The sequence below is a fragment of the Erythrolamprus reginae genome, chromosome 2 (assembly GCF_031021105.1).
Source record: "Erythrolamprus reginae isolate rEryReg1 chromosome 2, rEryReg1.hap1, whole genome shotgun sequence".
NCBI lineage: Eukaryota > Metazoa > Chordata > Lepidosauria > Squamata > Dipsadidae > Erythrolamprus > Erythrolamprus reginae.
Window position 1 is genome coordinate 321,113,777 of NC_091951.1, and position 271,239 is coordinate 321,385,015.

Consider the following 271,239-nt stretch of genomic DNA (forward strand, 5'->3'; position numbering starts at 1 on the left):
CAACTCAGCCGCTAACCGCGACTACAACAGAGGTAACTGTCAAACTTACGTAAATTGCGCAAATACAACGCAAGGCACCAAAATCATTATTTCTCTACTTTTAAATAACAAGCCTTGTGATTTAGAACTGGACACCGGGTCTAGGCACTCTATTATGCCTTGGGACAAATTCAAAATGTATATGCCAAATGTATGTAAATCTAAGTTAACTCAAACTGCTTTGATTATAAGGGATTTCCAGGGACATGTCATCCCTGTATTGGGTAAAGTTGATATTCCTGTACAATTCAAATCTGTTAAATGTTCCCTACCTTTGGTAATTGTGGATGGGGCTAGGCATTCCCTCCTTGGGTTAACCTGGATGGCCCCCTTAGGAATTGAGATCTCTGGCATCTGTTTGGTCCAGTCCCCCTCTGATACCCCAGATTTTGTACATGAGTTTCCTGAAGTATTCAGCCCCACTTTGGGAACTTATAAGGGGGACCCTATCTCTTTCTCCATAGACCCAAAGGTTCCGCCCATTCGCCTGAAGCCACGAAGGGTTCCTTTACCTTTACTACCTAAACTAGACCTCCAGCTAGATAAACTTATTGCTCAAGGAATCCTAGTCCCTGTAGAGCAAGGGCCATGGGAGACTCCAATTGTCACACCATTAAAACCGGATGGGTCACTAAGAGTCTGTGCGGACTATAAGTCTACTATTAATAAAGCCCTTCAGCATCACCCCTATCCCATACCAGTAGTTCAGCACCTCCTACACTCCCTAGGAGAGGGAAAAGTCTTTGCAAAGATCGATCTTGCTCAGGCATACCTGCAGCTTCCGGTCGATGAGCCTACCTCTTTGGCTCAGACAATTGTCATGCACAGAGGTGCTTTTAGATGCACCAGATTGCAATTCGGGGTAAGCATAGCCCCTGGGATATTTCAGAGCCTAATGGAGCGAGTGTTAACGGGTCTTGAAGGAACCATACCCTACTTCGATGATATTCTAATTTCGGCTAAATCCATTCCCCAATTAAACCAGAGAATCAGGGCTGTGCTACAACGACTCCAATCCAAGGGGCTCAGAGTTAAAGCAGACAAGTGTGTATGGGGCACCACTAGCATTGAATTTCTAGGGTATAGAATAGACAGTCAGGGCATCCACCCCACAACTGACAAATTAAAAGCAATTACCGAAGCACCTGAACCAACAAATAAGACTGAACTACAAGCTTTTTTAGGTCTTCTGAATTTTTATTCTATTTTTTTGAGACAGAAGGCAACGGTCGCAGAACCCCTCCACCGACTTCTTCAGAAGGGAATTCCCTGGACCTGGGGCAAACCTGAACGCGAAGCATTTTCTCTAATAAAGACCTTATTGACTTCTAATAGTGTGGTGGTGCAGTACAGTTCAGTCTTGCCCATAAGGCTTACATGCGATGCTTCGGCTTATGGGGTGGGCGGAGTATTGGCCCACGTAATGCCAGACAACACTGAGGCACCTATAGCTTTTTTCTCTAGAACGTTGACCCCTTCTGAAAGAAACTATAGCCAGTTGGATAAGGAGGCCCTGGCTTTAATAGCTTGCATTAAGAAATTTCATAATTACTTATTTGGAAGGAGGTTTGAATTAGTAACAGACCACAAACCCCTTTTGGGATTATTGTCTTCAGATAAACCTACCCCTCCGTTCATGTCCCCTAGACTAATTAGATGGGCTCTATTCCTCTCCAGTTATCAGTATACCTTAATACATAAGGGAGGGAAGTCCATAAGCCACGCTGATGGACTAAGTAGGTGCCCTTTGGCACAAAGAGGGGAAGACCCAGTTCCTTCTGATGATGTACTACTATTAGAAATAGAAGAAACCCCCTAACTTCAGCAAGGGAAGTGGCTGAGCATACTAAGTCAGATTCCATTCTTCAAACAGTAATAAATTGTATACACAGGGGCTGGCATGGGGGACCAGAGGAGGGGGGACTGGCAGACTTTAAGACGAAGCGACTTGAATTGTCCTACATGAAAGGATGTGTACTCTGGGGGGATCGAGTGGTCATTCCAACTACACTTAGGAAAAAGGTACTGACTATGTTACATGTGGGACACCCAGGCATTGTCAGAATGAAGGGTTTGGCGAGGGGATACTTGTGGTGGCCGGGCCTAGATCTCGATATTGAGCATTGGGTAGGCCGGTGTGACCCCTGTCAAGAGTCACGGCCAAATCCCCCTCGAACGGCCCCAGTGGAATGGGGAGAGCCCACTGGACCTTGGTCCAGGATACATATAGACTTTGCTGGCCCCATAGGGTCCCAGTATTTCCTGGTTGTCGTAGATGCTTTTTCTAAGTGGGTAGAGATAGTGGCTATGCAAAATATAACAACATGTGCCACTATTAAGGCTCTGTATCATTTATTTGCAACCCATGGGTGTCCTGATGTCCTTGTTTCAGATAATGGGCCACAACTGACCGCTCGACAGTTTGAGGTGTTCTTGAGTAATCTAGGGGTCAGGCATGCGCTAATCTCCCCTTACTCCCCCTGGGCTAATGGGTTGGCTGAACGTTATGTACGGGTGGCGAAAGAGGCGCAGCGCAGAGCAGGCCCTGGAGAAATACAAAATAAATTAGACCAATTCCTGTTAATGCAACATATTACTCCAAATGCTGCCACCCATAGAAGCCCTGCAGAAGTCTTAATGGGGCGGAAACTAAGGTCTCCTTTAGACAGGTTACACCCTCGCTATTTAAATACCATGGGTCAAGGTGAGATGTCTGTATTACCTGAAAGAAGTATGTATCTAGGCCAAAATGTATTTGCCCGGAATTTTGATGGGGGAGTTCAATGGGCCAAAGGGAAAGTCCTACAACAAAAGGGACCTAAAACATATTTAATACAATTAGAAGATGGCCGTATTTGGAAACGGCACATTGATTACTTAAGAGGGCGGATTAACTCTGAAAATACGCAAACCGCCATTGTAACCTCTTCCCCCAAAGCAGACTCTTATGCACTACCAGAATTATTGGATGTAGAATTGGGCTTACCGAGGCTGGAACGCTCCCGCGACACCAACGAGCCACCATCATCCTCCTCCGACGTCGATTCAGCTTCCATCCGGACATCACTGCAGGCCGGAGCCCCCACTCGGGCCCAGCCTGGCTCCGGATCCGACAGAGAGCCAACCTCCACCAACGAAGTCCCAGACTCAACTGATCTGCGCAGGTCTGAGCGAGCCTCGCGCAGACCCACTCGATTGGAGGACTTCATCACATGGCTCAACTGATGGACAGTTGGCACTTGACTAAGGAGGGAGGGGTGTTGAGTATGTTAATATGCCATGTAAATAGTTGCCTGAGGTGAATGCTGTTACCAGGCAGATTGGAAATGCTAGGAGGCGTCTGATTGGCTCAGACGCAGGACAGCTCTTTTGGCGCGAGCCTTAAGAGTATAAATAGAGCCGAGTTTCTCATTGCCGGCTGGTGAGTTCCCAGCTGATTGTCACTTGCGGAAAGAGCTGAATAAAGGGAACCACTGTTTAGCATTTCGTCTGGCGTCTCAATACTTTTCACTAGTTTTTTCCCAATCATTCCTATCATCCTTTTCCTCCCACTTAGGACTGTATGACTGTTGCTTGTATCCTAAGATTTTTATTAATAATGATTATTTCCACATTGCTTATTTGACCCCTATGACAATCATTAAGTGTTGTGCCTCATGATTCTTGACAAATGTATCTTTTTCTTTTATGTACACTGAGAGCATATGCACCAAAGATAAATTCCTTGTGTGTCCAATCACTCTTGGCCAATAAAGAATTCTATTCTATTTGTGGAAAGAATGTCATAGGTCAATGGTGGCAAAACCTTTCGGCACTGAGTGCCCAAACCAGAACACACCTGTATGTGTGTGCACCAGAACACTAGAAACATGAAGACCAGTTGGCCAGTGCACATGTGCAAGCTGGCTACCTGGTCTTCAAATTTCTGGCACATGTATGCGTACCAGCCAGCTGGCTTTCATGCATGCCAGAGCACCGGAAACCTGAAAACTAGCTGGCCAGTGGATGCATGCTTGCTTTTTGGCTGTTTGGGGGGCCATTTTCAGGCTGTTTGGGGGGCCATTTTCAGGCTTTAGGACCATTTTAAGGCTGTTTTTAGGACCATTTTAAGGCCAGTTGCTCTCAGCACCTGCAGAGAGCAACTGGCAACAGTGTGCGTGCCCATAGGTTCACCACAACAGTGATAGGTAGATAAAAATGCCAAAACCAGTCTAATGTTCTGTCTGACTATAATCGTCATCATCCTCATACCTTAAGCATAAACCTTATCAGGAAAGTCTTAATGAACTCAATCTGTATAGTCTGGAGGACAGAAGGAAAAGGGGGGACATGATCGAAACATTTAAATATGTTAAAGGGTTAAATAAGGTCCAGGAGGGAAGTGTTTTCAATAGGAAAGTGAACACAATAACAAGGGGACACAATCTGAAGTTAGTTGGGGGAAAGATCAAAAGCAACATGAGGAAATATTATTTTACTGAAAGAGTAGTAGATCCTTGGAACAAACTTCCAGCAGACGTGGTTGGTAAATCCACAGGAACTGAATTTAAACATGCCTGGGATAAACATATATCCATCCTAAGATAAAATACAAAAAATAGTATAAGGGCAGACTAGATGGATCATGAGGTCTTTTTTTGCCGTCAGTCTTCTATGTTTCTATGTTTCTAAACATACAGAGCCACATTTTTCAAATTTGTACAGATTTCAAATTGCAGAACTCTGACAGGACTTCTGGGAAATGAAATCCATCTTCAAGTGGCCAAGTTTGAAAAACACGGATGTAGAGGAATAATCAGCACCTTTATATTCTACCTTGCCTGCATCATCATTGCCTGGTGCACCAGTTGCGGCCCTATTTGGACCGGGAGGCACTGCTTACAGTCACTCATGCCCTCATCACCTCGAGGCTCGACTACTGTAATGCTCTCTACATGGGGCTACCTTTGAAAAGTGTTCGGAAACTTCAGATCGTGCAGAATGCAGCTGCGAGAGCTATCATGGGCTTTCCTAAATATGCCCATGTTACACCAACACTCCGCAGTTTGCATTGGTTGCCGATCAGTTTCCATTCACAAGTGTTGGTTCTGACCTACAAAGCCCTTCATGGCATCGGACCAGAATATCTCCGGGACCGCCTTCTGCCGCACGAATCCCAGCGACCAGTTAGGTCTCACAAATCCCAGCGACCAGTTAGGTCTCACAGAGTTGGCCTTCTCCGGGTCCCGTCAACTAAACAATGGTGTTTGGCGGGATCCAGGGAAAGGGCCTTCTCTGTGGTGGCCCCGACCCTTTAGAACCAACTCCCCCCAGATATCAGAGTTGCCCCCACCCTCCTTGCCTTTCGTAAGCTTCTTAAAGCCCACCTCTGTCATCAGGCATGGGGGAATTGAGACTTTCCCTTCCCCCTAGGCTTATAAAATTTATGCATGGTATGTATTGGTTTCTTAAATTGGGGTTTGTAAATTAACTTAAATATTAGATTTGTTTACATTGTCTTAGTATTGTTGTTAGTCGCCCCGAGTCTACGGAGAGGGGCGGCATACAAATCTGATAAATAAATAATAAATAAAATCATCTGTCTGCAGATTTTTTTTTTTACTGTGTCAGTAGGCATATGGGCAGTAAAGGGCTACCAAAATTTTTACTATCACACTTTGGGCGTGGCTTATGCAAGACGCTCTGCATTTTCTTTCAATATATTTCAGTGCAAAATGGGTGCTCTGGGGTGGAGCTTCATTTTTGCTACCCCACTGCATTCCCCCACCCCCCGTCCAGGCAGCAGCCCACCCCTGCATATGGGTAAATGTAACAGTATAATTAGAATCAGGCAAAATATCTTAAATTATATACAACTTGTACAAATCAACCTAAAATAAACATGCTTTCTGTCTACTGCTTCCTTCAATGTTTTTTTTTATGTCAGATAGAAAAAAATGAAAAATGAAAATTGGCTGAATATCTCATGGCTCGAGTGGGATGTTTCTGCATGTATTTAGTGGCAACGTGCTTTGTATAAATATCCTGTTTTTCCACTGGACAATATTATTGCCAACAGTCTGCTGCCTCAAAATACTGTCCAAGGCACAAACGAGCCAGGCCTTCATAGCTACTACTTAACTATTAGTACATTGCTACTGATGTACGATTGCATTCATAACTACTATACCACAATTGTGGTCTTTCAGAAATGTGACAATTAAAAATACCCTTCACAGAATGAAGCCAAGAAGCATTACAAGGGTGGCTTCCTTAGAAAGATAAGAGTACTGTATAAGACGCACCAGAGTATAAGACACATCTTAGTTTGGGGGCGGGAAATAGGGGAAAATATCTGCTTATCTTCGTCTGGCTAGTGTCCTTAGTCTGGTCAGCTTCAGCACATTATTTTATCCCCTGGTTAGGGTTTTAAAAAAACCTTATTCAGAGAGAGTAACAATGAAAGAACTTGCAAGCAGGTAACATTGTTAACACCTGGTTAGAAAGGAGCAGGTAGCGCAATGAAAAAAAGTGTGCACAGACTTAGGACTTGGAAAACATTCTTCACAGAGAGAAACAATGAAAGAGCCTGCCCGATAACAGCTGGGAAGATCATTATCAGCTAGTTAGGGCTGAAAAAAAAGCTTTGAAAAAAAGCTACATTCAGAGTATAAGATGCACCCAAATTTTTAGCCTCTTTAAGGGAGGAGAAAGGTGTGTCTTATACAGTGATACCTTGTCTTACAAACTTAATTGGTTCCGGGACGATGTTCTTAAGGTGAAATGTTTGTAAGATGAAACAATGTTTCCCATAGGAATCAATGGAAAAGCGATTAATGCGTGCAAGCCCAAAATTCACCCCTTTTGCCAGACAAAGAGCCCTTCTTTGCACTGCTGGGATTCTACTGAGGCTCCCCTCCATGGGAAACCCCACCTCCGGACTCCTGTGGTTTTGTGATGCTGCAGAGGAATCCCAGCATCGCAAAAATGAGCACTTCACTGGCAGTGGGAGTCCGGAGGTGGGGTTTCCCAGTGAGGGAAGCCTCAGTGAAATCGCAGCATTGCAAAAACACAGAGGTCCGGAGGTGGGGTTTCGAGAACTTCGGTGTTTTTGCAATGCTGCAATTTCACTGATGCTCCCTTTGCTGGGAAACCCCACCTCCGGACTTCCGTTGCCAGCGAAGTGCTCGTTTTTGTGCTGTTGGGATTCCCCTGCAGCACCACAAAAACACAGAAGTCCGGAGTTGGGGTTTCCCATGGAGGGGAGCCTCAGGAAAATCCCAGCAGCGCAAAAACAGGTGCTTCGCTGGCAATGGAAATCTGGAGGCGGGGCATCCCAGCAGTGGTGGTGGGTTTGTAAGGTGAAAATAGTTTGTAAGCAGAGGGGGAAAAAATCTTAAACCCCGGGTTTGTATTTTGAAAGGTTTGCATGACGAGGCATTTGTAAGGCGAGGTATCACTGTACTTCCAAAAATACAGTGTCTACTATAGCCAGAAACTAGAACAGGTAGAAGTTTATTGATTTGAGTCAATGGGATTTATCATGCTTAATTTTATGCGGGTTTGTGGAAATCCATTTCTGATTATGTGATAGGAAGAACAACACTTTTTGTATGAAACAAAGCATAAAGCATGGAGTGGAAAAGGTAGCAGAGCTAATCCTGTCATGATTGCCTGCGGGTATTATATTTGGAAGTTAGTAGAAAATTTCAAATTGAGTTTGAAACTTTCCCATCCAGGAATTAAATGTACACAGCCTAAAGGGAGTATTGCTTGAAATTTCAAATCATACCAGACATAATGAAGGACTATATTTGATCCATGGGAAAAGGTCAGAAATGCTGTAAATGTTTATTTCAACCAGGCTCAAGAGAAAGCTTTCAATCCTTGTTTTACAGCTCCATGTATATATCCTATTTCAGGCCGTGCACTGCGAACATTTTTAATTCAGTTCTCTTTCAGAAAGAGCAGCTATGATGTACACATAATTGGAAGAAAACATACTCTGCAACCTGCCCTCTGAAAGCTCTAGATAAGAGTCTGCTTTGAAGGTAAAAGGATCTTTCAGGTCAGGTGTTGCAAAACTTGTTCTGTCTGGGTCACTCCAGAAGCCAATACCAACCCAAAAAGAGAAGCCAGACACACTGATAAAAGGCAAAGGCAGTTTTATAAAATTCAAGAAAAACACAGGTAACAGAAAATGTCCTTACAAACAGGAAAATGCTGTATCTTCAGATATATCCACGAAGGCAAAAGTCCATGCAGCAATACAGGATTCTTGCTGCCAAGACGAGGCTGTAGATAGCAGACCTACACCTCCCACGGGTCTTCCAAAGCTGCTGGGCCACAAGCCAGGAACAGAGATGCCAGGAAACAAGACAGGATAACGCAACTCCAAACTGATAACACTCCACATGGCTTCAAGGGCTTGCCTGCCTTTTAAACCCTGCTAAGGAGGACCACACCCAAACCCAGCTGTTCCTAATTCAGTGCTGATAATACTTCTTTAATTGCTCCTTTCTTTGATCTGACCGTCTCTGTCGCATGTCAATGACAGCTTGAGCTTCATCACCTAAGGACTCCAAACTACTGGCTGGGGAGAGGCCCCCCCCCGGGGCTCTCATGCTGTTCCCCTTCATCCCATTCCTGATTTTCCTCTCCCCCGTCCGACTGTTCAGACCCCTCCTCTTCGCTGTCATCCTCCTCTGGTCATGGAGCTAGCAGAGACACAGCCAGTCCCTGAGCAGCCTCAGGCTGAACCACAACAAAAACTATTCTTGGTTTAGATGTCTTGTAAAAGGAATATTGCATCCATTCAAGAATGAATAATATAATCTGGTGCACGTTCGCTTAGAGGTAAGCCTCCCACAAATGTCAATGAAGCATATTTCCATGTAAGTGTGCATTTGTTTGGTCATCAGTCATTATTAACTGTTCTGTCGGGCTCTCTCGTAGAATCCTCCCAAAAATTCACAGGTACAAATTTCAGACACACACACGTTTGAAAATTCAAAACAATGTTCTTTATAATGAAAATTCACTTAAACTAAGCCCTCTTTTGGTATAGCAAAGAGCGCTGGTCTCCAAACAAACTGGTAATTTGTACAAGTCCCTTATCAGTTCTGTGATACTTAGCTTGCAGCTGTGAGGCAATTCACAGTCCTTTTTCTTTTACAAAGTGAAACACACTTTGCTCTGGTTTAGTTTCAAAGCGAGGGAAAATCAGCACACAAAAGGTCAAAGTCAGTAAAGCAGTCACGAAACACAACGATCAGATAATCCTCCACAATGGCCAAACCCACAGGCTGCTATTTATAGCAGCCTCACTATTTACCACAGCCCCACCCAACCACAGGTGGCCTCATTTTCTTTGATAATCATCTCTCAGTTGTTGTTGCCTATGCATCGCTCTCCGCATGCGTGGCTGTATCATTAACTCTTGTTCTGAATCCAAGGAGGAGCTAGATAATTGATCTCCTTCTGAGCTGTCTGCCACACTCTCCTCCTCCCTGTCACTCATGTCTTCTTGGTCAGAGGAGCCTTCATCAGCAGATTCCACTGGGGGCAAAACAGGCCTGCAGCATGTGGATGTCTCCCCCACATCCACAGTCCTTGGGGCAGGAGCTGGGCCAGAGCTGACCACAACATTAACTAGCATGTACAATATTTCTCACTTATTGCATTTATATCTTACTTTTCTTTGAGAAATCTAAAAGCACTTAGACAAGTGTTTTCTGTAATTTTATATCCACAACGATAAGTTGGATATTGCAAAGGTGCAACTTGACTTTCTTGGCAGAAGAATCCCCCCCCCCCACTTCCCATGGGGATGCTAATCCAGCCACCCATTGCAGGAAGCGGTTTGCTCTTTCCAATGGAGAGGAAGTTTGAGGAGAGGGAGAGCCACACCAGCTGAATAAGGAGAACCCAGATCTGCCCCCTCCCCAAATCCAGAGGGCAGCTCCAGTAGGCTGCAAAAGGGATACAGGTGGAAAGCAGAAGAGGAGAAGAAGAGAGCGAAAGAGCGAGCAAGAAGGTGGGCTGGGGAGCTGCGGGTGAAATTAGCTCAGGCATTGGAATGCCACGCCAGGCATTGTTCTCCAGATCAACCTCACAGTGGCAGAACTCTGGAAATGCAGAGTGGCTTCGTTCTGCCAGCTGCTTCCAGTCTTCGATCTGGGAGGTGATTTAAGACTTAAGATTGAATTGGATTTGTATGCCGCCCCTCTCCAAGGACTTGGGCGGCTCACAGCAAATACAGAAAACAGAAAACAGTAATAAACAATCCAATTAAATAATACATTAAAACAATCCTTAAAATTCTGATTTAAAAACTGGGGGCGTTTGCCCATGTTCGCCTGGTGCACCAGTTGCGGCCCTATTTGGACCGGGAGTCACTGCTCACAGTCACTCACACCCTCATCACCTCGAGGCTCGACTACTGTAACGCTCTCTACATGGGGCGACCTTTGAAAAGTGTTCGGAAACTTCAGATCGTGCAGAATGCAGCTGCGAGAGCAGTCATGGGCTTCCCTAGGTATGCCCATGTTTCACCAACACTCCGCAGTCTGCATTGGCTGCCGATCAATTTTCGGTCACAATTCAAAGTGTTGGTTATGACCTTTAAAGCCCTTCATGGCACTGGACCAGAATATCTCCGAGACCACCTCCTGCTGCACGAATCCCGGCGACCGATTAGGTCCCACAGAGTGGACCTTCTCCGGGTCCCGTCAACTAAACAATGTCGGTTGGCGGGCCCCAGGGGAAGAGCCTTCTCTGTGGCGGCACCGGCCCTCTGGAACCAACTCCCCCCAGAGATTAGAACTGCCCCTACTCTTCCTGCCTTCCGTAAACTCCTTAAAACCCACCTTTGCCGTCAGGCATGGGGGAATTGAAACACCTCCCCCGGGCTTGTTCAATGTTATGCATGGTATGCTTGTGTGTGTGTCTGTTAGTATATGGGGTTCTTTTAAATCTTTAAATATTTTAAAGCTATCTGAATTATTTATGATTTGTCATATCTTGTTGTGAGCCGCCCCGAGTCTTCGGAGAGAGGCGGCATACAAATCTAAATAATAAAATAATAATAAATAATAAAAAGGACTATCATTTACAATTCGTTCCTTTCACAATCATACTAATAAACATTCATTGGTCAGGGTGGAAGATCTAAAAACCCCAGGCCTGGCAACAAAGATGAGTTTTTAAACTCTTTCGGAAGGCAAAGAGGGTGGGGGCAGTTTGAATCTCCAGGGGGAGCTGATTCCAGGGGCCCGGGGCCCCCACAAGGAAGGCTCTTCCCTTAGGTACCGCCAGCCAGCATTGTTTGGTTGACGAGACCCTAAGGAGACCAACTCTGTGGGACTTCACCCGGACACTGGGATTCGTGTGGCAGAAGGTTTGCCCCACGAATTTGCCATTTTCCCCACACACCAATGGAGAATAAGTTTGGGGAGAGCGGGGGCTACACTGGGTCAGAGGGAGAACCTGGATCTGCCCCCTCCCCAAATCCAGAGGGCAGCTCTAGTAGCAAGGAGGCTGCAAAATGGGTGTGGGTAGAAAGCAGAAGAGGAGAATAAGCAAGCATGCTTGGGGAACATGGAGGCGCATCGTATTGTAGGTGCCAGCACACTTGCGCACTATTGTATGTGCACACACACACTTTTGGCATGCAACCAGAAAAAGATTTCCCATCACTGCTCTGGGAAAAGTTCACATTTTTTATTGCATAAAGATAAAAACATCTAACATTGCAATGAGCTGCTTTTTTCCATTTTCCAACTGTTCATACAGAAGTAATGGAAAGATGAAAATTATATTTCTATGGTAATCCTGATGAAGGGATTCAGCTTCAGCCTATCCTATTCCAGAATCCCTTGAAATAAATCTGGGAAATGAATTTTAATAAATTCAGGATCAAGAGATATGCCATAGTTCAGCTCAAAACTAAATGCAACGATTTCAATGGAACTAGATACACAGAATGGAGTACTAATTATGTTCCTGCAAAAAAATATGTATTTCTGAATGGTCACTGCAATACAGTATCATTCCTTGCCTTCAGACACTCGCTTTTAAAATGGTTGTGCTGCTCCTTTAGTTCGGTGCTTTAAGGGTCTATGAACTTTGGTATTTATAATCTAAAAATGGAGGCAGACTTTCTATACTTGAGCATAGCTCTACTCTCTTGACATCTAACATCAAACAGTGCCATTTTTCAAAAGGAAAATTCAGGTCCAACATTTGCCTCTGTGTTTATTTTATCTTAATCCAACTGTTTGCAGAACAAAGAGTAAATCTTCCTTGGGGTGTGTTGCTATTTGACTTTATATTTCTCTCAGTGCTTCCAATAAATCGCAAGCCGCTTTGGAGATGTCCGAGGGCATCCCTTTTCCTCAAATACAGTGACACATTATTAATAATAAATAGTGCCAGTCTCTGAGTATCTCTGTCTTTCATTCTCCATAGCTGATCAAATGGGTAGTTAATAGCACATGCTCTTTGGAGGCTTTCATTAGCATGGTGTCATCTTGTTTTTAGCATCTTCAAAGATATATTTTCAGGAGAGATTACATTATTGGGCACTTTCCACTAACCAAAAAAGCTGAGACATGATTGAGAAAAGCCAGAGAGAAGAAAGAGGCGATACTTAAATTGGATGATGGGCAGGATAGAAACAGAAACATAGAAGATTGACATCAAAAAAGGACTTCATGGTCCATATAATAATAATAATAATAATAATAATAATAATAATAATAATAATAATAATAATAATTATTATTATTATTATTATTATTATTATTATTATTATTATTATTATTATTATTATTATTATTATTATTTTATTGGATTTGTATGCCGCCCCTGTCCGTAGACTCGGGGCGGCTAACAACAATGATAAAAACAGCATGTGACAATCCAATAATAAAACAGCTAAAAACCCTTATTTATAAAAACCAAACATACACACAAACATACCATGCATAACTTGTAATGGCCTAGGGGGAAGGAATATCTCAACTCCCCCATGCCTGGCGGTATAAATGAGTCTTGAGTAGTCTGCCTAGTCTGCCCTTATACTATTTCCTGTATTTTATCTTAGGATGGATATATGTTTATCCCAGGCATGTTTAAATTCAGTTACTGTGGATTTACCAACCACGTCTGCTGGAACTTTGTTCCAAGGATCTACTACTTTTTCAGTAAAGTAATATTTTCTCATGTTGCTTTTGATCTTTCCCCCAACTAACCTCAGATTGTCCCCCCTTTATCTTGTGTTCACTTTCCTATTTAAAACACTTCCCTTATTAACTTTATTTAACCCTCTAACATATTTAAATGTTTCTCCTCTGTCCTTCAGACTATGCAGATAAACCAGGGTATAAATCAGGGATGGGTTCCTCCCCATTTGCCTGAACTGGTAGCAACTCACTGGTGACATCACGATGGCATCACGGATCCGGTTTGTTTGGTACCAGTCCTTGGGCGCCACCATCTTTTTTGGGAGGGGATTTCCCCCCCCCAAATGTTTTACTGTTTGGAAGTGTTTTCCTCGGCTGCTGCTGCTTGAAAAAGAGCCCTCCTAACTGTCCCCAGGGCCACCATCAGGAATTTTGGGGCCCCATACAGCCTAAGTGTCTGCCCCCCCCCCCCCGCCATTTTAAAACTATTTTAAGTCGCCAAGCCACTCCATCCCCCGGGGATCATTTCCTGCTTCACGCCAAGCGAGGCGGTCCCATAGGCCAGTGTTTCCCAACCGTGGCAACTTGAAGATATCTGGACTTTAACTCCCAGAATTCCCCAGCCAGTGAATGCTGGCTGGGGAATTCTGGGAGTTGAAGTCCAGATATCTTCAAGTTGTCAAGGTTGGGAAGCACTGCCAAAGGCTATTTCAGGAACTGGGTTAAGCCGATTGTGTGGACTCGTCCAGGAGAAAGAAAGAAGCGGGAGTGACAAGGGAAAGAAAGATCCTGGCATCGGTCAGGTGGAGCGAGGCTTATTTACAGCTCCTTGGCACTTCTCCCTTCTTGTTGACAAAACCATGTGCTTTCTAGCGAGGGGAGAGGGGAGGGGGATCCCACACCCAGCAGCCACCGGAGAGGAGCTGGAAAGGACCAGGGGAGAGAAAAAGCAGGGTACCAGCAGTGAGGCGGGTGTATTGAGGGGGCACTCCCATCTGGAAGGAAGGGAAGAAAGGCGAGGGCGAGCTATGAAGGAAGGAAGGAAGGAAGAAAGGAAGGAAGGAAGGAAGGAAGGAAGGAAGGAAGGAAGGAAGGAAGGAATGGTAAAAGGGGCGATCAAGAGAGGAATGGGTGAATGAATGGACGGAGGGTGGGAAGGAAGGAAGGAAAGAGGGAAGGGACAGGAACAGAGGAAGGGTGCAAAGGAAGCAAGGAAAGGTGTGAAAGGGGAGAGTAAGAGAGGAAGGAATGAAAGAAGGGAGTGAGGGAGGAAAGAAGGGAGGAAGGAGAAGGAAAGCAAGAAATGGAGGGAGGGAAGGAAGGAAGGAAAGAAAGAGAGGGGGAAGGGACAGGAACAGAGGAAGGAAGCAAGGAAACTTATGAAAGGGGAGAGTAAGAGAGGAAGGACTGAAGGAAGGGAGGGAGGGAAGAAGGTAGGAAGGAGAAAGAAAAGAAGAAATAGAGGAAGGGAAGGTAAAAGAGACAAAGAAAAAGAGCAAGAAAGAGAAAGAAAGAAAGAAAGAGAATGAAAGAGAAATAAAAAGAGAGAGGGGGAATGAAAGAAATGGAAGGAGGGAAGGAAGGAGAGAAAGAAAGAGGAAGAAAGAACAAGAGAAAGAAAAAAGAATGAAAGAGAAAGAGAGAAAGAAAGAAAAAGAAACAAAAGAAAGAAAGCAAGAGGAAAGAAAGAGAATGAAAGAGAAATAAAAAGAGAGGGGGAATGAAAGAAATGGAAAGAGGGAAGGAAGGAGAGAAAGCAAGAGAAAGAAAGAAAGCAAGATAAAGAAAAAAGAATGAAAGAGCAAGAGAGAAATAGAGAAAGAAAGAAAAAGAAACGAAAGAAGTTGTGATTTTGACTATGCCGGCTCATTCTCTCCCCCGCTCCCCACAAACCACCTACCCCTCTACCGCAAGAGGGAAGCGCCCGAGGCGCCGGGTTCTTCCCTTTCTCCCTCGCCCGCATCCTTGCCGCGCTGACTCACCAGGAGAAGGCTGGAGACCCACGCAGCTCCTCGGGGGGGGGGCCTTGCGGAAGGCGGCGGCGGAAGACCCCATGGTCGGTGCTGGATGCGAGGAAGGATGCTTTCTGCGTGGGCGGAGGCCGGGAGCTGAAAAGGGCGCGCCTTGCCCACCCTCGCTGGAAGAGCTGCCCATCTAGCAATCCCGCTGCCCCATTGCCCGGCAGGGGATGATGGGCAAGGGACGCCTCGGGGAAGGAGGGCAGGGCGGGAAGGGAAGGAGGGGGCTGGTGGGGGTTTAGGAAAGGGGAGCCCGCCGGGCACGAGGGAACGCTGGCCACGCGAGGCTCCGAGGCCAGCCTTGCAGCTCCTCGGCGGGAGGAGCCGAAAGCCACCGGGAGAGGACTGGGCTCAGCAGGACAAGCCCCTCCCCCATTATTCAATTTCCTCGGGCCCGGTACGCCCCTCCCAGTAATACCCGTCTATCGGCGGCCCTGACTGTCCCCATTATTCCTTCGCCTGAAGAAGAGCTGATCAGCTTCTCAACTGTGTTTCAGGCTGATTATAGCTACTGGGCATGTACGGAAACAGAATTGCATGAGGAGAACTGCATGAAATGTCATGATGTGAACCGGTGGCATAGGTAAGTGGAATCCATCCCTGGTATAAACTATAGTTCTAACAAAGAAAATAGAAGGGACAGACCATGTCTTTGTAATATTAGTTTGGGAGAAGCAAAATGTCTTGGTAATGGATTAGCTAATTATTGTGTTGATTGTCTGTGGTCCATAAACAATCATTATGAAACTTCAGCAGCAAGGTTTGCATATTACATTAGGTGAAATCAAAGCAAACAGCATCCCTTCCAAATAAATAAATAGAGAGAGAGAGAGAAAGGAAGAAAGAAAGAAAGAAAGAAAGAAAGAAAGAAAGAAAGAAAGAAAGAAAGAAAGAAAGAAAGAAAGAAAGAAAAAATTCTAGCAGTTGAAGTCCACAATTCTTAAAGTGGCCGAGGTTGAGAAACACTGTTGTAGATGACTAAAAATTCTGACAAATCTGAAGAGCATCAATTTAGGAAAATCTATTTCCAGGTGAATTCCTCTTCATTCTCAGGCACAAGCAAACAGAACAACTGGGTGAATAGAACAAAGTAGCTTTCTTTATTGTTGACCACCTATTTACAGGAATCTCACCAGACTGCCTGCCTTTCCTTGGGAAATGACAGATATGGACCTAACAGTTTGATCTAAGAGATCTCTTCCCCAAATGTACTCTAAGCTAGAGTCTTTTTAGTTCCCCTAGTGGTGCCTCCTTCTCTTCAGTTGGTGGTTCCACCGCACTCTCCTACCTAGAAAGCCAAATAAACCATCAATTAAAGATTGACTGTTCATATCTCAGTGACACATCCACTACTTAGAGTCACTTGAGTAGGTAACTTACAAATGCCATTGCTACAGTTGATGAAGATAAGCAAACAACAAGTTCCAGGAATTCCTAGTTTGAAAGGGTCAGGTGGCAGGTGATGAGAGGAATCCCAATGCCCTAGATCATTACTGTCAGCTGTGAGTTAGATAAACAATCTTAGGCATCCAAAAGCCACAGTGATGACATATGTATCAGGATCTCACTGTTTAAATGTCACAAACTATGTAATTTGTATCATTTGCATGATGGTACGGTATCACAACACCAAGACATTACTTGTCACCTTGGGTAATACCCATGTAGACTCTACTGGGCTAGACACTGTATGTCAATAATTTAACACTTTCTATGTGCCAATTATCTTAGTACAAGAGGAGATGCCCATGAATTGGATTTCCTATATTATAAGATCCATATACAAACAACAATACAGCAAGCTAAAGCAGAGAAATCTCTCCTGGTTTTGAATTGATCCCATTCCAACTTATATTCTAGTGTTGGCCTTTGTGAAGGTGGCACAGGATGGGCTATGCTAAATAGATGCCTTGCAGTACAGTAGCTCACAATAAACAACTAGTGCAGTCATGCGAGAAAAGACAGATTCTGGGCAGCTGCATCTGGAAAAGGAAGGTAAATGTGTTATTTAGGCTATAATTCTCTAGTGACTTTTTATGTAACATTTGGATGCTATGGAAAAGCGGGGAAACGATGACTTGAGGATTTGCCAAGGAGCTGTTGCAAGATTTGTTGGTTTGTGTGTGTGTGTGTGTGTGTGTGTGTGTGTGTGTGTGTGTGTGTGAATGCCTGCACACCCTGTGTCAGCCTTCCAAGGATCTTTTCCACAGAAGCACAATGGAAGTGACAGGCATTTTGAAATTCTAAAAGAAATATTTTGACAGAAGTTAAACACAGAAAAGCTCAATAGCTTCATCCAAAGTCACAAGACTGCCAAAGTCTAGTTTAGATCAGCAGAACTTCAGTCTACAAAAATGCATGCAACTCATTTGGCCAAGGGCTGCTTAAATTTAAACAAATTTCAGCTTCCTAGTTCCGTGTTTTCACAATGTACAGATTTGTTTTTTCCTGTACGTTATTCCCTGTGATAACTCAGGACAGATTCTGGCTTTTACCTTGACTTCTGCATTGGAAGGGAGACAAACCAACCTCCAGCTCACCCCCCAAACTAGATAAGCTGACTTAAATGGTATAAGGAAAAACAACAGCCTACAGCAGTGATGGCGAACCTTCTTTGGTTCACGTGCCAAAAGGTGTGCCTACACCCAATCCTTCCACCACACACATGGGCACCACCCCAGGCTGCCCCTGTCATATATACAACCCCCCCCCCATCCCTGCACATGCGCACAGGCCTCATTAAAGCCTGGGGTGGTGAAAAAAACAGCCAAACAAGCAAACCAGATGTTTATAAAAACGGACTTCCGGTTTGCCCTTTGTGCTGTTTTTTGTTCTTGAAGAAGCTTCCCTGAAGGCTCTGAGGGCTTGAAGAAGCTTCCCTGAAGGCTCTGGAGTACAAAAAATACACAACAGGCAACCAGAGGTCCGTTTTCTGAACTTCTGATTTGTCCTTTGGGCTGTTTTTTTGCCCACCAGGGCTTCAGGAAACTTTCCTGAAGGCTTCAGAATGCAAAACTGAAACTTCGTTTTTCCGAAATTCCAGTTGGGCAGTTTTTTGTACTCTGGAGGCCAAAACAGACTTTCCCAAGGCCAAAAATCAACTGGCTAGTGGGTGCATGTGCACTAGAGCTGACATAGGGCAACACTTCACATGCCCTCTGATATGGCTCTATGTGCCACCTGAGGGATACGGTTTGCTATTATAGGCCTACAGAATCCCACCCCCCTTTTTTTACAATAGTGGTTCTAGATCCTAAATGTGTTTCCAAAATTTTTAGGTCAAAGACAGGGGTGGGCATCAAGCAGGAAGGGGTAGAATGCAGTCTTCGGAGAGGGGCGGCATACAAATCCAAATAATAAATAAATAAAATCTAATTTTCCATGAATAAAATGTGGTATTTTGTTAGTAACTAATATCAATCATCAAAAAAGTTGCAAAAGGTTTTTTTTTCTAATGTTGTCATCCAGGTACATACTTTTCTTTTAATTAAATTCCCTCCTTAATGTTCCTTCAAAAAGTGCAACACCAATTATATTTCTAACTTATTAACCATTATGCCAAAGTGCTTCCTTCTTTCTTTATACATTTTTCTATAAACCAAGAAAACCTTGTATTGCCAATCAGGTGTTAACAAAAGAAAATTAAAAACAAAACATAAACATATATGAATATCAGACTTCTTCCCCCACTCTAAATAGTACATTCCCATTTTGTTTTTTACTTTAAAATAAGATATGAGCAGTGTGCATAGGGAATTGTTCATAGTTGTTTTTTTATAGACCGGCCCTCCAACAGTCCGAGGGACAGTGAACTGGCCCCCTGTGTAAAAAGTTTGGGGACCCCTGCATTATGCAAATGAGGGTCATGCTGCAATATTCCACAAAAGATGCATATTCAACCTAGAAAGATTAGAGATCTAAATTCTAGGAGAACAAGCCCATCTTTTCTTCCCATTGTTCTTTTCCAATGTGAGAGTCCACGTTATTCACGCTAAATTAAAGTCAAAATCAGAGGAACTTAAATAGTTCCCAAAGCAAGAACTCCAATAGTTCTTTTGAAAGCATTACTACAAAGAGATTTGGAATGCAAAATTCTGGTTAACCAATAGAGTGCAACCAAGAGACACAGAATGCAGGCCAAATCTGGCTGGTCTTGAGTAAGGTTCAGCCAAGAGAGGGAGATGAAATAGGATTTATAAAATCTTTTGAACAAATCCCACTGCAAAAATTATAGTGTGGGAGAGGGAAAAAACAAAGAGGCTTTATGACAAAGTAAAGGTTAAGCAGCATGACTGGAAAGATAAGAGGGAAGTAAAATCAAGTAAAGTGTTCTGGGAGAAAGTTGCAATTATAAAGAAAGAACCAGGGGGGAATAGGTGAAGTTGCTAAAGGCAGGTAGAGAGTTGAAAGTGAATTAAAGTTGATTGAGTTAAAAGAGTGGAGACAAAGATAGTGAGAGAAATGCTGATATGATATTATTAACATTTTCCACCCACCGCATCCTAAAGGCAGATAGCTACTATTTCTTAAAGTGACATAATATTAAGTCTGAAGCAATGCTATTAGGATCCTTGAATGAAATCCATGGGAAGAAACAAGTTAACACTTGTGATAGCAACCACTATAGGGTGGATGCAGGAGACCTTTTACATGTGGTGTCCAATTTGCATCTCTTGGGGTTGGAATTATGAATAGTAGCGCTCAAGGATAGAAACTCAAAGAATGCAGGAAGATGGAACAGTACAAAGCCCTAGGCACAAATGCCTAGAGATGACACTGCAGATATTCGCTCACAAATTGAACAGGCCGGACTGCAGTCTGAAAGATTTCAATAACTGGAAAAGCTGCTGTAGTTTGCAAGATTGAGAGGTTCAGAAACTGTGTGATATCCAACTGAGTAATACAATACTCGTGGGTACCTAGGTAGTCAAGGAGAAGGTCTGTACTTCTTAACAGGCTTCTTGCTCCGCCTTACTTTAGTTTTAAAAAATGTTCATTAAAATCAATTAAATGAGAAGCCAACAAACTGCATTGCAATGCACCAAACACCTGCCTCTGGTATCACTTTTATATCACAAATGACTTTGTAATCATTAATTAGAAAGCTAACAATAATGGGTGTATGCTCCTCAATCTTACAAAAATAGATTTACCTGCTCAAAAGCAGGCACCATTTAATTGGGGTGAAATGGTGCCTGCTTGGAAGATTTGTAGGTGCTGGAGGCCAGCAAGCCATTTCATCAGGTTGTCTCAGAATAAACAGTTGTTCTGTGGTTAATCAAGGCTCCATTGAGTAGTTTCGTGATATTTGGCTTCATCTGACATGCAAGACAGCTATTAAAGTTCCTTGATCTTCCAGTAGGTTTGAAGTTGGTTCTCTTCAGCTATTATTTTCGGTGCAGTTTCATCCCCAGTTCAAATTAGTTCTCAACACTTTCCTGTAGGTCTTCTGGATTTGTCTGAAGAACTTATGGGATGGGGCTCATATGTAACTTTTTCTGAAGCAGCCAAGGATGGGGATGCCATGTGTCTAGACAATTGGGAAGTGTTCCCCTTTACCAGAATATCTGTGAGATCGCCTTCTGCCGCACAAATCCCAGCGGCCGGTTAGGTCCCACAGAGTTGGCCTTCTCCGGGTCCCGTCGACTAAACAATGTCGTCTGGCGGAGCCCAGGGGAAGAGCCTTCTCTGTGGTGGCCCCAACCCTCTGGAACCAGCTTCCCCCAGAGATTAGGATTGCCCCCACCCTCCTTGCCTTTTGTAAACTCCTTAAAACCCACCTCTGCCCTCAGGCATGGGGGAACTGAGATATCTCCCCTTGCCTGTGCAGTTTTATGTATGGCATGTTGTATGTATGATTTTTAAACAATGGGGTTTTTTAGACTTTTAATGTTAGATTTATTATTATAGACTTTTAATATTAGATTTGTCATTGTATACTGTTTTTATCACTGTTGAAAGCCGCCCCGAGTCTGCGGAGAGGGGCGGCATACAAATCTTATTATTATTATTATTATTATTATTATTATTATTATTATTATTATTATTAATAATAATAATAATAATAAGGCACCATACCCAATTTTCCTCTTGCTCTGATATTATCACAGTTCATCTGCTGGCATCAAGAAACTAGTTGGTCAGATTGGGATCATGGTGCTGTCTGCCTGCTGACCCCCAGACATTTTTTAATTATGCAGAAGGACTAGCCAAGCAAAGTTTTAACAGCTTAAATGGAGGTGAAGTCTGAGGAACACTAAGTATGGGGTAACCATATTATTGCAACAGTTAGTGAGAGTGCTAGCATAACAGAGTTGAAAGGGATCTGGGAAGTCTTCTAGCATTGATCCTGTTCTGGGGCTCACCATTCCGAAAGATCGACACTCCAGCTGAGGCGTGGGTAAAGATGGTGGCAGCAGGGGACAGTGTCCTGACAACTCTAGGCACTCCTCTGATGTCATACCACCGTGATCAGAGCCTATCAGGGCCAAACAGATGATGTCGGCATTCCAGTCTTTGATGCTGGCTTTCTAATGCCGATGTATGCAAGCCTTTACCAGCTTTGACAGCAGCTCGCATAGGCAGCTGCAGGTTAGGTTCCTCCCAATTTGGATTGATTTTTTTTTAATTTTTTCTTCTTCTGAGTATGTGTAGAAGCCAAGTTTCTGGCATTGCGCATGCAGTCACCATCTTGTTTTCAGCTTTCTTTTAGAATTTTTTTAAATTCAATTTTATTTTTCCTTCTGAGCATGTGCAATAGCTGAGTTTCCGGCACTGTGCATTGCGGTCACCATCTTGAAGAAGCAAACTGGCAGCAAGATAGGTTAGAACCCATTCCTGCTTGGGTCCTCTCAACTTTTCAGTCCCAGAAATGATTCATGGCTGCAAAATAGGAGAAAGCTGAAAAATGCCCTTCTCCTTTTTTGCAGCCAGGCACCATTTTCTGTCCTTCCTGTTTTTATTTGGTATTCCCTCCTACCCTGAAAGCAAAAGGAAGCAATAGCAATAGCATTTAGACTTATGTACAACTTTATAGTGCTTTCACAGCCCTCTCTAAGCAGTTTACAGAATCAGGATAATGCCCCCAACAATCTGGGTCCTCATTTTACCCACCTTGGAAGGATGGGAGGCTGAATAAATCCTGAGCCGGTGGTGAGATTTGAACTGCTAACTACAGCTAGCAGTTGGCTGAAATAGCCTGCAGTTCTTCACTCTAACCACTGTGCCACCCGGCGAGTGCTGGACGGGAAAGAAAGATAGCTCAGATTATAACTATTATTTTTTATTCCTATATTCTGTTTGTTAACATAGAAATTTTACATTTTATATCTGTAAATACCTAACAGCCCCACTAATTTGTTTTTACTTGATCTAAATTTCCCCAACCCAATGCCTTCCAAACATACAGTCAACACAAATCACAGAGTTCCCAAGTAATATATAAATAGTCCCATGATCTTGATGTACTGGATAATAAGGGAGTTTCCAATATTCAGATTTTCCAGTGTTGGGCATCCTCAGATGAGGTCAGGAAACAGCTGCTGAAGTTTTGACTACCTAAGTATTTAAAAGCTGGTGGGCAAAAGTGGTGGTGATCTATTCTGGAGCCTTGTGAAGTATCTAGCGTACATACTATATATTTATTTATTTTATTTATTTATTTTGTCCAATACACAATGAAGATTTTAGTGGGTATATATCTATATACACATAGTAAAATACATGATGAAGGTTATAGAGGAGATACTCATAGTATAATATATCTAAGAAAGAATAGAAAAGAAGATATAGTAATAGAACATATCGATGAAAGAATAGAAGAAGAGATATAGGAATAGAAGAAAGATATAGGAGATATAGGAGAGCAATAGGACAGGGGACGGAAGGCACTCTAGTGCACTTGTACTCGCCCCTTACTGACCTCTTAGGAATCTGGATAGGTCAACCATAGATAATCTAAGGGGAAAGTGTTGGGGGTTTGGGGATGACACTATGGAGTCCGGTAATGAGTTCCACGCTTCGACAACTCGGTTACTGAAGTCATATTTTTTACAGTCAAGTTTGGAGCGGTTAATATTAAGTTTAAATCTGTTGTGTGCTCTTGTGTTGTTGTGGTTGAAGCTGAAGTAGTCTCCGACAGACAGGACGTTGCATCATATGAACTTGTGGGCAATATAGAGGCAATATAGAGGGAAAGCAGTGATTGGTCAGGATTTAAGTCCCACAGAAGCAAACATGAATCAAAGGATTCACTCAAGAATCAAGAAAGCAAGCAAGGAAGAATTGAGTTACCCAGCAGCAAAGAATTCATGTTCCTAATTAATTAGAGACTGTTCTGCTCCTGGATCTCTTATACAATTCAGTTTTCAGCTAGATTAGTCAACATTTTGCACATGCATAAATAGTAGCTTTTCCCCACATGGATGAATGTGGACTAGCTGCCATATTGGCATGTTTCCCAAAAAAAAGAAAAATCACAATTTATAGAAATACATTGCTGCCACTGTGTGTTATATTCCTTGTATACAATTGAATTCACATGATACATCTTGCATGGCCAAGGGACCACCTGCATGTTATTAAAAGATCAGATAGGAGTCGGGTTCTTGAACTGTAATTTTCAGTCTGAAACATCTTTTTTTTAAAAAAACACCTCAGAAAACTGTGGGCCTGCTATTTTTTTCTGTGATTATGAAAAATATTTTCTTTTAGAAAAAAAAGGAAAGTTGTTTGAGAAACATAGAAACATAGAAGACTGATGGCAGAAAAAGACCTCATGATCCATCTAGTCTGCCCTTATACTATTTTCTGTATTTTATCTTACAATGGATATAAGTTTATCCCAGGCATGTTTAAATTCAGTTACTGTGGATTTACCAACCACGTCTGCTGGAAGTTTGTTCCAAGGATCTACTACTCTTTCAGTAAAATAATATTTTCTCATGTTGCTTTTGATCCTTCCCCCAATTAACTTCAGATTGTGTCCCCTTGTTCTTGTGTTCACTTTTCTATTAAAAACACTTCCCTCCTGAACCTTATTTAACCCTTTGACATATTTAAATGTTTCGATCATGTCCCCCCTTTTCCTTCTGTCCTCCAGACTATACAGATTGAGTTCATTAAGTCTTTCCTGATATGTTTTATGCTTAAAACATTCCACTATTCTTGTAGCCCGTCTTTGGACCTGTTCAATTTTGTCAATATCTTTTTGTAGGTGACATTTAACATTTGAATTGTTGACTCCACATAGTCTTTCACTGGGTACTTTATAAAACACAGGTGTTAAACTCAGTGTCACTTTGCCATCACGTGATGTATCTCAACTTTATTCCCTTTGTTGAGCTGGGGTGCGCATGGCCTGCATGTGACACATCCAGCCCACGAGCCGCCAGTTTGACATCCCTATTGCAGAAGATCAAAATGGCAGCTTCCAATGCTGATCTAAGCACTGCTGTTGGCCATTACCAAGGAAGACTAATGGGGGGGGGGGACTAATGGGTAGGAGTCATTGTTGACCTTTAGAGGAAATACTTTGCCAAAAATCTCTTGAAACATGATGTGTCTTGACGAATGGGCTTTGAGCAATGCTCTTTCATTATTTAGTCAAATTGATCAATAAACTCTGCAGCAAGAACTTGATACGTTTTGGTGGACAGAGACTGGTTCTTGAGACCCAGCTGACTAAATGTCCTTGGAGTAAAAAGCTTAGGTTCTCCAGCAGGTTACAGAATCCATGTAAAACAAGTAACAACAATCCAGGCACAACAGAGGACTTCAGTTTTAGGATTGGTTGGTAGATTGACTTCTATCATCCCATCAGTGTGCTACAATTTCATATATCCAGGGCAGAAAAGAATGCCTTACACATCAGCATCTTGGACATTGATATATTTATTTATATTATTTCTCTTTCACCATCATACTGATGTTCTCAAGGTGGATAACAAAATCAAAAAAAATTATAAAGCAATTACAACAAACCAGGCAGAAATAGCTAGATCAGTAAATTGACCACAGTGTTCACCTTGATTATTGTATGCAGCACTGTTTATATCATTTAAATTCTAATTGAGTTTTAACAATTTATAATATTGAACTGTTATAATATTGGTTAGATTACAAGAAGGCATTTGATACATTACCCAACAGCTGGATTATTGTCTGTCTGAAAAATTTTGAAATCAGCAAAAATATTTATTTATTTATCTATCTATTTATTTGTTTGTTTGTTTTTATCTATCTATCTATCTATCTATCTATCTATCTATTTATTTATTTATTTATTTATTTATTTTGTTTGACTTCTATGCTGCCCAATCCCAAAGGACACAGGATTTGTATATTTTTGAAAGCAAATATGCAAAAATGGAAAACAATTCTAATAACAAATGGAGACAACATTGGCAAAGTCAACATCAGACAAGAAATCTTCCAAGGGAACTCACTTTCCCCACTACTGTTCAACATCACATTAATTCCACTGACAATAATCCTACAAAACATCAAACTGGGATACCAAATCTCAAGCCATCATTGCAATACAAACCATCTACTATGCATGGATGACTTAAAACTGTATGTGAAATGATGGGAAAACATCTTGAATGGAAAAGTCAAAGAGTCAATGTGAAAGGAATACACCAGGAGGTTCCACAAGATATTAAAATCAAAAGTGAATGCTGGAAACATAATTAAGTTGGGAAAAATTACAAAATATCACGTCCTGGCCATCAAAATTATATAACTATGGATGACACATGTAGCAATGATACCCATTGTCATCAGGGCACTTGGTACCTCTTGTCCAAGAATTTTACAAAATACATCAAGAAATTGCAGCTTCCTGCAGTAATACCAATAGAACTGCAAAAAACTGCACTAATTGGGACATCATACATCTTAAGAAGGTACTTAGTTGATACCTAGGACGCTGTCAGCAACCTGAATCAACCAGTAGAATCATTAAATAATATTTGTGATGCATTTTTGAATGGTCAGTTGACTAAGTTTCATGTTTAATGAATAAAGTAAATAACAACAACAACAACAATAACAACAACAACAATAACAATAACAGCAGAAGCAGCCTTTATTGTCATTGTACATCATGTATACAACAAAATTGGTTTATCCTCTACTGGTGCAATCCCTTGAATTTTAAAAATAATATATTAAAGAAAGCTATGGAAGAGCAAAATATTTTTTAAAAGGCCAAGGCCAAGGTCAAGGGGTAGCTTTAGACAGAATCACTTCTACATTCTGAATTGGGAATGCCCACCACTCTACTGGCAATTCATTTTTTATATAGATGCAAAATAATGTTTGTTTGGCTAAAGCCTAACACTAAGTGAAATCATTATAACACATTAGCAGGGAGGCTCTGTGCATTAATCACATCCTGTATAAATTGGCTGTAATGTTCTGCTCCCTTGGTAAATATAGCTGGGCAGCAGGCAAAAACTATTCAGAAGGAAGCATTGCTGTGTAGTAGATAAGTCAAAGAAAATATAAATTCACCTGCTCATAGTTTTGAACCACATCTATGGTGACAAACTTTTCCATATGGCATCTTTTGGACAAGTTCAGTTGCAACACCTTTACCGCCAGCCAGCATATAAACTTTCTTCTCTTTACTTGACTCTTTTTCCTGCCAACAAGGGGAGACTTTTCTCTGTGCTATGCTTAAATGCAAAAGCCAGAAGCAGCCACAGAGGAATACAGTGGTACCTCTACCTAAGAATGCCTCTACTTAAGAACTTGTCTAGCTAAGAACCATGTGTTCAAGATTTTTTTGCCTCTTCTTAAGAACCATTTTCTACTTAAGAGCCCAAGCCTGGAAAAATTTCCCAGGAAATTTGAGAGCAGCATGAAGGCCTGGCCAGTTTCCTGCCATTTTTTTTAAGCCTTAAAGTTTTGGATTTTTTTATTTCCTTCACCTCACCTTCTTCATTTGGCAGTGACTGTCCTCCTCCTCTTATTCCTCCTCTTCCTCCCACCCAAATTCCAAGCTTTTATTTCTTTCCTAATGGGTTTGCACGCATTATTTGTTTTACATTGATTCCTATGGGGAAAATTGCTTCTACTTACAAACTTTTCTATTTAAGAACCTGGTCATGGAACGAATTAAGTTCTTAGGTAGAGGTACCACTGTATAGGGAAATGTTCCACCTTGAGACACTGGCTGAGGCGCATCTCCCTATTTTTCTCTTGCTGCCTCCATGCATATGTGCTTGCTGCTTTTGCGCTAAACTTAGCACAGAGAAAAATGGCTTTTTCCTCCCTTTATTTGCCTCTTTTTCCAGCCAACAAGGGGAGATTTTTCTCCATGCTATGCTTAAGTGCAAAAGCTGGAAGCAGGCATGGAGACAGAGAGAGAAATATGGGGAATTGCTCTGCTTTGAGACACCAGCTAGGATGTGTGTTCCCATTTTCTGCTCACTTCCTCCATGCGTTCATGTATGCTGCTTTTGTGCAAAAGTTACCATGGACAAAAGTGGCTTTTTCTCCCCACCCCTTTTTAATCGAAGATAAATAGGAGAGGAGATACATAAAGCAAAAGAACTATGCGAATATTGGTACAAATGTATATAAATTTAGAGTATACAGTTATAAATCAAAATACACGCTTACGTATATTAAAGGAAATAAATCTAAAGAAAGAGAAAGAGAAGGAAGGAAGGAAAAAGGGAAAGGAAAGAGAAGAGAATAGGAAAAATAAAAAATAAAATAAAGAAGAAGAAAGAAAGAAGAGATAAACTCCTATCTATAAATTTATCAGATGTCGTAAATAGTGTCAAGCTATCTGTTGACCCGATTACTCTACAGTTTTTAAGATCTTTACAATCATTTTAGATGAAAGTTTTAAGTTTCTAAACTTGAGTTAGAGTTTAAGTTTTGTCGTTTTGAATTTGTTCATCCTTTTATCAATGATTCATAATGTTATTTTATAAGTTCGTGGTATAGTTGTTTGGGTGAAGGGTAAGAGGATCATGATGGAGTTATAAGTTGTCTTTTCTCCAACCAAATGTACCATTTATTCAATGCTTTGTAGAACCCTGATTCCTCTTTATCCTGTAGTTCAAGGGGACTTTTTCATCAGCTCAGCACATTTGTGGGTTTTGTTAATGAAATTTAGGGTAGATGGGGTGTGATCCAATTTCTTTCTTTTTTTAAAATTGATTTTAAAATATAAAAAAACACACACAACATACAAGTGCTCAGTGATTTGTGCCCGCCACCAGACAACATTCATACCCCTCCACCAGAATGGGGGCATATTTTATATATACCATTTTAACTCAAGAGCAATATATCTATTTACATATTATAAAGTGATTCCAATTTATTCCTTGTAGCTTGGTCTTCAATTCTACTAACCATATATCCTCTTACCTTGTCCCATCGTCCCATCAGTTCCCGCAAATCAGTTTCATTGGCCAAGTTCATCGTCTTATCCATAATTTCAAATTGAATATGATCCACCATGAACCAGTACCAATTTTGTATTGTCCATTTTGTCGCATCCTTCCAACCCAAGACTATTACCTCTTGAGCACTTTCTATCATTGCTTCTTTTATTTCTCTAAATTTTCCCATCTGGTTCCTTTTTACTAATACTGCCATTTCCTTTGTAATTGTCCATCGTATATTTAACATACATACATTTAATATCCTCTTGCACTTTTTTCCAAAAGTTCTGCACTACTGGGCATTCCCAAAACATATGCATAAACACTCCCTTATCTTGACACCCATGCCAACAAGTATTTTTAACATTCTGCTGGAAGTATGCGAGTTGAACGGGTGTGTGATACCACTTATGCAATATTTTCCTTCTCATTTCCCTAACCCTTGTATTCTTAATTTTCCTTATATTCTCCATTATATTTTCATCTCTTGCACATCTACTTGTAATTCACTCTGCCACCATTTAGTCAGTCCTTGGGTTACATACCCATCTGCCTGGGGGTGTGATACAATTTCCAAGTTTGGGTGAATGTTATTCTTGTAGTAGTTAAAATGTTTACCAGTAGGTATCAGCTTTTTCTTCTCTTTGCTTGCCTCTTTTTCTGGTCCTTATTGGGAGACTTTTCCCCATGATATGTTTAAGTTCAAAAGCAGAAAGCACACACACCTGGAGACAGTAAGAGGTGCAGGCTTTCTGGATGGTACAGGGGTGAGTTCTAATTTACCTTGCCACCACCTACTCCTATGCTACGTGGTTGTGTATATTTCTCAGGGGCACTCATGCATGCACAGAAGCAAAAACAAGCCAAATATCTCCCCCACACAAAAAAAAATTAAAAAATCATATTATTTTTTTTTAAAAGACAGGGGCGTCCATGAACAGGCACCAACAGACCCAGTTTGGAGACATCATTGTGACTTCACCATTGGGTCGCTAATGGTTCCGTCTGAACTGGGAAAAACCCACCTCTGATACCTATGCCAAATCTTCTTTCACCTTCAGCAAAATACAATTCTAATGTTTAAGAAAAGGCAAGGATGCACAATAATGCCTGATGGACTTAATCATTGTGAAGCAAAACACTAGGTAATAATAAATAGCATTACTGCAATATGAATTTGAATTTCATGTAGCAATCAGAGAGCTATTATAATTAAAGAAAAGAGCAACAGTATTATTTGTGAATCAAACTTCAAAAATGAAGCAGAACAGATTGAAAACAGATGAATGCAGAACTGGCTGGCTCTGCTGCAGCCTCCTATCCACTTTTGCTAGGACAATCAATTTGTTTCTCCCTGTCAAATGAGGACAAGTATCAGAACTAGTGCAATAGGGCAAGACCAAATGTCTTCTGCCAGTATTTTCCAGCATAACTGGCTGTAGTGAGGTCTACAGCAGCCTTCTCTATCAATCTAGATCTATTGAATTCACAAGTATTCACAAGATTCCCAAGTTGTGGCATTGAATAAGTTGGAATAAACTCATCTGAAACCTGTATTCTTCTCTAGATCTTTAACGTATTTTCTGAATGTACAACTCACTAATTATGCTAGGACCGTGATGGCAAATCTATAGCACGTGGAGCCATATCTACTGGCACATGAGATGTTGCCCTAATTCAGCTTCAGCGTGCATATGCGCACCAGCCAGCTGATTTTTGGCTTGCATGGGAGGGTGTTTGGCTCTGGGAGGGTGTTTTCAGCTTCTGGGGGTCTCCCGGAGAGAGAGGCCATTTTCACCCTCCCCAGGCTCCAGGGAAGCCTCTGGAGAGCAAAAAATGGGCCTAGCAGGGCCACCAGAAGTTGAAAAATGGGGGGATGGGGGACATTCACACATGCATATGGGAAAAGGGCAAATGTGGGGGGCATTAAATTTATGGGCGTGGGCATGCACATGTGTGCGATAGCATGTACACACTTGCTTTTGGCACCCGAGGAAAAAAAGGTTTGCCATCCCTGCATTAGGACTTAGTGAGTTTGGTATGCTTATTTAATTAGATGTATTTGTATTTATTAATTTATTCTTAATTAATGAATTAGATTTGTTTGTATTCACTGTTTTATATTACATGCTGTGAGCCACCCCGAGTCTTGGGAGAGGGGCGGCATACAAATCTAATTAATAATAATAATAATAATAATAATAATAATAATAATAATGCTGTAGTATCATTCACATTTATCAATTCTTCACTGCAAATTCTTCATTAGCTCTTGATGATGGAAAATCAACTGTATAACTGAGTATAACTGAGCAAGCTTTGTACCATGATTCTAACCTCACCTACATCAGATGACAATTTCACCCTTTTTCTGGTCAGATGAACAATAAAATCCTAAACTAAAACACAAACAAGAACTGTCTGCCAGCCCCCATATAAATGGCTCATGTTACGTACTGAGATACGGTCTAAGTTTACATGTTGCTTGCTGATTGGCCCAGCTGCAAGCGGAAGTTTTGAATGGCTGCCAGAAGCCAGCAGCCTCCAAAGCAAACCTTTAAAAGCGGTTTGCCTTGAACCAGCTGGTGTAATGCATTCGCTACAGCTGAGATACGATAAAGCCCATACTTCTTGCTGTGCCCCTTTTGTTTTGTGAATCTAACACTGGTGATGAAGGAAATAAGGAACAAAGGCATCTCGTGGCACCCAGCAGCCATCTTAGCACAAAATTCAAAGAAGGAAATCGTACAGCCAATAAAGAAGGATGGCCACATAGACATCTCCAACTCTAATGGTCTACAACCCAAAGAACGAATCATGGAAAACATATACATCCAGATTCAGAATGTTCCTGGAGGCAAATAATTTCCACGACCTACCAGAAAATAGGAAGAGGGCTCTCTTCCCCACATACTGCGGACCAGAAATCTACAATATGGCTCCAGTGGACATCGAATCAATCTCCTGGTCCACACTACAAAATAAATTAGCAGAGTACTGTCATCCCTCAGCCCCACTGATGGTGAGTAGAAATGAATTCTACAATAGGCAACAAAGAGAGGGGGAAACAATAAATGATTTTGTGGCAAGCCTGAGACAAATCGCAACTAAGTGTGAATTTGCTAATCCAGAAGATACGATGAAAGACCGCGTTATCCTGGGCATGAGAGACTTAACGCTCCAAAAGAAATTATTAGTAAAAAGGGGAGATGCCATTTCCCTTGAAGTGGCATTGCATCACTTGATATCTGTGGTTCAGAGCAAACCAGGTGACTCCCACAATCATCTATCCACAGGGGTGGGCAGCAGGCAGGACGGAGTGGAACGCAGTTCCACTGGTGGAAATGAAGCTGCATGCGCAGCTCAACTGACCAATGGCAGTAACTTCCTGGATTACTGGTCTCAGCTCGGCTCTCCTTTTTTTCCCTGCTGCGGCTGCTGTGCGCTCCTCATTTTTTTCCTCTTTCCTCCTTCCTGCCCTCAGACAAGCTTCCCTCTCTCCTGCCCGGCTGCTCTCCAGCCTCATGCGGCCACCTCCCAAGGCCAGGAGAGCTGCACCACGCCAAAGCAGTCTGGACTGCGGTCTTCTCCCCCTCGCGAAGCCCTCACTCTGATGATGATTGTTCAAGCCACTCCCACCTGGTCACATGGCTGGCAAGCCACTCCTACTCAGTCACATGACCATCAAGCCACACCCACAAATAAGCCGCACCCACAGTGTGGCAGTAAACATTTTGGCTGCCCATTACTGTCTATCCATCATCATCTTCATCATACAGAGTGTGATGTAAAAGTAGACTCCAGCTTGTCCATGTGTGATGTGTGGCTAATTAGAAAATATCTTACAGTTCTGAAGTTCATATTCACCCCACGCAGGCTTAGTAGAAGGTAACACTGTGAAAGTGCTGACGGAGGCTAAGAATGGTTTGCAATGAATAATTTATTCCAAAAACTGAGTCCTTTTTAATGAATTAGCCAATTGATTTCCAACTATATTGCCATTTCTCAATATCTTTACCTGGGGGCATCATTATACCGATGAGTGCTTAGAGACAAGATTCACCCAAGATAGAATGCCTGCTTGAAAGATTGCATTCTCCCCACAGAGCTCAGCACCTCAAGCAACAGCCTATGGGAATGGAGCTGGGCAACCAAGGAAATGATTTTCCTAAGGCCAGAGAAGTGAAAAATGACATGCTGATTATATTCGGAACAGTATTTCCTGACATATTGATTTATTTGTCATGTCTTGACCTCTCTGAGTACTGAATAATCTTCCCATCAGTGATCGCCAAATATCCGTGTTTCATACTTCGATTCCAATGGGGCATTGGCCAGTTACCTTCACGGTGGTTTACCTCTGAATAATATTGCATAACATTGACCTGCATAATAATTAAAATAGCTCTTGTCCTCATATTTAATATTTTACATGAAAAATATGGCTTGCATGAACAAATACCTGACTGGTAATTCTTTTCTGCCAGCATCATGTGATTAGATACCGCAATGAATCGTCTTCTGTAGAGGAGGCAGGATGAGGTTGATCCAAAAATGCCAGGTTGTAACACTGAACGTACGACAGAAGCAATTTCCACTTCCTCTAATTCTATGGTTCTGTACTTCAACTCTAGTTGAACTTACATGTCTTCCAATCCTAACTAGACCATCGAAAGCCAAAGAAAAGAAAAACAGAGGGACATCAGGTTTCAAGAAAGAGAACATTGAGTACAACACTTTATTTGGGGTTTCAAAGTTTCTTTTAATTTGTCCTGCACCCTGATCCACAATATGTAATACCACTGGATGCAGGTAGCAGCTAAATAATAAAAAATAAAACACTGTGTGGCAGTACAATTTTTTGGCAGCCCATCACTGGTCAGGGGTTGCCACTAGTGCCACTACTGATCTGCTGCATGTGCAGCTTTGGGTCTCTGGCATGTGCGTGCGTGTGCCCCAGTGAGATTTTGCTTCTCACAGGAAGCAAAATGTCATGATGGGACACGCGTAAGAGTTTTCAGCACATGCACAAAAGCAAAGAACAGGCAAAATCTCACACTCGCATGAATCCCCTCGCAATATTTTTGCTTCCTGAGCATGTGCAGAAGCAAAATTTCACTGAGGCGTGCCAGAAACCCAAAGCAGCACATGCAGCTCCAGTGTTACTACGGGTGCAGCATCCTCATCTATACCAGTAGGAATCTATTGCTTATACAGTGGTACTTTTACTTAAGAACTTAATTCATTCTGTGATTAGGTTCTTAAGTAGAAAAGTTTGTAAGTAGAAGCAATTTTTCCATAGGAATAGATTTAAAAGCAAATAATGTGTGCAAACCCATTAGGAGAGAAATTAAAGCTTGCAATTTGGGTGGGAGGAGGAGGGAGAGAAGCAGGACAGTTGCTGCCCAGAGCGAAGGGAGCGTTTCTTTTCTCTGGGCGCTGGCAGAGGTTTATTCCCTGTCCAAGGACCCAAAGAAAGGAAAATGCTTTGTTCGCTCTGGACTGCCAAAGCCTCCTTAAGCGCCACCGAAAGGCTCCTCTGGCAGCCCAGAAAAGCTCGAGATGGCCGGCATTAGAGGGGGAATGGCAGGCAACTGGCCGGGCCTTCCTGCTCCTATCAAATTTCCTGGGAAATTTTTCCTGGCTCGGGTTCTTAAGTAGAAAATGGTTCTTAAGAAGAAGCAAAATAATCTTGAACACCCGGTTCTTATCTAGAAAAGTTCATAAGTAGAGGTACCACTGTACTCAAATTTGTCTGCATCAGAGGTGGGTTTGTACTGGATCACCCAAACCAGTAGCAACCCACTGGTGAAGTCACAATGACATCATGTATCCAGTTCAATCAATGCTGATCCATGGGCACCACCATCTTTGGGGGGGGGATTTTTTGCTGATCAGCTCCTCAGCTGTGTTCCAAGCCAATTCCAGCTACTGAGCATGTTCAGAAGCAAAATAGCACAAGTGGATGTGCATGCACATGTGGGTGGAGCAAGTGCATGCACACAAAACATCATGATGCAAACCAGTGGGGAAGATAAGTAGAACCTGTTGTACATACTCCTGGTCACTTGGAGGATGATGAAGAACTTGAGGACTCTGATACAGATAGTGTTTATGAATTAGTGGTGGGCCTGGGGTTGCAGGTAGTAGAACAGGTGGGAGGCCAGCCACAGGATGTTGCTATGAGTCCAGAATCTAGTGAGGAAGAATCAGACGTTCACTGGGTCGATCCTAAATTCAGAAGAGCCCAAAAACATAAGGAACAAGTGTTTGGAAGAAGATATTAAAGGGAGGAATGGGTGGAGCGATGTATTTGATACGTCAGGGGGTCAATGGGGAAGAAGGGTGGAGTTTCAATGCTGTAGAACAAAAATGGAAGGTGTTCCCGTTCAGTTCCCAAGCAAGCAAACTCATTCTGTGTTATTTTCTAGTCATTGCTGCTGTTTTTGAATCATGCTGTGAGTACATAAATCTTGGTGAACGGAGGAGGCTGGGAGGAATGCAAAAGGAATGTAATTAGGAGAGATAACGGGAGAACAAGAAATGTGCTAGAATGAAGTGTATTTTGAATACGGAAGGAAGAGAATAAAGATGGAGTTTCTTTGTTTATGAAATACTGCATTTAGTAAAAGTTATTTGTAATAGCTAAAATTCTACCAGAAACCAGAAAAGAACCCACCCCTGGTCTGCATAGTATAAATAATATCAACTTTGGAGTGTTTCATTTTCACATCTGAAATTCAGTCTCAAAAGCCAGAGTGAACTGGCTTTATTTATTTATTTGCCCTTAACGAATTATGATTGGTTGTTCAGTATAAAGCTAGCTCTTGGCTAACACTATGAAACAAAACCGTGTTTTAAAAAAGACAAAAAAAGTAAAAGAGACCAGTAATCCAAAACCAAAATAAAAGTTACAAATAAAAGCATACTACCACCATTTAACAAAATCAAAAGAAAGTTTAGATCCAATGAAATGTAAAAATAATTATGTATAGTACCTAAATGTACATATATTTCACAAGTGGGATGCCCCAACCCCAAAGCTTGTTCTTCCAGTTATTATCGTCTCATTTCATATAAAATGCCTTGAAAGTGATCTGAGTATAGTGGTACCTCTACTTAAGAAATTTTCTAGATAAGAACCAGGTGTTCAAGATTTTTTTTGCCTCTACTTAAGAACCATTTTCTACTTAAGAACCTGAGCTGGGAAAAATTTCCCAGGAAATTTGAGAGTTGCATGAAGGCCCTGCCAGTTTCCTGCCATTCCTCCTTTAATCCCAGCCATCTAGGCTGCCAGAGGAGCCATTTGGTGATGCTTAAGGAGGCTTTGGCAGTCCAGAGTGAACAAAGCATTTTCCTTTCTCTGGGTGCTTGTACAGGGAATAAACCTCTGCCAGCACCCAGAGAAAAGAAACTCTCCTTTCGCTCTGGGCAGCCGAGGAGGCACCACAGCGAAGGAAAGGCACCGGCTACAAAGCGAGCCATGGGAAGGAAGAGGCAGCAGGTAGCAGCAGCAGCAGCCAGTGTATAGGAGGCAGTGTATGGGAGGCAGCCTCGCACCGGGTGTATTGGAGGCGCATGCTCCTCCTTGCTGCCTCAGAGTCCCTCCTTTTTTTTTAAGCCTTAAAGTTTTGGATTTTTTTGATTCCCCTCACCTCACGTTCTTCCTTCGGCAGCGAGTCTCCTCCTCCTCTTCTTCTTCCTCCTCCTCCCACCCAAATTCTGAGCTTTTATTTCTTTTCTTTCACGCATTATTTGCTTCTACATTGATTACTATAGGAAAAATTGCTTCTACTTAAGAATGTTTCTACTTAAGAACCTGGTCACTGAACGAATTAAGTTCTTAAGTAGAGGTACCACTGTACAGGATAGTTATATATTCAACAAGACATGGATTTCCTCTGTTTGAAGACATTTTTAAGACTGCTTTGAAGCCAAAGTAGGGAAAATAGCTAGCATTAAATTATCCATCATCAAGTTGTACCTTGATGACATAAGGAGCAGTGCACAGCCCACCTGGTCCTACACTTCCTTATTACCGTGTACTGCAGTTTTACTTAAATTATTAGTAGTTTCTTCTAATTATGCATCTCCACACATTCATTAGGTATGCAAATTGAATGCAAAATGCTGTCACTTTTGCCCTTCATTTTTTGTCATGTGTAAAATGGCCCTTCTTCCTAGAGTGCAGATGGGCTCATGTGGATGCAATTATGCCTTCTGGGATTTAAACTCATTTAAGCACTAACACTTGTTATACATAAAACAGAGCCAGGGACATAGTTAACCAATTTTGCCTGTTCCCATAACTATTTCATATTTCTATCTCTTCATTTTAAAAAGTGTATATCCGTTGATTTATATATTCATACGTTTTTATTAACAGCACTTAATCTTTGATATTCACTTGCCTGTCTGGGTTCAAATGAATTGGTTCATTCTTCTATTTGCCTGAAAATGCATCCACTTTTTCCCAAGCTTTTTGTTAATATGCTGAATTTTAAGTTCGTCTCTCTTCCTTCCCCATTTTCCTTTATCCTACCCTAAGATAGCTGTTTATTTTCACTGTAAGCTACAGTGGGGAGAATATTATATGTAGGAAAGTGCAACATATTAGATACTAGCTGATACCAGTGCTTCACTACAAAACTGTGATAGGTCTTGATAAATTGGCACTTAAAGCTTGAAAAACAATGAGTAATAAAACAAAGGACTGTATTGTTTTGCTAGAGATGGTAAGCTAAGTTTCTGTTACAGATGAAGACATTATTTGCATAGCATAGACTTTAAATTTGTCCCTCAGATGAATTGTTCAGGACCTCCCTGTAAACAACATTCCTGGTGTTGCTCTGTGGCTGGAGGATGACCAGGCTGTTAGGTGAACTGACTCTGGAGCATGCCATGTTGAACTGGCCATGGGAAAAACAGGCAGCTTCCCTTACTTGTGTTTTCCTAATTGCATCTGTAAATCTTGTTTTGCGGGGTTTTTTGCCTCTTTTTCCTTTAACTGGTGTTACAGTAGAAGGAACAGATTTGTCTGAACTGATGAGGAAACTATGGGGGGATTGGAAACCTGTCTCTGCCTACCAGCATCAATTCGTATTCATCTGGATTCAGCATGGATTAGCTCAACTGTTCTGTAGTAAAGCTGTTTACTGCTGTGAAATCAAAAGTGAAACTGAAACTCCTCTGCTTGTGTTTTGCATTTGGATCAGATTTCTTTTCAGGTGGGAAGGGGGGAAAGAACTCATTAGCATCAGAGCTTCTTAATAATAATAATAATATAAGAAATACCCATGCTCCAATGGTCAGTTTGAAAAATCCTTTCTTAGTGAGCAGCTAGAAGACTAATGGTACATTTGTGAGTACAATTTTCAATAATGTCACTGAACCTATTTGTAAAACTAGTTGTTTGTTGCTTTGATATATTCTGTCTCACACTGTTTTCACATGTAATTAGTCCCTTTATCCGAAATGATTTTTTAGGGAAATACTGTAACTGGAAAAGAGGTTTCAGCAATTATTGAAGATTTGGTGGTTATTACAGCTCCTGCTTTATATCTTTTAATATGATCCATTAGTTTCTTTTATTTTTTCATTTCTTTTATAAAAAGTAAATGCTAAAGGTTTTACCATTACTACAACAGGCAGTGGTTTTTAAGGTATGTTAAAAAAAATTGTACAGTATATGTTTGAATCTTTATATTCTGCTAGGCCTAGACCAGTGCTTCTCAATTATTTTCTGTTACGCCCCACCCCCAAAAGAAGTAAACGTTTCACACCCTCTCCAACTTTCCGTCACGACTGTAAATAGTATCACAGCCTGGCCTGCCCAACCTGCCAACCCCAAATTGTGCCCCACCATGAGAAGTGCATCCATTGTGTTCCTCAGCATTGTTTCCAGGGCAGCCAGTTCTGAAAGAAAATGTCTTGCAAGTTTGAGAAGCTTGATTGAACTCGCAAGATGTTTTCCTTTAGAATGGGCTGCCCTGGACACAACGCCGAGGAATGTGATGGAGATACCAGTACAAGTGTCAGGTAGGACATGTGTCCTACTCCCTGTAAAAAACCCATGTTACACAGGGTCAACCCGGGGGGGGGGGCACCGCACTATTTGAGAAGGCCCATTAAATTTGCATGGGGGTCTATGCTTCTTTATTAATCATAGTTAAGGTGGATAGAGAAAAAAATATTTTCTCTATCACACAATACTAGGACGAGGGGACCCTCCCTAAAGCTCATAGGTAAGAAAGTGAGGACAAATAAAGGGAAATATTTCTTCACCTAGAGGGTCGTTGGTTTATGGAATTCACTTCCAGAAGAGGTCGTGACAGTTGTCAGCCTGGATAGCTTCAAGGCAGGATTAGAAAGATTCATAGATGCCAAGTGTATCAGTGGTTATTGAAACGGATGTCCATGTGCTGCCTCTATGTTGGTTGAGGCAGGCAGGATTCCCTTGGGTACCATTTGTTGGGGGGTCAAGGGAAAGGGAAGGTTTTGCCTTCTCTTTCTGTTCGAGATCCCCATGTATAATTGGTGGGCCACTGTGTGACACAGAATGCTGGACTCAATGAGCCTTGGCCTGATTCAGCATGACTCTTCTTATGTTCTTATGTTCTAATCATATTTATTTACAGAATTTCTATACCACTAGTTCCCACAAGGGCTTCCAGCAGTTTTCAAAAAGCTGATAATACCAACTATAACAAATTTCTCACAGCCCCAAATCAAATGTTTGAAAGCAACTCACTTAATATCTCTATTCCATTTTAAAACTCTGTAGAAGAGCTCAGTCCTAACTGTGTTCCACAAAACTATTTGGGAGGGCACTTTGCTAATCTCTGGAGGTAAGCAGTTCCATGGTAAAATTACCTGTCTGGAGACACTTAGGCTTATTCATTCCTAGATAACCTGCACAACAGAGATCACAACTTATTTTCCTTAACTTGTGATTGTTGTCTGCAGGGGGCTTCCCTGGTAACTACTGGTTTTTAAGACCATAACTAAAAGAACTTATTTTCCCATAAAATTTTCTAAAGGCAAAGCCAAACAGGATTCTTATCATAGTGCGAGAACTTTCCTTATCTGGTTATGTCTGGACATTCTCACTTCTATCTTTAGGCCTGTCAGAATTGGAGGTAGCCTCAGGTTACTAAAGTTGAGTTGTATTACAATTCATGTGATGCTTTCCAATTTATTATAGCTTAAGTGGCTCCATGAAATAATTCAATTTATTAGATTTGTATGCCGCCCCTCTCCGTAGACTCGGGGCGGCTCACAACAATAATAACACAATATATAACAAATCTAATAATTAAAAATAATAAAAAGTCATTAAAAACCCCTTATTAAAAGCAAACATACCATACATAAACTGTATAGGCCCAGGGGAGATGTCACAGTTTCCCCATGCCTGGCGGCAGAGGTGGGTTTTAAGAAGTTTACGAAAGACAAGGAGGGTGAGGGCCATTCTAATCTCCGGGGGGAGCTGGTTCCAGAGGGTTGGGGCCGCCACAGAGAAGGCCCCAACGACATTGTTTAGTCGACAGGACCCGGAGAAGGGCAACTCTGTGGGACCTAATCGGTCACTGGGATTCATGCGGCAGAAGGCGGTCTCGGAGATATCCTGGCCCGATGCCATGAAGGACTTTATAGGTCATAACCAACACTTTGAATTGTGACCAAAAACTGATCGGCAGCCAATGCAGAAATCAACTTGAGGTACATAGATGTCACAGGAAACCATGTTTTCTGTGTCAATTTTTATGCCACTAGCTCCCATGCTTTTGTGCTTCTATTCTCTTGTCCTTAATCACTCTGCCTATTGCGCATTCTTGTTTTTTCAGTTTAAACAATATTTTGGATAAAGTGATTGACTGGTCAAATCTATGATGAAAAGCTCCTTGATAGGGCCTTATATGATGCAAGGCAGAATTGAGAGGCGCATTTATTGTTATCATTACTATTATTAATTAGATCTCCAAATAACATAGATCACCAAATCCCAAAATCTTGGAACTGTACATATAGTGTAAAGTATGTGAGAAACAATATATGAAAAAAATAAATGAATAAGAAGTCTAAGAAATGCAATATGCAATATATAAGAAGCATATAAATACTTGACAAATAGGAATAGAACAGGAATCTATTGTAAAAATGTTGTTAGTTACTCCTAGTCTTTTTTTGGCTCAGAAATGTCTTTGGCCTTCTTTCAAAGATTAATGAATAATCTTTTGAAAAGTGTAGGATGGTCATCTGTAGTAGCTTCAATATGGGCAGCCATTTAAACATTTAACATCTGTCTTTAACACACTATGTTGGCATAGTTAACAGTTAAACATAAAGAAAGTTCTTTGGAGATTCCAAAAGTTATTTATGCAGGACCATACAATAATTGAAGCATGGGAAGTGACCATAAAGGTCAACTAGTACACACCTGCTCAGTGCAAGATTATTAGAGCATCTCTGAGAGATGAACATCTAATTTCTATATGAAAATATTCAATAAAAGGGAATTCATTGGTTCATGACTTCCTGATGTGTAAACCTGAACCAACATTCTTGTAATTTTAACCTACTGGCTCTGGTCTTGCCTTCTAGCATAATGTAGAAACACTCAATTTCTTCTTGTATCCAGCAACTTTCATTTGCATTTGAAAGACTCTTAAAATATTCTCCTTTAAATAATCATTTCTGTATATATTTCTGAAATATACCTAGTTTATTTTACCATTTCTTATAGGGTTTGCTTTCTAGATTACTCACTATTCAGCCTTCTCTGAATATTCTCCTTGTTACAGAGTGGGCCTTCTCCGGGTCCTGTCAACTAAACAATGTCGGTTGGCGGGCCCCAGGGGAAGAGCCTTCTCTGTGGCGGCCCCGACTCTCTGGAACCAGCTCCCCCCAGAGATTAGAACTGCCCCTACCCTCCTTGCCTTTCGTAAACTCCTCAAAACCCACCTTTGTCGTCAGGCATGGGGGAACTGAGATATCTCCCCTGGGCCTATACAATTTATGTATGGTATGTTTGTATGTATGTCTTGTATGGGTTTTTTAAAAAAATATTTTTAAATTGTAAATTATTAGATTTGTCATGAACTGTTTTTGTTGTGTTGTGAGCCGCCCCGAGTCTACGGAGAGGGGCGGCATACAAATCTAATAAATAGATAGATAGATAGATAGATAGATAGATAGATAGATAGATAGATAGATAGATAGATAGATAGATAGATACTATCTTTTTGAAACTGTGTTGCCCTGAACAGGATACAACATTCCAAGTGGCTTTTATCCAGGTCAGATAGGAACAATTATTTCCTGTGATTTAGACATTGCAACCGCCTTCTACCGCACAAATCCCAGCGGCCGATAAGGTCCCACAGAGTTGGCCTTCTCCAAGTCCCATCGACCAAACAATGTCGTTTGGCGGGCCCCAGGGGAAGAGCCTTCTCTGTGGCGGCCCCGGCCTTCTGGAATCAACTCCCCCCAGAGATTAGAACAGCCCCCACCTTCCTTGTCTTTCGCAAATTACTCAAGACCCACCTATATCGCCAGGCGTGGGGGAACTGAGACATCCTCCCCCTGGCTTTTATATTTTATGTTTGGTATGTATGTGTTGTATGGTTTTAATTGCTGGGGTTTTATGTTTGTTTTATTTTTAATATTAGATTTGTTTCACTGTTATATTGTTTCTATTATTGTTGTGAGCCGCCCCGAGTTTTTGGAGAGGGGCGGCATACAAATCTAATAAATAATAATAATAATAATAATAATAATAATAATAATAATAATGTACCAAATGTAGCATTTGCCTTTTTAGGACCTGCATCATACTTCTGCAGCCGATATATGACTTATGGTCAATAAAGGACATCCAGATCATTTCACATATGCTGTTGTTAAATCAGTTCTCCCCACCACATCCTATATTTTTGCCTTTTATGTTTCATACTTAGATGCAGAGTTTTATATTTATCTCTGTTTAATTTTATCCTAGGTAGTAATGTTGACCATTGAAATGTTATATTATTGATGGCTAAATTGTTCACTATATATACCTGGGGGGACGAGTATAATAGTGCACCACCCTGGCTCTGTTACAATTATTGTGTTTTATTTGGAATCCATTGCAACTTTTCTTACAAATCCTAAAGAGATCATACTCTCTCCTCCCTACAATCTTTTTAAAGGGGGGGGGGGGCTGTTCCCCTCTTTTAAAGGCCTATTGCCCAGATTCATTAGTTTCTTTTTCATCAGTTAAATTCACTGGAAGACTAAATCTAAATTAGTTTGCTGTTATCCAAACTAATATGTTCCTTCTCACACCCAAATTAAATTTTGGTATGTTTTTGAGATATTGAAGGTAATGCAAGGTAACTTACAATTTAGCAATTAAAAATAAAAAGGACTCCTTGTTGGAAGGAAGATCATTAACATTTTCTTCTTCATTCAGTATTATAGCCTTGTTCAAATTACATACACAACAGCTCTCACTCCATGACAACAAGATAACAACAAACTAATTTTAGTGGCAAGATCAGCAGTTAGTAGCTACTGGCATAATACACTTCAATAGCTTTAGCAGAAGAATAGTACACATTTAATGTGCAAGATAAACAATTAGCATCTAACCCTGGAGATTTCAATGACTACTTGCTGACTGAAGAAGTTTTAACGTTCCCTTTCACTGTTTCCCTCCCCCCCCCCCACACCCCTTCTTTCATTTAATGTGATAGTTGGTTTGCATAAGGACAACTCTTTATTTTTTTTAATAACTCCATAACTCTTTATAAGAAAGAGAGAGGCAGGTGGGGGACTAAAGCTTTGTTTGTTTGTTTGTTTGTTTGTTTGTTTTTTATTATTTATTTACTTACTTACTTACTTACTTACTTACTTACTTACTTACTTACTTACTTATTTATTGGATTTGCATGCCGCCCCTCTCCGCAGACTCCTTCATTTTTCAATGTGGAATAAACTATAGCCAAATTTAGCTATTCTCAATTGAACATTATTTATTTGTTTGTTTGTTTGTTTGTTTGTTTGTTTGTTTTGTCCAATATACAATACATATTGAAGAGGAGAGACATGAAGTATTATATACAAAGAAAAGATATAAAAGTAGAGGAGAAGATATATGAAAGGAAGAAAAGATATATGAGATATGAGATAAGGAGAGACAATTAATGATTAAGGCTTCTATGTTTCTAAGATTGTAAAATATTTAAAAACAAAACCGTACATAGAACTCTTTATTTAAGAAAGAGAGAGACGGGTGGGGGACAAGAGCATTAAGAAGGCAACCTTCATTTTTCTCCAGTGTGGAATAAACTATAGCCAAATTTAGCTATTCTCAATTGAACATAATGATTAAGGCTTCTACGTTTCTAAGATTGTAAAATATTTAAAAACAAAACCGTACATAGAAATCCAGTTGGGAAAGAAAGAAATAGTAATTGGGGGAACTCCTAAGGCTTCTGCATCTAAAACTTGAATGGATTTATTATAGGTAGGTAAACTGAGGTCCCGGGATGTTTAATATGGCCTCACAAGTCCCTTGTTTGCTTTTCAGCTTTTGTACAACCTCTCCTCCACAACTCGTATTCATGAACTTGGCAAATAGATAGGCCCCTGACATTTTGAACTAGGAAACATGAAAAATGTAATATAAACCTTAAAATATGCCTAACAAAGTTTTGAAAACAATTTTTCCCCACCGAACAACGAGAAAAGTTATTATTTCCACCCACATACTTTGTGTCATTATTTCAATATTGTGTCAATATTCAGTATGATTTGAATGGCCTATGGCCCCGACCATCAAATAATGAAACGAAATGGAAAAATGAAATGCAGCAATTGTGAGCCTTTCTGCACTTGCATCTAATCCAGCTATTTCTTTTTTTTCTGGCTCATTCTCATCATGTTGTCTTCATCTTCTTCCCAGCCCATACCTGAGGCAGCCTTAAGTCTTAGCTGTTCCAGTTTTGAAGTTGCCTTTTTCCCCTTAAGCAGCCAACAAGCTAAGGCAGCTTTACTGTTTGTATAATCTGACATGCTTCATTAACTATTATTTTGGTGGCACAGTCAAAGGACTGCTAGGGAATGAGATCCATCCAGGTTCCCCCAAGGAGACTGGCCACCTTTAGGTAGGTGGTGGGTCATTCCCGGCCTATTCAACTCCCTAGACCAGGGGTAGGCAAAGTTGGCTCTTCTATGACTTGTGTACTTCAAATCCCAGAATTCCTAAGCTAATCCTGCTAGTTCAGGAATTCTGGGAGTTGAAGTCCACATGTCTTAGAAGAGCCAACTTTGCATATCCCTGCCCTAGACCAATGATGGCTCACCTTTTTGATGCTGAGTGGCCACAGGACACATACACAAAAACACAAAATGCAATGTGAGTGCCCTCTGTGGATGCACCCCGCCCCCACGCATGCCCCCTGCACATGTGTGCCCATGTTCTGCATATGTGCCTTACCCCCACACATTTTTGGCTTCTGACGGTGCAGGAGGCTTTCCAGGCCCAAAACAGGGCACAGGGGCTGTGTGAGGCCCCCTGCACTCCATTTTGACTTCCAGTTTGGTGCAGGAAGCCTTCCAGGCCCAAGTGCACACGCATGCGCAACCCCCCAAATTGCAATGTGAGAAACCCTGCATATGTGCACCACCTCTGTGCATGCACGCACATATCCCCTCCATGGACCCCATCCCCCTGTGCATGCGTATCATAGACTTAAAGAACAGATGGCTGGCGGGAGTTGTACATGTATGCATGGTGGAACTAGGCTGGGGCGTATACCTGCAGAGAGGTGTGGGAGTTGGAGGAAGGTGCAAGAATAGCTGCAAGACTGGGAGAAAGAGTCTCTCTCTCTCTCTCTCTCTCTCTCTCCCTCTCTCTCTCTCTCTCCCTCTCTCTCTCTCCCCATCTCTCTCTCCCTCCCTCCCTCTCTCTCTCCTTCCCTGCCTTCCTCCTCCCACTCTCTCCAATATTGAAACTTAACAACTACTATACATCAATTATTGTTTGATCTGCTTTTGAACATTTTTTATTTGGTTTTTTTTAATTTATCTATTTGTCAAGTACGTATTGGTAATATACATAGGTATAACATACTTTATATACATAAGATGGTTACTGTTGAGAGGGAACATTAGGACAGGGATGGCATGCACACTGGTGCATTTATTCACGTTCTGGAGAGTGTTTTACCCAATGGAAAAAGGGACATTCATACAACATAACTAAGTTCAGTAGGGCTATATTCCACCCATTAAAGTGAGTGTTCTTTCTTCCAATAGAATGAGATATGGTTGACAAAAAATTATTCTATTTATTTATTTATGTTGTCCAATACATAATACACATTGAAGAGAATAGATATGTAGTAATATAAATAAAGAAACAAATAGAAGAAAAGATATAAAAGTATAGGAGAACATATATGAAAGGAAGAAAAGATAAATGAGATAAGGAGAGACAATTGGACGGGACGGAAGGCACACTGGTGCACTTATGCACGCACCTTACTGACCTCTAAGGAACCTGGAGAGGTCAATCGTGGATAGTCTAAGGGGAAAATGTTGGGGGTTAGGGGTTGACACTACTGAGTCAGGTAATGACTTCCATGCTTCGACAACTCGGTTGCTGAAGTCATATTTTTTACAGTCAAGTTTGGAGTGGTTAATATTAAGTTTGAATCTGTTGCGTGCTCTTGTGTTGTTGCGATTGAGGCTGAAGTAGTCATTGACAGATAGAACGTTGCAGCATATGATCTTGTGGGCAATACAGTGGAACCCCGACATAAGAGCTGCTCTACTTAAGAGCAACTCGAGATAAGAGCTGGGAGGGGAGAGATATTTTTGTTCTACTTACAAGCCCAAATTCGAGATACAAGCGCCAAGGAGCTGTCTCCTGAAGCCAAACGCTAACTTCCGCGTTCGGCTTCAGGAGACAGCTGCGAAGCGGCGCGCGTGTTTTAAAAGGTTGCAGCCAGCCTGGGGGGCTCGGGGGGGTGCTTGCAGCTTTCTTTCTTGCTCTTTTTCTTTCTCTCTTTTACCTTCCCTTCCTCTATTTCTTCTTTTCTTTCTCCTTCCCACCTTCTTCCCTCCCTCCCTCCCTTCACTCATTCCTCTCTTACTCTCCCCTTTCATAAGTTTCCTTGCTTCCTTCCTCTGTTCCTGTCCCTTCCCCCTTTCTTTCTTTCTTTCTTTCTTTCTTTCTTTCTTTCTTTCTTGCTCTTTTTCTTTCTCTCTTTTACCTTCCCTTCCTCTATTTCTTCTTTTCTTTCTCCTTCCCACCTTCTTCCCTCCCTCCCTCCCTTCACTCATTCCTCTCTTACTCTCCCCTTTCATAAGTTTCCTTGCTTCCTTCCTCTGTTCCTGTCCCTTCCCTCTTTCCTTCCTTCCTTCCCACCCTCCGTCCATTCATTCACCCATTCCTCTCTTGATCGCTTAAAGCCGGTCCCTGGTGCAAAAAGGGTTGGGGACCTCTGTCCTACAGGATTGGGTGGCAGAGAAGTTGAACATATGTAAATTTAAAAGTTTAAGAAAGTTTACAAGTTAAGTGAAAGAAACTTCATTATTCATTTATATGTACATGTACATTTCTTCATTAAAAACATGTCTTTCTGCATAATTTAGACTAACTTTGTGAGTTTTTTGAGGGCTGGAACCAATTAAAATTATTTACATTAATTCCTATGGGGAAAAGTCGTTCGAGATAAGAGCTGCTCGACTTAAGAGCCCAGGTCCGGAACGAATTAAACTCGTATCTCGAGGTACCACTGTACTTAGATCGTGTTTTAGGCGTTGTAGTTCTAAGCTTTCTAGACCTAGGATTGATAGTCTGCTTTCGCAGGGTATTCTGTTTCGAGTGGAGGAGTGAAGGGCTCTTCTGGTGAAGTATCTTTGGACATTTTCAAGGGTGTTTATGTCCAAGATGTGGTATGAGTTCCAGATAGATGAATTGTATTCAAGGATAGGTCTGACAAAAGTTTTGTAGGCTCTGGTCAGTAGTGTGAGATGGCTGGTGCAGAAGCTGCCTAGGATCAGGTTAACAACTCCAGAAGCCGATATTGTTGAAGTATTTATTTATTTTATTTATTTATTTATTGGATTTGTATGCCGCCCCTCTCCGAAGACTAAAGTGGGCTTTGGCACTTAGATCATTTGATATTAGTATTCCAAGGTCTTTTACTGAGTGGGGGTTGGCTGTGAGATTTTGTTTATTCAGTTTATATATGAGGTTCGGATTCTTTTTTCCGATGTGGAGGGTAGAACATTTGCTGGTTGATATTTGAAGTTGCCAGGTGTTAGACCAATCTGAGACAAAGTCAAGGTCTTTTTGGAGAGTGGATGTGTTGTCCATGGTGTTGAAAAGTTTTACATTGTCGGCAAAAAGAACACAGTTGCTTGTGATTTGATTGCAGAGGTCGTTGATGTAGAGAATGAATAGAGTAGGTCCTAGTACGCTGCCTTGGGGAACGCCACTTTTAACCGGTATAGGGGTGGAAATGGCACTTCCAATTTTGACAACTTGTTGCCTGTTTGACAGGAATGCAGTAATCCAGCTGTGGAGGAATCCTGAGATGCCATAGGATTTAAGTTTTAGGAGTAGTTTGTCATGGACCACTGAATCGAAGGCTTTGCAAAAGTCAATATAAATTGCATCAATGGATTTTCCTTGATCTAGCTGGGTAGTCCATATGTTTTTGCAGTGAAGTAGTTGAAGGTTTCAGGATAATTTCTTTCTGAATCCAAATTGTTTGTTAGAGAGTAGGTTATTAGATTCTAAGTAAAGGGTGATTGATTGATTTATAATGGATTCCATGGCTTTACATGAGACGCAGCATAGCGAAATTGGTCTGTAGTTGTCAACGAGAGAAGGGTCTCCTTTTTGAAGATGGGGATGACTACTGCTTTTGACCATGGCTTGGGGAGCGTGCTCGTCCTGAAGAAATTTTGAAAGATGATACTTAGTGGTTCAGCTATAGCAGAAGAAAGTTTTTTTAGGAAGTATGCGCAAAGACCATCTGGTCCGACTGATAGAGAAGGTTTGAGGTCTCGGATTGCTTTTTCAAAACAGTCTATAGTGAAGTCTACTTGGGTTAGGTCATTGAGAGAGTTTGAGGTGCGATTTGTGAAGATGGGGGATGAGCCATTACTGTTAATGAAGACAGAGCCAAAGAAAGAGTTGAAGAGGTTAGCTTTGGATGGATCATCATGGTATTCTTTGTTGTTGAGTCCAACAAGAGGTGGAATAGGTCTAGAGTCTTTGAGTTTGTTGTTGACAAAGTTGTAGAAGGCTCGGTTAGATTTGGTGCGGAGGAGACTTTCCTCTTGTCTGCTGTGGTAGTTGAGACATTCTGCTTTTATTTGTTGGCAAATGCTTTTGTAGCGTCTTTGAAGCTGGTTACTTGGCCTTTTGTATTTTTACGCCAGAGAGATCTCTTTTTTTGGTTTGTAGTTTCCTTATCGAGACAGGTAAGTAATTTTTTGTTTTACTTCTGGTTGAAGTTAGTGGTACATGTAGTCTGATAAGTCTTTTAACTTGTAGTAAGAATGTGTGGTAGAAATCATCAATAGTGTTGCAGTTAGAAAATGCAGAAACATTAATGTCATATAGTAGTACCCTTGATAGTATTCAAATTACTGCACATCTCTTCGTTGTTTACTGTTTAGCCTTCCATCTTCCCTAAGCTCTTGATATTATTGCATACTAAAATTGTTAGATCTATATTTGAGACTATGTGGATAGGAGTGCCAGACATTTATGAGACTTCCTGGTGTCCTTTCATCCTAGAGTTTCCAGATATCTGAAGATATAAAGGAAGCTAATGGAGAGAAAAGGAGGAGACACGGTTTAATGTTCTTGGCATCCATTTTGGCATGACAAAAACTACAGCAAAAACCAGCAAAACCATGTACTTGGGTCAACATGTACATGAAATTACATGTAATTTCCAGCATCAGAAAAACTGGTTTTTCAATTGCAATATTTTCCCAACAGAGCTTTATTTTCAAGAACATGTGCCAATGATAACACAAAACTGACAACAATGTGCTTTTCAAATTTTACCATAGAAACATATGATAAAAAATGTGATTTACAGACCACAGCGATACTAGATTTGAAGGTGCTGGGTTGAAGCCATTGGTAGAATCAGGAAATAAACAACATAAATCTAATCTGTTGACGGGTGTGGAAAAGAAAGAAGCAGACAGTTTACAAGATCACATTTACTACTGTAGTAAAAACAGCCCAAACTAATAATAAAAAATCATGGAAAAGCCAGATAATATATTATTTTAAGCCTATGCCTGCCAATTTGAGGACATGAGAAAAAGAAGGATATGACCTCCTTTTGCCAGACATTTGTTAACTCTATCTTATTCTCATCACCACTCTGCATATCCTCAATTTCTGCTACAGAAAACCTTCAGAGATTTGTCTAGTTCATGGTTTTCAACCTTTCTAATGCCGCTACTCCTTAATATATTTCCTTATGTTGTGGTGACTCCCCTCCATAAGTCTAGCACCAATTCTCCCTACAGAGCTTTAAGCTGATTGGCAGGAAGGGCAGAGGAACAGCCCCACTGTAAACGTCTGATAGGTCGGATTGTGAAAATATGTTCCATGGCATCATAGAAGGCTTAGTTCCTAACCAACCCCTGTGAAATGGTTGTTTGACCCCCAAAGGGGTCCCGAGTCCCAGGTTGAGAACCACTGGTTTAGTAGAACAAGAGAAAAGGAAGTTGGAGGCTATCAGAAGATATTCTTAGTCTTTAAGGGATCATGTTAGAATTTTTGCTGGTTTGAAATAATATTTCCTTTCAGAATTATAGGTAATCTTTTATTCCCATTTTTAAAAAGAAGTGATAAGAAGAGATTGTCATAAAATGCTTCATATTTGCTGGACCTATCTATGTTTTGCCCAGAAAAGCAGAAAATACAAACCAGAAATCAGCATTCTGCATTCCACTGTGTTTAACTCCCATATACATCAGAGGTGGGTTCCTGCCAGATTGAACTAGCTCTATAGAACCGGCAGCAGGAATACCCACTCCCCACTCGCTGAACAAGCAGCGATGGCTGGCTGGACACGCCCCCGAACTGGTTCTCTTGGTGGTGCCATAGACACCACCATCTTGTTTTTCTCTTCAGCGCATGCACAGAAGCTGAGTTTTTAACCCTAATCATTCAACATGTTAGAAAGCGATCCAGCAAGGAGGTAAATCAGAAAAAAAAAAACCCGATATATATTATTGATATTGATAATGGTGCAGTCCACTAACAAATCTTCAGAAAGTATAAAGAAGCAGTGTCATCATTCAGCTACCGCTCTTTTGCTACTACTGGGCCAAAGTAGCCCCCACCCTTCTTGAGTCAGCACAAAACAGGGGCAGCATTGCCAACCTCTCTATTGGCACCACTTCCAATTTTGTTCTGTCCTGATTTGTTTGTGTGTTAATAGATTGTTACTGCAGTTTTGCAGCTACACTACTCCTTTTCAGTCTCTTGAAAGAATGTCAAGCATTCAGAGAAGGGCGGCATACAAGTCTAAATAATAGTAATAGTAATAGTAATAGTAATAGTAATAGTAATATAGCAGCTAGAGAAATTAGTGAAATACGAAGATCTAAAAATCGAGCTGCAACGACTCTGGCATAAGCCAGTGAAAGTGGTCCCAGTGGTACTTGGCACGCTGGGCGCAGTACCAAAGGATCTCAGCGGACATTTGAAAACCATCGGAATTGACAGGATCTCCATCTGTCAATTGCAAAAGGCCACTTTACTGGGATCGGCAAACATAATTTGCCACTACATCACGCAGTCCTAGGTGCTTGGGAAGCGCCCAACTGGTGATGAAATACGAAATCCAGCATAGTGATCTCGTTTGCTGTGTTGTATTGACATAATAATAATAATAATAATAATAATAATAATAATAATAATAATAATAATAATGTGTTTCTGGAAATTGACTTTTCTGCAACAAAACTCTGATAAAATGTTCAAAACAATAATCACAATCAACAGTAGAAGTCCTGCCTATTTTTTTTTTAAGTGCATTGCATATGCAACATAAGTATAAAAGAGGTTGAGTCATTCCAACACTGTATCTTTCCAGGGCACCTGCTACCCTACTTAGTGTATTATTATTGTTGCTTGTTGTTTGTTGCTTGTTGCTTGTTGTTGCTGTTGCTGTTGTTATTATTATTATTATTATTATTATTATTATTATTATTATTATTTTCTCTGGAGAAGGGGGCACCCTTTTAAACAAACACAGTGGGCTATAGTCATGCAGCATGTTTATTTTTTTTAATACTGTTGGCTAATACAGGATCCAGAAACATTCTCAGAAATTAGGATGATAAGCCAAGTTGGTGCTGCGGCCCTCATTGCACGTTACTCATTTCTTATTTGAAAAGAAATTAAAGTATATAAAAGAAATTAATGTCAAGCATAGGCAGTAATGCGTAGGATAATGAGAGGTATCTGCAGACATCACACTGCTTAACCCTAATATTTTAAAATGGCCTGCAAAATGGCAGCGCTGGGGACAAATGAAAATTAGCCGACATCTGGTACAGTGGTTTTCCACTGTTGAGTTTCCATATAACAGATGAGGCAGGCACACAACTGTAGCATCTCCTTTGCAGATACCTTCTTCTACTGTATCATTCAATGGTGAGACGTGACAATGGTAACACTGAGGAGAGGGACAGAAGGTTCTACAGTACTTACCCATCCATCAAATTGTTAATTGCACATGGTTTCCATATGTGCTTAAAAAGAAGGTAGTATCCATCAAAACATGGTTGCCCCAAGGCCCAAGCAACTGCTTGTTTGCCCCCACTGATATCATCACATAACCAAGAGTCCTTCCATGTGCAAAGAACACAGTCCGAAATTGGTACACCCTTTGCATGTCCATGTAATGCTGTATAGCTTGGGGCAGTTTATACAGGTGGAACCAATTAATCTTAGAAGTTAAGGAGCTGCACAACGGCTTCATAGGAAATTCAGCTAGGACAAATTGACTTCATGAAGGGGAGAGTCTATAGGGAAGATACCATACCTTATAAAAGATGATATGGTAGTCATATCACCACACAATCATTTCTCTGTTTCTTTTATACATATATTGAATTTCCAGTGCATGTAACACAAGGACAGGATTTCAGTCACAGAGTTGTGACTGCCCTATTGACTTTTTTGACCCTTCCTGCAGACACCTGTGTTGGGGACATTTATCTTGTCTCATCTACTGTCTTCTGTAGTGACTTATTTCCTCTTCATTGCCATTGCCCTATTACTCTGATGTTGCCTCTCCATAATTGCCATTTTGTTTGTTTGTTTGTTTGTTTGTTGTATATCCTGTTGTGGTTGGCTCTGGCCCAGCTCCTGCCCCAGGGAATGTGGAGGTGGATGCAGGGGAAACTTCAACATGTCATAGGCCTGTGTTATTGCCGACAGAGTCAGTTCAGAGTTTAGTTTCCTCCGACGAAGAAGAAGGTGGGAGTGACTTGGAAGAAGGGGGCTTGGCACACAGCCCAGGCAGTCATTCTCCATTATCTTCCATTGATTCGGATGAAGACGTCTTGGACACACGCAAGCGCAGAATTATGCGTAGAAGAGACCAAGTAAGGACATATTACAGAAGATAAGAGAGGCCACCTGTGTTTGGGTGGGGCTCCAGTAGTTAGGGCTGCTGATATAAATAACAGCATGTGGGTTTGGCCGTTGTGGAAGAGTGTCTGATCGCAGTTCTTCAGGAATCCTGTATTGTTGTTTTCTGGACTTTGTTGATTTTTCACACCTTTGAAACCAAAGCAGAGCAATATGTGTCTCACTTTGTTGGAAGAAGAAGGGGTGTGAAGTTTCTTCACAGCTGCTAGCTAAGTACTTAATGACTGCTTAAAAGAAATTGTACAGACTACCTGGTTGTTTTGGGACGAGTGCTCTTTGCAATACAAAAAGAGGGCTTAGTTTATTTTGAATTTTGTGATAAAGAACATTGTTTTGAATTTTCAAACGTGTGTGTGTGTGAAATTTGTACCCTTGAATTTTCGGGAGGCTTCTACCAGAGAGCCCGGCAGAACAATATCCCAGCTTTATAAATAACTCTCAACAATAAACACACACAATACTCCTTCCTCTTCCTATGTTCCCCACAACAACAACCCTGTAAGGTGAATTGGGGTGAGAGAGGGAATGACTGGCCTAAGGTCACTCAGCTAGTTTCCATGGCTAAAGTGAGACTAGAACTCAACAATCTCTTGATTTCTAGCCTGGTGCCATAATCCCTGGCTCTCTTTGAAAAGCACCTGAATAAATAGATAGAAGAAGACAGAAGAATTCTTTATTGGCCAAGTGTGATTGGACACACAAGGAATTTGTCTTGGTGCATATGCTCTCAGTGTACATAAACGAAAATATACATTTGTCAAGAATCATGAGGTACATCACTGATTGTCATAGGGGTCAAATAAGCAACGAGGAAACAATCAATATTAATAAAAATCTTAAGAATACAAGCAACAAGTTAAAATCATATCATCATAAGTGAGAGGAAATGAGTGATAGGAATGATGAGAAAAAACTGCTAGTAATAGTAATGCAGACTTAGTAAATACTTTGACAGTGTTGAATACTGTGTTTGGAATACATTTGGAATACAGTACTGTGTTTGGAATACATTTGGAATACTGTGTTTGGAATACATTTGGAATACTGTGTTCAGTTCTTGAGACATCACCTACAAAAAGATCTTGAAAAAATTGAACGGGTCCAAAGACGGACTACAAGAATGGTGGAAGGTCTTAAGCATAAAACGTATCAGGAAAGACTTAATGAATTCAATCTGTATAGTCTGGAGGACAGAAGGAAAAGGGGGGACATGATCGAAACATTTAAATATGTTAAAGGGTTAAATAAGGTTCAGGAGGGAAGTGTTTTTAATAGGAAAGTGAACACAAGAACAAGGGGACACAATCTGAAGTTAGTTGGGGGAAAGATCAAAAGCAACATGAGAAAATATTATTTTACAGACATGGTTGGTAAATCCACAGTAACTGAATTTAAACATGCCTGGGATAAACATATATCCATTGTAAGATAAAATACAGGAAATAGTATAAGGGCAGACTAGATGGACCATGTGGTCTTTTTCTGCGGTCAGCCTTCTATGTTTCTATGTTTCTATGTTGAGGGAATTATTTGTTTAGCAGAGTGATGGCATTTGGGGGAAAAACTGTTTTTGTGTCTAGTTGTCTTGGTGTGCAGTGCTCTGTAGCAACGTTTTGAAAGTAGGAGTTGAAACAGTTTATGTCCAGGATGCGAGGGGTCAGTAAATATTTTTAAATAGTAATTAATAGTAAAAATAGTAATTATAGCAATGTTTCCTTTTTGTATTCTTTTTTATTTCTTTGTTTACGTGAAAAGAGAAAAAAGCAAGGTCATGCCCATTCCATCACTCCCAAATTGCCCAGCTAGTGAGAAGGCTAGTTTGATCATGGGGGAAGAATTGTGAATACCTTCAAAGAGCATCGCAATTGTGCAAAACCTGTTATTGAGAGATAAAAGTAGCAGCCTGGATTTTTTTTAAGCAATGAATTCTTACTATTAATGGAATATAAAACAATTTCCTTGAATTACAAGTGCAAAACAAACTATGTAAAAAAAATCCTTGCAAAAGAAGAAAAAAAGCAGCAAGTTGCTGTCTACATTTCAGAAAATGATTTTCTTATTGTTGTTACTTTGATTCATTTTTAGAATGCATAGCTGCAACATAAATATTTCATCCCATTCTGCCTACACTTCAGATACACCATGTAGAGAATGCCAACATAAAGGTAAAAAAACCTTCAAGTATTACAAATAGATTAAAATCCAGAAGAGGTTTGTTTGACAGCCAAGCAATTCATCTCTAACAAAGCTTGTTTTTGTATGCAGCTTTGATTGCCATACAGGAAAGTAAGATATGAAATCCCACACATACAAATATCCCCACATAAAATAAGAGAAAGAAAACGTCTATGTTAATCAGGAGATTTTTTCCCACCTTGTATGCCTTTTGTGCATATTTCGATAATACCACCATTGTTGTCATCTCTGCCAGAATGAATCTGTAAAAGATGTGTGATTTCATATCGTTCATTCCATTTATTCGATTTAGAAGCTGCACAACATTAAAAGCAAGAAGACAATAAAACCAAAAGGAATAAAGATCATGTAAAGGCAGAAGAAAGAAGATAGTGAAATGGATAAAATTCAATAGCAGTTTGATGCCACTATATCCCGGTGTTGGGGAAACAGCTAAGCTTTCAAGGTCTTTTGAACATCATTGGGGTGGGTTGCTGTTGTTTGTCCATTGTTTTCAAAGAGGACCTTGACATCCGGGGATGTCAGGATTTGTGCATGAATTGGATTAAAGTGAGGGAGAGGTGAGCATATACAGCCTCTCTCTTTCTTCCCAGATTCCATCTTGCTCCAATAGCAGGGCAAGAGTCCAGACAGTTGGAGACAGGGCATCTTTCATATCTTGCCATGCTCTTAGCCTTCTGCTGCATGAATTCCAGTGTCCGGTTAGGTCCCATAGAGTCGGCCTTCTCCAGGTCCCATCAACTAAACAATGTCACTTGGCGGATCCTAGGGCAGGGGTAGGCAAAGTTGGCTCTTCTATGACACGTGAACTTCAACTCCCAGAATTCCTGAATCAATCATGCTAGCTCAGAAATTCTGGGAGTTGAAGTCCACATGTCATAGAAGAGCCAACTTTGCCTACCCCTGTCCTAGGGGAAGAGCCTTCTCTGTGGGGGGGCCTGCCCTCTGGAATCACCTCCCCCCAGAGATTTATACTGCCCCCACCCTCCTTGTCTTTCGTAAGAATTTGAAAACATATTTATGCCACCAGGCTTGGGGTCACTAGACCCCAGCTTCCGGCCAGTGAAATTGTAGGATATTTGTAGTGTGTATTTAAATGTTTGATTTTTAAATGTTTAGTTTTTTAAAATATTTTAAACTATTTATGTTAATTGGATTTAGATGCGTTTTATATACAGTATTTTTTATTGAGATGTTGTGAGCCACCCCACCAAGTCCATGGAGAGGGGTGGCATATAAGTCAAATTAATAAATAAATACCACATTGCTTGCAGAGACTATGTTGTTCTAATCTAGTAGATTTCATCCCTTCAGTCTGCATGATCTGAAGTTTCCGAACACTTTTCAAAGGTAGCCCCATATAGAGAGAGTTGCAGTAATCAAACCTCAAGGTGATGAGGGCATGAGCGACTGTGAGCAATGACTCCCTGTCCAAATAGGCCTGCAACTGGTGCACCAGGCGAACCTGGGCAAATGCCCTCCTCACCATAGCCGAAAGATGATGTTGCAATGTCAGCTGTGGATCGAGGAGGACGCCCAAGTTGCGAACCCTCTCTGAGGGGTTCAGTAGTTTCCCCCCCCCCAGGGTGATGGACAGACAGATGGAATTGTCCTTGGGAGGCAAGACTCACAGCCACTCCGTCTTGTCCCCTAGCTCATCTCCAATGTGCATGTGTGTGATGGCCAGCTGATTTTCAGGTTGCACAGAGGCCCTACTAGGGCGTTCTTGGCTTCCAGAGAGCCTCCACGGGGGTGGGGAGGGTGTTTTTACCCTCCCCCGGCTCCAGGGAAGCCTTTGGAACCTGGAGAGGGTGAAACACGAGCCTCCTGGACCCACTAGAAGTTGGGAAACAGGCCATTTCTGGACTCCAGAGGGCCGCCCAGGGAGGGGAAGCAGGAGAAGCTGTTTTTGCCTTCCCCAGGCATTGAATTATGGGTGTGGGCACTCACGCATGAGCAATAACGTGCACCCATGCTCTTTCGGCACCTGAGGATAAAAAGGTTTGCCATCACTGTTCTAAGCCCTCATTTTTTAAAAAGAAAATGAACGATTAAGTGAATAGATTTAAAGTGAATAGATTTAATGCAAAATAAAGATGCATAGTCAGAAAAATGAGAGCTATAAAAGGAGTTGAGAGTCAGTTAGAAACAACTTTCAACCTTGGGCCTGATTTCTTAAATCTGCTCTTCTGATTCCGTGATTGATCTTTGGAATGATACATTATCTCTGGATTTTGGAATGAACTTCATGGAACTTTGGCTTTTAAAATAAGTTTGTGTGTTTTTTCCTTAGCTCTCACATTCCAGCATTATGATGAGATTTATAGAAAGTATTATTTTTTTCTGGCCTCCTGTATTCATAATTTGCACAGGACATGACTTGTGGACAATCCTTAAAGATACAAAATGGGACAAAATGCGCAGGGCATGACTTGTGGCCAATCCTTAAAGGTACCTTGACTGATGACACTGAAGGACACCTAGAAGTCCCAAAAGACCAAGAGGTAGGCACCAGGTTCCAAAGAATGTCATCTAAAATGACCAATGCCATTTCTGTCTGTACTCAGTTCAAAAGCTGGACTGCAAGTATTTAGAAAATCTGTTTCAACTTGGTAGCAGGTTACCTACTCCTATCTTTCCTACTCACCTGGCTTTTCAGAAGATGTGAAAACCCAGCTCTGCCAACTTGCAGGGGGCTTATGAAGTATCATGCAATCCTGTGGATGGTTTGTTCCTCCCATATTTTAATTTTTAACTTATTCTATTCATGCTTTGATGTGGTTCCTAATGTATTGATGTATTGTTTTATATAGTTCTAAGTCTTTAGCTATAAACTATCCAGTGCCATTTGATGGGCAGGTAGATAGATAATTGTTAGATCGGAAAGAGAGGGGGAATAATCTTATTTACAACCTCAATCAGCCAATATTTGTCTTGAATGGCTTGTTTAAGAGGTGGTTTGACACAAGTTCTCATTTAATAAAGCATTGATCATTTCCCAAATTAGGCACAATATATGCCCCTCACACCTATCTCAATGAGCTAGGTGGGGTATAGATCAATCTTACAGGTTGCCGATGTCATGCCAAAGGCAATCTTTTAACCTTGCAAAACATTGTGCCATTCATTTTTCAAATCCTGCCCAAGTGAAGTCAACCTCAGAGCAAATGTGAATGACTTTATTTGCAAAGCCTTCGCTATCATTTAGAAGAATGATGCAAATAGACATGATAAAAGAACGATCAATATTTTTTCTTTGCTGCTGAAATAGAAGAAGAAGAGTATGGGCATTTTGGTTTGTTTTAATTAGGAGACATCATGCTGGATCCAGTCCTAAATGGACAAATGCTTAACGTTTCAATTTATCTCAAATGATAATCCACAGATCCTGTTAGGATAAATTGTAGCCCTTCCACTGGTCATCTTGCTCTTATCAGTCCTTTATTGATTAATCTTCTCTTCCCCTCAACTCTACCAAGGTTAGTTGCAGTAGAGGTGGAAATGGAATTTCTAATCCATCTAATCCATCGTGCTAGTCTAGCACCTCAGGGTTTAAATCAGCCATTGTGTTTTCCAGGGTTGATTGGATCATCTTGCAATCCATGGATCTTTCAAAATTCATAATTTGATGCTATTTCTTTCTTTGTCTGCCCCTTTCTAAAAGTAGAGACACCCAGCTTCCCAAACTGTATTTTGTTTTCACAAGGATACTTTTTAACACAGAAAAAAAATTGTTATTTATTAATATCTCCGAGACCGCCTTCTGCTGCACGAATCCCAGCGACTGATTAGGTCCCACAGAGTGGGCCTTCTCCGGCTCCCGTCAACTAAACAGTGTCGGTTGGCGGGCCCCAGGGGAAGAGCCTTCTCTGTGGCGGCCCTGACTCTCTGGAACCAGCTCCCCCCAGAGATTAGAACTGCCCCCACCCTCCTTGCCTTTCGTAAACTCCTCAAAACCCACCTTTGTTGTCAGGCATGGGGGAACTGAGATATTTCCCCCGGGCCTATATAATTTATGTTTGTATGTATGTCTGCTTAATAATGGGGTTTTTTAAATATTTTAAATTGTAAATTATTAGATTTGTCATGAACTGTTTTATTGTGTTGTGAGCCGCCCCGAGTCTACGGAGAGGGGCGGCATACAAATCTAATAAATAAAATAAAATAAATAAATAAATGTACATCTTTATGAACCTGGCTAAGTTTGTCATTCCTCCCTTCCTAAAATTAATCTGATAATTTATTTGAGAATGCAGTGACAAATTACAGAATTCCAATTGCACTAAAGTCTGGAGTGCATAGAAAACTTTGCTGTAGCTGTAACCTCTGTTGATGCTTTTATTCATGTTTCACCCGCAAAACGCCAGAGGTACAAGAACATAAGGCTCTTGCCCAATGGTGAAATTCAATTTTTTTACTACCGGTTCTGTGGGCGTGGCTTGGTGGGCGTGGCGTGGCTTGGTGGGTGTGGTAGGGGAAGGATGCTGCAAAATCTCCATTCCTACCCCTACTCCAGGGGAAGGATACTGCAAAATCCCCATCCCCTCCCCATTCCTGGAAGAAAAATAGTGCAAAATCTCCATTACCACCCCACTCCAGGGGAATCATACTGCAAAATCCCCATTCCCATCCCACTCTGAGGCCAACCAGAGGTGGTATTTGCCAGTTCTCTGGACTACTCAAAACTTCCAACTAGTTCACCAAACAATTCAAAATTTCCATTACCAGTTCTCCATAACCTGTCAGAATCTGCTGGGTTTCCCTCCCCCCCTCCTGCTCTTGCCCCTCTTTCAACCTTTCCTGTCAGCTCTTCAGACAGGAAACCAAAACCATGGATGTTTAAGTTATAGTAACAGAATCTTGCACGTCTCAATGCACTCTCTGCTAAAATCTTTATTTTTCAGACAATTAGGAATGCTCCCTTGTAAAAAAAAACGTTCTACCTGTCAATGACTACTTCAGCTTAAATCGCAACAACACAAGAGCACGCAACAGATTCAAACTTAATATTAACCGCTCCAAACTTGACTAAAAAATATGACTTCAGCAACCGAGTTGTAGAAGCAGGGAACTCATTACCTGACTCAGTAGTGTCAACCCCTAACCCCCAACATTTTTCCCTTAGACTATCCACGATTTACCTCTCCAGGTTCCTAAGAGGTCAGTAAGGTGCGTGCATAAGTGCACCTGTGTGCCTTCCATCCCCTGTCCAATTGTCTCTCCTTATCTCATTTATCTTTTCTTCCTTTCAAATTTGTTCACCTATACTTTTATATATTTTCTTCTATTCATTTCTTTAGTTATATTACTACATATCTATTCTCTTCAATGTGTATTATGTATTGGACTAAATAAATAAATAAAAATAAATAAATGTCTCTTGGCTGTCTTGACTGAGGTTCTTCCTTCTGGCTCCCAATGTTATTCTCACAGTCCATTATACCCTCTCAGACCCCAGCTATAAACAGAGAGTAAACTTATAGCACTCATTTCGCTTTGTGTCAAATTACGTTTTTAGAGCACATACTCTGTACCCAATAAAGCATATGATAGGATATAGTAATCTAATCTAAGATGGTACTATAAATGTATTATTTAAGAAATATAAATTATCCTGAAAGCTTTTAATTTGAGCTCTAGTGATAAAGGAATGCAATAATTATTCTTTGTTGCTCTGCGGATTTTGTTTTGTTCATAACAGTTTAAAGTTAGCTACTCATTTATTTTTTTATTTTTTTAAAAAACCTTCATCCTGGCATCAGACGGTAGTTCAGAAGTCATAGTGTCATAGTGGCATACAAGTCTAATAAATTTTTTATTATTATTATTATTATTATTATTATTATTATTATTATTATTTATTGCCCCCATTTCTGCTCCCTTTCCCTTATAAATGGCTTGGATTAAAATGATAAGCAAGTTAAAAATAAATCAGCAGCTAACTTTAAACTATTATAAACAAAGGAAAATCTGCAAAGCTGAAGTATACAGCAAAGCTGGCTGAGGAATTCTGGGAGTTGAAGTCCACAAGTCTTAAAATGGCCAAGGTTGCAGATCCCTGTTTTATAGCATATGAAGGATATAACCTCAAACAGCTGAGTGAGTCCAAACAGCAGGGAAGGTTTCCAAAACTTGACATATGAGAAACCAAATAAAAGGGTAAATTGTTAAAACATTTTTTAATCACTTATTTGGCCTTTAGAATGCTTACTACAAGTGCTGGGATAATAAGAAGAGCATTGTTGTTTCTATTTATATTCATTGGTTAGGAGAAGATTACAAGAGGATAAACAGGCACACATGGAAAGGAATGCATGGTTATTTGGCTAGCTGGTTGTTTGGCTAGCTTGTTCACAGCTGGAAATCTCAAACCTAGGAGGCAAAAGAAAGCTTTCAATGTAAAACTGATTAGAGTCTTATCAATTTTAGGCAGCAGCTGCCAGAAGGTTGAGCACTCTAATCAACTAGTTAAAGTCACAGATTTGAGTTTGTTCAATTGCAGTTAGCATATTTGGTGGAAACCCTGCTCTGGTCTGCAAAGAAAAGTAGCTGAAGGAAGCTATTGCTTGTTTAGGCAAGCTCTCCACTCAGAGAGAGAGAGAGAGAGAGAGAGAAAGAAAGAAAAAAGAAAGAAAGAAAGAAAGAAAGAAAGAAAGAAAGAAAGAAAGAAAGAAAGAAAGAAAGAAAGAGGAGTTGCCACAAAGAAGAGGGAGTCAAACTATTGACTCTGAGGGTAGAACAAAAATCAATGGGTGGAAACTAAACAAGGAGATAAGCAACTTAGAACTAAGGAGAAATTTCCTGATAGTTAGAACAATCCATCAGTGGAACAGCTCACTTCCAGAAGTTGTGAATGCTCCAACACTGGAAGTTTTCAAGATTTTGGATAACCATTTGTCTGAAGTGGTGTAAGGTTCTTGCCTAAGCAGAGGGTTGAACTAGAAGACCTCCAAGGTCCCTTCCAACTCTGTTGTTGTTGTTATTGTTATTATTATTCTTCAAAAATGATGGATGAACATTGTTGTTATTGACAAGAAAGAGTGATTGCAAAAGTCATAAATGGTGGGATTGGTTCAAAGTTACTTTTTTATCACTGCCATAATTGCAAACATTCACTGTCCAAGGTAGTCTCTAAATAAGCATTATCTGCATAAAGAACAATGGCATTTGAAAACTTTTCTTATTTTCCATAATGCACAAGCTGGGGCAGAAAACAATGGCTGGCATTCCATGCAATTCCATACAATTGTGTTCATTTTTTAAAAAGAAAAATAGTTTCAGTTCATTGAAAATGCATATATGTTTGTATGTATGAGTGCGTCTGTGTTATATTTTGGCTAGAAACAACAGCAAAAATACTGCAAACTCTGATTACTAATGCAAGTCAGAAAATTTCTACTGATTTGTGTACTGATTATAACTGCCAAGCAGTCACTCTGAAACCTATTCAAGTTTGCAATCCTTGATGTGTCACCTCATTCAACTTCTCTTTTGCAATGGCTGCTCACAATGGATAACGGATGTTGAGCAATCAGTGAGGTGTCATAGCCAATTGTAGTGTTTTCACACAGAGAGTTAGCTGTAGGACAGCAAAGTAAATGCACCAACTCAATTTAAAAAATCCAAGTCCTCCCTCCCTGTTGGCATAATCCAACTCCCAGGTTCAGATAGCTAAGTAGATAATAATAATAATAATAATAATAATAATAATAATAATAATAATAATAGCAGCAGCAACAACAACAACAACAACAACAATAATAATAATAATAATGACCTGGATTGACTACAAGAAAGCCTTTGACTCATTGCCACACAGCTGGATCATAAAATGCCTGGAAGTCATTGGAGTCAATGAAAATATCAGTAAATTCATAGAAAAGGCGATGAAATATTGGAAGACTGAGCTTTTTGTTGGGAATGAAAGCTATGGACTGATCAACATCAGAAGGGGCATCTTCCAGGGGAACTCTTTGTCCCCATTGCTATTCATCATCGCTATAATCCCGCTGTCACTCATCCTACAGAAAACAAACCTAGGCTATCAAACTGCTAGGAATTCACCAAAACTTTCACACCTGCTGTGTATGGATGACCTGAAGTTGTACGGAAAATCAGAAACTGAGATACTAACCAATACTGTGTGAATCTTCAGCAATGACATCAGCATGGAGTTTGGCCTGGATAAATGTGCCACAGTGGCACTGAAAAAGGGGGAAATCACTGAAAGTGAGGGCATTGAAATGCCAAATGGTCAAACCATCAAGTGCCACCAGCCAGAAGCCTACAGATACTTGGGCATCTTGCAACTGGATAATATCAAGCATGGCCATGTGAAAACTGTGATCAGCAAAGAGTACATCCAGAGGACCAGAAAAATTTTGAAGAGCAAACTGAATGGTGGCAACACTATCAAGGCTATAAATACGTGGTCCATACCTGTCATTAGATACACAGCTGGCATAGTGAACTGGACTCAAGCAGAGCTGGACAACCTGGTCAGGAAAACCAGAAAATTAATGACGATCCATCATGCACTACACCCCCGCAATGACGTTGACAGGCTGTATTTACCAAGGAAAATAGGCGGCAGAGGACTTTTGCAAGTGAAGCAGACAGTAGAAGAAGAGAAGCATGCATTAGCTGACTATGTGAAGGGGAGCAAAGAGTCAGCGTTGATGGAGGTCAACAATAGGAAGCTTCTCAAGGTGAAGCAAACTAAGGACCAGTACAGAAAAAATGTAACTCAATGTCGTATGGACAGTTGGCGGAACAAAGCATTGCATGGACAGTTCTTGGAGAAGATTGAAGGCAAAGTGGATAAAGAAAAGACTTGGTCATGGCTTACAAGTGGAACACTCAAAAAGGAGACAGAAGGACTAATACTGGCGGCACAAGAACAGGCCATTAGAACAAATGCTGTCAAAGCCAGAATTGAAAAATCAACAGAAGATCCAAAGTGCAGACTCTGTAAAGAAACAGATGAAACAATCGATCACATACTCAGCTACTGCAAAAAGATTGCACAGACTGACTACAAGCATAGACATGATGCTATGGCACAGATGATCCACTGGAACTTGTGCCGGAACTATCATTTACCAGTGGAAAGAACTGGTGGGATCATAAGCCCGAAAAAGTGGTCGAAAATGAGCAAGCAAAACTACTGTGGGACTTCCGACTTCCGACTGACCGAATTTTGAAGCATAACACACCAGACATTGTGATCGTGTAGAAAAAGAAAGTATGGATGCATATACACACAAACCCCACACTGCCCCTTGCATGTGAACAACCTCCCACAGGATCCCCACACACATGCACACAGGCAGGGTTGGGCGCCAGCCGGTACCGGGCTGGAACCCCATTCCAGCAGTGAAAATGAAGCTGCGCGCGCGGCTCCAGCTGACTGGCGGGACCACCATCTTTTAAAAAAAAAATTACATTTTTTTAAATCATCTGCTCATGCGCTGGGAGTTTAGTTTAGTGGACCTCCTTGATTGTGGCCTGCAGCAATGGAGGAAGTCCAGGCTGGCCTAATTAGTGGATCCCCTACTTCTGGTGAGCTACCAGGCTCCTTTTACCATATGTGGTGGACTTTTTTCAGAAGCACGTAAATATTGGATCCGAATCCAACATTGGATCCAGAAGATTTTGAGAAAAACTATTGAACTAAAACCAGAGATATACCTTCTAGGTATTTTACCAGATAACTTTGATAAAGAAGAGACATACTTAATTATACACATAATTATGGCTGCAAGGATTATGTATGCACAAAACTGGAAATTGAACAGGGTATCAACTCAAAGGGAAGTTTTGAGGAAAATTATGGACTGTGCAGAAATGAATAGATGGACTGTGAAAATTTGACTTTGTCCATGTGCCGCCTCTATGTTGGTTGAGGCAGGCAGGATTCTCTAGAGTACCATTTGTTGGGGGTCAAGGGAAAGGGAGGGTCTTGCCTTCTCTTTCTGCTCAAGATCCCCAAGAATAATTGATGGGCCACTGTGTGACACCGAATGCTGGACTCGATGGGCTTTGGCCTGATTCAGCATGGCTCTTCTTATGTTCTTACGTAAGATAAACAAGACTGATTATTATAAAATTTGGGAGATGTTTTACGATTGGATGCAATATTGAAAGATAAATAAATATTAATATTTAGTTATTTTGGGGAAGGATGAGATTTGAAAATTGAATTAAAATATTGTTAGCTAGATGGCAAGATAAGAATTGGTGGTAGCATTATATACGACACAAACTTACTTATTAATAAGAATTTAAACATATAGAATTTTCTAATACAGCTCATATGATATATGATAAGTATTTTTTTCTATTTTAGACATATATAGAACCTATAGTAATTACAGGATAAATTGATATTGGATTAATTAACTCAATGTAGAAATGAAAGTTTGTATTGAGATGGGCATAATAGAGAGTTTGATATTGTTTATACTGATTTAATGTAATTTTTTAGTGCAAGGTGGGAAAAAGAATGTTGTTTTCTGATGTTTTCTTTACTTGATAATATTATACAAGTTCTATAGAATGTTTCTTTTTAATGGAAGAAAATAAGCCTCCATTGAATGATCAATAGAAAAAAAAGCTTTTTATATATGTTTTATTTAAAGCAAGATTTTAGTGTTTGTACTTATGTATCATTTTTTTAGTCTATGTTGGAGAAAAATAAAATTTTTATTGGAAAAAAACTAATGGGTAAAACCACATATTAAAAAATAGCTTTATATATATAAAATATAAAAGTCACATTATCCTTAACTTTCAGGTTTCTAGTCATCTCCCTAAATCCAGGAAAACATAAACTTGATTAAACATTTTGCTGTTTCCTTCCAGTTGAAATGCACTTTATCAGTGGTTCAAATTTATTTTTATTTTATTTATTTGTTTTGTCAAGTACGTATTGGTAGTATACAAAGATATAACAATGTTTATATGCATGATACATAAGAGAGAAACATTAGGACAGGGGATTGAAGGCACGGTTGTGCCCTTATTGCACACCCCTTACTGACCTCTTAGGAATCGGGTGAGGTCAACAGTGGATAGTCTAAGGGTAAAGTTCTGGGGACTAGGTGATGATAGCACAGAGTCAGGTAGTGAGTTCTAGGCATCAACTACTCGGTTACTAAAATCGTATTGCCTGCAGTCGAGACATATGCTGTTGTACAAAAACTTTAGTACAAATATCAGACACTTAAATGGGACAGTGAGTATTTTAACTTGCTTCATTTATGTTCTATGCATATAAAGTTGAAGAAAGAAGAAAAGAATTTGGAGTACAGCAGAAATAAAGACAATTAGAATCTCTTATAGAAATGTGTAGAAGTCTGTAAGAAGTCAAATACTGCAACAAAAGGAAAGAAAGAATGTTCTCATACATTTTAGAAATTATATATACATGCATATATGCACTGTTAAGTTTAGCTGAACTCTTTTGTACTGGAAGTCTCTTCTATTATTCCTTGAAGCAGTTTATGGGATTTCTATATCTACAGAAGCTACGCATTTGGAGATCTCCAGGAGGACTGTTAATCTTTCATTCAGACCCTATCATTCAGCTTTAGATGCATAGGTTTCATTTCCCTGATTTTTGTCCCATTTGTGTATCTGGTTTTCCCCATTCTGTTTCATTCATGCATATTCCTGTCCCAAATTTCACTGCTTGCAACAGTTTTACTTCTCCTTTGCTCCACTTGATCGATGATTCAGCCTGGTGGAGTCCCGTAGATGTGCAGACCACAGGCCTGCTGTCATATGTCTAACATCCTTAGACACATAATTCTTCTAACCCCTTTGCTGACATCTGCTGTTTTAAGATGACTCTCTCTGGTTAGTTTGCCGTTGTAGATAGTTTTGTTTGGTTTTTTGCTATCCTTGCAAAAATGTCTTTTTGATCTTGCATAGTTTGGGATTTTGTCATAATATTGCTAAATTTTAGATAGGATTCATTCTTTTGTTCCAGGGGAACCTGCCTGAAGAAGATGTTTTTGACATACATTGTCTTCTTTGTGTCTTCGGTCTGTAATTATCTGGGGAAAGAGGAGTGTACATCCTAAGACAGTGATGGCAAACCTATGGCCGGGGTGGCGCAGCAGGTAGAGTGCTGTATTGCAGGCCACTGAAGCTGAATGTAGATCTGTAGGTGAGCAGTTCAAATCTCATCACCGACTCAAGGTTGACTCAGCCTTCCATCCTTCTGAGGTGGGTAAAATGAGGACCCGGATTGTGGGGGCAATAGCCTAGCTCTGTTAAAAAGTGCTATTGCTAACATTATGTAAGCTTCCCTGAGTCTAAGGAGAAGGGCGGCATAAAAATTGAATAAATAAATAAATAAAATAAAAGGCACGGGTGCCACAGGTGGCACGCAGAGCCATATCTGCTGGCATACAGGCCACTGCCCTAGCTCAGCTTCAACATGCACGTGTGTGCCAGCCATCTGATTTTTGGCTTGCACAGAGGCTCTGAGAGGGCGTTTTTGGCTTCTAGAGAGCTTCTGACGAGATGGCGGAGGGCATTTTTACCCTCCCCTGGCTCCAGGGAAGCCTTTGGAGCCTGAGGGGCCTCCAGAGGGCCTCTAGGTAGCAGGAGACACTGTTTTCATCCTACCCAGGCATTGAATTATGGGTATGGACACACGCGCATGTGTGATATAGCATGCCCACGCTCTTTTGGCACCCGAGGAAAAAAAGGTTCGCCATCACTGTCCTAAGAGTGTAGCATAAGAACATAGCATGTATTTGTATTTTCATAATTGTACGTATTAACTGAAATGTTGGTGCTCGTACATACCAAGGGTGGGTTGCTCCCAGTTCAGACCAGTTATTAGAACTGGTAGCACCAGTGGTGGGAGGTTCTGCCTACCCACCCGGGATGCTTCTAATGAACAGAAGCATCATGTGTAAGGTGAACAGGTGGCAAAATTATTTACAACCGACCACTAGCATGAACTCATATGAAGCAATCCATAGGTAGGGTTGCGTAATAGAAAATGGGAAGGTCCTGCCTGTAGGCAATGTCAGTCATCACCAGGAGGCCTGGGGCTGGACTTTTTCTATCGCTGCTCCCCTTTTCTAGAATAACAATGTTCCCCCAATATCAGATAGACCTAGTAGTTCCAGGAGGCCTTTTTTGGGAGGGAGGGCTAAAGGGATTCATGTTATCCTCTCCCAATGAGAATGGTTGTTCTTGGCACATACTATTCTATTTATTACATTGTTATTTTATTATTTTGTTCTGTTTCTACTATTCTGTTTAGTTTTAATTTTGCAGATACTCAGGGGTGGGCTGCTAGCTGGAATGCTAAATTGGGCTCGCCACCATGTCTCGTGAGTGCTAGAGGGGCCAGCGCGATTTTGCTTCTGCACCTGTGTAGGTAGCAAAATTGTGCACGGAGCCGCAGGTGCGCCTGTGTTTCAGCATGCACGGAAGCAAAAAAAAAACCCTCACCGAAACATGAGTGCACCTGTGGCTCCATATGCGATTTTGCTATCTCCACAGCTGCATGAGCAAAATCACGCTGACCCTGCTAGCCCTCACGAGCCGTGGCGGTGAGCCCAATTTAGCATTCCAGCTAGCAGCCTACTCCTGCAGGTACTGTGGAGCTCTCAGAGTTAAGCACTGGCCAATAAAACCTAGTAAACAAGTAAATTTATGAGCCAGGGTGGCGCAGCAGGTAGAGTGCTGTACTGCAGGCCACTGAAGCTGACTTGTAGATCTGAAGGTTAGCGGTTCAAATCTCATCACCGGCTCAAGGTTGACTTAGCCTTCCATCCTTCCGAGGTGGGTAAAACAAGGACCCAGATTGTGGGGGCAATAGCCTGGCTCTGTTAAAAAAAGTGCTATTGCTAACATGTTGTAAGCCGCCCTGAGTCTAAGGAGAAGGGAGTCTAAGGAGAAGGGCGGCATAAAAATTGAGTGAGTGAATGAATGAAAGAATAAATTAACATGTTGTAGAACTTCACCCTTCATATATGAAACAAAATGCCTTTTTCGTGGACTTCTCTGTAGAGTGCTGTGATTTTGTGCAATTTGAATACTTTATTTTACCGTAGAATCCAAGAAAGGGAGACAAAGTTTGGGAGACTTATAATGTTGCCCATGCCAAAAGCTAGATTCCACAGACCTTCCTTTACCTGAATAGCAAAACTACATGTTTCAGTGCCTCATTTGACAAATCTGGATAATGGAGAGTAAATAACTGTCTGAATTAGTAAAATAATCCATGCCAACACTTTAAAAGTCTAGCTATGTTTCACAGTGTTGAGCTGTTATTCTTAGTCCTCCCCCCCCCCTCATTCCCAAAACTTTGAGAACTAAACTATAAAAATTGCATGCCAAAGTTTAATAACTGCAGGAGCCGAGTAATCTTCTTTTCTCCAGCCCATACTGTCCAACTGCTGGCAGACTGAATTTCTTTTTAAAAACAATCCATTTATAACTTATTGCTCTTCTAATCTACAATGGCTGCCTCAAACCTGGTAGCCTCCAGAATGAAGGCATCAAATTGGAGAAAAGGTGATCTAGGTGGACAGTTCATAAATCCCAAATACATGAGTCGAACAGTTAACCCCCTTCAATATTTTTCCTTTCGGGTGTTCCTTCGTGTTATGAATTCCCAATAGCAGATTAAATTGTGCAATTGGGAAAATGAAAAAGAAAAAAGTGCTTGCAGGATGAATTTGGGCAGCGTTGGGCAGTGATACAAGAGACGTTTGAAACTCTCACCTCTTTTATGAGTTTATGAGAATCCCTTCCCATTTCATGTTAAAACCAGGTTTTACTTTTGGAGTTTTCATTTAAATTCCTTCATATCATTAATACCACCTTCTGTAATTTAGATTGCTAAATATTAGATTTGTTACTATGCATTGTTTTTTACCATTGTTGTGAGCCTCCCCGAGTCTACAGAGAGGGGCAGCATATAAATCCAATAAATCTAATCTAATCTAATCTAAACCACTGGTTCCCAATGTGGGGCCCAAGCCCCACAGGGGGGCAATTTTATTTTTAATGGGGGCAATTGGAACCTTGTTTAAACCAAGTTAATGGCCTTCTAGGCTTCCTCTTAATGAGTAGGAGTTCACTTTTTGAATAGTAAAAATTATATGTCACTGAGAAGGGAATCAGGATTTTAGAGATGCTTAGGTGGGGCATGGCCAAATGAAAAAGGTTGTGAGCCACTGATCTGAACCCAAAGATCCTCCATTTCATCAAGAAGAAGTATGTGTTGTAGAAAATGATGACAGATGTTGTGGTTGCATTGGGGATTTTATTTATTCATTCATTCATTTATTCGATTTTTATGCCGCCCTTCTCCTTAGACTCAGAGCGGCTTACAACATGTTAGCAATGGCACTTTTAAACAGAGCCAGCATATTGCTTCCACAATCCGGGTCCTCATTTTACCCACTTCAGAAGGATGGGATGTTGAGTCAACCTTGAGCCAGTGATGCGATTTGAACCGCTAACCTACAGATCTACAGTCAGTTTCAGTGGCCTGCAGTACAGCACTCTACCTGCGGTAGTAACAATTTTGGTAGCCCTTCACTGCTACTGTCCCTGTCCTACTGTCCTCTTTTATCGTTACTTTCTACTTATATTATGTTTATACAAACTATTATCCTACATGTTTGACAAATAAATAAAATAAATAAATAAAAATGCATGGGAGTTTGTTCAAAGCACTTCACTTCTTTGTACAGCTGCTTTAGAAGCCACTTAGGCCTGGTGCTGTGTAAATGGATGGACATCTGGATTGCTAAATGGGAAAGAAAATCTAAGGGCAGAGCCCTACCAGCTACTGCAAAACTACTACATAACTCTAAATTGGAAGCCACTTGGTAGCAGATTTTCCAACTAACAATTTTTATTATAAGCTTTTGTGAGCTGCAACTTCATGAAAGCTTGTGCATTTTAATAATAATGGTTGCTTTGGACTATGTCTGATTTGTTTCTTCTCTTACAATGGCTGCATAACGCTATGCAGTTCTATAGAGCCAACAAAGATTATTGGCCCTTTCTTGTTCCAAAACTGCCAGATGAAGATAACAGTGAGATTATTTTATCATCAGGAATTTGAATTTTTCTCAAAGTCTAAGTGAAGATGTGTATTTTTAACAATGGCTGCTTTATTGATTTACTTAAGGATGGCATTTTTGCAGAGTATACCTACAGAGCAGAGGTGGGCTGCTGCCTGGACGGGTGTAGCAAAAATGGAGCTCCACCCCAGAGCACCTAATTTGCACTGAAAGATGTTGAAAGAAAATACAGGGCGTCCTACATAAGCCACGCCCACAGTGTGGTAGTAAAAAAATTGGTAGCCCTTCACTGCTACAGAGGTAATTGAAATGGTTGGATTTAGCATTTGCATACTCATAAAGGAGAATATTTGTAGCTCATGGTTGAAATGAGGGGTTCTTGGTGCTGTCTGAGCTTATTTATTTATTTATTATTTATTATTTAGATTTGTATGCCGCCCCTCTCCGCAGACTCGGGGCGGCTCACAACAAAGTGAAAACAATTTACAACAAATCTAAATTACTGTTTAAAAATATTTTAAAACCCCATTTTCTAAACACACATACATACAAACATACCATTCATAAATTGTATATGCCCGGGGGAGATGTCTCAGTTCCCCCATGCCTGACGACAAAGGTGGGTCTTAAGGAGCTTACGAAAGGCAAGGAGAGTAGGGGCAGTTCTAATCTCTGGGGGGAGTTGGTTCCAGAGGGCCGGGGCCGCCACAGAGAAGGCTCTGTGGCGGCCCCTCTGAGCTTGGTGGTTTTCTTGCAAATGTTTCATTACTTGGAGCTAGGTAACATCATCAGTGTATTTGTGTAAACACACTGTAAGTGTGGAAAACAATATTTCTAGAAATTACAGATGCCCACTCTATTTCCATTGGATATTTGTCTTTTCTTTTAGATACTCCCAGAATTCACTGGCATAACATAGGAAAATGGATCTAGAAAAGGACAAGTAATATACATTATAGTATATCTGTATCATCTCAGGCTCTTTTCTATTTCTGATAGTTTCCTTGGTTTAATGGGATCCAATACATCAATATCAATAACCGCTCCAAACTTGACTGTAAAAAATATGACTCCAGCAACCGAGTTGTCGAAGCGTGGAACTCATCACCTGACTCAGTAGTGTCAAACCCTAACCCCCAACATTTTTCCCTTAGACTATCCATGATTGACCTCCCCAGGTTCCTTAGAGGTCAGTAAGGGGCATGCATAAGTGCACCAGTGTGCCTTCCGTCCCCTGTCCAATTGTCTTTCCTTTCTCTCACTTATCACATATATTTTCTTTCTTTCATATATCCTCTCCTGTAAGTTCACTTTACCCTTATATATATTACTACATGTCTATTTTTCTTCCTATGTATTTGTGTATTGGACAAATGAATAAATAAATAAATAAAATAAATAAATATCTTTTCTTCCTTTCAAATTTGTTCTCCTATACTTTTATATCTTTTCTTCTATTTGTTTCTTTAGTTATATTACTGCATATCTATTCTCTACAATGTGTATTATGTATTGGACAAAATAAATAAATAAATAAATATTGATTCTCAGTTGTTATTTTATATTGATTTTCAGATACAGAGTTTTCACAGATGTTGGGATGAGGGCCAGGTGGAGGGTGTGTGCAGCACACTGCCTACCTTAAACAGGACCCTCATGCCTACATGAAATCACCCTGTTCACATGGCCAGGATGATCTAAGACAGTATCTCTGGCTGGTACATGATCTCATCTAGGTGGTCTCAACAGGATGCTCTCAAGGATTGCTGTGGGGGAATTCACCATTGAAAACGCTGTTGCTTACTCCTACCTTTTGCTGTTTGGAAAACTGTATAAAAAGCAATAAACACAGTCAGATATCTCTCCATCCTGACATGATTTGTCTCTAATTCCATCACACAGATATTTTTATACTTTTTGTATCATACTTGTAAAACGGAGTGAAATCCACATCAGTGTGTATGTTTGTTTGGCCCACTAAAATAGTAGGAATAGTAGGAACATAATTAAATTGTTTTGCAATATTGTTCTAGGGTTCCTCACCTACAACTGAGAATCAGACAAAAATGTGCAACTGGAAGTAGAGTACATATAGAAACATAGAAACATAGAAGACTGACGGCAGAAAAAGACCTCATGGTCCATCTAGTCTGCCCTTATACTATTTTCTGTATTTTATCTTAGGATGGATATATGTTTATCCCAGGCATGTTTAAATTCAGTTACTGTGGATTTATCTACCACGTCTGCTGGAAGTTTGTTCCAAGGATCTACTACTCTTTCAGTAAAATAATATTTTCTCATGTTGCTTTTGATCTTTCCCCCAACTAACTTCAGATTGTGTCCCCTTGTTCTTGTGTTCACTTTCCTATTAAAAACACTTCCCTCCTGGACCTTATTTAACCCTTTGACATATTTAAATGTTTCGATCATGTCCCCCCTTTTCCTTCTGTCCTCCAGAAGGAAAAGGGGGGACATGATTGAAACATTTAAATATGTTAAAGGGTATATATAAGCAAAGCAGTACGTTTTTGTCTAGATTTGGAGAAAACATCCCATTTCAAGTTCTATTGTTTATTTTGTTTTTTTATTTAGTCAAACATGTATAACAAAACAGATATAAGTATAAATATGATTATGAGTAGAGGAAATGAATACAAATAAATGGAGGGACAATGGGACAAGGATGGTAGGCACATTGGTGCGCTTATTCAGGCTTCTTACAGACCTCTTAGGAATGGGGTGAGATCAACAGTAGACAGTCTAAGATTAAACTTATGAGGGTTTGGGGATAAAACCACAGAGTCAGGTAGTGCATTCCAGGCATTGACCACTGAGAATAAGAAGGAAATTGAAGAGTTCCAGGTGGGTGAGGTTATAAAAATTGTCTGCAAATGACTTGTTCCAAGAAGAGAGGGGCCGTCAAAAAAATCTGAAACTTGCCCAGCAGAAAACACTTCAAAGCAGATGACAAAACAGCTACATTTTGGACTAGCAACCCCTAAAACAAGATAAAGTCAATAGTGAAATTGTAGCACAGAATTCATGGTAAGCAATGAAGTCAGATATATTATGAACCAGTGTCCCTTGTTACTAAAGTGTAAAAAGTACCTTTTATAAAGTATGAGAGACAAGCGTCATTATGAAACACAAAGAAGATTGCAAAACTACAATTTGTCCCCTAATCTGTTTTTTTCCACATCCATTTATCCAATTTTTCTGCTACCATTATATTTATTTCACATATTTTAGGAGCCTCGGTGGTGCAGTGGTTAGAGTGCAGTACTGCAAGTTGCTTCTGCTGATCACTGGTTGCCAGAAGTTTGGTTGATCGAATCTCAGTAGGCTCAAGGTTGACTCAGCCTTCCATCCGTCAAAGATCGGAAAAATGAGCACCCAGATTGTTGGGGGAAATATGCTTACTTTCTGTAAACCGCTTAGAGAGGGCTGTAAAGCACTGTGAAGCGGTATATAAGTCTAAATACTATTGCTATTATAAGAACTGAATCTTCTTAAAAGCCTACGTAATCCTACCTGTAAATATAATAAAATCATATCAGCATAAAGCAAGCTGTTACAGTAATTAACCAGAATATCTCAGGGACCGCCTTCTGCCACACGAATCACAGTGACCGGTCAGGTCCCACAGAGTTGGCCTTCTCCGGGTCCCATCGACTAAACAATGTCGTTTGGCGGGACCCAGGGGAAGAGCCTTCTCTGTGGCGGCCCCGACCCTCTGGAACCAGCTTCCCCCGGAGATTAGAACTGCCCCCACCCTCCTTGCCTTTCGTAAACTCCTCAAAACCCACCTCTGCCGTCAGGCATGGGGGAATTGAGTCTAAATGCTATTGCTATTTGTATGTCTGCAAATAGGTGCATCTTTGAAATCAGTCTTGATTCCTGGAGATTTCCTGGACAAGTCCTTGTAGTTTTCTTGGCAAGGTTTTTCAGATGTGGTTTGTCATTACCTCCTTCCTAAGGCTGAGACACAGAAAGTGGCCCAAGGTCACCCAACTGGCTTCCCGCTTAAGGTGGGAAAGCTCTTAACCTGACATCTTTACAAAACTTGGCTGCCAACATATTATTTTAGATTTGTCCAAATCACAGTGGGTGACATTTTTATTGGGAACGTTCAAATTAACCCAGAAGACTGTATCATATTTCACGTTAGTCAGATGTATTCATTTTATTTATGCTTTCAAAGTTGGAGGGAGCTAATATCTCCTTTATCCTTTGCAATCAGGTATTATCTTACAAGGACACCAAACCAACTTTGTGTGGAGACCAATAAGTGTCTCCATTTCAACACTTATAAATAGCATGGTTTTGAGTGTCCAAATTTATTTATTTTTTCTTCACTATGTTGCATAATATTGTGGACTAATGAATAATTCCTGAGAATCAAAAGCCTACCCACCCTTTTAAAAAAGAACAAAACTGAACTATTTTCTGCTGAAGCACTGACAAAACAAAACATTTAGCAATGTAAACTCCTCCAAAGATTTACAAGAATATTGGTTCTTAGTTGGCAGAAAATAAGTGATTTTTATTCTTTTTAATAAAAAATGTTTCCATATACTGTACAGAAGTACGCAGGTAAGCAGAAGTACATTGCTGCATCTTTCTTGTCATTTATGAGCATATTTATCTCATCAACTAAACTGGGAAAATCTGGGCGAGATTTTGTGGTGAGATTTGAAATTTCACAAAATTAACTTGGAATATTAGATGCCTCTCCGTGAAAAAGAACTCATTTTTCTTGTCTTGATCATGAACATATAGTATGTGGGGAAAGACCCATGTCATTTAACTGTAATTTTTTTAAATGATACAGCAATTAATGAATATCTGAGATTTTAATTCTTAATGTTTCACATGACAAAACCGTGTTCTAAGACTTAACTGCATCAAAATGCAGAGCACACAATAGATTCAAACTTAACATCAACCGCTCCAAACTTGACTGTAAAAAATAGAACTTTTACAATCGAGTTGTCGAAGCATGGAACTCATTGCCAGACTCAGTGGTGTCAGCTCCCAGCCCCCAACATTTCTCCCTAAGACTCTCCACGATTGACCTCTCCAGATTCCTAAGAGGCCAGTAAGGGACGTACATAAGTGCCTATCGTCCCCTGTCCAATCTTCTTTCCTTATCTCATATATCATACATTTTCTCTCCTTTCCTCCTACTTCTCTTCTTTCTTACTTTCTATCATTATATATATTACTTAATGTCTATTCTCTTTCTTATGTATTGTATATTGGACAAAGAATAAATAAATAAATAAATAAAAATGTTCGAAAATTTTGAAGTTCCGCTAATATGCTTACTCTTGAATTAAGATGCTGCACATTGGATTAGATTGTTAATATTTTTCTTTTCTTGTGTCTTTAAAGCAGTGTTGACTCATGGGACTGTATAGACAAATCAACCAATGGAACAGCTGCCTTCAGAAATTGTGGGAGCTTCATCATTGGAAGTTTGCAAGAAGAGACTGGACTGCCATCTGTCAGAAATAGTGTAGGGTTCCCCTGCTTGGGCAGGGGGTTGGACTACATGATCTATAATCCGTTCCAACTCTATTAATCTGTATCTGTATCTAAGTCACATAGTTGGCTTTTTGCCTAAAACAGAACTACTGTAGAACTCACATTCTACTAGCTTGTAGCCTGCTGCGTTTAAGTACTAGATCACTCTGCTAAGATTTTTCTATTGCATTTGTTTTCATATTTACTTCTATATGTCTGCCCAAGTTATTTATTTACTTATTTATTTATTTATTTATTTATTTATTTATTGGATTTCGATGCCGCCCTTTTCAACCGACTCAGGGCAGCTCACAACAGAAATAAATACAAAATACAGTGTAAGAAATCTAATATTAAAAAACTCTAAAAATTCTAATAACCCAATTTTCCTAAAAATAGTTATCCACATTCATCCAATTGGATTAGCCAATTGGCTGGAGTTAGTTCTTAACACTCACGGCCCCCATACCTGCCAGCAAAGATGGGTCTTCAGGGCCTTTTGAAAATTATATAATAACAAATGAATATGTATTTGAATAAAGATATGTACATGTAAAGTATTGTCTGCAATTTTAATTATGGATCTTGTGTTTGTCCAATACAGATTTTATTGATAAATGAATGGATTATTCCCCAAACAATTTCTTAATGTGAAGTTTCTCTTTTTGTAATGCATGTGCAGACTGCAAAAACCACGATTCAAGTAAAACCTGGTTTCTATCCTATAAGCCCTATGCTAGCAGCTTACGTGTTTGTGTGTGCATATCCTATATGTACTGAATTGACGGGCTATAACTATATACAGTGGTACCTCTACTTCCGAACGTCTCTACTGATGAACCTTTCAAGATACGAACCTGGTGTTTAAGATTTTTTTGCCTCTACTTCCGAGCCATTTTCACCTTATGAACCCGAGCCGCCACCGCTGGGATGCCCCACCTCCGGACTTCCATTAAAAGACGAAGTGCCCCTTCTTGTGTTGCTGAGATTCCTCTGAGGCTCAGGAATTCTTGTGCTGATGGGAATCCCAGCAGCACAAGAAGGGGCGCTTTGGGTGGCAACAGAAGTTTGGAGGCAGGGATTTCCAATGAGGGAAGGCTTAGGGAAATCCCAGCAGCGCAAAAAGGGGCGCTTCGGGTGGCAACGGAACTCTGGAGGCAGGGATTCCCAGTGAGGGAAGGCTTAGGGAAATCCCAGCAGCACAAGAAGGGGCGCTTTGGGTGGCAACAGTGTCGCGCTGGAAATTGCCAGCCCCCAACGACATTGAGAAACATCCAGTAGTTAGAGAGTTAATTCTGTCTAGTAAGATAGCTCCTCCTGTGTGATGTAACCTGTTTGCTCACATCCTGTCTCTTCTTGAAGAAGGGCGGTCCTTAATTAGGAGACATCTTTCCTCCGTACATCCTTAGCCAGAGGATGTGCTTTTTATGTCTCTTCAGACTTTTATTGTTTTTATACTTTTCTAATAAAAACTAATTGTTCATTCGAACATGCTTTGTCTGTACTTCAATATCCATCACCTCTGGAAACTCCCGGCTCACTCCTCACGGGCTGAGCGCCTTGTCTAAGGTAAGGGGGTCACTCCATCCCGACATGGTAGCGAGAGCACGGCTCTTATTGAAGTAATAGACCCCGCTTACACCCCGTAAGCTTCCTAGGAATTTTTCCCGAATGCCAGCGAAAAAGAAACGTAATCCTCTCACGCAATCCTACGTGGATTCCCTCACGAGTGACCAGTTGGCCCAACTCAAGGAGACAATTCGTGTAACCGATTGTAAAAGGAATCCTACAATGTCTTTGCATGGTGAGAAGGAAGTTCTTCCAGCTGACGCCTGCATTCAACAAACCGTAAGTGAATCTTACTTCATTGATGATGTAGAAACCAGGGAACAGGATTGTAAAACTACCCAGGGTGAGCCCTCCGGCAGTCTTTCCATTAATCCTAGTGAAGATGAGGAGGAGGAAACTTTAACTCTCTTCCCCTCACAATCATCTGGCACGCATGTTAAAGCACAAGCCAAGACAAGGCACCTAGATGATTTCAGCTCTCTCGCTTCTGCTAACATAAAAGGAACTTCCCTAAACTTGCAGACAATAGAGCAGCTCATTGAGAAGGATGAGAAGGAGATTCATGCTTTGGAATCAGTCTGTCTCCACTTTGATAACCTTCCTACAATGAAAAATATAGAGCAGCAAGAAATCTATTTCAGTTATTTAAAAAAGGCTGATAATGCCAGGACTGAATTACGATCTCTGAAGAAACTTCAGCTTAAACTTATTACAGAAAAGATGGAGGTTATGTCCCTGAGAGGTAGTTCACGTGCTCATTCTCCAAAGGGAGAGATAGAAGGAATCCATTCCTCCCACTCACCCCAAGATACGCATGTGCACATCGTAAATCCTCCCATGGTCACACACCTTTTTCCGCCAAGCTCTAACATAGAACACATTCCTTTCCAAGAAGGGAGGGCTACCCAGCCCGAAGATAAAAAAAATGGTCCCTTTGCAATTTAAAACTGCAAGCCGAGGAGGGGGGCTTTCCCCCACTGCTACAAGTTACGCAGCAGCGGCCAATAGTGGATGGAATGCGCCACAGGCACAGTTAATTCCTGAAACAAATGCATTTGAAGTGAAGCCTAATGAATTTAGAGTTTCCCTCACAGCTAAGATGCAAAGGCAATCGGTCCCTCATGTTCCAGATTCATCTGTTTCATCGCAGAGACCTCCAGTCTTCATCCCACAGATACAAGCGCAACTTCCCCAGATGGGACAGCCACAAGGTTTGCCAGGAGGAGTTGGGGCTCAACCCCAGCAACTCCAAGCGGTCCAGCTGACTGCATCAACAAGGCATGCCATCACCTCTCCTACTCTGAAAGGTGAGTTTGTGCTGTTACCAAATCAACTGGATTTTAAAGTATGGCTTTGCAGGATAGGACTGATCTTTATACTCATGTCTATAGACTCTGATGTTTTGTTCAACCCATGTACTCCTGAATGGAAGAAGGTTGTTGACAGATTCAGCAGATATCCACTGCCTTTTAAATCTACTCAGAGACTCTGTAACATGCTAACTGAAGAAGCAGAGTTGCTGAACACTGGCCTTAGACCTATGTCAGCAGCATTTAAATCTAACTTGGCCAAGGGCAGTCAGCAGAAAACAAGTACTCCAAAGTACTCACGCCAGAAACCTTTTAAGAAGGATGACACTCGCAAATCTCCTGATGTGCAAAGTGTGAAGTCTGGCGAGACTGATCATCCACCTTATCCAACCCAGCCTAAAGGCGCACACAAGAAAGGATCCAGAGGAAAGAGTTCTGGAGCTGCAAAGTCAACTCCCAAAGACTCCAAAGATGAGAAACCTACTTATGTTGGTACCATCCACCTCAGCATTGTTCCTGACAAGAGTCCACTCTATGACATTCGTGAGTTATGGACCCTAGACAGCGGAGCAGCGGCACACATCGCGTACCGGAAGGAATCCTTCAGTGAGCTACACCCGACAGATGTCAAGGAAGTGTTTGGAGTTGGTGATCTACGTTCCAAGGTGGAAGGAAAAGGAAAAGTCTTCGTCAAAGAACTGGACTCCCTTATCTCAAATGTTTTCTACGTTCCAACTGCCAAGAACAACATCCTTAGTGGATATTGCCTGAGAGAAGAATTGAAGGTTGTAATAAACTATGAACTTGTTGACACCAACATTATCAAGGATGGCAAACTTCTTGCTACTGCCATCCCCGTCAAAGGTGTCTTTTATTTGCAACCCAAACCTGCCAGCAAAGGTAGTGTAAGTATAAGCGTTCCAAAGGGCGTATGCACAGGTCCAGAGAGAAACCCTGGTGCCACCGCTAGTTCAAAGGTTCCTAAAACCAATGAAACCCCTGAGGGACCTAATGCTGTTAAAAATGTTAAACATATGTTAACAAACAAATCTTTTCATTCCAGGTGCATTCACAGATGGCATCGTCGCTTGGGGCATGCTTCTTACCCCGTCTTAGCAAAGATGTCTGAATATGTTGATGGTTTCACAATTGATGGGGCTTGCAAGGTTTACCTAGATTGTAAAATTTGTAATTCCGCAAAATCCCGGCACTCCCCAGTCCCAAAAATTGCTGTCCGGCTGTGTACACGCATCTTTGAATTGGTCCATACCGACGTTGTCGGTCCATTTCGGCCTACTGTTGGTAAACGTAAGTATTTCTTAACTGTAGTTGACAGTTACTCACGATTTGGCTATGTTTTTCTTTTAAAACAAAAATCAGAGGCGTTTGAGGCTTTTAAAGGCTTTGCTGCAGAGATACTCACCCAACACGACGTCTGGATCAAGCGGATTCAAAGTGATCGTGGAGGCGAATTTATGTCGCAACAGTTCCAAGGATGGATGGCCAGGAATGGAATCCGCCAGCAGACCTCATCACCCGGGACGCCGCAGCAGAATGGTGTGTGCGAACGCAGGAACGGGATTCTGCAGACAATGTTTCGTTGTCTCATTGAGGATGCAAACGTGGACTTTTCATACTGGGGCGAAGCATTAAGGTATGCTAATTACATTGTTAACAGAACATGGAGTAGCGTCATTCAAGACACTCCTTATTACTTGCTCCATGGCAAGAAACCTGACATTCAAAATATTTACATTTTTGGTTGTTATGCCACTGTTAATATTCCAGTTGAATAGAGAAGAAAAGGAGGTCCTGTGTCAGAAAGAATGAGATTCATCGGCTTTGATGAAGTCTCCAAGTACCACAAATTTGCTGACTCTCATCACAGAGTTTATATTTCTAATTCAGCCAAATTTGAGGAAGACACAAATTGGTCCAGTATACATAGTAATGATACTTCAGTTTATTTTCCTAAGGAAAGTGTGCAGAGTCCTGATGCCCAGGGAGCTGTGCCAGATATTCCTGATGTTCCAGATGATGAACAGCCTTCGACAGTTGCCGAGGAAACCCCTGGTGATGAACTTGAAGGCGGAGATGATGATGAAGGATGGACCAGCGTTCCCAGACGTTCCAAGAGAACTACCAAAGGAACTCCTCCAAAGAGATTTGCACAGCAAGTATCTGACTCTCCTTATCTTTTCATGTGTAACAATCTTACACTTCCACCTGATCATTTTCACCAGATCAAACTTTTGCCTGACTCTGAACAAGAAAAATGGCATGAGGCTATGGAACACGAACTGGACTGTTTAAAGAAACTTAATGTGTTCCAGAAGGTGGAGCCTCCTAACAAGAAGAAAGTCATTGGCACACGCTGGGTGTATAAAGTCAAACAAAAACCTAATGAGGAAAAGCTGTATAAAGCTAGACTCGTAGCTCAAGGATTTTCTCAAGTTTATCCCGAAGACTACACAGATACATACTCACCCACAGTCAGAAATGAAAGTGTCAAGATTGCCCTAATCACTGCTGTTGCTTTGGGTTTAGAGGTTTTTCAGTTCGATGTAGAGACTGCCTATTTGAACGCTGATCTGAATGAAGAGATCTACGTCAAGGGTGCTCCTGGATTCCAGAACCGAGAAGGAGAGGTTTGGTCTCTGAGCAAGTCTTTATACGGCCTCAAGCAGAGCGCCCTCTGCTGGTACAAATTATTATCCCAAAAGCTAAATTCAATGGGCTTTATTAAGTCCGAATCTGATGGATGCGTGTTCACAAAAGGGCATGGTAAGACTTATGAAATTGTTCTTGTTTATGTTGATGATATTGTTTATGTGGGTCTCAATGAAAGCACTAGTCAAACTTTTGCTAAGGGCCTTGAGAAACATTTCACCTTGAAAAGCCTAGGGCATATCAATGATTATCTAGGTGTTCAGTTTGAGAAAACTGAGAAGGGGTTCTCTCTTTCGCAAGAAAGTAAGGTTGACCAGCTTTTGCAAAATTGTAACATGTCTGATGCGCATACTTGTCGTTCTCCTATGCAAACTGACTTTTACAGGTTAACCCGAGAAGAGTATCCTGATTTTGAGAACAAAACATTGTACCGGTCAGTGATTGGATCGCTATTGTACATCAGCAGCTGGACGAGACCTGACATTTCACTGAGTGTGAATCTACTGTCCAGATACGTTGGAAAGGCTACCACGTTTCATTGGTCTTGCATAAAGAAGCTGCTCAAATACATGAAGCTCACGAAAGGAAAGAAGCTGTACCTTGAGCCAGATCATGTTGGGTACCCTGAAGTGATTTGTTATGCTGATGCTGACTGGGCAAGTGACACAGAAACACGAAAAAGTACTTCTGGTTATATCATGTTTTTAAATGGTTGTCCTTTCTTTTGGAAAGTTAGGCAGCAGAAGTTTATTTCTTGCTCTTCAACTGAATCTGAATATGCATGTGTTTCTGATTGCTGTAATGCATTAATGTCTCTTTTTCCTCTCATTGATAGTATTTGGAAAGGTCCTATGACACCAATTGTTATTATGGAGGATAATATTTCAGTTGCATTCATTGCTGAAGCTGAATTTGTTGGAGCTCGTTCACGGCACATTCACATCCGGTATCAAAATATCCGAGAGAAGGTGAAAGATGGTTTCGTGAAATTTCAGTATGTGGCTACTACTGAGCAGATCGCTGACTTGCTGAATAAGCCATTGCCAGCTGATCAACATGAATACCTCACCAACAAATTGTGCCTTAAGTGAATTGATGTCTTGATGTCCTGATGTCCCTCTTGTCTCTGATGACTGACAAAGAAGGGGTGTCGCGCTGGAAATTGCCAGCCCCCAACAACATTGAGAAACATCCAGTAGTTAGAGAGTTAATTCTGTCTAGTAAGATAGCTCCTCCTGTGTGATGTAACCTGTTTGCTCACATCCTGTCTCTTCTTGAAGAAGAAGGGCGGTCCTTAATTAGGAGACATCTTTCCTCCGTACATCCTTAGCCAGAGGATGTGCTTTTTATGTCTCTTCAGACTTTTGTTTTTATACTTTTCTAATAAAAACTAATTGTTCATTCGAACATGCTTTGTCTGTACTTCAATATCCATCACCTCTGGAAGCTCCCGGCTCACTCCTCACGGGCTGAGCGCCTTGTCTAAGGTAAGGGGGTCACTCCATCCCGACAAACAGAAGTCTGGAGGCAGGGATTCCCAATGAGGGAAGGCTTAGGGAAATCCCAGCAGCAAAATAAGGGGCGCTTCGGGTGGCAACGGAAGTCTGGAGGCAGGGATTCCCAGTGAGGGAAGGCTCAGGGGAATTCCAGCAGTACAACGAGCACTTCAGGTGGCAACGGAAGTCCGGAGGCGGGGATTCTCAGCGGCACAAGGCAAAATGGTGACTTTTGGGATGGGTTTGCACACATTATTTGCTTTTACATTCATTCCTATGGGGAAAATTGCTTCTACTTATGAGATTTTCTACTTACGAACCTGGTCATGGAACAAATTAAATTCGTAAGTAGAGGTACCACTGTACTTGTTTGCCACAAATGATGCAAAGTTAAACTTGGGTTCTTTGGCAATTTCTTTTCTCAGTTAACTCTGTTTTGCATTTTGGTTTAATGATGGCTTAGCATTTCCACTCAATGCAAGTACTCAAGGTGGAGTCAAAATTGTTTTCCTAATAACTGAAATATTTCATTGGTGATAAGGCTGTGCTTACATGTTACACTTATCAACAGTTTATGGAATCATGATTTACACAAGTCATTTTTTACTGGCTTTCCAAGACATAATCAAAATAAACCACAATAATTTCACACAACATATTAGGTCAAAATGCACATTACTAATTTGTGATTCTAGCTTCTAACAAGGTTAGGAAAAATAAAGGATCTATTCAAGCAACAGACACATAAAGGAGTCTAAAATCAACTTTCAAAAAACTAATTTTAATCAAAACAAAAGAATTGTTGATCATTAACAAGTTTATAAAACAGTGATTTAGTTACATAAATAAATTGATATCAGTGTATCAAATCTTAATTACTTTCAACTTCATGAGGATGTTTACATGGGTGAGGAAGTACAACCTTTTTTCCTAGTATAATAAATAAAATGGAGAGCATGGAACATTTTTTCCCTCTAAATAAAAAAAAATCTACAAACATACCTCTAGCATGTTCTCTAATGAAAAGAACAAGAGACACGGGACAACTTTTGCACCAAAACGTTAAAAAAATGCATTAAATGCACAAAGGTACAGAACCATCAGCTAAAGTAAAAGACACTATACTGTAACCAAAATTGGTAATAAGAATATAATGAACAGTTTGGTAGTTAGATCTCCAGTTTGGTTATTTTAAAGCATTAAGACAAGGCAAGATAGAAGGCTGCTTTTCTTCTGAAGTAATTCTAGAGGAAATAAAAATACTTCGTTGGTTGGTTTTTTTAAAAGAAACTAACTGAAAAGTAGAACAGTCATACCAACTTTCTGTCCTGCACAAAGTCAAATACCTATGCAGAATAAGATTAGCTTATTAATAGCTCCTGCAAAGGCGTAATGTATTATGTCAATCATTTGGAAAACACTGCAGGTAGCTACAGACAAGGATGTACTACACGGCTACCACCAATGACGGAAGGGCAATGCACACAAATCACATGGGCTAACCAGGCCCTTGCAACAACTTGGCTAGATGCTAAAGCCATTTTCCCTATACTGTACTGTTGCTTCTGTAATATACTTTTATGAGAAGTGGTTAAATAAATCGCTTCAACAAAATAGCCAGGCGTTTCATGGACTGGAATCCAATATAATTTGCATGCATACTGCTATGTTTACCGGTAGTAACAATGTGGTCCATTATTATCCGTAGCCATCTCATGATATGAAAAAAGGGATACTTAAGTTTTCTAGGCTAGGAGGCACAAACCCCAAATCTGGCATACTGTATTCTTAATGCTAAGGCTTGCTGCTCTGGCTGTGTTGTCCCCTCTTTACTAGAGTGCCTGTTACAAGTGCACGAGTGTGTATACATATACATATGCATACACGCATCTGTATAAATATATATATATATACGTATAATTTTCCCCTAATTTCCATCCAAGAATGCAATCCAAAAGGTGGCTCTGCATAGATGCCCAGCGCATTCAGTTCGTCACCTGAGCCAACCCCTGAAGCTAGGCGCACTTGAGTCTTTTTAATATGTTTCCTTGTTTTTGTTTAAAACCAAGCTACTGCAGCTTCAAGTATTTCGCATTATAGATTTTTTTTAAATAAATTAGTTAACGTTATATTTTTTTTTCAATATTCCGACATATACTATAATATATATATATACAGTACAATAAATGCTCTCATTCTTTAATTTTATTTTATTTGTTTTCAGATAAATCCCTGAGAATGTATGTTGACAGTCGCTAAGTTTCCACATGCGCAAGCGTTGTGTGTGCCATGCTTCTGGATGAACAAGCACTGTAAAGCCGCGTGGGTCAGCCTTTCAAACTATCCGTTATTTGGGTGGTTGGTTCATTTAAATAAGCTGAAATGTCAGGATGAATTACAAAAGAGTAAAGCTGGAGCCATTCGAGGTACTTATCACAGGATGGAGGTGTTTTTGTTTGGTTTTTTTTTTTTTAAAGCCATTGCAATATATATATTTTTTTCTTTTCTCTCTCTCTCTTCTTTCTCTCTCTTTCTCTCTTTTGTTTTGAGGCTGTGAATTAGACAGAAAGAATGGGAGAGCTCCGTGGACTTTTGCCAACATAGACTCAGTGTAAACCAAACTTCTCTTTTAAGCCTCTCAATTCTTTCATACAAAACAGAAAAGGAAAGGGGGGGGGAACACACATACTTTCACAATGTGACATTTTAGTTTTGCAAACTTAGTATAGAACTATACACATATAATACCGGTGTGGCTCTGTTTTTTTAAGTTAAAAAGGATACAAAGGCAGGCTCAAGTAAAAATGTATTGCCCTCCCACCCCCTTCCCCATCCATTCACGCTTTTTCTCTTTTTGTCAACCAAACCGTTCACGAACCAACATCATTAGTTTCTTTTTGCCTTTGTAGATTTGCTTTAGGTTGTCAATGAACTGGGTAAACTGAATGTGTCCATCATGAGCCATCAAAAAAGTCTCACGGGCCTTACTCAGGAATTCTATAAACTCGCTGTAATGCCGCGGACTGATGTGCGTGAGCCGAGAGTGTGTTGTGTTAATATACGCTCCAATTGTGGCGTCCAGGAGTTGCCTTAACGGGGCTTTGTCCAAGGACATGAGCTTACCAGAGTTCCTCCTTCCATGAAGTCCCACCATTCCAGGAGTGGTCAAAGTACATCTACGCAAGATGTCTGACAGTACGGTTGCACATTTGACACTTTTGACCACCAGAGGTATTATAGCCGCCAATTCGTTCTTTCCAAGGGAGTGGCTGAGTGCACAAGCCCATAAAACATCATTAATGGCAGGGTGTGTATCCTGATTGTAACTCAGGTTGAGATGTGTCATGGCCAACGTGGCCAGTTTATAGGCCCGCACAGGGTAACCACGGTGTTCCATGTACCGTGCTATAGTGAAAAGCTGTGTGTAGCTCATGCCGGTTGCAGCGGCATCAAGAACAATTTGGTAAGCAGTCTCAAAAGCTATGTGATCCTTTTCACATAAGGTCAGTGCGGAGAGGGCGCAGTTCTGAGGATCCTTCATGGCACACTGTAGAGCAAGCGTCCTAGCACTGCTGGCCAGTTTCTCCTGCTGATGGCAGTCTAGATGCAGGCGGACTATAGTGCTGTTGGACATTACTGTGGTAGCAACAATACTAGTAGCTTCAGTTGGAGTGAAAAGTGTAAACCAGCTTTGCATGATGCTATCCAGCGCATACACACCTGTAAGACACAGAAAACATATTTGTCACAAAGACTGACTCAAAAGACGGAAGAAAAAGCCACATACTTGGGAGAACTACTTATAGAAGCTCCCAACAGTAGCTGCGCTGTGTTGAAAGCACAGTGTGCTCTGCACCAATGATTGAATTCAGCATCAGAGAATCCTATATTTTTTCTCTAAAATAGAAGTATCCTCTTTTCCCCCCTCAAAGCTCTTTTTGGAATATGCTGGTAAACCCAAATAGCTTCATTAAACTTCCCTAAACCTGCTCAGAATTGAACAGCAGGCTGATATAAGGTATTTCAATCAAATCCATGGCTGTCAGAAGCAAAGCAGAGCAACTTGAATGGAAAAAAGTATGAACGATTTGGTACCTTTTGGAACTACAGAGACAATGATGCAAATGATATACCAGCAAAATAAACATTCTTTTTTCACCTCTATAAAAGGCCCCTTTGAAAAAAGCAAGGAGGGACCAAGTGGCCAACAGAGCTACCTGCTAATAACTACTTGTCCAGCAACTGCTTCTGGCATCTGTGGCAGCAGATACGGCAATACCTAATAATTTAGGTATTTATGTAGTCTATGGCTCTCTCCAATGTGCTATGGCATCTGGTAAACTTGCCATCTCTCCCGTCTCCTACTCATCTCCCAAGAACTCAGCTGCCCTCTGTTGCTTTAATGGATAGGACGCAAGTGAAATAATTCTGTGAAGATTCCCATTGCACAAAACTACTCTATCTATTTGTCTGAAGGGTTTATCCTGCAATTTATCTGGAGAGTGGTACCTGCAATTCTAATCTAATTCTGCCTAAAACATCAAAAGAACATATACTTTAAAAATCAGAACTCAAAAGAGCCTTGCTCCAAACCCTTTCACTTATTTTTTTTTGTGTAATAATTTTCATCATTATTCATTTCTTTTTATAATTTTCTTGCAATTTTCATTTCATACTGTTGAAAAACAAAATTACAGCATTTCGCTTCCCCCCTCCATAGTAATAAGTGACTATTAAAAATCACATTCAAAATAAATGCTTTGCTTCATTCTGCAAATGTCTCCTTGACACAGCTATGAATTGGAAACAAATTTTCGGCTTCAGAAGAGACTGTTTCAAGAGTGAAATATTTCTGAAATGATTTGAACAACCTGTTTTGCACATCCCTACATGCTGATCAATGGAATGTATAAATCATTCTCAAAGTTGAAGTGGGTAACTTCTGACAGCTTTCCCCCTCCCCAAGCTATCTCCCTGGACCCCTTTCGCCCACCCCATACCCTCTATTCCATTATTATGTCTAATTTCTCACAGGCAAGCCTCGATTCTATTAATACAAAAGCAGGATTTTAGGTATTCTTGCATAATTTATGCAAGTTAAAAAACTTGATTGCTTGAAAGTGAGCTGAATTTTCAGGGTGACATACACATAATTGATTTATGAATGAATTTTGATGGGCCATGTGAAAGTGAATTATGCAGACCATTTCAGTTGGGATTCAAACCAGGGAACGGTACTGAGAATCCTAGATCTCTTCATGACTTTTGATACCATCCACCATACCATTCTTCTATGCTGGCTAGAGGGTGATGGGTATGAGGGGGCAGAGATTTGCAGTACTTCTCTTCCTCTAAGGGCACTTCCAGTGATATTGATGGGAGGGGAGCTGTCATATCCCAGTCACTGCTTCATAGTGTTCCTCCTCCTCCTCCTCCTCCTCCTCCTCCTCCTCCTCCCTTTTCAATATCTAAATGAAGCCTCTGAGTGAGATCATCTGTTGGTATGGAATGATAGCTTGGCGGGACCCAGGGGAAGAGCCTTCTCTGTGGCGGCCCCGGCCCTCTGGAACCAACTCCCCCCAGAGATTAGAATTGCCCCCACCATCCTTGCCTTTCGTAAGCTACTTAAAACCCACCTTTGCCGCCAGGCATGGGGGAATTGAGATACTCTTTCCCCCTAGGCCTTTACAATTTTATGCATGGTATGTCTGTATGTATGTTTGGTTTTTATATTAATGGGTTTTTAATCATTTTTAGTATTGGGTTATTATTGTACGCTATCTTATTATTGCTGTTAGCCGCCCCGAGTCTCCGGAGAGGGGTGGCATACAAATCCAATAAATAAATAAAATAAATAAATAAATAAATAAATATCACTCTCATGGCATAGGCTGGCTTATTTACAGGATAGAAAATATGATACAGGTTCCTTTGCTGAACTTTGCCATCTTATGGGATGTAGGAAGTTGCCTTTTCATAGCTGCCTTTATGCTCCAAGCAAACCCACAAACATACCCACACCTCATCCCTTTCAGTATATGACAGAGCCCAAATCTGTTTGCTTTTAGAAAAGCAGTTAAGGCCTGCTTTCTCCCAAATGTATGGATCTGCTTGAGTGGAGTTCCCCTTTGATTGTTTAATTATTGTGTTCACTTTCCATTTTATATAATGGGGCTGGATTTTTTAATGTTAGGTGGCTATTTTGATGGTTTATTATTTGTTTTTTGTTGTATGCTGTCTCATGTCTTCGAGTCTTCGGAGAGGGGCGGCATACAAATCTAAGTAATAAATAAAATAAAATAAAATAAAATAAATAAATGTCACTTTATTTGAGTTGGCAGCCCTTACAAATCCATAAATTAAAATAATGAAATAAGGGAACTTGTGACCCTCTAGATCAGCGATTTTCAACCTTTTTTGAGCCGCGGCACATTTTTTACATTTATGAAACCCTGGGGCACATTGAACGGGGGGGGGGGGGGGGGCTAAAAAAAGTTTGGACAAAAAATTCTCTCTCTCTCTTCCTCCCTTTCGCTATATTTCTCTCTCCCTCTTTCTCTCCCTTCCTCTTTCTTTCTCTCTCTCCATCCCTCTTTCTTTCTCTTCCTTCCTTCCTCTCTTTTTTGCTCTCTTTCTCTCTCCCTCCCTCCCTCCCTCTATGTCTTTCTCTCTCTCTCTTGCTTTCTTTCTCTCCTGCTCTTCTTGCTTTCTTTCTCTTGTTCTCTTTCTCTCTCTTGCTTTCTCTCTCTCTCTCTCTCTCTTGTTCTCTTTCTCTCTTGCTCGTTCTTTCTCTCTCTTGCTTTCTTTCTCTTTCTTTCTCTCTCTCTTTCTTTCTTTCTCTCTCTGAGCTTCGCGGCACACCTGACCATGTCTCACGGCACACTAGTGTGCCACGGCACACTGGTTGAAAAACACTGCTCTAGATCAGGGGTAGGCAAAGTTGGCTCTTGTATGACTTGTAGACTTCAACTCCCGGAATTCCTGAGCCAATCGTGCTAGCTCAGGAATTCTGGGAAATTGAAGTCCACATGTCATAGAAGAGCCAACTTTGCCTACCCCTGCTCTAGATCATGGGAGTCAAACTTATTTCGTGACGTTTTCCCCGTTTGCAAAGCTGAGGTGGGCTTGGCCTGTGTGTGATGGATCCAGCCCACAAACTGCCATTTTGACACCCCTGCTGGAGATGCTGCTAAATGACAACTCCCACCGACATCGTCAGTGGACTTTTATCATCTTCACTGAATTCAGTGAATATATTTTATTCACTGAATTTTAATTGTTTAATTATATTTAATTATATATTTAAAAATATATTTAATTATATATTAAATATATAATTAATTATATTTAATTATATATTTAAAAATATATTTAATTATATTTTAATTGTCGTTAAAATATAAAGCCACAATATCTGAAGAAATATATCTGTGGAGATTTCTCATTCATTCAGGTCACAGTTTTCTCAAATATGCTTTTTTCAAAAGACAATTGGATTGATTTTTCCTGAAGAGGAGGAAGAAGAGGAGGAAGAAGCTTCATCAGTTGTAACTGGATGGTGGGGGATCTATAGTAGCACCTATCTTTCCATCCCCCACCATCCAGTCACAACTGATGAAGCTTCGTGAATAAGAAGCAAAATGTCTTCTTCTTCCTCAAGGAAAAACAGTCCAGCTGCTTTTTCAAAAAACAACTTTGAGACATCTGAAGAAATGTCTCCATCTATATGTTCTTAAACTTTCCTTAAGTTCGTCTATGGAGGTCTTACTCTGGCTGTTCCCCCCGCCCCCAAAGTTGAAGTGCAAAAAATGGCTCCACAATAGTAATTTTTTTCAGTGACAGTGATAAGAGCTGAAAACAGAATTTCTATCTAACCTCGTGTATAACAAAGAAAATCAAAACTGAATTATTCTGATTTTCTTTCCTACCCCTTTCTCTTTCTCAGGACTTATTTTCTGGAATTCTCCCCCATTAATGACTATCTTAATCCTTCCCCATTTTTGAGACCAAGTCTACATTCCTTCACACCACTTATTGTGGAACACTTTCCCTGATAAGCATGCCTGCTGCAGATTTTATAGAGTTCTCAATGGCGGGCAAGATACATTTTCTTCTGCCAGGCATTTTAATCAATTTATAGGCTAATGTTTAGGCAGTAGTCATCTACTGCTCCTAAGTGCTTCACCACTGATATACTGGGTAGCTTCTATCAGCCTATTATTTATTTGACTCCATTACGTTGCCTTGTAAAATGTTTTTCTTCCAAATTTTTATCAGGCAATTTCCATGTGCTGTCCTGAGAAAACATTGATTATGAAGGGTGGCTAATAATTTTTAAAATAATTTAATTAATCCAGCAATCTTAACAGTGACTAGCTTTCCCCCTCTGTTCAAACCTGAAGATGTTTCAAAATGTTTGCATTTTCTGAGCAGATATGGCAGCTCTTTCCCAATTGCCCTTAATAGAAAAAGAGCAATTTACAGTCTGAGTCTCCTTGATTCGTCAAAGATTGTTGCTTGTTGCTACTTTAGCCTATACCCCATTTAAAGTTGAAGGTCTCATGTAGATCTGAATGGCTACAGATTTAAAAAAAAACCTCAAGACTATAATAAACTCTCAATCTAGCACTGCACATTTGTACAAACAAGTCGTAGCATCCGACTTATTCCCCCAGGAACTGGCATCCTTTTACACCATTCCATCCCCCAAATAAAACAGAAGATGTCTACATAGCACTGAATATAACCTCAACAGGAAAACAGAAATTTGACTGAAATACCTTCGCCTATAGTCACAGCCAGATTCCCTGTTTGAAATGAGCTTTAGTGCCCTTTTGTTGTTCTTGCGAGGCCGAACAATGACTGATGGGGTCTATAAACTGAAGCTTATAGGCAGCTTGAGTACCTCATTATTGCTTGAAATAATTTGCACACATCTGTGCGCTCAGCTAACCACACCCAAAGGTCTTCATTTTACTCATCTGGGTCCTGTTGTACTATGTGCTTGCATATACATGTACACCTTTCTCCTGCTCCATTCAATGCTTTCCTTCATTTACATAAACAAACACACCCTCATTTATTTATAAGCTTGTATTGCATCAGTGTTTCCTTATGGAGGTCACACACACACACGCACACACACACAAATGTACCACAGAACAAAAAAATAAATTTGCTTTAGTACAAAGATTAGGAAAGGCAAATCTTAGAAAGAAAAAACAGAAATCCTAACAAACTATCATTTTTCAACCACAGATTAATCAATAAGAGCAATTCATTTTAGGAAAAAATTACAGATACAATTTAAAAAATCATTTACAGTCCAAATGAAATCTGGTCTGATACGGGTTTCTTAGAAATTACTTGCAGCTGATGGGTCTAAAATATTATGCCCATTAACAAATGTTAAATATATCAAGAAAAACAACTGTAAGTTTTAGATGCATTATACTACGTTCAGGGGTTTGAACTAGTTAGAAAGTTCAGCAGAATGTGTGTAAAATCCACATTCTTTCTCAAATTAAATTTATTTTGGGAATTTGCCTATTCTTGGGAACACTTCTTTTTCATTAGCACATCAGAGACCTATCATAAATTTTAAAATATAAATATTTCAATAATGATACCCTAGTCCTCATAGCAAATCCAAACATTATGTTTTAAGTGTTGTGTTTAAACAAATTATATATAACAAATAAGTTCTCCTTATATCTATAAACGCACTGTGAATAAAATTTTATACAATAGTATCTTGGTACTCATCCTTATTTTGTTCTGGGTGGTACAATGAGTACCAAAAACAATTAGTACCAAACACATTTTCCCCATAACGAATAAGGTAGTGAGTCATAGGTTCTACCTTGTGCATTGAGTAGCAAACAAGTGGTGAGTACCAAGACAATATTTTCGTGTCAAAATGTGTTAAGTATCAAACTTGATGAGTTTCATAGCAGTTGAGTACCACTGTACAGTCTTATGAACTGCATTCCTAGCCATTTGTGCTATCTTAAATAGAAAAACCACTGGATAAATTTCCTTCATATAATTTAAAAAAACCCTAGGTTTCCATTTCTGTATAAAATGCTACCATTTTGAACCCCCAATTTACATGACATTACTGGACCAAGGTCAAAACATCAAACCAGCATTTTTTAAAAAATGTATTGCTGCTAAAAAAAATTCTGGAAATCTATATGACATAAATGCAATCAGGAGGAAAACACCATGCAAATTCTTATGTACCAGAAGTGATACTACTGTTTACCATACAAATTAGATCAGGATTCAGCAGAGATCAGTGGCAACACATACCTACTTCTGTTGCACATGTCACCAACCACCTCACCATTTCCCGCCGCCTCCAATTTAACGTTGACAATGTCATGCGCATGACCTGTTAAAAAAGAGAAATATTTCCCTTGAGACATTTTTCTTGCTTTAGAATATGTTTAGAATAAAACACATTGTGGTAACTATGTAAAAATATTTATCCGGATCAGCTGCAGACAATTCTATCTGTAATCAATGTATCTTATGTCATGCATCAGCACTGCAAAAGAAATGAGGGGAAGGAAATAATCTCCTAATTTTTGTACTTCATGGTGCTGTATTATTTCACTTGAGTTGTGTAATATTACTTCTTACTTATTTTCTAGTTATTTCTTGATATGGAATCAAAGCAAATCTTACAATTCAGTTTCTGGAATGAATGAGATGGGGATACACCACAAAGTTTAACATTGATTTCTCTTTGATATTTATTTATTTATTATTTATTTACTAAATTTGTATGCTGCCCCTCTCCGTAGACTCGGGGCGGCTCACAGCAGTAATAGAAAAACAATACACAATACAAATCTAATAATTAAAATTAAAAACCCATAATTTAAAAAACATGATCTTTATTTTGTGGTATGATCATAGCATTGACCTTTAGCTTTAGATCAAGGGTCCCCAAACTTTGCAACTTCTGGTCTTCAATTCCCAGAATTCTGGGAGTTTGTAAATCTCCAATTTAGATCAGGCAGATTGGGAAAAACTCAGACAACGTAGCACACACTCTACAGTAGTCAATTTTATATTTTGCCAGATCACACATTCAATTCTAATTTGCTTGTTCTTCTTAGATGCCATTTTGATGGCTGCTAAGGTGGATAGCTTCTGAGTATTTTCCACATTCTGGTATTATTTGTAAACATTTGTAAATGTTCTTTTATTTGTGAACTGAAATTACAAACATACAGATAACTTCATTAATGTCCATTGATATTCATCTATAGAACGCGAGAGCCATCGTGGGGCTTCCTAAATTCGCCCATGTATCTACAACACTCCGTGGCCTGCATTGGCTGCCGATCAGTTTCCGGTCACAATTCAAAGTGTTGGTCATGACCTTTAAAGCCCTACATGGCATTGGACCAGAGTACCTCCGGAACCGCCTGCTACCGCACGAATCCCAGTGGCTGATAAGGTCCCACAGAGTTGGCCTTCTCCGGGTCCCGTCGACTAAACAATGTCGTCTGGTGGGCCCCAGGGGAAGAGCCTTCTTTGTGGTGGCCCCGGCCCTCTGGAATCAACTCCCCCCGGAGATTAGAACTGCTCCCACCCTCCTTGTCTTCCGTAAACTACTTAAGACCCACCTATACACCTTTCCCCCAGGCTTATTATAATTTATGTTTGGTATGTATGTGCTGTTTGGTTTTTAATTATGATAGGGTTTTTAGGGTTTTTTTAATATTAGATTTGTGCCAGTATAATATTGTTTTTATCGTTGTTGTGAGCCGCCCCGAGTCTTCGGAGAGGGGCGGCATACAAATCTAATAAATTATTATTAATTATTATATGCTCTGTACTAAGAACAGATAATTTTCAACATACAACCACAACTGAGCCCAAAATGTCCATTGCTAAACAAGACAGTCGTTAAGTGAGGTTTGGCCCATTTTAGCACCCTTCTTGCCATAGTTGTTAAGTGAATTTGTGAAGTTTAATAGCATCATAAGTGAATCTGGCTTTTCCATTGATTTTAATTTTGAGAAGTTCACAAAAGACAATCATGTGACCCAGAGACACTGCAATCGTCATAAATACATGCCAGTTACCAAGTACAGTAATACCTCATGATACGAACTTAATTGGTGCAAGGAGGAGGTTCGTAAGACGAAAGGTTCTTAAGACGAAACATTGTTTCCCATAGGAAACAATGTAAAGTCAATTAATCCATGCAACCAACCCCCCCCCCCCCGCAAAAAAAACGGCGTTCAGCGACTGCTGGGAAGCCGTGCGGCTGTTTTAAAAGGTGACAGCCGGCCTGGGGGGCTTCCCAGCAACCTCCCGAACCCCGAACCCGGAAGTTCGGCAAAAGTTTGGGGTTAGGGAGGTTGCTGGGAAGCCCCCCAGGCCGGCTGTCACCTTTTAAAACAGCCGCGCGGCATCCCAGCAGCTTCCAGAAGCCGAACGCCAAACCCGAACTTCCACGTTCGGCATTTGGCGACTGCTGGGAAGCCGCGCGGCTGTTTTAAAAGGTCACAGCCGGCCTGGGGGGCTTCCCAGCAACCTCCCGAACCCCGAACCTGGAAGTTCGGCAAAAGTTCGGGGTTCGGGAGGGTGCTGGGAAGCCCCCCAGCCCAGCTGCGACCTTTTAAAACAGCCGTGCAGCTTCCCAGCTGTCTCCCGAAGCCGAACGCCAAACCCGAACTTCTGCGTTCGGTGTTCGGAGACAGCTGGGAAGCCGCGCGGCTGTTTTAAAAGGTGGCAGCCAGGCTGGGGGGCTTCCCAGCACCCCCCCAAACCCCAAACCCGGAAGTTCGGCAAAAGTTCGGGGTTCGGGGGGGTGCTGGGAAGCCCCCCAGCCCGGCTGTGACCTTTTAAAACAGCCGCGCGGCTTCCCAGCTGTCTCCCGAAGCCGAACGCCAAACCCGAACTTCCGCGTTCGGCGTTCGGAGACAGCTGGGAAGCCGTGCGGCTGTTTTAAAAGGTGACAGCTGGGCTGGGGGGCTTCCCAGCACCCCCCCGAACCCTGAACTTTTGCCTAACTTCCGGGTTCGGGGGGGTGCTGGGAAGCCCCCCAGCCCGGCTGCCACCTTTTAAAACAGCCGCGCGGCTTCCCAGCAGTCGCCGAACGCCGAACGTGGAAGTTCGGGTTTGGCGTTCGGCTTCTGGAAGCTGCTGGGAAGCCGAGCGGCTGTTTTAAAAGGTGACAGCCGGGCTGGGGGGCTTCCCATCAACCTCCCGAACCGAACCCGGGGTTCAGAAAAATTTTGCCTCTTCTTACGAACGTTTTTCGAGTTACGAACCGGCGTTCGGGAGGCTTCTGGGAAGCCCCGCCGCCTGGCTGTCACCTTTTAAAACAGCCGCGCGGCTTCCCAGCAGTCTCCGAACGCCGGTTCGTAATTCGAAAAAAGTTCGTAAGAAGAGGCAAAATTTTTCTGAACCCCGGGTTCGTATCACAAGTTGTTCGTAAGACGAGGGGTTCGTATCTTGAGGTACCACTGTATCTGAATTTTCATCCCATGACCAGAGATGCTGTGTGAAAAACTGTCCTACATCACTTTTTTCAATATGTTGTAATTTTGAATGGTTATTAAATAAATGTCTGTAAGTCAAGAACTACCCATATATATTGTCCTTTGAATGTCCAAAACGTGGCATCCAATAAATCTCATTCATCAGCAAGACTCCATCCATGACTATTTCCCTTCTGTTCTTCAAACTCTGAAGAGGACAGTGGTGGGGAAAGTGTGGCATACCTCCAACAGTGTTTCTCAACTTCCCCAACAGAATTACCAGGTAGCGTCCGGGAACACTGATCCAATGAGAGATGGTGACCAACTAATCTCATTCATTTCTAGCTTTAAACTCTATTTTACTCTACTGCACCAAAACAGCAACTTATTGATTCAACACAGGTTAAGACAATTCCGGTTTCAAAGTAGGTAAGGGTGTGTGTGCATGCGTGAGTGAGTGCACGTCAAAGATTAATCCAAGCAGGTATGATTCTTGCTGCAATATCAGCTAATTATGACTGGCCACAAAAGATAAGCAGCTGTGGACTTTGGACTAGACAGTATCAGAAAATGAAAAAAAACAACAAACCACCCACATATTGGAAGAAAACAATAGCAAGCCAGAGCTGATACGCATAAGTATTTTTTCCTCTAATTAAAACGTTAAAATTCCATTATGGAAAAATACCTGAAGACCCAGCTCCAGAGAGACTTTCAGAAGGGTAATATCCGGCAAACTGTCCATAAGTGTTGCTATTTTAAAAGCATCTTGGGCAAGCTTGAAAATGTGTGATGAGGAGTGAATATTTTTCTGAATAGATTCTAACACTGTTTCAAGCCTTCGAACATCACCTGCAAGAACAGCAAACACTTTATGACACGGAAACAAGTGAAGCTGGCAGATACTGTAATGTATATTTTATGTACTTATTTCAGAGATTCTGCATATAGTGTATCTGGTAAATAAGATAGCTCATTATGTGCAGCTAGGGGATCCAGTCCAGAAAAGGGAAATGAAATCAGTAATGAGTAAAGCATGCGCATGAATTAAAAAAAAAGGCAACTAATATGTTTTTTAAAAGATCTTTACAAATACATATAAAACCTTAAATAATCTAGATTTGTATTTTAAGTTTCTAAACATATACCTATACAGTAATACCTCATCTTACGAACTTAATTGGTTCCCGGAGGAGGTTCGTAAGGTGAAAAGTTTGTAAGACGAAACGTTTCCCATAGGAAACAATGTAAAATCAATTAATGCGTGCAAGCAAAAAAAAAACCCCCTGCAAAAACGGTGCTCCGCTGGCCGCCGCCGCCCAGCTGTCACCTTTTGAAACAGCCAGGCGCTTCTAAGCGTTCTCCCGAATGCCAAACCCAGAAGTTTGGCAAAAGTTCGGGTTCAGGTGGCCGCCGAGAAGCCCCACCGCCCGGCTGTCGCCTTTTGAAACAGCCGAGGGCTTCTCGGCATCCTCCTGAACCCGAACTTTTGCCGAACTTCCGGGTTCGGCGTTCAGGCAGCGGGTTCATAAGGCGGAAAAAGTTTCTAAGAAAAGGCAAAAAAATTCCGAACCCTGGGTTCGCATCTCGGAAAGTTCGCATGACGAGGGGTTCGTATCACGAGGTACTACTGTATAAATCTTATGATATATATAGTGGAAGGTGACAAATACTATGACAAAAGGCTTCTTAACACATTTGCTAAAGTATGATTCAGTGAAAACATGTTCCATCAAGACTTTTCATTTTACAAACGATACAGTATATACAACTGTGCTGCAGTGGATCAGGGTCTGTATTACGATACATAGAGGTTTGTTATCATTATATTTCTTCCTTAACCAAACTTCCTGCATAGAATCTGCAGACAAGAATTCTGAGGGTATATACGAGGGATACTTTAATGTAAAGAAATTAATACAAAAATATGGAAGGAATGGAGGAATTAATAATGTGCTAAGTAGGTAGATTTAATTACTGTCTCACAGCTTCAGAGACATCAATGCAGAGAATGAGTCTGTTTGATTTTAACTATTTATCTGTGATTGATCAGCTATGCCAGGGCTGTCAAATTTACACCCTGAAGGCTGGATGCGTCACGTGCTGGGCACGCTCACAGCTGGTTTAGTGAAGGGGAAAAAAGTTGTGATACGTCACATGGCGCCACTGTGACAATGTGAGTTTGACACCCCTGCTCTATATATCCAAACATATCTCTCTTTGAGGGAGATGGGCTGCTCAGAAATGTAAAAAATAAATATACATTCTACCCTGCATTGAAGTATCATTTAGGAATTTCCTAATCTGAATCTTTTGGTTCTTCCACATAATAAACAGATTGAGAAGGAGTGTTATTATTAAATTACTGCAAAATTCACTGCAGAGACCATCAGGAAAATCTCCATAAATACTAAAAGAAGTGATTAAGTGAATACAGTTGCTTTCTGATCGAGCAATTTCCAACAAAATAATTTCAGCCTTTTTTTCATGGACCTTGTGGATTAGCAAGCACATTTTTAGGCAGTTATGTGGTGTCTTACAATAATGAGAAAAACAGTATGGTCAAGAAAGGTGAATATACTTTTATATGAAATGTGGTGAGTGAATGTGTATTGCATAATTTGTACAAAATATTGTTCCAGTGTTGCCTGATAAATATTAAAATATTTATTATTAAGTATTAAATCAAGTTTTTCTTTCTGGCTAGCCAATACACAATTTCCATGTTTTAAGGATTCCATTTTATATATCCTAAAAGTGATCCCTGAAGGTGTTCACAGTAGTAAACCTAGTTTATCAGGGAGACCTTATCAGTCATTCTGTTAAACAGACTGGTAGAAGATTGATGCTATTAAGAAAGTAAGTAAGACTGATCCACCATTGGAAACTCAGACTAAATACATGTTTTCTGAAGCATCCTTTGAATGATTTCCACAGCCTTGGTAAGAACACTGTAAGAAAACCAATACATTGCATTCAAACATGTCTTGGCTTTTAAGTTGGCATATCTGCTGATGTTGGTCTTAACTAAATATACTTTTCTAAAAAAATTCATGTGACAGTTAGCCTAAACCAGTGATGGTTTCCTCGGGTACCGAAAGAGCATGGGTGCATGCTATCATATGTGCCCACACCCATAATTCAATGCCAGGGGAGGGTGAAAACAGCTTCCTCTGCCCCCCACCGGAGGCCCTCTGGAGACCGTAAACCATCTGTTTCCCAACTTCTGGTGAGCCAGAAGGCGAGTGTTTTGTCCTCCCCTGGCTCCAAAGGCTTCCCTGGAGCCGGGGGAGAGTATAAACACCCTCCCCCATCCCCTGGGAGGCTCTCTGGAAACCAAAAACGCCCTCCCAGAGCCTCTGTGCGAGCCAAAAATCAGCTGGCCAGCACACGCATGCATGTTAGAGCTGAGCTAGGGGAATGGCTCATGTGCCAGCAGATATGGCTCTGCGTGCTACCTATGGCACCCGTGCTATAGGTTCGCCATCACTGGCCTAAACTATGCTTATAAGGATTTCCAAATTATAGAGGCAACTATTCCAAAGGCTCTCCATGTGCTCTTATCAGATGATATGTGACTCTTATAGTTGGGAATCCAAGTTAGATTAAAATTTGGTGGGCTCATATAATGGAATTGTGAAGTGATTAATTATAAGCAACAATGAATAATGACAAAAAAGAGAGAGAGATGAAAGCCATGAGATAAATTAGGTGTGTAACCCTATAACCAATCTCATTCAGTATTCCAACTGATTATTGTTTGACTAGTTTCAACTAGCTGAATTTTTTAATTACTATTCTAAGGCAGCTCCATTTAGAATGCTTTACAAAACTCCAAAAATGGATTGTAACTAAAGGCAGGTGTTACCACAGTAAGATCTAACACCTTTAAGATAGAACAGACTTGGTACACTGAAAATACTGTGCAAAAATAATTCAGGGCTGAAGTTAAGATTACATTCAAACTGCGAATTTGAATTTTCTAGGGAAAAGTAATCTCATTCAAGATGGTTCAGTTTCTATTCTGAGCTATTTTTCTACTGACCAAGGACCCTGCCATCTTGTTTTGATAAGCTGTGATGGTTTTTAGTAGAAAAAAAGAAATGGTTTCTTCAACATATCAATCTTTTGAGGTGCCTCTAAACATGCCTTCCTTCAGCTTTGATTGTCTTTTAATGGTTGTTTTTCTTCTGGAATTTGGTCTTTTGTGTGTGTGTGTGTGTGTGTGTGTGTGTGTGTGTGTGTGTGTAAATTGCATTTTATGATTGTTTCTCTGTATGCTGCCCAGAGTTGTTATAAAGTTTGGCAGCCTTATACATTTCTAAAACAAACAACCTGTCAAAAAACTATGTTCCTTTTGTTTTAAATACATATGATCTGGCTTGGACGTTATGCAAACTCTCTCAACTTTCTTTCCCTTGTCAGAAACTTCTACCAAGTGTATCTCTTGTCTTGAGTTTACTCCGACCAATTACGGCACTTATTTTCAGCTCCGTGATCTGGAAAGAGGAAGCCGAAGCCAGGAGCTACTCATTCTGGTTCATGGAAATGAAGCAATTACATCACTTAGAAACTGTTGAAAAATGATAAAATGTGGCTAAATACATATAAAACTTTCTAATCTCTCTGGGGATACAACAGAACAAGGGGGAAGCTGACAAACTGAAAATTGTTCCCATAAAATTTGTTATACTGATCAACTAAACATAATTTAAATGTTAATAAACTATAATTTCAGACTGTTGATTTTCAGGATTGTACCTTTGGCTGCTGTTAGCATAGTTGATGCTAACTCACACTGCTGAGATTCAATGTGACTCAGAGTGAACCAACGGGGATACCGGTTTGGAACAACTGATGCTATGTGATGAGGACGAGACATATCTCCTGTCGGAGCTGTTGATTCCAATACTAGTAACCTGCAAGGAAAAATATATATACTCTTACTGAACATGCAAATTTGTAGCCTACTTGATGACAAGTACGATTTTCCCTCTACAGAAACTCAATATCTACAGGACATAGTTTGACCATTACAGCTTTTCAAAATAATTACCACAGTTAAAATAGCATGATTTTTCCCGATATATAGGAAAGGGAAAATGAGCACCTAATGGTTATCCTTAAACCAACAAATTATTATTATGGAGCATCAAAGTACATTTATTTTTCTGCTACAACTAGAAAATTCATTCACTTTAGACAGAAAAACCTTGAGCCTCTATATATCTGATTTTCCTTAATATGATTTTGAATAGCAACTTTCTACAAATGTGAACATAAACAAGTGACACACCAGAGAAACTGTAGAATTGTAGTACAGGTGGTCCTTAGTTCAGTTACCATTCACAGGTACAATGGAGTTGAATGAGGAGACTGCTCCTCAAAGTTGTGTCCATTGCAACATCCTCGTGGCACCGGACCAGAATATCTCTGGGACCGCCTTCTGCCGCACGAATCCCAGCGACCGGTTAGGTCCCACAGAGTTGGCCTTCTCTGGGTCCCGTCGACTAAACAATGTCATTTGGCGGGACCCAGGAGAAGAGCCTTCTCTGTGGCGGCCCCGACCCTCTGGAACCAGCTCCCTCCAGATATCAGAGTTGCCCCCACCCTCCTTGCCTTTCGCAAGCTCCTTAAAACCCACCTCTGTCGTCAGGCATGGGGGAATTGAAATTTTTTTTTCTCCCTTCCCCCTAGGCTTATAGAATTTATACGTGGTATGTTTGTTGGTATGATTGGTCTCTTAAATTGGGGTTTTTTAGATTACTTTTTAATATTAGATTTGTTACATTGTTTTTTATTGTTGTTAGCCGCCCCGAGTCTTCGGAGAGGGGTGGCATACAAATCTAAATAAACTAAACTAAACTAAACTAACTCGTGGTCATGTGATCACCATGTGAGCTTGCTGCCAGTTTCCAACAAGTAAAATCAATGGGGAAACCACCCAGGGTTGTTTTTTTGAGTGAGATGGCAACATATAAATGTAATAAATAAAAGATGATCACATGACACTGCACAAAACAATTGCCTAGGATTTGCCTAATGGCTGTACCTAGAACTGCAATTGTAAGTCAGCAGCGTCATATGACATTAAACTTTGTGACTGCTTTGTTAGTGAGAGTCTCAATTACCATTTTTACCCAAGGATAATGCTACTATAAGCTTTTTTTCATATGTACAGTATAAACAAGTCTCAGCAACCTCTTCTTTCTACCTAAGTCCTCATAACGCTATCTTCATATCATCTTCAGCCCACACCTATCCCCAAAATAAGACATCCCCTGGTAATAATCCCAATTGGGCTTTTGAGTGCATGGTAATAAGACCAAGCACTTATTTCAGGGTTCAAAAAATATAAGACAGGGTCTTATTTTCGGGGAAACATGGGTGAGGAAGCAATTGCAATTTGGAACAGTCACTAAACAAACTGTTGTAAGTCAAGGGCTGTCTGTATCAATGGAGAGTTGGAGTTCTTTAGAACATGAATTGGATATTATGGCACTATTCCTAAAAAACCATGTTCTGAAAAACATGCTCTATCTACCATTTTGGGCATGGGACCAATCTTGCCTCCTCCCCAACCTATGTATGAAGACTGACAGATTGACATTCTTCCACTGGCGTCTGATGTTTGATGGAAGGGAAGGGAATAAAAGGGTTAGGGGTTCTCTAATCTCTGCTTAATGTGCCCTTTATCTAATAAGGATCACCAATGGGGACATCAACTTTTATACAACTTTTTCCCCCTGCCAACTCAAGGGCGAGGAAGAACCCCATACTGAGCAAGTTACACAGCATAAACAGTCCAACCAATGAATCCCTAAGGCCGCCTACACCCACCCAGTCAGGCGAGTCACCAGAAGATAAACTGAAAGCAAACAGCACTCCTTACTGAGGAGCACTCCAACTTACTGCTGGTGTTACCTAATTAAGGTAATGAAACTTGTCTGCAAGAAAACAAGCAAGTAGCAAGGTCTCCTCATTTCCATCCTGAGCTACAAATATTCTCCTTCATCGATACCCAATATTTGTTTGTCTGTCTGTCTGTCTGTCTGTCTGTCTGTCTGTCTGTCTGTCTGTGTATCTATTTATTGGATTTGTATGCCACCACTCTCTGGAGACTCGGGGCGGCTAACAGCAACAATAAAGCAATAAATAAATATGTGTTAAACTCAATGTAATTGTAATGTTATGGTACAGTCCTTATACAATAAATCTTCTGAATTATTTTGTTTCTACTATGCCTTTTATTCATATCATAATTATCAACATACACTCATACATACACATACACACACCCGCTTAAGGTATGTAAAGGTAAACCTGACATACTTCTAAATGGGAATATTATTAGAGATTTGGAATGTGAATTTTACTCTTAATAATTAATGATGTATTGACCCAGTTCTGCATTTCTATTTTTCTGTACAGTTTTGACATTTGCAACCAGATTCTCTGCATTACTTTTTTTAAAAGCAAGTATCACCAAATATAATGGGGTTCGTTCCTAATGAAATGTGCATAAGATTGGAAAGATTGACATGCTTACTGTATGGGAGTGTATGTTTACAATAGTATGCTGATATTATTCGTATACATTATTTATTACAAAAAAAGTATATCAGCCAGAAGCTTTGTTTATTTTCTCAACTGGCAAGACTGTATGACCTGGTACCTGAATTTCATCTCTGAATAAATTTGTAAATGGTTTTTTGAGAGAAGCAAAGGCGTTTATGATTTTTGTATTTTATAAACAATCAGATCAAATATTTTTATTAAATTACATACTGTGTGTTTAAAATGTCATTCTGTTTTTTTCTAAAACTGAAATTGATGTGTGTGTGTGTATATATATGTATATGTATGTGTGTGTGTGTGTGTATATATATGTGTGTGTGTGTGTGTGTGTGTGTGTATATATATATATATATATATGTTAAATGTTTTTTAGCTGGATAACTATATATATATAGTTCTGAGTTCGGGTTTTGCCCCGTGTAATATTTTGAGTGTCTATGCGACGTTTCGGTGAAATCACATTCACCATCATCAGGCTGAAGTTTTAAGCTTCGTGCTGCTGTAAATATGGAATATATATATATATGACGGTCTTGGTATATTCGGGTTTCTTCCCGTGTAGGATTTGGAAATTTCTGGCGACGTTTCGATGAGGTCTCACTCATCATCTTCAGGCTGGTGTTTCTGTCCTTGTCCTAAGGTGAACAGTGCGAGACCTAAGCTGCCTTCCTTCTATAAATACTGGTGGCTGGGTGTGGTTTGATGGCTCAGCAATTGCCTGCTGTGTAGAAACTTCCTGGTGAGTCAGTGGGGTAACATCTTGGGTGGTTGATGTAGCTGAAGTATGCTGATTAGTTAATGGTTGTTGATTAGGCTTGATATCCTGAGTAGTTGGAGCTTGCAGGCTACTTGATTGTTTTGCAATATGTGTTCTGACTCTAGTTTCTGTTTTTATGGCTGGGTTACGTTTGAGGGCTGGTTTCCAGATGTCTGGTAGGCGGGAGGTATCATCCCGCTTGTTCATATTTTGGGGATGTTTTTCTATCTCGATGGCTTCCATTATTATTCTTTTGCTGTAGTGTTCTGTTTTGGAAATTAATTTAGTACTGTCAAAATCAATTTCATGTCCTGTAGTTTTGAACTGTTGGAAAAGGGAGGAGGTTTTTTCTTTTTTCTTCAATGCATTCTTATGTTCTGCAACACGTGCATTTACTCTCCTGTTAGTTTGTCCAATATACACCAGGGAGTTTATCAAATATATATATATATATATATATTCACAATGTATTAGCTTCTGTCTCACACTTTTCCATGCAAATGGTGCAGCCCCTATACAATAATATGCCCTGAGCATCCAGAATTTCAGAGGCGTGGGTGGACAGTACCTATATAAATCCACCACACAGTATGCAAAGAAGATATCACAATAACGTTTGCATTCCACCATGGCTATTATTGGAGATATCAATCCCAACAAGTGCACTAGAACTTAAACAGCTACTTAGTCAAAAGAGTTGAGATGCCAAACAATATTGCCATACTAAACAAATGTTGGTTTAAAATCTCAGACAATTGTAAAAGAGCAAGCAGCCATTCACTTTGGTTTATTTTACTTGCAGAGGCAAGTCTGTCAAAAGTAATTCCATGCAAGAAAAAATAAATCAATATGAGGACAGACCTACTTTCAAACAGTGGTTTAAAGAGATACTACAGCTGTACTGAAATAGTTGCTTTTTGCTGATAAGTTATTTCTATCCCTCCTACAGGGCTATTATTAGAAGAGACTACACTGTAATCTAACTTGAATGAAAATAGGATAGTGGATTTTGGTTGGGTTTTTTGCACGTGAGCTTCTTACCATCATGATTCAGAGCAGTTTCAGCATTGAAAGGTCAAAAGTGATGACACAGGGCACTTCCACACAACCAACCTCCCCATTGCTCAAGTTCTCCGATTTCACAATGAAAATTCAGATGTCAGGATTCCAAACAGCATCAAAAATGAAATAAGTCTGAGGCAAAGTATTCCTCAAAGTTCCAATTTATTAGCACAGCCATGTTGGCACATCTGGGAGAATCCTGAATCTGAAGTTCCAGGTGTTTCTCCATCCAGTTGAAAGTTCAATGCCTTGTCCCTACACTCCCAAGTCCATCACACTGGCCAATCTTCAACTGCCAAGTTGGGAGCAACTCCCATCTCCTTCCGATCAGGTGCAGAAGTGCAAAGACAAAGGATGACTTTGACCATCTAGAACAGTGTTTCTCAACCTTGGCCATTTGAAGATGTGTGGACTTCAACTCCCAGAATTCCCCAGCCAGCAACACTGGCTGGGGAATTCTGGGAGTTGAAGTCCGCACATCTTCAAATGGCCAAGGTTGAGAAACACTGATCTAGAAGAAATTTGTCATGGCTACATGCAGACATCCCTCATGGAACTCCCCAATTCCCACAGCTGAGCATACATTTTAAAATAGCATAAAATATGACAGGCCAAACATCCCAATTAAAATGGCTTCAGCCTGACATCAGACTGGTTCTCCCCTTCCTATTTAATATCACTAATACACCCCAAGAGCAGGCATGTTTACTTTGTGAACTGTGACATGAGCAGCATATAAATTAGATACAACATGGATGGAGGGATGGGTGGGGGGTGGATGGGTGGAGGCAGGCACTATCACAATCACTGAGAACTGCTGGCCTATCTAATCTTACCCATTCTGGCAGTATTAATTTTTTAAAAGTCTAGCTTACCCCCAGAGTTTCATACTGAAACGGTAATTCCTCCCTTCTTTGTAGTTTTACAACTTTACATAAGAATATAAGAACATGAGAAGAGCCGTGCTGAATCAGGCCAAAGCCCATTGAGTCCAGCATCCTGTGTCACACAGTGGCCCAACAATTGTCCATGGGGATCTTGAGCAGAAAGAGAAGGCAAGACCCTCCCTTTCCCCTGACCCCCAACAAATGGTACTCAAGGGAATCCTGCCTTCCTCAACCAACATAGAGGTGGCACATGGACATCCGTTTCAATAGCCACCAATACACTTGGCATCCATGAATCTGTCTAATCCTGCCTTGAAACTATCAAAGCTGTCTGTCATGACCTCTTCTGGAAGTGAATTCCATAAACCAATGACCCTCTGTGTGAAGAAATATTTCCCTTGTTTTGTCCTCACTTTCTTACCTATGAGCTTTAGGGACTGCCCCCTTGTCCTAGTATTGTGTGATAGAGAAAATAATTTTTCTCTATCCACCTTTTCTATCCCGTGCATGATTTTATACACTTCGATCAAGTCACCCCTTAAACGCCATCTTTCAAGGCTGAAGAGACCAAGGCATTGCAACCTGGTATCATAAGGGAGTTGCTCCATTTCGTTCTCCTTTGTAGTTTTAAAAATTGCAGGCATTTCTGAGGTTCCTCGGGGTGGCGAATAACCAGATGCCTTATTCTGTCTCTGCATTTCTTCTACCAATCCTGACTTCCTGACACAGGGCTGAGACACCAGGAGTTAGAAGCTGGGACAAGGGCAGCAAACTTGCCAATGACTGTCCTGTTAACATAATCTCACACAATCATGCTGCTTCTGCAAGGGACCTACAATGCCTAAAAGATGAACTACTTTACTATATTTGCAACAAGCCTCATACAGTAACTATAGCTGGAAGAAACTGGGAAAGGGGCAACCAGCAAGTATTAAGCAAAAATATCAGCTAATGAGCAGCACCATTATCATTAAACTTGCCCCTACAACTTTATCTGAAGAACCCATTGAAAAGCAGCTAGAAAAGGAAGTTATAAGCCTTTTCATGTCTGTTTGGGAGGACATCGCTGCAACATTCTTATTGATCTCTACAACCCACAATGGAACGTTTACAATAATTTAGGTAACAGGTTTTTTAAAAATAGCCACAATGTATGAATGGAAACAAGCCTCTCTATTCTGAAATTATCAGAGAAACTTTGGAAAACCTTTCCCCATCTAGTCAATCCATCTGTCCTTTTTTATGAATTTCATCAGATACAATACATGTAGCATGGCAACTAAAACACCAAAGTATGATTTGTGTAGCCTTGGATCAGAATCTCTTCTTTTGGTAGCCCTTCCAAATTTGGCAAAGCTTTTTTGTGATGGCAGTAGAGAATGAGACCTTTTGTATGATAGGAGCCTTTTCCAAACTGAAGTATTGAACTGCACTTTTCATAAACTTTCTGGGTGAAGATCGAAGGAAAGGATGCTTCAAACCATCCAGACATTACCAGGTTGGGGAAGGTTGCACCTAATAGTCTAAATAGACACTCTCCAAAAATCAATAATCCGCATATAGCTTAATCCATCCAGTAACAAAAGTTTTCAAAGCAAGATTTATGTTCTTGATCTCTCTCTGTGTGTGTGTCTCTATCTCTCTGCACACGCATGCAAAGAGAACACTTTGTATTCCAGCTTCAGAACATCTGTTACTGGGTGGAAATATACAAAACGAGAAGCAAGCAATAAAAGACAAAATAATTATGCACAGGGAAAAGATATGAATATGCAAAAGCAGCTATCTCAACACTTTGCGGTGCTTAAAAATTCAACTCTTACAAATCCAAAATGTCTGGAAGAGATAAGTGTGGCACTAAAAATATAGCAGTGTGGGAGCCAAGCAAGTCTCCTTTGGGAGGAGAAATTCCATCAACCACTTTGACAATCAGAAAAATGGAAAACTGACTCTACCTGAAAAGTAAGCTCCCATCTACGTTGGAAGGCAAGAGGAGATCTCACTGCATGAAAATCTAACCAACTGCTCTTTTGTCTTTTCCTCTTTTTTGTCTTTTGTTTTAGTGTTGGGAAAATGATAATTTTATCTAATCATATCAATGCAGAAGAAAAAGTTGGACAACATAAGGTTATAGCTGTTAATTGGACAATTTTATATACTAAGACTGTGCAAAACATTCCGATGGGTGGGGGAGACTTCACTAATTATATGAGTCTGGAGTAATACATCCTTCAAGGCATTAACGCAACTGCTTTAATTTTGTGTGTACATGCATAAACTTTCCTACACAGACTGCCAATGAAGCCAAATAGCTGTGTATTTGCACACAAATGCAGCCAGCCATGAAAAACCTTGCAGAGGACAGGACAGTTTCAGGGCTTTAAAATGCTTGTCACAGCCTGTCTGCACCATTGACATCAGATAACATTACTGGGTCTCTTTTCAGTTGCAACTAAAACTTTAATTCGGTAGTTTTATGCTTTCAAAGATTTTGAGAGCTATATGCACTCTAGAAGGAGGCAGAAAGCTGTACAGGTAGTTCTCAATTTAGAGCAGTAATTGAATCTGGCAATTATGTTCGTCAAGTCATAATGGTTCTAAAATGCGTCATCATAGGACCAATACCAAAATTATGACTTTTGTGGTGGTCATTTAGACCCAATGTTTGCTGTAGGATTTCTTTTTCCTGGATGCTGACTGTGGGGCATTGCAAATGGCCATAAATGCAAACTTGCAAATGCCCAAAATATGGTCCCGGGGGGGGGGACAGGGGGGACACAACAGACATCGTAACTTCAGTCATAAGTCAAGGACTAGTTATGTTAAATAGTGTACAACTAGTCCTCAATTCACAACCAAGATATTGACAAAATTGAACGGGTCCAAAGACGGGCTACAAGAATGGTGGAAGGTCTTAAGCATAAAACGTATCAGGAAGGACTTCATGAACTCAATCTGTATAGTCTGGAGGACAGAAGGAAAAGGGGGGACATGATCGAAACATTTAAATATGTTAAAGGGTTAAATAAGGTCCGGGAGGGAAGTGTTTTTAATAGGAAAGTGAACACAAGAACAAGGGGACACAATCTGAAGTTAGTTGGGGGAAAGATCAAAAACAACATGAGAAAATATTATTTTACTGAAAGAGTAGTAGATCCTTGGAACAAACTTCCAGCAGACGTGGTAGATAAATCCACAGTAACTGAATTTAAACATGCCTGGGATAAACATATATCCATCCTAAGATAAAATACAGAAAATAGTATAAGGGCAGACGAGATGGACCATGAGGTCTATGTTTCTATGACAATTTAAATTAAGCCTCTGAAAAGTCTATAATGACCTACATAGAACTTATTATCATCACCCTGCCTCCATGGTCATGCAATCGCAATTGGGACACTTGACAACAGGCTCAATTTTTTAATGCCACCTTTGTTTTTATAAATAACTCAAGGTGGCAAACATATCTAATAATCTCCTTCCTATTTTTCCCACAACCACCTTACGAAATGAGTTGGGCTTCGAAAAAACGATTTTCTCAGCTGGCTTTCATGCCTAAGGCAAGACTAAAACTCACAGTCTCCTGGTTTCTAGCCTGGTGCCTTAACCGCTGTAACAAACTAGCTCTAATTTACAATTGGCTGCAGCATCCCATGGTCACATGACTGCAATTTGCAGCCATTTTTGCTGATTCAAGCAGAAAGCTAGATTCACACTCACGATCATGTGACTCAACTCAGAACCATGTGATTTGACTTATAAACATGGTAAGAACGGCTGTAAAATCATGTCTGGTTATGTGATGATTCAACTGACAGCACAATGACTTGGGATAGAAATTCCAGTCCCAGCCATAAGTTGAAGACTACCTATATCCTGATTCCTACAATTTCAGTTTTCTTTCTTTTTTGTTTGCTTCTTTTAAAAAAAAATGCAGATTCTCAGTTCCAATGGCTATGAAAGAATGCTTGGAATCAATGTGGGCAACACTATTTAAAACCCCGGGCTTCTGAATAAAAGCCTTTGGTGCTCTCTAAGCATGGCTGTTTGCTTACAGATATCTCATTACTCAGCTATTAGTGCTAGCGACTGGGGGTTCAGCCTGTATTTATATACAGTAGTTTGCCAATGGTTTCTGCTTGGTCATCTATATCTGCAACATACAGACACATCTGCAATATACAACCCGGTTCTATAACAGCCATTAGGTAAGACAGATAGGAAGAAGACTAGCAGAGCACAGTCATGAATATCAACAAGTAGTGAGAAGTCACCATGAAAACGCCTTAATCTCACAACACATAGACAGGTTCAACCACAGTTTCATCCAAGAAACTCTGAGCATCCTAGAGTAAGCAGAATCCCAAAACTCTAGGCAATTCCTGGAAGCTTGGCATTCAGTCAAATCAGTCATCAATACAAAACAGAGGTAAACCACATTTGCACATCATTCAAAGGAGACAAGAAAAAAGCAGAAAAGACAAGGAAAAAAAAGGAAAGAAATAAAAAGTCCAAATCATATCCTCCTTAGCAGTTAAAACCCAGGCAAGCAGAGAGTAACACTAGATAAATAAACAAAAAATAATACCATAATCAAGGAACTACCAAAGAGAAAACTATACCCTCACCAGGTATAGCTGTAAGGGTCTGGATGGGGGCCAACAGGCTCAAGCTCAACCCAGACAATACCGAGTGGCTGTGGGCATTTCCTCCTAAGGACTATTCGATCTATCCGTCCATTGTTCTGGGGGGAGGAAACATTGACCCTCTCAGATAGGGTTCGCAACCTGGGTGTCCTCCTGGATCCAGAGCTGAACCTTGATCACCAGATATCACCAGGGGACCTTTGCCCAGGTTCACCTGTTTTACCAGTTGCGGCCCTATTTGGACCAGGAGGCTCTACGCACAGTCAACTCAGGCCCTCATCACCTCCCATCTTGATTGTTGCAAGGAGCTCTACATGGGGCTACCCTTGAAGAGTGTTCGGAGACTCCAAATTGTCCAGAATGCAGCTGCACGAGCTGTCATGGTATACCCATATAACACCTACACTCCAAGAGCTGCACTGGCTTCCTATTAGTCTCCGAGCACAATTCAAGTTGTTGGTTATTACCTATAAAGCTATATATGGCTCAGGGCCAGACTATTTACAGGACCGTCTCTTGCCACATACTTCCCAGAGACCTATAATAGCACACAGAGTTGGCCTCCTCCAGGTTCCGTCGACTAAGCCAGTGTTTTTCAACCAGTGTGCCGCGGCACACTAGTGTGCCATGAGACATGGTCAGTTGTGCCGCGAAGCTCAGAGAGAGAAAGAAAGCAAGAGAGAGAGAGAGAAAGAGAAAGAAAGGAAGAGAGAGAAAGAAAGCAAGAGAGAGAGAAAGCAAGCAAGAGAGAAAGAGAACAAGAGAAAGAAAGCAAGAGAGAGAAAGAGAGAGAAAGAAAGCAAGAGAGAGAAAGAGAGAGAAAGAAAGCAAGAGAGAGAAAGAGAGGGAGGGAAGGAGAGGGAGAGAAAAACATAGAGGGAGGTAGAGAGGGAGAAAGGAAGAGAAAAAAAGAGAGGAAGGAAGAGAAAGAAAGAGGGATGGAGAGAGAAAGAAAGAGGATGGGAGAGAAAGAGGGAGAGAGAAATAGAGCGAAAGGGAGGGAGAGTTGTTTTTTTGTCCAAACTTTTTTTTAGCCCTCCCCGCCCCGCTCAATGTGCCCCAGGGTTTCGTAAATGTAAAAAATGTGCCACGGCTCAAAAAAGGTTGAAAATCACTGGACTAAGCAGTGCAGGTTGGTGGGGCTTTCTCTTTTGCCACCCCGGCTCTATGGAATCAACTTCCCCCCACTCCCAATGTCCGTAGTGCTCCCACCCTACTAGCCTTCCATAAGGCCATGAAGACCTGACTTTGCTGGCAAGCCTGAGGGCCATGAATCGACAACTATCATGGCCAAATTGTATGAATGCTATTTATGTATGCTGATTATTTAGTTTTAATCTGGGTTTTATTGTTAGATACGGAACAGCAAGCCTCACACTCTCTAGCACTGATATTATATAGCTGGGTAATGAAATGTCTGCAAATAAAAAAGCTCAGAGAGCGCCAAGGACTCCACAGTTCAACTCTGAGCTACATATATTTTCTTCAATTCTGAAAGCTCTCCAGTGTCCTTACACAAAATTGGGTTTCTTTCCAATTTGTATAAACAGACTGTTTCAGGAAGAAAAAATAACACAATTATAAAGTATGACAAAAATAAATAAATCTTTTTGCTTGATTTGTGTAATGCTTTTTGGGGGCAACAGTCTGGTTAGCCTAATCACATTTTGTGTATGATGGCAGTGGGGAAATTGATTTATATTTGTGTGCTCTCTCTTTCTCAACACATAAACCTTATGTTGTGCAGAACTTTGGATTCCAACTGAGAAATGTTATTTTGTGCCCCCGTAACATCTGCTGGAAACATTTTAAAGCATCTGTGACTTCCCTTCTTCTCCCCCCCAGCTTGGACGGCTGCTCTTCACAGCTGCAACTTTATCCTGGAAAAGATGCATTTGGTTTAAGGCATTTCCAACAAGTTCTCTGTGCATGCCTGCAGAAACTGGGAATCACATTTCTTCCTTTGAGTCTGAAGTGCCCTTCAGCTCTAACAGACATGAATGCAGACCTAACCATTCAATGGATGCATTATAAAATTCTTCCTCTTGTGATATAAACCTGTACTATACAGTGATCCCCCGCTCGTTGCGAGGGTTCCGTTCCAGGAGCCCCCGCAACGAGCGGGTTTTCGCGAAGTAGCGATGCGGAAGTAAAAACACCGTCTGCGCATGTGCAGACGGTGTTTTTACTCCCACAGCGCTAGCGAGGAGCCGAAGATTGGGGGCGGGGCGGCTGTTTGCCGCCGGCATGGAGGGCTTCCTAGCAGCCCCCCAAACCCGGGTTGGGGGTCCAGGGGGCGCTTGGTATCGCCGGTTTTGAGCTGAGTCCGGAAGCGAATTCGCTTCCGGACTCAGCTCAAAACCGCCGATAGCAAGCGGCAAGGAACGGCTTGTCTCGGCGCTTTCGAGCTGTCAGCTCGAAAGCGCCGAGACAAGCCGTTCCTTGCCGCTTGCTATCGGCGGTTTTGAGCTGAGTCCGGAAGCGAATTCGCTCCCGGATTTAGCTCAAAAGCGGCGATACCAAGCGGCAAGGAACGGCTTGTCTCGGCGCTTTCGAGCTGACAGCTCGAAAGCGCCGAGACAAGCCGTTCCTTGCCGCTTGCTATCGGCGGTTTTGAGCTGAGTCCGGAAGCGAATTCGCTCCCGGATTTAGCTCAAAAGCGGCGAGAATGAACGGCGTGGGCGGGCGAAGGGCGGGCGGCAGCGAGGAGTTTGCGTGGGCGGTGGGGAAACTCCTCGCTGACGCCAGCAAGAGGGGGAAGACCCAGGGAAGCCGCTGCCATCTACGCATGCGTGCCCGGCACGCATGCGTAGATGGTATTTTTGACTTCCGGGTTGAAAAATAGCGAAGTACCCTGTTCGCAATGGTTGGGGACGCAATAAACGGGGGATCACTGTACTTGCTTTAGCTCCAATGAAGGAGGGGTTGATTCTGGTAATGCTTTTTAATTAATTTCAAGAAATCATCCACTGAAGCCAAGGGTATGTGTTCTGTCTGGGTCACTCCGGAAGCCAAAACCAACCCAAAAAGAGAAGCCAGACACACCGGTAAAAGGCAACGGCAGTTTATCAAATTCAAGAAAAACACAGGTAACAGAAAATGTCCTTACAAACAGGAAAACGCTGTATCTTCCAATATATCCACGAAGGCAAAAGTCCATGCAGCAATACAGGATTCTTGCTGCCAAGACCAGGCTATAGATAGCAGACCTACACCTCCCACAGGTCTTCCAAACTGCTGGGCCACAAGCCAGGAACAGAGACGTCGAGAACAAAGCAGGTCACCGTAACTCCAATTGATAACACTCCACATGGCTTCAAGGGCTTGCCTGCCTTTTAAACCCTGCTAAGGAGGACCACACCCAAGCCCAGCTGTTCCCAATTCAGTGCTGATAATACTTCTTTAATTGCTCCTTTCTTTGATCTGAACGTCTCTGTCACATGTCAATGACGGCTTGTGCTTCATCACCTAATGACTCCAAGCTACTGGCTGGGGAGAGCCCCCCCCCGGGGGCTCTCCTGCTGTTCTCCTTTGTCCCATTCCTGACTTTCCCCTCCCCCGTCCGACTGCTCAGCCCCCTCCTCTTCGCTGTCATCCTCCTCCGGGCATGGAGCCAGCAGAGACACAGCCGGTCCCTGAGCAGCCTCAGGCTGAACCACAACAGTATGCAAGAGGTGGAGGGGGGGAGGGAGGGGAATTCAAGAATGCAACCACAACCAGGAGATCAAAGTCCTTTTTTACGTGCAATGCCATACCCATAGATAGGGTTTTAATCACAGTTAAAGCTGCCATCTTGATTCTTTTGCAAATTCGCTGTGCATTTCTTTGGTTCCAGAGGGAGATTTTCTGAAGCAAATTATAAAGCATTCGAGAAGATAGCTTTCCCCAACTCAGCATTGTTATGTTGGAAATCACAACTCATGTCTAGAGAGTATCGGTTCTCCCTTGCTTTTCCAAGAGGACAGATTTCTTTCACAATAGATATACTGAAGTGGTTGTGCCTACAGCTGCCTGCATCAGTAAACTCAACTGAGATTCAGGATTCCCTTGGGGGCAGCTGAACTCCCAAGTGCTGAAAGAAGGGGGGAGGGGCTCAATCAACTGTGTTAACAGCATGACACACCTCATTTATTTCCAATTTTCTATCGTGGTTGTCCTATGATGACAGGTAATGAGGCAGACATAAGAACTGGACTGTCTTGTATAGTAGTACAGAAGCTATTGCTTTGAAAATGAAAGAGAAAAGCAATTATGATGGGACAAAAAAAAATTCAGATTTAACCAGTTCTAGGATTTACTTCCAGTTACAAAGAGTGCTTAAGAGAATATTCTAACAAAAAACCCTTAATTATTTGTGCCCAACATTACAGCATATACTTCAGTCAATCTACATAGGCAGTCTTCTCAAGAGACAGATATAATTTCCATCAGGAAGCGAAAGGACCAATCTCAGAGCTATTTCTGAAATGATTGAATCTTCTGACGGAGAATTAAAATGAAAGCTTGGATCAGAAAGGGTGTGTGTTACACAAATATAAAAGTCTTGCAACCTTTGCATGTTATTCATTCACCCAAATATCACACCCCATGACCAGACTTCCAGGATGGCACACTTCATATGCAAACTTTTATTTCCTCAATTGGATAGTTTCTAAAAGTGTTGAAGTTGCAACTTGCATAAATCCCAGGTAGCAATAGATCAAGCAGTCCTCCTCACTTGCTGACTCTCCAATCATGCTGGAACTACAAGTCCCAGAATTCCCTAGGATAAGGGAATTACCCGCCCCGAGTCCTCAGAGGGGTGCTATATAAATCTAAGCTAAATAATAATAATAGTGTTGTATTAAAATACACATAAAAATATAATATGTGCTAGCAAAATCACTCTGGCAGTCGCTTTCCAAAATTAAAGTTATGGTCCAGACTTCTAAAAGACAATGGGTCCCATCTAACAAGAAAAGGACACCACAAAAAGGTCTTACTCATCTCCACCATGTTTTTAACCTCTGAAGGACCACATTATTATTACAGTAGTACCTCTAGATACGAGCTGCTCTATATACGAGCATTTCGAGATACGAGCTAGGAGGGGAGAGATATTTCTGTTCTACTTACAAGCCCAAATTCGGGATACGAGCGCTCACCGCCTGTCCCTGTCAGCGGTCCAGCCACCTTCTCCTTTCCCCGTGGGAGCGCCGCACCTCTTGTCTGCCCGGCCTGAGAGGCACGAAACCGGTGCTCATGCCGGGCGGCCCGCCTGGAACGGCAGCAATGCCGCCGGGCCGATTGCCGAGCGGGGGTGGGGCGCGGGAGGAGGCGAAGGCGCTGCTGCACCGGCCCGGGATGGAGCCCCATCCCGGACAGAGCGGCCTGAGGGGGCCGATGCGGCGGCGCCTCCGCCTCCTTCTGCGCCCCGCCCCCGGCAATCGGCCCGGCAGACAAGAGGTGCGGCACTCCCACAGGGAAAGGAGAAGGCGGCGTCTCAAGCCCTTCCCCGTGCGCCCCTCTGGTGGAGCCCCTCCGGAGGAGCCCCTCTGGCGGTTGTCCGGGCGGGTGAAGGTGGCTGGGCTGCTGACAGGGACAGGCGGTGAGCGCTCGGAGGGGGCACAGCCCGGAGCGAGACTTGGCCTCCGCTGCGGCTGCTGCCCGTCTGCTTCTCTCTCCCTCCTTCCCCGCGGTGCTTGGCAAACAGAGGGGCGGTCGCCTCGCCTGCCGCCCCGCTCTGCTTCCCTCCCTCCCTCCGTCCGCAGCCTTTGTGTTTTTGGCTGGGGGGGGAGCAGGATGACCTTCCTGACTGCATGGCATCCTGCATGCAGGATGACATGCATGGCAAAGGGGCGGGGAGGATCGGGAGGCTCAAGCCTCCTTCGGTGGTGGTGGCCGGTTTCTGATTTTTGGGCTTGCACGCATTAATCGCTTTTCCATTGATTCCTATGGGAAACAATGTTTCATCATACGAGCTTTTCGACTTACGAGCCTCCTTCCCGCACCAATTAAATTCGTAAGTCGAGGTACTACTGTATTATTATTATTATTATTATTATTATTATTATTATTATTATTATTATTAATAATAATAATAATAATAGTTAGATTTGTATGCCGCCCTTCTCCGAAGACTCAGGACGGCTCAAAAACATATCCAAGAAGGCTTCAAGAGTTGTAAACCTAATCCTACGTGGCTTCTGCTCTGGCAATCTCTCACTACTTACCAGAGCTTACAAAACTTTCGCCAGACCCATCCTCGAATACAGCTCACCTGTTTGGAACCCATATCGCATCTCAGGCATTAACACCCTTGAAAATGTCCAAAGATACTTCACCAGAAGAGCCCTTCACTCCTCCATTCGAAACAGAATACCCTACGAGACTAGACTTTCAATCCTGGGCCTAGAAAGATTAGAACTAAGACGCCTTAAACAGGATCTAAGTATTGCCCACAAGATTATATGCTGCAACGTCCTGCCTGTCGGCGACTACTTCAGCTTAAACCACAACAACACAAGAGCACACAACAGATTTAAACTTAATATTAACCGCTCCAAACTTGACTGTAAAAAATACGACTTCAGTAACCGAGTTGTCGAAGTGTGGAACTCATTACCGGACTCCATAGTGTCATCCCCAAACCCCCAACACTTTACCCTTAGATTATCCATGGTTGGCCTCTTCAGATTCCTAAGAGGTCAGTAAGGGGCATGCATAAGTGCACTAGAGTGCCATCCGTCCCCTGTCCTATTGCTCTCCTATATCTCCTATATCTTTCTTCTATTCCTATATTTCTTCTATTCTTTCATTGATATATTTTATTCTTCTATCTTCTCTTCTCTTCTTTCTTAGATATATTTTACTATGAGTATATCCTCTATAACCTTAATTATGTATTTTACTATGTGTACAGTGTTCCCTCGATTTTTGCACGGGATGCGTTCTGAGACCGCCTGCGAAAGTTGAATTTCCGCGAAGTAGAGATGCGGAAGTAAATACACTATTTCTGGCTATGAACAGTATCACAAGCCTTCCCTTAACACTTTAAACCCCTAAATTGCAATTTCACGTTCCCTTATCAACCATTTAGATTATTACTCACCATGTTTATTTATTAAAGTCTATTAAAAAAATATTTATTAAAGGCGGACAAAAGTTTGGCGATGACATATGACGTCATTGGGCGGGAAAAACCGTGGTATAGGGGAAAACCGCAAAGTATTTTTTAATTAATATTTTTGAAAAACCATGGTATAGACTTTTCGCGAAGTTCGAACCCGCAAAAATCGAGGGAACACTGTATACCCACTAAAACCCTCATTGTGTAATGGACAAAATTAATCAATCAATAAAGATACAATATAAAACAATGCGTACAAACAAATCTAATTAGTTAAAAACTATAAGCTAAAAACCCAAAATATTAAAATCAATCAACCACATGTTTGCAGTGAGGGCTCTGCAGTGACTTTTGGGATTTGAAGGGAGAACCATACTGTCAATTGGAATTGGGCTTTAAAAACGTGTTTTAAGGATACGTACCGCATTGCTCTCAGTGCAGTTTTGTATGCTAGTTCAGCATCATGAGGTAGGAGAGAGGTGAAAAGATACTTGGCAAAGGTATGCATTGGCACACTCTCCCGATGGATGATTTCACCTAGACCGCTATAAGGTCCAGCTATTGGACAGGGGAGGCAAAAGAACAGGAAAATCTTATAATGAGCACTGTAATTTTACTTAACATAAAAAATCAAGAAGTATCAAAATGCTAGAAATTTTGCATTAATTTTTGTCATAAAGAAAACATCCACTACAAAGTAAAAACTTTCTCTGGTGAGGAGCCCTCTCAAAAAAAAAAGTACCTGTAAGAAAACCAAGTAGAACATACCGTATTGAAACAAAGAATCAAAGCTTGTATAGCTTTTTGAATCATATTTTAAAATGTGTTTTAATAAAATATAGTTGACAGCTCAGGAAAATATGTGAACATGAGCAATATATTCCAGTGCAGATCTCCCAATCTATGTGGATTGGATAGTCACCCAAAATGTGTATTTTTCCTCAGAGTGTTGTGCATATTGAAGCAGGTCACTTTAAGAAATGCCTGTATTCTTAGACCACTTACCCAGATTCACAATAAATCCAAATACAACAACATAACATTTTAGGCATGGCAAATCAAGTCAGCCTACCCAAGGGACTATTATCCTTGGAAGTAGCTATTCCATGATTCTGTAGGGTTTGTATATATAATGAAGACCTTCTCAAGATCTACTATCAGAACTGAACATAAATGACACTAGGTATATGATCTACTACTACAATATTGATAGAGAATGGTTGCCCATTCTTGGGTGAAGTTCCACATAAAATAGTCATAGAAATGCTTAACTAGAGAAATAAATTTCTTGGATGAAAAGCTAAATGTTTTCAAAGGAAAAAAATCCAAGAAAGTTTGGTTGCAGTTTGGAAAAAGCACTTTTCAGATAACCATAACTTGGAAGATTGAAAATCTCCATGACCAGAGAAAGCTTGACTATGTATGTTCTAAGTTTCACCTGAAAGTGGTAGTGATGACTGCAAGAATTTCATAATCTCACGTGTGAGACTGAAATTTTCCACGCTCACCTAAAATAGCTAGAATTACAACAAGATAAACAAACCTATTTTAATTTCCATTCTGTAGAGTCAAGGATAACCATCTTTTCATATGTGCAATATTTAAATAGGTAGACTGGGAATAGTTAGAAGCTCTCTAAACAGTCATTAGATTTGTAAGAGCTTGTTGATTATGAAATGAACCTACGGTACTTAGGAACCAGCCTTCTACTTTTGCAAAAAGCTGTTAAGAAAGTTAACATCAATAATCAGTTACCTTCTAATAGGAAGACTGCTTGTTTTTGGAAAATCTTCACCAGAGTGTCATCCAATTCTATTTCGTGTAGCTTGGAAATTAGCTGTTCCTCATTTCGACAAACCTTCTCTTGCGCATACAATCCATCGGGCATTATCCTCTGCTGACCCAATCCTATTAATGCCACTTCCACTGCTAGTGTTAAGTAAGATTCTCCTTCTTCTAAGAATTTGTGGGTAGGCAAGTGATAGTATTCCAGAGATTTGCATGGGCCCATATTCTCTGGAACAAAAAGTTACAAAATAAATACAATAAAGCCAATGAAAATGGTTTATCTGAAATTATATGCCTTGTTTTATTCTTTATAAATATTTATATATGCTTTATCATTCATAAGCTTCCTATAAATGAAGCAAAAACTGGGATGGTTACATTTTAGGTCTACTTTATGTTTATGTTTATGTTTATTTAGATTTGTATGCCGCCCCTCTCCGCAGACTCGGGGCGGCTCACAACAAAGTGAAAAACAATTTACAACAAATCTAAATTTCTACTAAAAACATTTAAAAAAAACCATTTTCTAAACATACATACATACACACATACCATTTATAAATTGTATATGCCCGGGGGAGATGTCTTAGTTCCCCCATGCCTGACGACACAGGTGGGTCTTAAGGAGCTTACGAAAGGCAAGGAGAGTAGGGGCAGTTCTAATCTCTGGGGGAGTTGGTTCCAGAGGGCCGGGGCCACCACAGAGAAGGCTCTTCCCCTGGGGCCCGCCAACCGACATTGTTTAGTTGACGGGACCCGGAGACGGCCCACTCTGTGGGACCTAATCGGTTGCTGGGATTCGTGCGGCGCAGGCGGTCTCGGAGATATTCTGGTCCAGTGCCATGAAGGGGTTTAAAGGTCATAACCAACACTTTGAATTGCGACCGGAAGTTGATCGGCAACCAATGCAGACTGCATCACACTAAGTCAAATGTTTATACATCACACTAAGTCAAATGTTTGTTTTTGCTTCAGCATTTTCTATGAATATAGCCAATGCAGTTTGTAAGTCCTGGCTTATGTCATATAATGTAACATTAACCAAGTCAATTATCCAATAAATCAGAGATAAATAAAAGATAGCTTTGGTGTGATACATAAATCCTGTCTTACTCTAGAAGCCACTCAGAACACAACATTTTGAACCATACAAAACAGCAAGTAAAATGTATGCATAGTGATTTGAATAAGAGTCAAATGTTGTCTACTGAAGCCAGAATATAAAAAACGCAAAAGACTGAACAATGAACTAGGAAATCTTATTTCTGTCATGAGCTCACTACATGGTCTTAAGGAAATCTCTGTTTCATATTCTTTGCCATCCTTTATCTGCAATATCCACAATGACAATATACTAACTAAAGTAGTAAGAATCATTTTGAGAGTACCCTAAACTTCAATATAAGATGGGCAGCTATGCAAATGTTTTATGTATGTATGTATGTATGTATGTATGTATGTATGTATGTATGTATGTAGATTGTTCTGAGTTCAGGTTTTGCCCCGTGTAATATTTTGTAGGTCTATGCGACGTTTCAGTGAAATCACATTCACCATCATCAGGCTGAAGTTGTAAGCTTCGTGCTGCTGTAGATATCTACAGCAGCACGAAGCTTACAACTTCAGCCTGATGATGGTGAATGTGATTTCACCGAAACGTCGCATAGACATACAAAATATTACATGGGGCAAAACCCGAACTCAGAACAATCTACATACATATACCCGTGAAAATCTACGAAAACAAATATATATATATCTATCCTAGTCTCCCTTAATTTTCAAAATTCAGCTTAAACATGTGACATATATATATAACACAGAGATTGGAACTCCAGCCTGATGATGGTAAATGTGATTTTACCGAAACGTCGCATAGACATGCAAAACATTACACAGGGCAAAACCCGAACTCAGAACAATCTACATATATATATATATATATATATATATATATATATATATATATATATATATATATATATATATATATAACATTAAAATAAACTATAATTTATAATATGAACAGTTGGACATTAAACACAATGTTATTAATATTCTTAATATCAAATCAAATAATATGGACCACACGCTCTGAATTCAGAAAAGGTTCCAAATTCAATCCCAAACATCCTAAATTGAAAAAGGATTTGTTACATATATTCTTCCTTACATTGGTATTCTACAGATTTGCTGGGGTTATAACTCCCTGAAATCTTTTCAGCCCTGTTGGCTGGGTACCAACACATTTGGAAGGCATCAGCTGAATGAACGTATACCTCCCTTGCTATAAGGCAGATTGATTTATTCAGTCAGTAAGATAAACCACTGATCACTCAGAACAAACTTCGGTTTTCTGAATTTCCCTTTCTTAAGCACTTTCAATATCCCTGTTTCAAGGAACATTTTGATTATGAAATATTTTGGCTCAAACTCACTGCTAACAGCTCCCAAACTAGTTCTTTAGTTAACATGCAATAAATGCTGAATGCGCATACACAGCTGGTATAAGATAAGATTTTACCTGTGAAATCTGAGAACACATGGAAGCTTTCATCATCCACCCTGCAGGCTTCCATAAGGCTACTGAAAAGAGTGCCAATTGGGTCCAACGGATGCCCAACCCAACCTTCTAAATTTGTAATAGAGGTAACACCTTTGTGAAGAAGTTCTACATTAAAAAAAGAATAAGAAGCACACATATTGATTGTGTGATAATAATTGTATTGATATTACAGTATATACAGAGTTTTAAAATGCAAAACATGTGTATTTCTTCTTCTTATCAGTTAGATTTTTCCAAATCAGGAAAAATTAACCTTCTATAAAGGAGACAGAATCTAAATTCAGATCTCCAAAATGTCCATCAAGGGTTCACAATGGATGAAATACAGAAATGCCAGTAGCTGAAATTTTAATCAATTATCGCATTGCTTAGCTTTTTCAAATTGTAGCAATGAAGAGGAACCCTGGTCAGTTAGAAATAATCTGGATAAAGCAAAGTCTCATTTCCAGGAAGCAAAAATGTTGATTCTACTAACAACAAAAGTTGTCTAAAGGTTTTACTGTTGTTGTTGATAGTTTATCCAAACTCTGTTTAGGGCTATTTCTACAGAATTTATAAACAGGAAGCATACTTATGTTATTCACATAAGAGATATTTTAGTTTCTCCATTTTTTTTTTAAAAACCCACTATTTTAATTAAGAATTCTTTAGAACTGAAACCAAGACACAAATATTTGAATGAGTAAATTCCATGAGAATTTGTGTCACATGGAATAGAGGAGGTACATTATGGATAGTTCACTGCCAGTAAATGACAACTACCACTTCCTGAGCTCCCACCAATCTGCAGAGGGTTGACTATCTACTCAAGATTCCAGGAAATACAAAAACAAATTTTAATTCTACTTAAACGGAAGAGAACTGGAGGAAACAGCAGCAAATGGAACACTAATAAGGGACACTACAGATCAGTTACTTAGTTCAAGCAGCTCCTATAATTTTTTTTGCTTGAGGCTCACAGCAATCTATAGAAGAATTTAAGTAAGGAGAGAATGAAGCCCATGAACACAACTCCAGGCTTACTGCCTTTAACCTCCTTGTATTCAGGTGGGAATCTGAGAGGCAGATATACTTGTGTTCCGTTTTCCTCGTGAGCCAATCTGGAAAAAAGCTGGACTCTTGGTCACACTGCCAGATGGACTTATTACAAGCCACCATGAACCCAGATCATCGCAGACCTCTCACCTGAATGAGTGGAAGCTAGAGAAAGACACACAAGTGGCTATGTACTCTCTCTACTTTCAGCTTTCTAGACATTCAAGCAAATGTCTGAATGAACAGCAGGTGCCCTATCACTAAAGTCTTCAAGCAAAATCTTAAGGACTCTGCCTTATGTCTCCAAGCAGTTCCACCCAAAGCTGTCCACATTATGGGGGAGACATGGGGCAATTGCAAAAGTGAACAGGCCTACAAAAACGACTAATATATATCTGCCTAAACTTCTGCATATATGCAAAAATGTACAGATCGAAGCAATGGTGGAAGGGCTACATCATATACATTGCCTTATTTTTTTCTCTGTATTATATTAAGAGTATTATACACACCCTGTTCAATTTTCAAAGACAGCTTTATTTCCATTTTCCTTATAAACAAGAATCCTTATTTGGTAGATTTCTGAACCTGTAGATGGGGTGTTATTAAAAACTGAGCTACATCCCATCTCTTGGACTTACTAGGCAAGACCTCATCCAGTGTTGATTGATACTGTCTCAAAAAAAGAGAAGGGGCGTTGGTCTTACCTGATACGCCTCTTCTCCGAGTAGTGAATATAGCATCCAGGAATGGGTTAAATCCGTCTGCTCTGTGATTGGCCTGAGTCTGTCAAAAGATGTTCAGGTCCCGCCCTTGTCACTATGTTTGACAGCTTGAAACGAAGAAGTGAAGCGACAGACTGTGGTCTGCCAATTTTCATTAATAATTCCTCCTTATTTATTCCTCCATCCCACCAAGTGCAACAAAAGGCACTTATTGCCCTGGGCAGGGCTAGATGCTATATCCACTACTTGGAGAAAAGGTATATCAGATAAGACCAACGCCCCTTTTCTCTCTTGGACTTACTAGGCAAGACCTCATCCAGTGTTGATTGACACTATCTCAAAAAGAGAGAGAAATAATCTACATCTGAACTACAATCAATACAGAAGCATGGGAATGAGTTTCACAGTTACAAATAATACTTTCAGGGAGATGGCAGTGATCTTACATTTTTATCCAAGCATACCGGTATATTATGTCACTTATGAATACCGATACACTATGTCACTTATGAATGAGCAATGTAGCAAGACAGTAAACTGACCATGCTTTCACAAACCCAGATTTTTATTTTTGCTCAGTTTACAAGGCTATCCCAAAGATGCTTTTTCCAAGAGGCAACTGGACTTTCTGATTTTTCTTTGAAGGCATTTCGATTCCTTCTTCAAGACCATCTTCAAAGAAAAATGAGAAAGTCCAATTGCCCCTTGGAGAACCATGACCTGGATGACTGAGAATCTCCATAGACGGTACATGAGACAACTTTCTCAGCACTCTTGCAAGAGTCCGTATGATTTATGGATTCAGTCACTTCCCACAATCATATTTTTAACCTGTTAAATGAATAACTAGCCACCTAAATAAATGCATTTTTTAAAGCCATGAAGAAGAGTGTAGATGATTACAATTAGATCATTATAACTAGCTTGTTTCAGGAATATTTTCCCTGTAACATTCTGCACCTTGAATTTAAGGTTAAGAAAAGAGAATGAAATAACTCTTTGTACTGTTGTTTTACTGAGAGATACAGAGGAGCAGCTTTATTCCTATCAGACATTTGGCAATGAAATGGCTCTCCCCCCACCCAAAGCTAAAGTCACTGCCAACCTGCAGTGCTATACGTTCAACCATCACTTGCTTATTCTTAGTCTCGTTCCAGACTTTTTCTCACCATGGTGCATCCTTTGGCCTTTCCTCCTGCCCACATTTACCTTTCTTCTGGAACCGGAACATCTCCTGCTGCTTCTGCTGCTGTCTCCTTAGAGTATTAACAATAGCAATTGCCAGCCGCAGTGCTTCTCTTGGGTAGCCGTGAGATCGGAGTGCATCTACTCGTGCACAAGCTGTAGGCACATGCTCTGGCAAAGAGAAAGGGAAGGCATTGTTAAGTCCATTGGTGTCTGGAATAAACCCAATACAAAAGACTATTAAGTGATTTTAGAAATCTACAGGGGGTGGGGGAGCAACCCAGCAGCCCATCTGAAAGGAAGCTCTGTTGTTCTCCCCAGATGTCTCTGTCTTTTCTCTTCAAAAACAACAACAACAATAAAAATCAGGGACATTAAAACCAGAGACATATATTTCCTGCTAAGCCACTTACCATGCCAGAGGGGCCATCCATGAGAATCAAAGAGCGAGTTTTGAGCTTCTTCATGGTAACAGTAGTTGGTATACAGATCACTGTTAATGATGTGCTGTAAGTGACTGTCCTGCCAATGGAGATCGCATGCCTCAATAGCTCGTGTGAACACTGTCCGGTGAGACCTGTTTAATGAATCTGCCAGCCCAAAGAGTTCAAATAATTATAGAATTTTAAATGTTCATATGGCCCCAAACCCCCCACATTCATCTCCTCCTTTCTATTCTCTCTTATTAACATCATTTTCACATATATTTCATAACTTTGGATGGAACCAAAGTTACCCTACATCAGCTTTCCTCCAAGTAATTTCCTTCAATGTCTTAACTCTCACAATTGCCAGCCAATATCTGGGGATCATGAAGTTGTTTTATATAATCAATTCACCAAGCTCAGTTAAGTCTGAGCAGGAAACAATATTTGAGTTTTATGATTATGATACAATTAGCCTACAAATGATTAGTTTGCACCATAGCTTCAAACCACACACATAAACAATGTATATTTAATATTCAGTTTCAAGCAGGAACAATTATAGATATACAAGGATAATCATTTCTTTGATAGAAGAGAGGTTGAAGATTCATACCAAGGACATAGATTTAAATTAATACAAAAGCTGCTGAGGTACAGAGTTTTCTTTTTACTGCACAATGCCAACTTGGCATTTAAATGCTAACTTGGCATTTAACTGCACCTCTTCATACCACACAACCAGGAATTTGAAATGTGGTTTTAAGTAGCTGGAAGATGCTCTCCCTGCAATTATAATTTTAATCTGTTAGAAACTGCAGCAGTACTGTCGACATCCTGAAAGTAACTTTTGTTGGGGGTGTTACATAGCAGGAAAGGTTAGCAAATTAAATGAAATAGCGTGAGTGATCTGAGAAAAAATATACTAAAGGAATTATGGATTGAATGCTTCAACCCAAATACTACAGTAGTATTGGCTGAAGCTGAGAAACAGGGCTGCTTAGTAGAACATTTGATCTAGGAAACGGCCTATATGCATTAGCCACAAACTAACCACTTTCATCTGTTTTTATAAGGCACCAACATATACATCATGGTATAAAAATACTGATATTTTATATACTGATTTGGAGGAAATTGTTTGATTTAAAACATTTCCATGATGCTGCAACCCCAGCAATTTAAATACACACAGTTCCTATTTAGTATAGCATACTGTGTTTACATTGGAAGGACATCTACACAATGAAAAGCAATTCAGAACTAAATGTCAACCCAACATTCTATTAGCTGAAATACAGTCCTTGAAATGACCAAGAGAAAACAACATGACTCACATTACTGAAAATGTCTTGAGATGTTGTCAGTGACTACACATACATATAGCCAGCAAAGCGTGTACACTTCACAACAAAACCATCTTTTAATTAATCTTTTTTTTAATCAAAGGCTTAAAAAATCCATAACGCTAGTATTAGAATATTAATATGCTATGGGTGAAGGTTTGTCCTCTGAGCTTGTTGGTTGATTTCCATACATTTCATTAGTAGGCTAGGTGACATCTTCAGCGGAGTTTAGGGGGTGTCAGTGTCAGTATTCTTCTGTTTATAAGGCATTCAAGGTGTCGGTGTGTCAAGTGAGGGTCAAGTGTGAGTCATCAGAGTGTCTTTGTGATGGATCTTGTGTTAGGGAGGCTATATCAGGTCAAGGTTACTGGGAAGTGAACTGCTGGTAGGGGGGCTGCACGAGTTGGTTGAGGGTCAGTGCTGTTATTATTACTATGCTTTTACAAAATGGTAAAAGAACAGCATCTTCAATTAAATCAAATCACAGTTTACCTTGTATTCCATTTATACCCTGAGGAAGAGCATTGGTTAGACTTGGCAGGTCATTTCCATGGTTCCCATCTTCCCAGGGACACACATCAACACTGTTCCATTTCTTAAGTTGTTTCAGCCAACTGGCCTTCTGTTCCACCTTGCAATGAGGATTTAATACTATGCACATCCAAAGAGCACCTAACAGAGAGACAGACGATATCTAGTTCACCAGATATCTTGAAAGTTATGAAAAGAACTATACATACAGGGTTTTTTTTTAAATGGATGCAATAACAAAGCTCTGTGGCAAAAGGCAGGCACCCTTGAGAGCTTGCAGGAAATGTTATCTTATTTATCTAATTTATATAACCCCTCCCCACATCTTACAAACAAGTAACTCTTGCCAGCATACAACAAAAACCAAACAAATTAATCAAAAGAAATCAAACTAGAAAATAAACGCATTAAAGGAAACATGTTATGCAAATAAATATAAAGGCAAATAAAGGCGATCTCCATATGCAAAAACCCCAGTAGTTTCGGTTAACCAATAAAAGCATGCATGAAGTGATATTCAATATATGTTCAATGAATTGGATGCTTGTGAACTATGCTAAAATAAGTAAATAAAACAGATCGTGTTTTTTAATAATAATAATAATTATTATTATTATTATTATTATTATTATTATTATTAATATTATTAATATTATGTACGTTGAGAGCATATGCACCAAGACAAATTCCTTGTGTGTCCAATCACACTTGGCCAATAAAAATTCTATTCTATTCTATTCTATTATTATTACTACTCAGGGTGGCTCACAACATATCAATATACAATATATATATCTAAAAAATCCAATTAATGTAGCTAAAAGACTTTAAAAACTCTAATAACATTTGAAATCATTCATTTCCATTCACACAGCAAGACATACTATACTCGTCGGCCAGGCGGCTAGGGTCTAATGGCAATATTCTTTTAAGTCTGGATTATTATTTTTATTTCTTTTAAATAAATACATCTTTTACAAGCATGTGCCACACAGATCCCCCTATCTGGATGTGCATGCTAAAGCACCCTTTGCAATTACTGGAAGTGAACTGCCAACAATTCAAATTGTACATCCCCCTCCCCCCCCCAACTTGATTAAAATCTCTGAAAATCATTTTTACTATTATTCTATATCGATATTTATTTCCTATCAATTCTATACTGATTTTTATTTTCAAATCTAGATGTTCTGCAGATGTTCTGTACTTCTCTGCACAACACAAGGGAGAATAAGAGACTTCTGTTTTTTTGCAATTATTTTTCCCCCCTTTTGTTAACCAAGGACAGAAATATACCTCATAAATACTGCTGCAATTATGTATGAGAAATCCTTCATTGAAATTTACAGATCTAATTTTCTGCTGACATTTAAGTCTGAACCAATCCAGGACCTCTATCTCTGACACTGCATGCTAATCGAGACATGAATAAATCAGGAACTGTTGGAACATTTTTAAATATAAAGATATTGCTCTTAAAATCGGCTATGTTGCAGACTCTTGACAAGCACGGTGAAGACATCTACAAGTACTATTTAGCAACACTTCATTTGTTCATCAAGGAAGAGTTTTACATATTACAGAGACCTTCAGACAGCCTTGAATGACAGCCTTTCAGAAAAGACACGCAAGTGAATGTGACTGGTAAAGAATGCAAATGGGAATCTGCAACTAAGCCACAATCTATGCCAAACGTACTGTACCAATCTTCAAAAGCAGTTCAAATGATTTTGTTATTTCTCAGCAAAACGAATCGAGCCAAAAACTCATACTAGCCTTCCTTTTATCTTTATTGTAAAAAATCTACAGCATTTGCTTCCTAGGGAAGCTGGTAGATGTTTGACACAGAAAATGCCTGTTATTGTTTCACCGCTGAAGGAGAAATATATTTACTGAAACATGCATTCAGAGATCTGCACTAAGACAGACTGGTTTCGTGCACTGCATGAAATTGCAGTTTTTCCTTAATATTTTGTATGAACATGGCACTGCGGTGATAGGCAATGAGGGCTCTAAATCTGGCTTCTGGAGCCCTCTCTTGCCATTTTGAGTTGACTATCCCATGAATGAGTGTAAACCCTAAAGAAGCCATATAATTAAAACAAAGAAAACCGTCACATTCATCCCTCCTTCCAACAATCCTGTCCAATATGACTATACTCACCCTATAACCAGATCAGTCTTTATATTAAATACTGCAGTCCATGATTTCAAGATGATTTGATCTATGACAGTTGAAAAGGGTTCTCCCCCCCCCCGCCCCCCATTCTTGGTAATGGACAACTGATAAATTCAGCCCATGTATTCTTTCATCAATAAATGACAGATGTTCAATTTCTGTGTATTTTGGCACTTTAACAAACAAGGAGGGATAGTAATTCCTCCTTAATTTTAATATAACTCTGTAAAATCAATTCTAAGAGCGCAGAAATTTAATCCAGGCCCATGGTTGGTTCTATAAGGCATATATACATATACACATTTATTTATTTATTTATTATTTATTTATTATTTGGATTTGTATGCCGCCCCTCTCCGAAGACTCGGGGCGGCTCACAACAAGTGAAAAACAATCCAATACATAATCCAATTAATTAAAATATTAAAAGTTTTTTAAAAAACCTATACTAACATACACACACACAAGCATACCATGTATAAATTCAGCGGGCCCAGGGGGAGATGTTTAGTTTCCCCATGCCTGACGGCAAAGGTGGGTTTTGAGAAGTTTACGGAAGGCAGGAAGAGTAGGGGCAGTTCTGATCTCCGGGGGGAGTTGGTTCCAGAGAGTCGGTGCCGCCACAGAGAAGGCTCTCCCCCTGGGGCCCGCCAACCAACATTGTTTAGTTGACGGGACCCGGAGGAGGCCCACTCTGTGGGACCTAATCGGTTGCTGGGATTCGTGCGGCAGAAGGCGGTCTCGGAGATATTCTGGTCCGATGCCATGAAGGGCTACATATACAGCAGTAGTGGGTTTTCAAGAAAAAAAGCCAAGAAATTCCAGTTGCATTTTGGAAAAAGCTTCTTCGGAATATCTTAATGTTTATAGGAAACAATTATTAATCATAATAAAGGGACTGCATATATGCTTAATAGCTTATATCCCTGGTGGAGAAATCTATACATACTGTTAACAGAATCTACTGCTAATTTATTTATTTATTTATTTATTATTTAGATTTGTATGCCGCCCCTCTCCGCGGACTTTAATAATGCCACCATGTAGGACTTTAATAATGCCACCATGTAGGACTTTAATAATGCCACCATGTAGTTATTTGTTTAAGTAATAATAGAAGAAACTTCTATCTCTGATTAATGATTATATTCTGTTTGTCTGATGGGGATAAAACACTAGCGTCCAATAGGTTTTGTAATTTCTGTATTGAAACAAGAGGTTTGATGAAGAAAAGCCACCTCTAATTCAGAGCAAGATAATGATTGTGAAACTAGAATTGACAATACCTCACTAAGATGTGACAGTTTTAATAGTCTCTCTCTTGTGTGAAATTAATACCAAATTGCAGTTGCAGCATGATGAGTCTTCCAATTATCTTCAAGGAAATATGGAATTTGCATATTGATTTATGATATGTATTTATCTTTGTGCCAGGAAAATCTTTTAGCAGGTTGAATTGCAGTAACATTAAGAAAAAGTACCATACATATGTATATCTGTGGTGGATTGCTCCCGGTTCAGACTGGTTCTTAGAATCAGTAGCTTTGGCAGCTAAACGCTCCACCCACCTGCCCGGAACACTTCTGCGCATGTCAGTGAACCAATAGTAAAGGGTATTAGAACGTTTTGCTTCTAACCAAAAAGTTTCTTCAGTTCTGAATTTCTTAGATGAGAAGCAAAATATTTTCAAAGGAGAAAAAACCAAGACAGTCTACTTGCCTTTTGATAAAAGTACCTTTAAGACAACCATGACCTGGATGATTAGGAATCTCTATTGACATACTATACATTAGGATATTTGGCTTGCAATAAAAGAGAATTATCTCAGTTAATTTACATCTTCTCCTCCCACCCAAAGATCACTAATAAAGTTAGTGAGAAAAAAAAATAAAAGAAGATTTACTTAAAGAGTAAATATCTCCGGGACCGCCTTCTGCCGCCCGAATCCCAGCGACCGATTAGATCCCACAGAGTTGGCCTTCTCCGGGTCCCATCGACTAAACAATGTCATCTGGCAGGTCCCGGGGAAGAGCCTTCCCTGTGGCGGCCCCGACTCTCTGGAACCAGCTCCCCCCGGAGATTAGAACTGCCCCCACCCTCCTTGCCTTACGTAAACTCCTTAAAACTCACCTCTGCTATCAGGCATGGGGGAATTGAGGCATTCCCCCTCCCTCCGCCGGGCCTATATAATATATGTATGGTGTGTCTGTGTGTATGTCTGGTTTCATAATGGGGTTTTTTAATGTTTTTTAAATTTATTAGATTTGTTATGAATTGTCTTATTGTATGCTGTGAGCCGCCCCGAGTCTACGGAGAGGGGCAGCATACAAATCTAATAAATAATAATAATAATAAAATGAAACATAGCATTAATTTTTAAAAAAAGAAATAAAGATTTGGCTACAGGGTTTGGCTCCTAGATACTCTCAAGACTCTTTCTTCCATATGGACTTCAGTCCATCTTGTATTCTCATTTCAGATGGATAAGCTAGGTGGCAGGAGGGACAACTGAAGCATAACAGTTCTCCATGACTACAGTATTTTTCAGAGTATAAGACTCACTGGAGTATAAGGCACACCTTAGTTTGCGGGGGAGGAAAATAGGGGAAAATTTACCTACCAGGTATTCATCTGGCTAGCGTCCTTAGTCTGTTCATCTTCAGCATATTATTTTATCCCCTAGTTAGAGCTGAAAAAGCCTTTTTCAGAGGGAGTAGGAATGAAAGCAAGCCTGCAAAGACTTAGGATGGGAAAAACTGCTTCGGAGGGAGTAGGAATAGAAAAAAATGCAGCAAGTCAGGAAGATTGTTAGCACCTAGTTAAGCCTGGGGGGGGAAAGCTTTGAAAATGCTATATTCATTAAGGTACACCCAAATTTCTAACCTCTTTTAGGGAGCAAAAGGGTGCATCTTATATTCTGAAAAATACGGTAACTCCCTTGGAGGGTGATGGACACCTATTGTAACATTTTTATGGGGTTGCTTTTTTAATTTGGTTAGTCTTACAAATTTAGTACATTTGAATTCAAAACTTTTCCATAAGCACCTACTTTCATGAATGAAATCTCCCTGAATCCATATCCGTTTGTGGAACTGACTATCCCTGAGAGTAATGTCCTGTATACTGCATGAGTCAAAAAGAAGGCTGTGAAAATATTTACTGACCCCTCACATCCTGGACACAAACTGTTTCAACTCCTACCCTCAAAATGTTGCTATAGAGCACCACACACCAAGACAACTAGACACAAGAACAGTTTTTTCCCCAAACACCATCATTCTGCTAAACAAATAATCCCCTAAACATTGTCAAGCTATTTACTACTATTGCACTAATATTACTATTAGTTTTTTCTCAGCATTCCCATCACCCATCTCCTCCCACTTATGAGTGTATCATTTTAACTTGTTGCTTGTATCCTTAAGATTTTTATTGATATTGATTGTTAACAACCCACCAGTCGTAAAGAGGCTCTTTACACATTATGGACAAGAAGTAGTAAAACATTATTCTGCAACGTGGAGCATGATGCAGTCAGTATTCATCCTAAAATCCTATATTAATGGAAAAATATTAATAATGAAATGCTGAGTTAAGTTTCGTGTTAGAAACCAGAGACTGGATTAATGTCTTGAAAGCACCAAAAAAATATTTTTGGTGATGTGAAATATAAATGACATTTTTGAAAATAAGGAAATATTGCCTATCATAATGGAAAACTTAAATCTTATTCAATAAATCCCTCCCTTCTTCAAAAAAGAATTCTCCCAATTGTTACCAAAACAAATCCAGCCCATTAGTGATTCATTAGTGCTAAAAGTAAATCCAAAGCCCCAATGGATAATGATCTAATTAGATCAGTATCATCATGAACAGAATATACAAGTACTCTTGTACTGTTTAATTCATGAACTCTCTCTAGGATATGTGGATATATTACCAAGTTTGAGGGTTCCAGCTTTTATTCATGAACACAGCCTCAGTAAAATCCAAATCACTTAAATAGTACTCAACTTCTCATAGTACTCAAGGTGCTGAAGTTCTTGGACTACTGAATGTTTTATCTTGTTCTAATTCATTCTGTTAATGCTTCAAACTTTGATATATCAGTTTTGACAAGTGCTTCGCTGTGTATGTTAGTATAATCACTCCGTCTACATTTCATACTAGATGGCTGATTAATATAACAGATTATTTGCAGCAGTTATGGCAAAGTAAAATTATGTAGTTTCTATAAGCTACATTCTGTATAAAGGGATAAGAGGACAGATATGACAAAGGAAAACAAGCATAAATATTTCCTTGAGGATTTTGCTTATTTCACAAGAAAACATTCCATTTCAACTTGACCCGTATGTCAAGAGATTTAATAAGATCATGAAAACTAGTACTCTGGTGGTATATGTGTGTATATAAAATGCAAAGAAGGCAAATAAAGAATTAAAACTTAAAAAGTTCTATTTTCTAGGCTGAGGTATCTTTCTTGTACTAATTGTGAGTCAGAAATGCTCTAAATTTGATGTGTGCTGACTCAAGTGACACTCCCCCCCACCCCACCATTATTCAGGCCAATACAATACCATATCAATTTTATTCTGCCTCATATCAAATTATTCACAGCACAATAAGGCTACAATAATATCCAGTCTGGTCTAGTGGTAAAGACATGGGCTAAAACCCAGGAGACTGAGATGTAGTCCTGCCTTAGGCATAAAAGCCAGCTGGATGACTTTGAGCCACTCACTCTTTCTCTGCACACAATGTCAGGCTCAGGCAACAAGCTGGCGGGTCAATTTCTGTTGCAATCAATAGATCAATACTTGGTTGATCCAGAAAAAACAACAACCAGATCCTACATTTGCAGGAAAATGCTAGGAAGGGAGAGGGGGGGAGAGAAAAGAATAAGGCCACAATGAAAGCAAGTCTTCAGATTATTTATCATGCTGTATCTTCATTCATTTGCTTAGTGTAGAAGGGATGGATGATACCATTCCATAAAACTTAACAACAATGTAAAAAGCAACATGGATACTCAGATTTTGCTTTAGTTAAAAGTTTGTAGATATACCATTATAGGAAATGGGGCATTGAAGTTTAATCCACACATCAGGGAATAATGTTTTATGTACTGGTTGATTACTTCAGCTTTGTAAACAATCAAACAACAATAGGCAATACTTAGGGAAACAAGCCAAAAATAATCAACTGTAAATATTTAAAAGGCAAAAAAATAAATAAAGGGAACAGTAATGGCTCAGGAAATTGTAGTATATATTGGATAAGGATTTATGGGCTAATTCCCAAAGGAATAATTTCCACTAATTCAAAATGCAATCTGAACAGTCCACTTGTCATTAGAGATTCAGCTTACATTTTATGTTTCTTTTGTAAACCTCAAACAATGTAGAAAGGAGACTAGTTATTAATGAGACTCAGGATTGTACAAGGTGTCAGTTTCAAATCTTGCCCTGGCTTTGTCTTCTATAATTGTCCTCCCTTCCCACTACCCAGCTAAGATCTTTAAGACTTTTATATATACTGCTGAAAAAAATAAAGGGAACATTTAAACAACACAATATAACTCCAAGTAAATCAGACTTCTGTGAAATCAAACTGTCCACTTAGGAAGCAACACCGATTGACAATCAACTTCACATGCTGTTATGCACATTCAACTTTGTACAGAACAAAGTATTCAATACGTTTCATTCATTCAGATCTAGGATGTGTTAGTTGAGTGTTCCCTTTTTTTTTGGAGCAGTATATTTTGAAGCAGTGTGTGCAGTAGGTGTGGCATTGTCATTTGACAACATGTATTTCTAGATATGATTACAACAAAGAATCAAAACTGACTATGGATCTCTACTATAAACAAAAGCAAAAATGTACTTTTTGATGAACAACAAGCCCTTTGGCTTCAAGCTTTCCCTACATTTCCAGAGGTGTGTGGGGGGGGAGGGAATAACATATCTATATAATAGCCCAAATATTTCAGAAATAGTCAGTGTGCACGCACACACACACGCACACAGACATACACATAATCTATTCATTTTTCAAAACATTTTAAATGGGAGAGGGAACTTTCTTAAGGTTGTTTTTAATGGTGAGAAATCACTGATAAATAGCAAATTTCATTCAGATATGTTTAGTATATACACACATACAGTCTCTTTGTGTATATATATATCTTAAATGTATTTACAGAAGCAACAATTAAATTTATAAAATTCAGCATTTAAAACAGGTCTTTTCGGTCTTGTGAAAGATAACTGCTATCATTCCACAACCACTGATCCTATTAAATGAAGCTCACAGAAACTGGGATGGGTAAGGTTGCCTTAAACCACAGTTTATCTTAGTCTTAATATAAATATTTGTGGTTAACTGAAAGTGAATTAAAATGAATTTGACATTATTATACAGGAGAATGAGGTCATAGGGGAATTACATAAATTCATGTTTTAGTATATAACATAAATATATTATTTAGCATTACAGGTGAAGTGGGCCTGCCTTAATCATTATAAAAACATATCCAATTTAATGATTTTCTCTTCTCACTGGTGGAAGGAAACTCCAGCAACAGATTTGTACAAGAGTAAATTCACATGAGTTTTGCACTGCTGTTTTTATATGCAATAAAAGACCTATACTAACTCATAGTTGTAATAGCTCAGAAACATAGAAACATAGAAGACTGACGGCAGAAAAAGACCTCATGGTCCATCTAGTCTGCCCTTATACTATTTTCTGTATTTTATTTTAGGATGGATATATGTTTATCCCAGGCATGTTTAAATTCAGTTACTGTGGATTTATCTACCACGTCTGCTGGAAGTTTGTTCCAAGGATCTACTACTCTTTCAGTAAAATAATATTTTCTCATGTTGCTTTTGATCTTTCCCCCAACTAACCTCAGATTGTGTCCCCTTGTTCTTGTGTTCACTTTCCTATTAAAAATACTTCCCTCCTGGACCTTATTTAACATATATTTAAATGTTTCGATCATGTCCCCCCTTTTCCTTCTGTCCTCCAGACTATACAGATTGAGTTCATGAAGTCTTTCCTGATACGTTTTATGCTTAAGACCTTCCACCATTCTTGTAGCCCGTCTTTGGACCCGTTCAATTTTGTCAATATATTTTTGTAGGTGAGGTCTCCAGAACTGAACACAATATTCCAAATGTGGTCTCACCAACATTCTATATAGCGGGATCATAATCTCCCTCTTCCTGCTTGTTATACCTCTAGCTATGCAACCAAGCATCCTACTTGCTTTCCCTACCGCCTGACTGCACTGTTCACCCATTTTGAGACTGTCAGAAATCACTACCCCTAAATCCTTTTCTTCTGAAGTATTTGCTAACACAGAAGAAGAAGATGGACTTCTCTTAACTGAGAACTTCACAGTTAAATTATTAAACTCTGTTCAACCGCTATTATTGCTTGAGCTTTCAATGTGAATTTTGTGGCTTTTGTTATAAATCTGTATTTTTTTTTAAATTTATTGTTTTAGTTTATGCTATTTGGTTCAGTATAACATTTTGTTTTGGTTTGGCTTTGTTCTGGCATAGTTTCCCAGTGAGCCTGAATGGGCCATTGTATAAACTGTTGCCAAGTTACATCTTTAAACATGATCCTATTCTGCAGGAACTCCTCATTGACTGGAAAACTAAAGCACTAACTACTATATATTATTAACAGTGTCTACCATCTTCTGTAATGGGAAATCAATGAACAATCATTGCAAAGACCATGCCAATCTAATAAGCTCTTTTTTTTCTCTCTGTCCAGGAAAAAATAAAATTCCTTGGGAAACTTGGGGAAACTGAAGTACTGTAATTCTATATACAAAAGGACAAGTCTCATGTCAATAATGGAAAACAAAGCTGAAGAATTTTAAATAAGCTGGTCAACAACCCATTTATGTCTTAAATGCAGAAGGACATTTGTTGTCAATGGCTTCCACTCATTCTTAAGAGAGCTGACTGATGCTGGATACACATTTTTAATTTTAAAAAGCTCTCTTGCAGATATGTATGTTGAGAAAGTTGAAATGAGGGGGGTTCTGGAATGCAAGATCTATGTGATAGCAACTAGCATAGGATACACTGTAGGATGGGAGAAGATAGGAAGGGATAATGAAAAACAGAAACTGTGGGGAAACCACACATACATACATCTGGACCCGCAATCTATATGTTGACAAGTTGTTGGGCTCCATCATTCTAACAGGCATAGATACTTGTCTCACATATTTTTCTTCTTCACTGCACTTATCAGATAAAGCCACAGAAATTTTATTTAATAGTTTCAGCTTTATTAAGCTGTCACAAGAACAATCCTACTTTGATAACAGTAACTGTGCCATTTACAGTTTGGTTTAGGTTGACATATTTAGTTGTGGCACATGAAAGGCAATAAAAGGCTGTTTTGCATTTTTAGTTTTTTTCATGTAGACTTCTCCCCCCATTAATTTGGTACTTAGCTTTTGCTAAGGGGACATCTAAATTATATTCAAGGGCAAATGGGGCTTAGTGTAAAACTGCAATGCTCATATTTAAAACAGTCAGTAATTAAGCTTCTAACAGAGAACACTATTTGTGTCAGTCCTGATAGTGACACGTGACAATTGTGCTCAGGGCTTGTATCTTTCAAGGTGTCAAAGGGCTTCCAATTCCATATCACAGCTAGGAATCAGCAGAAAACAACAATTAACTTGCAGATCTGACATGCTGACAAAACTTTTCTCTATAACTAGTAGTTCTCAGAATTTAAATCTGAAGGCAGCCTTGAAACAAAATGGTACTTATAGTTATGCAGTACTTTTGGATCAGGTAATTGAAATATAGAACACTGGTTTGGTAAATCTAAGTGACATACAGCAAACTCACCCAATAGCTTTCTGTATCCACAGCTAATTGACCATAAAGATAGTCCTATAAAGTCCAAGAAAGAAATAGCAAGTACTTTTATAAAAGACTGGAAACCCTTTATGGACTTTTTGCTAAGAATAGATGAAAAGATAAAAATGGCAATTTCGGAATCTACCAATAGTCTTGTTGGGATTTAATAAAGGCTGATAACAAGAGAACTATACTCTATAATTTAGAACAGGGGTGTCAAACTCATCACGATGGCGTCACATGATGTATCATGATTTCCATATTTATACACACACACACATATATATACAGTACATACATATACATACATATATGTACATATATTCCACTTTAAAGTTGTAAGGTTTTTTTTTCGAACGCCATCACTCTACTAAACAAATAATTCCCTCAACACTGTCAGACTTTCTACTAAATCTGCACTTCTATTCTACTAGTTTTTCTCATCATTCCTTTCACCCATTTCCTCCCATGTTGACTGTATGACTGTAACTTGTTGCTCATATCCTAAGATTTTTATTAATATTGCTTCTTCATTGCTTATTTGACCCCTATGACAATCATTAAGTGTTGTACCACATGATTCTTGACAAATGTATATTTTATTTTATGTACGCTGAGAGCATATGCACCAAGACAAATTCCTTGTGTGTCCAATCACACTTGGCCAATAAAAATTCTATTCTATTCTAAAATTGTAATGTTGTGAGCAAATATGACCCAACAACAAAAAGAATCCCACTCTTTAAGAATTTAGAATCTAAGTTCAATTTAGATTCACCTTAAATTTTAGCTTTAATTTTTACTTGTTCCAAAAATGAAAGCAAGCTCTGTACCAATGCATATATCTTTTGACAGAATATTTAAAAAACTGAGACACTGTGTCTGGGCTTTGACAGAAAAGCAATTCCATGACCCAAAATCATCTACAAACTGTTCTGTCTGGGTGCCCCCAGACTTCAGCACCAACTGAAAAAAGCAGCCAGACACGCTGGTAAACGCAAAGTCACTTTATATTTTTGAACACAAACACAGAGAAAAAACTGTTCTTACACACTGGGATGCTATGAGGCTTCACAGAAGAGTCACGACGGCCAGACAATACAACAGGCTTCTTGCTGGCACACCCACCACTGTAGAGAATAAGACCCACGCCTCCCCCAAGGTTTCAGCCTTCAAGGCCACAAGCCAGAATCAGAGACGCCAAGGATTGCAGCAAGGTCACAGGACTCCCAAAAGATAATTCTCCCCAATACAGGAAGGGCGGGCCTGCCTTTTCAACCTTTCTGGGGAGAACCACACCCAAACCCAGCTGTTGCCTATTAGGGATGGAAATACCTGGCTAATTGTCCCCTTCGTTGTGCTGCTCTTCTCTGCCTGAGATCGATGATGGCTTGTGCGTTCTCATCTAAGGACTCCAGGCTACTCGCTGGGGAGAGCTCCACCCCGGGGGTCTCAGGCTGTTCTGCCTCTTCCTCGGCCTGCAATTCCTCCTCCCCATCTGCCTGGTCCTCCTCCTCCTGTTCCTCGTCCTCCCCCTCTGAGCATGGAGCCGGCAGAATGCCAGCCGTTCCCTGAGGAGTCTCAGACTGAATCACAACACAAACTAAATTGATTATTAATAAGGGGTAGCTGACCAAATCACATGTTTGCTATATAAACATGCCCTGTCAATTCTAGGAATAATTAATGCCCCCTCCCTGGCTTGTTTGGTGATTCAAATGTAAATGTATGTCTCCTGTCAAAATAGCAACTTTTCCTTGTTCTTTACAGGGCCACCCTGACAGCTAACATTTTTAATCTTATAAAGGAATCCAAGTTGGAAATCCTTTAACTCATTATTAACATATTAAGTGAACGTTGCCTTGAAAAGAAGTATTCCCATACTGGTCATGACTGTGGGAATCTTGCAAACACTGGCTGAACTTCAATTAACATCTTGTTACTTTAGCCTTTCTGCAAACATATTGTTCCTAGAAGCAGAACACTTCTTCTTTAACATCCGTTTATAAAAGGTGGCCTCTTCCCAAGGGAAGAAAGGCAGTGAAACCTGTCTGATCTTGGGAAATTTCTACCACCTGAGAACATGCTTAAGAAAGCTTAGTAGCTAGTTGACTTTAGGGCTAACCTGTAAACAGGTGTAAACCTGCAAATGAAAGTGAGCTTTATTTTATTTTTATAGTGCTCAAATTGCCCAATGACTTTCATTCTACATTTGCAGGAGGGGAAAAATCCTTTTATGATTTTTTAAAATGATTTTAAAATAATACATTTTCCTTTCCTTTTTCAGAGTGAAAGTCATTCCCAAACTCAAACATCAAAGCTCAAACATCAAAGTTCATTTTTTTAAAAAACTTTGGATGAGCAAGATTATGAGAGAAAATTGAGGTGATTCTGGCATCCAAAGGGTGTTATGTCAAATATTCCTTAGAGATACTCTTAAATGGGTAGGTTCAAAGAACTGGTGACAGTTTTAAAAAAAACCTGATGTGGAGACTCGAGGATTAACTTTTAATGCAACTCGCATGACCTTCCCTGTCAAAAAGGAATAAATAAAGTCAAAATCTTACCATGAGTAGTTTCATTGTTTACCATTAGACAACTAAAGTGTAACAGGGCAATGGTGGTTTGCGACTGGTTTGTGGATGTCATCACGGATGATCTGCACATGCTCAGAAGGTTCTGTACATGTGCAGAAGCACTCCATGCGCAAACATTCTCAGTTCCTAACCGGTTAATGAAGGTAAGTAAAACCCACTACTGTAATAGGGACATAGAACCATGCATTACAAACACATACATCACAATAACATGAGCGGAATATCTATACTGATGCTTCCAAAGATTAAGGACTGTTGTAATACTTTCTCAGTGGAAGAAAATCTAACTTGACTTATTTCCAAACCAGACTAATACAGAATTAACAAATCTATGTTAGCCACTTCTCTCTTTAAGATGTTTGAATGGAATCTGACACAAGCAATTATTTGAAAAGATGAAAATAAAGCAACCAGAAAACAATTACAGTGATACCTCGTCTTACAAACTTAATTGGTTCCGGGACGAGGTTCTTAAGGTGAAAAGTTTGTAAGATGAAACAATGTTTCCCATAGGAATCAATGGAAAAGCGATTAATGCGTGCAAGCCCAAAATTCACCCCTTTTGCCAGCTGAAGCGCCCGTTTTTGTGCTGCTGGGATTCCCCTGAAGCTCCCCTCCATGGGAAACCCCACCTCTGGACTTCCGTTGCCAGCAAAGCGCCCGTTTTGCGCTGCTGGGATTCACCTGCTGGGATTCCCCTGCAGCATCACAAATACACAGAAGTCTGGAGGTGGGGTTTCCCATGGAGGATAGCCTCAGGGGAATCCCAGCATCGCAAAAACGGGTGCTTCGCTGGCAACGGAAGTCTAGAGGCAGGGCATCCAAGCGGCAGCGGTGGGTGTGTAAGGTGAAAATAGTTTGTAAGAAGAGGCAAAAAAATCTTAAACCCCGGGTTTGTATCTCGAAAAGTTTGTATGACGAGGCGTTTGTAAGACGAGGTATCACTGTATTTTGAGAATTTTAGTCCTGGATTGAATAGAAGATTCAGGGCATAATTTAATTTCCATATTGTATTAATTGAGTTTTGAATTAATTATTCTTAATCAATTTTTCCCCAGTCTCAGAGACTCACTTATACAGAAACCTTATAAGTTTTATCTGAGGTTTCATGCAAGTAAGAATCATATTGGAGAATAAATAAAAGTTATTGGCATATCTCCTGGAGCAGAATAATTTTTCAACACTGCCTGAAACTACCCTGCAAGAGTAGAGAAGCAATACTGGAAATGGGTGCTCATATTTGTGTACCCAGTCTAATGGTGCAGCAAGGAGCCTGGAGAAGCCAACAGAGACACACGTTCTATTTTTCTCCCAATATCAGGAATTTCATTCTTAGCCCTGAGTCTGAAATCAGGTGAAAAGCTGACCAGAAAAACCAGAAATTCTTAGAAATAATGTATCACCACCTGTTTAGTTTTCATATCAGAAGTGGAAGACCTGTAATTTATCTGGCTTTACTTGTAACTTCCAAGAATAGAGGAGATGAGAAAAAAAAATCTACCATAGAGAAATAGCCCCTTGCATGGAATGGAATGGAATGGAATAGGAGTTGGAAGGGACTTTGGTGGTCTTCTGGTCCAACCCTCTGATTAGGCAGGAAACCCTATACCAGTGATGGCGAACCTATGGCATGGGTGCCACAGGTGACACGCAGAGCCATATGTTCTGACACGCAAGCCATTGCCCTAGCTCAGCTCCAATGTGCAGGTGTATGCTGGCCAGCTGATTTTTGGCTTGCATAGAGGCTCTGGGAGGGCGTTTTTGGCTTCCAGAGAGCTTTCAGGGGAATAGGAGAATAGGGAGGGCGTTTTTACCCTCCCCTAGCTCCAGGAAAGCCTGGGGAGGTCGAAACACAAGCCTATTGGGCCCATCAGAAGTTGGGGAACAGGCCATTTCCCAGTGGGCCTCTGGGGGTGGGGGAGGGAGGAAGCTGTTTTTGCCCTACCCAGGCATTGAATTATGGGTGTGGGCACTCATGCATGCGTGATAGTGCGCGCCCACACTCTTTTGACACCCGAGAAAAAAAAATCACCCTCACTGCCCTATGCCACTTCAGACAAATGGTTTTCCAACATTTTCTTAAAAACCTTTAGTGTTGGAGCATTCACAACTTCTGGAGGCAAGGTGTTCCACGGATTAATTGTTATAACTATCAGGAAATTTCTCTTTTAGTTCTAAGGTGCTTCTCTCCTTGATTAGTTTCCACCCATTGCTTCTTGTTCTACCTCAGATGCTTTGAAGAATGCTTTGACTCCCTTTTCTTTGTGGAAACCCCTGAAATATTGGAACACTGTTATCATGTCTCCCCTAGTCCTTCCTTTCATCAAACTAGACATACCCAGTTCCTGCAACCGTTCTTCACGTTTTAGCCTCCAATCTCCTAATCCTCTTCGTTGCTTTTCTCTGCACTCTTTCTAGAGTCTCAACATCCTTTTAGTATTAAAAAGTATTTAATGCTAGTGCTTAATTAAAACAGGGAGTTGAGACTGTCAAACTAGTAGTATTTAACATTGAAACCATTAACTTAGAAGTTCTCGATGATACATCAGATCCTTGTTAAATTCAGTCAGAAAGATTTTTGTTTTGTCCCTTCCTGATCCAACAATCTATGTTTATGTTTATTCAGGATGGATTATTAGGAATCTTTGAAGGACATAGAACCTATATGTTGTGAAGTAATTGTTCCCCTGAACTAGCCACTCTTAAGCAATTCCTCTAAGAATGTCAAACTGACACACACTGAGCCGGAATGTGCCGCCAGCCCCAGGAAACAGATCTTAGTAATACTGTACACACAAGGTCATTATTAAATATAGTACATCCAGGGAAATGCTGATGGAATTTGTTGCAAGGATTCCCTTACTGACTGACTGACTGACAGTAAGAAAGATAAACTGAAATAGCTGCAGCTTGTAATTTGCTCCTCTGGAACTTTGAGTGTTACATTCATTTCATTTGCAGCCATATAGAAACATAGTACTCCTATTCCAAAATACACAACGCACCAAAATAACATTAAGTATGAATTACAACTATGGTATTTATTTCAGTTTCAATTAAAAGTTAATTAAGATACTCATAAGATTTACTTAAATCAATCAATTCAATCAATTTATTAGATTTGTATACCGCCCCTCTCCGAAGACTCGGGGCGGCTCACAACAATAATAAAAACAATATTCCAGCGAAAACAAATCTAATATTAAAAAGCACATAAAATCCTATCATATTTAAAAAAGCAAACAACAAGACATGAAACACAGCTTGTTCTCAGTTTGTGTTCTCCTAATTTTCAAACAGAAGACCATATCTGACCCAGAACTACCAGCTCAAATCAACATGTACACACCTTCATACAGAAAATTCCAAATTCACGTTCAACCACTCATATAGGGTCCTAAAGCATTTGGTCAGGATAGTGAGCTTGCAATGCATTTGATAAATGAGCCTAGTTTGGTCAATTATTGGGGTTTCCCTCACTCCCAATCTTTACAGAGCATAAATCCAAGTAAAGCACAAAAAAGACATGTGTTACTCTGAAGTATATACCCAGACCACCCACTTGATTAAAAAAATATGAATGAATGGTCTTTAACTAACATTATATGGTTTTCCATGCCAACTGAAAACTGATTATTGAAGGAGTATGCCCTTTCAAAGACATTTTGGAATCAAAGAGGTGCATAATTATGAAGGTAAACATTTACTATTAATAACTGCAGATCTAGCCCTTGTTAATACAATGGGTTACTTATTACATAGGAAATGTTTATATTCCAGCTTCTACTATTAAACATTTCACGGAGCAGTTATTTTTGGCTGTACATCCTTGGCTTTAGCAAAAATGCACTAATTTTGCCTATGAAAACAAGTTCCCAGGTTGCCATACTCCCAAAATCTGGCAACAAATACAAATTCTATTGACAAGAACCGGGGATACTCAAAACACTTAATATTTCCTTCACTTCGGATCTGTTCAAAGCTTCTGCAAAATTATTTGGATTTACCTAGTTCATCCCACAGCTGCCTGTATTTGTCTGTCATTGCAGTTCCTTGTTGCCTCCAAAGTGACAGCCGTGGGTCAGCCATGAACTGTTCTGTTATCAGAGTCAGCATACGAGCACCGTTTGAGTCTCTCATTTTTAACATCTCTCGCACCTACAATATAAAAATGTAGTTTAATACGGTTTTTTTTAAAATGAAATAATATATTAACAGAAAAGAATAACAGAGTTGGAAGGGACCTTGGAGGTCTTCTAGTCCAACCCCCTGCTTGGGCATGAAACCCTACACCACTTCAGACAAATGGTTATCCAATATCTTATTTAAAACCTCCAGTGTTGAAGCTTTCACAACTTCTGGAAGGAAATGAAGAATTGCTGGAAGCAAGGGAGAGGTCAGTGGAATAATCAATATTACCAATTCATACCAACAGTAAGTATTGCAAGTACACAACGTTTTAAAAAGTATGTGTACAATGAAGAGATAGAATGTTTTATTATGAAGTAGCCCAATATTGAGAAAATAATCGCATCTCATCTTGTCTCATCTGATATCAGAAATGTAGGAATTAGAAAGGGAAAAAATATTAATTTAAATTTAAAAATATTAAACATTAAAAAGAAAATAATACACACTTTCAAACTGATGTTCCGCTAGCTTAGAGGTGCTGTTGTTGCAATTTAAGGAGAAAGAGGAGGAGAAATAAATATTTATATGAAGATGGACAAAAGCTGCAGGAGTGGGATAAATGAGAGTACAATCTGTGCCACATCACCTAATACAAAATTAATTCACTGGACAGGAAGAGTTGATAGTATTTAATTCTAAAAAGAAGCTACACTTATAGACATCTGTAATAAAGGGAACAAAAAAGACATAGCTTTAGCATGCCAATTTTTTTCTCTTGTCAATTAGGAAGCATGGATATATTAGCAAATTCCTACATGACTCAGTATAAATACAGAAGAGTAATACATTAAATTGAAAATTCCATAATTTCTGAGAAAAGTAAAGTTTTTCATGGCAGCTCAAATGTACTATATTGCAAAAACCATTCTTTACAGAACACAGTGGTGCAGTTTGCACTCCTTCAGCATGAGAGGTGTCTATTCCATAGTCCAAGTTTCTTATGAATATTTTGGAAACAAAATTCACACACGCTCTTAATAAAAATGCTTACAATATTTGCTTTTTTCCCCACCCAAATTGCTATAGACAGCAAAGATTTTATTGCTCATTCGAAGAACAAATTTAAGGAGAAATGCAAGGTAAAAGAACTAGCAGTATTGTAAAAAGTCAAAGCATAAATCTACAATTGTTCCATTGAATGGCTATAGGTACTTCAATTATAAATCAGTTATTATCTTATCAATGCAATACAATTATTAGAAATCTTAGCAGGTTGATTGTTTCATGTTTGTCTGGTGTTAAAAGTGCCCTGTTTTACTTCCAAGGCACACACTGATTTGGAAACACTAAGCACAGAATAAATTAATATTCAGATATTTAAGAGCCATGATGTTTAGAATGCAGTATTGCAAACTAACTCTGCCCAGAGCCAGGAGTTTGATCCTAACCAGCTCAAGGCTGATTCAGCCTTCCATCCTGCTAAGATTGGTAAAATGAGGACCTAGATTGTTGGAGCAATATGCTGACTCTGTAAATCTTAGAGAAGGCTGTAAAGCACTATGAAGTGGTATATAAGTCTAAGTGCTATTGCTATTTCCAACTTTGCATTGAACTTGCTTTAGCTTTAAATTCATACATTTCAACATTTCACTTTGAACCATATCAGTCATACCAGTACTATCCTTGACTACAAATATTCTAATCTTTGCCACAAGTTTCAGTTTGTTCTGTTTCTAACTTCCTATGCAGTTTGCGTATAATTCTGATAATAAAACATGCAAAGTAGATCAACCAAATGATGTCAATTTACTATGAACTCCATCCCACTGTCCAAGAAAAACAGAAGAGTTTGCAAAGCTCCTTACTTCATGCTCTATCGTTCCTTACATTAAGTAATCATCTTCCCCTGGCAGTACAGTTTTCCCATTTTTAAAACAATTGTAAGCTTTATCACATGACATTAAATTATAAAAGATATCCTTTTATTTGTATTTTGATACTCCTTTTATGTTGGGTGGGAGGACATACTATTATCAAAGCATTTAAAAATTCAGGAGATTTCATTGGTTGGGTTTTGGCCATGTTGATTTGTATTTTTCCCAAAGAAACCGTTTACTACTGACATCTTCAGATCGTGCAGAATGCAGCTGCGAGAGCAATCATGGGCTTTCCCAAATATGCCCATGTTACTCCAACACTCCGCAGTCTGCATTGGTTGCCAATCAGTTTCTTGTCACAATTCAAAGTGTTGGTTATGACCTTTAAAGCCCTTCATGGCATCGGACCAGATATCTCCGAGACCGCTTTCTGCTGCACGAATCCCAGCGACCGATTAGGTCCCACAGAGTTGGCCTTCTCCGGGTCCCGTCAACTAAACAATGTCGTTTGGCGGGTCCCAGAGGAAGAGCCTTCTCTGTGGCGGCCCCGACCCTCTGGAACCAACTCCCCCCAGAGATTAAAATTGCCCCCACCCTCCTTGCCTTTCGTAAGCTGCTTAAAACCCACCTCTACCGCCAGGCATGGGGGGACTAAGATACACTTTCCCCCTGAGCCTTTACAATTTTATGCATGGTATGTTTGTATGTATGATTGGTTTTTATATACAGTGATCCCCCGTTTATTGCGTCCCCAACCATTGCGAACAGGGTACTTCGCTATTTTTCAACCCGGAAGTCAAAATACCATCTACGCATGCGTGCCCGTTTTTTCTATGGGCACGCATGCGTAGATGGCAACCGGGAGATCAGCTGCTGGGCGGCTTCCCTGAGTCTTCCCCCTCTTGCTGGCGTCAGCGAGGAGTTTCCCCACCGCCCACGCAAACTCCTCGCTGCCGCCCGCCCTTCGCCCGCCCACGCCGTTCATTCTCGCCGCTTTTGAGCTGAGTCCGGAAGCGAATTTGCTCCCGGACTCAGCTCGAAAGCGCCGAGAGCCAGCGTGGACAAGCCGTTCCTTGGCGCTTGCTATCTGCGCTTTTGAGCTGAGTCCGGGAGCGAATTCGCTCCCGGACTCAGCTCGAAAGCGCCGAGAACCAGCGTGGACAAGCCGTTCCTTGGCGCTTGCTATCGGCGCTTTCGAGCTGAGTCCGGGAGCAAATTCGCTCCCGGACTCAGCTCAAAAGCGCAGATAGCAAGCGCCAAGGAACGGCTTGTCCACGCTGGTTCTCGGCGCTTTCGAGCTGAGTCCGGGAGCGAATTCGCTCCCGGACTCAGCTCGAAAGCGCCGAGAACCAGCGCCCCCCCGACCCCCAACCCGGGTTTGGGGGGCTGCTAGGAAGCCCTCCATGCCGGCGGCAAACAGCCGCGCCGCCCCCAATCTTCGGCTCCTCGCTAGCGCTGTGGGAGTAAAAACACCATCTGCACATGCGCAGATGGTGTTTTTACTTCCGCAGCGCTACTTCGCGAAAACCCGCTCGTTGCGGGGGGTCCTGGAACGGAACCCTCGCAACGAGCGGGGGATCACTGTAATGGGTTTTTAACTGTTTTTAGTATTGGATTTTGTTATATTGTTTTACTGCTGTTGTTAGCCGCCCCAAGTCTGCGGAGAGGGGCGGCATACAAATCCAATAAATAATAATAATAATAATAATAATAATAATAATAATAATAATAATAATAATAATAATCATGTAGTCCTTATTCTGTACCTTAAAATATTCCAAATGACTGAGAATTCTGAAAAATGTAGCCCAAGAAATCCAGATGGTATCAGCCCAAGAAATGGAGTGGGAACATTACTAAGAGGCTAAACATTGTGAAGTCAATGTAAGAACAAAAGGTTTAAAAAAAATGAAATGCCAAAATGAAAAAAAAATTCTTCTTACATACCTTTGCAAAAAGCAAATTGAGCTGTTTCCCTGATCCATGGTATCCACCCTGGGAAAGAAAGAGTTTAACTTGTTCCTGAACTTGCTCTTCATCCAAATGCCAGCAGTTTTCATCATCTATGCTCGCTCCTGCTGTAGGATCAGGGGCACCTACACAGTAGAAACAAAGGCTATATTATGATGACTTAAATCTTTTTACCAATACATGAGGATCCAGTTGTTCCCACCTAAAATAACAGTTATTGATGATTGATTGTACCTATTATGAATGCAGTAACATTAAGCACTGATATGGTAGAATTCTGTGCATATTTAACACTCTAAAGGAACCGATGCGTGCATAGATTTAGATTATTATATCAGTGGCCAAGAGAAAACTTGAGCAATAACCCTCTATGACATATAGGTATCGTTACTCACTGGCAAAATGTGTGCTTTGCACACAAATTCCATGATCAGTCTTCAGCGTCTGAAATGTAGAGACTCCCAAGTCTGACAAATCCCAAGTCTGCTCCTACTCTGTGGAACATCCTGGCCCAGTGATCTGGCCGTCCCTTCCTAGAAGGCCATTAAGACCTGGTATTTACCCAGCACTGAAATAGTGTCGTGGGCGCCTATGGCTAGTTGTTGAAGCATGCTAGGAGATGATTGGGGCACTAGGATTTTTTCTTTTTTGGGGGGGGGGGTATTTATTTTTCAGTTTTATGGTTTTATAGTTAGCAGATTTATTATGAGTTGCCTACATGTTGCCACACAAATCTTTAAATATATAAATGAATAAATAATCAGATCTTGTGCAATAACTTCTATCTTTCTATCTCCTGTGCTTTCTATGTCCTGTGCATAGCTAGTATATTAGAAGCACTGTTCAGTCAACTCACTTTTTTAGGGGAATAAGAGAACTACACAGAACTACTTGCATACCAATAAAATCACTCAGATTCCCCCAAGCCTTAACACTTCAAAGATGGGGTCTTATAACTAGGGCAATGTCTTTAATTAACTGGGGCTTCTGAAGATCCCAATAAGGTAAGCAAGGCGTTCTCTATCCAGGCCCCTTCTTTGAGGCAGAAGAGTTGTGCCTTCTTAGATCAGAAAAATAGTCAATGCCTTGTAGGGAAGGGCATCCCTCCCCAATTTGAAGGAGACTGTAATATGCCTTCTCTTCAAGAGGCGTTTTCTGGATCCAGCTACACTGAATAACTATCAGGCAGTCTTCAATTTCTATTTTTGGAGAAGGCTGTTGAAAAGATGGTAAGGGTCAATTGCGGCACCACGAAGAAAGCAGATTTTTTGGGGGGAGCCTTTTCTGCCTGGGATCAGGTCCAGACATGGAACCAAAATAGTACTGGTTACTCGGGTCAGTGAGCTATGTCAGGATGGGGAGGAGGTAATATATCCTTTCTGTCCTATGAGACTGCTCAACAGCAAGCATTCCTTCTGGAGATATTATGAGGGCTGCAGGTACTGTTTTATATTGGCACTTGTCCTTCATTACCAAGCAATTCCAGTCGGGGGAGGAGGGGAGGTTGGCTTAATACCGTGTTTCCCCGAAAGTAAGACAGTGTCTTACTTTCTTTTTATCCCCAAAAGCCCCACTATGTCTTACTTTCGGGGTATGTCTTATATTGTCCCGGGCACCGGGGCCGGCTCGTCTTCGGGCTTCGGCCCGGGCTTCGGCCTCTTCAGGCGCCGGAGCCGGCGGCGACTTCCTGACGCGCTACCGGCTGGTGTCGTCTAAGCTCCGCTGTGCCCAGAGCTTGGGCCACCCGGCGGGCGAGGCGGCGGCCCTAGCCGAAGCGTCGGAGCAGTTCGCGGCGCTGGCGAGGGAGCTGCGCGGCCAGGAGAGTCTCCCTTACGCAGCCCTCGCCAGCGCCGCGAACTGCTCCGACGCTTCGGCCAGGGCCGCCGCCTCGCCCGCCGGGTGGCCCAAGCTCTGGGCGCAGCATGCCACCGCCAGCTTGGGCCACCCGGCGGGCGAGGCGGCGGCCCTGGCCGAAGCGTCGGAGCAGTTCGCGGCGCTGGCGAGGGAGCTGCGCGGCCAGGAGAGTCTCCCTTACGCAGCCTGGTGCCAGCTGGCGGTGGCGCGCTGCGCCCAGAGCTTGGGCCACCCGGCCACCCGGCGGGCGAGGCGGCGGCCCTGGCCGAAGCGGCGCGGCTCTGGCTGCGGCACGAGCGGGAGATCCGACTGCGGCAAGGCAGCTAGATGAGAGGGAGGAGGCAATACTTTCGTGTTTCCCCGAAAGTAAGACATATGTCTTACTTTCGGGGTACGGCTTATATTAGCCGACCCCCCTGAAACCCCCGATATGTCTTACAATCGGGGGTGTCTTACTATCGGGGAAACACAGTAGGTCTTTTTCATCTTTCTCTTGAACATGGAATTGTTGGAAGAGGTCACCTTGTAGATGACATTTAACTGGTTAAGTTGGAGACAACTGGAAATCTTGACTCAAATATCTGAACACTATTGGGCTTTGGATAGGACAAAACAAGCTAAAATTGAACACTGCCTTGGTAAGATAATACTACATCAGTTTGGTCAGCTTGATACAAAAAAGATTCTGAAATTCTAGAAAGAGTGCAGAGAAAAGCAACACAATTGATTAGCAGGATGGAGCTAAAACATGTTAAACAGTTTCAGGAATTGGGTATGTCTAGTCACAAGGGTAACTCACACCCTTATCACTTTCAAGATTCTTGCAATCTATTGTACTCGTACCTATGAAAACCACTAAGAATTACTGCATCTGATAACACAATGTAGCAGGATATTTTTTGTCAATATAATTTCCAATATGTTTCAAATGCACTTTATAGTACAGTGATCCCCCGCTCGTTGCGAGGGTTCCGTTCCAGGAGCCCCCGCAACGAGCGGGTTTTCGCGAAGTAGCGATGCGGAAGTAAAAACACCGTCTGCGCATGTGCAGATGGTGTTTTTACTCCCACAGCGCTAGCGAGGAGCCGAAGATTGGGGGCGGCGCGGCTGTTTGCCGCCGGCATGGAGGGCTTCCTAGCAGCCCCCCAAACCCGGGTTGGGGGTCCGGGGGGCGCTGTCTCTCGCCGCCTTCGAGCCGACTCCGTGAGCGAACTCGCTCACGGACTCGGCTCGAAAGCGCCGAGAGAGAGCGTGGACATCGCCCGTTCCTGGCGCTGTCTCTCGCCGCCTTCGAGCCGAGTCCGTGAGCGAACTCGCTCACGGACTCGGCTCGAAAGCGCCGAGAGAGAGCGTGGACATCGCCCGTTCCTGGCGCTGTCTCTCGCCGCCTTCGAGCCGAGTCCGTGAGCGAACTCGCTCACGGACTCGGCTCGAAAGCGCCGAGAGAGAGCGTGGACATCGCCCGTTCCTGGCGCTGTCTCTCGCCGCCTTCGAGCCGAGTCCGTGAGCGAACTCGCTCACGGACTCGGCTCGAAAGCGCCGAGAGAGAGCGTGGACATCGCCCGTTCCTGGCGCTGTCTCTCGCCGCCTTCGAGCCGAGTCCGTGAGCGAACTCGCTCACGGACTCGGCTCGAAAGCGCCGAGAGAGAGCGTGGACATCGCCCGTTCCTGGCGCTGTCTCTCGCCGCCTTCGAGCCGAGTCCGTGAGCGAACTCGCTCACGGACTCGGCTCGAAAGCGCCGAGAGAGAGCGTGGACATCGCCCGTTCCTGGCGCTGTCTCTCGCCGCCTTCGAGCCGACTCCGTGAGCGAACTCGCTCACGGACTCGGCTCGAAAGCGCCGAGAGAGAGCGTGGACATCGCCCGTATCTAGAAGAAGTTGCCACCCGAGCGCTCTTGCCCGGCGGGAGGCGAAGCATATGGGTGGGGGGGCTGTCAGGACACCCTCCCACCCCAGCACTTTGCATCCCGCCGGCAAAGAGCAATAAGGCAGCAGCTTCTGCCGGACACGGGCAATGGGCGGGACAGAGAAGCGGGAAGAATCAGGAGGTTCCTTTGGCGGCTGGAGGCTGCCTGGCACCCGCTGCAGCCAAAACAACAAAGCCAGGCAGCCCCCAGCTGCCAAAGGAGCCTCCTGATTCTCCCCGCTTCTCTGTCCCGCCCATTGCCCATGTCCGGCAGAAGCTGCCTCCCGTGCCGATGTTCCCCGCCAAGCCCAGTTCGGCTTCCCTGGCTGCTTGGCCGGAGGGGGGGGGGGGGGCTCGGCCAAAAGGGGCTGGAGACGCAGCGATTTGCCTCCCGCCCCTCGCCCCTGTGCCACCGGCACGTCATCTTCCCTCCCAGACAAAAAGGCCGGCCTTTGGGGATGAAGGGGTGTGTTCAGCTCTGCGTCTCCAGCTCCTTTCGGCCGAGCGCCCCCCCCCCCCGGCCAAGCAGCCAGGGAATCCGAGCCAGGCTTGGCAGGGAACATCGGCACGGGAGGCAGGAGACGATCGGGCGACCGGAGCAGCAGCCAGGGAAGCCGAGCCGCGTATGGCGGTGACGGCGGCCGTCTCCTGCCTCCCGCGCCGATGTTCCCCGCCACGCCCGGCTCGGCTTTCCTGGCTGCTTGGCCGGGAGCTGGATGCTGGTGGTGGCGGAGGAAGGCGAATGCGGCTTGGAAGCTGGGAGGGGGGCAGAATATGGGAGGAGAGAGGCTTGCAATAGAGGGTGGAGGAAGCGGCCATGGGAGGGCGAGCTGCCTCAGGGAGGAGGATCGGGCGGGACCAGGTGGGGGCTGGAATTTCTCCGCCAGGGCGAAGGGCGGGCGAGCGGGTGCTGGGGAGGGCTTCTCGCCCTCCCGACAGCAAGAGGGGGGGAGCGAACGGCGTGGGCAGGCGAAGGGCGGGCGAGCGGCAGCGAGGAGTTTGCGTGGGCGGTGGGGAAACTCCTCGCTGACGCCAGCAAGAGGGGGAAGACCCAGGGAAGCCGCTGCCATCTACGCATGCGTGCCCGGCACGCATGCGTAGATGGTATTTTTGACTTCCGGGTTGAAAAATAGCGAAGTACCCTGTTCGCAATGGTTGGGGACGCAATAAACGGGGGATCACTGTACTGCATATGTGAAGGGTTCCCACATACTGTACTTTCCTTTTCTAGCTACTTTTTCTAATCATAATTGAGTCACCGAGTACATGTCCCTCAAGAAAAAACTACTAGGGGTTCACCAGTATTAGAGAATAACAAGTGGCCCTGTCTGTGGCTGTTATTCTAGGCACTTTACTGTTATTATGTTATTTTGAATTATTTACCATAGAAGTTTTGTTTTACTGTTTTTATATTTATATTTTTAATCAAGGGTGTTTTGGTTTAGGTGTTAACTGTTGGAAATTCTTCAGAATTACAGCATAAATAAATAATACACATCATTCAAGGTAGTTTGCAGCATTTATAATCAATGGAAAAATTAAAATGTTAAATAAGCAGGCTAAAATATTTTTAAATCTAGTAATAATTAAAATAGGCAAATATAGGACACAACTCTTTGTCATTTATTTTGCCTATGGTGTGAATGCCTTCCTAAAAAGGGTATTTACTCTTTATAAAACAAGAAGGGGCAACACTTGACTATCTGAGAACAGCACTTTTAATTATTTTAACAGAGCCCTACAATTAAGCAGTGCTTACAGTAAGTTAGGTATTTCCAATTCCATTAGCAAAAAGCTCAAGACAATAACAACTGCACAAAATGGTCCAGTCTCACAAAAGCCATTCCAAGGTGGGATCACCTGCAATGCACTCAAGACTGACCAATTCAACTTTGGGTTATTTTAGTTCTATTTATTTTTCATGCTTAAACTGGGATGTAATGTTCTAGAAAATAGTTTTGCTTCATTTTAGTACCTATAAATATTTCATTATATCTAAGATGTTGGCAAGTATTAAAATGTGGGGAGTGTAGGAAAACTATTTGTTTTTATAAACACGATAACTCAAGATGGCAAACGCTTCTCCTATTTTTCCCCACAATAACAACTTCTGATGAAAAAAGTGTTACTGGTTCAAACTTCCAGAAAAAAGTGATATCAAAACGTATGCATGAAGTATACAGGAAGTATCAAACTTTCTTGATTTTTCTTCTAAGTAAAGAATTAGTTTTTTATTATTTTAAACAATTATTTTAAATGATTTGAATTATAACATATATTTTTGAAAATGGAGTAATTAAAGCCAAGACCCTGTGACAAAATACTTTTGCTAGATGATATCAAACGTCTAGTCAACACATCTGCAGTTGACAACCAATCCAGCTTATTTCCAGGAAATCTTAAAACAGTTGAAGAGTTGGTAATAATACTTCAGAGTCATCTTCATACTTCTCTGACTTGCTCTGTTTCTCCAAGTTATCCATCTTAACCATAAGGAACAAATGTTTCCTAAAAGCTTAAACAGTGAACACATATTCTTAACATAAGACAACTAATAATACTTGCTATATAATGGAAAACATTAGTTATCCCTCACATGCTTACTAGCTAGCTTTCTAGTTCGGAGATGCTGTACTATCACAGTTGGTCAAGAATGTTATGAGATTCTTTCCATCAAGATCTGCTTATATCTACCCATCTAGGTCAGTAAAGAAGGCAGACTTCAAAGTTGATTGAATGTTATCATATCAAGCCAGAATTCTTGATTTTAAGAAAAGAAACCAGGGCCAAATGCAGAAGCAATTTAAAATAAAATAAAACCTGCTCTGAGTTGGGGAATAAGATCTTACGGTTCTTGAAGCCAACAGGAAGAGAAGCTCAAGAAGGTTGCAGGTCCATATTAGAGATATTAAAGTTTTTTTAAAAATCAAAAGATTATAGTGAAAACAAAAGTAATAGCAAAATAAACCAATGCAGCTTCATGTGTAAAAACATACACACACACACATACCCCTTTCTTTGAAGGTTAGATACACAAACAACTGAAGGACAGAAAGAAGGATAGGACACAGTACATACAATATAGGAAATGGATATAAGAATAGATCACAAAGGAAGAATACAGACAGATAGACGAAAGCAGCTGAGATGTGTCAGAAAAGGAGAATTCATAATGAACTCAGGAAAAGGCTGCTGAAGGGGGGGGAGCCTTTATACATGCCTTTATATAAGACAAATGAAAAGAATCAGTGTACTAGCAGTCAAATAAACATTGTAAAATATTAGTAACAAAGAAACATAGATATATTCAACTATTTTGGTTCAGATCTCCCCAACGCAAGACGATGTTAGTACTGCCAAGAAATTTTGGGCAGAACTAAAGCTTGAAACTGATAGAAACCTAGTCAGGGTTTATCTATTTACTCTGAGTCAATTTAAACTTCCATGACCAAATTAATTCCATCGTGGGTTGCTGAAAAAAATGGTTAGCATCTGCCTAATTCCTTATGTATTATTTCTGAGAAATCCTGGAGAAGAGATGAAATGCCTGATGACTGTATATTATCCATTATTTTCCAAAAGAAAAGGAACTAGCAAATTAAAAAATAATAATTTCATTGTACCTAGGAAAATTCTAAAGCAGACTACAAAGAAATGAATCCATTCCATATTCAAAAAATATAGTAATAACCAGGTGTCAGCATGGATTTCTCAAAAACAAACTTTTATTGTTCTAGTAATAATAGAATCAGTTGGAGGGGGGGTTAAGTGGGCTTCCCTTTCTTGGATATTTTTAATTTTTTAATCTGGGATGTTGGGGTTTGGATTCAAATGGCATCTTTCAATTTTATAATTCTGTGAAAGTAAATAATTCATTTTTGGGTGCCATGTTAATTTAGTCTCAGTTACTTTATATGAAATTAGAATTTGTTCTTTGCTCAAATCTTTACTTAGAATGTATGCATTCTAAGGACATTTAATCTATGATCAAATCTGTGGACATTTCCAAAGATCTATACTATTAGCATGACTCATGTCAATGCTAATCACAAACTACTAACTTTCTATTTATAATCAAATATTCATATTGGCAAAGAAACCTTGTCCTCTCCTCAAAACATTGCTAGAAATTACAGGAGTGAGTGGAGAAGGAGGAAGAGGTATTAGCCTCTTGGAATTATCACATATACTTTTTTACGTTGTGCATGTGAAAAATTAAATGGATCTAAAGTCTTGAAAGACCAGGACTGAAGCTTGACTGAAGTATCTATTTACTTCACATCAGCTAAAATTTTCAGGCCAAATGAATTTGCATCCTAGACTACCAAAGGGACTTACTCCTGGTCTATCCAAACCTTTGTCTTGCCTTTGGGAACTCTTGGAAAAGTGGTGAGGTCCCTGATTACTGGAAGACAGCAGCATGGTAGGATGGGGCAAAGTATTCAAAGCAGCATATTCATCATGTGGCTTTTAAAGTGCACCTCAGGCTTGAAGAGAACAATTTATATAAACCAATTCACCAGAAAGTTGGACACCACTATATTGCCTAACTTAGCTTGCATGAATCAGCATGGGACATATCTACTGGTATACTGTAGAGTCAAACATTAATTCTTCCAGTTTGTAGGTGTTGGAGGGCACATATTCTAAGCAATAATTTATTTGTTTGCTTGCTTAAATTTATTGTTTATTTTAAAACTAAGTACTGAGCTGCAAAAAAAACCCAACAGCCTGACATACTGCTCAGATGTTTCAATAAAGTTGCCTGTCCAAATTCCCTTGGAAGGAATGATTACGCCACATAACATATTCAATCTTTCTTGGGGAGTGGGGGTGATATTCTTCTTCTACTTTCAATTATGCATTCTTGATTATATATAGCCCAATCCTCATGTCACCCTCCTAAATGATTTCAGGGTTAGGGTTTCCTGTCATTCAAGTAGTTTTCTCTCATATAACATTTCAATTATAAATAAGTTGATCATCTACAAGTGGGATAGTTAGTTAGTTGGGCACTGAATTAAAAAAAACCCAAATAAATGAAACTCGTGTTTCTTTAAGCAATAACCATCTAAATAAGTAGAAAATAATTCTGTTATTCTTCTGACAAGTTATCAATGGTCCTATCAGTTTCTATGGGTTTTCTTGCTAGAGCTAAGATAAATCATGTACAGTGTTCCCTCGATTTTCGCGGGTTCGAACTTCGCGGATAGCCTATACCACGGTTTTTCAAAAAATATTAATTAAAAAATACTTCGTGTTTTTTTTCCTATACCACGGTTTTTTCCATCCGATGACATCATATGTCATCGCCAAACTAATAATTTTTGCAAATAAATAAAAAATAATAATTATTATTGTTAATAAATAATTACATTTATAAATATCAGGATCACTATTCAATGGTGAGTACCAGTAATAATGGTGAGTAAATGGTTGTTAAGGGAATGGGAAATGGTAATTTAGCGGTTTAAAGTGTTAAAGGAAGGCTTGTGATATTCTCCATAGCCAAAAATGGTGTATTTACTTCCGCATCTCTAATTCGCGGAAATTCGACTTTCGCGGGCGGTCTCAGAAAGCATCCCCTGCGGAAATTGAGGGAATACTGTATATCTTTTCTCAATGTGGCTAAGCAATTGTTGTCACTAGACCCTTATACATGTCATTAGACCTTTATACAACTTGTTTCTGTTAGTTTTATCCAACCTGCACTTGCACATGAAAATTCTAATAATGCAATTCTAAGCCTATAGCCTATATCTGAAGGCCTCATCAGACCATCTCATTTCATACCTCTTTCATTTGACATCACAGCATGATATTTAGAGGGACAGCACTTCTCAATGCGATTCACGCATTACAATACATGAATGGAAGTACAGTCTTTTCTGCAAGAACAAGCAGCCTTTCCCAGTTTTCAGTTAGCTTTCTGCACATTGCCTAATTAAACTAACAGGCTAAAAGTGTCATTTGTTCTAAACATATTTGGAGAGAGAACATGAAAGGAAGTCCAAAAAGCTTACGGAAATACAGTATCAATAGGATTAAACTGAAGTACTTTCCTGGAAGAAAGAAAAGGATTCTGGAGCAAGCACTGGAGCAAAAAAAAAAGGACTAACTCACCATGAACTTGATTGATCTCTGAATTCTGAGAAAGGATTTCATCCGCAAGTTTTTGAGCCGTTGGCAAAACTTCAGTATGGTGCACTGTAATCAAATACTGTACAAATTTTTGCAGTTGGTCTCTGTTCATTTGAAAAAGAGTCTCTGAAATGGGAAGATGCAGTTTGACCTGATCTGGCTTGCGGATCCGGTATAAAGAAAGGGCCACAACATGGGCACAGTAAAATATGTCTTTGTTTCCACAGCTACAGGTCACGGAGGTAATCTTGCAACGATCAAAGCTGATAGCCACATTGCAAACAGTTTCTGGCTCGGATTGCATGGCAGGTTCAGTCACAGTACCGCTGAGGTGGAAACCTGTTCGTCAGAAGAAAAAAAGTCATCTTTAAAAATCGGCAAAACGTGTGTTTGCTATTTTAAGCAAGCAAAGTTTGATAAGTGAATGCACTTAAATAGAATTCACCATTCTGGACAGCAACTGTTGGTCTTTAGCAACAGCCACTAAAGTCACCTAAAAACACTTAGAATATAAATAGTTCGACATGAACAAAGTGGTAACTGTGGTAGATGATGACTACAGAAAGTAACAGGAAACGCATTCATTCATACACCAAAATACTTAATCTGTATTACTTTAGAACCGTCATAATGATAACAACTTCCAGCGCTACTTATTACAAATGGTACCTGGAAGCTTCCATCAATGGAATCTAACAACATTTTAGGGCCTTCATTTATTTCTAAACCCAATGCTGTGCTCACACATGAAAACAATAGGGATGGAAATTATTCGGGAAACTATACTTTCCTTCTCAGCTGTTAGTGTGCTATCACAAAGTCTGCATTAAGGCTATACTCTGGAGGAAGCTATATGGATTCCCAAATCCCAGTGAGTGTGTTCATTTGATGCACACAGATCTAGAATAAATAAAACAGACTTCTATATACAACTTTTTAAAGTTAAGTTGCTATGTGACATCCTAGTACTTTCTACTCTATGAATCTTTTACTCTTTACTATCACATATTCTCTTTTCACAGGCTTTAAGATCCACTTATTCCGTTAATCTTGCTACTCTTCCTCAAACTAAAAGATTGACTACCCAGAGGAGTTATTACAACAGCTGTTGTGGAAATGCTTCAAGGACAAACACTTTTGAATGTTTCTAGTTAGGAAAAAAACTACAGTTTCCTTCAGTAAATAAATTTGCTGAAATAGTATTGTTTGGGCCCAATCATGCTAGCTCAGGAATTCTTGGACTTGAAGTCCACATGTTAGAGAAGAGCCAACTTTGCCTACCCCTGTTTTAGCCCATTGTTCACAGATGGATATTCAATTTTTACATAGGCAGACCTCAAGTAACTATGGTAATTGGGACCAGGAATATCTATCACTAAGTAACATAGTTGTAAAGACCAACATCACAGGGCCATGCTGACTTAAACAATGATAGTTCCAGTTGTCCTGTGTGGCTGTTAGGCACAACATTCCATGTTCACTATTTGAAACTTCCTGTTGGCTTTCCTATGGACCTAGTTAGTTGGTAGGCAGCAGTGAAGGTTGCAAATGATGATAATGTGACCGCAGGGTACTATGATCCTTGTAATTGCAAACTATTTGCCAAGTGCCTAATTCATGATGACATGATTGCAGGAATGCTGCTACAGCTGCAACTGCAACTGCAAGGAATGGTTGTAAGCCTTCTTGTTCACCATAATCATAATTGTACGTGGCCGCTGAATGAGAACTACCTGTACAATGCTTTCATGTGTTACTGCTTGTGCGAGGAGAAAGCACTCAAATATGTTGGTCTACCTCTTTTTCAGCATGACATATAAATACCCAGGATGACCTGACATACTAAGAAAAATATGGCTGATAAGAGCTGTTGTTTTTTTAATCATGAAAATCAGCAATCATTAGGAATCAGTTTGTGAGCATAAAATATTTTGCATTATTTTTTCCTGCATATTTAATCTTTTTTCAAGGATTTCTTTGCAGGTTTGTTTGAGGCCACAGCTAGGCATTAAAATGCATTTCTAATATATCCAGTTGTAGTGCAAAGTAAAACTGTTGTATCAGAGATTAGATTGCAAATAAATCAGCACAAGTAATTTTGGGTGTGTTTTGTTGCAGTTAACAGAAATTAAAATGGAAACAAAACAGTAAATTAAAAACAAACAAAATCATAAATACAGTGGTCCCTCGATTTTCGCGGGTTCGAACTTCACGAAACGGCTATACTACGGTTTTTCAAAAATATTAATTAAAAAATACTTTGCTGTTTTTTTCCCCTATATCATGGTTTTTCCCACCCGATGACGTCATACGTCATCGCCAAACTTTCGTTGGCCTTTAATAAGTATTTTTTAAAATAAACTTTAATAAATAAACATGGTGAGTAATAATCTAAATGGTTGCTAAGGGAATGAGAATAGGCGTTGATTGCTTACCTGAACGCCTCTTCTCGTACGGTGAGCGGGTACAGCAGTCACATGGGTTGCTCATGTCCAATCCGGTGGAACTGAGCCTAGTATTAAAAAAGCTTGCCGGATCCGCCCCTTCCCCAGAATTCGCGAATCCATAGACTAGGCTCAGTTGTGAAGCTCTGTAGTGTTCAACTCTCATTGTTAGAGGAAGAAAGAGATAGAAAGGTAAAGAAGACACATACAAGGGCGGGAAGTGACTGCTGTACCCGCTCACCGTACGAGAAGAGGCGTTCAGGTAAGCAATCAACGCCTATTCTCCGTACTGAAGGAGCGGGTCCAGCAGTCACATGGGACATACCCAATAGATGGTCCCTAGGGTGGGATTAGCTTGCTATCGTGTGAGATAACGGATTGGAGTACCCTTCTGCCGAAGGCAGCGTCCGCTGAAGCGTAAGAATCAATTTTGTAGTGCCTGATGAAGGAATTTGGCGAGGCCCAAGTGGCTGCTTTGCAGACCTCCTCCAACGGGGCTTGAGTCGCCCAAGCGGCCGAGGTGGCTGCGCTCCTGGTGGAATGCGCAGTGATGTTCCTTGGACCTGAGAGGGAGGCCGACTCATAGGCCTTAGATATAGTCCCTCTGATCCAACGGCCTATTACTGTTGAAGACACTTTGGCCCCCATGACTCTGGGATGATAGGCTACAAAAAGTGCTTCTGACCTCCGAAAGGGTCCTGTGCGTTGGATATATATTCTCAGCGCTCTGGTGAGATCCAGGGTGTGCCATCTAATTGCCAAGGGATGGTCTCGTTGGAGGCAGAAGGAAGGTAGGACAATATCCTGAGATCTGTGGAACATGGAACTGACCTTGGGTAAGAAGGTGGGGTCCAGTCGCAAGACTACCTTGTCCTGATGGAATTGGCAAAGGTCCTGCCTGATTGAGAGGGCAGCCAGCTCCGAAATGCGTCGGGCAGAGGTAATAGCCACCAGAAAAGCTACCTTAAAGGATAGGTACCTGAGGGACGCCGATTTTAGGGGTTCGTATGGTGCCTGCGTGAGGGAGTGGAGAACCCGTGGCAAATCCCAGGATGGATACCTGTGGACCTTGGAAGGTCTGAGGTTGGCTATGCCCTTGAGGAATTCCTGAACTTCAGGGAAGGATCGGAGAGGCTGTCTGCGGGGGCCCCCTAGGACAGATGAAATGGCTGCCAGATGACGCCGGAGGGTGCTGGTAGAGAGTCCTTTATGGAAACCTTGCATAAGGAAGGAAATAATTCTGTGTATGGGGATGCACAGAGGGGAGAGACCTTCCTGAAGACACCACTGGTGAAACTTGGACCACGTGTGGTCGTAGATTCGGTTGGTCGAGCCCCTTCTGGCCTTTAGAATGACCTCCACTGAATCAGGGTCATGCCCACGCAGCTCTAAATCTCTCCTGATAACAGCCAGGCGGTGAGGTGGAACCACTCCGGGTCTGGATGGAAAGAGGCCCCCTGCCGCAGCATATCCCCCGAAACGGGGAGTCGCCAAGGGTCCTGGGCGGACAGCTGTTGGAGATCTGCGAACCAGGGCCGGCGGGGCCAATGAGGGGCGATTAAGATTACTCGGGCCCTCTCGGTGAGGACCTTGTGAATCACGTCCGGGAGGATTGGAATCGGAGGAAATGCATAGAGTAGGCCTGGAGGCCATGGACTCCGGAGGGCATTGATCGCTTCCGCTCCCGGGGATGGAAATCTGGAATAGAAGCGAGGGAGTTGGGCGTTCGCATTGGTCGCGAAGAGATCCAGGACTGGTAGGCCGAATCTGAGGGTGATTTGATGGAACAGGTCTTGATGGAGGTTCCACTCTCCTGGGTCTATCGTTGCTCGGGATAGCCAATCCGCCTGGATGTTGAGACTCCCCGAGATGTGATCGGCTAGGAGCGACTGGAGATGTTTTTCCGCCCAAAGGCCCAGCTTGAGGGCCTCCCTCATGAGAGCCTTGGATCTCGTGCCCCCTTGCCTGCAGATATGGCTTTTTGTGGCAATGTTGTCGGTGAGAATGAGAACGTGCCGGTTGGGGATGCGAGGAGAGAAATGCTTCAGAGCCAGGGAGACGGCTCTTAACTCTAGCCAATTTATTGGCCTGGAAGCTTCCTCCGGGGACCACGTGCCCTGGGCTATCATCCCCTGGGCGTGGGCGCCCCATCCCGATAGACTGGCATCTGTGGTGATGACAAATTGATCCGGGCACCTGAACGGGGATCCTCTGTCCATGGCCGGAGACTTCCACCACTTGAAGGATCTGCGAACACTCAGTGGGATGACAATGCGTCGATTTGAGTTGCTGTGCCCCGATCTCTGAAAAGGCAACAGAAGCCACTGGAGTTCCCTAGCATGAAGGCGAGCCCAGGGAATGATGCCTATGCATGACACCATCTTCCCCAAAAGAGAAGATAGAGTAACTATGGATACTGAAGGATTAGATAAAATGTTAGAAATTAACTCCACTATACTGAGTTTTCTCTCGGGAGAGAGAAAAACCTGGGAAGATTTTGAATCAATAATGGCTCCCAGGTGAGGAATGGAAGTGGAAGGTTGGAGGTGACTTTTTTCAAAGTTGATGGAAAACCCATGGTCCTGAAGGACTGACATGGTGACAGAAAGGTCTGATTTCACTCTCTCTAGGGAGTTCCCATGAATTAAAATATCATCAAGATAACATAAAATGTGGATGGGAGACGCCCGGAAATAGGCCGCCAGGGACCCCAAGAGCTTTGTGAAGACCCGAGGGGCCGAGGAAAGGCCAAATGGCATCGCCCTATACTGGAAATGCCTGCCTTGAAAGGAAAAACGTAAAAATTTTCTGTGGCATTTGGCTATAGGAATGTGAAGGTAGGCCTCAGTGAGGTCTAAGGAGACCATGAAATCTCCCGAGTGAATGGCGGCCAAAATAGAAGACAAGGAGTGCATTTTAAACTTCCTATATTTGATGAATAGGTTTAGTTTCTTTAAATCCAAAATGGCTCTCCAACCTCCGGAGGACTTTGGAACCATAAATAGGATGGAGTAAAAACCTAGGCCCTTCTGACCGGAAGGGACCGGCTGAATGGCTCTAATGGACAATAGATGAGAAATGGCCTCCTCCATACGGTTACAATCTGAGGATGACCTGGGCGAAGGGCAGGAAATAAAACGTTTAGGGGGAGGAGAAATAAATTCTAAAAGAAGGCCTGATTGAACAGTGTCAATGACCCAAGGGTCCTTGGAGGAGAGACGCCAATTTGCAGCGAAATGAGCTAGGCGACCCCCTATGGGAATGGAGGAAAGGTTACCATCTAGGTTTTTTTGAAGCCCTGTTAGAGGCAGCTCCCCTTTGGAAACGAAAACCCCTACCCCTGGAGTTCCTACCTTGGGAACGAAAGCGGGGGGAATACTGACCTGGAGATCTCTGATAGGAAGCCGCTTGATCTTGCTGGCGCCCTGGGCGACGAAAGGACTGCGTTTTAGTAACCTTTTTTGTGGTTGGGCCCAAAACCTTCTTCTTGTCTGTGGTCTCCGTGAGGAGAGGATCCAGAAGATCACCGAAGAGAAGGTCGCGCTTTAAGGGGCCCTGGGATAACTGCCACTTTTGGCGAACTCCCGCTTGCCAAGGGCGAATCCATAGGAGTCTTCTTGCCGTTGTAGAGGCTGCAATAGACTTAGCAGAAAATCTAGTAGATTGTAAGGTGGCATCAGCCACGTACTGGGCAGCTGCAAAGACCTTGTTGAAGTCTTGTTGACCTCTCAAGTCATCTGGAGGAATGTGCTGTTGAAGTTGGCGAAGCCACAGCAGCATGGCTCTGGAGAAGAAGGAGGCTGCTGCAGAACTTTTAATGGCCCAGGAATCAGCGGAGAAACCTCTTTTGAGCATTAGCTCGATGCGCTTGTCCTCTGGACGGAGGACTTCCTCCGCCTCGCCTGGCACAGCCGCTGCCGAGTGAAGAATTTTGACAGGTTCATCTGGTTTGGGAAAAGATAGAAGCTCTTCATAGGAAGAGGAGAGTTTATACAACTTTCTGTCCTTGGTAGAGGGATTAAGGCCAGAGGCTGGAAAATCCCACTGTTTAAGTAAGGCATCTTTAAATAATTTAGGCATAGGGATTACCTCGTTATCCTCCTGTTCCTCTGTGAAGTAAGGTAAATTCTCCTCCGGGGGATCAGTGGAAGTGGAGGCTTGTTTCTCCTGGGCCGCTAATCCCGTAGAAATTCTAGCTTTGAGGAGGAGAGATTTGAATAGTTGAGAAGGGAAAATAGTAATGGGAGGAGGGACCTTTATTTGGGATTCCTCGTCCTCAGATAAGCCCTGGAAAGGGTCTTCATCCTCCTCTACATCCTCATATTCATCTTGGGAGGACTCTGAGTCATCCTGAATAGGAGCTCTGACCGCTGGGGAAGAACCCAAGGGGCGGGAGGAACGAGAAGGAGGAAGAGGTAAAGGAAGCTCATTGATGGAGGAGAGTTTGGCATCAATGGCCTTGGACAACACAGCAAAAATAGATTGGAACTCAGGAGGTAAACTGGAAATATCAGCAGAAATGGCAGAAGAATCCCTAAAGGCCTGGGAGGATCCTGGCTGGGGGGAATCTTCCATAATATCTGGTTCCTCTGGACCTATGCCCCATAGGTTAGGTTGGGGTCTGTCTAGGTTTGGCTCATCCAGAGATAACACAGGGACCCCAGAAGGAGGCAGGCTAGAGGCCTCTGGTGGGTCTTGACTACTGATTACTTGGGCCTGCACTTTCAAACGTTTTGCTGATTTATCATGAATCTTTTGTAGGGCTAGGTCCCTTCTCTTCTCGGCCCTGGTGACCTTGGTCGAGGGGCGGGCCCCTGGAGAAGAGGAGGAAGAGGCCTGGGGGATACTAGTAATCTCATCGCCTGTAGGCCTGGCCTCTCTGGGACCTTTAGTTGTGCCTCTCTTGGGAAAGGTAGCCATAGTCTGACAATTAACAGAAGACAAGGCTGAGCCAATAATTAAATTATAAGGAGAAGATTTCAAGGACTTCCCAAGAGGAATGGATCCTGCTTCGAGGCCTCGAAGCTGCTGAAACGTGAGGACAATCTGGGCAAACCCAGAGTTCGTGCCCCCAAATCCAGCGGGGCCAGCCTCCCTAAACTTTGCAATTAAGTAAAACCAAGGCACTCTGGTTGGAGGCTAGGCCGGTGGAGAATTTAGCCTGGGACCCCCAAGGCCCGCTCCCGGATCCACGCGGTGGACTGAGGCCTACGCGGCTGGCAGAAGGCCAACACGAGAGGCCTAGATATTTTAAGAAAGGGCGCGAAGGCCTTCGCGCCAAAAAATCGCTTCGTAGAATTTCTTAAGGGGAAAAGCGATCGACTAAGTCCAGGAGACTAAAGGCGTCCCACTCCGCAGGAGGTATTTTATAAGCCCTTAAATATAGTTTTATACAATAATTAAGCAATAATCCAATAATAAATACTTGCACCAGGACCTCCAGGCCAAGGGATTAGAAGAATCCACAAGCGGCCGCAGGAATCGTAACCGGCAAAACCGCCGGGGGAAAACGAAACCGCAACTTCTCCCAAGTAAAAAAGCCTAGCCGCTTTTTATTTTTTTTCCTTTTAAAAACGGCTGGCGCAAATAGTGCAAGTAAATGAATAAAGACAATAAATCTTACTACTTTTTTGAAGGAAAGGTCGAAGGGAAGGTGTTAGAATGTTGAACGAGCATTCACAATACAACCGCAGGATATGCGAACTGAGCGAATTCTGGGGAAGGGGCGGATCCGGCAAGCTTTTTTAATACTAGGCTCAGTTCCACCGGATTGGACATGAGCAACCCATGTGACTGCTGGACCCGCTCCTTCAGTACGGAGAAATTGCAGTTTAGGGGTTTATAGTATTAAGGGAAGGCTTGTGATACTGTTCATAGCCAAAAATAGTGTATTTACTTCCGCATCTCGACTTCGCGGAAATTCGACTTTCGCGGGCGGTCTCGGAACGCAACCCCCGCGAAAATCGAGGGAACACTGTAAAATACTTTAGCTTGATAATGACACATGGGCTCATTTTTTGAATGAACACAATTCTTTAAAATCAATAAGAATCAACCAATTCCCTCAACAGACTTCAACAAAGAATTATTTCTCAAATATAGTATCATACTTAATAAAAGCAAAACTATCTTCCATAGGTAAACATGTATAATTGTTTAACATATATTTTGGCAATATTTTTTCAATTACCACTACATGTAATCATATTTTTTAAAAAACACACACACAATTTTGATATATCAGAATTCAGTGGCTTAGATTTTTTAAAATATATCTTTGGGAAAAAAAATACTCGTGTGATAGATATAATCATGGAATACTCATGCAAAACAATTCTATGTATGACCAGTTCCTGTCAGTGAATGTAAAAACTATAATTCATAGGCACACATACACAAAGAAACACATAATTCTACCTCTTTCAGCTCCTCATCAACTTTTATGCTTGATTAGATTTGGGGCAAAGCAAGGGTGAGTGAGAAGGCAAGGAAAATCAGTAAAGATTACCGTATTTTTCAAAGTATAAGATGCACCTAGATTTTAGAGGACGAAAACAAGGAAAAAAGTATTCTGAACCAAATGGTGTAGTAATATATTATTTAATAAAATACCAGTGTAGCAGAATACTTTTTACAACCATGTACACTTTTTACAAACTTCAAACTTGACAGCTTTAAAACTAGTGGACTTCAACTCCCAGAATGCTACCTCCAGTCAGGACTGGGAGTTGAAGTCCACAAGTCTTAAACTTGCCAAGTTTGAAGACCCTTGCACGCCTAATTCAGGGGTCTTCAAACTTGACAGTTTTAAGACTAGTGGACTTCAACTCCCAGAATTCCTCCTCCAGTCATGCTAGATGGGGTAATTAAAAGGCAAAAACACAGGTTTTGTTTTTTGAAAAATGGGCCATTTTTCATCCTTTTTTTTCCCAGAAAAATGAGGGCATTTTTGCCTTCCTTCAGACCCCAGCAGATCTCTGTAGGTTTCCCAGACAACTTCATTTCTGCGGGGTGGGTTGGGTCCATTTTTTTGCAAAATGGGACAGAGGGGCGGGTGCTGCATTTGTTGTATAAGACCCCCCCCCCATATTTCCACTCTATTTGTGTGTGGGGGTGCGTCTTATACTCAGAAAAATAGGGTACTTGCGCCTTTTAGAGTGGAGAGATTTGTCAGAAAATTCATGGCACAATGTTTGAGGTGATTTAACAAAACACAATTAGTATTTTTCATTTCCACCATAGTGACATTCCACTGCTTGAATGAAGACAAATAAACGGAATCATATAGAAGATCTCAATATGTTCTCAGGAATACAGTGGATTCCCAGCAGCTCCAATCATTGCCCAAAGGAAAAGAAATGCTGAGGACCATAAGGAAAATCCAAATTTGTCATAAATAATATTTTAGTTCTGACAATTACTCTTTTGTTTTAACTTTGGAATAATGCATTGTTTACTGTAATCTCTTCTAACAAATATTACATTTCAAGTCGAGATAGCAGCAAAGTTTTGTCAAAACCAATAACAGGAAATGACACAAGTAAGAAAAGCTACAAAATACTTCAACTTCAAGATCCAGACTGACTCCTTGACATACAGTATGATGACTGGGAAATTCTGGGAGACGAAATCTATATATCTTAACATTGCTGAGGTAGAGAAACTATCATAGGATATTCCCTCCTATGCCTGAGACTGATCCGGAAAAAATTGCTTCCAAAGTACCATGGTACCTATATTTAAGAACTTAATTTGTTCCGTGACCAGGTTCTTAAGTAGAAACGTTCTTAAGTAGAAGCCATTTTTCCCATAGGAATCAATGTAAAAGCAAATAATGCATACAAATCCATTAGGAAAGAAATAAAAGCTCGGAATTTGGGTGGGAGGAGGAGGAGTAAGAAGAGGAGGAGGACAGTCACTGCCAAAGGAAGAAGGTGAGGTGAGCGCCTCCTTTTGCCTTTCCACACCCAGATGCTCCGGGAGGCAACCTCACGCCAGGTGTATGGGAGGCAGTGCGAGGGAGTCACCACACCAAAGTGGTTTATTCCCTCTCCAAGCGCCCAGAGAAAGGAAAATGCTCTGTTCACTCTGGGCTGCCAAAGCGCCACCGAAAGGCTCCTCTGGCAGCCCAGAAAAGCCCGAGATGGCCGGGATTAAAGGGGGAATGGCAGGAAACTGGCCGGGCCGAGTCTGCGGAGAGGGGCGGCATACAAATCTAATAAATAATAATAATAATAATAATAATTATTATTATTATTATTATTATTATTATTCATGCCGCTTCATTCCTGGGAAATTTTTCCGGGCTCAGGTTCTTAAGTAGAAAATGGTTCTTAAGTAGAGACAAAAAAATCTTGAGCACCCGATTCTTATCTAGAACAGTTCTTAAGTAGAGGCGTTCGTAAAGTAGAGGTACCACTACTCTATATGTTTTGCCACAAATCTTACCTCATTTGAAGAGGTACGTATTTTGAAAAAACTAAGGCAAACACATATTCTTTTCCAGAAAATCCAAACAGAGCAGGTAATGTTTTTGGCCTAGATCTTCTTTTTTTTAAACACACCATGGATATGCTCCATGAGAGACTTGCCTACTCAAAAAATGACTGTGTGGTAGGCATTCCAAGTCATAAAATACTAATTTGCTGTAAATAAAATTAGCATTTGCCGCCCACATGCAAGAAAAAGGATCAACATGGATGGAGCCTCTATATCCAGGAGGGGTCTATAATATATTTTAAAGTTAATTAAGAATCATATTTTGCTCTACCTGCTATGTCTTTGGCCCCATGGACCAAAATAATCCCAGCTAACTCTTTCAAACTATAGTTCTGAAAGTTTCCTTTAAAAAGTGGCCTTTAATTAATAGTTGTAAAAAACAGGGAGACATATTTCCCCTTCAAAGATTTTCCAATATGATCACAATTATTCCCTTCACGCATATCCTGTTCAAGCTGTGATCCGTTTTAGCAAGATACTAACAGTCTTCTGTAGATAGCAAATCTGAACAATTTGTATTACCTTACCCCCTCAAGCAATATCAGGGGCAAAACCAGAGAGAAATGATCAGCCACTTCAATAAATGAATCATATACATAACCGACATATCAAAGGCACTAAGCTCTTACACACACACACACACACACACACACACACACACACACACCTTAAATTCACATTCAAAGTGTATCCCTTTTACTTCTTCCTGTATCTGGAATAATCAAGGTCTATTACCCTTTTTATTAAAGTATTTTTAGATTGCATATGCTATTTTCTGAAGAAAAAAAAATATTATTCTCAAATAGTACCTTATCTAGGCAATAGAGATGGAGATAAGGAACTTCACATGTGGGAACATTTGATGTTTCTTTACTTCCAGTACAGTCTTCCTGTAAAATTAAATATTTGCTAACTCCATGAAAATTAGGCTGCAGTATATCAGCATGGTACCCGTTGTTTTTCTTTGTTACCTGAATAATTCAATTCAATTCAATTTATTAGATTTGTATGCCGCCCCTCTCCGAAAACTCATGTAAACGAAGGAAATGTGTACAATATAGGATTTATTTGTATTCCACCATTCCTCGGTAGTCTACGAGGAGTGATTTCATTTCTACAACAATTGTAAGTGAATTAGGACCAGCAAAAGTAACCTACATCCTAAATCATGCAAGGAATTCCATGGTCTCATAAGAATTTGAATTTGGCTCTTTAGGGACTTCATGCGACACTTTAATCCCTACTTACACTAGTTGTGTGTGTCAGAACGACAGAGGAAAAATGTCGCCAGTAAGTGTGAAAGGTATTTGCCAAACTTTTTGTCTCTGGCAACGCCTCTCTCCAACAGCCCTTTTGTGATTATCAGGAGAAGTTTTATTAACATGCTACTGTAAATGAGTTCACATGCCTCAAAACCTTACAGAACCCAACAAACCCAAAGCAGACTTTGGATTTAAATTACTAAGACCCTTATCCACTTTTCCTGTTTATGGAATGGTCAAAGCCTGTCTTTACCGATAAGAATTGTGGAAACCATCAAGAGCCTCAAACATTTCCTTTGTTTGTTTAGTTCTGCCAAGGGTCACCATTTGGTTACATAGTTTAAACACATGTCTGCAAAACTACATTACTCTTTAGAAATGGGGAGGGGGTGTTTTCAGGGAAATGTTTATTTGAAACTACAAATATGTCACTTGTTTTCTACTCATGATAAATAAATCAGCCTCTCCCAACCGGACAGGTTGAAGGAGGAGAGTTTAAAAAATTTAATATGCTGTTATTTTCTCTTACTAGATAACACTGCTTAAAAAGTAGAGGGTTTGGGCTTTTTTATTTTTTACAAAAGGACATTGACTAGTTATGACAGTGACACTAGACCATAGCTTTGTAACCTAGTCACTGAATGAGAGAACTGAAAAGTGTAAATTCCATCAGAGATTCCTTCCTTGCAAGAGATAGTTAGAAACTGCCTGTATGTTTTATTGCAACATGAACAAATGTCTGCTTGTCCTTTGGGGTAATTTGAATTTAATACAGTGTAACAGATGAGCAATCTGCTTTATAAACTAGTTCCAACCTTCCTGCCCCGCACCCCTCAAACATTCTTCGATATGCTTCCATTAAGAGCATATCTCAGCACATCCTGCTGGCTCTGGTAGCCAAAATGCCCCCCACTTTTCATCTCTCTCCAGTCTCTTGTGGACCATACAGCATAAATTAACTATTCATTATGTGTGAGGGAGACATAGATAACAGTGCACCCTGCTGTGAAAGACAGCTATTTTACATGTCAATTTTAAAATGAAAGCATCTGCTACCTTACTATGATAACATGTATACTTAAAGCCACCACATAATACACAGTTCATTGTTTGTTTATTCAGATATTATGAACATCGAAGTGGCATTACTCAAAATTATCCCCTCTGTGTCTTCCCTTTCTCATAACTCCTTTCAATCTGCTCCCCACACCCCAAAATGGCTTGTCAGTTTTGTTTCAAGATGGTGTTCATCATATATGAGCACTATAGATCAAAATTAAAACTTTCTATCTTGCGATGTGAATATGGTTGCAAATAATAAGAAAATAAAACTCAGAACAAAAACAGCATCGTAAACAGAGCCTAAAAATACTTGATTGAATCCCCATATGCCTAATGTGAGAAGTAAACAGAATAAGAAGCAGATAGATAGATGGATGGATGGATGGATGGATGGATGGATGGATGGATGGATGGATGGATGGGCAGATAGATGAATGAATAGATACAAACAGCAAATTGTATTGGACAAGAATTAAGAAAAAAAAATGCCAGATATCATCAATTATAACTGACTGAAGTAACCACAAAAAGCTACACAATTTTAAAGCTTTTTAATTTCTAAAACTCAAGCCATTATAACTTTCTCAGCTTTACTGGTGATCCCTTTTCTACATTATGAAATTGAGACATCTTGTGCTACAATCAATCATATTAAAGCATCCCAAACCCTAAGATAATTATTTATGTCTGTAGGGTGGTAAAACTTTTAGCTGCACAATGTCTTCATGGGCAAATAGCTCTTGCACTGTAAGAATTAATAGGCAACAGCTGCATAATCAAGACATTAAGAAAGCACAATCTGATGCCTCCTAGATGTTTCAAAGTGCAATTCCCACATCACTGAGCAAGTCATCAGAAAAGAATTAGATCCAAAATAATCAGGAAAGACCAGGCTGGAGATGAGTGTGATACTTCTTTGGTTAAAAAATAAAGGCACTCAAAAGATGGACATTTTCATGAAATGAAGTAAATGGATAGTAAATATATTTCTATTTTCTCTACCATCCAGCAAGTTCAATATCAAGAAAGAAGTATGTTCTCATCAATTATTTGGTGATTCAGTTACTCCTAATACTGTTGGTGGAGGCCAATGGTAAGGTGAATGTATAACATAGATAATTACATATGTTAGACTTGTGTGTGTGTCTTCCATTTTTTACTCCAGGAGACTGCCTGGACTGGTTCCTGCAATTTTCCTGGCAAGGGTTTTCAAAGTGGTTTGCCATAGTCTCTTTCCAAAGACTGAGAGAATGACTAGCCCAAGGTCAACCAGTTGGTTTGTGCCCAAGGCAGGAGTCAGAGTTTAGTCTCCTAATTACTAGTCCAATGCCTTAACCACTAAACAAAACTGGTTCTCATGTCTGCCTTAATGTCTGGTTAATATACCAGACTAGGTCTACATTTTCCTTCATCAGCCTTCTCCATTTAAAAATGTACACATTTTAATGTACACATTTTCATTTAAAATGTACACATAAAACATTTTTGGGACCTTTTTTTGGGTGTTGTTGGACCTTTCACACTGGAAAAATTAAGCACAAATTTATCACTACTTATTTTATTCATTGTTCACATTTTTGGACTACCCAGCTGCCTCAGACTTCATGGTGGTCAGCTACCAAGACCTCATGTCTCCTTCAAAAATACAATATTCATGCATGTTCATTAAGCCAAACGGATTTAAAATAAAATGTTTACTTAATGCTTAAATAACAACAACATAGTTGGAAGGGACCTTGGAGGTCTTCTAGTCCAACTCCCTGCTTAAGCAGGATACTCTACACCCGGGGTAGGCAAAGTTGGCTCTTCTATGACATGTGGACTTCAACTCCCAGAATTCCTGAGCTGGTATGATTGGTTCAGGAATTCTGGGACTTGAAGTCTACAAGTCGTAGAAGAGCCATCTTTGCCCACCCCTGCCCTACACCATTTCAGACAAATGATTATACAACATCTTCTTAAAAATTTCCAGTGTTGGGAGTTTCTGGAGGCACAACTTCTGGAGGCAAGCTGTTCCAGGGATTAATTGTTCTAACTGTCAGAAAATTTATCCTTTGTTCTAAGTTGCTTCTCTCCTTGATTAGTTTCCAGCCATTGCTTCTTGTTCTACCCTCAGGTGCTTTGGAGAACAGCCTGACTCTTTGTGGCAATCCTAACACTGTTATCATGTCTCCCTAGTCTTCATTAAAGTAGGCATACCCAATTTTTGCCAGCTGCAGCAACAAGGCTGGCTCATATTTAATTGGTTATCCACTAGGACTCCACGGTCCTTCTTATAGTTACTACTGTTAACCAAGTACCACATATATTGTACCAGTGCATTTTGTTCTTCTTGCCTAAATGTAAAACCTTACTTTTTTCACCACTGAATTTCATTTAGTTAGATAGCACCCAATGTTCAAGTCTGTCAAGACCCTTCTATATTTTGAGCCTATCATCTGGAGAGTTGCCTATTGCTGCCAGTTTGGTGTCATTTGCAAATTTGACGAGTTCCCCATCTATCCCCTCCAAGTCACTGATGAAGATGTTGAAGAGTAACTGAGCTTAAAACAGAACCATGGCGTACTCCACTGCATACCTCCCTCTATGTAGATGCAGTTCCATTGAGCACTACACACTGAGTGCAGTTGGTCAGCCAGTTTTGAATCCATCTGGTGATGTTGCTGTCTAACTCACATTTTTCTACTTTATCTAATAGTAGGTTATGGTCTATTTTATCAAATGCCTTTCTGTAGTCCAAGTAAATTATATCAAAAGCATTCCGCTGGTCTACTAATTTTGTCACTTTATCGAAGAATGCAGCAAGATTAGTCTGGCATGATCTTGTTTTGACAAACCCATGTTGGCTTTTGGTTATTACTTTGTTTGCTTCTAGGTGTTTGTTGATTGGTTGCTTGATTATCTTGTCCAGAATCTTCCCTGGTATTGAGGTCAGGTTGATAAGTCTGTAGTTTCCTAGATCTATTTTTTTTAAATCTTTTTTGAAGATGGTAACTATATCACATTTTTTCCAGTCTTCTGGCTATTCCTGGTGCTCCAGGATCTTTGAAAGATATAGTTCAGTGACTCTGAGATCTTCTCCTCCAGTTCCTTCAGAACCTTGGGGTGTAATCAATCCAGTCCTGGTGATTTGAACTCGTCTAAGGTAGACAGGTATTCACTTACCATTTTCTTCCCTATTGTAACTTGTAATCCTAATATGTTTTTTGTGGTGCTATTTTTGATAGGTTGGACAGTTTTTTCCCTTTGTGTAAAGACAGATGCAAAAAATGAGTAAAATAGCTCTGCTTTCTCCCTGTTGTTTGTCACCTTCTTGCCACTTTCTGCCTGCTTAATTTATAACTTCACAAATATTTCTACATAAACATAGCACATATTTATATACATGCACACAAACACAGCCTAAAGTAATTATCTTGATTATAACCAAATCACGCCTATTTGCCTTCCAGTAAATACATGACAACAGTTAGATTCCCTGATCAAAAAGTATCAACTATAAATTCAATAAGCATTATTTCCATTCTGCATAATAGTGTGTTTCTTATTACAGTCCACTATAATAATTATTGAAACATATGTCCTTTAAACATATTATTTGGTGGTGTGAAAATATTTTATTATTAAGCTTTATCACATGGCTTGTTCTCGAAACAATTCTTATCTTTTAAGAATTTTAATAAAAAGGAAGAAAATTAATTTAGCTTGAGGCAGCATATTATACACTTTTTTCCAGAGCTACTGTATTTTTGACATGACACAGGAAAATTGTTACTATCTATGTACTCCCTCTTCTAATATTTCTGCACAACAATTCTGTGAAATGAAGAGGAATAAGAGATACTAACCCACCAAATATTTGTGAGTGTACAATGGCTTTTACAAAAAAAAAAAAAAAGAAGGGGGCAATTGGGGTGAGGTGTCATCAGTATGCTGATGACACCCAGCTGTAAATCCCCACCCCATTTCCAGTCGGTGAAGCAGTGGAAGTGATGTGCCGGTGCCTGGAGACTGTTACAGTCTGGATGAGTGTCAACAGGCTCAAACTCAACCCAGACAAGACGGAGTAGCTGTGGGTTTTGCCTCCAAAGGACAATCCCATCTGTCCGTCCATCACCCGGGGGGGGGGGGAATTATTGACCCCCTAGGAGAGGGTCCGCAACTTGGGCGTCCTCCTCGATCCACAGCTCACATTAGAACATCATCTTTTGGCTGTGGCGAGGAGGGTGTTTGCCCAGGTTCGCCTGGTGCACCAGGCGAACCAGGAGTCACTGCTCACAGTCACTCATGCCCTCATCACCTCGAGGTTCAACTACTGCAACGCTCTCTACATGGGGCTACCTTTGAAAAGTGTTCGGAAACTTCAGATTGTGCAGAATGCAGCCGTGCGAGCAATCGTGGGCCTTCCTAGATACACCCACGTCTCGTCAACACTCCACGGCTTGCATCGGTTGCCGATCAGTTTCTAGTCACAATTCAAAGTGTTGATAATAACCTATTAAAGCTCTACATGGTATTGGACCAGAATACCTCTGGGACTGCCTTCTGCCGCACGAATCCCAGCGGCCAATTAGGTCCCACAGAGTTGGCCTTCTCCGGGTCCCGTCGACTAAACAATGCCATCTGGCAAGACCTAGGGTAGAGCCTTCTCTGTGGTGGCCCTAGCCCTCTGGAATCAACTCCCCCTGGAGATTCGAATTGCCCCTACCCTCCTTGCCTTCCGCAAGATGTTAAAGACCTATTTATACTGCCACATGGGGAGACTAACACCCCCCCACACCTTTTTGACTCTAGCATTTGAGAATGGTATGTTTGTGTAGAATTGAATGGTTTTTTTTAGTAATAATGGGTTTTTAAATTAGTTTTAATATTGGATTTGTATCATATTGTATTTTGTTGCTGTTGTGAGCCGCTCCGAGTCCTCGGAGTGGGGCGGCATACAAATCTAATAAATTATTATTATTATTGTTGTTGTTGTTGTTCCCTCTCACTCTCCCAGTCAAGGCTCTGTTACCTCCTGGGAGGATTTCCCTGACAAAACCTAGTAACTGGTTATAGAAGTCAAAAACTATATACAATGTTACATCTTATTCAATTTATTTCTTTCTAAAGGTGCTTGGGAGTTGCAATTTTATTTCACTTTGGAATTATTGAAAATGTTCATTTATTTACCTCAAAAATCTTTTAGAAGTGTACTACAAAATGCCATCTTGTCCAGACATGGATCAATGCATTGTTACCTCCAGCATTTTTAAGTTGGACCTTCTGGATCAATTTTCCCAACAGGTCTGGAGTCATCATTGTCTAAGCAATGATGCACAGATGACCAGCTTCTTTTTCCTAAACTCCAAGCACAGCATACACCAAAGTTTCCTTTAACTTGTTGAGAAATAGGGGGCAGGGGGTGGCATCCTTGCCTTAAAATTCTCTCACAGAAGCAGACTGTTGTTTAAGAACAAACAGCAGCTTGTTTCTATCGCTCCTTTGTTTGACAAGTTTGAGCTGGCTAGAAAGGTCATTTATGCCTCAAAGCATCAAATTAACATTTGGAGGACATGAATTTAAAAATGGGTATTTGGTTCTGCTTTCTGAATTGCTAATGCATTTTCTTTGCAAAGGGAAAAAAAAACTTATCCACAACTTAAAAAGAAAGCAAGTAGTCTTTCCTCAAGCTAAGTAAGCATTGATTTTATGTCTATGTCAGCACATACGGAGTATATCTTAATTAAACTTCATTTTTAAAACAAAATTTAAGCCAGTAGGCTAGAACGGTATAAAACTCATTGAACAAGATGGAGAGGAAATTACTGTTTAATTACATAGGAGGAGTCTTATGGCATTTCACAGAAATATTAATAAAATGTTTTCTGGCCTTTTCTTTTAATAACGGTAACAGATTTACTATGTGCAATCTACAAACAATCAACATATCCTTAGGCAATTAAAATATGGAATACCAAGCCCGCCTGTTCCTATATTGAGAAAGGGAATACAGGGTGAGTTCCAAAAGTAATGCAATTGAATTTTCCGCATCACTCCTATTGGTCCAAATGGGACTGAAGCACTTGCAATAGGTGGGGGACGGGACGCTAAGCTTTGCCGTGAAACCGGTCTCAGTGCTCTCCAAGCTGTGGAAGCGGAAGGACGTCAGTTATGGTAAACTTCTGCGTGCCGAAAAAAATGGAATCGACGATCGAGCAACGTTACGCGATTAAGTTTTGTGCTAAACTGAAAAAAATATCTTGAGGAGACTAACAAAATTATTCGCGAGGCTTACGGGGACTCTACTGTGTCCTACTCACAAGTTTCGAGGTGGTTAAAGGCCTTTAAGGAGGGTCGGGAAGAGTTTCACGATGAACAACGCTCTCAGCAGGCATCAACCAGCAAAAACAACAACAATGCGACAATGTTCGACATTTGTTGGACTCTGACCGTCGATTGAGTATCAAGATGGTTGCCAATGAACTGAACTTGTCATCAACTGTTGTGTTTTGCATTATTACTGAAGATTTAGCGATGAGGAAAGTGTGTGCCAAGCTAATGCCCAAGGTGTTGTCAGACGACCAAAAGACCAACCGAGCGGAAATTTCAAGTGAACTTTTGTAACGTATAGAAATTGAACCTGATTATTTGGACAACATCCTCACTGGTGAGGAAACCTGGGGTTTTGAATACGATGCAGAAACAAAACGCCAAAGCTCTAAGTGGCACACTGACCAGTCCCCCAAGCCCAAAAAGGCAAGAATGAGCAAATTAAAAGTGAAAACAAGCTCACTGTCGTTTTCGACAGTAAAGGAGTGGTCCATAAGGAGTTTGTTCCTCAAGGACAGACAGTCAACGCTGCTTACTATGTGGATGTGCTGGAAAGACTCCAAAAAAGGGTCATCAGGACGAGAAAAGACATCTCCACTACCTGGCAACTCCATCACGACAACGCACCTTGCCACAACGTGCTACATGTCCGTGAGTTCCTGGCCAAACACCAGGTGCCAACGCTGCCCCACCCCCTCTATAGTCCTGACATCACCCCAGCAGAGTTCTTTTTATTCCTTTGGATTAAGGCAGCCCTGAAAGGAACCTGTTTTTCGTCCATAGAAGAGATCCAATCAGCTGTGATGAAGACTTTGCGAGAGGTCTCTGAAGACACTTTCCAGGGCGCGTACCGGTCATGGTAGTCTCTCTGGAAAAAATGTGTAGAGGCCCAAGGACAGTACTTTGAAGAATTGTAAGTGTTTGTTCAAATCTGTTCAATAAATTACTTTTTTTAAAAAAATAACTGCATTACTTTTGGAACGCACCCTGTAGACTTGACGGCCCAAACCAGCATTTTTCAAATTTGGCAAGTTTAACATGTGTGGACTTCAACTCCCAGAATTCCCTAGCCACATTGGGCAAGCCCCATGGAGTTGCGTAAGATCAAAGAAGCAAGAACTGCACAGATTTATGGAAGATATCTTTAAAATCAGTCCAGAATAAATAAATACAGAAACTTGAAAACTATGACAGAAATTTTCCACTTTTCATAGTGAATTAGTGAATGGAGTTTTTGAAAATTTTGAAATGCTTCTTCCTAGGTTTTCTGCCAGCCAGGCTACATTGCTATTCATCAGACTAGCTGCCAACTGATTAGCTGCTTGATTCTTGCTTGATTCTTCATGCTTTCATTTCTTTCCCATCTTCCTCACAATTTTTCACCTTTGGATTTCACATGCTGTACATACCCAAATATTATGGTTATAAACCGCATAAACCCTTTGGGGGCCGAACGACAGTTTCACAGGGGTTGCCTAAGATCATGGGAAAAGACAAATTTGACATGGTCTTAGGAACTAAAGCTTCTATTCTGGTGCCTTGGAATGTATTTTTACAATCCGACCAATCAGGTGTTTACAGTGGGGGCATCCCTCTGACCTTCCTGCCAATCAGCTTAAAGCTCTGTTGGGAGAATTGGCGCTAGACTTATGGTTAGGGGTCACCACAACATGAGGAACTGTATTAAGGAGTCACGGCATTAGGAAGGTTGAGAACCACTGATCTAGGTGAAACCCCACATGTAGTTTATTTGATAAAATATACCAAAATGATCTGTCCTGCCTTCAGAACCTCCAGAGGATGATGTGAGTGTAGAAGAAGAACAGGAGGGGCCTGTTCTCATTGACACATGCACAGAGCTGCCAGAACGCAGGAACAGTTCCAGAGGAAAAGGACTACTCAGGAGTAAGGCTTAGGGATTATTAGTCCCTCCCCTAGGCTATATAAGTGGAGAACACGAAAGGGTTCATTGCAAGAAGCAACTCAGTTCATCTCTAGATCTCATCATTGCAACTCAGGACTCAGTATTGTTTCTGTTTGGACTTGCCAAGATTTTCTTGCAAATTGGTCTTTGGCAGTTTGCCAAAGGAGTGCAAGGTTTGTGCGTGTTATCTGCTTTTCCCTGAAAGACTTTTAGTTGGACTTGTTTTACTTGGACTTATTACGACTGCTAATGAAAATAATTAGCAGCCATTACCAATAAAATAAGTTTGTGAGATGCCGTTTGTGCAGTACCATTTCACCATCAGAGCCCTTCTGGAAAGGCCTCTGGTAGCTGAGAAATGGCCCCCATACTGATTTATTTATTTATTTATCATTTATTTATTTATCAGATTTGTATGCCGCCCCTCTCCGCAAACTCGGGGCAGCTCACAGCAATAATAATACAATGTAACAAATCTAATATTTAATTAATTTATAAAACCCCAATTTAGAAACCAATCATACATACTAGCATACCATACATAAATTTTATAAGCCTAGGGGGAGGGAAAATGTCAATTCCCCCATGCCTGACGACAAAGGTGGGTTTTAAGGAGCTTACGAAAGGCTAGGAGGGTGGGGGCAACTCTGATATCTGGGGGGAGTTGGTTCCAAAGAGTCGGGGCCGCCACAGAGAAGGCTCTTCCCCTGGGTCCCGTCAAACGACATTGTTTAGTTGACGGGACCCGGAGAAGGCCAACTCTGTGGGACCTAACTGGTCGCTGGGATTCGTGCGGCAGAAGGCGGTCCCAGAGATATTCTGGTCCGGTGCCATGAAGGGCTTTATAGGTCATAACCAACACTTTGAATTGTGACCGGAAACTGATCGGCAACCAATGCAGACTGCGGAGTGTTGGTGTGACATGGGCATATTTAGGAAAGCCCATGATAGCTCTCGCAGCTGCATTCTGCACGATCTGAAGTTTCCGAACACTTTTCAAAGGTAGCCCCATGTAGAGAGCATTACAGTAGTCGAGCCTCGATGTGATATATGAAGAGTACCCTGGCTTCCGTTTTTCCGTCAGAGGCCTTCAGAAAAGCCCTCTGCAGCCAATAACAGAGCTCTGGATTGATCCGGAGCACTATAATCAGATGCATAGGCCTTTTCTGACCAGGGGTTATGCGCATAAGTTGTGGAAAGCGGCTGCAGAAGAAGTGGGCCTGCAAGTGTCAGGGTGTGTGAGACCTGGTAAGTAAGACACCTCCACTTCATCCCCCCCCCAGCTTAATTTTTACCTGTGTACCTCGCCCTACCCCGTCCACCCCGGAGAGTGGGGTGTGTGTCTTAACTAGGTCTTATTTTGGGATAGGGCTTATATTAGACACAAATGTAAAAATCAAGTTAGGACTTTGGATTATTTACACCTAAAACAAGAGAAACTTTGGTGGTCCTTCTTTACATTTTGAAACCATACAAAATAAGAAATCCCACTATGTAGCTATAAGAATAATTACTTGATATCTGCCACTAGTACACAATTCTTTTGGTAAATATTTCAATGTAAAGATTCCTGCCTTGTTTAAAAAAAATAAGTTCAAGTACAATATGGGCATTGAATATTAATACAAAAAAAGAACTTATGTGCCACACTGATTTAATTAGAGATAGGCATGGAACTGTTTGTTCAGGCAAATAACATGCTGTGCAGGCATTTGCATCACACAAAATTTCTACAGATTGCAGAATCAGGAAGTATTTCAATATGCTGTGGGGAAAAACAATAGTTTCAGTATGTATGTTCATGCTCATCTTTTTAGTAAGGAAAACAATGTCACTGATGTATCCTGGCATAGTATAAAGTGATTAGTCAAAGCTCACCATCCCCGTCCCTGTTTTAAATATCTGAGAAAAAAAGGAAATACAGTGGTACCTCGGTTTTCGAACGCTTCCCTTCTCGTACATTTCGGATATCTAACAAAATTTTCTGCAAAAATTTGCTTCAGTATCCGAACAAAAATTCGGATACCGAACAGCCAGAGAAAATTTTGTTCATTATCTGAAATGTAATCCCGGCAGCTTCAGGGCGCTGAGGAGCTCTCTAAGAGCTCCAAGCTGCAGGAAAGGTGGGGGCTGCTGCAATCCCGGCAGCTTTGGGGGGCTCCTTTCCTCATTGCTTCGTTTTATTACCTGTAAGGAGCTTCAAAAACTTTTTTCCTGTGGCTGCAACAGCGGCGATTTCCCTTCCAGTAGCAAGAGCCCCGGGAAGTCACGTAATGAAGAGAAGCTGCTGGAGCGGCAGCAATTGCTGAGATGGCTCCGCCGGCTTCCCTTCATCACGTGACGTTCCCGGCGCTCTTGCTACTGGAAGGGAAATCGCCGCTGTTGCAGCCACAGGAAAAAAGTTTTTGAAGCTCCTTACAGGTAATAAAACAAAGCAATGAGGAAAGGAGCCCCCCAAAGCTTCCGGGATTGCAGCAGCCCCCACCTTTCCTGCAGCTTGGAGTAGCGAATTTATTTATCCCATTGGAAATAAAGAAAATAGATTTAATTGGTTCCCAGCGAGTTAACAGGGGCTGGGAACCAATTAAATCCATTTCCATTATTTCCTATGGGATAAATAAATTCGGTACTCGACCAAATCGGTTCTCGACCACACTTCTGGAACGAATTGTGGTCGAGTACCGAGGTGCCACTGTATAGTTTATTCAATACCAATTTTTCTCAGATGGCGTCACGTAGATGATAGTAGTTTTATTTCAAATCAACCGAAAGGCATGCTGATCTGCTGAGTCAAAGATGAACTTTACTTTCTTACTGTGAGACACTATTATTCTGGTATTGCCAAATTTACCTGAATCGTCTTTTAACTTCTCAGAAGTTTTAAAGCAAAGCACTTATTTATTTTATTTGTCAGACATGTACAAGATAGTAAGTACTGGTATGAACGTAACCATTAGCAAAATAAATACAGGTAAGTTAGACAATAGGACAGTAGGACAGGGATGGTAGGCACAGTGGTGCACTTATGCACCCCCCTTACCGATCTTCTCTTGCTCTTTTTGTAAGGGACAAAAATTGACAATGTTCTCTCTTTTCTGAAAGTTTAGTCATACATCATACGCCCAGCTAAGGTATTTTGAAAGACTTGCTACTGCACAGGATCAAGTTGGATCAAATGACAGTGGTAATCTGTCAACTCAAAATCATTAGTTGGAGAAGAATTTGCTCTACAAATTTCAGCATGTTCTTAACTCTGTACAAATTATACCAGGAAGACAGCACGAGGATATAATGCTCACAACCAATAGGTTGTCAGAAGCAACATGAAAATGATGGTATTTGATTTTCCCCCTTTCTAGAATTTATCAAATAAAGTTTCCTATTTCTAGAAATGGGAAATATTGTTAAGGAGCTCATGAACACAAACAAATAAATCAAGATTTAACAAAGCTACCCTGCCTAAGTCAGCCTGTACATAGATTGAACACTCAGCACAATATCTCTGTATCTGTTCCCATTAATTCTAGGCCTGGAGGGAGAGCTAATGGTAAGGAGCTGGTTAGTATACTAAAGTGGTACTTGAAGGGCCTTTCCTCAGATTAAATCTGATCTATTAGACCTACATAAATTTCTTTCACACTTTCTTACAAGGTCTATGTAAATATTCTGGAAATCATAGGATAGCTCATCTATTCTATTCCACATTCTTAATCAATCTTTATTCTGAAACAGGAATGAATGTAGCATACTGAATTGTAGAAATAGCTACAACTAAGGAAATCCTCGAAGTTATTACTGTTGTCAAAACAGCTTTAAGATCTATATCTTATGGTTTCGGTTATATCAAACTCATTACTATTCAACTAATCTTTGTATATTAATTTATCAGATGGTATTTGTAACATACTGTACTGTATATAACCAGGGGTTGGTTCTTACTTACCATGCTGCTGGTTTCCACACGCATGCGCAGTACCCAAAACTTTGGGGAGGGGGGTGGAAAGCAAAAAACAAGATGGTGACCACATGCATGATGCTCTCTACATGGGGCTACCTTTGAAAAGTGTTCGGAAACTTCAGATCGTGCAGAATGCAGCTGCGAGAGCAGTCATGGGCTTCCCTAGGTATGCCCATGTCACACCAACACTCCGCAGTCTGCATTGGTTGCCGATCAATGTCCGGTCACAATTCAAAGTGTTGGTTATGACCTTTAAAGCCCTTCATGGCATTGGACCAGAATATCTCCGAGACCGCCTTCTGCCGCACGAATCCCAGCGACCGATTAGATCCCACAGAGTGGGCCTTCTCCGGGTCCCGTCAACTAAACAATGTTGGTTGGCGGGCCCCAGGGGAAGAGCCTTCTCTGTGGTGGCCCCGACTCTCTGGAACCAGCTCCCACCATAGATTAGAACTGCCCCTACCCTCCTCGCCTTTCGCAAACTCCTTAAAACCCACCTTTGTCGTCAGGCATGGGGGAACTGAGATATCTCCCACGGGCCTATACAATTTATGTATGGTATGCTTGTGTGTATATCTGTTTAATAATGGGTTTTTTTAATATTTTATATTGTAAATTATTAGATTTGTTATAAACTGTTTTTATTGTGTTGTGAGCCGCCCCGAGTCTACGGAAAGGGGCGGCATACAAATCAAATCAAATCAAATCAAATAAATAAATAAATAAATAAATAAATGATGCCAGAAACTCTGCTTTTGTGCATGCTCAGAAGGGAATGGTTTTTTTAAAAAAGTTAAAAAGATAGCAGTGTCCTGGAACCGGAACCGACCAAACCAGGTCGGTGACACCATTGTGATGTCACCAGTGGATCGCTACTGGTTTGGGTGAACCAGTCTGAACTGGGAGGAACCCACTCTAGGATATAACATACATTTCATAATGTCTATGAAAGAGAAAAAAACAAATTGGTGTCTTGGATATAGTACTATATTTCTATACAATGGATATTAATTTGGAATAAATGGGCTTTTAACTGTATCTCATTAATTCTCAACATTTCTCACTTGTGTTATTGTAGCATCCTCCAGCAATTCTAACTCAATTGATCTTAGGTTTCTGAAATCTTGCATTTTCTAGATCAGTTGAACTGCAATTTCAGTCAGCTCTAGCAAACATCTATCTGGAAACCATGGGAAATTTAATATAGTTTTGAAAGACATCAGGCTGGTAGAGGCTTATCTTGCCTACCTATTGCTGAAAAGCAGGCTCAGTGTCATGGGAAATGGAATTACTGAGCTACACCTACACCTAAGCATTATTAGTACATTTCTTTCTTATTTCCATAGCAAGAACTCAGTTGGTTTTCAATTACATATATGGAAAAGAACTTAAAAGTGACTATACATAAAGAAGTATTATCCTCATTAATTGCAATGAGCACAGAAATTGACACTATATCCTGGCTATGTACAAACCTAGTTCTACCAGAATTTGCCTCTCATCTTTTTAATGAAATTAGCCACAAAACATCATAAAGATTGTAATAATGAATCACAATAAAAACCTGCAAAGTAATATTCCAATTCTTTGACCTGCATTAAAAAACATTGTTCTTCTATCTCTTCCCATCACTTACTGTTCTAAAATACGATCTTACTTAAATATAGTATTTAAAATGCAGTACAGTGGTACCTCAAGATACGAACCCCTCGTCTTACGAACAACTCGTGATACGAACCCGGGGTTCAGAAAAATTTTGCCTCTTCTTACGAACTTTTTTCGAGTTACGAACCGGCGCTCAGAGACTGCTGGGGAGCCGCGCGGCTGTTTTAAAAGGTGACAGCCGGGCGGCGGGGCTTCCCAGAAGCCTCCCAAACGCCGGTTCGTAACTCGAACAAAGTTCGTAAGAAGAGGCAAAATTTTGCTGAACCCCGGGTTCAGGGTTCGGGGGGTACTGGCAAGCCCCCCAGGCCGGCTGCGACCTTTTAAAACAGCCGCGCCGCTTCCCAGCTGTCTCCTGAAGCCGAACGCCAAAGCCGAACTTCCGCGTTCGGATCAGGAGACAGCTGGGAAGCGGCGCGGCTGTTTTAAAAGGTCGCAGCCGGCCTGGGGGGCTTGCCAGCACCCCCCCCCGAACCCCGAACCCGGGTTCAGGGGGGTGCTGGGAAGCCCCCCAGGCCGGCTGTCACCTTTTAAAACAGCCACGCGGCTTCCCAGCAGTCGCCGAAAGCCGTTTTTGCGGGGGGGGGGGGGTTGGTTGCACGGATTAATTGACTTTACATTGTTTCCTATGGGAAACAATGTTTCGTCTTACGAACCTTTCGTCTTACGAACCTTTCGTCTTACGAATCTCCTCCTTGCACCAATTAAGTTCGTATCATGAGGTATTACTGTATTTTCTTCCTATATCGATACATAAACTTCCTTTTTTTTAACCTTCTAATCAATTGTGCCTGATTCTCAGATGTTACCTAAGCAAATTCCTGCAATGTTTTTCATAATATTTTAGAAGTGGCTTGTCACTGCCTCTTTCCTAGGGCTGAGAGAGAATGACTTGACCACTACACCAAACTGGCTCTCTACCTTATGTATATTTCTGCCAATCTAAACTCAAGTCTTTAGAACAGTGGTTCTTCACCGGGGTTTGGTGAGTCGGTCTCAGGGGTTCGGCGGAGCCTCCGTCACGGAGGTCAAGACACGCCCGACTATGTAAATTTGTGATGACACTAAAGAAGGTTCGGTGAATGTGCATATGAAACTGGTGGGTTTGGTACCTCAAACAAGGTTAAGAACCATTGCTTTAGAATTTCTAATTCTTAACATATAATATGAGGCAAATTCTGAGGGGACAGTTACCACACAGCCACAGCTGCTTCCAATAAGTACCTATAGAAATTCAAGTGTTTATAATATGTTGGGTAACCTATCTCTAAATTTTGCTCCTTTAGTTACTGGCTTCACAAGCTATACACAACAAATTATGTTGAGTAACTGCTTTGTGTTAAATTTCAGGAACTCTGGTCACCTTACTGGACATGACTTCAATGTGCAAAAAGCACTGGTATTTTAACAGGAAAACATCAGCATTACAAAATCTGGCTCAAAATGTTCTGCTGTGTTTTAAAATGCAGCTGTGTTTCCCATTTATGAACATTTGTTAAGATTAGTAAACACCACCTACCCTCTCTTTCCCACATTTTAATGGGCTTAACAGAGATGATCTGTTGTGAAGGATTCCTGTGCAAAATTGTATTTAAGCAATGAGCTTTCAGTGCTCAAACAAAATACAAGGTACCTGTTTCCTCAACAGTTTGAAAGATCATTGAGTTTGAGTCATTCCAACAAGAAGACTTTTTATTTTGGGAAAATAAACACAATACTACCAGAAGTACTACCCTCCATATGTAAATAACTTAAAAACTGAGGATTCTTTACTTTGCTATTTTACCAATTTATATCCTAGAAAAATCACTATTTACACGAATTACTACTGTATAAAGAAAAACGAGTGAATAGTCAGAAAGGCTTTGAGGGACTAAAACTACAGTATATCTCCTTCAGTGCTTCTAATGCATTTAGACAAAGCTTTAAAAAGTTACCTTTTACCATGTTAAAATTTATGGCAACTGCTCTAAATTGGCTTCTAATTAAATTGATAACTTTAATATTCTAAATATAGTGACAGAAATATTAGTTAATAAGTGGCACAATTTTAAGATTTGTCCAATGAATTTTTTGCAATGCCTTTTACTAGGAAAAATTGGATTTTCTTTCATTAAATTTGATTTTAAAAGTTCCATTAAAATCAACTGAAAATACATTCCCTAGCATAGTCTCTTTCACAAAATATAGCATTTGAATTAAACAGATTGAGTTCCCCTCATATATATGTGCTAGTCATTCCCGACTCTAGGGGAACGTTTCAAAGCCAAAGAGCCAGCACTATCTGAAGATGTCTCCATAGTTATGTTGCCGGCATGACTAAACACTGAAGGAGCACGGAACCCTGTTACCTTCCTGCCAAAGGTGATCCCTATTTTTCTACTTGCATTTTCACATGCTTTCGAACTGCTAGGTTGGCAGAAGCTGGAACAAGTAACGGGAGTTCGCTCCGTTACGTGGCACTAGGGATTCGAACTGCTGACCTTTCTGATCGACAAGATCAGCGTCATAGCCACTGAGCCACCGCGTGCCTTTAAACAGATTTAATTACACATATATAAAGTTATACTCCTTATACTTTTATTTTGCTAAATATTTTATATAATTCTAATCTTACTTTTCTACTTACCTTTCTACAAATACCTCTTCCACTATTTTTACTAACATTTATTATCCTTATAGGTTTTAATTAACATTATAAGATAGATAAATGAATTATTGATAGTAATAAGATACAAATGTGAATATTGAATTCTTGTTATATTTTGCTACATATATTCTCAAATATATTATTATGTAATAAATACCCTTACCCATTTTGAATCTATGTACCCCCCTTCCCCGCCCCCCCATTTACCCTTTGTTAATTAATAAACTTTATTTAATAAAATAATAATAATAATGGGGATAGGTTTTGTACTGATCAAATGAATTCCACTGTTACTTTTGGAAAGCAAATAGCATTTTATTTCTGAGTGTTTATCATGAATGTTTTTGGACATTCAGCATTTCCATAATAACTTATACTGCCTGAAGCGTGGACTCTTTGAAGCAAATTTCATCCCTGGTATTTGCAAATTTCTGTATGTTTTTCATATGCCCCACAATCCTCAACAGATTGTAGAAATTACAAATTTTATGATCTGGACTATGCGCTGGGAAAAGCAGATCAAAGCAGGGAACCTGAAAAGGTAACCATAAAACACACAGGAATCCCCTGGATGAGGCTTTGTAATAAACACAAGATACATCTATGTCTTAATTTAAATACCATATGGCTAATTCCCAGGAGAAAATATATAAACCTGAATAACCAGGCCTGTGCTAAGAAAGGTATTACATATGAGGCCTTTATTCAAAGTTGCTTAGCTTCCTAAATGATATTATCAGTACTGATTGGATATGCCTATTACTGATTAAAAACTGTATAATGTTGGCCTATATACAAACCCCAGTTCAAATCTCTCCATTTCTATTGATGCTGACACTTGACTCAAAGCTTTCAGTTTCCTAAACAAACAACAGATGTATGGTAATGCGACTGGCATGACGATACATCGAAGGTGAATGGAACACTTTTACAATCCCACCAAAGTGACACCTATTTATCTACTTACACTTACATGCTTTTGAACTATTAGGTCAGCAGAAACTAGGGCAAATAACAGAATTAAGTACCGCATGATGGAGCAAAGGTCTCTTAACCTCTCAACCACCACGCCCCTATGAAAAATACATAGCGACCATGACTCGATGACCTAACGGTCCCTTTCAACTCAATAGATAGATAGATAGATAGATAGATAGATAGATAGATAGATAGATAGATAGATAGATAGATAGATAGATAAATGATGGAACTAAACACAACACAACTAAAACACTTCATATTCCTGTCACCTGAAATGAAAGATGTTAATCTATGTGAAATATATTTATGTGTGTTATATTTTACACAGGATGGTAGCCTCACAGCATTCCTTTAAACATGAAGAGCTTGCTACAAATCCATCCATATATTTTATATCTACTATTTCCAATTCATGTTTTCATTATATGGACATAACGTTATTTATAAATAATTTAAAAATAAGGCTTTATAAATAAGGCTTTATTTACAAAACCTTATTTTTCATCAACTGCCCTGGCTTTCTGAATGATGGGCAATAGAGCATGAATATGAATCTGGGTCACAATGACTCAATTAACTATTCATGTCTGAAATCAGCAAGGGAAATAAACTTTGTTTCAATGGTGAACCAAATTCTGATTTTGAAGGCTCCAATTTTATACAAATATCCATTTTACAAACAAGGTTTTCCTAATCCGTCCGTTTGTCTGTTTGTTTGTTTGCTTGCTTGTTTGTTTGTCAAACATGTATAGGATAATAGTAGTTTACTTATGTATAAACACAAGTTAAAAAATAACGATAAAAGAGAACAAAAGAACATTAGGACATTGTTTCAATGGTGAACCAAATTCTGATTTTGAAGGCTCCAATTTTATACAAATATCCATTTTACAAACAAGGTTTTCCTAATCCGTCCATTTGTCCGTTTGTTTGTCTGCTTGTTTGTTTGTCAAACATGTATAGGATAATAGTAGTTTACTTATGTATAAACACAAGTTAAAAATAACGATAAAAAAGAACAACAGGACATTAGGACAGGGACGGTAGGCACTTATGCACACCTGTTACAGACCTCTTAAAAATGGGAAGAGGTCGACTGTAGACAATCTAATGTTAAAGTTTTTGGTGTTTTGGAAAGAAACCACAGAGTCAGGTAATGCATTCCAGGCATTTATCACTCTATTGCTGAAGTCATATTTTCTGAAGTCGAGTTTAGAGCAGCTTACATTTACAGGTAGTCACCGTGTTACGTCATCTCCGACATACGATGTTTCATCGTTACGACGAAACGGGGACAGCTTCGAAGCCACCACTCCCGCCGTCACCTCCGTTCAGGCAAAGGGATCTCCGTGGTGGGTGGCAGTTTCACAGCCGGTCCTTCTCAATGTTGCGTTGCTGCAGCCTCTGAGGCTGCCGCTGCTGCCGCTGCCACCTCTGTTCTGGCAAGGAGATCTCCGCGGTGGGTGGCCTCGGAGCCACCGCCGCCACCCACTGCAGAGATCCCTTCGCCTGAACGGAGACGTCAATGCCGCACCGAGAAGGACTGGCTGTTGGTCCCTTGAAGCTGCCAGCGCTGCCGCGGCCACCTCCATTCGGGCGAGGGGATCTCCGTGGTGGGCAGCCTTGGAGCCACTGCCACCACCCACTGCGGAGATCCCTTCGACCTGAATGGCGGCGGCGGCGGCTTCAAGGGACCAACAGCCAGTCCTTCTCAGTGCTGCATTGCCGCCTCCGTTCTAGCGAGGGGATCTCCGCGGTGGGCAACCTCGGAGGCTGCAGCAACGCAGCGCCGAGAAGGACCGACTGTTGGTCCCTTGAAGATGCCGCCGACGCCACCTTCATTCGTGTAAATCTGAATACAGTATTCTGACTTACACGGAAATTCAGCTTACGATGCCCCGTAGGAACGGATCAACATCGTAAGTCGGGGACTACCTGTAGTTAGAATCTGTTACGTGCTCATGTATTGCTGCAGTTGAAAGTAAGGTAGTCATTAATAGGAAGGACATTTTGGTATATGATTTTATGAACTACATTTAGAATTTATATAAATCCATTCATATAGAATGAATATAAAACAAGGAAAGCCCAGGCTATGACAGCACGCATACATTTTGATTGTAATGGGTGGCATTAATTTCCTAAGATACACATTAAGAAAATGATTTAGAAACATCTTGGCAACAAAAGGTAGCTAGAAGTAGAGAGAACTGTATAGTGCTTTCTACTTCACAAGCCAATACCATAAAATTCAGAAAAGGGTTTGCCTTTTTCCTTTGCTGAACACTACTTAAAATCTGGCTTTATGGAGTTCATTTTCTACAGCAGGAGTGAAAATGCAACCTTCAATGGAGATTTCTGTAGAAAAGCTACACAGAAAGTAAAAACTGTTGTTTCCTCCTCCATCCATGTCCAGCGAGAGTGCTCCTTCATACATCAAGCGTCTGCCTGTGCAAGCACACAAACAGCCAGCCAGCCAGTCTCCTCGACGCCTCTCCCCTTTTCACCGTCAGCCTGGCCTGGCCCTCAGCTGAACTGCTGGTGCTGACGTCAGCTGGCGACTCAGGCAGCATTCCTAAACAGTTCAGATAAACCCACTGGTGGAAAGCTTAGAAAGCCCTCAGCTGTAGTGAAGAAAGCAAGCTTTGGCAGTGGGCCAGTCGACTGAGCTCAGCATTTTGTAATGCACTTCCTTTTTGCTTAACAGCTTGCATAATGCCTCAGCCCATGCCACCTTTAACCCTCTCTATACCTGATCTCCCAAACAGCATCGAGACAGAACAACTGACAGGGTGTGAATACAGGATAAAGTTAAGAAATAAAAGAGGGATAACATGAAGTGGCTTGCTTAACTTTCCCGTTTAAAAGTTGAGGGGAGTCTGAAGCTTTCAGACGATGCATATTCCAAAGTTAAAGCCCTTCTGGATGATTTTTCTTTATCCACCCCACCCCACCCAAAAAAAAGGTTACCAAAACTTACATACAAAAAGCTTTTTCAGAAAGAATCTGCAAAGCCAAGGATATCATTAGGGACATATTAACAATTTCATAGTAAGATTAAGAAACATTCACTAAAACCAGGTTGAAAAATGTTTTCAATCTTAGAAACTTGAAAATATTTGAATTTCAACACCCAGCATGTTCCCCATGCTGTTTAGGGAATTCTGGGATTTGAAGTCCACACATCTTAAAGTTGCCAAGTTTGAAAAAGACTGAGGTAGTATGATAAGAGTTCTCATCTTAAAAAAAATTAAAATTAAATTAAAAGCCTGCTGGACACATTTAGAATCCTGGGAGTATTTTATGGGTGCTCCCACAAAATGGTCACCAGGAGCTTGCTCATCCCTGAAAGAAATTCAGTTATTAAAGGCTATCCAACTATCACTCTTCCACCCACTTCTAGCCTCTTTTCTCAAAAGACAAGCCTACAATTCTTCTTTCCTTGGTTTGGTCTTGGAACATTACTTAATAAATAATAATAATTCTGCTTATCTTTGGCCAGTCAATTAAAGCTCTAACTGTAGTTATTCTGCTACTGTGCTTTTCTGTTTGTGCTTTACCAGATTTCTGTTTTTTAGCTGAATAAACACTTTTAAAGATTTAGAGGAACAGGGAGTTTGGCAGGTGAGAAGATTTTTGTGGGGACATTAGAAGCCCTGGGCATATTAAGGAGCCCAGCTTGGCATTATAAACAAGCAAAGAGCTTTAGTCATTGACCAAACCAATTATTCTTTGAAAATCAGAAAGTAGAGATTGTTCTAAAATCATTTTATCTTCTTAGCAACATATAAGAGAAGCCAGGATAAAAGACAATGATTGACCCAAGAGGAATGAATATTTGGAGAAAAGAACATTCTAGCAAGGAATTTTTTACTTTAAATTTGGCTAGAAACTAAACTTTGAAGTTCTGCCTTAGTTGCAAAGTTAGTTGGGTGACCTTGGGCCTGTGTCTCGCCCTTAGTCTAGGAAGCATTTCTAAAAGCTTGTTCAGGAAGTCACCAAGAGTTAACACCAACCTGGCGTTTGCATGTGAACACACACAAACACACACATATGTCTAGAGGGTATGGTTCATTATTACCTGATACATCTGAAATTAATCTGGCCAGGAAAACCTCTTGATGAAGGAGCATATTTGTAGGATTGAAATGAGGGGTCCTTGGTGCTCTCTGAGCTTGGGTTGTTTTACCCAAACTAGGTAACATCATCAGTCCTAGTTGCAAGAAAACCACCAGCTCAGAGAACACCAAGGCCACCCCCAACCCCCACAAAACTTTCTGAATTGTTTAACAGTTGTTAAACAATCATTTCTCTTCTCTTCCATCCGGCTGTCATACTGCCATCTCTCTTCTCTAGCCCTCATATTGTAGCATTTCCTTAAGTTTCCTGTGATGCAGTTCTCCATAATAAGGAGCTTTTACTCAGCTCTTGTATCTAAGCTGATCTATTATTAGTTAGAATCTATGGAGATAATATAAGCTTAGCCTTACCATGTTGTTTTAATATAGCAATTTTGAAATGGTCTGAATAGAGGAAATACAAATGTTTTTGCTCATTTGAATAATAATCCTGTTTGTCTGGTTTTCTTTTTTGATATTATACATTAGGATAGATTTGGAATTGGAATAGAATAGCATAGAAAATGTTCTGTCTGGGTTTTCCCAGACCTCAACACCAACTGAAAAAACAGCCAGACACTCTGGTAAAAGCCAAAAGTATTTTATAGCTGGAAAAAATAAGCACAAAGGAAAACCTGTCTTCACAACAGACAGGCTATAATACGTTACAGCAGGGTCCTGATGTCCAGTCAATCCCACAAGCTTCTTGCTGGCACCCCCCCCCCCAAGGTTTCAATAGTCCAAGGCACAAACCAGGATTGTAAGCCACCAAAGTTCACAGACAGGTCTCACGAATCTCCAAGATAAAACTCCACAAGCCAGGAAGGGTGGGTCCGCCTTTTATCCTTTCCCAAGAGCACCACACCCAAACCCAGCTGTGACCTCTAATGCTGGAAATACTTAGCCAATTGAGTCCGTCTCTGATTAGCTCTCCTTTGTCGCATATCTATGATGTCTTGAGCATTTTCATCTAAGGAATCCAGGCTGCTTGCTGGGGAGAGCTCCCCCTGGTGGGACTCTGGCTGTCCTTCTTCTTCAGCCTGGGATTCCTCTTCCTCGTCAGTCTGCACCTCCTGTTCCTCAGCCTCTCCCTCTGAGCTGGAAACCGACAGAAGGTCAGCCATTCCCGGAGGGGTCCCAGACTGAACCACAACAGAAAATAGAATAGAATAGAGAATAGAATGGAATGGAATATAATAGAAAATAGAATAGAATAGAATAAAACAGAACAGAACAGACAGAATTCCAAGTGTGATTGGACACCCAAGGAATTTGTCTTGGTGCATATGCTCTCAATGTACGTAAAAGAAAAGGTACGTTCATCACGAATCACGAGGTACAACACTTAATGATAGTCCGGGTACAAATAAGCAATCAAATCACATTAGGAAACCGTCAATATAAATCATAAGGATACGACTAACAAAGTTACAGTTATACAGTCATAAATGGGAAGAGATGGATGATAGGAACGATCAGAAGATTAATAGCAGTGCAGACTTTGTAAACTGTTTGACAGTGTTGAGGGAATGATTTGTTTAGCAGAGTGATGGTGTTTGTGGGAAAAAATGTTCTTGTATCTAGTTGTTCTGGTATGCAGTGCTCTATAGCATCATTTTGAGTGAAAGAGTTGAAACAGTTTGTGTCCAGGATGAGAGAGGTCTGTATTTTCACAGTCGTCTATTTGACTTTTGCTATATACAGGTCCTCAATGGAGGGCAAGTTGGCAACAATTGTTTTTTCTGCAGTTCTAATTATCTTTTGTGTTTATCTTGTTCTGTTGCAGAACCAAACCAGAGAGTTATAGAGGTGCAGATGGCAGACTCCATAATTCCTCTGTAGAACTGTATCAGCAGCTCCTTGGACAGTATGAGTTTTCTAAGTTGGTGCAGAAAGAACATTCTTTGTTGTGCTTTTTTGATAATGTTTTGATATTAGGTGTCTATTTTAGGTTTTAAGATATGGTAGAATTTAGAAATTTGAAGGTCTTTACTGTTGTTCCTCTGTTGTCTAGTATTGTAAGAGGTGGAAGTATGGGAGGGTTTCTCCTAAGTCTACCACCATTTCTACAGCTTTGAGGGTTTTAATGGTCACACCATGAGACTAGTTGTTCAACCTCCCCCCTGTATGCAGATTCATCATTGCTTCAGATGAGACTAATCACTGTTGTATCATCTGCAAACTTATATCGTTTAACAGATGGATCATTTGAGATGCAATCATTGGTATATAATACTCTTGCCTTGGGAAATTATTATTATGATTGATTGCACAGTCAGCCAGATCTTTAGACTGGATGTGGCGTTTTTATCCATCTATTGAGTCCTTCCCAAGGACTTGGGATAGATGTTTTTGTTTGATGGTTTTAAAGGTATTACCATAGGATATAAACTATTCAAGTAAAATTGCCTTTTGCAATTGAATGATGGTGAGTTTAATACCTATGGTCTTCCAGGGATGCTCCAGATGGACCTGAATTGCACCCTATGTGCTTATTACGATTTGTACTACCGTTGCTTTCTTTTGCCACAGCCATTCTACTTGCACTTGAAAGTCTTTGTATTTTTTCATTTTATTCAGTTCTTTCTCTTCTAATCTGCTGATTCCTCTCTTGATATTAACCACTCTAAGTCTATCACCACTATGATATATCTTCTACTCCGCTACTGAACTTTGCACAAAGCTTCTATGTTTCTATAACTCTTGTTATTTCTGGTCACTTGGTTATTCAATTGTGTGACAAGGAGTTGAGAGCCTAATCAATCCAAGCTATAGTCAAGTTGGTTTTCCTTCTTCTGCAGTTGTCCAAAATCATCTTGTCAGTTAGGAGCTGATCTTTTGTTCCCAAGCAGTTTGGGCAGTTTCCTTACTGTTCAGATGGAAAGAGTTTGTTTTCAACTACCGTAGATGCAGTTGGACCATATCCACTATTATACAGGTGGGGACTGGCATATGATTCAAGGTATTTATTTTACTTTCAGACAGAAATTGAAGGTTTTGCCCAAGTTCGCCTGGTGCACCAGTTGCGGCCCTATTTGGACAGGAAGTCATAGCTCACAGTCGCTCATGCCCTCATCACCTCAAGATTCGACTACTGCAACGCTCTCTACATGGGGCTACCTCTGAAAAGTGTTCGGAAACTTCAGATCATGCAAAATGTGGCCGCGAGAGCTATTGTGGGGCTTCCAAGATTCGCCCAAGTCTTGGCAACACTCCGCAGCCTGCACTGACTGCCGATCAGTTTCCGGTCACAATTCAAAGTGTTGGTAATGACCTATAAAGCCCTACATAGCATTGGGCCAGAATACCTTCGGGACTATCTTCTGCCACACAAATCCCAACGCCCGATAAGGTCTGACAGAGTCGGCCTGCTCCGGATCTCGTCGACTAAGCAATGTCGTCTGGCGGGACCCAGGGGAAGAGCCTTCTCTGTGGTGGCCCCAGCCCTCTGGAATCAACTCCCCCAGAGATTAGAACCGCCCCCACCCTCCTTGCCTTTTGTATGACGCCAGGCATGGGGTAACTGAGTTGCCCCTAGACTATGCTAAGGCTATGGTGTATGGTCCGTTTGAGTGTATGGTTTTTTAAATAATGGATTTGAATGTGTTTTAATATATTGGATTTGTGACATGGTATTTTTGTTGTGAGCCGCTCCGAGTCCTTGGAAAGGGGCGGCATACAAATCTAATTAATAATAATAATAATAATAATAATAATAATAATAATAATAATAAATTTAAAAGCACATTACTATTGATCCTCTTTTAACTGAGCCAATGGAACGTCTCAGCTGTGCTATCTAACTCTTCCACCCATATACCTTCCCAAGAACCAATACTGTATGTTCTTTTATACCATTATGTTCTTTTTAGCTGCTGCAAGATTAGATTGCAGATATATAAAAAGAAATCAGGTTGTCTCACCAAATGTTGACAGGGAAGCCACCTGAAGTTCTCCTTAAGTTTCTTGAGGGGCATTTTGACCATAGAACAACAGAATATTGTACAATAGTAGCAGTTTAAGCTTAGGGTCAGTGTGATGGGCTATATTTAAACATAGTTTTGGTACCATCCATATATTCTCCCATCTATGACTCATAACTCTCATCAATAATAGCAAAAGTATTAACTAATATTAATATTAACTAATAATGTAATATTGTACCTATGTGGCAAGCAATGATAATATTCTCATGGCTTGTGATATATATCCCACCTACAGCAGCATCCCGGCAGTTACAATTCAACCAATTCCCTTATATTTTCTGCAGCTTCAGATGTTAGTCAATCTGCTCCAGCATTCCTGATCTAGAATTCCAACTCCAACTTTTGCTAATTAATGATTAGGTTAGCGCGGGGGTTACGTTCCAAGACCTCCCGCGCTAACCGATTTCCGCGTTATACTGGATGCGGAAGTAAAAACACCATCTGCGCATGCGCGCCCTTTGTTCCATGGCCGCACATGCGCAGAAGGTGGAGCGACGCAAATTCGGAGGCTGGCAATGCAATGGTGATTTTTCCGGGCTCCTCGCCGCTACCCACAGGGCAGCGCTGGCGGCAATGGCAACCCTCCCTCCTTCCCTCCTTCCCTTCTCTCCCTCCCTCCTTCCCTCCTTCCTTCCTCTCACCGGCTTTCTTGGGGCAGCACTGGCGGCAATGGCAATGGCAACCCTCCCTCCTTCCCTTCTCTCCCTCCCTCCTTCCTTCCCTCCTTCCCTTCTCTCCCTCCCTCCTTCCCTCCTTCCTCCGTGTGCAACGTTTAGGAGGCATCTTCCAACAAGTCTGAACAAGTTCCAACAGTTGCAAAGCTTTTTTTTGCGTTTGCAACGATTGGTTGAGATTTTGGCCAATCAGCAATCAGTATGACGTCATCGGGCGGGAAAAAGCGTGGTGTAGGAAAAAAAACGCGGACTTATTTTTTAATTAATATTTTTTGAAAAACCGCGTTGCAGCGTTTCGCGCTAATCGAGAACGCGCAAATCGAGGGAGCACTGTACATTATCTTTTGTTATCCTAATATTGCCTGCCATAAACATAAAGCTGCACTTAGCTTATTAAATATAAAAACAATGTTTCTATAATAGGCAATATGAAGAAAACAGCCAGCTTAATGTTTTACACTTTAACAGCACACTGTTAAAATCATTGTTAAGACTGGTACATCTAAAAACAAGAGATTTTTGTTTTTGCCAGCTTATTGTGGGATTTGTTCCTGCTCCAGTTTTGACTGCCCTCTTTTATTACTTCTGGCACCAGTTAAAGATAACATTGTTCACCAAATCTTTTAAGGAGACAGGTTTTTACTTCAAATATTTATTAAACAGTAACAGAGCATTCATATAATAATTATGGGGGCATCCATTTTAGTATTTACAGTTTGTTGCAAACTGTTGAAGCAGTATAATGGTTAAGAGATGAGGAACCTATAAGATATATAACATAAAACTAAATATCAGGAGTAGCACATAATGGTTCACGTTTTAAACAATGTTCCTTATGAGAAAAACTACATGTTTCACTGATCATAGATTTCAAAATGCTTTGCTGCTGCTTTTTGAATGGTGTTTGAATTGTTTACAAAATGCTAACTTATAAAAGAAACAGCTCGGGGATTTATTTTCCCTTCTACTCTTTGGGATAGGAAAACAATTTGTTTTTATGCAAACTACTAAAGTTCATAAAATAATTGGGGTAGGCTTCTAGAAAACCTATATCTTCTTTAAATTGGCTTTAAGAAACTGAATTAAGGCAATATTTCTAAAACAAAATGAATGAGTTTAAAGCTTTCCAATGCTCTGAGCCATTTATCTGAAAGGGTTATCCCTACAGATACCAGAATATACACCTATTGTTCCTACAGTTTGGAATGTTAATACATTTACATACAAAGCAGACTTAAAGTCACACACTAAACAAACATATCCTTCAGATTTTGACTTGTGGTTTCTAATTTATAATTAGCTGATCCTTTTATATTTAACTGGAGGAGGAAGCAGTAAGTTCCCAATTCAGTTATTTACCATTTGTGTCAGGAGAAAAAAAGATGACCCTCCATCTAATCCCTAAGTATTTTCAAAGGCAGAGCAACCTGGGAGGAATTTTTGCTTTAGTCAACTCATGCAAGTGAACAGAACTTAGGAAGCCAACAGACTATATTTAGGTTCTTCTTTGCCAGTTGAGTTGATTCTTACTGCTGAATCAAGGTCAGGTAGACCATTTGAAGTTACAACAGCATTGGAAAAAAGGACTTACGACTATTTTTCACACTTACGACTGTTGCAGCATCCCCATGGTCATGTGATTTTTATCCAGACGCATGATAACTGACTCACATTTATGACAGTTACAGCATCCTAGGGTCTTGTGATCCCCTCTTGCAGCAAGCAAAGTCAATAGAGAAACCAGATTCACTTAACAATTGTGTTACTAATTTAACAACTACAGTGATTCATTTAACAAACGCAGCGAGAAAAGTTACAAAATGGGTCAAAACTCACTTAACAAATTTCTCATTTAGCAACATATATTTTGGGCTCAATTGTGGTCATAAGTTGGGGGACTACTTGTATTTCATTTTTTTACTTGGTTAACTGGTTTGGCTATTGACAATCGTATTGCAAAAAGTCACATAGGAAATATTGAAAGTTGTTTTACCCCACCTTCTGCCCTCCAAATTTATTGGAATTACACTTTCACTATTCATTAACAACATCACAAGTGTGAGTAAGGCTGATTTAGTGGAGAATTAGAAAGAACTCATTTGGATACTGTTCTGCCGGGCTCTCTGATAGGAGCCTCCCAAAAATTCAAGGATACAAATTTCAGACACACACACACACACACACACACACACGTTTGAAAATTCAAAACAATGTTCTTTATCACAAAACTCAAAATAAAGTAATCACTCTTTTTGTATTGCAAAGAGCACTCTTCCCAACACAATCAGGTAGTCTGTACAATTTCCCTTATGTACTTAGCCAGCAGCTGTGGAGAAACTTCACACCCCTTCTTCTTCCAAAGAAGGGAGACACACGCTACTCTGCTTTGGTTTCAAAGGCGTGAAAAAGCAACAAAGTCCAGCACACAAGATTCCTGACAATACTGCAACAGATATTCTTCCACAATGGCCAAACCCACATGCTGCTATTTATAGCAGCAGCCCTAATTACTGGAGCCCCACCCAAAAACAGGTGGCCTCCCTTATTTCCTGCAATGTTTTCTTACTTGGTCTCTTCTACGCATAAACCTGCGCTTGCGTGGGTCCAAAATGTCATCATCTGAAGCTATAGAAGATAAGGAAGATTGACTGCCTTGGCTGTATGCCAAGCCTTCCTCTGCCAAGTCACTCCCACCTTCTTCTTCGTCTGAGGAAACTAAACTCTAATCCGATTCGGTCGGCAATGTCACAGGCCTGTGACATGTTGAATTTTCCCCTGCATCCACCTCCCCATTCCCTGGGGCAGGAGCTGGGCCAGAGCCAACCACAACAGATACCAAGGAGTATTACACTTCAAGGGGACTTTTACCTGAAGTAATCAAAAAGTAATTGGTAATATCTAAGAAACCGTTAGAATTATATGACTAGCTTTTCATGTTTCCCTCAGTTGTAGGTTACATTTACACAAATAAAGTCTTAGATTCCGTGTGCTCTCATGATTTCTTATAGAAAGTGTTTAGTGTGGCTCCTTCAATTTCCCAGTTTCAAAATGTGTCATGTAGGTTTTATGCCTGCATGTAAAAGCAGCAGCATTTATCTAACTGGACAGACTTTCCAAGTAGATTTACCTTTTTCTGTACCTAGTTTTCTTCCAAGAATTCCAGGATTCCTAAACTTGCTTTTACAACAACCCCAGAAAGTCAGATTGGAAATGTGTCTACCTTCTAACGATGAATCATTTGCATTTCTGTAACCACAAAGTTTAAAAATATAAATCTAACTATAGACTTTTGAATTAGGCCACACAGAAGTCATGGCTATCTAGGAATTACCTACGCTAATTCTGAAAAATAGAAAAACATAAAGCAGACTGTGTATACACTGGAGAAGAGGAACGTGTGAAAAGACTAGCCATGGATGTAAAGAAAACCAGTTTCTTTTTATCTCCACTACTCAATTATTGTCCCTACATAATTTGTACAGTAAAAGGGTAGGCTTTTTTGTTTTGTACAGCAAGCATTTTTATATCACAACCCTTTGATCCTTATCAGCATCTTGGTATTTAATTCTCTGTTTTGAAATGAATTTGTCAGAACTAAATCTAATCTTATATTGTGTTAGTACGAAGCAGACATCAGCAACAGCCTCTCCCATTTGCTTTATGTGGTAATGCGCACTAGGGTGAATAATTTTAATTCAAAGTTGGCTAGATCTCAGCGAATCAGCTAGAATATTAGGCTAGAGTTTATCTTATTCAAATATTGCTTTAAGCTCAACAGTCAGTTTTAAGAATGGTAAGATCAGCTCCTGCTGTGGATTCAATCCAATTCACTGACTGATATATTTTCAGACTAAATTAGGAACAGACTTACTGAAATCAAAGGAACTTAAATTAGTCATGACTAATGGCAGGCATGCTGTCAAACGGCAAAAAACGAAGTTTGAGAGAGAAGAGTTCTACTGAACGAATATGACTTTTGCCCACTTTCTTTACATCTATAGTTTCTCTCACGTCCCACATATCTTTTGAAATAAATTATGAAAATGTAAGAAGATACAAAGGAGATAAAAATGTCCCCTTTTGCTACAAGAGGCCGTTACATCATCACAACAGGTTAATTGGAGCTCATCAAGTTCAGAGAGAGCATTAGAAAGCATTTGTAGTATGCAAGAGCACAAATGAACCACCTCTCTTCAATCAATTCAAGCAGCCGCCTCTGTGCACAACTCTTGCAACTGCTTTAAAACCTCTTCTCAGTTGGCTCCATGATGTAAACGCATGAAAAAATAGACAGAAAACTGTCCTATAACCATTCAAAATTTAGCTCTTCTAACAATTCTAAAACAAATGTTTTATTGGTGGGTCTCCTGTATGCAAAGAACCTTTTAAGGAATAACCTTCTAGACTATCACTCATTATGCTAAAGTCTGGATCCAGCCCAATATAATTATAACCTGTTTATGTAGAAATAGACTTCTAAGCCTAACTAACCCAAACTTTTAAATCTATTTGTGCAACACCATTTTATTTTATACCGGAGCAAAACATTTTAGATCTATACCCACTGCCTTCTGCTAAATTACAAAAATTTAAAGTTCATAAAGACAAAGTTTTTCCACCAAGACCCATTACTAATGAATATTAAAGGGGGGGAAATCAAAAATCAAATGTCAAAATGTTCTTCTCTTGAAAAGAGAGTTTCCTTCCTTCATATGTGACCAATTGGCAACAAGCTGTGGTGTTCATGGGGAGACAAGCCATTGCCATATTTCTCGTCATATGCCACTGTCAAATCACACTACATGACATCACTTATCATCCATTTAGTTGACTGAGAAAGCCATATCTTACTTAATAGTGTCCAAATGGGGTTATTCTTCTTACTCAGTATCTTCCCTGTCTGTTCAATAGAAAAGTGATCACAGAAGATGCTGCACAAGGAAGATTGCCATATTTTTCAGAGTACAAGACTCTCTGAAGTATAAGATATACCTATCATTTTTGGGAGGGGGGAAAAACACCTGCCTCTACTCTGCCTCCCAGCACTTTGCCTCCTTGCAGCAAACAGCAAGCAGCCAGTTTCATTTTCGTTTTCAGTTTCATCACAGCCTGACTAGCACAAGGGGAAAAAAATCTGCCTCTGCTTCCCTGCAGCCTGAAACAGATGATGTTCGGGAGACCGATCCAACCGACAATCACCTGCTTGTGCTAATCAGGCTGTGCTGAAACTGACACAGGCTGTTTGCTGCAACGAGGTAAATTGCTGGAAGGCAGAGGCCAAAGGGTGAGGGACAGTGGGTGGAGCTACATTTGGTGTATAAGATGCACCCAAATTTTTACCCTCTTTTTTGGGGGGGAGGGGATGTTTTATACTCTGAAAAATAAAGTACATGTCTCCCTTCAGGCACTAGTCAGCACATCCAAAGCACTCTGGCTTGAGCCACAACCAACAAAACACAGTTTTAAAGTCACTTAACCTTACATAGCTAGATACAAATGTAAATAATTATATATACTCTCAATGCTCATAAAGGTCATTGATAAACTCATAATACACGATAAGAAATGTCAAAATTATAAAGTAGTAGACAAATTAGATTGGGAAAAAAGCAAAACTGGTTTTACCATATTCATACCACTTTTGAAAATTAAATTTATCTTCCAAATGAAGCACAATCTTAAAAACCTTTCAACAATTTAAAAATTATAACTCTGGTAATATTTTGGTTACTTTGTTATTAATTTACATACCTATTTCATAAATCTACAATCTACAAAATAGATTGCAGATAGTAGCTTGATCATGCCAAGGAAGAGGTCCATCATCCAAATTCAGACTTAATAATCTAAGCATGTTTCTTTAACTTTACTAACATTGATTAGTAATCTTACTTTACTAACATTGATTAACAGAAAATGTCAGCAACCCAGTGTATGATAATTAAAAACAATGAACATTATTGATCTCCATAATCAGGTAGAAGACCATAAAATGTCCACTCATGCTCTACAATAACTGTGTTATATTTCTGGGGGGGGGGGGGGGGCTGTTATATAAACAATGGATTGCTTTCAAATTCTAAAGATTTCTCACAGCGGTGATTTTTGCTCGTAAAACAGGAGGAGATGATTTTTGCGGATTTTTTCTCGCACCTTAAAAATGTGCTCAGGGGGACCGAAGAACAATAGAAGTAATTCTTCAGAGCTGCAGAAAGAAAGAAGTAAATTGGCTCCCGTGCTATCTGGAGCATCCCAAAAGAAATTACATCCAATTCATTATTAAAGAGGAAAAAAAGGCCATTATATTTTGAAAGAGTAAAAATTCTAGTTACCAGAAGAAAAATTAATATGGCAATGTGTCTTAGATATTTGTGGTTATATCAGGATAAATCATCTTCTCCATCTCCCCTTCAAATTATTAACTAAGACATATTAATTGCATTTTATAATTATGGTCTTATATCCTTCAGCTGGATAAGTACATTTATACAATATATAATAGGATGTAATCATATCTATACATGAAAAATAGAATTTTTTTTCTATGTTTCTATTCCATTCTTATTTATACATTTAAACTGAACTGCCAATATTTTTTAATTACTCATATCTAAAAATTTGCTATTATTATCTAGAAATAAATAAGCATTTACAAGCTTTAGTTTTACTCACACAGGAAATCACCGGTTACCTTCTACTAGTCTTATTCAGGAGGCTAAATGGAAGGGAGGGGGAGAGATCCACTCCTTGGATACTCAAGTTGTTTCTCAAAGTCTGGAATCTATCCAAACCTGCCTAAAGGACAAGCTCATTTTACCCTTTGAGCCTGAAACTATGAAATTTTGTCAGCTGTTCTCAAGTAAACAGCTGACTGCTTTAATAGAAAATCCTTTTCATGCTGACTCAAGTGGGAATCACATTTTGCTCAAGAAACAGCACTGCTATCAAGTGCAGAAGAGCAACAATTTAAACATGTTCCATAAAATGAGTCAGACTTGAAATTAAATAGAGTCCAGCAGCAGCAGCAAGCGAAAATTCCTACAGTTAAAGAGTTGGAAAAGTGGGGCGGTGGGAGAGGGGAATTCAAACATTTAGGAAATATAATACAACCATCAGACATGTAGTTGATATTTAATGTATCTGAAACGCTAGATAAGTTAAACAAGTCTTAGAGAACATGCATTAGAGCAATGTTTTTCAACCAGTGTGCCGTGGCACACTAGTGTGCCGCAAGACATGGTCAGGTGTGCCGCAAAGAAGGAAGCTCAGGTTCCGGTCTCGCAACTTTTTGCTGAGAGAGTAAGAGTGAGAAAGAGAGAGAGAAAGAGAGAGATAGAAAGAGAAAGAGAGAAAGAAAGAAAGAAAGAGAGAGAGAGAGAAAGAGAGAAAGAAGAGAGAAAGAGAGAAAGCAAGAGTGAGAGAGAAAGAAGGCAAGAGAGAGAGAGAAAAGGAGAGGAAGGGAGAGAGAGAGAGAGAAATGAGCAAAAGGGAGAAAAAAAGAGAAATGAGAAAATGATTGAGACAGAGAATGAGAGGAAAGAGAGAGAAACAAAAGAGAGAGAGAAGAGACTCTTGATTTAAAGCATATGATAAAAAGCACCCAAAGAATAAGAGAGAAAAAAATCCAGCCCTCACCTGTTTTTGGAAATGGTTCAAGAGTGTGTATACACACACAAGCACACACACAAGGGTGGGGAGGAGACAAGGATGGAAAAAGAGAGGAGAGTGTCTTAGGGTGTCATTTTGTGTCATTTTGGTTGGTGGTGTGCCCCAGGATTTTGTAAATATAAAAAAATATGCCGCGGCTCAAAAAAGGTTGAAAATCACTGCATTAGAGACAGTTTTCCCTGCCAGCGAACATCCTAAGTAGACAAGCTATTTGCATAATTATTTAAAAAGCTGAAGCTCAATCCAGTGGGCCCATCGGGTATCTGAAACTTCCTGTGCCAGAAGATCTTCACCACTAGCTTCATTGCCAATATTTAATCTAGACCAGTCTTTCTCAACCTTAGTGTGTTTAAAATGTGTGGACTTCAGCTCCCCAAATTCCCCAGCCAGCATGGATTGAATTCTGGGAGTTGAAGTCCACACATCATAAACACTGAGGTTGAGAAGCATTTGCTCCTGCCCATATGAAGTGTCCTATCTTCACATAGGCCAGTGATGGCGAACCTTTTTTCCCTTGGGTGCCAAAAGTTTGTGTGTGTGTGCATGCGTGAGTACCCACACCCATAATTCAATACCTGGGGACGCTGAAAATGGCCTCCCTGTCCACCCGGAGGTCCTCCGGAAGCCTAAAACAGCCCCATTTCCCAACCTTTGTTGGGCCCATTTTTCGCCCTCCCCAGGCTCCATAGGCAAAAATGCTCTCTCCCATCCCCGGAAGCCGAAAATGTCCTCCCAGAGCCTAAACCGAAAATCAGCTGGCCGGCATGCACATGCACATTGGAGCTGAACTAGGGCAACAGCTCATGTGCCAGCAGATATGGCTCCGCGTGCCACCTGTGACACCTGTGCCATAAGTTCACCATCACTGCCATAGGTGTTTCTTATTATCACTTGGTCTCATTAGGACTTGAAATACAATTAAAATCTATTTTAATATTGGACTCTCTTTCAAGTAGCTCTTGAATTTAAAGTTTATTCTATTTTTACCTGGCTAGATATCAACGCACAATTACTTTCATAGTATTTTTTACTTCTTCACAGAAGTTATGAACACACCTAGTTTTACACTGTAAGCTATATAGTGCCACCACATTTCATAAATGGGCATTTATGACAAAGTAAACAGGGTTACTTTGATAGGATCAAAGCTCAAAGTTGCTTGATTCCAAGTCTAGGTTGTAAAGATATATATTTTTTAAATTACACCTAAAACACACTATATTTTCACACATTTTATAAGTGTTGGGCTATCTTGAACCAGCAAAAGTAAAATATTAAAAAATTTTAAAAAATAACTTTACATTATGAAATACTAGTAATATAGGATTAGTCACACAGCCAATTTAAACATATTCATATGTTTTCATTTTACAATAATGTAGACATTGTCCAGACAAAGCTAAGTCTAGATTTATGAATGTGCTTAACCCTTTCCCGTTCAGATCAATGGGACTTCAAAGTATACAACTTGGTTGGACCTCTCTAAATTCTAATTTACATTATTCCATGTAATGATTTTCTACTCAGAAATACATCCCACAAGATTTAGAGGTATTACAGCTTAATACATAATGCAGGGCTCAACTGTTCTAATAATAAATCATGTTCCAGTTACTTAGCCACTATCTAAAAGTATTCTAAATATTTCAAGATGGCAACCATGACCATATATAGTCCAAGTTCGGTACTATGTCTTAAGAATTTCTTGTGGAGTAAAGAAGCTAAAATATTTAGATGTCCTAATCTCCAACCTAATATCTACTAATGCACAATTTAATAAAGCAATTATTGCACAATGTTACCTAAACTAGACAACAACCAGTTTTGTCTGCAATAACTGATTTTGCCTTGGCTCCTCCTCCATCTTGGTCAATCTGCTGGACTCTTACCTATTATGGAAGAGAACTAGCCTTGGGCCTGTGGCTGTAGAGCAGGAGTGTCAAACTTGATTTTATTGAAGGCAGCATCAGGGCTGTGTTTGACCTCGGGGGAGGACTGGGGGGCATGGTCAGCTTGACATCACTCATGATGGGGGCACCTATAATGGCCCAAGCACTCTGCCAGCAAAAACTGAGCTCAGGAGGACCACAAGCTCCATTTTTTGCTGACAGAAGCACCAGAGGCCAGTCCGTCACTGTTTCCAAAGTGGCCCCATGGGCCAGATCCATGCACACCATAGGCCGAATACAGCCCACGGGCCTTGAGTTTGACACCCCTGCTGTAGAAGTGAAGGCACAGATAGCTGATCCTGCTCAGAGCTGTGAGCAATCTAGACCTGAGTGCTCTATCCCAGGCACCCCCAAACTTTTCGACCTCAGGGACCACTAATACGATCTGCCTAATGCCTGGCTGGGTCTGCAGGGCTAACTGGTCATTTGACTGGGTTGGGCCACTCACTCACATCAAAGGATGGCCTCAACTTACCCTTCCCCTCCCATCCACTCCTCCTTTCCTGTGCAGGCTCTTTAGGGCTCCAATAGAAAGTGGCTGTTGGTGTTAAGCACCTCACTGAGGACTATGAACATAGGCTTTCCAAGCAGAGGCAAGACCTGCAGGAGTGCAAGGCCAGGTATCAGGGCCTGGAGGCTCAATGGGCTGAGATGATCAGTCAGTTCCAGGCCATGATACAGTCCCACTGGAAGAAGACCCTCCGGTTCTTTGCCATCAGTGGTGCTTCCCTCCAGTCTTCGCTCAAAGCCCCACACCAGGAGGCTGAAGCAGACCCCAAAAAGGATTCCTCCCAACTTCAATCTGCACAAAAGACCCCGATGGGGAAAACTTTCTGCAGCAACATAAGAGTTCATTGCACGTATCCAGCCCAGGAGCCGCAGTTTGAGAAGCCCTGATTTAGTGTAATATAAAAAATGCAAAAAAATAAATTGTGGACAACCAAAATTTCCTAACTGACCACCAGTGATCCACAGACCACCAGCTGATGACCGCTGCTCTTCCCAACCTGTACCTCATCAATCCCTACTCTCAAATCCAGCACTGTCTGTTTTATTTCTAACTGAAAGTTTATTAAAATACTCTATTACTGAAATAATTAAGATTTTAATAATATATTTATTATGGTATTTATTTTTTTTAAAAAATAACTTGCAGGCTGCCCCATTCTATCAGGGCTCTGGGCATCTTACAAAATATAGCAATTAAAACAGAAGATTAAAAATAAAGAAATAGAATCACTCAAAAAGTCCGGGGGGGGGGGAGCCAAGAATCATTCATAAAATCAAAATACTCACAAGGGACCCATTCAGTCTATTTTTCCACAAGAGACTGAGGATTTGACTCTGCCAGCTGGCCAGATTAAATGTGGGAATTCCACACTAGAAATGGCTACTAGACGGTAGCAAACTCCCTCCTTCCCCCCCCCACTTTGCTTTCTATTCTCCACCCATCCATCTTTCTCGTTATCATACTGGTGTATTATTCCCATTGTGTTCCTTGTCCTTGTTTATTTTATTGTTCCATTATTTTATTTCTCTTCCATTTGCACTTCATTCCTTTTCTTCCTTTTTATGATTAACCTTTTCCAGACCGAGGGCCCAAAATGCATGTGCGTCTGGACTCCCAAAATGCAATGCATGTGCGCCCCCCCTTACCTCCGGCGCATGCGTGCGTGGCCAACCACACGCCGGCCCCATCCTGCGCATACAGTAGAACTGAGCTATGGCGATAGCTCACATGCCCACAAAGAGAGGGAGCTGCGTGTCATCTATGGCATATCTGCCATAGGTTTGCCATCATGGTATACGGTAAGCCATCTAGAGTAGCTCCATGGCCAGATAGCTGCAAATAAAAATAAATTTAACAAATAAATAAATTGCCCACTCATACAGGCTTGGGGTAGAGCCAAGTTTAAAGGGCTTATTTAAATAGGGCCAAAAATAACCAGTTTGTGTTAAAATTAGCAAGTACCTTGTGCCTAAAAAGTCTAACATTTCCTAGTTTCAAGCTTCACGGAATAAGAGAACCTTTGGAATTTATGCCCAATAAATCTCCTCCCTTCAATCTGACCTTCCTTTTCCACTGAGTCTTCCATGAATTTCTTTATTATCATCAGTGAGTCTGACACCAATTAACAATAAAAGAAGAACTTAGAAAAACAGACAAGTTGCTAAAACCAGACAAGAGGTAAATCACCTAGATTTCCAACCCATTAATTTCTTACATGAGCTTCCAGCATATCCCATCACCTAAGTCCAGAAAGGAGAATTTAAATTTACTGACAAGTTCTACAGCATTGTTCCAATTAATGTCAGACTTCTTCAGCCACTGCCCAAATACAATTTCCAGCTTTTTCAAAGACTAACCTGTACTCACTTGCAACATCATCTTGTTTTAAAAAAATAGGTTTCCATTTACAGATTTAGTGTTGCAGATTGTTTCAGTTTCCATTTACAGATTTGAAAAGTCATGTTCTTCATTTATACTGTAACTATAATATGGACGTTTCAGCATGAAATATTTGTTTCTGAGAAAAAGGCCAAATTAGTTAGGAACCGTAACAGGAGTTGAGAGTTAGGAACCTTAGTCGCAGAAATTGGAAATAGAGTAATACTGTAGATTGTTATAAAGCAATACAGCGCCATTGGGTTCATCTTTAAAAAGCCACAACAACCCAACAACCTACAGATGAGACTGGGAAAGTAAAGTATTTCAATAGGGAGATAAAATTCATACAAAGATTTAAAGAATTTATATTGGATTTTTGCTACAGAAAAACATATAAATTATGCTTCACTGAGTAATTATTTTAATAGAAGAGACTAAGATAAAATCAGATGATCTACATTCTGAGTTATCAGTTGTGTGAACCAGAACAACGGCACAACCATATCCTCCAGCTAGTTTTTGAATCGTCTTTTGTTTCAAAGACTGAATAAACTAAATTTAAGGAACTGCACCTAATATTAAAATATAGCAACTAGAAAATACAATCCAATTATTTATGTTATCTGCATTTATTATTGTTGTACTAAAATTCAACTGGCTTTGGAACGCCTAGGTACAATCTATCAGGTGGCTTCGATGAAAAAAATCAAATAAATACACCCACTTTTGTACCTACAGGTATACACAACATACAGGTGTTTGTACTACATGAACACCCAATAGGTTTTCTTGGCATCAAAACTGGATTAACTAGTAGGTGAAATTCTAACCTGCTTACCCTCTAGAAATATTTTAAGTTGTGCAATATAAAATGTTTTGGCTATTTTTGTTTTACTACTAGCTTCACACATGCATAGGGTGTGGTTTATGCACACCATAGTTAGTGCCAAAATGTGCAAAACATAACCCAGTCATCAAGTATGCAGATTAAAAATTCTGCCTAGAAATGAGATAATGATCAAGTAAATCTACTTTCATTTCAAAAGCCATCTGACTTCTAATATCCCAATAATATCTAATATATGAACTGGAACTGATAGAAAACAGGCACTGCAAAAAAAAAACCCACTTCAAAAAGGTAATCTTTAGAAACATACTAATGGATAGAAGTATTGGCACATAAAAAATAACGATTTACTGGTTTTCAAAGTTCACCATGCAAAAACTATGTAAATATGCTGTGATTGGAAACAGGATTATTTCTCAGTCCTAAAAGCATAACACAGGATGATTAACCAGGTCAACATTTTAGAAAAAACCTCACGTTTATTAGATCCTGACTTTAGGGGTATTGGAATCTTATGCAGAGGAGAATAAGAAGTCCTCGTGAATGAAAAAAAGCATGACTAAATCTGCAGCACAATCTGGCTCAGGCTGTAGTTTTATCCACACTTCCTTGTTACAATTTTTTTCTCTCCAAAATATACAAAGCTCCTTTACATTTCACTGCATCATCTATGAAGCAATTATTACACAGGTGTACAAGTGAAACTACAACTGGAAGTACCACATCTCAATCTGTAACTCTGCTGGCATGAGATGTCCATCTCCAATATATCATGCCACAGTAGCAAACATAGATGCTGACAACTGAAAGATCAATCAGAAAACGCTGTAGACACAGTTGAATGAAAATTCCTAATAAATATGTAGTGCATTATTAGGACTATCAAACTTTAAAATCCAAGATCTGATGCTTAGATGATCCAAATTCCATCAGTGTAGTTAAGGTTTTTATGTCTACGTTACTTCATTAGTAATTTTCAATTATTTTTTATTTACTGAAAACACCAACCGAGAGAAGTGTACCTGTAGATAAAGGGTTGAGCTCCAAAAGGAACTAAATATTTTTAAGTGTTTTTTTAATGTGACTGTAAGGTTTCTCATTACAAAGAATGGCATGCTAATTGTTTATCTACTATAAACATTAGAAAATGTTTGTTCTTAGTAGTCTTGCAAATTAGAGTACAAATCCTGCACTCTGAAAAATAGCAATATCTGTGGTTGCTAAATTATTTTGCAGGTAAAATCCAGCAAGTGACAAAGCCAGTTTAATCTCTTATTAAAAATAAGAAAAAATATCAAGATTTCTGATAAACATACCATATGTATTATGTTCCTATTTATTTCATTCTAAATGTTAAGACTAAATATGGTTAAAAAATATTTCCCATACGTTGCTTTTATGCAAATATATAATATGCAACTATGGTTATTTAGTAATAGCTATGGAAATTCTCTCTATATGCAATAGATAAAGAAGAATGATATGCATTTTTTCTTTTTAAAAAAGCAATCGTTACATTTTTCTGCATAGAACAAATTGACAACTAACCTTGACTAAGGTTTGATGAACATATTACCTTTTATTTTAAAATTTCTAGCTATGGAACTTCAGACAATATTATGGAAAGGTAGGACATTCCATGTGAGACATAATTCTAGCCTATTAAAACCATTTTAAAATATATGTTCCCATATGTTTAATTATTATGCAGATTTTTAGCAATAAGATTGATTACAGGACTATATACATTATAGCAGAGATGACACATAAACTGTCATATAACACAATTCCAAGTAATTTTTATTTTGATTAGTTCAGTGACACAGTTCCTAAGAAAAATTCTAGGCTAAATACTTAGAATTTGCAGACAGATTGTAGAAAGATTCTAGGCGGTGCTCACAATACTAAGTTGGAAGAGGCAACAATTTGAACTTCCTACAATGGATTTTTTGTTAAATTTCAGATAACAAAACTGAATCTAACACAAAGTATTAGTCTTTACTGTTAAATTCTTTAACATTGATAATATATTAAAAAACACTAAAAATATTTACATAGAAATTATGCCATTCTGCAGCACAGTATTTGAACAAGCTGCTATTCCAATAGTTGACCCAGGTGGATTGATCATTCACCGCACACAATACATTGTATGGTTTTTTTATACATTTTTTAAATCAAAGGGTTGTGCTAAAGCAGCTTCAAAGGCAGCTTCCCATGAATCTGAAGGTTAAATTGTACAACTATCTAAACAGTTTAAAACATATCTAAAAGGATAATAGAATTCAACAGCTAAAGAAAAGGGCCGTTTACAAGAGTCTGCTCACCTGTGAATCTTTTTCCATATACTCTGCTTGTGTTATGTGCAACTTTTTATCAATCCTACTTAGCCCAGCTTTTACTGCAGGGAATTATTACTGCATGCTCTTCTTGACTATTAGTCCTCAGAGTCAGAGCTCTTGGGAATGAACAGCATGCAAATACAGTAACGCATATACAGCTTTAACATCTACAGTACATGATTTGGGAAACCTCCCAATTTGTTATATTTTCTCTTACCACACCCATATAAAGTAACATTTTAAATAATGCTGTAAAAGGCAAAGTTTCCATACATTACTAACCTGGAGGTTTTCCAAACAGATCATGTAAGGAAGAAATGAAAGTATATTTTTAGCATGAAGTATTTATTGGATGTTTAACTGTTCCAAAAGGAGGAGTAGACACAAATTGTATTCATGCATATGGCCTTGCATTGGCCTTTGACAACATCGTTCAAGACCCCTTCTCTTCTCCTGTTGATGGTTCCCCCCCCCCTCCCCTTTTCAGGATTTCTTAATGAGGCATCTTCTAAATGCTGAAAGCAAGCAAAGCTAAGCCCATGCTGGGTGTCTGTCTCTCAGAGAAGATTGCATCTTTTATTTATCACCTCTTGGCTTTATTTTCACAGCGAATTCCAAGCTTAAATGTAATCAGCCAAGAAACCCTCGCTACATACACTACTGTCATTTCTCATCCCTTACAAGTGGAGTCAAGCGGGTAAGGGAGGGGGGGGGGCTCTCAGCAAGACCAGCCAAACCAGAAGAGGCTCTGTTCCAGTGGTGGCACCACAAATGGAGAGGTGCCTCCAACTTCTGCTAGAGGGATACATACAGATGTCTGGAGGAATGTTAATTAGAACTTAGAGGAGTGCCCAAAGCTAAACCATATGCAGCAAAAGCAGAAAGGGCAATATGGGGAGAATGAGATCTGCCTTACAGTTCAACAGTTCCATTTTGACTCAAGCTGGCCTTAACCTTATAACTTGGATAGAGATATAAATTCCATAGTAACGTAGCATGTGGCAATTTTAACTGAAATAGCCACATGTTTAAATACCAAGGAAACGCAGACCTTACACAGGAAAGCCTGAATGGTCTTTTCCAAAAATCACTTCTACGTAGCGGATGGTTAAAAAAGTGGGGGAGAAGAAACCCACAAAACCCATAGATTGCATTTACATTTCCAAGAGAGGAAACTGAGCAAATCTGCGCAGAGGACAAATAAGAGTTGTGCAGCTTTAACATCTCCAGATTGCCTTTCCCATTGTCAGCTCCCTGCTATTTTGCAGACACTGAAAAGCAATGAAAGAAGCTCTTTTGTTTGGCTTCCCCCTTTTCATGGAGAGAAGAAAAAAAAATCTCTCTGAAAAGGACCCAAACGAAGGATGCTAACTTTCAGAGGGGAATTTCCAAAAAAGCTATCACAGATGTACTGACCAAACAGAACTCTCTTGGGAAAAAAAATCAACAAAAAAGGGCTAAGCCTCGCCTCGCCTCGCCCTGAGCAGGAAGTTTTAAAAAGGGAACCATCTATTCATTTTGCCCTTCCAGTAGAGGCAACCCTTCCAATCCAAACACAAGAGAAGAGGAAGTCATCCTCCAGACCCTCAGCACACACACACGCCCCTTAAACTGGAAGAAGTAACCACTCCCCACCTTCACCTCCTTGAAGGGCAAAGATAGGATGGAAATCCATCTCCAAGGTTCCCTGATTGAAAGCAAGCAGGAGTTAAAAGAGGAATGGAAAGAACAGCACCGAGCATTGCAGGAGGAAAGTATTATCTCACGAAGGAATCAGCAGTCCTCTCTCGCCTGCTCTGCAGCAAGGCAGAAGGAGAGAAAAAGAAACCAGCTACATCCTGGATCTACTTGGCAGCCCTTGAAACAGGCTTCGCCTTCCTGCATAACAGTTTCTCCTTGGCAGCCCATTCCTTCCCCCGCCCCTGCATCGCAGACAGACTTTTCGTTGTTTCATCAGCAATCTGACAGCTTTATGACCCAATGACCTACCCTCACTGCCATTGATAACAAAAAAAAGAAAAGAAAAAACCCTGGAGATGCATGCTGGATGGACACAAAAGCACTCTAGGACTCTGTGCCAAACCGAGGCTAGATGTTATTTCCTTCTCGAGCGCTGCTGTCCTACAAATGTCTTTGTTTAAAAGGCTCCCAGTCTCTCCTGGCAAATCCCAAAGACACTCTCCCCTCCCTCCTTCCCTCCCACCCTGCCAAGCTTCCCAGACCATTCTCCTGCTGATTCATTGCCATTCATACTCCTTGATATTTGGGATGTAAGGAAAATGAGGAGAATAAAGAGGGGGGGGGGAATAAAAGTAACAGTTATGGGTCTTTGTACAGATGGAGGATATTGTATAGATGCAAAATGCGAGATCCTGGAAGGTACTGGGACAGGGGGGGGAAAAACCCCAAGCAACTGGCATTAGAATTTGATGCTTTTTAATGATGCTTTTTAAACACATATATAGACCAGAATACCTTCAGGACCACCTTCTGCCGCACGAATCCCAGACACCGATTAGGCTCCACAGAGTTGGCCTTCTCCGGGTTCCGTCAGCAAAACAATGTTGTCTGGCGGGACCCAGGGGAAGAGCCTTCTCTGTGGTGGCCCCGGCCCTCTCAAATCAACTCCCCACCCTCCTTGCCTTCCGTAAACTTTTGAAAAACCCACCTATACCGCCAGGTATGGGGAAATTGATATACCCCTCAGCTGTTCCGCGTTATGTTTGATCTATTTGGATTGCATGATTCTTTCTTAATAAGGGTTTTAAATATTGTTTTTTTTAATATAGGGTTTGTATTTTGTATTGTCTGTTGTGAGCCACTCTGAGTCCTCGGAGAGGGGCGGCATACAAATCTAATAAATAATACTAATACTAATACTAATACTAATACTAATACTAATAATAATAATAATAATAATAATAATAATAATAAAGTATTTCCCAAGAAACAGGAGGGCGGTTTCTTGAAGGGTGCAAAGAGAACAGATTGGAATTAGGCGAAAGAGCCTCAAGACAGGAGGATTTAGAGGAGGAGAAGCTACCAGGCTGAGGAGGGCGGGTGTGGGGAGAAGAAAGGTGCCCGGGCAGGCTGTATTTTATTTATTTAATTTATTTGTTTTGTCACGTACGTAGTGGTGGTATACAAAGATATAACATACGCTATAGTAGTCAAACAGAAACATTAGGACAGGGGATGGAAGGCACTCTGGCGCACTTACGCACGCCCCTTGCTGTATCCTGAGGGAACTGAGGGAAGGAATGAGAATAAAGAAAACTTAATAAGAGGGGGGGGGAAGGTTAACGGGGCGCCGGCCGTACAGGTGAATGAGCCCAGAGAGTCCGCTTGAAGAATGCGTGAGGAGAAAAGGGAGGGAGGGAAGGGGAGACTCCGACGAGACCGCGACCCCGAAGCACCGTGAGGAGAAGCAAAGCGGGGCGCGGAGGAGGGAAGGGGAAAGGGGGGGGGTGAGGAATACGACGGCATCACCCCTCCCGCCGCCGGCTCTTCCACCCACCGGAGCCCGAATGACTCACCGACTTGCAGGACGTTATCGACGCAGCCGCCGTCGAGCAAAGCGATGCCCCTGCGGAAGGGCAGGCGGTTCTCGTCGACAGCGGGGTCCGTTCCTCCGCCGCCGCCTCCGCCGCCGCCGCTGGGCGAGGCGTTGTTGGTCCCCCCGCTTCCGCCGCTGTTGTTGGAGACGGCGCCGGCGAGAGAGGCGCCCCCGCCGGCGGTGCCCGTGGAAGCTCCGGAGGCGGCACCCCCGCCCGAGGAAGCGGCCGAAACGCCGCCGGTTGAGGACTCCTCGGCGGCGGTGCCTGTGTTGAAGGAAGAATACATGCAGATCTCTCGCTCGCTGCGGGGGAAGGACCAGTAGACGATGCGGCGCTGCACGGGCTCCGGGATGCGCTCGAAGCGTTCCTCCACCCGCTGGAAGGGCCACTTCTCCGCCACCCGGCGCGCCGCGATGTCCAGCAGGGACTCCGGGCTCTGCGTCTTGCCCAATGGCAGCACTCCGAATGCGGCATAAGCCGCGGCCAGGGCAGAGGAGGGGAAAGCGACGGCGGCGGCGGAGGAGGAAGCGGCAGCCGACGAAGGTCCCGCGACGCAAAGTGCCCCGCCGCCGCCGAGGCCGACATCCACGCCGCCGCCGCCGCTGCCGCCGCCCGCCCGCTGCCCCGGCCTGCAGCCGGCACCATAGCCGGGTCTGCAGCAGAGGCGCTTGGCGGGGGTCGGGAGCTGTCCGCGCTCCGCCATGATCGCGCCGCTTCTAAGCAGACAGCGGAAGTGGTTTTACTCTATAAACGGCACCAGGAAGGCGAGCGAGTGCCTGCCGGAGCGGCAGGTCCCGCCTACCCGCGCTATATACGGGCAAAAGGGGAGGTGCCCTTCCGCCTGGCCCACAAAAGGGAGGGAGGAGCTAGGGGCGGGCCTATGCAAAACTGGAGCGGCCACAAACATAAATAGAACGCGCCCTGCGGCCGTGTGCTCGCCGCGTCAGCCGTGACGGGCTGGCGGCGGCTGTGTTCAAATATGGTAAAAAGGGTGGAGCCCGGACGACTTGCAGTTCAGGCAGATCCCAAAAGGGGGCGAGGGGGGCGGGGCTCCGTGCGCGGCTATCTGAAGCACGTCCCGAATGGGTAGGGAGGTAAAAGGAGATGCGCCGGGAGGGCGCGAGAGCGTTACGCGTAGGCGACCACGCCCTTCTTCTTGAGGGGAGGGCGGCGCCTCCCCCGCCCTCTGCCCTTGGTGGGCGGAGGGGGAGCGGAGAGGGGCGGGGCTGCGGGGGGTGGGGTTTCCTCTCGTGGCACCGTTTACGGAAAGGAATGCGAAAGAGGCGGCCTTGGGCGACACACCCCGCGGGGGGGGGGGCTACTCTTCGCCTCTCCCGGGAAAGCGGAATCCGCCCTGGCGGGGGGAGTGAGTGGGGGGGAAGGACCTCTCTTGTCCGCGCGCTGAGGAAATAACGGTAACAGCGCTGTCTTTCAGCGCGGGGGCTGGGCGTCTGGCCGCTGGCCGTTATCCTGCGGCGTTGCGCCTGAAAGGATACGGAAAGGTCGAGCGCCAGTGACCGGCAGAGCCCGTAGGGAAGAGGCTGCGGGCCTTTTTCTAGCCTCCCCCTCCTTTTTTTAAGTTTTCGGGCGCGGAAACTCGAACGACGATGGTTGTTTGATGCTGTGAGGCGGAGGAGCGCGTTTTTCATGAGGTGGATTTCGAACTGCTTTTGAGCTTTTGCTGAGGTGGCTGTTTCTGGCGGCTCCGATGCTCTCTGGTGTTTGCCTTGTTTCCCCCGACGGTTTAGAAACCTTCTCTCGTGAGGAAAAAAATAAAGCGAGGGGACGGTTTGCGGGAGCCATAGAAGTACCCGAGATTACCCGTCTCTCTCTAAGGGGCGTCCCCTGTCCTAATGTTTCTCTTTTACTAGTATCATGTATATAAATATTATAAACTGCTCAAAAAAATAAAGAGAACGCTCAAAGAATACATCCTAGATCCGAAAGAATGAATTATTCCCATTGAATACTTTGTTCTGTACAAAGTGGAATGTGCACAATAGCATGTGAAATTGATTTGTCAATCAGTGCTGCTTCCTAAGTGGACAGTTTGATTTCACAGAAGTTTGATTTACTTGGAGTTATATTGTGTTGTTTAAGCGTTCCCTTTAATTTTTTTTTTAGCAGTATATCTTTGTGTACCATCAATACCTACTTGACAAAAATAAAAATAAAAATAAATAAAAATAAATTAAGGTTTAGAAATGTGAGGGAAACTGCTTCACGAAAGACCAGTTTCCATAGGTGGCGGCATGGTGTGTCCAAAGAAGGGTACGTGATTTAAGTCCAAAGAGAATTTGCCATTCACAAAGACCAGTGGATATTTTTTCTGTGGGTTAAATTCATTTCATTAGAAGGTGTAAACTTATGTGACAGAGATTATAATCTGATGGGCAGCATCTGCCTGCCCTTGGTTGATCCTGGATAGTGTTTCGAGAGGAAGAGACCGTTAGGAATTTCATGGCTGTTGGCTGGTATAGAAAAGAAGACAAGGACAAAAATGACTTTTAAAGTTAGGCTTCTCTTGAGGGCAGTGAAGGAAGAGGATTTTTTTTAAATGGTTGAAAATAAGGCAAAACATTTAGAAGTCCAGATGTGGAAAAAGGTAAAAGTAGGATGGCCATTAGATTCTTGACCCCTGGGCAATGAACGTGTTGAGAGAATGTTGAGCGAATGGAATGACTGTTTTTATGGGGGGTTTTGGTGCGTTTAGACTTTAAAATCTAATTAATTGGATCTAAGATATTGTATATTGTTTATTATATTTTGTAAGCCGCCCTTGTCATCAGAGCGGGGCATAAAAGTTCAATTAATGAATAATAAATAAATAAATGGTGGTTTAGTTTCCTCTGCGTGTACAATAAAATCATTAAAATGCTGCACTGCATGTATATTGCACCAAAGACCAACAACTTCCTTATTGCATGAGATTTATAGACTTAATATTTTGTTTATGCCCCAGTACTAGTTTAGATAGAATAAGGAAAAAAATATTTATTTATTGGATTTATATGCTGCCCTTCTCCGAGAACTCTTCAAGGAAAGCTTGCTTGGAAAATGACCAAATAAATATTTGTATTTGGTATACAATTAATTATAATAATTGGATCCAAATTATTTATTTTTGTATAGAAATTGACCAGTTTGGATGCCATAAAGTATAAAGTCTTCGGAGAGGGGTGGCATACAAATCTAATAAATACAAATACAAAATATCAGATCATTGCTGACAAATATTAATGTATACATATTTGATGTTTTTTGGGGAACATTATGCATACTCACTCCAGTCACATTGTAGATGGGTACTGCTGCTATTTCTTTGAATTTCTGAAGAGTTCTCCAAGGCTTTGGGCTAGGATGGTCATTGTGTCACCTTTGGCTTTTGGTTTTGTCTTTCATTAGCTGCATTATTTTTCTTTGATACCTATAGTTTTTGACTTACTATCAATTGTATAATGACTGTTCAAAGTTATAAAAGCGCTCAAAAAGTGACTTAAACTGTCACAGAATCTCCACAATCATGATTAAAATTTGGACTTGTATTTATAATGGTAGCAGCATCCTAGAGGCATGTGATCGTTATTTCTGACCTTCCCAGCTGGCTTCCAACAAGCAAAGCCACATGATTTACTTAACTGCAGTGATTCCCTTAACCATGATATTTTTTTAAAAAAAAGGTTGTAAAATTGGGTGTAACTTAACTATCTTGCTTAGCAACCAAAATTTTAGTCTCAATTGTGGTTGTAACTTGAGATCTACCTATATATGTTGTTTTCTTTTTCTTTTTTAATTTTCAGCTACCCCGCATCATTGTGGAGTCAAGCAGCCTGGGAATTGGAGTAGTAAAATAGGCATTCATAATAAATGAAATAATGTTTCTTATTCTGTTTCCTGCTTTTTGAGTGTTCTTGTAGCAGGGAAAGTATGAGAGATACATCACTGATACATTTTGTTAAATAAAAACGAAATATGACAATCTTTTTGGCCTTTAAAGTATCCTTATCTGTATAAAATGAAGTTTTAAATAGTTTCTGGATATTAGTAGTATGTCAAGTATGTCAGGTGTGCAATGAAATTACAGTGATGTGCAATATAAACTTACTAGTCATACTGCATTGGAATTTTTAGTGCAGTAGAAAAACCAGGGGTTTTCTTCTAACAAATCATTTATTAGGCTGTTTATTCAATATTATCTTCCCATTTCCTCAAATGGCTTTCATTTTCTTTCTAGTTAGCTGTTTAGATGACATAGGCTGAAAAAATAAAATTGGCATGTGTATGCCTACTGTTTTATCTTTTTCAGACATGATTAATAATGATCCATTTCTATCACTGGCAAATTATTTTAGGCTAAGAATTCTAACAGTAGATATTCTACTAAGCCTGTTAGCTTTTCATTTAGTTACTAGTTTATATGTTACTGTAAAGATGTAACAAAGAGACATACAGTACTACGAATTTGTAGTATGCAAGAAATCCATTTGTACAGTAAAAAAAAGCATCTATATTTACAATACTGGACAGAATGCTACACACACAAATTCTTTATATCAATAAAGTTGGCTGATATAAAGTATACCAAGTCATTGCCAATATATTTTATCTTCCTTTAAGTTTATAGGCAGAAGGGGGGAAATCATTTTTAATGGAATACATATGTACCTCAAATATACTATTAGACCAGGAGTGGGTTCCATTTTTTTTTACTACCACTGTGGGTGTGGCTTAATTTTGTGGGAGTGACTTGGCAGTCAACTGGGTAGGAGTGGCTTGGGTGACTAGGCAGGAGTGGCTTCATAGTCTTGTGACTGGTGGGGATGGCCATATCAATGGCACTCATGTCAAGGGGTGCCTGGCCTCTTCCCTCCCAGCCATTCCTTCTCACACCTAGCTTCAGTGTATCTACAGTTGTGTAAAAATGTTGTGCACCTTTTTTCAACTTTATTTTCTACATACTATAGATGTACTTTCGTGGACCACTGAAAGGAGGAAATGGCTCATATGCTTTGCCCAAGAACATGATAGGCAACAGGCTTTTAAGGTGGTGCCACAAAGAGGGGTGGTGCAATGTATTTTCCAAAGAAGCAGAAGGCAAAACAAGAAGCAATGGATGGAAACTCAACAAAGAGAAAAGCAACCTAACTAAAGAGAAACTTCCTGAGAGTGAGAACAATTGACCAGTGTTGTCTCCAAAAGTTCTGCGTGCTCCAACACTGCAGGTTTTCAAGAGAAGACTGGACAGCCATTTCTCTGAAATGGTATAGGGGTTCCCCCCCCCCAGTGTCTCTTCTAAGTGTTGTTATTCCCTGGCCCTCTCCTCAGATTTTGGCATCCTCCCTTTTCCTGCCTGAAAACCCAATTTCATTTGGAATTTAATCCCAAATTTATTGCCTTTTTAGCATTTATTTTGACACTTCTCCAAAATTCACCCCACCCCCCCAAAAAAGCCACATGCCAAAGGTGGTAGGGCTGCTGGTAGCCAAGTGCTAAGGCAAGATTTGTCTCAAACTCTCACTGTCTCTCATAATCGGACTGGGACTGATTGAACCAAGTCGGTAATGTCACCAGTGGGTTGCTACCGGTACAGGTGAACCGGTCTGAACCAGGAGTAACCCACCCCTGCATTAGACTGAAAATCTACATATATGTTTGTCAATCATTTAAAAATGATTAGCAACAAGCTCTGAAAGGTGAAACTTCACTTCTTTTTGCTGGAGCTTGAAAAACCAAAGAAACTTTCCAAGCTTTCCTAATGTTGGAAACAAGTAAATCTGGATTAAAAATCTGAGACAAGTATGTGAGACAAGTTTAGGGGGTGGGTAAAGAGATTTAGTACAATTAACTTAAGAAAATTTTAGAAAGTAGCTACAGCTCTTTAGTTATAAATGTACACATAACTTTGTAACAGGCCTGCAGGGAAAAATTACAGTAGCAGCAGTAATATAGTTAATATAATTTTCCATATTATAGACAAGTAAATAAAAGAGGATTGGTAAGAAACATCATGAGGCTGAACTCATCTGAGTAGAATGCTATTTAACACTATAGAGAACTGCTATCAAAAATTAGGTTGTTCAGTAAACAGTAATTTTGTTTAAAGTTAAGTATAAATTAAGTTGTCAGCAAATTATTAGTATTTAATTTCTCAAATTTTAAAAATAATTATACATAAACTGGAGGTTTAAATTGGCAAGAATAAATGATGCATGCTTTTCTCCTACATTCTGTTTCACAAACAACATTGTGTTGTCTTTCCCGCCTAATTGTCTGAGACAGCTTGATTATCTTTGCTAGTTGTACTGTTGTGAGATTACCTTCCCCTTTTGTTTATCTTCACTTGAATGCCTTGAAGATGAATTACTTGATAAGTTAATGATTTATTTCAAAGCAAACATCGCTATTTACCTGTTGAAAAATATGTGTTTTAGTAGTTCATTACAATTTCCTGTTCTTAAATTTAAGATACCTTTGGTTAAAGTTGGCATTGTCTCAATATTAAAAATATATCATGGAATTCAAGAAAATAAACTGGGTCGGATGAAGACAATGAGAAAGTCCAATCTTCAACATTAAAGCTGTGCTAAGAACAATGACTGAATCTACAAGATTTCCAAGCACATTTAGAAATGCTGTCTAATACTACGATCATAACCCTCCATATTCTGGCCTCAGAGTAGCTAAATTCATTATGGCTTCTTTTGCTATGAACTCAGTGTTTTATTTTGTTAGCTCTACTAATGTTTTTAGAATAATTAGCATTTAGTTTAGCAGTAAATCTTGTTTTAATACACATTACATAGATGGACCAGTTATTAAAATGTTAAAAGCAAATAATTCTTATAGAAAAATAAATTGTGTTTCCTTATTAAGACTAGGCATTATTTTATATTTATCAAAACTATGCTGGTATGAATAGATCTGAAAGTCTTGGGGACAACTACTCCTTCTTCATAAATGCATATTGCCTTAAATTTTAAAGCACATTTTTACATACATTAGAGCAGAAAAGCTATAAAAGTCATTTCAGTGTTTACAATCCACTCATGATTTTTTTCTCCCTCAGTGGATTTTTCTCTGGAGGTTTTTTTTTCTGTATTTGTTTGAAACAGTGTATACAAAGGGGCTGAAGAAAATAGAGATTGAACACCCAGATTCCTCTGCTCTTAGATGACCTTCCTGAATGATTATACAACAACTATAGAAAACTGCACTCAGTTCTAACTAGTATTGGCCGATAATAGTTAAGATTAGTGAAACAAAAAGGAATTAAAGATACTTCTATAAGAATAGAAACAGAATGTAGGTAGCTAAATCTAGTTTACTTCCCATCTTTTTAAATCTATCTTATAACTCACATTATTTACTATTCATTTTCCTGACTTGCACAAAGTAAATTTGGCATTCAAAACTCCAAGCTTCATGCTTCATGCTTATACAAAAAGAAAAGCTATGTGGGTTAAAAAGAGCATATTATTTAAATATACCAAATCCATGTTTAAATTGTTAATTAATTTTCTAAAAGTATGGCAAAGGAGTTATTAAACACTCAAACCTAATTTTTATAAAATGGAAAGCGATCATCAATAGATTAAATAGATTCCCATCTAGATCTTAGATGGGTGAATAGGACATATTTATTTATTTATTTATTTATTTATTTATTTATTTATTTATTAGATTTGTATGCCACCCCTTTCCGTAGACTTTATATGTATGCATTGTAAGAGATTTGTACTTCTGTGATTTGAGCATTCATATTTTCATAATATATTGTTTGGTAGATAAAATAATTCTTCAATATAAGGGCTGCATTTATTTATTTGCAGAACTAGCTACAGTAATCTTTTAGAAAGTTTATTGCCTGCCAATCTTTTAGAGATAGCAAAGTTCATAATACTTCTTGGAGTATAAAAATTGGAAGGAAGCCTGGAGATCATCTAATCTAACCCTTTTGCCAGTGCAGAATCCACTGCTACAGCATCTTAGCTGCAGACAACTATCCAACACAGTAAAGGAGAATGTACCAATTTCTTCCATTACCAAGTATTTCTTATTATTCAGAAACACTGATGTGCAATCAAAATCTGCTTTGTAATATAAACCCATTTTTCCTCTTTTCTGAAAGAACACTCAACAATTCTGCCCTTTCTTCTACTTGACAACCCTTTAAATTATTACATCACAGTTATTATATTTTCCCAAATTCTTTGTTCCATGCTAAGCACACCCCACCATCCCAATATTAGTATGAGATTCTGTATGGTGGAAGCAAACAATTTAGGTGACACCTATGTATCAAGCACTTCTTACGTAGCTATAGATTATCAAAGGAGCCTTATTTCTACAAACAGATACCACTTAAATTTAGATGAATAACGTTAAGTTCACTTAACATATGGTCCAATTTAAACAAAAGTGGGCACCCTATGGTGAAAAGCTTAATGCCACCATGCTAACGAACTGGATAAAATTAAAGCATTTAGTGTTTAAAGAAAACTATATTGGTATTAACCATCTGCTCTGGTTAATGATTACTGAACAATTTCAATTTAATGTATACTTCTCAAGAACATTAAGTAGGATCCAGAGAGCCTCTTCTTCACAATTATTTTTTTATGAAAGCAATGTAACCTAGTGCTGACAGTTGCCTTTCAATAGATTCAAGCTGCAATAACTAAATTCTTTTTCAATCTAAAGAAATTATGGTTTTAAAAAGTACTTTTAGTCTTGACTGAGGGGTTGAGTCCACATTTCACACAATTCTTTGAAAGGAAACCCAAGTTAACATAGAAGTGCCTGTTATGATAAATTCATTAAAAACACACTTTTGTTCTTTCTTTACCTGAAGCACCTAGTATCAGTTTTCATGCTGTTATTGCTATCCAAAGCAGCATTTTGGGGGGGATGGAGAGAGAAGAAAAACTTGCCATTTTAACATCATCCAGGATCAGAAACCATCTAGAGTGCAAATGTAGATTCAAATGAGACAATTGTAAATTACTGTCTTGTTTAAATAATTCCATGTGGTAGTTATGCAGTTGGTGAGAATTTTAGCCAAATTAAATAAATATTTGAGAATATTATAAATATATATTTATGGATGAGATCAGTTTCAAACAATTCTTTTTAATTCTTTCAAAACTTGTAAAACACTCAAAGCAGCATAGGCAATCTAGTTAAAGAAATCACCAGTTTCCAATTTAAAGTATTTTTAAAATACAGTGATACCTTGTCTTATGAACTTAATTGGTTCCGGGACGAGGTTTGTAAGGTGAAAAGTTTGTAAGATGAAACAATGTTTCCCATAGGATTCAATGGAAAAGCGATTAATGCGTGCAAGCGCAAAACTCACCCCTTTTGCCAGCCGAAGCGCCCGTTTTTACTCTGCTGGGATTGCCCTGAGGCTTCCCTCCATGGGAAACCCCACCTCCGGACTTCTGTGTTTTTGTGATGCTGCAGGAGAATCCCAGCAGGGGAATCCTAGCAGCACAAAAACGGGTGCTTCGCTGGCAACGGAAGTCCAGAGGTGGGGTTTCCAGCGAGGGGAGCCTCAGCGAAATTGCAGCATCGCAAAAACACAGAAGTCCTCGAAACCCCACCTCCGGGCTTCCATGTTTTTGTGATGCTGCGATTTCGCTGAGGCTCCTCTCACTGGGAAACCCCACCTCTGGACTTCCGTTGCCAGTGAAGCACCCGTTTTGCGCTTCTGGGTTTCTCCTGCAGCATCGCAAAAACAAGGACGTCTGGAGGTGGTGTTTCCCATGGAGGGGAGCCTCAGGGGCATCCCAGCAGTCCAAAAATGGGCACTTCACTGGCAACAGAAGTCTGGAGGTGGGGCATCCCAGTGGCAGCGGCTTGGGTTTGTAAGGTGAAAATAGTTTGGAAGAAGAGGCAAAAAATCTTAAACCCCGGGTTTGTATCTTGAAAAGTTTGTATGACAAGGGGTTTGTAAGACGAAGTATCACTGTATTTCAAATGAAAAGTCAGCTAATATAAAAAATACAGTATACTCATTTTCCCATAATTAGTCTTAAACCTAAATCTTAAGAACTAAAGGCAGCTTGTAGTAAATTCAAGACTACAGTATGGAAGACTTAACTTTGAATATTACCAGCATGAAAATGAAAGATATTTCATTATATATAAATTTGTGGTAATTGTTAGTTAAACCTTTATTGATACAATAACATATTTTCTAGGCCATTCTACTCTTTACATTTTACTTTAGCCCACAAGGACGTCAGGTGCTACCTTAACTGGAGTTCGGTGGGGAGGATATAAAGCTTCAAATATGGAGCAATGCAAAGTTTGAAGTATTATGCTGAAATATGTACTGGGCTCCTCTAAAGAAGATTGGAGTTCAGTGGAATGATCTGTCCTTTAATAAGGTCAGACCTTATAAGGCACTTAAATCTGCAATTTAAATTAATTATTGCAAGTATTTTGGTAGATTATATTAATATCAGTGGTAGCATTGATTTCCACCTTGCAAATCAAATTTTGTTTCTAATATACTGATATGATATGAAAAGTATTAATCAATTATCAAAAAAGATGCTTAGACTTTAACACAACTACTATACAAAATGACTATTATAAGAAAATATGCATTGAAGCAATTATGATGATGAAGCAGATGGTTTATTGGTTTTAATCTCTGGCCTTTTTTTATTTGAGAAAAGAAAGCTTTATAAGAAGGGCAGTAAAAATGCTACCACCAGAACAATGCTCTGAATAGGCATAAACAAGATGAAATACTAAAATTGATTAAGAAGCTTCTTTAGTAAATGAACATATGCATGTATGTTTTTATGTTAGGTTTAGAAAGATTTTTATAAACGCTCCATTATATGAAGATATCTGATATAAAGAAGCACATTTGGTCTTATCCTTCAGTTCAAAACAATGATGAAATATGTATCACTTATCTTGGGTCATGTTTTTAGAATAGCTATCTATATATATATATAAAGACGAACTCTGGAAAATAACTTGCAAACTAAACTAACAGCATATGACATGTAAAAGTAAAAAATAGCAAAGTGATGGATCTCTGGACTCCATCATTTAACCATCAATTTACATCTTGGCTTTGAAATGGACATTCATTTAAATTATAATCTTTGTCTGGAATTTGTCCTTTTAAATTTCTTGTTAATTTAAAGAAAATGAATCTGACTTAATCTGTTACAGAAAGAACAGAAAGGGAAAATTAAAGTAAAGTAATAAATATTGTAGAATGCATTCATATTCACACACTTGTACACAGAAAAGCACACACATTGATTTCCTTTATTGTTAACAAAAGGTGCACTACACATATATGGCAGTTCTATTCAAGCCACAGGCCCATTGGATCTTAAAAATTCTTGACACACAGCACATATGAAAAGAGCACATCTTGAAAGTAAAAGTGGCTGGGGAATTCTGGGAGTTGAAGTCCAAATATCTTCAAGTTGCCAAGGTTGGGAAACACTGCTCTACTCAACCGAATGACCATGGATGGCTTACAATTCTAAAATTATTGTAAAACTTTTTACAAAAACATTAAAACAATACAAACACCTACAAAATATATTGTACACTTTTATACATTTTTGACATGATTCCACTTTTTTCCTTTTTGCATAAGGTATATTAACTATATTGAAATACTAATGTATCCACTATCAAAAGGGTTCTTTGCCTTCAGTAAGATATGCTTGCCTCCACCATCTAACATATCAGCATGTAAAATATTTGGTGCCTTCTCTATCTCTGGCCCAAACCTTGTATGATTTACTTCTAAACCCCTCTACCCATGATTTATTTATTTATTATTTAGATTTGTATGCCGCCCCTTTCCGCAGACTCGGGGCGGCTCACAGCAAGATACAACAATTCGTGACAAATCCAAATATAATTTAAAATATTTTAAAAGAACCCCATTTTACTAACAAACACACACACAAACATACCATGCATAAATTGTACATGCCCGGGGGAGGTGTTTCAGTTCCCCCATGCCTGACGGCAAAGGTGGGTTTTAAGGAGTTTACGGAAGGCAGGGAGAGTATGGGCAGTTCTAATCTCTGGGGGGAGTTGGTTCCAGAGAGTCGGGGCTGCCACAGAGAAGGCTCTTCCCCTGGGGCCCGCCAACCGACATTGTTTAGTTGACGGGACCCGGAGAAGGCCCACTCTGTGGGACTCGTGTGGCAGAAGGCGGTCTCGGAGATATTCTGGTCCAGTGGCATGAAGGGCTTTAAAGGTCATAACCAACACTTTGAACTGTGACTGGAAATTGATCGGCAGCCAATGCAGACTGTGGAGTGATGGTGAAACATGGGCATACCTAGGTAAGCCCATGACTGCTCTCGCAGCTGCATTCTGCATGATCTGAAGTTTCCGAACACTTTTCAAAGGTAGCCCCATGTAGAGAGCGTTGTAGTAGTTGAACCTCGAGGTGATGAGGGCATGAGTGACTCTGAGCAATGTGTCCCAGTCCAGATAGGGCCGCAACTGGTGCACCAGGCGAACCTGGGCAAACGCCCCCCTCGCCACAGCTGAAAGATGGTTCTCTAATGTGAGCTGTGGATCGAGGAGGACGCCCAAGTTGCGGACCCTCTCCGAGTGGGTCAATAATTCCCCCCCCCAGGGTAATGGACGGACAGATGCGATTGTCCTTGGGAGGCAAAACCCACAGCCACTCCGTCTTATCCGGGTTGAGTTTGAGTCTGTTGACACCCATCCATGACCAACCTATGATACGCATGCCACAGGTGGCACACGGAGCCCTCTCTACAGGCATGCAAGCCATTGACCAGCTCAGCTCCACTGCGTGTACACCTGCCTCCCACCAGCCAGCTGATTTTCAGGTCAGAAACAGAATGTTTTCTCCTCACTTTCCCCTCATTTCCTGCAGCCTGTGCCTTCCCAGATCTCTGGAGATTCCAACCCAGCACTGTTTGGCCACATAAAGCTCTTTATTTATTTATTTTATTTGTTTTGTCCAATACACAATAATACACAATGAGGGGTATAGAGGATATAATCAGGTAGAATGTATTAAAGGTGGAATAGAGGAGAAAATAAAGGAGTAAAATATAACTATGAGAGAATAGCAGGAAATGATATAGGTATAGAAGGGAAGATATATGAGATATAGGAGAGACAATAGGACAGGGGACGGTAGGCACTCTACTGCGCTTATGTACGCCCCTTACTGACCTCTTAGGAACTTGGTGAGGTCAACTGTGGAGAGTCTAAGGGTAAAGTGTTGGAGGTTAAGGGATGATACTACAGAGTCTGGTAGTGAATTCCACGCTTCGACAACTCGATTACTAAAGTTGCATTTTTACAGTCAAGTTTGCAGTGATTAATATTAAGCTTGTACCTGTTGTGGGCTCTTGTGTTGTTGTGGTTGAAGCTGAAGTAGTCTTAGACAGGCAGGACGTTGCAGCATATGATCTTGTGGGCAATACTTAGATCATGTTTGAAGCGTCTTAGTTCTAAGCTTTCTAGACCCAGGATTGTAAGTCTAGTTTCGTAGGGTGTTTCCCCTCTTCCAGCTCCGTTTGGGGCTGGGAGGCTTTCCCCCACTCCCACCGCTGTTTTGGGAAGTGAGGTCAAAACAGGGGTCGCGTACACAAGCATGGGGTAATGCATGCATGATCAGGGGGCAGGATCTGTGAGAGGGGCATTCCATTATGGATATGGGCACTCACGCATGTGCGATAGGGCATTCGCATATTTTCGGCACCAAAGAGAAAAATGTTTCGCCATCACTGTCCTATACTAAGAACCTGATTTAGAAATCTGAGGTTCCAATTGTGCTTAAAAAGAAAAAAACTTAACCCAAATATTCACATCTTGGCTTTGAATATACTTGTGTAAATCTGGGGCCTTGTTGATTCAGGTTACAAGATAGACGTGATACTCAGTATTATCTGTTCTTAGCTATTTTTATTCTTAATTTCAACATAATTTAATTACATAACATATAGCTTTCTGTAAATTAGTTTTAGCACATCACATTTGTTCCAGTTTGTTATCCTTTTTGGCTTTCTATAACTGCATTTTAAAAAACCTGTTTCCTTCAAGAGACCCCATCCTACTATTTACACTTGGCAATAGATTTTGGCTGTGATTGGCAATTCACAACTCATATAACCAGTTTCAATGAAAATCTATATGATTCAGGTAGTAAAGGTGACATGAAAAATAATTATATTTGGATTATTTAAAACTCCTTTAACATAAATGTAATACTAATTAGTTGTTGTTTTTAACCTTGTCATTCTTTCCTCCTTTCTTTTCTGATAACAGAATAGGTAAAGATTGTGCTAAATAAGCAAAAATAATAGTTTGCTAATTCATTGCCGCCTCTTTTCTCTTTCTCATCTAAATTTCTCATTGGTCCTTTTCAATAATAATTCCATGTTTATTGTTACGCTCTTTTTACAATTTTTTCCATTAGTTTCTCTTTTTTAAATTTCCTTTGTACTTCTGCAAAACCTCCAATTGCCTTCCTTGTGCCTTTAGTAGATAACTTGGCCACAGTGGTAATGGAAATAGTAAGGCTACTATTTGGGCAACCATTGGAAATTAAGGGAATACTGTAATGATCAAGTGTTTTCTTTAAAAGAAGAAAGGCAAGCATAAACTGAAAGTAAAATACATTTTCTTCCCTGAATTTGTGAATTATATTAATGTGATGAGAACATACTTAAATGCTTGTTTTGTGCCTATTCACCAGAAAGGCACAGTCTGCCTGATTTAATGAAAAACTGAATGCAGTTCCAGTTTGGATCAAAAGGTTTACATGAAACTCTAAGGAGTCCATAAAGGTCTTGTTACTGATGAACAATGTGGTGCTCATGTTCTGTTGTATTATTTAATGGCAAGCATTACTATTAAAAGCCAGGTCATTGATTACACCACAGATTAATACAAAGCAAAAACCTAACAGTATTTATTATATTAATAATAAAATGACTATGTCTTCTGCAACAGACAACCTGCTTAGGAAATCTAGGAAGTTCATTTTGCCTCTAGGAAAGCTGAACTGCCTTGTTAACAAGTAAAATAGCATTTTTGCTCACAGTGCTTCACTACACTATTACACGAGAGTGAATTCAAGTGTGAATGTTTTGTCCTGGAGCTCTGGATTTTAGAGACAGAATGATTAAGCTAAATTGAATGGATTAAGGATTCTTCCTTCAACTTTTCCCCTAAATCAGTCCCCCTGGAAAAAGTGGAAATTATATATAAATTGTGTGTTATGTGCGTGTGTTCATGTATGTGAATGTACATTCACACACACAAACATGCACACATACACATAATTTATATATAATGTCCACCTTTTCCAGGGGACTGATCTGCAGTAATTGCTAGAATTTATGTATCATGGCCCAGGTAATTTCCATCCAAATTATATCTTAATATTGTACCCCATCCCTCCAACAAACCAAGAGCAGTTTATGTTCAATAAGCCTTTTATTCCAATGGTCAATTTATGCTACATTTGCTCAAAATTGTATATGAGAACTCCTGAAAATGTGGATTCTGAGTATCAAGTGATGCATATTTTCTAACTGCAATGGTGGATGTATTTAAGGAAATGCCTTCCCGAGAAAGGTAAAGCCTCCCAGGAGAAGAGCCACAATGCATATACTTCATGCATGCATGCCTGAGAACAAAGGCAGAAGGAAGTGACATGAAATTAACAATATCTTAGACAAAGAGCAAGCAGAATGACAGAGAGGACATAGTAAATTCTTAACTATTTACAACCACTGCCCCCTTGTGGTCAGTAGATAATGACATGTTGAAGTGTCAATGCCATTGAAATCATATTTCGAACAATGGCAGACGTTTAGTTGCACCAATGCAAGGGGGAGCATCTCTGCTTTCCAAGACAACCTCTAGGTAATACTTGACTCAGTAGCAAAAGTCACGGATTTTTTCTTTATCTGCCACAAATCCAGAATGCCCTGAGGAAGAAAATGATGCAACAGCTTGCTTATCCAATAGTTGACTCCCTAAATAATCAAACTCTAGACAAGGCAGATTGACTAGATGCCTTATTCCCTGTATGGCCGACATACTCCTACATTTTGCTAAGTTCAGATGCAGCGCAGCTGTTTCTCAGCTGGTTGATGCAAGTTACACTGCAGGCGTTGCCAATCCTATGAACTTTTCGCAAGATACTGCGTTCAGGTATTGCTGTGTGCCATCTCTTTGTGAGGGTGTTCAGTATTATTACTGGAAAATTATCATTTTTAGCTTCAGCTGCCCTGCCAGCCCTTTTAAGGATAGCCCCAGTACAGCGATCTGTTCCCCTAGGGCAGTGATGGCGAACTTATGGCAAGGGTTTTACAGGTGGCACGCAGAGCCATATCTACTGGCACGCAAGCTGTTGCTCTAGCTCAGCTCCAATGTACATGTATGTGCCGGCCAGTTGATTTTTGGCTCGCACAGAGGCTCCGGGAGGACATTTTTGGATTCCAGAGAGCCTCCGGGGGAATGTGGGGGAACATTTTTATACCACCACCCCATCTCCAGGGAAGCCTTTGGAGCCTAGGGAGGGCAAAATATAAGCCTACCGGACCCACCAGAAGTTGGGAAACAAGCCGTTTCCAGCCCCCAGAGGGATGAGGGTAGCTGTTTCCACCCTTCACAGGCATTGAATTATGGTTGTGGGCACTTGCATTTAAAACATTAAAAATAAGATTTATTTATTTTATTTATTTATTTATTGGATTTGTATGTCGCCCCTCTCCACAGACTTGGGGCAGCTAACAACAATGATAAAAAACAACATGTAACAATCCAATTTAATAAAACAACTAAAAACCCTTATTATAAAAACCAAACATACACACAAACATACCATACATAACTTGTAATGGCCAAGGGAAGGAATATCCTAACTCCCCCGTGCCTGGCGACAAAGGTGGGTCTTGAGTAATTTGCGAAAGACAAGGAGGGTGGGGGCCGTTCTAATCTCTGGGGGGGAGTTGATTCCAGAGGGCCGGGGCCGCCACAGAGAAGGCTCTTCCCATGAGGCCTGCCAAACGACATTGTTTGGTCAACAGGACCTTATCGGCCGCTGTGATTCGTGCGGTAGAAGGCAGTTCCGGATGTATTCTGACCCAATGCCACGTAAGGCTTTAAAGGTCATTACCAACACTTTGAATTGTGACCGGAAACCGATCGGCAGCCAGTGCAGGCAGATTCTATCCATCCTATGTACAGCAGACCAGGAGTGTGGGAATCTTTTCCCAGCTACGTACAAATGTTCATCCATGTGGCTTATTGGTGGCACGAGTCACATGATCTTAACATTCAAGATTCACAAATGGATTCAACCTATCAATCTCTCTAAAGAGGGGAGCCCCTTCCATTTTTCTGGATTGAGATTGGAAATTTAAGGAAGTGTCAGCCTCCTCTCTGCTTGCTTGCTTTGGCTGCCATAGAAACAGGGAGAGAGGGGAGGATAGGTATTTGGGTGAGAGGGGGAAGTGGGCTGGAGGTTGTTTTCCTTGTGTTTGATTAGAAATCTAGGGAGGAGAGTTCTCACCAGGAACTGCCAGGCACATTGACATGTTTATAGCCTACTCAAGGTCAACGACTTTGCTGGACAAGATTTGGGGACATGGCGATTGGAGGATTTGCCCAGGGGTGTTATGAGGGTTTTGGGATTCTTTGTATATGCATTTTACGTGTCTTTTTGTCTCAGATCTTGCTTTCCTTTTGTCGCTATCAATTCTTGTCTAGTAAAAGTACTTATTCTATCAATGGTTCTGTATGGAATCTTGTTTTGAGCTGCCCTACACTGGATCTGTTCAAGCAGAGGCTGAACAAACACCTTTTAGCTATGTCTTCATTTGGGAACTGAATAATCAAATTATCACAGATAATCCCCACTCGGTTAAAGAGCTTGGTATACTAATAACAAAAGATTTAAGTGCCAAAGCCCACTGCAACAATATAGCCAAGAAGGCTTCAAGAGTTGTAAACCTAATCCTACGTAGCTTCTGCTCTGGCAATCTCACACTACTTACCAGAGCTTACAAAACCTTTGCCAGACCCATCCTTGAATACAGCTCATCTGTTTGGAACCCATATCGCATCTAAGACAACAACACCCTTGAAAATGTCCAAAGATACTTTACCAGAAGAGCCTTTCACTCCTCCACTCGAAACAGAATACCCTACGAGACTAGACTTTCAATCCTGGGCCTAGAAAGTCTAGAACTAAGACGCCTTAAACAAGATCTAAGTATTGCCCACAAGATCATATGCTGCAACGTCCTGCCCGTCGGCGACTACTTCAGCTTCAACCACAACAACACAAGAGCACACAACAGATTTAAAGTTAATATTAACCGCTCCAAACTTGACTGTAAAAAATATGACTTCAGTAACCGAGTTGTCGAAGCGTGGAACTCATTACCGGACTCCATAGTAAATAAAAATTAAAAATAAAATAAAAAATGAACCAGGGATTAAACCTGGTGGCCTAAATGCCTCCTTAAATTCTGCCTGAAAGCAACATGCTGGGTGAGGGAACTTCATGCTGGCTCAGCCTCAGTTGTTGATCTTTTTTCAAAGAGATGTCTTTATTGTCTGAACTGTTTTGATGTTTGTTCTCTTTATCACCAGCTCAGGAAGAGGCGAAATAAAGGAAAAAATTGTAACCCAGGGCTGATTTTATATCGGAGAGGGGCGGCACATAACTCTGATTAATAAACAAATGAATAAATCTCTCTCTCTGTGTGTATTTGCCCCACTACAAGCAGTGGATGCGTGGATGTGCAAAACAGAAGCTCCTCTATTTCCAGTCTTGGTTGTTTAGTCGTTAAAAACAAATAATTTTCCTATTTCTCAAGAGAATTGGAAAGAAGACTGCATTTTTAAAAAGAAAAAAAAATAAAAGAGTAAGAATCTGTAAACCTTTTTTGCTCCTTATCTAGCCAATGAATCCACCCTCTGACTGAAAGGAGATTCTATGGCAAATGTGGAGATTCTAAACGTTTTTTGATAACCCTGTAAATCAAATGAAATTAATTAATTAATTAATTAATTTATTTATTTATTTATTTATTTATTTATTAATCAGATTTGTATGCCGCCCCTCTCCGCAGACTCGGGGCGGCTCAACGCAATAATAAAACAATGTAAACAAATCTATTATTTAAGTTAATTTAAAAAACCCCAATTTAGAAACCAATCATACATACTAGCATACCATGCATAAATTTAAATTGTTATTACAGTTACAAGTGCTTTCCATACACGCCTTACTACATTTATTTATTTATTTATTCATTTGTCCAATACACAAATACATAGGAAGAAGATAGACATGAAGTAATATATATAAGGATAAAAGTGAACTTAGAGGAGAAGATATATGAAAGGAAGAAAATATATATGAAATATGAGATAAAGGAAAGACAATTGGACAGGGAACGAAAGGCACACTAGTGCACTTATGTACGCCCCTTACTGGCCTCTTAGGAACCTGGAGAGGTCATGGATAGTCTAAGGGAGAAATGTTAGGGGTTGACACTATTGAGTCCGGTAATGAGGGGTTGACACTATTGAGTCCGGTAATGAGTTCCACGCTTCAACAACTCAATTGCTAAAGTCATATTTTTTACAGTCAAGTTTGGAGCGGTTCGTATTAAGTTTGAATCTGTTGCGTGCTCTTCTGTTGTTGCGGATGAAGCTGAAGTAGTCATTGACCAGTAGGACATTGCAGCATATGATCTTTTGGGCAATACTTAAATCGTGTTTTAGGCTGTAGTTCTAGGCTTTCTAGGCCCAGGATTCTGAGTCTATTTTCTTAGGATATTCTGTTTCGAGTGGAGGAGTGAAGGGCTCTTTTGGTGAAATATCTTTGGACGTTTTCAAGGGTGTTAATGTTTGAGATATGGTATGGGTTCCAGATGGATGAGCAGTATATATGAACATTGGCAAATGCCAACAGGAACCATGCTTTTTATCTGCAAGGGTTTCTATAGGGAATTGGCATTTTAGCTAGAGTGAAAGTAGACCCATATGCAATCCGGTTTCTCAGTGGCATCACTTCTGTTGAAGCCTCTGGCTCTTTTTTGTAGGAGACATTAACACAAACATTATAGTGTAGTAATAGCAGTAAATAATAGTAGATTTCTGTCATTTCCCGTGCAAGATGAATAGAGATCCATGCAGATATTCTTTATTTGGATTTATATACTACACACAAAAAAGTAGAACTGCGAGAAAGCTTGGAACTGGCATCCATAGCTACTTGTTGCATGTTGCTGATTATGTGATATTGAATGGTTTTATTTTCAATTCAAATATAAAATTGTCCCCTGTAAGCATTGTATTTGCACGATCAGAGCATTGGAGATATCATCTTCAATGGTGAAGATGATATCAACAGGAAAAGTTCTTCAGAGAATTATGATTGTATTTTACTTTAAATAAAATTGCAAGAATTTTATTACTATACTTTTCCTTGGTGGCAATTCTGTCCTAGTTAAACATTCATTTTAAAGCTGTTTAGATCTTATGCAACTTGCCTGTAGGATTTGAGCTGTATACTAATGTCATTTCTCAGCATTAATAAATATCAGCCATGCATCACTTTTAAAGCATTCCCACGCTATACTTATATAGATATCACATTTGGCTTAGACAGGCAAAAAGTATGGTTGGGAAACAGTACGTATGATCTTCACAACATCTTCACAATATGTGTATCTAAGAGATAGAAACATAGAAACATAGAAGACTGACGGCAGAAAAAGACCTCTTGGTCCATCTAGTCTGCCCTTTTACTATTTCCTGTATTTTATCTTAGGATGGATATATGTTTATCCCAGGCATGTTTAAATTCAGTTACTGTGGATTTCCCAACCACGTCTGCTGGAAGTTTGTTCCAAGGATCTACTACTCTTTCAGTAAAATAATATTTTCTCATGTTGCCTTTGATCTTTCCCCCAACTAACTTCAGATTGTGTCCCCTTGTTCTTGTGTTCACTTTCCTGTTAAAAACACTTCCCTCCTGAACCCTATTTAACCCTTTAACATATTTAAATGTTTCGATCATGTCCCCCCTTTTCCTTCTGTCTTCCAGACTATACAGATTGAGTTCATTCAGTCTTTCCTGATACGTTTTATACTTAAGACCTTCCACCATTCTTGTAGCCCGTCTTTGGACCCGTTCAATTTTGTCAATATCTTTTTGTAGGTGAGGTCTCCAGAACTGAACACAGTACTCCAAATGTGGTCTCACCAGCGCTCTATATAAGGGGATCACAATCTCCCTCTTCCTGCTTGTTATACCCCTAGCTATGCAGCCAAGCATCCTACTTGCCTTTCCTACCGCCCGACCACACTGTTCACCCATTTTGAGACTGTCAGAAATCACTATCCCTAAATCCTTCTCTTCTGAAGTTTTTGCTAACACAGAACTGCCAATGAAATACTCAGATTTAGGATTCCTTTTCCCCAAGTGCATTATTTTACATTTGGAAACATTAAACTGCAGTTTCCATTGCTTTGACCATTTATCTAGTAACGCTAAATCATTTACCATATTACAGACCCCTCCAGGAATATCAACCCTATTGCACACTTTAGAGTCATCGGCAAATAGGCAAACCTTCCCTACCAAACCTTCCCCTATGTCACTCACAAACATATTAAAAAGAATAGGACCCAGAACAGACCCTTGTGGCACACCGCTTGTAACCTGACTCTGCTCAGAATACTCGCCATTAACAATAACTCTCTGATGTCTATGCTTCAGCCAGCTTGAAATCCACTGAACTATCCAGGGATTAAGTCCAATCTTCACTAATTTATCTATCAGCTCTTTATGTGGAACCGTATCAAAGGCTTTGCTGAAGTCCAGATAGGCAATATCCACGGCACCACCTTGATCCAACACCTTTGTGACATAGTCAAAGAACTCAATGAGATTAGTCTGACACGATTTGCCTTCAGTAAAGCCATGCTGATTTGGGTCCAATAAGTTATTGTTTTTTAGATGCTGATTTATCCTCTTTTTGAGTAGAGTCTCCATCATTTTAACTACAACTGATGTCAAGCTAACTGGCCTGTAGTTACCAGCTTCATCTCTACTGCCCTTCTTGTGGATAGGCACAACACTGGCCATTCTCCAATCCTCAGGAACATCTCCTGTTAACAGGGATTTGTTAAACAAATCAGTCAGGGGGGTAGCAATGACAGATCTGAGTTCTTTAAGAACTCTGGGGTGGATGCCATCTGGACCCATTGCCTTATTTATCTTTAATCTTTCAAGTTCTTCTAAGACATCGGCTTCTAAGATCACTGGAGCTGAATCCGTACAGCTGGAAGCAATGCTATATCCCTCTATAGTATTATTATTATTTTGTAAGGTGTCTTTTGAGAAAACTGAACAGAAGTAGCTATTGAAATGGTCAGCGATCTCCTTATTCCCATCAATGTATGTATTATTCCCGGTACTAAGCTTTGTGATGCTGCAGTTTTTCTTCTTCCTATCACTAATATATCTGAAGAAGGTTTTATCCCCCTTCTTTACAGATTTTGCTATTTCTTCCTCTTTTGAGGCTTTAGCAGCATATATTATCTGTTTCGCCTCCTTCTGTCTCATTTTATACACCTCTCTATCAGCTATACTTCCAGACTCTTTATACCTCCTATAGGCAGCCTTTTTTTCATTGACTATAGCCCTTACATCATTGCTAAACCATAGCGGTTTCTTCTTCCTTTTACCTTTAGTTACTTGCTTTACATAAAGTCTTGTGGCTTTTAAGATGGCCTTTTTTAATACAGTCCACTGGGTGCTTGCTCCTGCCATTTTATCCCTCCCCTTTAATTCATTATTTAAATATTCCCCCATTGCATTAAAATTTGTTTTTCTGAAATCCAATACTTTGGTTGCAGTATAGGATTGCTCACCATCAGTTTTTACATCAAACCACAAACATAGATGGTCACTGCAACCTAAATTTTCTCCCACCTTGACCTCTGAAACCCGATTCCCATTGGTAAAAACTAAATCTAGAATATTCTCCCCTCTAGTTGGTGTCTTAACTAGCTGTGCCATAGCTGCTCCTGTAAAGGCCTCTACTATATTCTTACTTTTGCATGTAAGGGCACTGGGGATATTCCAGTCAACATCAGGCATGTTGAAATCACCCATAACCACAATATCTCCCTTTACTGCCATTAGGGTAATCTCATCCACCATCTTGTTGTCATGTTCCTCAGATTGCCCTGGAGGCCTATAGATCACCCCAATTCTAATGACAGAACCGTCTTTATTTTGCATGCAAATCCAGAGGGTCTCCAGATCTTTACATGTATTTTGAATTAGTATTGTTTTTAGACTTTCTTTAACATAAATGGCTACTCCACCTCCCCTTCTCTCTATTCTATCCTTCCTATACAGTGTATATCCTGGTATGGATATTTCCCATTCATTAGAATCCCTAAACCATGTCTCAGTTATGGCAACCAGATCCAAATTATCTCTAGATATTATGGCCATTAACTCACAGAGCTTGTTGCTCAAGCTTCGAGCATTTGTGTACATTACCCGAAGGACATTATTTTCATTATTAGTTTGCCCCTTATCATCAGCAACTACATCTATTTTATTTACAGCTCCTTTTTCATAAGCTTCCAGAAACTGATTTATCCTCATTGGTCGGGGACAGAAATCCTCCACATCTGGTACATCTCTGTCCCCTTTACCTAGTTTAAATGCCTGTCCAAAAAAGTTCTGAATTCCTCACCGAGCACCTGGGCACCTCTGTATGATGGATGCAAACCATCCCTCTTAAACAACTCCCTATTAGACCACCTATTGACATCATGACTTACATAACCAAAACCTTCAGCTTTACACCACTGCCTTAACCACACATTAAACTCTCTGATACAACTTGTTTTATCCTCCTGGCCACAAACCGGTAACACCTCTGAGAATGTCACTGAATCAGTTATTTTACCCAGCTCCACACTTAGACATTGAAAATCTCTTTTTACTACATTAACATTTCTCTGGGACAAATCGTTTGTGCCAAGATGCACCACCACATCAACGTTATTATCTTTACTCACAGCCTTGATAATGTTTGTAATCCGCCTCCTATCCCTGTGGGCAGTGGCTCCTGGAAGACACCTCATCACCTTCACTACATCCTTCCTCTGTCCCAAATCAACACCTCTGACAATCGAGTCACCCACAAGAACATGTGTCCTCTCTTTATTTCTACTAACTGGACTTGGTATGGTGTCACTATGCTCCTCATTTACAACAACTCCTCCTTTGAACATCCCCTCATTCTCCGCCTGAGGGGCCTTGCTAATATCTACAACATCCCTACTATTTAAATCCGCAAGAACATTATAGGAATTGGATACAGAGAGACCAAAATTGTTATGTTTTTGTTCAACCGCACGTAATCTTCCTGAACCAACAGTTGTCCAAACAGCCCTCCTCCTCGGGGGGCGCTGTGGAAGTGGAGGCTGCACACATGGCTGCATTACAGCACGTGGCTGGGACAATCTTTCCACTTCTGCCTGCAAGCTACAAACTAAGGACTGCAATCTAGAGATCTCGCCATCTAACCTAGATGTCCTAATGCAAAGAGGGCAGTACCCCAAGTTCCACAAGGTACTACGGAACACAACAGCCAAACAAGTTTTACACTGCACCAAGCCAATCATCTTAACAATGTATTGAAATACAGGTACTTAGCAAGAAAATGAACCCCTATTGCTACCAAACTTTGCTGATTTTGGTTTATAGTTATATAATTCGCGCGCCGCCAGGCGCGCGGGCCACTATTTTTCTTTTCTCTTCCTCAGTGTTCTTAAAGTGCAGTTTAAAATGGTTTTTCTGACTCTTTTATACTTCCCAGTCTAGACCCCTCCTCCCTGAATTCAAAAACACAATCAGCCAATAGAATTTCCCTTTAAAAACCAGTTATCTCCTCTCCCACTTGAATTCAGAAATACAAACTGTATAAGAGCACTATTTTTCTTTTCTCTTCCTCAGTGTTCTTAAAGTGCAGTTTAAAATGGTTTTTCTGACTCTTTTATACTTCCCAGTCTAGACCCCTCCTCCCTGAATTCAAAAACACAATCAGCCAATAGAATTTCCCTTTAAAAACCAGTTATCTCCTCTCCCACTTGAATTCAGAAATACAAACTGTATAAGAGCACTATTTTTCTTTTCTCTTCCTCAGTGTTCTTAAAGTGCAGTTTAAAATGGTTTTTCTGACTCTTTTATACTTCCCAGTCTAGACCCCTCCTCCCTGAATTCAAAAACACAATCAGCCAATAGAATTTCCCTTTAAAAACCAGTTATCTCCTCTCCCACTTGAATTCAGAAATACAAACTGTATAAGAGCACTATTTTTCTTTTCTCTTCCTCAGTGTTCTTAAAGTGCAGTTTAAAATGGTTTTTCTGACTCTTTTATACTTCCCAGTCTAGACCCCTCCTCCCTGAATTCAAAAACACAATCAGCCAATAGAATTTCCCTTTAAAAACCAGTTAACTCCTCTCCCACTTGAATTCAGAAATACAAACTGTATAAGAGCACTATTTTTCTTTTCTCTTCCTCAGTGTTCTTAAAGTGTTTGAATTGTGATGGGAATGAACGCAGCCATCTCACTCAGAATGTCTCTTACTCACCTATAATTTGTATTTTGTATATCTCTTACCACCCTAGAATGATGTCTTTTCTACAGCCGTTGCTCTGAGAGAAACTGGATAAACATGAGTCTTGTGGCAGCTAGAAACAAGAGAACCGTGATGCTTCTACCTGGTTGTTGTGTACTTTATAGTTTTCCCTCCTGCCTGTCCTGCAGTGTGACATAAAAACATAGAAACATAGAAGACTGACGGCAGAAAAAGACCTCATGGTCCATCTAGTCTGCCCTTATACTATTTCCTGTATTTTATCTTACAATGGATATATGTTTATCCCAGGCATGTTTAAATTCAGTTACTGTGGATTTACCAACCACGTCTGCTGGAAGTTTGTTCCAAGGATCTACTACTCTTTCAGTAAAATAATATTTTCTCATGTTGCCCCTGATCTTTCCCCCAACTAACTTCAGATTGTGTCCCCTTGTTCTTGTGTTCACTTTCCTATTAAAAACACTTCCCTCCTGAACCTTATTTAACCCTTTAACATATTTAAATGTTTCGATCATGTACCCCCTTTTCCTTCTGTCCTCCAGACTATACAGATTGAGTTCATTAAGTCTTTCCTGATACGTTTTATACTTAAGACCTTCCACCATTCTTGTAGCCCGTCTTTGGACCCGTTCAATTTTGTCAATATCTTTTTGTAGGTGAGGTCTCCAGAACTGAATACAGTACTCCAAATGTGGTCTCACCAGCGCTCTATATAAGGGGATCACAATCTCCCTCTTCCTGCTTGTTATACCTCTAGCTCTGCAGCCAAGCATCCTACTTGCTTTTCCTACCGCCCGACCACACTGCTCACCCATTTTGAGACTGTCAGAAATCACTACCCCTAAATCCTTCTCTTCTGAAGTTTTTGCTAACACAGAACTGCCAATGCAATACTCAGATTGAGGATTCCTTTTCCCCAAGTGCATTATTTTACATTTGGAAACATTAAACTGCAGTTTCCATTGCTTTGACCATTTATCTAGTAAAGCTAAATCATTTACCATATTACAGACCCCTCCAGGAATATCAACCCTATTGCACACTTTAGAGTCATCGGCAAATAGGCAAACCTTCCCTACCAAACCTTCCCCTATGTCGCTCACAAACATATTAAAAAGAATAGGACCCAGAACAGACCCTTGTGGCACACTGCTTGTAACCTGTCTCTGCTCAGAATACTGGCCATTAATAATAACTCTCTGATGTCTATGCTTCAGCCAGCTTGAAATCCACTGAACTATCCAGGGATTAAGTCCAATCTTCACTAATTTATCTATCAGCTCTTTATGTGGAACCGTATCAAAGGCTTTGCTAAAGTCCAGGTAGGCAATATCCACGGCACCACCTTGATCCAACACCTTTGTGACATAGTGAAAGAAATCAATGAGATTAGTCTGACATGATTTGCCTTCAGTAAAGCCATGCTGATTTGGGTCCAATAAGTTATTGTTTTTTAGGTGCTGATTTATCCTCTTTTTGAGTAGAGTCTCCATCATTTTAACATAAACAAAGGAGTTGCTCTTGCAGCAACTAAGAACTTGGAAATTCTACAGTCCAAGTACTGTGCTTGTAACCAAACTCAGTCTTCAAAATACTTTTGGCAGCAATTCAGTCCCTCCATTTCCTTGAACTCAACACTTATTTATTCAACGGTTTCTTGGCAACATGGTACTTAGGGATAAGTCAGTTAAGATAATACTCTGCAGTGAAACTCATCTTCTAAGTATCTTGATAAACTAGCAACTTATTGTAGTTTCTCTGTATTTCCTCTATTCTAAAATGATGAAAATATATTTCATTTGAATTTGTTGGTTCTTTTTTATTTCAAAAAATATATAGCACACTTTTTCTAGTCATTTTGTTCTCCATGTTGTCTGTGTTTCACTATAACATGAAGCATAAAGCTATTCAAGCTTTGCCTTATTATTCTTTAATGCCCTCTTGAATCATAATTGGGAAAGTTCTAATACCTTACATTAAATTTCTTGTTTATATAGTATTATTGATTTCTGGAATAGTAGCCTGTTCAATATTTCTCTTCCATAAAATACTTTTTATGTTTCACTCTACTTTAAAAAAAAGAATGTATGGTGAATATCACAACTTTGGAAAAATACAACTTTGGAAAAATGCATTTGGGATTCATTAGAAGTATATGTATAAAATTGAGAGATCTATAAGGATGGTGGTGCAGTGCTTGTTGACAAACTGACTCAGCTGTTCCAAACTTTCTGGAATCAAGAAACCATTCCTGAGGAGCTGAAAGATGTGTCCATCATACACGTCTAGAAACATAGAAGACTGACAGCAGAAAAAGACCTCATGGTCCATCTAGTCTGCCCTTATACTATTTCCTGTATTTTATCTTACAATGGATATATGTTTATCCCAGGCATGTTTAAATTCGGTTACTGTGGATTTACCAACTACGTCTGCTGGAAGTTTGTTCCAAGGATCTACTACTCTTTCAGTAAAATAATATTTTCTCATGTTGCCCCTGATCTTTCCCCCAACTAACTTCAGACTGTGTCCCCTTGTTCTTGTGTTCACCTTCCTATTAAAAACACTTCCCTCCTGAATCTTATTTAACCCTTTAACATATTTAAATGTTTCGATCATGTCCCCCCTTTTCCTTCTATCTTCCAGACTATACAGATTGAGTTCATTAAGTCTTTCCTGATACGTTTTATACTTAAGACCTTCCACCATTCTTGTAGCCCGTCTTTGGAACCCTTCAATTTTGTCAATATCTTTTTGTAGGTGAGGTCTCCAGAACTGAATACAGTATTCCAAATGTGGTCTCACCAGCGCTCTATATAAGGGGATCACAATCTCCCTCTTTCTGCTTGTTATACCTCTAGCTATGCAGCCAAGCATCCTACTTGCTTTTTCTACCGCCCGACGACACTGCTCACCCATTTTGAGACTGTCAGAAATCACTACCCCTAAATCCTTCTCTTCTGAAGTTTTTGCTAACACAGAACTACCAATGCAATACTCAGATTGAGGATTCCTTTTCCCCAAGTGCATTATTTTACATTTGGAAACATTAAACTGCAGTTTCATGTCTTCAAGAGGAAAGGGAATCAACAAGTCTATGATAATCATAGAGGAATATCACTGCTTTCCATTGCAGGCAAGATCCTTGCATGAGTATTGCTGATGCAGTACAGCTCCAAGAGAAGTGTCAAGGGTAGAATCACGAACTAGACACCACCTTCGTGAATCTTTCTAAGGCTTTTGACGCTGTCAGTTGTGAAGGCCTGTAGCACATCATATCAAAATTTGGGTGCCCTGATAAATTCATTTGGATGGTACATAAATTTCATGATGGTATGATGGCCCATATGCTAGACAATGGAGATGCTTGGGAGGCCTTTTCCATCACAAAATGACGTCAAGCAAGGGTGCATGTTGGCACCAACTTGTTCAGCATAATGTTTTCAGCCATGCTGTCAGATACCTTTCAGAACAGTTCCTTGGGAGTTAACCTGAGATACAGGACCGATGGGAAACTGTTCAACCTGCGAAAACTTCAGGCTGTCACCAAAATAAAAGAGGCAGTGTTACATGACCTCCTCTTTGCTGACAAGTGTGCCCTTAATTAATTAATTTATTTATTCAATTTTTATGCCGCCCTTCTCCTTAGACTCAGGGCGGCTTACAACATGTTAGCAATAGCACTTTTTTAACAGAGCCAGCATATTGCCCCCACAATCCGAGTCCTCATTTTACCCACCTCGGAAGGATGGAAGGCTGAGTCAACCTTGAGCCGGTGATGAGATTTGAACTGCTGACCTTCAGATCTACAGTCAGCTTCAGTGGCCTGCAGTACAGCACTCTACCTGCTGCGCCACCCCGGCTCTCTCTCTTAATGCTAGATTAGAGCAGGAAATGCAAGCCAGCGTGGATAATTTTGCAGCAGCACGTGACAACTTTGGACAACTTCCTAAAGAAGACCGAAGTGATACATCAGCCAGCTCCGAAAGCCAAAAACCAAGAGTCCACCATCACAGTAAAGGGACAAAAACTACAAGTGTGGGCCAATTTACATACCTTGGCAGCAGCGTCTCCCATGCAGTGACAATTGACATTGAGATCAACTGCAAAATTGCCAAGGCTAGCTCTGCATTTGGCAGATGCAATGACCAATATGTGGAACCAACCTGGAATAAGCCTTGCTACAAAGCTCAAAGTTTACCAAGTAGTAGTGCTAACTACCCTGTTGTATGCCAGTGAGACTTGGACTGTATGCAGGAGACATGCTAGGCAATCGAACCCTTTCCACATGACCTGCCTCTATAGAATTCTGAGGATCTGGTGGCAGGATAAGGTGCCAGCAAAGTCCTCTCCAGAGCAGGCCTGCCATCAATTCCCACCCCGCTGATGAAAGCCCAGACACACTGTACAGACCATGATACATCCCTAAACATCTCCTCTATGGTGAGCTGTCTAAAGAAAAGCGATCATATGGGGGACAAAGGAAGCAATACAAAGACACATTGAAAGCCTCCTTCAAGTCCCTCGATATCAACACCACCTCTTGGGAACCCTGGCACAAGATCAACCAACATGGCGCATGCTGATTCACCAAGGCTGCCAGACATTGGAGGCCAGAAGCACATTCATGGCAGAAGAGAAGCGAGCACTCTGCAAAGCCAGAACTAGAAATGCTGCGACAATGGTGCCCACACATCTGTCCAACATGTGGCAGAACATTTCTTGCTCATGTAGGCCTTACCATCCACCTGTGGACACATCGCGTACAACCCACAAACCATTAGATATCAAGGTCCTCTTCGAACACAATGGACAAACTTCATCATGTATAAAATTAAGTTTATCTCAGAACTTTTACATTCTTCCCTCTTCTCCATTGTCGAAAATGAAATTATATTTTAAGTAAATTTGAAGCATTCTTCTTGGATTTAATACAGTTTGTTCTTCATTCAATGTAACAAACTGAGAATAAATCATTTTTGCTGGAACAAATGAAATTCAAACCATGGCTTAAGACTACTTGACTTCATGAAATTCTACAACGATACTATATTTATCTCTGATGTACTGTAGACAAGGATAGACTGAAGCTCACTCTGTTCATTTTGCTTTTACTTCTTTCTTTCTATCCAAAATAGTCCTGAGGGAAGGGTATAATTACCCACTTTATTTTTTGTTCTCTTTGTTCTCCAGTACTTGAGATTATTGCTCCTCAATTCTATGTTCTGAGAAAATTTGATTTTATAAACAATTTTCTGAACGGTATAAATGCAATACTGTGAAGGCAATTAGTAGTGATTCCTCTGGGGCAAAATTTCTGTATACAAGTCCACAGCTCTGTAGTGCAATCACAAAATGAAGTGTCAAGGAAGAAAGGAAAAAAAATCAAGAGAAATGAGGGATTAGTTGGGGAAGTTGCTGAGGCTACTAGAGGGTATTTTACTAAGTACCCCTAGTATTATTGAAAAATAGAACACTATAGTGATTATGTGTGCTATTAACATCAAGCAATACACATGTAGTAATGTGTATATAGTAAATATAAATAAATAAATATTTATTTATTTTATTATTTATTTATTTATTTATTTATTTATTTATTTATTTATTTATTTATTTATTTATTTGATTTATATGCTGCCCCTCTCCGTAGACTCGGGGTGACTCACAGCAATAACAAAACAATGAATGACAAATCTAATATTTAAGTAACTAAAAACCCCTTATTAAAAAAGCAAAACATACACACATAATAATAATAATAATAATAATAATAATAATAGTAATAGTAATAATAATAATAATAATAATAATAATAATAATAATAATAATAATTTATTAGATTTGCATGCTGCCCCTCTCTGAAGACTCGGAGCGGCTCACCATGCATAAACTGTATAGACCGGGGGGGGGAAGGGGATATCAGAGTTGCCCCCACCCTCCTTGCCTTTCGCAAGCTCCTTAAAACTCACCTCTGTCGTCAGGCATGGGGGAATTGAAATTTCCCTTTCTCCTAGGCTTATAGAATTTATACATGGTATGTTTGTATGTATGAGTGGTTCTTTAAATTGGGGTTTTTTAGATTGTTTTTAATATTAGATTTGTTTACATTGTCTTTTTATATTGTTGTTAGCCGCCCCGAGTCTTCGCAGAGGGGCGGCATACAAATCTAATAAATAAATAAATCTCAAATATAGTACATTTATTTAAAACAGGACTAAACAGTGTGTCATTTGTACTATTTCATTATAATTCCAGGCTGTCATTTATCTGAAGTTCTGATACAGATATCATTTCTGGTGACAATGTTACCTTCTTACCAAGAAGAGATAAACCAATTATTTTTTGTAGCTATGTCAATATGTTACCGAAACAACTTTATACATATTATAAACACTGAGGGTTTTTTTTCCCTCTCAAGTTTGTGCTTCTTTTTCTTATAGTTTTTTAAAAGCCTTTATCGCAGCTTGCAAGACTCCTAAAACTTGCTGTTCTAGTTTTCTTTAATTTTGCTATCATACCCCACATTCAACTCAATTAGTGTCTACAAAGGGTGGAGACCATTCAGACTGTGTTACAGGCAAAATATTTGCTTTCATTTCTAATAAGTCATTTCAGTTAATTTCTAAGGGAATTAATCTGTGATACAAACATGTATTGGTGAGCCAGATTGCCTCTTAACTTGGCAGGTGAACTGAAAGTAAAGTAAATCAAATGTTACTGTAATTAATAAATAATGCAGACTTTAAAAAATAATTCTATTAAAATCCTGACAAAGAAACTGAATCTAGAATCTAGAATATCTCTAGGACCGCCTTCTGCCACACGAATCCCAGCGACCGGTTAGGTCCCACAGAGTTGGCCTTCTCCGGATCCCATCGACTAAACAATGTCATTTGGCGGGACCCAGGGCAAGAGCCTTTTCTGTGGCGGCCCCAACCCTCTGGAGCCAGCTCCCCCCCAGAGATTAGAACTGCCCCCACCCTCCTTGCCTTTCATAAACTCCTTAAAATCCACCTCTGCCGTCAGGCATGGGGGAATTGAGACATCTCCCCCGGGCCTAAACAGTTTATGCATGGTATGTTTGTTTGTGTGTATGTTTGCTTTTAATAAGGGTTTTTTAGTGTTTTTAAATTATTAGATTTGTTGGACATTGTTTTATTGTTGTTGTGAGCCGTCCCGAGTCTCCAGAGAGGGGCGGCATACAAACCTAATAAATAAATAAATACAATAAATTATATTGTTCTCTTTAAAAAATTGGTCTAGCACTTTTTCAAAATAGCACTAAACTCATATATATGTTAGAGAAAATAAATAGTAGAAACAAAAGTAGTGGAAAAAGCATATTTGTGGGATGTTTAAAGAGAGATGAAGATGAGTACTTTTTTTAATGCAACACGATTACATATTGTATCATTCACATATCTTTGTGATTTGGTTTGATTCATATCATTTTGGCTGCTTTACCGTGTGCAAGCAGAAATTCATAAAATCTTAAGATTGTAGGATGTACATATTGAAAGGGGCTTTTGAGAACACTTAGTTACTAGATGCACTAGATTCTAGTATAAGTGAGTCCTTATAAAGTGCAGGAATCACCCAGCTACGACAGATGACCATCCAGCCTGTTTAAGTACTTTGCAAGACAATCTGTTCTACTGTTGAACAGCTCTTCCTGTTAGGATTTTTTTCCCTGATGCTCAACTAAAATCAACTTTCTTCTACTTTAAATCTATTGGGGTTTTTTGTTCTTTCCCCTCTTTTCTCTTATAGACGATAGCCCTTCACATATCTGAATATTTGACCACTCTCACTCAAGACAGTACAATTCATTTGCAGTGTTCTTTTGGGTGCCATCAAGTTAGTGTCAATCCTTAGAAACAACATATTTTTCCATGTCAATCTGTCCCCAATTTTCAGGTCTTGCAGCTATGCACCCATCACCACTTGAATTAAAACCACTTACCTTGTTGCTCATCTTTTTTCCTTCTGCCTTTTCCATCATTATAGATTTCTCCATAGTGTTAGGTCATCACATAATGTCTCCAAATTATGATCATTTGAATGTGGTCATTCCTGCCTTGAGTGAGAAATATCAGTTTGTTTGTTGCCCATCTATGGTATTTTCAGGAGTCTTCTCCAGCAGAAAACTTGAAAAGTACCCATACTCGTTGTATTCTGCTTCTTCAAAATACAATTTTCACCTCCATGGATAGTGATAGCGAATGTCAATGCCTATACCATTTTGATCTTTGTAGGTTCAGACACATGCCAGCATTTAAATCTCTTTTCCAAGGTCTTCACAACTGCTCTACCAAGAGACATATTTTTGACTATTGTTTCCTTTAAGATATGTTGATTCTAAAAGGCAGAATCTGCCTGTTACCTCAGTATTTTCATTTCAGTTCTAAGGTTGGTGGCTGTACCATACGTTTGATCTTTACATTTTACCTTAGTGCCAAGTTTTCATTTTACTTCCATTCCTAGAGCTTCCAAAACATTTTCAGCTATATCTTTCTCTCTCCAGTTTTTAAATTATGCTCATCTTCTTCCAGTCCAGATTTATTCAATATGCATTCAATGTGTTGGATGTGGATAGATCCACTGCATTCTCAACTTATTACTTCCAGGCTCATCCCCTTATCATGATGAGGTAGCACAGCCAAACTTCAGGAAACCAAATCCAGTGTACTTCCTTCTGCACGGTTTTTACAGAGAGGAGACTTCCTGCTTAGCTGGCACTTAATTCATGATCCATTCTCCTTTGTGGTTAGGTTAGGTAATGTGTATGTATGTATGTATGTATGTATGTATGTATGTATGTATGTATGTATGTATGTATGTAGTTAGTTAGTTAGTTAGTTAGTTAGTTAGTTAGTTAGTTAGTTAGTTAGTTAGCTAGTTAGTAAGGGGCGAGTGCAAGTGCACTAGAGTGCCTTCCGTCCCCTGTCCTATTGCTCTCCTATATCTCCTATACCTTTCTTCTATTCCTATATCTCTTCTTCTATTCTTTCATTGATATGTTCTATTACTATATCTTCTTTTCTATTATTTCTTAGATATATTTTACTATGAGTATCTCCTCTATAATCTTCATCATGTATTTTACTATGTGTATATAGATATACTGTATAGCCACTAAAACTCTCATTGTGTATTGGACAAAATAAATAAATAAATAGTTAGTCAAGTACGTATTTGTAATATACATAGATATAACATTGTTTATATACATAAGATGGATGCTAATAAGAGGGAACATTAGGACAGGAACGGTAGGCACACTGGTGCGCTTACACACACCCCTTACTGACCTCTTAGGAATTGGGTGAGTTCAATAGTGGACAGTCCAAAGCTTTGGGGGTTTGGTGACAAAACCACAGAGTCAGGAAGTGAGTTCCAGGTATTAGCCACTCTGTTTGCTAAAGTCGTATTTTCTACAGTCAAGTTTGGAGAGATTCACTTTGAGTTTGTATATGTTGTGTGCTCATGTATTGTTGTGGTTGAAGCTGAAGTAATCATTGATAGAAAGGACGTTGTAGCCAATAATTTTATGGGCTATGCTTAGATTGTGCCAAAAGCTACATAGTTCTAAGCTTTCTAAACTCAGGATTTCAAGTCTGGTTGCATAAAGTATTATGTTGTGAGTAGAGGAGTGAAGGGTTCTTCTCATAAAATATCTCTGGACTCTTTCTAATGTATTTTTGTCCAATTTACAGTGTGGGTTTCAGACAGATGAGCTGTATTCAAGGATTGGGCTGGCGAATGTTTTGTATGCTCTGGTTAGTAGTGTGATATTACCAGAGAAGAAGCTACCTAAGGTTAGTTTAGCAACTCTTGAAGCCCTTTTGGCAATGTTGTTGCAGTGGGCTTTGGCACTTAGGTCATTTGACAGAGTGAGGGTCAGCTGCAAGGTCTTGTTTATTCAGCTTGTATTTGGTGCTTTGATTCTTTATGCCAATGTGTAGGGCAGAGCATTTGCTGGTTGAGATTTGAAATTGCCACATGTTTGACCATTCTGACACAAAGTCAAGGTCTTTTTGTAGGGTAGCAGTGTTGTCAATGGTGTTGAAGAGTTTTACATCATCGGCGAAGAGAACGCAGCCATTTATAATGTGATCGCAAAGGTAATTTATATAGAATATAAAAAGCGTTGGTCCTAGTTAGCTGCCTTGGGGTACACCACTGTTAATAGGAACAGGATTAGATTGGGCGCTCCCTATTTTGACCACTTGTTGTCTGTTTGATAAGAATGCAGTTATCCGGTCATGTAGGAGTCCAGAGATGCTGTACGATTTCAGTTTCAGAAGTAGTTTATCATGAATCATTGAGTCGAAGGCTTTACAGAAGTCTATATAAATTGCGTCTATTGTTTTACTCTGGTCAAGTTTTGAGGTCCATATGTTTTTGCAGTGTAGTAGTTGTAGATTGCAGGATATGTTTTTCCTGAAACCGAATTGCTTGTTTGAAAGTAGATTGTTAGTTTCTAGGTAGAGGGTAATGGATTGGTTTATGATTGATTCCATGACATTGCATATGATGCAGCATAGAGAGATTGGTCTGTAGTTTTCTACTAGACTGGGATCTCCCTTTTCGAAGATGGGGATGACCGTGGCTAGTGACCCTAGGTTTAGTAGGGAACTGGTCCTGTAGGATTTTTCAAAGATTATGTTTAGTGGTTCAGCTATGACTGTGGAGAGCTTTTTTAGGAAGTATGTACATAGTCCATCAGGTCTAATTGACCTGATCAAATGAATCAGTTTTTAAGAATATAAAATGAATGTGTGTAGATCAGCAAGGGAAAGCTTCTTATTCTTGACCAATCAAAAGAAGATTGCTGACAAAGAAACCTGATGAGAGAGGCACTGTGAAGCAAAATGAATCACTGAGAAGTTGGATGACTAGCAAATTAGGAATTTTTCCTTGTTTGTATCTAACTGCAACAGAACCATATCTCAGCAACTTTCACTTTTTATTTTGCTGGGCCTCATATTCCTAGCCCAGGGGTTGTCAACCTTAAACATTTATAGAGCCACTTGGACCTGTTTCCCACAGAGAACACTGGGAGCCACCGGAACCCTTCCCGTGCCTATTTCCTGAGCTGCCACCAAACTAGCATATGTAATTGAATTACAGTAGTCCCTCACCTATCGCTGGTGTTACGTTCCAGACCTGGCCGTGATAGGTGAAATCCGCGATGGGGAATTTATCGACTGATAGTACTTATTTAAGTATTTATATTGTAATTGTTTGGTAAGTTTTCATTGTTTAAAGTGTTTATAAACCTTTCCCACACAGTATTTATTTTAGATACAGTATTTAAATATAGTATTTACAATTTTAGATTTTTTTTTTAAAAAAAAACTGCCGATCGAGTTCGGCGGGCTGTTTAAATCTGCCGATCGACTTCCTCAGAAACCCGCGATGAAGTGAAGCCGCAGTAGGTGAAGCGCGGTATAGCGAGGGACTACTGTAAATGTTCTGTATTATTCTGCAACTTTTCTTTTCTTGCATTTATCCATGATTTTCTACTAGGGCTTGAAAAGCTCAATAAATTGCATGCCAGTGGGTTATCATATATTGGCAGTTGTAACGCATATTTTGAGTGACACGGAGCCACAGCAGAGGCATGAAAGAGCCACATGCAGCTCCAGAGCCATGGGTTGCTGTCTCCTGCCCTAGTCAATTCCTAAGTCAAGCTTAAATTCTACTGGTGACAATTTTTTTCCTCTGTGCATAGCAACATAATATGTTTTACCATATCAGGTATAATATAATCAGGTGGTCTGTTGGTCTGTCTCGGTATAGCTAGGCTATGAGACCTTTGACATACACTGAGCAGAGATTTTTAACAGAGTGTGGATGTGTGGTAAAGCCAAAGAAAAAGACACAGACTTAGTTATGCTTAATAAGTACTATTTACATATATACAAAATAGAAACAATCCCTAACAAACACTAAGCCATCCAATATAATAAGCACTAAGCAAATACACTCCCCCCTCAAGGCAAAGCAAAAGCGAATGAGTGTTAAAGCATCATTGAGGGAAGGAGTACTGGCGCCCTCTTATGGCGAACCAGCCCAAAATGTTTAAAGTGATAGTACAAGAGACTACAATAGGTAGTTTACAATGGCAAACCCTAACAACCATGTACTTTGTACTAACATGGTCCCAGCCTAGGTAGTCAAACTAGCCCAGCATCAACTGGCCATTCTTGGCTGGATACATGCTCCTTCCCTCCAGTTCCTATCACTGGCTTCCACAGCATCCTGCTTCAGATGGCAGGTGTTATCTAGATCTTTCAGACTGATCTCTGCCTCTCTGATCATTCAATCTCTGAATCAATCCCCTGAGTGGAAACGACAGTGACTGATGGATGGTTTTTCCCTCACTGGTGATGTTGAGTGGGAAAATAAGGAAACCAGTACTGAACAATCAAACTTCTATCCCTGCCTGCATACCATAAAGCAGGATGCATTGCCAGCATTGTGCCGGAATGTAATAGGGATTTGCTGGAGACTAGTATTTTTATGCCAGCATAGATTTCTTCTGGCTCAAGGACTATCGGATAGTCAGCCATGATGAAGAGTCCAAGAATCTGGAAGTTTTGCCCATTGTAAGGTGACATTCCCAGCTGCAGGAAAGAAACCTAGTCAAACAAAAGGAACACTAAGGGAAGAGCCAATAACAAAGACATGAAGGAAAAGCAGAGTGGTAGCTTCAGCCTTTCATTGCCAGTGTACTATTTATGTAGTTTTTACTTGAAAGCTTCCTGGTTTTCTTTTTCATTTACATTGAATTATTGTTTTCTAAATAAATATTTAACTTCAATTATTTTTCTGTTTGAGATTAATCGTGCTGGCTATCTTACTAACTAGTCAGCATAATGTAGTTTATATAGCATAAAGATAAAAATTGCAAAACCTACTACTCTAGTTGAAAAGAAAGTAAATAGATGTCATATCCCCATTAAAATTTTACAGTTGACTAGCCTGCAAATACATTTATCTAGTGACTATAATGACTATCTAACACTAGAAGTGTTATTTCTTGCTCTATGCAACAAATGTATGGACCTTACTGTGTTTTAATATGGTAGCTAAAATTTTACACCTCGTGCATATTTTAAAATCAATACAGTGTAACAGATTTTACCCAGATTCACCTTCTTTTGAATAAAGTATGTTGTATTACAGAGTGGTATCAATCAGCTTAACAACAAAGGACAGCATGTTGATGAATTATGTATTTTAGTTGCATTTTCTGCTAGCTGATAATTGACAGGTATCATACCTCTTTCAACATTCTTTTTCTAATTATGGATCACATATCAAAGGTAATATGCATTGTCTGCCCTGATATACATACATCTCTCATACATGATTTCATGTTTTATTTAAAACTGAAAATATTTCATGCACATAATTCTAAACTGATTTACTCTTTTTCAATTGATAGAACGTCCCTAGTAGATATTTGAATCTGTTATATTATATTAAGTGCATTTTGTGTGTTTGCCTCTGTGGTTCAGGGACATGAACAACAGTTGTATGTAATTGGGAATTGATCAAAACACACCATTAATTTAAAAGTTGACAACTAATTGCAAATTTAAATATACAATTATTTTTCAAGGACTCATATATAAATAAAATAAATAAATGTAAATTAAATAAAAATGTGTATCTGATTAAGAGAAATACGTCAAATATACAATATGTTACTACTTGGCAAACTGAAGCTATTAATTCCAATACCATTAAATAAACACTAATGAAAGAATACAAGATTGGGTTCAGACTCAAATTAGCAGGTTTTTTTTCTATCTGAAATCAATTAGACACAAGAGGAGCTGATTAATCTGATTATATCTAAATATCTATAAATATAGTATGTCAGTAGTGTTAACAGCAAAAGTATCAACAGATACTTTTTTGCAAAACAGTATTATTAGATATTATGATCTGATCCAAATGCAATATCTGTCAGATAGTAATGTGCATTCCTTTAAGTTTCAGTTTTTACTTTCAGCTTTTCTTCAATATTCTTCTATTTTATGTATCAGCTCTGTTTTCACTTTCTGATAAACCACTCAGTGTCTGGATAAACAAAACAACTGCAGAATCAAGCATCTGCTCCATGCAATAAAACAATTCACTCACCTATGAAAAATATTTTTTAGAATTCCAGTGAGTGGATGAAAACTTTAGGAAAGAGTGTGTTTGTCATATCTTACTTTTCTTTTGGGACCTGAAGGCAATAAGCATTCCTCTTTTTCCAACAACCATCGACTAGGTAGATAGGACTGAATTCATAAATAATGAGCCTCCCTGGGTGAGAGTGAACATGAACCAGAAACTTTCTAGTGCTAGTCCAAGACCTTAATCCAGGGCACAGGGGGGTTCCTGCTGATTCGGACCGGTTCTATAGAACTGCTGGGGTGTATGGGGTGCTCAGGGAGGGCTAGCACCTTTGGTGTTAGGGGTATGTTGTGTGCTTTTAAGGCAGCTCATTTTAGGGCAGCTTTTAGGGCAGCTCATTCACCTTTGGTCCTGTTGTGGTTAGCTCTGGCCCAGCTCCTGCCCCAAGGACTGTGGATGTGGGGGAGACATCCACATGCTGCAGGCCTCTTTTGCCCCCGGTGGAATCTGCTGATGAAGGCTCCTCTGACCAAGAAGACATGAGTGACAGGGAGGAGGAGAGTGTGGCAGACAGCTCAGAAGGAGATCAATTATCTAGCTCCTCCTTGGATTCAGAACAAGAGTTAATGATACAGCCACGCATGCGGAGAGCGATGCATAGGCAACAATAACTGAGAGATTATTATCAAAGAAAATGAGGCCACCTGTGATTGGGTGGGGCTGTGGTAATTAGTGAGGCTGCTATAAATAGCAGCCTGTGGGTTTGGCCATTGAGGAGGATTATCTGATCGTTGTGTTTCGTGACTGATTTACTGACTTTGACCTTTTGTGTGTTGATTTTCCCCCGCTTTGAAACTTAACCAGAGCAAAGTGTGTTTCATTTTGTGAAAAAAGAAGGACTGTGAATTGCCTCACAGCTGCAAGCTAAGTATCACAGAACTGATAAGGGACTTGTTTGTTTGGAGACGAGTGCTCTTTGCTATACAAAAAGAGGGCTTAGGTTAAGTGAATTTTCAGTATAAAGAACATTGTTTTGAATTTTCAAACGTGTGTGTGTCTGACATTTGTACCTGTGAATTTTTGGGAGGAGTCTACCAGATAGCTTGACAGAACAGGTCCCCACCTGTCACTCAGCTCTCACCTGTGGCTTCAAGGAGTTGTAGCATGTGCAGCAGCTGCACACTGGGCAACAGCTTTGACAGGCTGGCCAAACCAGGCTGAGAGTAGCTGATGGGTCATTGACCTTCAGTGAGATAGGGACTTGTCTATCCTGAGCATGTGAAGACAGATTCTGGCGGACTGAACGGATGAAATCTTTATTATTATTATTATTATTATTATTTCTACTAGAAATAATAAATCTACTAGAATAGCACAACAGTCATTAAGGTGGTCTCTGCAAGCGATGTGGCATGCTAAGAGCACAGCAAGACTCAAAAGAAGCCCAGCCCATCTCCAACTCTTGTCCTGCTATTAGAGCAAAATGGAATTGGGGAAGAGAGAGTGAAGCTGACTAAGTGCTCCTCTCCCTCACTTTAATCCAATTCACGCACAAGCCTTGACATTTCTAGATGCCAAGGTCTTCTTCTAACATAATGGACGAATATCATCATTATCATGGAACTGTTAGTAGCTTGGCAATGCTGGAACTGGCAGTGACCTAAACTTGCCATGCCCCTGAGCTGGTTCTCCCATTGTTTGCTTCTTCTTTTTTTTAAAGTACTGCGTATGCACATCCGTTGCAATGCGAACCAGTAGGAAAGGTAAGTAGAACCTATCCCCAATCCTCAGTTTTCCAACCTTGGAAACTTTAAGACCTGTGGATTTCAATTCCCAGAATTGAAACCCCAGAGGATACCTAAAGTATATCAATGACAACAACAAGAAGCTCTTTATTAATTTTCAGGAGAGAGCATTCTAGAGTCCAGATGCCACCTGCGAATAAGACCAAGGTGACACTGTGCGTAAATAGACTGTTAGCAAGAAAGGCTGCCGATCAATTTTCCAGTGACCGATAAGGTTCCACAGAGTTGGCCTTCTCTGGGTCCCATCAACTAAACAATGTAATCTGGCAGGCCCCAGGGGAAGAGCCTTCTCTGTGGCGGCCCCGGCCCTCTGGAATCAATTCCCCCCCGGAGATTAGAACTGCTCCCACCCTCCTTGTCTTTCGTAAACTACTCAAGACCCACCTATACCACCAGGCATGGGGGATTTGAGACATCTTTTCCCCAGGCTCCTTATAATTTATGTTTGGTATGTATGTGTTGTCTGGTTTTAATATGATAGGGTTTTAGTTATTTCTTTTAATATTAGATTTGTGCCACTATAATATTGTTTTTATCATTGTTGTGAGCAGCCCCAAGTCTTCGGAGAGGGGTGACATACAAATCTAATAAATTATTATTATTATTATTATTATTATTATTATTATTATTATTATTACTATTATTATATGTTATGTCAGATTGAGATTAAAAATACTGTTTTTTGCTTTTTGTTTTGAAAAAAGGCAACTTCTAAAACAAAGAATTAAAATTAATTTAGAGTTCTTTCTGTAGCATAATGTATTCATTGTCTAGTGCAGGGGTAGGCAAAGTTGGCTCTTCTATGACACGTGGACTCCAACTCCCAGAATTCCTGAGGTACCATGATTGGCTCAGGAATTCTGGGAGTTGAAGTCCACAAGTCATAGAAGAGCCAACTTTGCCTACCCCTGGTCTAGTAGGATATGACCAGATGTGGGCTGCTGACAGAATGCCTAATCGTGCGCAGCCCTGCGGCCCTGGAATACGAGTGTGGGACCGAGCACAATTACTCTTCCTGCACCTTTGCAGGTAGCAAAATTGTGCACAGGGATACGCGGGTGGGCGCGTTTCACTGAGTTTTTTTGCTTTTCCGCATAAGGAAGGAGGGAGGGAGGGAGAGAGAGAGAGAGAGAGAGAGAGAGAGAGAGAAAGAAAGAAAGAAAGAAAGAAAGAAAGAAAGAAAGAAAGAAAGAAAGAAAGAAAGAAAGAAAGAAAGAGAAAGAATATAGTAATTTCTCCATAAATCCTCATTTGTCTCTGCTTGGGCACTGGTGAATTAAGAGGATGTAGAAAAGTCAATCTCTGTTTATTGTTGAGCCCCAAATTATTGCGTTCTTTAAGATACTTTTGCATGGATGCTGGGAGTTCTTCTTTTCTTACTTTGTCTCATGAAAGGGAGATAGAGGCAGAGATACGGCACGCAATCAGTTCATGACATGCCTTGAATCCGCCTTACAAGGAAGAGGACACAATGATCTGTCCAGCTGTTCTGTTTTAGCTTTCAGGGAGAACAGGTGCAGAGGTTTGCCAGGGCTAGCCAAGACAAAAAAGATGCCACCCATGCTGCAGGCATTGTTCAGCCACATTTGCCTACAGCATTTGCCTTTTCTGTTTATTTTTGACATCAAAGATAATCTGAAAAATAGTCTCACTCTGGCAAACTAGCCTGGCGTGGAATAGAGTTGTAGAACTTGTTTTGTGTTTTATACTGAACCCAGAATTCTGCCCACTTTAATTCAAGTATGAAAAGTTAAAACATGTTAATAAGACATCCAGACTAGCAAAAGAAAAGTGCAAACAGTGTCTTCTTATCTAAATTGAACCAACTTTGTGGAATACAATTCTAAGAATCTAAGTTTGCTTTGCTATAAAAACAGCTGTGCTTCATTTCATTCTCTGTTTTCTTTATAGGGGGAAAAAACTTGGTTGTGTCATCTTGGGGTAATGAGCACCTCTGAGATGGAGATACTTCAAATCAGTCAGAGCATCAATTTCTTCTTTTTTAAAAAATAAGCCAGGCAGGTTTGTGCTTGTTTATTACAAGCTTCTAATTTATTAGTAGTGGAGTGTATTAAATGTAGGTAGAGAGAGCTACGAACACATAACCAGTATCCTGACGGACTTGTGACAACATCCCATTTAATGCTGTGTGTGCTTTTTTGAGTACTTGGGGGTGATTTATAAAGAGCTTGGAGATGATTTATTAAACCTTGTCTGCATACTATACCTCCATCTTTACATCCCTTGCGTGAATTCTTGAATCAGTTGTCCTGCTCTTCTCAGAGATCACTCGTCATTAAGAAATCCCTCTGCCTAACTTTGAGGCGCGTGACAGCCTGTAACAAACAAGATGTTTGGTGATTGAGGTCTCTTCTTTCCAATTCCTTCTACAGTCAGCAATTATTTTTGCATACTTTCTTCAGTATATGCCATGATTCCATCCTTTAAAATATGTGAAGCTCAAATGTGACAAGGTATAAGGCAAAATATGCAACTTGTAACTAAAACTGGTAGTTTTTCAAGATAGCTAATATATTTAAGGGGGACTTTTAAACTTTTTAATACTACTAAGAACACAAGACTGTGCAGAATCGGATGCATTAACACTTAAATTAAAAAATAAAGAGGACTCTGATCACTATAAAACCTGGAAACATTTTTATGATTGGTTCGAGAGAAGAAACGAAAACTCAAGTTGAAATATAACAATAGCAATATCTCATTTTCTCTCTCTCTCTCTCTTTTTTTTTTTTTGATACAATAGATTACTAAAGATTCATGTATAGCAATTTTCAGGAAAAATCTGTATGAATTTAAATAAATCAAATAAGAATGAACGAAGGCGGTTAAGAAACTAAAAATAATTAAAAACATATACCGGTAGATAACCAAAAAGAAAAAATAGTGGATACCGATGAATGGATACACTCCACCAAAAGATAACTTGATACTATAAAATGAGCTACAACTTCCCACCTCAAGGGAATATAAATGTAAATATTACACAATATGTCATCTGTTTATTGTTATTGTTATGTTTATATGAAAATAAGTAATTAACTATAATACTAGAATTATTCTTTTTTATGTTTGTTTGTCTGTTTGTTAGTACATGTTATTTTTGAATTGTTTCAATTTATGATTTGATTATAGACTACTTTTTTTTGTAAATGTGTATACTGTATATGTATTTTAAAATCAATAAAATTTATTTAAATAAAAAAAAAGAAATTGCAGAATATACTATGGTTTACCATTCAGAGTGAACAATGAAGTACTGTAGACCTATTTTGTGTACTTTGTGAATGTTACTAAATTAATTAGAATTATGAAATACAGAAGAACCAGACAAGTGAAATATAAATATTAAGGATATAAAGTATTGTACAATGAGTTAAAAAGAAGTTTGAAAGATGTATATCTTCAGGTCTGATTGGGCAGTCACTGCAATTAGATGTAAGAAATCGATTATCAGTCAATAAGTTAATCTTCTAAAAACAATGAGATTGTGGTTGTGATCCATAGTGTATACAGTATAAGTTAGGGAGGAAGATAACAGCTTTCCTAATGCTTCTTTAGTGATAACTCTACCCAGAATATTTACGTCAATTCAAACTAAATGTGAAAAATGTGTTTGTGAACACAAATGTACAGAGGACTTTTGACCCTAAGCAAAACCAATATCTACTTATTCACAAGAGCAAACATGATATTCAGTAAACTTTGATCAGAAACTTATGAGCACTTCAGAAATTTCACTGTTTTTTAAAAAAATCATTATAAAACTGAAAAATCAAGCAGACAGCTGTCCTGAAATGTTTTTTTCCCCTTTTCAAAGCTACTGCCTATACAGTGGAACCCCGACATAAGAGCTGCTCTACTTAAGAGCAACTCGAGATAAGAGCTGGGAGGGGAGAGATATTTTTGTTCTACTTACAAGCCCAAATTCGAGATACAAGCGCCAAGGAGCTGTCTCCTGAAGCCAAACGCTAACTTCCGCGTTCGGCTTCAGGAGACAGCTGCGAAGCGGCGCGCGTGTTTTAAAAGGTTGCAGCCGGCCTGGGGGGCTCGGGGGGGTGCTTGCAGCTTTCTTTCTTGCTCTTTTTCTTTCTCTCTTTTACCTTCCCTTCCTCTATTTCTTCTTTTCTTTCTCCTTCCCACCTTCTTCCCTCCCTCCCTCCCTTCACTCATTCCTCTCTTACTCTCCCCTTTCATAAGTTTCCTTGCTTCCTTCCTCTGTTCCTGTCCCTTCCCCCTTTCTTTCTTTCTTTCTTTCTTTCTTGCTTGCTTGCTTGCTTTCTTTCTTGCTCTTTTTCTTTCTCTCTTTTACCTTCCCTTCCTCTATTTCTTCTTTTCTTTCTCCTTCCCACCTTCTTCCCTCCCTCCCTCCCTTCACTCATTCCTCTCTTACTCTCCCCTTTCATAAGTTTCCTTGCTTCCTTCCTCTGTTCCTGTCCCTTCCCTCTTTCCTTCCTTCCTTCCCACCCTCCGTCCATTCATTCACCCATTCGTCCATTCACCCATTCGTCATTCACCCTCCGTCCATTCATTCACCCATTCCTCTCTTGATCGCTTAAAGCCGGTCCCTGGTGCAAAAAGGGTTGGGGACCTCTGTCCTACAGGATTCTCTAAGTTGAACATATGTAAATTTAAAAGTTTAAGAAAGTTTACAAGTTAAGTGAAAGAAACTTCATTATTCATTTATATGTACATGTACATTTCTTCATTAAAAACATGTCTTTCTGCATAATTTAGACTAACTTTGTGAGTTTTTTGAGGGCTGGAACCAATTAAAATTATTTACATTAATTCCTATGGGGAAAAGTCGTTCGAGATAAGAGCTGCTCGACTTAAGAGCCCAGGTCCGGAACGAATTAAACTCGTATCTCGAGGTACCACTGTAGTGGCATCCAATAAAATAATTTCCTCTGCTTTGAGACCTTAAGGGATGATGGACTGTATATACCATCCTGATATATTTGCAATCATGGGGGAATGGATTAGATTACATTTTCTCAGCTCCATTTTCAGATTAGGTTGTAATTTTGAACACTGTTGTCATTTTTCAAGAGAAATAATTCTCAAGGACAGTTTGTAACTGTTGTGGAAAAAGAATTTGAATAGATGCAATATTGCCAAGAAATTTTCTATTATTAGTAGTATCATTAGGTCAGAAATAGACTTTAGGCTCTGTTTGCTTTATTACAGAGTATTTTGCTATTTTTGCTTTAATTGGTTTATTTCCTTCTCTCAGAAAATGAGCAAACTCTCCCATGAACTGAAAAAACATTGAGAAGCAAGCAAGGCTTTAAGCCGGAGATCATCAGACCAGGGATGGGTTCTGGATCCTTTTGCTGCCAGTTTGCTCAGGGTTGCGCCATGCGTGCAGCAATAAAAAAATAGCTTCTGCTCATGCTCAGAAGCAAAATCCAAGATGGCAGTGCCCACGGAGACACCAACAGAACTGATTCCATGACATCATTGCTGAGCTACTAACAGTTCTAAAGTACTGGTTAGGAACCCACCTCTGATCCAGACCAAAATGTCCATATGGAAATTTGAAAGCCACTGGGATTATTTGCTCCTCATTGTGTGTCTAAGGAACAATTTTTATGCTTGCAGACATCAGGTGACACTGAAAACACCAAATGGTTAACTGTCCACAAAAAAACAAATCATAGGTTTCCTCAGATTATCATCCAGCCTATTGTTAGGTAAATATATGGTATATGTATTAGGCCCCGACTCTCTGGAACCAACTCCCCCCAGAGATTAGAACTGCCCCTACTCTCCTTGCCTTTCGTAAGCTCCTTAAAACCCACCTTTGTTGTCAGGCATGGGGGAACTGAGACATCTCCCCCGGGCATATACAATTTATGCATGGTATGTTTGTATGTATGTTTGCTTAGTACATGGGGTTTTTAAAATATTTTAAACTATAATTTAGATTTGTCATGAATTGTTTTATTTTGTTGTGAGCCGCCCCGAGTCTGCGGAGAGGGGCGGCATACAAATCTAAATAATAAATAAATAAATAAATAAATATATTAAGAAAAACGTGGTCTAAGAGAAACCCCTTTTTCTTGGAGAACTTAAAATCCTAAACTATAGACAATGAATTATTTTTTAAAATATATTTCAAAATTACCATCTCTTTAAAAAGTTTCCTTAAGTTTTTTAAACAGGGGACCAATTCACGGCCCCTCAGACTGTTGCAAGGCCGGACCAGCTGGGTGGGTGTTGCTGGTGGTCATGTGACCGGGTGGGCATGGCTAGATCATGTGACTAGGTGGGCATGGCCAATTTAACAGTTAATTAATGCACACAAATTAAACTTTAATTTATTTTGCTCCTGGGGGTGTTTTATTTGCTTTTGTTTGCATGTTGCTCTTTTAATTGACTTTTATTTTTACTAGATCATCTTTTCAGTTGTTTAGGAATCTAGTGGTCCACTTCAGAAAACTCAGTTTTGCAACAATTCTTTTCAGCCGCAGGGAGCTTGAGAAATCTCTCTCTGTCCGTCTTCTCTCTAGCTCGCTTTCTTTATATGTCTCCCTCTTTCTTTCTTTCTTTCTTTCTTTCTTTCTTTCTTTCTTTCTTTCTTCCTTCCTTCCTTCCTTTCTCTCTCTCTCTCTCTTTCTACCTCCCCCTCTCTCTTTATTTATGAAGGTGGGAGAGGTGAAAACAGGCAGTTTTAACCTCCTGGGGCCACCTGTGCATTTCATTTTCACCTCCCCTGCCTCCAGCAGCATTCTGCAGGCCAAAAACAGGCAAAAACAAGTTTATCTTTTCGTCTGGGGCATTTCTGTGCCCCATTTTTCAGCTCTCCCACATCCAGCACATCTCTTCAGGCCAAAATTGTTTGCCTTACCTTTCAGTTCCAGCCTGTGGGCTTGCAAAGGTAAGTCCTATTGTTGGCCAAAGGGTGGGTGGGGCAATACAGACGGGAGAGAGAGAGAAAAGCTCTAGATATAAATCCCCTTTTGTCCAAATAGAAACAGCACTTTTTAACCATTAGAGGACACATTTCAGCAAACAGGATGCCTAACAATTCAAGTCTACCACACGTTGCCTTTTATTTCATTTGTCCTAGCTTTTGAGTTTCATCTGAAGAAATACAAAATTATATTAAAGTTATCATTTTATAATGACCAAAACCAGGAGCTACCTTGTTTTCTTGTTTTCTTTTTTTGGCTGAATTGTGCATGCCATTAACTTGCTCCATATAACAACAACACCCCCCCCCCCCGGACGTAACTAGTTTGTACACCTTTCTGGATCTCAGCTGCACATCCAACTCTTCCACACCTAATTTAGGGGACTTTTAATTATCCTCCCATCTCAAGGCAGGGAAAGGGGCTGGCATGAGGAGAGAGGCCTTGTCAGCCAGATAGCTGGAGGGAATCAGAATACATATTACCTAAGGGAGTGGTATCCTCAATCTTCATCTACTTTAATTCCTCCACCAGACACATCAAACGATAATGCTGTAGGGCTTGAAAAAATTGGAGCAAGGCAGTAAGGGGCAGTGGGGTGCAGGAAATGACAGCCTGTCTTCATACCTGAGTGGCAGGCAACTGCAGGCAAATAACTTTGCTATGTGGCTACCGGAGAACAGTACCTTCTGTGGCCTTTTATTTTATTTGAGTCTTGCTTTGTAAGCAAAAAGCAAAAAGTTTGAAATTTGGATTTAGCTACCACTGAGCATTTAGCGAGCTCAAGAAGGAGAATTTCATAAGTGCAGAAATTTCTAAAGTTGAGAAGAATAACTTTACTCATTGATAATAATTGGTCTCCTGGCCAGTTCTTCAGCTTGGCACCCTCCAGGGGTGTCCTCGAGGTATGGTTTTCTTTAAAAGTCAAGATAGTGACTACTATCAGAGCTTTGATCACACTGTTGCAGCTGCCTGCCATCTTGATTTTTCCCCCCATCATACTCTGTGGACATCCCTGGCACCCACTCAATTTATCAGGACTAAACTCACAACCCGTATAATCATTGCTAATTGGGGATTCTGGGAAATGTAGCTTCAATAAATCCAGAGTGCCAGATATCCTAGGGCAGTGATGGCGAACCTATGGCACGGGTGCCACAGGTGACACATGGAGCCATATCTGCTGGCAAGTGAGCCGTTGCCCTAGCTCAGCCCCAATGTGCATGTGTGTGCCGGCCAGCTGATTTTTGGCTCACACAGAGGCTCTGGGAGGGCGTTTTTGGCTTCCAGAGAGTCTCTGGAGGCAAGGGGAAGGGTATTTTCACCCTCCCTTCATGCTCCAGGGAAGCCTTTGGAACCTGGAGAGGGCGAAACACGAGCCTACTGGGCCCACCAGAAGTTGGGAAACAGGCCGTTTCTGGCCTCCAGAGGGCCTCAGGGGAGTTGTTTTTGCCGTCCTTAAGAATTAAATTATGGGTGTAGGCACTCGCTCATTCGCGATAGTGCACACACACGCTCTTTCGGCACCCAAAGACAAAAAGGCTCGCCATCACTGCCCTAGGGGAACATATGACTGTTCTAATCAAAGGGCATATTCTTTTCATGACCAGTGACTGAAAACTCCATTCGGTAGCAGGTAAACTTGGCAACTTTAAGACTTGTGGACTTCAACTCCCAGAATTCTCCAGCCAGCATAGCTCGTTTCAGAATCTCAGCAGGGAAATATAAAATATTGTAAATTGGTTCTTCAGATGACTACTCTTGGAAATTAAATCAGAGAATATAAATTACTTGGCTTTTAATTAGTTCACTTTGCAGGGAACTAAAACCATTCTTTAAAAAAAGTCGCATGAAAATAAATGGAGGATATTTCTTTTTATCTGCCTATAGAATAAAAGACCAAAAGAGGTAGAATAACATACCGGTAATTGTTTTAGACCTACCTGCATAAACTGTTAATAGAAATATACTGAACTTGGAAGAGGGATTTCTAGTCCAACCACCATTAACCTTTCAACTGCTGACAAGAGGCCACCAGTTAATAATAATAATAATAATAATAATAATAATAATAATAATAATAATAATAATAATAATAATATCGACACTACAGCCTTTAGATAGAAATCATAAAACTGCAATATCAGATATTACCCGTAACGCGTGCCCTAGACTTCATTTTGAACGATTAAATAAATATACCAGCTTTTTCAAGTTTTTAAAATAAAAATGTATTTTAATTATCTGATTCTATTATTTATTGCCCCAGCAGGCAGTAGGACTTAGCCAATTTTAAATGATCTTGACAAATTTGAATTGGATCCGAATTGATTAGAACTGGGACATAATTCTTGGGCTGTAAACTAGAAAGAAAGCTGCAAAACTATCCCCAGAGATTGGGATGATGTGCCATCAAACCATTATTGATTCTTAGCAACCAAATAGATTGTCTCTGCGATGATTTGTTGTGAACTTAGGTTACCTGGCCCTTCAGGTCATCCAAAGGTACATTCATTGCCAATGTAACTGGATCCATCCATCATTGGAGGAGTAGGGGGGCTATAATTATCTTTTTCTCCACCTTAAGGTAAAACATATGTAAATAACAAAATACAATACCAATATCCATATAGGCTTTAAAGAGTTTCTTTACTTTCTACCTTCCCCCTCCCCTCCCATAACTCCATCTCTCCATTATGTTTAGCAGGGAGACTTTTATCATGTTGCTTGACGTCTTATGGAGACAAATGGAAGATGTAACCATAAATTCATGCCTGTTAAACAACTGATAGCAATCCAGGATATGTCTCTTAAGATGGTTATGACCTATAAAGCTCTTCATGGCATCGGACCAGAATATCTCCGGGACCGCCTTCTGCCGCACAAATCCCAGCGACTAGTTAGGTCCCACAGAGTTGGCCCTCTCCGTGTCCCGTCGACTAAGCAATGTCGTCTGGTGGGACCCAGGAGAAGAGCCTTCTCTGTGGCGGCCCCAACCCTCTGGAACCAGCTCCCCCCCAGATATCAGAGTTGCCCCCACCCTCCTTGCCTTTCGCAAGCTCCTTAAAACCCACCTCTGTCGTCAGGCATGGGGGAATTGAAAATTTTTTCTCCCTTCCCCCTAGGCTTATAGAATTTATACATGGTATGCTTGTATGTATGAGTGGTTATTTAAATTGGGGTTTTTATAGATTATTTTTAATATTAGATTTGTTTATATTGTCTTTTTATATTGTTGTTAGCCGCCCCGAGTCTTCGGAGAGGGGCGGCATACAAATCTAATAAATACAAATACAAATGTAGGCGATTAGTCCTAAATTTCTGCTTCTGGAGAAGATCTCAAGAAGCAAAGCCAGTTTACCAGATGGGTTTATTTAGATTATAGCAATTTAAATAGAGAAATTAACTAGAGGAAAAAAGGGTGTGGGAGGAAGGGAGGAGGCCAGCTTAAGTCATTGATTTATATTGAAATTTTCCATTTTTTACT

General features: G+C 40.4%; 1 protein-coding gene across 1 annotated transcript; it reads right to left on the reverse strand.

Annotated features, from left to right (window-relative positions):
- Positions 1–84,926: 84,926 nt before the first annotated feature.
- ZSWIM6 (zinc finger SWIM-type containing 6) lies at positions 84,927–219,878 on the reverse strand. The gene is made up of 14 exons (XM_070743302.1): positions 219,145–219,878; positions 160,864–161,220; positions 150,957–151,105; positions 147,009–147,159; positions 129,278–129,457; positions 127,428–127,604; positions 127,039–127,185; positions 124,028–124,174; positions 121,471–121,731; positions 120,138–120,273; positions 102,436–102,593; positions 98,363–98,526; positions 94,481–94,562; positions 84,927–87,886 (listed from the first exon to the last, which is right to left on the reverse strand). Exons 1-14 carry the CDS (start codon positions 219,866–219,868, stop codon positions 87,024–87,026), a joined length of 3,696 nt encoding a protein of 1,231 aa, XP_070599403.1. The 5' UTR covers positions 219,869–219,878; the 3' UTR covers positions 84,927–87,023.
- Positions 219,879–271,239: the final 51,361 nt, after the last annotated feature.

Bases quoted from the DNA above. Each gene is read 5' to 3' on its own strand.
- ZSWIM6 (XM_070743302.1), bottom strand. From the start codon at position 219,868: ATGGCGGAGCGCGGACAGCTCCCGACCCCCGCCAAGCGCCTCTGCTGC. The intron at 151,106-160,863 runs GTGAGTTAGTCC...TCTACTGTGTAG, and splicing joins AGAGATCAATCAAGTTCATG to GTGCCCCTGATCCTACAGCA. The intron at 120,274-121,470 runs GTAACTGATTAT...CCTGTCCAATAG, and splicing joins AGCAGTCTTCCTATTAGAAG to CTGGACCTTATAGCGGTCTA.